At 44.8% G+C, this 288358-nt stretch overlaps 6 protein-coding genes across 13 annotated transcripts in view; 2 read left to right on the plus strand and 4 right to left on the minus strand.

The window, feature by feature from the left end:
• The window catches only part of RAB27B (RAB27B, member RAS oncogene family), a 104480-nt gene extending 38683 nt beyond the window's left edge, over positions 1-65797 (minus strand). Inside the window, exons 1-3 of the mRNA XM_081930043.1 lie at positions 65649-65797; positions 65412-65504; positions 27393-27477 (exon numbers count right to left, since the gene is read on the minus strand). The gene's annotated coding sequence lies outside the window, so the exon portion shown is untranslated. The remainder of the gene's footprint in view (positions 1-27392; positions 27478-65411; positions 65505-65648) is intronic.
• Positions 65798-85580: 19783 nt separating this feature from the next.
• On the minus strand, positions 85581-95290 carry LOC309380207 (uncharacterized protein). Its single transcript, XM_081930099.1, has 8 exons — positions 94994-95290; positions 93691-93897; positions 92379-92612; positions 90743-90896; positions 89712-89821; positions 89241-89351; positions 86496-86645; positions 85581-85787 (listed from the first exon to the last, which is right to left on the minus strand). Exons 1-8 carry the CDS (start codon positions 95273-95275, stop codon positions 85653-85655), a joined length of 1383 nt encoding a protein of 460 aa, XP_081786225.1. The 5' UTR covers positions 95276-95290; the 3' UTR covers positions 85581-85652.
• A 7270-nt stretch (positions 95291-102560) lies between these two features.
• LOC309380068 (lung adenoma susceptibility protein 2) lies at positions 102561-117484 on the minus strand. 2 transcript variants are annotated; one of them, XM_081929837.1, is made up of 8 exons: positions 117334-117471; positions 115111-115441; positions 113318-114076; positions 111595-111745; positions 110046-110151; positions 109610-109741; positions 107432-107502; positions 102561-104143 (listed from the first exon to the last, which is right to left on the minus strand). In XM_081929837.1, the coding sequence occupies exons 2-8, from the start codon at positions 115394-115396 to the stop codon at positions 104083-104085; spliced, it is 1566 nt and encodes a 521-aa protein (XP_081785963.1). In that variant the 5' UTR covers positions 115397-115441; positions 117334-117471; the 3' UTR covers positions 102561-104082. The 2 variants fall into 2 exon arrangements, with proteins under 2 accessions (XP_081785963.1, XP_081785964.1); XM_081929838.1 differs by lacking the exon at positions 115111-115441 and having other exon boundaries at positions 117334-117484.
• Positions 117485-117505: 21 nt separating this feature from the next.
• Positions 117506-126369, plus strand: STARD6 (StAR related lipid transfer domain containing 6). Of its 2 annotated transcripts, XM_081930047.1 has the most exons (7): positions 117506-117646; positions 118592-118685; positions 119012-119061; positions 120997-121123; positions 123336-123453; positions 124869-124962; positions 126199-126369. In XM_081930047.1, exons 2-7 carry the CDS (start codon positions 118596-118598, stop codon positions 126353-126355), a joined length of 636 nt encoding a protein of 211 aa, XP_081786173.1. In that variant the 5' UTR covers positions 117506-117646; positions 118592-118595; the 3' UTR covers positions 126356-126369. The 2 variants fall into 2 exon arrangements, with proteins under 2 accessions (XP_081786173.1, XP_081786174.1); XM_081930048.1 differs by lacking the exon at positions 117506-117646 and having other exon boundaries at positions 119002-119061.
• A 1208-nt stretch (positions 126370-127577) lies between these two features.
• Positions 127578-147933, minus strand: POLI (DNA polymerase iota). Of its 5 annotated transcripts, XM_081929677.1 has the most exons (11): positions 143796-143961; positions 141512-141637; positions 140395-140559; positions 138251-138403; positions 137933-138169; positions 136694-136872; positions 135172-135263; positions 133643-133776; positions 131353-131555; positions 128269-129105; positions 127578-128232 (listed from the first exon to the last, which is right to left on the minus strand). In XM_081929677.1, the coding sequence occupies exons 1-10, from the start codon at positions 143893-143895 to the stop codon at positions 128299-128301; spliced, it is 2196 nt and encodes a 731-aa protein (XP_081785803.1). In that variant the 5' UTR covers positions 143896-143961; the 3' UTR covers positions 127578-128232; positions 128269-128298. The 5 variants fall into 5 exon arrangements, with proteins under 5 accessions (XP_081785803.1, XP_081785805.1, XP_081785802.1 ...); XM_081929679.1 differs by lacking the exon at positions 143796-143961 and adding an exon at positions 147756-147933 and having other exon boundaries at positions 127578-129105; XM_081929676.1 differs by having other exon boundaries at positions 127578-129105.
• Positions 147934-148011: 78 nt separating this feature from the next.
• MBD2 (methyl-CpG binding domain protein 2) lies at positions 148012-209818 on the plus strand. 2 transcript variants are annotated; one of them, XM_081930016.1, is made up of 7 exons: positions 148034-148516; positions 179519-179678; positions 183217-183354; positions 193481-193571; positions 195444-195621; positions 207049-207194; positions 208811-209818. In XM_081930016.1, the coding sequence occupies exons 1-6, from the start codon at positions 148401-148403 to the stop codon at positions 207176-207178; spliced, it is 813 nt and encodes a 270-aa protein (XP_081786142.1). In that variant the 5' UTR covers positions 148034-148400; the 3' UTR covers positions 207179-207194; positions 208811-209818. The 2 variants fall into 2 exon arrangements, with proteins under 2 accessions (XP_081786141.1, XP_081786142.1); XM_081930015.1 differs by lacking the exon at positions 208811-209818 and having other exon boundaries at positions 148012-148516; positions 207049-207198.
• The last annotated feature ends 78540 nt before the right edge of the window (positions 209819-288358 follow it).

Consider the following 288358-nt stretch of genomic DNA (forward strand, 5'->3'; position numbering starts at 1 on the left):
TAATCAGTAGTTCGGACGTAAGTCAAAAGTTCAAAACTGTTGTCCAAAAGTAGCTAAATAATATGGAAGTAAAATGTAGATGTCCCTGGTAGGGAGAGAGAGAGAATGTTTCTGCTCCCTCTATAACAACAACAACAACAACAACAACTTATTGTTTATACCCTGCCCATCTGGCTAGGCTTCTCCAGCTACTCTGGGCGGCTTCCAACAAAATATTAAAATACAGTAATGCATCAAACATTAAAAACTTCCCTAAACAGGGCTGCCTTCAGATGTCTTCTAAGTCTTGTAGTTGTTGTTCTCTTTGACATCTGGTGGGAGGGCATTCCACAGGGCGGGTGCCACTACCGAGAAGGCCCTCTGTCTGGTTCCCTATAACTTGGCTTCTCGGAGTGAGGGAACTGCCAGAAGGCCCTCAGCGCTGGACCTCAGTGTCCGGGCAGAACGATGGGGGTGGAGATGCTTCTTCAGGTATACTGGACCAAGGCCGTTTAGGGTTTTAAAGGTCAGCACCAGCACTTTGAATTGTGCTCGGAAACGTACTCAAGAAGCACAATACGGTACTTATATGTAACTGTAATGTTAATTTCTTCCTGAGGAGGTCACATGCATTGCCATATATAGGTGATTTGGCAAGCTTACCAACACGGATGGCAAATAAAAACAACTCAGCCCCTGATGAACTGAAGAAGCAAATAAATTAGGCCACTTACTGAATGTTGGATCATAAATTTCCATGCCCTGAGCCCACCCCATTGGCTTAAAGTAAATCAAGCACAAGGAGTTCTATCACAGCATTTATTGCTATAAAAACCAAATTAACCTGGATGCACGGCTGATGGGAAAACAAGCACATTCACCCTCTTTCAAAATCTGCTTGGAGATTGCCTGCCGTATATCACAAGAACTATATTTGGTAACAATGAAATATTGTTTCTTTACCTTTCTGAATATTTAAGGGTTATAATCCTTTCCCACAACATAACATCCTTATAAAAGAAATGTTTTTAAAATGTTCTCATACTTCTAAATTGTTTGCACTGACAAAGCGATCTGCTTAGCACTACGCTGAATTCTTCCCTAGATAATTGAAATATTTGTCACTGGTAAGTGTAGCTATTTTTTAAAGCAACCGCAACCATTATTGAAGGGATCCTGTCTAATGCAGATTACGAACACAACTTTAATGAGAACTGCCTATACCTCCTTGTGCATTTCCTCATGCCTAACAATGAAACAATGAACTGGTAGGGATGGATGAATCGTTCTATTTCTGGTCCGTGACAATGATGCATGCTTCATTGATAAATCCACTCTGCCCTATGTTTTTGGCATTAAGCTGCTTTTTAAAATTCACATACAAATTACACATTTAAACACACACGGCATGCATTTCTAAACATATTTAATTCCATAGCACACATTTTTGGCACATTTTTCAAGCCAAACAACAACACTGCAAAATTCAGAGAAGTGCAAAATCGAAAGGCTGGTTATATCCCAGTCAACACATTCGTCTGAGAGGCAGGGGTCAGGGGTCAGTTCACAGAGGAATTCACAGAAATAGGAGCCCTTATGCACACTTAGTATTAAATAATCTGAATGTGAACTCCTATGACGGGTTTGCGACACCCTGTCCTGTTGTCATGCTATTAGTTCACTGGTTCCCCCACTCCTGTGAACTGTTGAAGCTTTAGATGTCCCAGAAAGATGGGGCAAAAATAACTTTTATAACTACTTGCATAATACGGTATCACATGACTATCAAGCAACAGCCAAACCAACATGCAAATAGGGTTATACAAGTAGGACTAGAAACAAGAGGCTCCAGTTCCATGTTTTAGTCAGTTGGCTATGTCCTCCATCTCGACTCCACTCCTCTTTCCTCCTGGCCTTTTTGTCACCCTTCTGCAAGAGTCAGCCTGCACCGCATGACCCCACTGAATAAGCTCGGTCCATGTTTGGATGTTTTGGGAAGTTCCCTCCAAATGGTTGTTTTCTCTAAAGATTTTCACGTGTGTACTTCTGCAAATTTCGGTGTTTTCCTCAGCCTACTGATACCTCCCTCTTGCTTGCAGATAGTTCCATCTTGGCTACATAAGAAATGGCACTCAGTTGTGAACATCAGAAATGGAGGGGATGATATGGAAACATATTCTTTTTTACTTGTAAAAAAATATGGAACGGCTTGAAACCATGCAATTATCAGGTGGATGAATGGGTCTTTGTCATGGGTCACCATTTTGTATGGTATCAGTTTGTTTGCTTTAATGTACTTGCTGGTTTTTGTTTCTTACTGTTTTGCTGGTTTTTTTGTACATCACCTTGAGACAGTTGTGTAGAAGGTGATTAACAAGTTAATAAGAAGAGCAATAAATATCACGTAACGCTGGTTGCTTTTTATTGCTCCTGGTATTTATATCCCATTTTCATCTAAAAACACTCCCAAATCACAATAGAATATTGAAACAAACACACAAATTTAAAAATATCAAACTCCTGACAATTGAGACAAGAGCTTTTTCGCTAGCTACAACTCTCAGGTGGGTGACATGACCATTCTAAGAGAACAAGGGAGATGTTCATAGGGAGCTCTGGCACCTCTTTTTCTAGAAAAATAGCACTGGCTGAGGCCATTCACTGGCTGAAGCTCCAGAGCCAGCTTGCTTCATTGAGTCTAGCTTTGGATTCTCCAAGAAATGCAATCTCTCTAGGAGATAAGGAGTCACCTTCACATGACAAGCTAACTATACAATGTACCACCCTGGGCTAACAGCCACATAAACCTTCTTTGCTGATAAATCAGAATTCCTCTTGCTGCATTCTTGAAAAGGACTCCAGCTAAACAGGTTGGCACTTGTACAGATGTTATCAGCCATTATTTGCTTATTTAGTACATTGTTTACTTATTTAGTATTTCCCTTTTTTTCTATCATGGAACTCCTGTCTGAAACCCTTCTAGTTTATGTAGACAAAGCGGTACCTAGTGTCCAATAGGAATGGCAGGGCAGAAACAAGGCCGACCCTCCCATGATGTGGGCTGAGGCAGCTGCCTCAGGTGGCAGAACTCCAAGAGCCAGCACCCAAAGGATGTCCCATTCACTCCCACTGGCAGCTGAGAAGCAGCACCAGCAGTGGCACTGGCCTCTGGTGAGATCTCAGAGAGAGCTTGCGAGATCTCGCCAAAACCCATCGCCGGTGCTTCATGGGCACTGCCACACTTCTCAGGTAAGGCTGTGGGGTGGCAAAGCATGTGTGGGGTGGCACCTTTCCATTTCACCTCAGCCAATGAAACAAGATGCACCGCCTCTGGGCAGAAGGCCAAAAGCAGCTGGAGCCAAAGCCAATGGAACCAGCTAATTTTAGCTTTGTCGCTGTCTCCATGCCTGCTGAGTTCTACAAGGTCAAAATTGATACCAAGGAAGATGAAGCTTCTGGGCTGGATGTTAAAAGGCAGGCAGATGGAGACTTGTTGAGGTTGGTGGAGCAGTGCCCTCTCTACCCCAATGCACCAGCTTCCACTGAATAGATAATACTGAGAGGGAGCAATGGTAATATTTGATATACAGATAGGGTGTGGGGGACTCCCTGGTCCTGAATGGGGTAACTATGCCCCTGAAGGACCAGGTGTGCAGACCAGGTGGGAGTCATTCTGGACTCACAGCTGTCCATGGAGGCACAGGTTAATTCTGTGTCCAGGGCAGCTATCTACCAGCTCCATCAGGTATGCAAGCTGAGACCCTCCCTGCCCACAGACATGCCAGAGTGGTGCATGATCTAGTTATCTCCTGCTTGGACTACTGCAATGCGCTCTACGTGGGGCTACCTTTGAAGGTGACCTGGAAACTGCAGTTAATCCAGAATACAGCAGTTAGACTGGTGACTGGGAGAGTCCACCAGGACCATATAACATCAGTCCTGAGAGATCTGCATTGGCTCCCAGTACGTTTCCAAGCACAATTCAAAGTGTTGGTGCTGACCTTTAAAGCCCTAAATGGCCTCGGACCTGTATACCTGAAGGAGCATCTCCACCCCTATTGTTCAGCCCGGACACTGAGATCCAGCGCCGAGGGCCTTCTGGCGGTTCCCTCATTGCGAGAAGTGAGGTTACAGGGAACCAGGCAGAGGGCCTTCTCGGTAGTGGTGCCCACCCTGTGGAACGCCCTCCCATCAGATGTCAAGGAAATAAGCAACTATCCTATTTTTAAAAGACATCTGGAGGCAGCCCTGTTTAGGGAAGTTTTTAATATTTAATATTGAATGCTGTATTGTTTGTAATACTCGATTGGGAGCCGCCCAGAGTGGCTGGGGAAACTCAGCTGGATAGGCAGGGTATAAATACTAAGATATTATTATTATTATTATTATTATTATTATTATTATTATTATTATTATTATTTATTTAAAGCAAGTTCCTTTGCTCCTAACATCTCTGAGTTTTAGTTGCTCCTTGGCCACAGCAATCCTGTACTCTGAGACTTCCAGTAAAGTTTTTGACAAAGTCCTCCATGATATTCTAGCAGAGAAGCTGGTAAAATGAGGGCTGGATGAGGTAACTGCTAGGTGGATTTGTAGCTGGTTGACTGACCGAAACTAAAGAGTGCTCACTAATGGTTCCTCCTCATCCTGGGAAAAAGGATGACAAGTGAGGTGGCACCGGGTTCTGTCCTGGGCCTCTTGTTGTTCAACATCTTTATAAACTGGGAGGGGTATCGAATGCTGCAGAAAACAGAATCGGCATTCAGTTATGACCTTAACAGTTGGAGAACTGGTCCATCTGCAAACTGAATGAGCAACCCTTCAATTCCTTCATTAGCTCAGAGGGCTTTAAAAAGGGATTCAGCCAGGAGTGGAGAATCTGTGGCCATCAACCCCTCCAGTTTCCATCAACCCCAGCCAGATTAGCCAACAGGAATTCTAGTTTAATGACATCTGGTTCTTTACCCCTTGATTAGAGAAATTCATGGGAAGATGGCTCCAGACCCCAATGAGCAGCAGCCACCAGGGGAGAGGAGGAGTCCTGTGTATGTTTGCTGCTTGCTCCCTCACTAACAAATAAGGTTTTATAAGTATGATCTAGAGAAGCATGTGCTTAGCTATAATAATATAGAAAGAAAGAGTCACCAAAAGGGCGAATCCCGTCTTAGCCATCAGTTTGGAAAAAGCATCTGTAAGAACCATGGGATTTTAAATAGAATAAATAGCAATAAGAACGAGCAATCTAAAAATGCATACGGAGAAGTACACCTGAAAAGAAATAAAAGATTCTTTTCTTTGGACGCTGCCAAAAATGCTCAGATGTCGCAAAACACTGATAAAATTATGGACTAACATGCCATGCCTTGATAAATACCTTGAGAGATAAAACTGATTAAACATATAGCTTGTCATGTAAAAATATGAGGAAGCCAGTATCAAACTTGGGACTGTGAAGGTATTCATTAATGTTGCCTGTTATTTAATCCCAAGACTCAAGTATTAGATAGTGTTGGAGTTAGAAAGAACAGTAGTGAAATAGGCACCAGTCAATCAAAGTCCTGAATGCACCATGTAATCATCCAACCCTTGAGCTGCTTCAAAGGCTGAGAGGAGCCCATCAAGCTGCAACTACAATTTGAGACTGATGGGTGAGCCAAGGTAGCTGTTGTAGTCAGATCTCAAAAATGAGCTATGCCTTTATAAGCTGATGATTACTATGGAGTTTTTTTTTCGAAACAGGGAATTGACCCAGCTTTGAAGTGTTGCTTTGAAGCAAGTCAAACAAGATTTCATTTGTTGCTGCTTTTTATATATTAAAGGAGGACTCTAAATTTAAGCATCTCTTTGGATAGACAAATTGCCCCAGAATAACCCAATGCACAGAATCAGGTATTTCTAATCAGAAAGAGTTCTCCAAAGACAAACAAGAAATATGAAGTCAAGCAAGGTCACAAAGTAAAAGCCTGCCATCTTGCTGAGTTTGTGCTAACCACTTAATGTCGACTTAATTAACTTTCCGATAGTGTTAATTTGCTGTAGTAAGCTTCTTTAACACCCTCACCTTCATCTTCATCTGCAGTGATGTCTATCTACAATTGCTCACAGTCATCCTTGCCTTCCATCATTCTTCCACTCTGCTCTCAGACCGACTGTAAGCTTCTTGGGGCAGGAACCACCTTTTCGTTCATGCCGTATGTAAATAACCTCAGTAGCATCTAGACGTGCACAAATATGCCCGGTATACCTGAAGGAGCATCTCCACCCCCATCGTTCTGCCTCGACACTGAGGTCCAGCTCCGAGGGCCTTCTGGCAGTTCCCTCACTGTGAGAAGTGAGGTTACAGACAGAGGGCCTTCTCTGTCTGGGAATAAACAACTATCTGACTTTTAAAAGACAGCTGAAGGCAGCCCTGTTTAGGGAAGTTTTTAATGTTTGATGTTTTATTGTGTTTTTAATATTCAGTTGGGAGCTGCCCAGAGCAGCTGAGGAAACCCAAACCCAGCCATATGGGTGGGGTATATATAAAAAATTATAATTATAATTATAATACCTGTTTTAAAGAATATTTTTAACACCTCTATTTGTCTTTTATTGATAATTTTAACATTTATCTTTTTGTAAACCACTTAGAGGTTTTATTACAATAAATGGTATATAAATGTCGTGAAATGAAACAAATAACACATGGTCTGTTTATCTTCCACTCCTGACCATATCACTGATGCAGGCAAGCAGTGGCATACCTTGGAACCTCAAATTTCAGGGGCACCCTGTGCGACACCCAAATCCATACCCTCCAACATTTCTCCAATGAAAATAGGGACATCCTAAGGAAAAGTGGGACATTCTGGGATCAAATCAGAAACCAGGATGGTTTCGCTAAATCAGGGATGTCCCTGAACAATATGGACACTTGGAGGTTGTGGAATAGCCTTCCCAAGGAAAATCACTTGACACCATTTTTGTATTCTTTGAGCTGCCAGATGAAGGCCTTGCTTTCCACCCAGTGCTTTTAAACAATGGGAGGTAGCCTCTGTTTTCAAAAATCTGTTCTTGATTTTGAGATGCAGCAAGTTCATTTTCTTTGTATTATGTAGTTTTGCACTAGAGTTGAAGCTAAACATTAAACTGAAAGAAGAAAAACTAAAATAAATGAAAATGGCGAACTAAAACTGCAGTAAACTGTGCTTGTGCTGCAGTTTGAACACAGTGCATGAATAAAAAATGGGAAATTGGCAGATTGCTTCTGAAGCATTGGTGGAATACTATTTAGAAATGGACTGGTTGTGAAACTCTTGAAATGCCACTACAGCAAAGACAAAAGGTGGACTTAATAGCATGCTTGAAGGGACGCGGGTGGTGCTGTGGTCTAAACCACAGAGCCTAGCGCTTGCCGATCAGAAGGTCGCGGTTTGAATCCCTGCGACGGGGTGGGTTCCCATTGCTCTGTCCCAGCTCCTGTCAACCTAGCAGTTCAAAAGCACGTCAAAGTGCAAGTAGATAAATAGGTACGTCTCTGTCGGGAAGGTAAACAGCGTTTCCATGCGCTGCTCTGCTCTGCCACATGACCTGGAAGCTGTATGCCAGCTCCCTCGGCCAGTAAAGCGAGATGGGCACCGCAACCCCAGAGTCGTCCACAACTGGACCTTATGGTCAGGGGTCCCTTTACCTTTAATAGCCTGCTTAGCAGTCTTCTTCAAGAATGCCTTTGCTTTATCCACCACACCTGAAAACTAGTACTTCCCTTAATAGCATATTGTCAACAGCTACTAAAACTCAGAATCAACTGGCAGTTTCCCCTCACTGAACATCCGGCACATGTTTTTCACCAGAACTGCTTCATGAAATATTCTTGCAGCCTTGTTAAAAGTAGCTACAATTACACTTTCATTTTTCCTGTCTTGCTCCCCTCCTCCGTTTGGTTTCGTTCGAGTGCAAACTCAAGTAGCGAACGAAGAGATTTGCTCTGGTCTATTAAATCCAAGGACTGCCAATTACTTATAGGCCTCATTTCTTGTCTCTCCAGATTGGTGCATTGAAGGTGAACATTAGAGGAAGACCAGGAAATGGTGCAGATCTTCAGCAGAAGATCTTTGGAATTTATCCTGTTTTGAATGAAACTGAATTGTGGAATTGCGACAGAAGGAGGGAATTAATGCCTCTTCCAAAGGCATGATTAAAAGAGACAGGGCAGACCTGCAAACAGGAGCTTCTGGTTCCCTCCTCCCTGAAAGCTAAGAGCAGCTTCATAGCTGAGAGGAAGACTCCACCACCTTACACACAACTGGGCTCAATGTCTGCAGTGAGGAGGCTGCTGTTTCGAAGCAATGATTCTTCAACATCAACTTTGTTGGACTGGTCATGTTGTGTGGATGCCTGATTATCGTCTTCCAAAGCATCTGCTCTATTCCAAACTTAAAAATGGAAAGTGTAATGTTGGTGGTCAACAAAAGATGTTTAAAGACTCTCTCAAGGCAAATCTAAAAATATGTAGTATAAACACTGACCATTGGGAAACACTGGCCTGCAAGTGCTCCAGTTGTAGAACAGCCTTTACCAAAGATGTCATGGCCTTTGAAGACACTCAGATTCAGAATGAAAGGGAGAAACGTGCTAAGAAGAAGGAACACTTGACAAACAATCACTGTGAGATCGGAGGTGATGACTGGGAGAGCATGGGAACTGGGAGAAATCCAGAGGGCCAGGTAACGAGACTTGAAGAGCCACCCACTCCTGCTTCGTATCATACATTAAAAAAATATATAATATATAATATTGCCTTTTTCTAACTTAAGAACAAACATTGTAGCCTGAATGGAAGGTGTTCCGGGCCTATCAGTGGCTATTGGTCACAGTGACTGCATACAGAGGCTCCATATTCAGAGCAAGCGTGGTACTGAAGAGCTATCACTTTTTTTGACTGCTTGCAGGCTTCCAAGAAGCATAATCCTCAGGTAGCACAATGGGTCGGTGCATCTGGCTGTTAACCAAAAGGTTGGTGGTTCAAGCCCAGCCAGGGCTGGATTTTGGCAGGATTCCTGCATTGCAGCAGGTTGGACTAGATGGTGCTCTGGGTCTCTTCGAACTCTACAGTTCTATAGTACTATTATTTGGTTGGCTATATTGGAAACAGGATGCTGGATTCAATGGGCCGTTGGCTTGATTCAGAAGGGCTCTACTCTACTGGTTATGGTTACCAGATTTTTTTCAATGAATCCAGGGACACTTTTTTTTTTTAAGCTGAGTAGCAACAGGGAATCAGCAGTGGGGATGGTGAGGCAAAAGACCCTGGGTCCAAACACACATGCATATTGTATAAAGGTGCAAAGCCCTTCTTTCGCACCCTGTGAAACATAATTGCGCAGTTTTTAAAAAACTGGGCAACGGCGCACCGCCTGTGACTCCTGAGCCTCCCCCAATCTCCTGCACCCTTCCCTATTTGTTTTGACTGATAGGGGGAGGCTTGGGAGTCGTAGGCAGGTGGGTGTTGCCAAGTTTTTTAAAAACTCTGCACATTTATGTTTCACAGGGTGTGAAAGAAGGGCTTTGCACCTTGCCTGGCAGAGAAACCATGTGCCTTGTGCCCTTCCTGGGCAACGGCCGCCTGCCTGCGACTCCTGAGCCTCCCCTGATCTGTCAAAACAAAGGGGGAAGGGGGCAGGAGATCTGTACCGCTGGACGTCCCCGGTTCCCCCTAGGCAGTGGTGGTGGCAGCAAGCAGCTCCTGAAGCCAGCCAGAGCCAACTGCGCTACCAGGCTGGCTCCGGGCTGCTGAGGCTACTACTGCCACATTTCCCGGGGACAGATTTGCAAATCTGGGGACCGTCCCCGGGAACCGGGGACATATAGTAACCCAATTCTTGATGCCCAAGACTGAACAGAATAATAAGGACCATGAAACACACACAGCCCCTCTGAGATTACAATGGAATAGTGATGATGGCATCACTGACTTTTCCAAGTTGCTATGATTCGACTTTGCTGGTCACAGAGATAAGAACAGGAAGATAAATTCCTCACAGTGCAAATTAATATGCAGAACATGATTGAAATAGAATTATGAGATGTTGTGGGGATGGGGGGGTGATAACTGGAAATAGAGCTATGACTAATTCTTTGAAAGGACTGTGAGATAGTACATCTTAACAAAGTCATGCTAATCAGCTGTTGTGTGCTAGTACTACATGGCAACATGTTGCAAAGTATAATGAGCAAACTTGACCTCCCTGTCAATGCGTCAGCAGGGATATGATTCAGTTGCCTGTCGAGATGCTAGGTGCTTGTGTACTGCAAGCGCTGAACAAGCCATCCTCAATGCACAGCCTAGCTATACAATTCTTGGAACTGTCGAAACTGACTGTTTTCATCTCATCCTGTTGACCCGTTCTGCCACTTGAACCAAGGAGCGCTGCGATCTGACAAGAGGAGAAGCCCTGATCCCTGTAAATGTCCATCTGCTGTCAGGTTCCCAAAAGCACGTTTCATGGTGGGAGAACTGGAAGTGGAGAAGGATACCATCTAGGAGTTGGTTCTGATGTTATTGTTTAAATACTTTGTTACAAGCTACCCCAGAGACCTGTTATGTGTGGGGTGTTTTAAATCAGGGCCTTTTTTCAGCCAGAACTCACCGGAACTCAGGCTGGATCTTGACACATAAAAAAACACACGTTTCAGTTAAATGCGTTGTAAACTTTATAAAGGGAAAATCATGTTGGCGAAAGATGGGACTCCACAGCGCCATCTGGTGTCACAGTGTTATAGCGCATACAAAGCACCTTTTCTTTACAATTGTAGCTGAGCCCTCAGTTCCAGCACCTCAGGTGGGCGCCATTGCCCTTAAAAGAGAACAAGGGAGGCATCCATGGTGAGTTCTGGCAGACCTCTTTTTTTAGAAAAGCAGCACTATTTTAAATCAATATATTGTTATAGGTTCTGGGTGCCACAGTTTGTGGGCACAAGTCATCCATAATTCTTGGATTTAGTAAAAGTTAGAATTGACCATGGTTTGAGGGGCCACTAGGGGCGCATCGGAAGATGGCTGACAATAACATCTCTCCGACCCACAGGGGGTAATTAGGAGGCTGTGATGGGAGTAAATAGCCTCCCTACCCCCCCCAGGTTTATGGGGGGGCTGCCCGTGCCTGCTGTTCCCTATACCACCCCCAGATTTGAGGGGATGGGGGCACTAGGCAGAATGCCCCCTGTGTGTCTCGGTGCTCCTGGACGCCGTCCCTGATCCGTGCCGCTAGCTGCAAGAACTTCAAAAGGAACAATTAGGAAGAAGTGAATGCACATATTTCAAGGAAGGAGGGGGAGTAAAGAATGCTAGCTGAAGAGTTCTGTGATATGCAAGATGAGACAGAAGAATAAGAATCAATCATGAGAAGACAGCTAAGACTCGGTATGGCAAAGGGACTGATGGGGGAGGGGCAGTGGCGTAGCGTGGGTTGTCAGCACCCGGCGCAAGGCAAGTAATTTGCGCTCCCTAACCCGTGGATTTGCGCCCCCTAACTCGTGGATTTGCGCCCCCTAACCCTAACCCCCAGATGTTGCGCACAGTGCGGCCGGCCCCCCCTGCACCCCCCACACTACGCCACTGGGGAGGGGAAAAAACCTTTATTTCTTTCCTCTATGTGATAAAACAAGAACCCCCCCCCCACAAGTCAGAAATGCCACTTTAATGACTTAAGCTGTGGATTTAAGTGTGTGTGGAGATAATCTTTCCAACCAAAGCACGTTTTAAGAAGAGCGTGAGAAGTTTAAGAGCTCTGGAATGACGCAGTTAAAAATACCGTCGCCATATTGGTAAGCTCTGTCGGAGGACTTGAGTCTGGGAGGAGGAAAAGAGTTGTTTTTATACTGTGGGTGAGACTCCTCAGTGGGACTCAAAAACGACAGATCCTGAGATTAATGATGGAAAGAGCGATGTTATTTATGAAAGTGATGATATATGGAAACCATCATGATATGAGGATTGGTCGAACGGAAAAATCCACACAGGATATAATTGGTGTTTATCTGCTTAAGGAGATTATCAGAAGAGATCATAAAGAAAAATAAAAATGTACGAATAAGATGAGATGTGGAAACAGCAAGATAAGACTGGATAGAATTATGAACTTTATTTGGACTGATTTGGATATGAACGCAGTAGCAAGAAGATGATCAGAATCCCCCTTCGAAACTTGAAATATGGGTCCCCTCAACAAAAATTTAAAATTCGGCTTTGTAATTTGGAATTTATGTGATGTGATTTGATTTGATTGGTCGGTTAATAAAAATTATTTTTTTTAAAAAAAAAGAATTGACCATGGTTTGATTAAACTGTACCAAATATGGAAATCCCTGGGCACAGCTTATGCTGCTTTTTGATGCAATATTACAAACTGGCTTCCATCTGATTTGTAGATGTAAACTGCGGTTAAGCTGAGACGTGTAACCTGAAGGCAACCCTGTATCGGAAATTTATAAATGTCTAATGTTTTTATAATTTTTTATATGCTGTAAACTGCCCAGAGTGGCTGGGGAAACCCAGCCAGATGGGTGGGGTATAAATAATAAATTGTTGTTGTTGTTCCAGGCATCCATTGCACATGTGATGGCCTCACTGAATGGGAGTTTGGGGCAGTTGCGGGTTTGGAGAAACTAATCAGGTGATGGTGCATACAGCAATGCAAAACTTGAAATTCAGTGAGGGAAAACGACCTTGCTGTGTTTTATTCGCTAATGTATACATGCCCTCAGAAAACTGAGAGAGTCTATTCAAGGAGCAGTTAAACGGGACTATCTATCACTAATCCCCAAAGAAACAGGTTGAACCTACGAGGAGGGAATTTTAATTAATGTTTCTGAGAACTTTGCTGAGCTGGATTTACTTGTGAGTAAACATTACTGGACAACCTTGGCCCGAGGGAGGTGCAATATGGCACTTATGAGTTCATGTGGCGTCTCCATTTTAATTCCACACGCATCTCATGGCAGAGAAGCCATGTCTCTGCAGCACTAAAGGGCTCTGGTGCGGCAGCAGCCTAGATGACCTTTGGATTCCGTCTGTTCCAGTGATTTTTATTTAATATTTTTTTCCATCTCCCCCTGTAGATGAAAGCGTTTGGAATCGCGCGCACCTGAGTGCTTTCCCTTTTTAAGGCAAATGGCCTGGATAAAGATAAAAGGCAGGATTGAAAAGGATTAATTAGCATCTACCAGAGAGGAATGCAAAGGAGGGAAAATAGTTCATTAATATTCATTCATGTTTAAATGCGTACTTCCATGCCACCCTATTTGTGCCTCTGGCAGAGCAGCATTTCCACAAACAGTCTGACTGACGAGGGATTTGCCACTCAAAGTCTCTGGGAGAGGGATGTGAATATTCATAAACAGTACTGAAGAAAAGTAACACTTTAATCTACCACAGATTAAGTTAGGAGTGAATCTGCCACATAAATGAAAACTGTGGGTGTGTATGCATACACACACACACACACACACACACACACACAGGAAAAAGAAATATCAGGATACAACGAACTCTTAAATACTGAACTCTGAACCCCATATCTTGAAAAAAGGACAAATCTGTATGTGAGGGTGTGGATATTCATGTATCCTTACATTTATTTCCCACCTTTCTTCAAAGAAGCTTAGGTAAGGAGTCAGTCTTTCTGCAGACACACAAATGCACTGTTTTATTCTTACTACCCTGTGAGGTAGGTTAGGTTGGAAGACAGTGACAGGCTCAAAATCATCCGTATTTTAAAAGAGATGTTTTAACACAGAAGTGGAGAATCACTTAGGCCTCTCCTTGGGTGCTCAGATTTGCTGGAGGGGAGTGGTTCTTGATAGGTTCACCAAATCTCAGAAGTGTGGGGAACGGCAACCTGGGAGAGGGCTTTCTCTGTGGAACTCCCTCGCCCCCAGAGGTGTGTGGGAGCACCATCATTATTCAGATTTCACCACATGCTGAAGATGTGCCACTTTACCATAGCCCTTGACAGTCACGGCATTTTGTTTCATGGGACCCATCTCTTTTATTTAATTCACACTGTTCTGTTTCGTTTGGAACCATCTTATACGTTTCATTTGTTTCTATAATGCACCCTGGGACCTTACAGTTAAATATGCTACCTGGAACTCTTAGGCTAAACACTACCGCTTGCACAAAGTAGAATAATCTTTCTCCCTTGTTATGACTGGGCATAGGATTTTCATCCATCTATGTGTCCCGGAGAGCATATGAAGTGATTTAGGATGCGACTGGTGAGGGTTGAAGAGGAATTGCTCATTAAAATCCAGATGGCAATGCTATCCGCCGAATGTGCTTGTGAAACAAATCTCAAAAAATGGGGTCCATTCTGTCTGGTTTTTATTTGCCTTTCTTTCTTATAATGAGTCTAATATTTTGTGCACTACGAGGCCACACTGCCACAATATTAAGTCATTGCATGAAAATACCGAAGCAATCTAGCTGATGACAGATTATGGGAAGAAAAGCGTTTTGTGGTTTAAAATGGAAACAAAGACCTGGCTTCCACGCCTGATATGCTGCTGTAAAACACAGTGATAGCTGTAAAACAGTAATAACTCTAACTTGCACCCACGTATATGAGACACTTTACATGCATGAGAATTTATGCACTGAGCTTTTTAAACGTGAAAGTTTCCATTTGGCTTCACAGATTACTTGTCAGAGGAGTGTCTCTAAGGCGTCGGACACCTCCAGCCTCCTCCTCCTCCTCTTCAAATTTCATCAGCTCAGACGCCTCCTCCATGTCCAGGGACATTGAAATATCAGGACCAGCAGGAACAAACCTCACAGAGCCAACCCATTCAACGGAGTTGCCTGTTTCACTTCAGCCATGTGTCCTGCTGATAGCTGTGCCTGGCCTATTCTTCAAAAGAAAAGTGCAGGGTTTGTCCCTTGTTGTATCAACATCTGAGCTTCTGCTTAGCAATGTGTCCTGCTTCTTGTGCACCTGCTGAACCTTGTAACCTGTGCTTTGCCTTATGTAGCCATCTGATTTGAGCATGAAAGCCTATGGCGGGCCTAGCGCTTGGAATTCAGGTTCTTCACCTGGCAGTGAAGACCAGGACATTTTATTATCTGCCTGCAACAAATGCAAAAATTGGAAGGCATTTCTTAAGTCAAGGGTGAGGGACCTCAAGTGAGGAACCATCATGGCTTCTCTATTTGGCCCTCAAATCTCTCCCCAGACCACCCCACCCCACCGCCCTATGCCCTCCTCATGTGCTTTTGCCTGGCTGGAAGGAGTTATTGAGTCACAATGTCCTCTAATTTGCATGGAAAGAGGATGGAGGGGTTGTTGAGAAAGACCTTATCCTTGAATGGTAGGAATCTAGTCTACTGTGCAAACCTAAGAGTAATATCTGTCATACCACTCACCCTTTGCTTCGAGCCTCACCCACCTCTGGCATGCAAGCCCCAGAAAGTTGTCTACGAAGGAATGTGGCCATAGGGCTCAGAGGTTTCCTCACCCCTGTCCTAAGGGTTTCATTGGCCTCATTTCATGTCCAAGCTTACCCCAGTGCAGTTCATGCTAGGTTTTCAATAGAAATACTAAATGAGATTGAGTGCTGCCATTGACCAGGATGATGTAGGCTGGAGATGATGTTCAATCAAGTATAATACAGATGAGTCATGGTTCTCTTTCCTTCCCTACCCTTCTCTACAATGATAATGTAGGTGGACAATGACTAATGTCAGCAAGAGAAAGCTCATCTAGTCACACTGATTTCAACTCAAATATATCACCTTTCCTTCTCGATAGCCAGTTTAGGATGATTCTTGCTTTCACTTATTCATCCACTGACATTAAGGGGATTTACTTCCAAGTAAATGTGTTTAGGTTGGGGCAGGATATGTCCTTTCCCTTTCTCCCAACTCTTCTTCAACAAGCTTTTGCTTTCTGCCTGCTCCTAGGCAAGGGGTGAAAACCATCGGAAATGTCCTGAAGGCTTAGATATTCTTCTCCCTTCCCATTTCCCACCAAGGGAAATAAAATAGTATTTCTTTCTTTCCAGAACATCTGTGTCATGTGAGCCAAGAAAAATAGACCCCAAAAGATGGCCTCTGGGTTTCAAATGGCTCATAGCTTTTTGCAACAGAAATGCAAATGAAGGAAACACAACCAGAAGGCTTTTATAAAAACAACTTCTTTCCCCCCTCCCGTTTTAAACATTGCCCAGAAAACCTTCGTGGCTGGTGGAATGCTCACGGTATTTATAGAGTCCATATGCAGAAGTACAGTCTCTCTGTAGGAACTGTTCCTTGTCCACAAAGTGACCAAACAACTGAAGAGAGTAACTTATAGACTGGTTCAAGAGTCAACATAACAAAATAACATCACTTGGGAAATATCACTTGGGTGCATTTTGACTGAATTCAGATTGCATTTTCATACGGCAGCGATGTTCAAAAGTATGTACTTAAATTCACAGAGGTATCCATTCTTTCTACTGACACCTGCCTACCATATTATCCACAGCTTTCATAGAGAAAAAAAAATCCAAGAGACCAACACTCTAGTCATAGCCGTCCACAGCGGGGAGAAGGGGAGCAGTCACCCCCTGGATGAACCATAATCTCCAGATCCCCAGTTTTCATGTGCCCCAGTTTTGTTTGTTTCTAGCATATATAGAACCCAATGAATGAGGCGGAACATACAGACACTATTCTTCTATGCTATTCTTCTAATTTTTGTGGGGAAAACTGGCCTGCTTTTGTCTTCAGTATTTTACTTCGACACACGCGCCCTAAAAAAATTCCTGCAGATGCCTGTGACTCTAGTGGCAATCACCTGCAAATCACATGTGGGTAGGCAGGTGGTTAGAGATACATAATAAGAGCCCTGTTGGATCAGCTCAAACCTTCAAATACTGTACTCCATCATCCTGCTTCCTACGGTAGCCAGTAATCAGATGCCCCAATTCACATAAGAGTAGGCCACAAGTGGGATATAGGTATTCATGATAAATTAACATGTGCCATTAAGGTAAGATGGGGAATATGCAGGAGAAATCATTTTGAGGAGATATGGAGGGTGTTTGTAGAATGTGTACTGTTAAAATGGAAAGAGGTCAAACCATTGCAAGAGGTGTTGAAATTTTGGGAGGTGGGATAGTTACAATGGAATGGTTTCGGTGGGGTGGGGTGCACATTTTTATTCTTATTTATTTATGATTTTTACTTTGTCAAATAAAAAGAAATAAAAAAGAAGAATGTATCAAATGTAAATAAATGTATAAAATACAGTGGACCCTCCGGATACGAATTTAATTGATTCCGGTGGTCTGTACGTAACCCAAAAAGTCCACAACAAGAGCTGCTGCTTCTGTGCACAGGCACGGCATGATAGAGCACTTCTCTGCAAGCACATGGTGCGCAGAGCACTTCCCAAAAGTACGGTATACACTTCCGGGTTTGCCACGTTCGCAACCCAAAAGTTACGTTACCCGAGGTACCATTGTGTAAATAAAAGAATGAAAGAATCATAAAAAAGAATAGGCCACAATGAAACAGATTGTGACATTCCAAAATTGACAATAGCTAAAACAACAACTCCCCCAAAAAACCTTGCAATAGGAAATACCTTTTTATTCCTTTCCTCTTCCTGTTTCCCAGTTACTGTTAATGTCCAGGGGAACCATAGGAAACTGGCTGAGGAAAGTAATGCCTTACTTATTTGCTTATTTGTTTTTTAAAACCCTTCATTGTTTGCATATGCAAAGATCTCACACAGCTTTGTTCCCGCTTCTAATTGGCCTAAGTAAAAAGGATTAGAGAGGTGAACCTTCAAAATTCAACAGGATTGACACGAATAATGGGTATTAGATAAAGCAGTTTGCGGAGGCTGGTTTGTTTGCCTCTCCCCACGGGAGTCCTTTGTATGCCTAACTGGGTTTCACTGAACCATGTTAATTTTTCAGTTGACACAGGCAGCCACAGATGAATCACTATTTTAATCTTTCAGGGAGATCCCTCAATGCAGCAGCCACAGCTACCTTAAGGAGAAAACCGGTCAGCGTCTCACCACTGATTTGAGAGAGAGGTGAACTGCACACATAAAATGTTGCAGACTGCTTAGGGCAAAGGATAAATATGACTCAAAAATTAAGCACAGATATTTATATAGTCTCATGCACTGTTCACCCTTCACCTGGGCCCTTCTTGCTAGGTCTGACGGAGGCATATCTGGGCTCCCTTACACAAGGAGATGTATCAGAGCCTCTGAAGCTGGAAGAGACCATAGACCAGAAAGTGAAAAAGTTTGCTTTTCGTCACCTTTTGCGCTCCGTCAGTGACTTCCTCCTCAGCATCAGGCTCTGCCCCTTCTCCCTCTCCTTTTTCACCTTCCATTGGTTCATCTGCCCTCCTGCCTCAACGCTGTACAAAGGAAGTTGCATTGCTCTGTAGCTCCTTCGTGCATAACTAGAACAATGGCATTGTCATCACAGCAGTGGAGGCGCTCTTCTCCTCTTCTCTCATATTACGCTACCCAAACAATTGGACAATCCATATTGTCAGGGGCAGCTCTGACACATATGAATAGTTCTTTCCAAGAATTTAAGCATCTTAGGATCATGTAAACTGGCTGAAAATGGGAAGGATCCAGGGCCATCTATGTGTCTGTCTTTGCACTGGGCTCTCATAGTTCACCCCACAGGGTAGGGCCGGATTTAGGTTTGCTGAGGCCCTAAGCTACTGAAGGTAAAGGGACCCCTGACTGTTAGGTCCAGTCATGGACGACTCTGGGGTTGCGACACTCATCTCGCTTTACTGGCCGAGGGTCATGTGGGCAGCATGACTAAGCCGGAGAACCAGAGCAGCGCACGGAAACACCGTTTACCTTCCCTCCAGAGTGGTACCTACTTATCTACTTGCACTTTGACGTGCTTTCGAACTGCTAGGTGGGCAGGAGCAGGGACCGAGCAACGGGAGCTCACCCTGTCGCGGGGATTCGAACCTCCCACCTTCTGATCGGCAAGCCCTAGGCTCTGTGGTTTAACCCACAGCACCACCTTTATATCTCCAGCTGTCCTTTGTCAACAACAAATTGTCGCCGTTTTTGGTGTTGAATATATGCTATATGGTAATTTATGGACCTAATAGGTATCTAAAGCCATATGCACATAACAAAATGTTTCTTATCTTATATTTTGGAAATGTACATCCAGGGGTTTTTTTCCTTTAATTTTTTTGGTGGCCCCCAAAAGTGTGTGGCCCTAAGCTATAGCTTGTTTAGCTTATATGTAAATCCGGCACTGATACAAGGTTCCAACCTCACTGAGAGGTGCTCCTCTGAAAGGTGATTAGGGGAAGAAGACTGAGAAGAAGCAGAGTTGTCTAATGGAAACGGAATCTTAAGAGTTCCCTACTGTTCTGATCATATGGATTTGTATTTCTCGGGTTTGCAATGTATTTGGGGGGCAGCTCACATATGCATGCTCCAAGTGATGATTTGCATGTGTGATGTACCATCACAGATTAATCAGCATAAACTTTCACCTCTCATTCCTTCAAGTGCCATACTTTTCAACAGAGCCAGGGTGTACACATTTGGCTGAGAGCATTTAGTAATCAAATGAAGAGTAATCAGTGTGGGGATGCTAAGGTCATCTGGAGCTATAAATAGGCTTTTACCTTTGCAGAGCAGCAGGGCCAGTTTGGAAATGTTCTCTCTGTGCTCAGTACAAACGGAACCTTTTCACTCTCAAGCACAAACAGACCTTTCCTTGAACCCTGCAAAACCTGGCTCTGCAAATTTGCAGCGAAAGCAGGCTATGAATGGAGTCAATTGGCCAGTTCCTGTGACAACATAAACACCCCTCCCCAGAGAAGCTTCTCCTCTGCTTGAATGAATGTATTAACAAATCAAATTACATGTAGAACTTTAAACTTTTTTAAAAAAAATATAGACAATCTGCCTGAATTATTGGGGGAGGGGCAAGATTCACCATTGACCGAAAGTTCAACTTGGTAGATTGTAAATCTGTCATATGGATGGCAAAGCCAAGAAAAGATGACACACATCATAGGTGAAGAACCTGTTGTGACTTCTTTTTAAATATTACATACACCTCCACACTTAGTAAGGGGTAAGTCCAATGAGGCCAGTGGGACATCTTTCAGTAAACGCTTAGGATCAGGCTACAACTGATGGCCATCCATGCAGGAAGTCTTGAACACTTTTTCTTAACCTACGTAAATCTCCATGTATACATCATCCAGAAATCCCCGCTCTAGCAGCATAAACTGTGCTTAGCAATGGCTTTGATTGTGCAAGTATTCCTCTGTCTAGACACTCTAAGGCAGGTCTGTATTTTTTAAAGAAACTAATGTAATATGCAGTTACAGCTTTATGTGAATAGAGAAGAAATAGCTTGCTGGGTCTACAAATTGATCTCAGCATTGGAAGAAGAAGAAGAAGAAGAAGAAGAAGAAGAAGAAGAAGAAGAAGAAGAAGAAGAAGAAGAAGAAGAAGAAGAAGAAGAATTATTATTTGCCATGGAGTTTACATTCTGAGGTAAAACTAATTCAACATTTTAAAAAAGTAACATTTTAAAGGTTGTTTTTTTTAAAAAAAATACAGTACTTATTTATTTTATTTTGATTTCAGCTTCTTTTTTAGGGCAACTGAGATGAAAATGTTGAGGAAGTTACCAAACAAAATGGCACAAGTCATCCTACTGTGCTTTGGCAAATAGTAATTTTCTTTTTGCTCTAGCTTTATTATCAGAATTCTCTGACATATTATTGGAGGAAACAGGACTGGAAGCATGCGTCTTCCCCCTGGTGTGGGACCTAAAAAAGACAAAATTACCCATATCAGGCGAAAGTTCCAGCTAGCCTTTTACCGCTGTTTCTGGCAGTGACCAATACCAGTTTTCATGTGGAAAAATAAGTGCTCAGGGCGGCAAGTCCTTTTCAACCTCCCAACCCCAATTCCGTTTTATGTTTCTGTTGTGTCATTTAGATGGGAACCCTGTGGGCAGGGTCTGTCTTCTTTTAACTGATTGCAGGCAAGCTGCTCTCGGTGCCCTTTGGACTTCAGAGAAGGTTAAAAAATGTTACCGAATCAACAAGTAATCAGTAGATTAATCAACTAAAGCTTTAGTTGATTGATTGGTGGGAGCAAATTTTAACTGGTAATTGTTGGGTGTTGCATTAGCCAGGGTCCCACACGGTTTCGGAAAGCTGTTCCTTGCTTCTGTCAGGAACACACTCCCTTCTCTGTCATCCTGTCTGACTAGAGAAGACCTGCTCATCATGAAGGAGAGTACATAACATTCTCATTTGTCAGAAGGCGTCACCTGCCTTCCTCAGACTTTCCATTACTTGCTCTGTGGCTTATAAAAAGAAGAGGAGGAGTTTGGATTTGATATCCCGCTTTATCATTACCCGAAGGAGTCTCAAAGCGGCTAACATTCTCCTTTCCCTTCCTCCCCCACGACAAACACTCTGTGAGGTGAGTGGGGCTGAGAGACTTCAGAGAAGTGTGACTGGCCCAAGGTCACCCAAAAGCTGCATGTGGAGGAGCGGGGAATCGAACCCGGTTCACCACTCTTAACCACTACACCACACTGGCTTATAAGCCATTGAGAGGACACTGGAATCTTGTAACCTGTCTTTAGCCCCACCATTACCTCTCTGATTAGGGTCAGAGGAAGCTGTGATACCACTGGCCTATCTAGCTCTGTATTGTCTACACAGACTGGAAGCAGCTGTCCAAGGTTTCAGACTTCTCCCAGCCATACTGGGAGATGCTGGGGACTGAACCTGGGACCTTCTGCAAGCAAAGCATGTGTCTTACTACCACTGAAGACCTTGGATTCCTCCAAGCTTGCCGCTCCAGTATTCTCTTTTTCAGGGCTCACACTAGGGAAGGTCCATTTGGCTATGTAAGGGCTGACCTGATGATGATGATGATGATGATGATGATGCCCACATTACTGGGTTTCCCCATCCAACATCTTATTAAAAACGTCCAATGAAGGAGAGTTCACAACCTCCCTTTCCTCTATAAATAATAACAATTTATACTCCACCCATCTGGCTGGGTTTCCCCAGCCACTCTGGGCGACTCCCAACAAAACATTAAAAACACCAGACATAAAAAACTTCCTTAAGCAGGGCTGCCTTCTGATGTCTTTTAAAAATAGGATAGTTGTTTCTTTCCTTGACATCTGATGTGAGAGCATTCCACAGGGCAGGTGCCACTACCAAAAAGGCCCTCTGCCTGGTTCCCTGTAACTTCACTTCTCACAATGAGGAAAGCACCAGAAGACCCTTGGAGCTCAGGGGACCTCAGTGCCTGGGCAGGACAATGGGGATGGAGATGCTCCTTCAGGTACACAGGGCCATCCCCTCACCAAGAGGCCCTTGATGGGCTACTCATGAGCAAGCTTCTCCCCCACAATAGGGCTGAGACAGAAAAATTATCATTTCAGTGCTATCACAGAACCTACTGAAGATGCCCTTTGCTTCTAGCAATGGGTGGAAACTTCAGTAGATTAAATTTAAAGTTTCCACGCAGTTCCACATTGTGCTCATTGTATTATTGCCTGTTATGTAGCACAGGATGGTTTTGTTTTGCAAGCCTGGAGACACAGGCTAGTCACTAACTTGTAACAATGGTATGAAGAGCTTTTAGTTACTGTTACGAGCATTAGAGTATTAGAAGTAATAACTCACTAAGGAAGCAAGAGAGGACAATTACATTTGGGTTTGCATAACAGTGGGTGTTATTACTTCTAGGCCTGTAAGAATTTCAGTGGCTGCCTGTTTCAACACAACACAGCCAGTATCAAAATTAAGCCTGGAGTTCCCACCTTTTAGGTGCCCTCATCCAAATGGGACATTTTCCACCTAAGGTAGGGTAGTCCAACAGGCAGTGCAAAGGCTGGGGGTGTCCAGTTTGGGCCTCATTCCCCTCCCCACGTGACAAGGCAGTGTGCAGCTCGCAGGTTCCATACCAAAGTACTCTTGGGACCCACTTGGTATGAAAAGTTGGGCTGCCCTGACATAAGGCCTCCTGTTAGGGCTGCCATAAGATACATCCGAGAATCACTCAGAAAAATGGTGTCCAGGCGGATTTTTGCTGAATCGGCAAAATGTCTGGGGAAGCCTGGATGTATGGCAAGTTGGGCTATTTTTATATATTAAAAAATCTTTATAAAGAAAAGAAAAGCAGCAAAACGAAGCTTAACAACTCTGTCCGGTTTTTCACTTTTCAGAATATGGCAACCCTACCTCCTGTGGAAATGTGGGGCAGAAGATATTTAATCGAGGCATTCCTGAGAATCTCCATTTTGAAACCTCTATGGGTTTAAAATTGGGGCAATTTAACAGGAGACGTGAAGAGACAGCTGTTAAACAGCTGTTGGTTTGTCATGTGGGCTGCCAGCAAACATTACTACTGCCCATGCACAAAAACACCATGTGCTCTCTGTACACGATTCTCATTGTTGGAAGAAGCATCTACTAACCACGTCTATGCACTCAGAAATACACATTTAAACCTGAATTTTCATGTAGATTGTTTTTTTTAAAGCATAGATAGATTTGGAAAGGGCATGAACAGACTTATGAATGAAAGCGTGTGAAAGTGACACAGACCTAAAATAGACTGACCCACCCCACTTCTCAAGAGGAAAGATTGATAAATCACTGTGATGTTTCTGTAATATCTACAAATATAGAAACAGGGAGTAGCAAGCTGGAATTTTTAACATTAGCTTTATTTCACAAGATGCATATACTGCTTAATCTCAAAGCACTTGCCAAATAATGCACAAACCAAAGAAGGAGCTATCCTTTGAAATTTGCACTTATCTGAAGTTTCCAATGCAATTAAAACTGCACAAATCTTGAATCAGCCACCAGGTACCCTACCACAAAAACATTGGACGACCAACCCCAATCAATTTGGGAAGGAAAGTCTTCACATTTGTGCCTCTCTAAATGTACAATCAACATTTTTCAGTAGAGGATGGCCTTATCTGTATATCTATCACATATGATAGAATATCTACATCCCATTAAAATCTTCTCTGTATTTGTCAACGTACAACAGATGGCACCTTTCTGGGATCATCTGTGTGAAATTAAATTTGAGGCATCCTAGTTTCACTGCTTTACACCCCTCCTGATTCAAATTTGAAAATCTGAGTCTAATTCAAAAGCCACCTGGAAAAGCACCATCAAATATTTCAAACAATACTCTAGCAAGCAAGTTTATTGTGACATGGCAAAACGATTGCACTGTTGCATTGTTACACCATTGTGAATGCATAGCAAATGAGCGCACGTTTTAATGGCACTCTCATGAATCATTCAGGAGCATAGCTGTCAACTTACAGATTTGAAAATAAGGGACCAGCAGCCTTGAAAATAAGGGACCAGCAGCCTTGAAAATAAGGGACCAGCAGCCAAAATAAGGGACCTGCAGCCTCACCTGTTCCAGGCACTCCAGTCTTCCTGTCCTCCTGCAGTCTGGTCAAACTCATGCTGGTAGCTCCGAGAACACTGTCCAACCAACTTTGTAACCAGAGGTTCAACTGAATAGAATCTGAATCACATGCACCACAAGGCCTATGCAGCCTCAACTTAAGATGGCTCTCCGGCCTGGCTTTGCACTGCAAAGTTTGCAGCAGCATGTGCACAAAATGGCGTCCAGCATTCAAAAAACCCCTCAGATTGCATTAACTAGCCACACACAAGGCATGCAAGCTCCACCCCCCAATCGTTCTTAGACTTCTTATTGGGCGAGCAACACAGCCAAACCTCCCTCCTCCCTGGCCAGCAGGGAGGGAGGGAGAGGAGCTACTTCCTTTTAAATTTAAGGGACATCATTTAAGGGACATTTAAGGGACATCCATCAATAAGGGACAGCAGCGGGACATGGCCCTGGAATAAGGGACTGTCCCTTCAAATAAGGGACACTTGACAGCTATGTTCAGGAGTGGAGATGCCTGTGATTTACTTTGAGGAGTTCCTGCTTTTAAATAGCTCCAGGGTGGGAAATATAGAGGCAAGTGTGTAGCAAGCAGGGGCTGCACATGGGCAGACAGGGAATTTATCCTCTTATGGTTCTGGAACAGTCTTCCTATCTGCTTTTGTTCCTTATGTAGAATTAGAGGAACCAAGCAGAAGATACGCAAAGCTCCACCAGGGCCGTGTGCATGTATTACTGTATGCAAGGTCAGAAAAAGCATGGAAACCTTGTACTCAAGGCAATATTCAGTTTCCGGAAAATTTCAGCTTTCATTACGTTTTTCTAACAGGGAATTCTGCCCCTTATGGCTGCAAAAAGATATTTTCAGACGTGTACGGATCCTGGCTTTGTATTTAAAGATCTGCACTAGCAGCTTTATCGGCACTAAATTATGCACAGCGAGGATCTAGAAATCTCCCCGTTATCCTTCCAGGCAACAACAGTTGCTGGAAGATAAACAAGACAGGATGCTCATAGAGAAAAGTAGCCCCAACCAGATCCAGCTGGCTTAAAATCTTGCTCAAAACAAAAATGCCATGACCTCAAAGTTTCCCTGCCGCTCATATTTGGGGCCTTACCAGCCAGGGGTGGATTCCACCCAGAAAAATATGTGCATGTTCCTCCATGTTGACTGAGATGTAGTGGTAGACACAAGAAGTGAGTCCTTTTCAGTCCTGACTCCATAGCTGTGGAATGGTCCTCCTCAATGAAACCACTCTAACCCCATCATTACATGCATTCTGCCCTGTGGTTAAAACCAGGCTTTGTGGTCTCTCTCTGGGGAAAGACGGTGTCTATTGTGACTTGTCATCTACTGCAATTATAGTAATTTCGCTGTTTTCTGTCTCATTGCGCTATTTTACTGTGTTTTCATGCTATTTGTTTTAAATGTGCTGCTCTTAGCTGCCTGGGGCTCTTGAACAGACAGTTTTAAACCAATAAATACATTTTAACCTAACATAATGTTCACAATCTTCCCAGCACCACCCAACTCAGCAATTCAAACGGACTCAGGTTCTTCATTACATAACAAAACTCCTCTCACCTTTCAGCATTATGCTAAACAGAGGTGTTTTCATGGTAAAATCAACTGTGATCTGTCAGATTATTTCACTTCCTTTCTAGGATATTTAAAGTGCGAGCCGGTACATGTCTACTTGGAAGTAAGCACCCTTAGTTCAATTAACTTACTCCCAGGTAAATGTGCACAGGTATGTTTTAAATTTTCAGTAAAATTCATGGTGGTCATCTGAATAGATTTCTGGGTATCGAGAACTGAAGTTTCAGATAGTGCTCTGAGCATTTCACTGCATCACTAGCAAAATCCCTAGGACCCAAACTCTGAAATATGAAATAAGTGAGTACCGTATTTTTCGCTCCATAGGGCGCACCGGACCATAGGGCACACCTAGTTTTTAGGGGGGGAATAAAGAATTCCCCCCCCCAGCCCCAAAGAGCAAAGAAGCCAAGACAGCTTCTGCCATAGCCGCGTGCAACCTCTCCAGCCAGGAGAGGCTGTGCACGGCTTCGTTTTTAGCCATGGGGCTGGGGTGGGGGAAGCCCAAGCTTCCCCCGACCCCAGCCCCCAAAACAGGTCCAGGAGTGGTGGCAAGATTGCGCGCAACCTCGCTGCTGCTCCCGGAGCTTGCAGGGCTGGGGACGGTGGAAGCCCGAGCTTCCCCCGACCCCAGCCCCCTGAACAGGAAGCTATCCACAAGCCTTGTGAGCACAGCTGGAACTCCTGCTGCACTCAGAAGGCTTGCGGATAGCTGCCTGAAGCCCGGGGAGCGCAGTGGCAGTTGGCGCTGCGCTCCCCGGGCTTCAGGCTTCAGGCTGCTATCCGCAAGCCTTCGGATAGCTGCCTGAAGCCTAGAGAGCGAGAGGGGTCGGTGCGCACCAAACCCTCTCGCTCTCCAGGCTTCAGCGAAAGCCTGCATTCACTCCATAAGATGCACACACATTTCCCCTTCATTTTTGGAGGGGAAAGTGCATCCTACAGAGCAAAAAATACGGTAAGTAAGTAAACAAAGCAGAAATGCACAAAATAAGCATGTTTACATACATTTGCTTAATTTGCACAGGTTGTTGAATCCAGCTCTTAGTGCAGAATTTCGAAACAGCCTTGCACCAGCTCAAAGTGTTTGTCCATCTAGCCTAGCACTGTCTACTCTGACTGGCAACAACTACCCAGGGTCTTAGGCAAAAAAAAAAATTTCCTGCCAAATGATCATTGTAACTGGAGAAGCCAGGGATTGGAGACTTCTGCATAATGCTCTAGCACTGACCTATGACTACTTCCTAATATCTTAAAGATTAAAGAACAATAATCGTATTGTAAATAAACACAGCCCTAAACGTCACCCTTAATTAAAGCAAAGCAAAACAAAACATAACTGTTCTTACCTGTGGTGTGACTGTGCGGAATCCTTCAAAGCACAGAAGTGAGGGGAAATGAAATCCTGTTTTCCATCACAGCCTTTTCATGAGACTCTGTGGGTGTTGGATAGGGGAAAGGACAATGTTAACAGTGAAGCAAGCTTTTGTCTCCCAAGGACAGCACATAATACAGGATATTGATGGAGGTAGGGTGTGTAGCCCCGTATACCTCGTATGAATAAAGACACTGTTTAACAACTCATCCATGTGAAAAATGCACCTGACAATGCTTCCAAGGAGCTGAGGCAGATAATCGTGACATAAAATCTGACAAATTGCCGGGTCTAGATGGCATCCGCTCAAGAGTTCTCAAAGAACTCAAACACGAACTTGCTGATCTACTAACCAGAAACATGTAACTTCTCCCTCAGATTAGCCTCCATAACCTGAGGACAGGAAAGTAGCCAATTTGACACCAGTTTTGAAAAACGGGATCCAGTGGGGGAATTCTGGAAAATACAGGCCGGTTAGCAAAGCATATATCCCAGAAAATTGCTGGAAAGCATTGTTAAAGATAAAATAACCAGACATATAGAAGAACAAGCCTTGCTGAAGTACAGCCAGCATGGCTTCTTCAAGGGGATTCTGCAAGGGAAGTCCTTTCTTATGAACCTATTAAGAGTTTTTTTGAGTGCATCAACAAGCAGGGTGCCTTCATTACATACCTTTTGGTGCAAGGTATAAACATTTCTCTGTAATCAACCCTTTGGCTGATTGACATGGCCTTTGAAATGTGTTTGCGGGAGGGGGGTCATTGGTTTGTTTTCATTTATTATATATTTTGTGTTCTCTTATTATGTTGTAGATTGCCCTGTGATCTTTGGATGAAGGGTGGTATACAACCACCCTTTATTTTAATAAATAAAGATACAAGCAGGGGGGGTTTCAGCCAGAACTCACCGGAACTGAGTTCCAGCACCTCTTTGGTGCATTCCGGCAACTCTTTAGCGCTGCATTCCTAAATGCTCATGGCTGTGTGTCAGAGGCGGCAGGCATTATGGCAATTGGGGCAGCGCAACAATTGGTGTGGCGGAGTCTGAGGGCAGCGGCATAGGGCAATGGGATTTATTCTGCCGTTTTGATGACGCTGAAAGTGGCTGTGGGCAGGTGCTCCCCCTAAAAACAAGTTCCGGCACCTCTTTTTCTATTTAAAAAGCCCTGGATATAAGTGTATTTGGACTTCTGAAAAGCTTTCAACAAGGTACCCCACCAAAGAATCCCGAGAAAGCTTAGCAATCGTGGAATAAGAGGAGAGGTCCTCTTGCAGATCAGGAATTGGTTAAATAGCAGCAAGCAGTGAATAGGAACAAATGGAGAGTTATAGAAAGTAGAGTCCCTCAAGGATCAGTATTCTGTGCTTTTTAACTTGTTGATAAACATTCAAGAGTTAGGGATGAGCGACAAGGTGGCCACATTTCCTGATGACCCTAGAGTGTTCAGGGTTGCTCAAACGAAAGGGATTGTGAAGAGCTCCAAAACTACCCCTCCAAACTGAGTGAACAGGAGGTGAAATGGCAAATGCAGTTCAATGCAAGTGTGTGTAAAGTGATGCAGGTCAGTGCAAAAAAATAAATACAGTGGTACCTCGGGTTAAGTACTTGATTCGTTCCGAAGGTCCGTACTTAACCTGAAACTGTTCTTAACCTGAAGCACCACTTTAGCTAATGGGGCCTCCTGCTGCTGCTGCACCGCCAGAGCACAATTTCTGTTCTCATTCTGAAGCAAAGTTCTTAACCCGAGGTAATATTTCTGGGTTAGCAGAGTCTGTAACCTGAAGTGTATGTAACCTGAGGTACCACTGTAAATGCTAAATTCACATATATGTTCATGGGGTCTGAACCGGCAGTGACTGATCAGGAACAAGACCTAATAAAATGTTTATCAGGTACCCAATTGATCTAAGAGATTTAGGAGTTGGAGACAAACGACATTTTCAGGTCACAGGTTTCTTCCCTTCCCTGATGCTGAAGGAGTACCAGGTTGGGCAAGGATACAGAAGACAAAACTGGGAGGACCAATAGACTGACTTAACATCCGGTGCCTCCTACCTATTGGCCATTACTGTTTCTAGTGTTGGGTGGGCTGAACACCATATTGAAGTTTTAGCTGCCATGCCATTATTGCCTGTCTCCGCCAGTACCACTTCCTAGACAGCTCCTGTGGGAGCAGGTTTATCTGGTGACAGCCTCCTGGAGATCTGGGGTTCTTCAAGGGGCCAGAGACTTATCTCCCCTTGCAATCTCACAAAAATAGCTAGTGACTGAAGATTCAGCTATACAGAAGAGGCAGCAAAATACAGTGTCATATTTGCGATATTAGCAATCAGTGTGAACTGTTTTAGAAGAGGATACAGACACGTCTCAGCTTGGATGTGGAGGAACAGGGCGGGGAGACCCTGGATGATCCTGTCCTTCTCTTTTAAGGACAAATGTTCCAGCTAGAGCTGAAGAGAACATCAGACACTGTCAGAGAGAAAAGGGCATGGCATTAAAGAATCCATGTTAGATATTGTAGTTGGGTCGGTGTGCCTTTTTATAAAGTTAATTCAGCGCCCCCCTCTCTGCCCACGGATAACAATATAGTTTTGCCACCTATTTTCATGTCCAGAGATGCAGGCTATAGAGCTGCATTTTTTTTAAAAAAAAGCCTCAAAGTCTACTTAGCTCTTCCCAATTTTCCAGAATCATGGTGAAAGCCTCCCTAGGAGACTTCATACTTCTGATTTTTTTTCTAAGCTTCCATTATTTCTAAATGAACCAATAAGACAGTTTACACAAACAGCAGATCATATGACAGACTATTCTTGAACTGCATTACTCCAGACGACGACTGGGGAAAATTACGTTTTTTAAAAAAATCAGAGGGAAATATTGCAACCTAGCCTTCTCCTTGATATTGTAGAGATGTTTTGTTTTTGTTTTTCAGAGGGGACATTCAAACACTCAGCTGCAGCCTAGGGGATATAGTCCAGGAATTATTTGATCAGGTTTTTTAAAGGTGTTGTTTTTTGTTGTTGTTATTTGGTATACGCTATGCCTCAATAAAATCCACTAGTGTAGATTATTAGCTTTACGAGTGTGTCTGGATACAAGCACTCTCTTTCTTTTTATTCAGGGTTGTAGTCCCGTTACTGTCAGATCCTGAGATTTATCTCTGATGCCATCATGTCCTAGAGACTAATCAAAAGCTAAAGTTTGGCCAGTCAGATGTCCTGCTGTACGTGTGTTAGGTTATCCAACAGAAATGTGTGAAAATGGCAGCCCTAAGAGAAACTAAGCTGTGCCAGTCAATGCAGTGCCCATTAGCCAGGTTCAAACTGTGTTAGGGCTGCCATACACCCAGATTGTCCTGGACATTACCGGGATTTCTAAGATGGACATCTGGGTGGAATATATGAAAGGTGGTGCTTTGTCCCGGATCTTAGGCAAGCCAATTGAAAATTGCATTTTTTTGGTGTTGGGGGAGGGGGAGCTCAAGGAGTCTATCTTTAAAAAGCTCAAGAATCCTAAACTGTGTTGATGTTGGCAACCAATGCCTTCAGTGAATAAATGGGTACATTGTTTGGGGCTATTTGATGGTAAAGGACAAAAGTAAAGGACCCCTGGACGGTTTAGTCCAGCCAAAGGCGACTATGGGGTTGCGGCGCTCATCTCGCTTTCAGGTCAAGGGAACCCGTGTTTGTCCACAGACAGCTTTCTGGGTCATGCAGCCAACATGACTAAACTAAACTGCTTCTGGCACAATGGAACACTGTGACGAAAACCAGAGCACATGGAAATGCCATTTACCTTCCCACCGCATCTATTTGATGGACATGTTTGCTGCACATTTTGCAATGAAAGCTGTAAAGAGCTCAGGGGAAACAAATGTCTGCAAAGACAAGGAGAGGTGTGATGGACTGAAAAGCTGTGACTGGCCAATGTGTGGTGTGTGTGCATCGGATTACAGACACGAGCCTTCTCTTCACAGTTTGTGCTGCACCACCATAGCAAACAGCTGTGCACTGGTAGGTAACTTTCTACTGCATAAAGTGTGACTTGTGCAGGGGCGAAGAACCAGTAACCCTCCCAGATGTTGTTGGACTACAACTCCCATCATCCATGCTGGCTGAGGGCTGATGGCAGTGGGAACTCAGCAATATCTGGGAGGGTCACAAGCTTATTAGGTCTATTTGAAGAACATATTCAAGATAGGGATTTCTGACATTTGGCATGAGACAGGTCTAGAAAAGAGGAAGAAATGAAAGCAATCTATATTTATTCACCCTTTAAATTTGGAGATCGCCAGAACGTCTTGCTGTCTCTTTCATATTTTCCTTTCTGGAAATGTTAATGGCGTTTCCAGCAAATATTTCTAACAGACTTTTTAAAAAAGTATATTGAAATATGCAGCTGTCTCATTAATGATACTCTGCTTCCATCCCAGCACCTCAAAATGATTGATACAATCAAGACATTCTCTCCTTTGGAGTTTTGCTGAGAGTTTGGGAATTCTTTCCTCTCACTTTGCATAGAATGTGCTCATGGAGTGAGAAATTGAATAGCTTGTCTATAGATACACAACAATGTCTATAACAGATCTGTGTTTCGGTTTCTCTGTGCTTTCTTTTGTAAAGGAGCAGCACTAAAAGCTTTTCACATAGGAGGGTTTTGAAGGGTGCACATACCTTGGCAGGTGTTTGTAAATAAAGGAGTCATATTTTATTACCGGAGTGCATATAGGCAGAGCAGCAGATAAAAACACAATAGATGGATGGATCATTGTTTGCACTGACCTTTGGTTAAACGAGGGTCTATGCAGGTAAACAAAATATCCAGATAACAGCAAGATATCACAAGTCAAAGACACAAAAGAGCAGCACCCAGCTTAAGAACGGAGGTGAGGACAAGTTCAAAAGCAATATAAACAAAAACATTTTCTGTGAGGCAAGGTCTACAATGTGGAGGGAGAAGTTAATCGCTTTTGAAAGGGGGTCACTGCATATAAGACCCTGCAGCTCTCAGTAGAAATAGAAGGGGTGCAGAGTTAGGCTGTGCATCAGCTGATCTTAGTACCCAGGGAGGTACATGTGTGAGAAGGCACAACCACAGATATTGCAGCTGCATGAGCATTCAGGATCAGCACCCTAAAGGTAAGCCCAAGCACCCTGAATCAGGCCCCAAAATAAAACAAAAACAGGTATCTCTTTATGGCCTAGATGACTGGGGACCTTAACAGCTGAGCATAGGAAAGTAATAGATTTTGATCTGCAAGACTCGAGGGAATGTCAGATTCAAACTAACAGATTTCTCATGCAAGAAGACCTGAGGTACTTTTTGATACCCAGCGAAACATTAACACCTATGCATAAATTAATGAGGTTTGCCTTGTTACATCAATCAGCAGTGACAGGCAAGTAGATGAGAAAGAAAAGCCCACGGGAAAATGTGGCAGAGGCGAAGCTGGGTGCTGGAGGGCCACTGACAATTTAGATGTCAGATTTGGGAAGTTAAAGAAGCAAACGGATGCCTATTTCACAAGAATGCTACAAATCTGACTGCCCCATTGATTCCTTAAATGCAAATTCCAAGCTAGTGCTGGGGGGCAGGGTGGGATCCATCATGGAGAGGAGGGAAAGGCCTAATCCATTCCCTTTTCCACACAATTGATCTCCTCCAGGATCTAATGGGTTACAAGAACCCATTCCCGAGTTGAATAAGTATGTCTGGTCCCCAGACAAATGTGTGGGGAGGGGGAAGCAGCAGAAACAAGGGATGCTATATAGCAGAGCCACAGGCGGCATGCAATTATGTGGTCTGTGAGTCCATGAACAAAAATACTATGCTTGGTCTCCTTATTTCATTTGTACATCCATGAAGCTAGCTCTAACAGCTTACAGACTAGGAAACCAGCAAACCACAGAATTTGCCGAACGAAGGTTGCTATCTGTTTTAAGGTATCTTCGTCCTAAACTTGCTCATCTCCGGGCACATCTACACTTTTGCTTGCCCCCTGTGTAGAAAGAACGGGTCCAAGTGGTCTTCTGCTTGTCCCACACTTTCCAGGCATGGGCCTGAGAGGTTTTTGCCTTTGCGCTGCGACTTTCTGCTGGAAAACCCTCTAAGCTTGAGCAAATGTCAATCCAGAGAAAACCATATTGACGTTGGCCCTGATTCAGGGGTAAACAGTTGGTATTCCTGAGGGGAAGCATCAGGGCAAGTGGAAGTGGCAGGTGAGCCATCTGCCAGGGCTTCCAGTTCCACCAAAGTCCTGACCTGTGCTTTGCTCCTCTGCTTCCAGATTTCATCATTCAAACCTAGCAAGGCCAGGCCAAGGATTCATCTGGCCAACATATATTAAGAAAAATCTGTGCTAAAATTCTGATGAATTTTCACGAGGACTTGAATCCCCCTGCCAAAAAACTGATGTAGTGAATTTCAGACAGGAAAACCAAAAATACAAGCTTGATCGACTCACTCATCCCTATTTGAGAAAGGGTAACTAACCTATCCACTCTGCACATCATTCACAATTTCCTAAACTTCAGGGGCTTCTGCTCTTATTGTAGAATCTCACCAGTGAAGATCAAATAGCTATTGGTGGCCAATGCTAGAAGCAGAGCAGATATAAATCTTCATGAGTGGTTTGTCTCCGAAAATAACAGCAGGCCAAATGAATAGCGGAACGGGCGGAATAAAACACTTCTCTCCTCTTGAAAATCAATGGTGTCAGACAGACATAAAGCCTTAAGATCAGTGTACACTCCGAGGCTTAATTAGAAGTCAAACATTTGTCTAGGAAATATCAATGACCGGTCTGTGTAAATGGCTGACTATTGTATCCTCTCTGCACTGCAAACCAACCAACCAACCAACAAATGCTGGTTTAAAACGGACAGCTTTTTACAAATGATAGTTGATGGTCGATAGGTGTTAAAAGGTCAAGGATTGGCTTGAAACGTAATAGGTTTTAATTTTCCGATGGACATCTAGGAAAGTCTCTATGCCGAACTAAAAGAGCAGGCAACATTGTGGCTTACACACTAATCCTTGCCTCCCAGTTCTCAGGTTCTTACGATAAGAAAGGACATACCAATCACTCAGTATGTGCCCAAGCAATGTACTCCTGACTGGTTGGTTTCCCCTAAAAATGCACACAATGTTATGCTGTGGCTGCACATTGCAAAGTAATAGAGAGCAAGCTGCCTTTCAGGGAAGATGTGTTATCATGACTTAAATTCCAAGAAATCCCAGGACTTAAGATCAGCCAAGACACACACATGGATCTAAAGAACACATGGTAGCCTTTATCACTATGTTCACATCCTCAATCAAACGAGCCTGAAATGATCCAAGCAATGGCAACAGATGTCATAGGTGACAAGTGAAAACCCCTTTACCAGCAAGATTTTGAGAAAAAGCACTACAGTGACTTAAAGAGGCTTCCCAAGCTGGTAGATCTTCCTTCTCACCCCTTGGAAAACATCAGGTGGATGGAGTGGAGAGGAATGATTTATTGGCCATTACCGCCACCACTTCATAGACCTGCGTATAGCATGGCTGGCCATATTTAGTATGTGTCTTACAGAACATGGGCAGATAAGGCTGCCTCCCTATCTGTTTCATTGCTCTCATCATGTAGAATCAAAGAATTGGAGGTGATGCTTTTAATCTACCAGGTCCAAACTCCTTCTTGATGCAGGAAGTTCAGAGCTAGAGTATCCCCAAGGGGTGGGGGAGGAGAATGGTGTCAGTTTTGCTGGTCAACCACCCATTCCACATCAGAATTATCTCAGAGTTATCTTTGGCATCTGCTCTACATCGCTTCAGTACAATTCCAGAACCAACTAGACTCCAAACTTTTTGGGACGGCCAACCACAAAATTAATATTGCGTGTTCTTTAGTGCACATGGCAGGAGGGTATTAGAAATAATAGGAGACCTTTGTGCATGTTTGCAAGAAGAAAGATGGAAAGGCTGTCTGTTACAGCAGCTCCTTGGCTCAAGTAAACCAACTGGCTTTGGAGGCTAACAGAAAGCTACAGTTGAGAAAGGCCCCTGAATGAAACCTTTATTGTTTAAAAACATTGCAGGTAAAGTTCCATTATGGTGCAAGAGAGAGTTGTGACATACAACATAACTCTGGTTATAACAGATGCTTCGATTCAACAGTTACCCATGACATCTGTGCAAGACAACTACATTCCAAGCAACAATCCAATCCTGAGTGATTGTGTTAGCTGGGGGAGATTTTCTCAATAACAATAAAATATAGTTTGAGTGTTGCATGCCTCTTTTTCACACAGATTAAGATAGCAATCGCATGTACACCAACTTGGGTGTAAGCATCATTGATCTCAGTGGGACGTACTCCAGAGTAAACATTTGTAAATTCAGAAGATGCTGGAAAAGTGTAAATGCCTCGTGGATTCAAGTCTCAGTTAAATCCAGTAGGCTAAAGGCCTGAGGTCACTTCCATATGTACCAAGAAGGCTCTCAACAAGTTAAACTTCTGGTAGGGTTTGGGGGGGTGATGGGTGTGTGCCCTCTTTGTCTAAGCTGGAAAACTGTCAGAGAGGACTTTCAACTATCACCAATAGAAAACGAAGCAGATGGAAATGTTGATGCCATTGGGAGGAATTTTCCTGAGGTCAGACTTTATCAGAAGCATCTAGACAACAAGCAAGGACATTTCACACAACTGGGCATCCTTCTTTCCATCTAAAGCTTTTTATTCCATTGTTGTATTATGAGGCAAGAAGCTTCACTTCTTGTGAATTAATCTCCAAATGGTGTCCTTCACTACTATCAAAACATGCTGTGAACGTATCATTAGATTTGACTAACTGTGAGCAAAACATCAGCCTTCAAGGTTATGCATCAGGCGGCTGCCTACTTTTAAAAACTGCCTGTTGAAATGTTTCCCTTATTCTCCTGTTAAAGCAGAATTTACTAGCCCTCTCCAAGCATTCCTAATGGGAAAATGAGATTAAAGGGGCTGTGAAGTCCTGTGTGTCCATTAACCAGACATCATCCCCAGACACAGAGAGGTGGACAACATCGGGTCTAAAAAGAGTCTCTTTGCCAAATAGGAATCCTGGCCTAAGAATGTGAAACAATCTTTTCTTCTTAGGGTTTATCCATACTTCCTCTTGTTCCATTGCTTTCCCTGAGGAAAACTGCTCTTCAGCTCTCAATTGGAACAAATGGCAATTCAGGTTTTCTCCAGAATGATGTTGACTCAAAAGAGCTAAAGAGTGGGTTTTCCCTGGGAAAAGAGCAGGGCAAGGGGGAAACTGCTCTGAAGCATGCTTGGAAAGTGCAAGTCGAGTAGAAGACTGCTAGAAAAGCATGGGATAATTGGAAGGCTGGACGAGCCCTTAATCAGACTACAAATATACATGCATTTTAAGGGTTGCAAGTTTTAACCAATTTAATTTGCAGAGCCACGAACAAACTACCGGGATTTTGGCACCATTTAAACTCACATTGTTTTGCTAAAGTCTTTTGGGGAGAACTAAAAATGCCCATGTGAGACCAGCTGAACATAAAGTTACAGTTTGGTTCAGTAATTTGGTTGGTTTATGGTGTTTCTTACTGCATGTTTTTAATGTGCCAACTGTAAAGCTGTCCTGGGATCCTGAAACAAGAAAGGGAGAATGAAAAAAATGAAAGAAAGATTTGCAGTGCAGACCTACCACGTCTTCCCAAGAAGTAAGTCCTATCCTATTAGATTCACTGGGGTTACTCCCAGGTATGTGAGGTTAGGATTGCAATCTCAGCTGATGAATTTTAATAAGTGGGGGAGGGATTTAAAAATAGGTACTGGCTATGGTTGAATGTTCAAGTGTGTTGATGCATTGGAAAATGAAAAGACATCCATGATGGTGTTCCTTCTAAACACGAGTGAAAATTTCCACCCTCCAGCACCTTAAAAGGGGCACTTTTGTTGAATATATAAATTATATTTGAATTTAATTAAATTCAGCAGCTTTAATACTACATCATTAATTAATGCTACATAGATCTTAGGTGCAGCGTATGCATGTGGTTGTATTGATGTACGCTGTAGCATAAATTATTAGATCAAGCCATCTTTGCTAACAAATCACAAGGGAAAGAGTCCCATGAGCATAATAGCTGCACATTTCACTTAGCAGCATAAACTCTTCACATACCACCGATTTCATCTGACCTGGTTCCTTGGGAAGATAAACAGCACAGTTTGTTCTGGACCCCCTGATTTCACTCAAGAGCCTGTGCCAACCTGGTTGTTTCTTAATCATGTGCACAAGGAGGAAGGGGCGTATCCGATTATGCATAATCTTGTGATAGTTTGGCACACAAGATTTTTGTGCCTGTTTCCTGGAGCACCAAGTACTGCTGTCTGCAACACACACACACTGTTTACTGCTCTAGGAAGTTTGCATAGGCTTCCTTTACTTCCTTGTTACTGAGGCAGAAAATACTATAGAATTCCCATTATCTCTATCCCTCGATATTCAGATTTCTCTGTGTTTCCCCAGTGTATTTAACCACTCAGCCATAACGATAATACTGGAGGCCTTATCAGAAACAACCGTGCTTTATTATTCATACAATGCAGCTGATTTTTCTTCTGCTCTTTCTACATTTCTGTCTCCTGTGTGTTATCTCGGTTAGCAGGCCTTCGGGCCACACAGGGTAGGAACTTTGGATTATGTTCTCAGTTCTTCTGTTGTTATACCCACTGGACATCATAATCTATGTAAATAGCACTCTTATTTATTATCCAAATGGCTAATGCAGCAAATCATTTACGCCCTCCCAGCTATTAGGATAAATGGCTCAGCTGAGTTAAAGAGATAACGACGGTTTCCCTGTCATTCTTGGTTTCCCTTTCTTTCTCTAAGGCTTTCTTGGACTTTATCAAGCATTTCTTAAGTAAAACCTAATCAAGCTCAGGTAAAACCAATCCTGCACATTGCAGAGACACCAACTGAGTTTTGCACCGATTGGCTGTGGGCTTGTAACATCATAAACCTGCCTCTCTTAGAGTGAGGGGTGTCAACTTGAATAAAATATTCCAGGTAAGCCCCGCCCCTCACAATCGATCACATGACGCAATGCACAAACACCATTTGAATGGGAATGCCCATCAAATTTGTGGGCGCCCAGCCCCCTCAAATATTTTATTGTGGGGGTCGAAGCCCCCATGGCCCCTAGGAGTTGGCTCCCATGCTTGGGGCATGTTTTGCAAATCCTTAAAAATGTAGCAGTTTGTGTTTAATGCATGCAGAACAAAACCCAAAAGCTGCAATCCTAAAGGGGGAGGGGGAGGAATCAAAGGCAGTTGAAGGGCCTCACCCAGACCCCTGCTGAGCTGTCCAATGTACCTTAGATATCCATCTCTGAAGTGCTATGATGAATTCTTACAAAAGTGTTGATTTTTTAAAGTCTGCTTCCTTGTTTCCCGTAAGAGATCAGTCGCTTGGGCGGGGAGCGCTTAGCAATGTGTGGTGCATATTTGGGTTTTTTTTATGTGAGAACTGTGCATGACTACCCAGACCGAAGAGAATTTAAACGTTGTGGCTTATGATGAATGCTACAAGGCAAGTTTGCGCAACTTTATTGCTCATGCCTCTGGAATGCAATTGTGGGTGTTGCTCAACACGTGGCTAGGTGTATGAAAAGGGGGAAATGTGGTCTTGTTCACAATATGGGCAAGGATGGGTCTGTTATATCAAAAAGTTGTAGAAGACTTGATTTGCATTGTTTCCCTTTAATGAGTTAATACAGTGTGCCCTAAGCACAGTACATGAGCTCCATCATGCTGCCTGCTCTTGCAGCAGATGGGCTTTGGTGGCTTTGCTGCCAGTCCAAGTAAAGAACAGCAGGCTAAACCGATCAATGGTCTGAATCAGAATAAGGCAGCTTCATGTGGGCGCTTCAGATCCTGCTTCCTGGAGGAAGCCAAGTCTTAAGAGAGGTCTTTCCCATTGTTATGGCAAAGCACAAGGATCCCTTTCTCCCATTCCAAATAGTAATAACAAAGGCAAGAGATTGCTTTAGAAATCTGAACTTTACTCAGCGTACTGAACAGTGCCTTCATCTGGCAGAACACCTGCAAAGTAAATATTGTAGTATACTTTCATACGAGCCAATATTTACATGCCAGCTATGAGCCACTCCAGCTGTATTGCACGTAGGGTAGGAAGAAGGAGGTATGTTTGCTTAGTATCGAAATGCTTGCTACTCTGGTGTAAAACCATGGCAGTAGAGTTCTTTCCAACCTTACCAAAGAGAAGAAAGGCCTCTTTGTTTTTGCGTATGACCAATGAATGATACCAAAGTCACACCGGTACAAAAGGTCATTCTACGTAGGAGATGGATAGTGCAAATGCCTATAAGGTCACATCAGACCTGCCCCAAAGTGGAAGCAGCAACTTCGACTGCCACACTGCCAGGGCTGACCTGAGGTCTCCAGGTTTGCCTGCCCGTGGGGCAAACAGTTGAATCCCCAGGTGGGTGAGAGTTCTTTGAGAGAAAGACAAAATATGAGGGACTGTGTGTGCAGCTTGCAAACTCCCCCGCTAATCACCCAAGTAAAAACTGTTGCTCCTAAGGGTGGAGGAGTATGAAATACAGTAAGCCTGCAGCTGGTGTGAGGGTTACGTTTAGATTGATTGTGCCTAAAGTCAAAACTGCACATATCGTCAATAGAAGTGACAGAATGCTGGGCTTGGACTAAGGCAAATTGAATGCAGATTCTGCTCAGCTATTAAACTCTCTGGGCAACCTGAGATCAATTGCTATTTCCCACCCTGGCTTACATGTCAGAAATATTGTGATAAGAACTCCTGAGATTCTTGGAGAAAGAATGGGATACAATATAATATATCTGGAAAGGCTCTTTCTCACAAAAGACTGGGGAAGTGTTTTGATACTATTTGACCATTTTGTTTTAACAAGTGCAGGCCTTTCAGATAGTAAGAATTCAAGGTTTGTTGGTGGGGAGGAGAATAGGCTCAAGGAGAGGGATTTGGATGTGGTACAACCACTGAACCCTCCTAGAAGATTGGTTCTGTTCTCACGCTATGCAATCCCACATCTGCAAGAGGCTTAGTCATTGCTGGGTCATTGCTTCAGTCTGGTCTCCAGCCCATGTTAGACACTGAAACCATGAATTCCAGAAAGCAGAATTCATTCCCCACCAGCATCACGAGGGCTTATTTGAAATAACTTCACTACCTGCAACCTACATTGCAACCACACACTTCCTCTCCATTTCTGCTGGGTAAATACAGTGGATGATACTTGCAGTGGAGGGGAAATCAGCTCCTGTAAATGAAGTATCATCCTTGAAAAACAGGTTTTGTAGTTTCAACACTGGTATTTTTTTTCCACCTATAAAGTCAGCTGAGCAAAGGAACTTGCCTTTGCCCGTTCGACTGGGAGACATGCCAGGAGGCAGAAAAAGCATTCATTAGTTTAAGGCATCTCCCTTGATTCTCCAAAGTCAGGCTAACTGGTTCAGATCAAGCTGTACGTGTTGCAAATGCAGAAGCAAACTGAGAAAAGGAAATATGAGAAAACCTGTCCCTTTTATAAAAAAAACAACAACAACTGGCCACGAAACATTAATGAAAACATTAACATTGACTGCCAGGCATTATATGGCATCAGGTGTGTGGCTGATAAAGACACAGACGGCCTGAAAGAGCCTTTTGCACAGCCCATTCCACAGCGCTTTGCAGCTTTCATGCAGGACTATGCAACTCCTGACAATCAATCTATAGGTTAGAGAGTCCCTTATTCTAGTGGTTACTTTGAAGTCAGGGGTTTTCTCTCAGGGGTTTCTTCCCTGGCACTTCTGGTGGGAATGTCCCAAAAGTTGCTTTATTCTGGAATGAAAATTATCAGGAGGTGTCAAAGATTATTAAAACACATATCCAGTTGCCCCTACTAAATAGGTGGGCAGATACTATGGAGACATTTTGCCAAAGGGAAGACTTGGCATGGATGCTGGCAGCTGCCAGGATCTCTCTAGCACGACAGTGGAGATCTTTTTAAAAGATCTGATTACCGTATATCCTTGTGGTATAAGCATCTCTAGAATTTAGGTATTGCAGGGGGGGGGGGAATAGCACATGAGTTATGAGTGTCTACGGGACAGGAAGAGCCCAGATCTCTCCTATTCCGTATGGTGGAATTTTATTTCATCGAGTTTCAGATTTTCCGATATCTCTCCCCATGCCACATAGATTGGCTGTATAGATTTTGCCATGTTTAGGTTTTGTATAAGCAGCCTTTAGCTACATTTATTATAGAATTTTTCTTATTGTTTACTTATCTCTGTGGTTCCATAATAAATTGAAAACCAATATATAGATATATATATAGGAACTAGATCATGGCTTGCTCTCTCCCAAATTAAGTGACACCTTAGCCATCTGTTCAGACTATAGTTCCTCCATTTTGGAATCTTCCAGATCTTCTTCAGCCATACATGTTCATTCAACCAAAACTTCCCTTACAGGGCAACTTTTAGCCTCTGGTGAACTATGTCAACAGATCTTTCTTCCCTATTTGTAGTGTGAAGTGTCATTCTAAAGCCTGAACAAAGTCTGTGCAACTCAAGTAAATCCCAAAATCTGGCTTTTAATGCATATGATTCTGGAAAGGTCATTTTTAAAATAATGATTGAGGAGAGATCCGATTCTAATTGTTTTGCAAAATACTTCATGCAACTGAATCTCAAAGCTGTAATATGCCAGCACAGAAGAACACAATGTACTCAGTGACAGGCTTCAGCGCATAACAAAAACACTGGTCACCTTTGTGGCCAGCTACACTCAGTGGGATTAATGGGAAGTCTGGGTTTCTGATAGCAAGCAGCAACGAAGCTTGGGAAGAAGCAGTAAAACATCTGAAAACTCTCCCAATTACTTTTGCAACAAAAAGAAAAAGGATATTTGGACAAGAGGAAACCTGTGGCAGTTCACAGCAAGTTCTAGCTCCCTAAGGAAATAATAGCAATAAACGAGATGGATAAAAAGGCGGTGTCAGGGGCTCAGGAGCAGAGGCACAGGAGAGGGAGGAAATGGAGAGCGAGGGGAGGAATCCGAGGGGAGCGTAGGCGATGACAGTGGTCCGAGGGATTCCCTGAGTCTCTCCAGCAAATCGGAAGATTCACAGAAGGGGGCGCCGATGGCCAGGGCAGGGGGGGTGCCAAGGGGGTTACCCCAGAAGGAAGGGGCCAGCGGGGGCTCCGAGAGCAGCAGTTGGAAATCAGGACCAGCTTCCCCACCAGAGCGCAGTGGGGGGGAGGAGTCCCAGGTATCGGGACCAGTGTGCTCACCACCAGCGAGAGGAGATGAGTCAGGATTGACCACGCCTCCATCGGAGAGCGCGGAAACGGTCAAGAGGAAGGTTGCCAGCTGGGCGCGCGTGCCAAGTTCAAAAGTACAGGCGAGCGGCACAGCAGGTAGCCCAGATAGGGAACCAGGTCCTAAAGCCCGCCGGAAGGAGGGACAAGAGTCAGGGGGGTCAGCGTCAGAAGAGTCCAGAAAGGAGGAGACCCCGGGGGGCAGAAGGACCCAGAGGAGGAAAGAACAACGGAAGAGGTGGAGTAAGGCTAGAGTCTTAAACTGGTGTATAGGGGGCGGGGACTCAGACGGAGCTTCGCCGGTCTAGGTTCTAAGACGTAGAGCTGCACGCTGCGGCTTGGAAATGGAAACTGAACTTCAATAAAGACCTTTGTACATTACCACAGACTAGCGTTGGTCCTCTGTGAGCTGGGACCTGGAGGCAGCTCTGACAGGCGGTAACACATTTTCACAACTCAGTAGTTTAGGAAATGCTACTGTTTTGCACCCAAAAGTACTCATTTGAACAAAAAAAGTAAAATGGGAAAACATTGGACAAAGCCCTAAGATGCTTCCAGAAAGCTGTCTATTGTGGTGTTGATGCTCCTCACATATACAAGGTTTCTGAAGTGTCAACACAAAAAGCTAGTCTACAACACAACTTTTTGAAGTGTCAACACAAAAGGCTAGTCTGGTGACTGGGAGCAGCCACCGAGACCATATAACACCGGTCTTGAAAGACCTACACTGGCTCCCAGTACGTTTCCGAGCACAATTCAAAGTGTTGGTGCTGACCTTTAAAGCCCTAAACAGCCTTGGTCCAATATACCGGTACCTGAAGGAGTGTCTCCACCTCCATCGTTCTGCCTGGACACTGAGGTCCAGCACCGAGGGCCTTCTGGTTATTCCCTCATTGCGAGAAGCCAAGTTACAGGGAACCAGGCAGAGGGCCTTCTCGGTAGTGGCACCCGCCCTGTGGAACGCCCTCAGACCAGATGTCAAAGAGAAAAATAACTACCAAACTTTTAGAAGACATCTAAAGGCAGCCCTGTTTAGGGAAGCTTTTAATGTTTAATAGATTATTGTATTTTAGTGTTTTGTTGGAAGCCACCCAGAGTGGCTGGGATATAAATAAATTATTATTATTATTATTATTATTATTATTATTATTATTATTACATTTCCCTCCATTTAACATATAATTACCTTTTCTGCCGAAAATAGCTTAGTTTTTTTAAAAAAACAAAACACAAACCTGTTGCCACTGACCTACTTGCAAGAGATGAACAACTCATTTGCAGTATTAAACCCCCATTTTGCAGCACCTCTGTACAGAGTCCCAGCCTTGGGATGCCTCTGCCAGAGCCGGCCCTGCTATGCAGGTAGCATGATGCAACTTGCTTCAGATGATACCAAGAGGAGAAGGAAAATAAGCATGGGAAATGGCGTCTGATCTAGGCGGCAAGATACATTTAGTTTTTTAAGTGTAGGCTGCAGTAGGTTGGAGGGCATTGTTTGGGCTCTGCCTCAGGTAGCAAAATGATGTATGTTTTGAGCAGGGATGAGGAACCTCAGACATAGTGCCAGATTAAACCCTGTGGTGGCTCCAAGGCAGTCAAAATCTTGGGGCAGGGGACCTCGTGCGCACACTGTAGTGGAACAACATTGAACTAAGAAAGCTGGATTGTAATTTTCTTTCAAGATCAAATCAATACTAATTTGATCCATTTTTGTGGGGCTCCTCAAAGGCACGGGGCCCATAGGCCTACTCTGCCAACTGGGTAATCCAGCACTGCTGAGACCCAGGGGCTGAATTCACCCTTCCTTCCAGCTCTATCTCGTCTTGGGAAATCTCCTCAGGCCACAATCCCCTCTCAAGTAGGCAGCCGTGTTGGTCTGAAGCAGTCGAAGTAAATTTTAAAAAATGTCCAGTAGCTCCTTAGAGACCAACTAAGTATGTTCTGGGTATAAGTATGGGTACAGTAGTACCTCAGGTTAAGTACTTAATTCGTTTTGGAGGTTCGTTCTTGACCTGAAACTGTTCTTAACCTGAAGACCACTTTAGCTAATGGGGCCTCCTGCTGCCGTGCTGCCGGAGCCCAATTTCTGTTCTTATCCTGAAGCAAAGTTCTTAACCTGAAGCACTATTTCTGGGTTAGTGGAGTGTGTAACCTGAAGCGTATGTAACCTGAAGCGTATGTAACCTGAAGCGTATGTAACCTGAGGTACCACTGTATAAGTATGTTCTGGGTATAAGCTTTCGTGTGGATTCACACTTCTTCAAATACCAAGACAGAGCTGGAAGGAAGGGCGAATTCAGCCCCTGGGTCTGAGCAGTGCCAGACTACCCAATAGGCAGAGTAGGTACCAGCTTGAAGAAGTGTGCATGCACAAGAAAGCTTATACCCAGAACATACTTAGTTGGTCTCTAAGGTGCTACTGGACAATTTTTTTATTTGTGTCTTATCGTAAGCCAGGGGTCCCCAAACTAAGGCCCATGGGCTGGATAAGGCCCAAGGGACTCGTTTATCCGGCCCGTGGCAACCCCCGACGCCTGCTGCCGCCCCCCGCTCTTACCGGCTCTGTGCTGCGCGGCTGCCCACTTCCAGGTCAGAGGAGCACCGGAAGTAGCTTGTCTGTATGCGCAAGTATTATTTCCAGTGCACATCCGGGTCGGGCGAGGCCCGTGCACATGCGCACAAGCTATTTCCGGCGCTCCTCCAACCCAGAAATGCACAGGAAATAGCGTGCGCACATGCGTGTGGGCACGCGCTTCCCCACACTCTGGTCCACCGCGCTATCAGTGCTGGAGACCCTGGCCCTGTCATAAGCTGAGCTGCAGAACAGGACATTAAGTGACCGAGAACAGACTGAGAGACTATTTTCATGTTTAATTTCTGCAACTGATTATCACATGCTTGTGGTCCGTGTTAGCTAATCTGGAGAACGTACCATCAGCTGGTTTCCAGGCACTGCTACTAAAATAGATTGTCAGTCTGATTAAAATCAGTGGGTGCGGGCAGGCCTAACTCTGCATGGAATGTGCTGCAGAAATACCTAACCAGTCACTTAGAGATGTCTGTCCCCTAAAATTCAGGCAACAGTTTAGGCTATATACACATCAGCAGCTTAAAAAGCAGTGTGAGTGTCGTTCCCCCCTCCCAGTCCCAGCCGTGTCTGTCACATTTTTCATTTTCCTTAGTTTAAAAATATGAGCTAAATATTTTCCTTTCTAGTTTTTTTATAGAAATGGGTATGTGCTATCGTTCTTTTCTGTATAACAAGAATTATTATTATATATAATTGTAATTATATTAGTTGTCTACCAGCAGCCCAACATATTTCTCCTATCCCACTGCCACTAAGGTCTCCACTGCATAATTTTCCCACTTCTGTCTGGGGTTGTGTGTACTCTGCTAAAGCAGAAACTCACAAAATCCAAATTCAGCCAAAAGAAAAGTCAGATCCTGCAACCCGCATAAATTATGCAAATTAAGCACAGCAGTGCATGCGATCACTTATTTTCCAAAATTTATTTTGATTTCCTAATTATATTGAGGAATAGAGGAAAACGCTGGACTCTCATGCTCTGCTACTGAGAATGTTATTGTCTGACCTGATATTTCATCAGGCATTATCCACATACAATGAAGCCCAACTTATTTAATATTTATTAAATTACAGTGCAAATCCTCACAGTGTCTACTCAAAAGTAAGTCCTACTGAATTCAATTAGTCTTAAAGGTAAAGGGACCCCTGACCATTAGGTCCAGTTGTGGCCGACTCTGGGGTTGCGGCACTCATCTCGCTTTATTGGCCAAGGGAGCCGGTGTACAGCTTCCGGGTCATGTGGCCAGCATGACTAAGCCGCTTTTGGCAAACCAGAGCAGCGCACGGAAACAACGTTTACCTTCCCACCAGAGCGGTACCTATTTATCTACTTGCACTTTGATGTGCTTTTGAACTGCTAGGTTGGCAGGAGCAGGGACCGAGCAACGGGAGCTCACCCTGTCATGGGGATTCGAACCGTTGACCTTCTGATCGGCAAGTCCTAGGCTCTGTGGTTTAACCCACAGTGCCACCCGCGTCCCTTCAATTAGTCTTACTCCCAGGTAAATAGGGTTATGATCACAACCCTAAGTTTCTTTTGTTAAAAATATATTCTGCATACCTGTTTACACACCAATAAACAACCACAACTGGAGATGAATATAAAATCTTCACATCTATGAGAACCCAGAACTTGCCTGGCTTAACTCCCTTCTTCCACGCCATGTTATTGCTAGGATATAAACTCAGATGTAAGAGAGATCTTGTATATGAAGAGCCTCTCAGTAGTTTTGGCACTTTCCCCTCCATTCTTCTCAGATATGGATCCTGGCTTTAATCAAAGATTGTGAGCCTTAATCAGGTTCCTGCAAAGCATCCTGTTTCTGAAAATGTCTGACCTACTCTTTTCTCCTCCAACTTTCCAACTTCTAAGCAATAATTCATCATTCCTGTATGAAATATTAAAGGCATCACATTTTGCAGTGCCCTATTTATCTGCAGTTTCTTTTTCTGCTCTTCTCCACGGTGCTATTAAGCTTGCTCCCAGCCAGCAACAGCTTCTGCAGACACATTTCCATCAGGGTGTATAATTAAGCAAGTCATCTTCCGTTCTGCTGTGCTTTGCTGTGCTGTGATGACAGCATATGAGCAAAGCTGGTTCCCAGTTATCCTGAGAAAGCATGACACAGAGCTATCAAGTCCTATTCTCAAATGCTGTGGTACGCTGGAATAAATTTGTGCCAAACTTATTTTTAAAGTATGAACACTTTAAGGCCTGTTCCACCATCACCACCACCCCACCTCACAAAAGTGGAGCAATTTGCTCAGTCTTGCAGTGCACTTCTAAACATATGCAGAGTGCATTTCCCCCCAGTGAAGACAGAAGGCACAGCTTTCCGGACTTAGCTCCTGTTTTTCAAAGGCTATAGGGGGACATGATTTGATTTAAACTACAGAGATCAGGGGTGTGGATTTCATTAAGTCACTCTGTAGCCTTTGCCCTATAATTTGAGCGCTGTACTTTTTCTTACTGCTGTACAAACCCAACTTGTTCCTACACCTTTGGGATTACAAACACACCTACCAAGTCATAGGGGTTCCCATGCAATCTGAAGAACACCGTGCATAAAACCAGGTCACTTTCAAGCCCAACCTTTATGAGTTAACTTTAACTTGAACCTATGATCTTTTCCACCCAATCCTTTGACAGTTATGTCTGCATTAACATAACATACCATGAAAAGGGAATAGCTGCATAGATTTTATATCAGCATGAAGCTGATTACACAAAAAGATTGAGTATAAATTTTTGCCCCTTACTCTCTCTGATTACTGTCTACCTCTTGTGTTGCACCCAGGCATGTCTTCATCAAGAAGAGAAAACCTGCCATTGCAGAGGAGTCACAAACATGGGCATACATCCCTGTTCTAGTCTTAGCTGTGCATGTTGGCATACCCATATACAGAGATGATATTTGCACTGTCACCAGCTGAAGAACACCCTTCTGCTGCTACTTCTACTACTGTCAACAGAAGATGTCAGTTTAGTTAAGCAAATCACTCTCTGCACTTTTCCCCCTCATAGATGAATGGAAATTTCCCCAGGTTATCCACCCCGTATGTCACACGGTATATAGCCAGTAGGCCAGGTCACTTGATCCTCAGTTCACACAGAGAGGAGCTCGCTCCCCCACCCACTGCAGTCCATATGGTCGGGGACAGGTTTTTTTTAAAAAAAAAAAGGTAAAGGAACCTTGGACGGTTAAGTCCAGAGAAAGGTGACTATGGGATTGTGGCGATCATCTCGATTTCAGGCATTTGTCCACAGACAGCTTTTCTGGGTCATGTGGCCAGCATGACTAAACCGCTTCTGGAGCAATGGAACACCGTGACAGAAACCATAGTGCACAGAAACACCGTTTGCCTTCCTGCCACAGCAGTACCTATCTATCTACTTGCACTGGTGTGCTTTCGAACTGCTAGGTTGGCAGGAGCTGGGACAGAGAAATGGGAGCTCACCCTGTTGTGGGGATTCAAACCACAAACCTTCTGACTGGCAAGCCCAAGAGGCTCAGTGGTTTAGACCACGGCAGCACTCACGTCCCTGGTTGGGGAGAGGAGCCAACTCCTCAAGAGGCAGAGACCTCTCTGCCTTTTCTTCCCTGCCATGCATCTTCCAAGTTAGTGGTACCCACTTCTAATGTGGGAGGTGTCAGGGTCTTGGAAGAGTACAGTTTCTGGTCTGTTGTTGAGCTCTAATATGGTGGCTGGTCAGGTTAGTCTCGAAAAAGCACTTTTGTTTCCCTGCAGCGCCTATCTCTTTTCTATGCATTATTTATCTGGTGGATTTGGGAGGGATGATATTACTGGAAGTTGTTTTTACTCCAAAAGAGCACATTTTTATTGCTGCTCTGTGCGATATTATTTGACTACAGCACCCTAAGGCACCCGATGACAGCACTTGTGAGTAGAAGGATGATTTAGTTTTAAGATTTAATTGTGTTTGTTGTGCTTCAGTTTAATTCATGTTTTAGTAGGATCTCAATGTGCTTTATGGTTTGTTTTGAGCTATACAGGAAAAGCCCGTGAGCACTTGCTGAGAATGTGGAAGGGTTGTGACCTGGCGATGGAGCACATGCTTAGCATGAAAGAGGTTCCAGGTTCAAACCCTGGTGTCTCTTGGTGGGGTTGGGAAGGGTCCTGGCCTAAAGCAACAGAGAGCTGCCACCAGCCAGTGCAGATAGTCGTCAGCTGGTTGGGCTAATGGTCTGGCTTGCTGTAAGACAGCTTGCCAAGTCACTATCGGAAATGCAAAACAAAAATCCAGGGACTAGGCAAGTATTGTCATTTATCACCCAGTACTGGGATAGCCAGAGACTATCCTGAGTAGGGACACGGGTGGTGCTGTGGGTTAAACCACAGAGCCTAGGACTTGCCGATCAGAAGGTCGGCGGTTCGAATCCCTGCGACGGGGTGAGCTCCCGTTGCTCAGTCCCTGCTCCTGCCAACCTAGCAGTTCAAAAGCACATCAAAGTGCAAGTAGATAAATAGATACCGCTCCAGCGGGAAGGTAAATGGCATTTCCGTGCGCTGCTCTGGTTCTCCAGAAGCGGCTTAGTCATGCTGGCCACATGACCCGAAAGCTGTACACCGGCTCCCTCGGCCAATAAAGCAAGATGAGCGCCGCAACCCCAGAGTCGGCCACGACTTGACCTAATGGTCAGGGGTCCCTTTACGTTTACCTTTACTGGGAGAGCCAGCATCTTCAGCCCTGAGGTCCTGATCCTTTTCAAAGCTGGACACCTTCGCCCAGACATCACCTCCTCCTCTAACCCATGCCTGCAACTTGCCCAGGAATAGCCTGTTCCTTCAAAATTAATGAGGGGATCCCTAACCTTTTGGGACCCATGGGAACATTTGGAAATCTGCTGTGGGCACCACAAAATTCACATTTCGCCAACGAAAAACTGGTGATATTCAGAATCCTGCTGCCAAGCAGAACATACACCCTGAAACAAAACAAATCCGAAACAAAACAAATCTGCCGAGTAACCAACGCTCCCCGATCATCCCCAAGGACTTTTGCTACAAACAAACATAGACATTTACATTAAAAAATGATCCCTTCAATTAATAGGCCATGGAGAAGAACGCATCATGTGATCTTGCTGGGGCATCTCCTGGCATTTCTGGATGATTAGCATGCTTTAATTATTCAAAGACTGCTGTTCCATTTGTGTCCTACCATCTTTGGAGTCAATTAAAAAAAAAAGTGCAGGAATGCTGAACAGAATATATAAAGTCATTATGGTTGGCTAAACCATCGAATCAGAGAAAAATCCTTCTAATCCTTATTTAACCCATCTCCCCTTATAATGGATAAAACTCTGCATTGAATAAAATATGCCTTAGCTATATAACAAAGTGCATCCAATTCAACTAGTACTACTTTGGGTGGCATCAAAAGCTATTCGTTTATAATCCCCAAAGATCAAGACAGCATTATATGGTTTTGCACATCGTGTGCACACACACAAGCATAGAATTATCTAACCGGTAGGGACATTATGAATCATCTACTCAGGAGGTGGTGGATTTATATCTGGAAGCTCCTCAGTTATTCACTAAAGCAAATTCTACAAATACCTGCCCTTAAAGATCCCGGTGAATGTTCCACCAAATGCTTATCCAACCTGTTCTGATGGACCACCTCCTTTACAGAACGTTCTTCCTAATTGCCACTGGTTACAGTTTCAGCTCATTATATCATGGCATCCTTGGCAGAAAAGAGCAGTGTACCTCTGCCCTTTTTAAAGCACCCGACCACATATCTGAAGGCTGTTTCCAAGTCTCCTCTAGTCTCCCAGCCAAACAAATGAGACTACTTCAGCCTTTCTTCCTATGCCATGTTCTCTACGCCCCTTCCATCATTTGTTTCTCTCCTCTAGATTCTTCCCAGGTTGTCTGTTCTGTGCTTGCTGTGGGTCAACCAGAACCTTTACACCATATTTTTACCAAAAGGTCTCACCAAAGTAGATCAAGTACCTCCTGTGTCATACTTTATGGTTACCAGACGTCCCTGTTTCCCGGGGACAGTCCCCGGATTTCATTTAATGTTCCCGGATTTATATTTTAAGTATTGTAGATTTATTAGTAGGGAACGAATGTTGTGTGATTGGTTCAGTGGCACTAAACATATCATATGGGGACTTCCGGCGAGGCAAAATGGCGGGTGCCATGGCAGCGGGCAGCTCCTGAAGCCAGCCAGAGCCAGCTGTGCTACCATGCTGGCTCCAGGCTGATGAGACTGCTGCTGCGACTGCCAAAGGGAACCAGGGATGCCCGGTGCATCAACTGGGGGAACTGGTGACCCCCCCCGCAACCCAAATCAAGCTGGGAGTGAGAGCGCCCAGCCAACCGGCTGACTGCCTAGTGGCGCTCCGGGGCCAGGAAAACCCCAGAGCCAATGCAGGGAGAAGGAGGAGAGGAGAAGGAGAAGGAAGAGAGAGGAAGAGGAAGAAGAAAAAAGAGGGGAGCCCCAACCTTGTGGTGCTGCTGTGGAGGAGAGGTAGGAGAGCACAGGAAGGGCAAGGACACGTGGCCGAGTCCAGGCCCAACCTGAGCCTACTCCACGGCGGCTAGCAGCTTGCGCTCCAAGACAGCAGGCCGGGGCCCAGAGGAAGGCTGCGCCACAGTGGAGACCACAGAAGAGAAGATATTACTTCTTTTTAAAAACTTTAAAAAAAATTTTTTTCTCTTTTCAAAAAAAGAAGTGTCCTCGGATTCTTTGAAAAAAATCTGATAACCTTATCTTCCTTGTGGTCCCTAGCCCTGTACATACCTCCCCATTCACAGACCAGATGCTGAAGGAAAAGTAAGGAAAACAAGAAAGCTTGAGGAACGCTGTCCATCCCCCATCCTCATATGAAGAGGTGAAGTGCAAGAAAAGGCACAGACAGATACTTGCAGTATATGGGCAACCTCAGGAAGTTGTGGACTCTCCTTCCTTGGAGGCTTTTAAGCAGAGGTTGGGTGGCCATTTCTTCATGGATGCTTTAGTTGAGATTCCTGCATTGCAAGGGGTTGGATTAGATGACCCTCGGGATACCTTCCAACTCCACAATTCTATGACTCTACACTGGTATGGATAAAGCACAGCCCTATCAACATTCAGATCAATGGATTTGATATTCAGTACAGGCTATTGCAAGGAGGAGGAGAGGCTGACAAGGAGACCTATTGCTTTGCATGTGGAATGTCCCAAACGTTTCCAGCTAAAAAGGTTATCTGGGAGCCGGTCTGGGAACAATACTGTTATGTACTGAAGTTCTCACCCTGGGCCAGCAGGGGGATACTGTAGATAGTTATGCAAATGAAGGATTGAAAGTGACGTTCAGTGATTGGATAGTTTTAGAAAGTTGTTACAGTAACGTGGTACTGGAGCTCTATATAAGCAGGCTGACTGAACCCTTCAGTTCAGTTCTGTCCTGGCCTGTGAATAAACAAGAGCTGTTTGAAGAATCGATGTCGTCTGATATGTTCACCCACAACTTAACAAATACCTTCTGGAGACCATGTTAAAATAGAAAATGGGTCATTGGACAGACTCAGTATAAGGCAAGTCCATGTGTTCAGTAGCTTGGAGTGGGCTCCACAGTTCTTGCAACAAATCCCTATTTGGAATCCTGCAAGTTCAAACCTGAATGTGTGGGCTTTGGCTTGCTTCTGCCGCATTTTATCTCTAGTGAGCAACAGATACAATTCCAAGAAGGCTGTGATGAGGACGAGACAGCTGGGTCAGAGACTGAAAAATTAATTCCAGGATTTCAATTAATTCTTCTTTTATGAGCTAGCAACTCCACATTCTAAATCTGAAAAATGCAAACATTGCACGACAAGATTGTGGAGATGAGTAAAAGTTTCTGGTGGTCTTATTAATCTATTGCAGCGATCACCCTGTGACAGCAGTCTGAGAAGAGCAAACAGAGCATTTTGGAGACTTCCGTGAGGGCGGGAGTAGATGGCTGATGGCATGGGAGGCAATATTATTACTTTACGGCTCCACAAACTGAAAATGACAACGAAGTCTGCTCCTGCAGAGTTTTGAACATTGTACATGGTATCGCTGTCTGGGTACAGGGATAATGAGAAAATTTACTTAGAAAGCAACGTAAAAACCATATAAAACAAGATTAGGCAGAGCACTGGGGGGGGGGGGGATACATCAAAGAACGTGTGTGTGTGTGTGTGTGTCTTATTGGAAGTACGACTTTTTTTTACACATCATCACCACCAGATTTGAAGACACAGGACAGCCAAACCGGAGAGCCGATTAAAAAAAGGTTTGAAGGCCTCATGCTTTGAAATTTTTATGCATCACTGAGGAAGAGAATGGAGGGATTTAGAGGCAATATGAAGGACAACCACCCTTTCTCCTAAAGCAGAGCTGTGGTGTAAATAAATGTGATAAGTTAGTACCAGCTGTTCAGGTCTCAGAAGTGCTTTGTTGGATACCACGCTCAGTATATTTGGGGAAATTGCTTTGCAAAAAAAGAGTGCATCTCTGGCAAAATTGCAAACAAGAATATGTTTGTTAAGAGAAGGTTGCACTGTCTAAATAAAGGATGAACGCATGACGTAGCCTTACAGTGGATTGGCTTTTTTGTCCATCCAGACCCGTGTGGTCTACCCTGAATGACTGTGGCTTCTACAGCAAACTGAATTCTGTCCAATTCTACTTCCTGAAACCCTGTTTAGATGGTGATGCATGGAGATGACCAGGACTTTCTAAAAGTGAAACAGATGCTCTACTTGTGAGTCATAGACCCACCCCTCTCTGAATCTCTGTATGGATGTCTGTGTAGGTAAATCCTTTCTGTTGCAGGGGAAGCACTGCCTCCTCCCTGCCCACCTCCTAGTTCACTGCCCCTCACACACTTCTTCTTCTTCTTCTTCTTCTTCTTCTTCTTCTTCTTCTTCTTCTTCTTCTTCTTCTTCTTCTTCTTCATCATTAGCAGCAGCATCATTATTATTTTATTTATACCCTGCCCATCTGGCTGGGTTTCCCTAGCCACTCTGGGCTCCCAACAGAACACTAAAAACAGACTGTAACATCAGTCATTAAAAGCTTCCCTAAACAGGGCTGCCTTCAGATGTCTTCTAAAAGTCAGATAGTTGTTTATTTCTTTGACATCTGATGGGAGGGCGTTCCACAGGGCAGGCACCACTACCAAGAAGGCCTTGTAACCTAACTTCTCGCAGTGAGGGACTTGCCAGAAGGCCCTCAGAGGTGGACCTCAGTGTCCAGGCTGAACGATGGGGGTGGAGATGCTCCTTCAGGTATACTTTGACTATAACATATTTAACAGTGCTGCTTAGTTTTTTTAACTCTTGGAAACAATGCAAGGGCCAGCCAACCAGCCCTGTGCAAATCCAGCATCTGCAGCAAACTGGGAGAACAAGTTTCTCCTGAACTTGGTCCAGGGCCAGGGAGGAGACTTAAAATAAGCACAAATGCTTAAAATAAGTGTGCTTTCATGGTGGGTCCACCACTAAAAAAGATCTCTCCCTGTACGCATGCTACGGTGTTTATTTCTGAGATTTCATTTAGTAAAACAAACCCTTGTGACACGAGGCAGTTTAGCAAATGTAATGAGATTATTACAATGGAGAATGTAAATGTAATAGCCAGCATTTGAAAGTGCCAGGGAAATGTGATGCAGTATTTGTTCACCACCCAAGCTGATTAAATTCTGCTTCCAATTTGAGAAACTTTTTTTAAAAAGCTATAGAAAAAAATAAAATGATTAATTTAAAAAAGAATACCCTCTGGTAAACAGATGACCAAAGTATGGAGGAAAAGTAATGCCAATTCAAAGGAAGTCCAAAAAATAACGGATATTGTTTAAAATACAGTAAGGACATAGATTGTATTCATGTGCTCAAAATTTTGTGCATGTATTCCTCTCTACTTCCAGGAATAGCCCCGAGGACAGAAGAAGACCAAGGTGGTCCCAGCCATCAGAAAGGAAATGAGCAATTGCAGGAAACTTGCCCCCCATTCCCAGATGCTAGAAAGGACATTTGACTCTAACTACCAGCTGCAGGGAAGCCTGCTCTGGCTGAATTTATCGGTCACAGGACAAAAAGTTTTGTAGCAAACACTCTCACAAAGCAGCTTCCATAAACGGTACAATACAATAAACAAAATCGGAGTTGCAAGTGCCACAAAAGCACAACCAAATCTTTGCGAGCGTTCGGGTGAACGCATTTGGTGAGCTGTTGAAAAACATCTGTTACTACATGCTGATATGAAGGGTGTTCACATAAATGCATGTGTTAGGTACTGAGTTGAATAGGATCCAAAATGCAGTAGTCTGATTGGTCGTAGAACAATAGGATCCAAAATGCAGCAGTCTGATTGGTCCTAGAACAATGCAGCAGTATGATTGGTCTGCAGGAGCCACCCAATCCAGGTCCAGGTGGAAGTGAATCCACAACCTGATTGGGTTTCAGGAGAATCCCGGAATTAGCCAATCACGTGCAGCCCATTGCGTGTTGAGTCCCACAATGCCACCCACCAAAAAATCACACTTCACACATCAATTTTTGTTTAGGTTTTTGGCATAATTTTGGTCACAACTTTATTCAATTACAAAAAATGTGAGTGGTTGCTTAGGCATTGGTTATGACTATCTGTCCTTGCCCTCAAGGACAGAGCTGGCCCTTCCGGACACCAACGGAAGCCAGCGTGGGAAACAAGTATTGGGTGAGAAATGAAGCTGGGAATCAGTCCCTCACCTCTCACCCTCATGTTCCGGTGGGGCTTGCACGGCCCAAGTCAGACTCCGGGGACAAGGACGAAAAGAATGGCAAGCCCCTGGATTCCTTTAACAGAATTCCCTTCGCATCATTTGGAGGGATAGGCACTTACCCTTCCAAGCACCAATTTAACCAATGCCTAACCGCCAACCTTACAAGTTGTGACGATTTGCTACGCAGTAGGCAAAAACCAAATGGCACCAGCCAATCAGCCATATGGCAAAATTCCTACCAGGCCCCCACACCAAGGCGGATGACCCCATGACAGGCATAGCAAGGTCAAGCGAGCAAAACAAAAAACCACCCTATAAAATGGAGGGAGGGCGGGTGATCCGATGCAAAATGGCCAAGAGAACTCACCAGCGTCTGGCCCCTATACTTAAAGCCTCTGACCCCTCCTTCAAAATTGGTAACAATCAAAATTCCCCAGCAACCCAATTTTAACCCTTAAAGGCTTGGGTTCCTCGCCAAAATCTGCTTAGTCACTTTAGGGTGGCTTGTTCCCCCAACCGCAACACGTGCTCTCTGTTAGGGAGAACACGCTTTGTGTAAATAATGTATATAAAGCAGATATTGTGGGGGAACTTCCATTCCTCCTCACCACTATAAGCTGAATAAAGAGCATGAAATCCACTCTCTTTCAGCATGCAAGGACTGGGTCCAAATATGAACAATTCGCCTGACCACCATTGCTCCACTTTGTCAGGAAGCAAGGTGAGATCAAATAAAGAGCAGAGAGTGCCCAGTTCCCAGCTGACCAACACGCAATCAAGGCAACGCCTCTGTTTCTCAAAAGGCATTTTTCTTTATGTGCGGCAAACACATCAGCAGCGAGTTTATTATAGATCTACATGCAGCCCCAGACAAAAACCTAGATCCAATCCAAAGTGGGAGCTTGGACTCTTTGCTATGCCAATGGCAATTCCAGGAAGCAGAAGCAGTATTTTGGAATACCTCGTCTCTCCACTACAAACTTCCCCTTATTTATTTATTTCTGTTCAGTTAACCTTTTCGCAGTTGAAAGCAGGCTTGACAGCTGTTCCAGCTTTTACCTGTTACCTCTCCATGTAAGAAAGATGCTTTGTCTAAAGCAACCTTCTGCAGCCATGAAGTGGATGAGCAGAACATGAAACAAGGATCTGCTATATGAGGATTTCTTTAAGCATCATATAAAACCAAATAAGCCTCACACTTTTAGTCAGTCTTAACAGAGGGACAGACTTGCAGAGAGATCAGTCTTTATTTCCTGCATAAACAACGCACTTAGTTTATACTCCTGAAGAGACAGTTCTAACATGGTCCCAAGACTGTCCAATCCTTTCTGCATTTTTCTTATCTAAATTCTCTTTCTTTCCTCCTTGGTAGTTGGGTTGCTTACCTTGTGATTCTTATTAATCACGCTCATAACAAGCAGCATAACTTGCAATTTAAGTCCCTCATGACCCAAATTCCTTTAATGAATGGCTGGATTATCTCTTCTATGTTAGTGGGATTCTGCCAAATTAAATTGCTCAGTCGAGCACGGGTCCAGCCCATCCATAAGACACAAGGCAATCAACAAGGAATGTTTTCTATGGAAGACGCACAGGAAAGAGACAAAGGCTATCCAACATGGCTCCTCCAATGGAGTTAAAAGGACCAGTAGCTAGGGATGGGTGGATCTGTCAATTTTAATTTCGCTCAGTTACTCGGTTTTCCCACCTTAAATTCAGGACTCTTCATTTCAGCATCAGTTTGAAAATTTATTTATAGTGACAGTAGGTAGCCAATGAGAGAAATTCTGCTACATTGCTAGATGTGCTTCCCAACTATTGTTGGGCTGGGAGCAACCAGCTCTCACTCATACACTTGCTATTAAAGGAGAGTGCGATGAAATAGAATTTTTTTTATATTGCTGGGGGGCGGAGGCGGAGAAATGATAAGATAATGTCATCTACACAGTGGCATATTTGGAATATTTAATTAGAAATGACTGTAGTCAAATGCTATGTCGTTGCATAGAGACAATATTTGGCCAGCTACTTGATTAGAGTGTCAACTAGTTATTATCTAACTACATAGCTTCTTGGGGGGAAAGCTCACATATCTCAATTAAAGGCATTTATTTTCCAAACTCAAGTGTCTTCTGCCATCATAAGCAGCATGCCTCCTACCCAGAGTCGCTCAGGAATTCTAAGAAACTAAAATGTTCAGTACAGTTTTAAGATCAGTGGTTAAAATCAATGCAGTTTTGAAAGGCTCAGCCCACTATCTTCATTCAAAATAATGTCCAATTGTATCTAAACATAGATGAAAGCATGCTCCTTGCTACCAGGAACCATCTTGCAAAATTTGCTTATGATATCTCAACGGGTGTCCAAAAGGATAGGGGAAAAAATCATATATAGATATAGATACAGTGGTACCTCGGGTTACAGATGCTTCAGGTTACAAACTCTGCTAACTCAGAAATATTACCTCGGGTTAAGAACTTTGCTTCAGGATGAGAACAGAAATCGCACGCCGGCAGCGCAGCAGCAGCAGCGAGAGGCCCCATTAGCTAAAGTGGTACCTCAGGTTAAGAACAGTTTCAGGTTAAGAATGGACCTCCAGAACGAATTAAGTTCTTAACCCGAGGTACCACTGTATACAAATACACACACACATATATGCATATATTTTTCATGGCCATATCCTAATACCAAGAGATTTAATATACTTTGGCAACTTCAAACCATTTGGTCAACAGCAAACCTGGCTCAAAGGCTCTATTAATGCTGTCCAACTGATGTTTTGCCTCCCCATGCTGCAGAGCATGGCCTGTGGCACACTGTCGGCCAAGTCACATTAAATTGTAGTGTATTCGGATTCAGATAAGCTCTCCTGAGCATCCTGAATTGCCAGAGCACACACAGGAAACAGAGACAGGAATGATACCCTGGCTTTTTTAATTCTCAGCAGACGGCATGCCATTAAACCGTGTCCATTTGTTTAACAGGAAACCCCTTTCTTTCCATTCGCTCATTTTGGGCCAGTTACAGCACACCAGAGGAGCCGATCCGGCGCTCCTGCTCCCACCTTGCCGATGTTCTGCCCCTCTCTCTCACCATCCCGACACATGGCAATGACACCTCTGCCAGGAGGGCCAGGTCACCTTCCCTTCCACTGCCAGCCCAATACATTTTGCCGCCTGAGAGACAGAGCAGGAAATGGTCCCCCAACCTTCCAGCTCAAGGTCCATAGTATCCAAAGCTGGCCAAGTTATTTTGGAAATGGAGACAGGCAAACAGTGTTTTCCACTGTACTTGAACAGCAAAAACGCAACAATAATAAATAAAACAACTAACAGTTTGCTGCTCTTGCATGACACCCAAAACAGCACCCAAATCTGCAGACTGGAGTAGGTTTGATTTGTTAATGGCAGGGAACAAAAGGTGCAGGGAAAATAATATTCCCCAAGAAGTGATCTTTGAACACAGCCAACCCTAGTACACTTCAAATTTGGGTTTTTTTAAGTGTCCTTGCAAGTTACTCTACCCCTTTTCAAAAGTTAAGGGGGGTTGTTTGCTGGGGAAGACTGACAGGGAGACTAGCAAACCCCATTTTGAACTGGACTCTATTTGAACAAGGTTGGGCCTAACTGAAAAAGAGAAGGGCTTTTTTGAGTTGGGATGTCGCATTTTGAGCTCACATGACTCAACCTTCCCTTGAAATCTCCCATAAAAGTGAACGGTTCTCCTCCCAATCAGTCTTATGAGTAAAGCACTGAATTTAGGCACAACACCTCACTACCAAGAGCCTAACTAGATTTTATGAAGGATGTGTTTCTGGCTTCGACAGGTGTCTGCCCAGTAACACATGACACAACATCAACATTTCTCTGGGCATGAAGTCATGATGCTTATTACTTTTACTAGCTGTTACTGTGAAGACTCTGGGGAGCAAGGGAGATGTGGTACTTCTTCATAATGTTTACTAAGGCCCTGTAGCGCCCAGCTGTCACTAGTAAGGATCCTGCAGGAGACACCATGTGTGCCTGCCTGGAAAGGACCCAGGGATTCCACATACTCATCAATGAAAATAACAGTCATTTTGCTAGTAAGGGAGATGATGATGAAATTATTCCTTTAAAAAAATAATTCTCCTATGCTCCTGCGAAATGTCTCTGTGAACTGGGAAATGAATTTCATTTTGAAAGTAATTTTCCAGCCATTGATGGGTGGCCTGTTTATTATTTGTTTCTTCCCCAACATTTGATTCATAGCATAAGTGAGAAAAGCAGGATCTCACCCCAAGGAGCTTGCAAACTAAGATCTGACAACGGCAAAACAATAGCAGCTACCTAAGGGTTTCTGTCAGGGAGGTGAGGGCAGTGCTTTCTCATATCTGCTGTATAAGGTCAGTCTAGGCAGCAGCACCTCTAATTCTGATTGGCAAGTCAGTTAATGCAACAAATCTCCATCTTCACAGAGCACCTGTGGGAGCCATGAACATATCATTCAACTGACAGCAACCTTATTAAATTTAATAGGAAGGAATCTGCCTTGCTGAATTAGTGATTCCAAATAAACAGAGGCTGTCAGGGAGATTTCAGGTCTATTTATGTATTATACCCTCAGGGGTCGCTTCCAACTCTACATGTCTATGGTTTTATCCTACCTCTACCTAGTGTGATAGCACTTTTTAAAAATCCAAGGACTAATCAGGTTGTGTATGTCCTTTTAGAGATATCCCAGCAGTTCAGAATCTTTCATCCATTCATCCAGGAATTTAAGGAAAGGCTATTATTCTTATTCATGGGGTGCCTTCACTGTAGCATGTAGCAATCTAGCATTTGTTGTTAGTACCACTACTGGAAGCAAACTCTGCCACTGCTGTTATTTTTGTGCTTACAACGTTGCCCTTTTCTTCAAAGTATTTTGTGATGAGTTGTTGAGGTTAAGTAAACTAAATCAGTTTAACTGAACCGGGCATCTACCACTGCAGGGCTCACACTTTCCTTTTTTTAGTTTCAATCAGTTCTGCACTTCAGTTTAGCACAATTATGTGCAGAAAGATGTTACACTGGATGGAACAAACATCTGTCTGATATTATGGCTATCAGGTGCGTATCTTTTCAGCATCTGGATTCCAAACATGAGCCTCCATCCACACTTCCATTTCAGATTTCATTAAGTAGCATGGTTAAGTGATTTCGATGGAGAAGCAGATATTTCCAGTAAGATGAAAGCGATCACTCATCTTTCCTTACAGAGTGAGAGCCAGGGTACATGAAGCAAAACTAACAAACTTCAGAGTTCCTCCGCACAAGCGTTGATTACACAAATAGATCATCTCCCCCAACAAATGATCCTCTCCCCCCCCCCCCAATACAGTTGTATCCAATGCTGGCCCAGCAATGGGACTTCCATTTCCTCTCTCTCCCCCACCCCTGCATCTGATCAAAAAGGCCCCCAACATCCCGGAGCTGATGTTGAGGGCATCTATGTATGTGTGGAGGGGACAGGAACTCTGCTTGCATACAGAAGTGCATTGCATCAGCAAAGCTGGATGTCGCCCGTAGACATGAGAGGGAGTGCCAGTCAGTCAGTGCAGAACTATCCAAGTGAAAACAGATGGACAACCTGTGGCCCCCTGTCTTAATTTTGTGCATCTCCTGGCATCTTCCTCCTCATATTTCCTGGCTTTTTAAAGAGCCTCCCTTCTGCATACTTTCAGAAGAACTGGAAGGGGCAGTGTAGAGTTTTGTGTGCAAGTATGTATACAGAGCACACTGAGGTCAGAAAGGAATTACTTTCAGTCGCATACCAGAACAGTAGCTGCATTGGTTTGTTGTCGGCACACACAAAAATCCTCTGCCTACTTCCCTTAGAGTAGCCCCATTTAATCCAGCTTACTGAAGAAGAAGAAGAAGAAGAAGAAGAAGAAGAAGAAGAAGAAGAAGAAGAAGAAGAAGAAGAAGAAGAAGAAGAAGAAGAAGAAGAAGAAGAAGAAGTCCATCATTAGCTCTGGCTCTGCCTCTCACCAGCAGACATCCCTGACACCTGTTGGGTGCTGTTTGATATAAAGTTCCTATCATATCAGTACACATGCATGGAGTTGCTGTTTTCCACTGGGTTTACTTGCAACCTCATTTGAATTCAGGAATACTCCATCCTACAGTTGTTTGAGGAACATTTTTTGTTTTCTGTTTTCTTCATCTGCAATTTTAACACCGTTTTTGAATAATGCATGCTGTTCTATCTGGTTTATACAGTGTTTGGATAGTTAATTTGGATTTGCAAATTGGTCAAAGCAACAAAAAGAGATGGGTTTGACTTGGAGAAAGATTTCAGCCACCTTGGACACTCCAGCACAGAGTTTTTGGGTTATTCTGCGGGAAGAGCTGTTCTATGATCCTGCCAAGCCAGTAGCCACAAGGCCATGGCTACTACCCCATTATATGGCTGCAGCTTTAGGCTCAACAAGAAAGATAGCCAACAGCACAAAAACTGCTGCAAGAAGGAAAACTTTTATGATAGGAACTTTAAATAAAACACAACCCAACATATGTTTGTTTCATGTTTATTAGCAATTAATGGGCTATCTTAGATGCAATTTTTATCCTATTTAAATCAATGACAGTTCTCTTTGTGGTTTTTTAAAAATGGATCAGAATGGCACCCCTTTTCATTAACTATGTTTATTTAGGAAAAATAAACAAAGAGACATAGTGCCCCGTCATAAATGGTTGACACAAAATTTAAGCAGCTGAATGGAATACAATATAGGCAACAGACCATTTATTTTTATTGTCAGGAGAAAATCAAGATTTTCTTTTGCTGCCCAACAACAGATGGGAAAATAGGAGTCTTATATCTAAAGTTTCTCTTATATGTGAATAAAATTATATGGGCACATTAAAAGATGGAGAAACATATGGGCACATTAAAGGATGGAGACGTTTAAGTATATAATATACAACTTACAGCAAGGGAGAAGCTATGGAACTGGGATTTGAAGTTTACAGCATGTTATACGTTGAAAGAAAACTATATGAAAATGATGTATCATTGGTAGTTAACTCCCAGTAAACTAGCTAAAATGTACAAAGCAAGGTCAAATACATGCTGGAAATGTGAGGACAAAGAAGGCACCTTTTATCAAATGTGGTGGACATGTAAAATACTAAAAGAATGATGTGAGATGATATACAGTGAATTTTCAAAAATGTTTAAAATAACTTTTTCTTAAAAAACCCAAAACTTTTCTTTTACGAATTCTAGGTGCCAAAATTCCAATGGATCAGAAAAAACTATTTATGTACGCAACCGCTGCTGCTCAGATGTTACTAGCCCAGAGATGAAAAGAAGATAAAGCCCCTACCAGAAAAGAATGGCAGAAAAAGTTGATGGATTATGCCAAAATGGCAAAAATGACCGGAAGAATCAGAAATCAGGAAGAGCAAAATTTTAATAAGGAGTGGGGTAAATATATAATTTACCTTAAAAACTATTGTAAACAATTAAATTTATTAGTAGGATTGGAATAACTCTTGAAGTTTAATGTTGAACTTCCATAGTCACTTATGGACTCACTGTTAAAACCATGTTTATGGAAGACAATCTTACTCAGCTATGAGTGATTGCTAAAGAAGGAGGAGGAGGAGGAGGGGGGGGACATTTAATAGATTCAGATTAATACAAGATGCAGGAGCAAAACATTATACAAGGACCCGCAAAGGGGATGAGGGAAGTCCAGGAGACTCTTCAGAATTCTCTTTTTATGTTGGTTGTTTAATAACTGTTCGTAAATTTCAAAATCTGAAAAAAACTAAAAAAAAATTTAAGAGACTTGTTTAAGGTTTGTCAAACTATCCCTCTGCCATCAGCTCCTGTTAAAACCACAGTGGTACCTTCTAGTCTGGGTTGAACTAAACCAGGGTTGGGGAACCCACGGTCCTCCAAATGATGTGGGACTACAGTTCCCATCAGCTCCAGCAAGCATGGTCAAGGGTCAGGGATGATGGGAGCTGGAGTCTAACAGTTTCCCCACCCCAGAATTAGACAATGGCAGCAGCTGGTCCGGGGCTGGTAAACCACAAAATGGCTGCAAAACAGCTGGGAGGAGCTGTGATTGACAGGCCAATAGCTGGGGTGATGGGCTGGGTTCTTTTCCCACCCTTCAGTTTCCTCTACCCCACCTGCTTCCTCTCAAGCCAGGGATCTTGCTGCCTCGCAGGGGAAAGGTGGGCCGCAAGGAACCACAGTGGGGAAGCACACCTCTTTCCTCTTGCCACTTCTCTGCTGAAAATGACAACATACCCCAATAGTTCAGATCCACTGATCTAACTCTGCTGCTGCACATCCAGATTGACTCCCTTTCTTGCAGAGAAAGCCCCTTGTATCTGAACCACGCCTGATGCACAGAACCAAAAAGGAGCAAACTTAAACATATGAATAAGATTTGCTTCTGATTTAACATACACCTCTTGTTGCAAGAGAGTGGTATTTTGAGGGAGAGTTGGGTTTAAGCAATGTTCCTTGTCTCTCAACATGCAGGCCTGTGCATATGATTCTGTATGAGGATGTTTGTTGCTCCTGTGTTTTCATGTAAACTAACCTGACATATGATTTCATAGAATGGCAGAGTTGGAAAGGACCCCAAGGGTCATCTAGTCCCAGCCCCCTGCAATGCAGGATTGGACCCTTTCACCTCTACAGCACCACTGATAGTCTAATTTTTAAAGAACTGTCGTGGCATGGCACAAAATCGCCAGATGTTTTTCTTGGGGGTGAGGCTTGTCTCAAAATAAAAATTGGGCCCTTTGGAATCTGGCCCACAACCTGGGCATGTCAAAGTAGTTTGAATAAAAACTATTTCATTTCACTGAGGACAATGGAACCAAACTGGAATAAATTCAAGTATTTTGGTTTCCCACGCTCACTAGTTCCTTCCTGGTTTTAACACAAGTCATTCCACTTCCAATTGCTTTATCCCCTGCCCTCCTTTCAATGGCCATGGAGAACACAACAGAAAAAATAATAATGATAATTGCAAACAGAAAATCATCTCTGACCATACATGAACAAGCAAAAAAAGCACATGACCCATACTGGACTTTGCAAGGACTTTTTTTTGGCATGTCTTATAACAAATATAAACATTTTATTTCATAAACTGCCCCCACCAGAGGACTGGAAGGTTTCTAGAAAAGGGGGATGTGCTTTGTTTTGGTTTGAGGCTTGGTGTGTGGTTCTTTTTGCAAAAGATGAAGGTGCAAAAGCGGTAGTGACAAGCTATGCAGGGGAGATGATATAAAAGCTACTTACACTTTCTGGGTGTGAAATAATCCCTCTGGATTCTGCCAGCTGGAAAATAATTAGCCCATTTCTTAACGGCACTGTTGCTTCTGTCTGCTCTCTCTACGGACGCAAGAAAACACAGGTATGAGAGGAGGGAGGGGAAAATGCTGCCACTGGTGTTCTGCCGCTGCAGCTAAACTCTGCTAGCCTCTGATAAAGCAATTGGTTAAGGATGCTGAGGACGGCAAGCAGATAAACAGGTACCTTGGCTTTCAAGAGGCAAAGGATGCTCCTGCGGCGGCTACCCTTCGTCTTGTGTAACAGCGAGAGCCGCTCAGTCTCTGTACCGCTGACATGCTACCAGCCAGCATTTCAGAAAAGGCGTCTGGGAGGTCCTAGTGCCAGGGTCTGCAATGTCGCCTTGTTGCAACCCGACTCCTGGCATGTTTTCAGACAGCTCCAAGTTGCCACGGAGGGCAGAGAAAAAGGGATCAAAGGCTTAAGTCGGAAGAAGGCTGACAATTCAAAACCAGCCTTGCAACTCTACAATCCTACGGTTCTACTAAGCAAAAGAAGCACCTTTCTTTCTTTAAAAGAACAAAACTCAATGTTTGCTCTAGTGCTGAAGAAGACAAGGGTACGCTGTCCACAGAAAAATGGTTTTCAAGGCTCACAAAAGCTGCAGCCTTAGTAGACTAGCTGCAGAGTACTTTTGGGTAAGCATGCAAGGATTGTGGTCAAATTTTCTTGGAATAATGGGGTGTTGCAGTGGGCGGGCACAGAATAGAGCCTCACATTGTTTTATCCCCCCCCCCAAAGGCACATCAGACATAGGGAAACTCTGTCTCTCCAGATGTTGGAGTCCAACGTATTGCTGCAAGGCAGGGATGGGGCTCCTGCTGGAGACCTATGGTTCTTGTTTGTGTACAAATCCCATCAGCTCCAGCCAGCCTGGCCAGTGGTCAGGGATGATGGTAGCCATAGTACACCAATATCTGAAGGCCCAGAGGTTCCCATCCTTGGGCTACACAGAGAAAAACTTTCTCTTTCTATTTCAAGAAAATTGAGTGTTGGAGATGGGGAACGCATACACACTCTGATCTAACAGAAGGAAACACATAATAATAAACAACACATGTGCTATAAATTTGCTTGGGCAAAGGACCAGTCGAGGTTGAGAGAACCAGAGCAAAAGCTGGATTCAGGCCTCCCTCTTGTTAGTGGCACCTGATCGAGATGAAGTTTTGAGAAACAACAGTGTTTCATTGTTGTTGCTGTCTGCAGAAAGACACATTGAAATAGTTGGTCATAAGAAGAAAAGAAAATTACAATAGTTTGGAGATGGTATTTAACATCAGTCAGATTAAATAAATGCTTTTGAATTATGGTGTTGGAGGAGACTCTTGAGAGTCCCATGGACTGCAAGAAGATCAAACCTATCCATTCTGAAGGAAATCAGCCCTGAGTGCTCACTGGAAGGACAGATCCTGAAGCTGAGACTCCAATACTTTGGCCACCTCATGAGAAGAGAAGACTCCCTGGAAAAGACCCTGATGTTTGGAAAGATGGAGAGCACAAGGAGAAGGGGATGACAGAGGACAAGATGGTTGGATAGTGTTCTCGAAGCTACCAGCATGAGTTTGACCAAACTGCGGGAGGCAGTGGAAGACAGAAGTGCCTGGCGTGCTCTGGTCCATGGGGTCACGAAGAGTTGGACACGACTAAACAACAACAACAACAGATTAAATAAAATAAACAAGGAATATTCGGTGTTATGTTGGAGGGCATGCCAGGAAACCGGGAACTATGTTCACATGTGGTGGGGGTGTAAATACGTACAATTTTTTTTTGGTAAAGGATGTTTTAGGAGATAACAGAAATCACTGGGTTAAAGCTGACGAAAGCCCAGAAGTAGCGTTATTATCAATTTACGATGGGGGAGAAGGTTTGCAGGCTATGAAGGGCTTGCTCACAAATTTATTGACAGCTGCACGAGTTATTATAGCTAGGAAGTGAAAGGGGCAAGAGGAATATAAAATGGAAGAATGGTATATAAATAGGTGTGGGATATAGCCATTAATGATAAATTAACATGTGCCATTAAGGTAAGACAGGGAATTTGCAGAAGAAATGATTTTGAGGAGATATGGAAGGTGTTTGTAGAATTTGTACTGTTAAAATGGAAAGGGGGTCAAACCATCTTAAGAGGTGTTGAAATTTTGGGAGGTTGAATAGTTACAATGGAATGGTCTCGGTGGTGGGGTGCACATTTTTATTCTTATTTATTTATGACTATTACTTGTTTTCCTAAAAAAATAAAGTAATAATAATAATAATAATAATAATAATAATATCAATAATAAAGAAACAGTTGTCATTGCTCTGGGGAAACAGGTAGTTTTGCCTTCTCCCCTCTCTATTTTTGAAGGGCTGCATGAGCACTCGTATGGATAGGCAACATTCTTAGAAATGCACAACTCTGTTAAAAACAGCTCCAAAACTGCTCAAATACATGTGTTTATTTTCTCTCCAATAAGCACTTCAGATAGTCACACCAAAACGTACACATGTCTATTTAGGGAGCAACAAGTTTGTTCAGCTGGCTACAAAAATTGGCTAAATCTGAGAAAGAAAAGAGTTTGACAATAATAACCACAAACGTTTCAGAGACTATCTCCAAGCCTGAAAGGCTATAATCCATACATGCTCCAGCATAATAAAAGGCCTCTTCTCATTTATTAAAACCACTGTTGTTTTTTTAAATCACAGAATTGCATCCATCTTCCCTACTTCCCATTATGTTTCCAATGTCTGCTACATATTTGTTGTTTCTCTGTGGTGTATCAGTCCCTTAAGGCTGATGTTTTAGAATAATTTCTCTTTATTGCTGCAGGCAGACAAGACCCAACCCTGCCACACACAATATTTCTCCTGACTAGACCTACTGCATCCTGGCTTTTCTACGCGCTTTTAGAAATGACAGCTTGCATGATTAGTTTTACTCTTTTATTAGTGTTCAACTATTTTAAAACGAGCCTGTTGTTAGTGTGCTGTTTATGAAAGTTTGTGTCAATTAACATCTATTCACACATTTTTAATAAGTAGCCTACTTCTTTTTGATACAATGGCACCTACTCCCCCTTCTTTTTGACTTATTTATATTATTTACAAAAACAGATGTCTTTCCAGTCCAGTTTCTGAATCTTGTACTCTTAACATGCAGCAAAAACTGCTCCATCTTTCAGCAAATGCAACATTCTGTGATATTCTAAGTGTAGGTGGGTTCCCACAAGGCAAGACACAGCAATAACATCAAGAAACTTTATTCAACTACAAAACTGGGAAACAGAGACAAGGAACTGCTTATATACGTTCCTGAAAGCCTGTGCCACTCCCACTCCCAACGTGATTGGCTGTCTAAACTTCCAAGCTGCGAATCACGACTCAGAGTTCAAGGGCCAATGGCATAGGCCCAAATCCTGAAATGTTCTGTGATTGGACATCATGTATCGAATCAGAACACAGGAGCTCAGAAGCCTTAGTCCAGACTCAATCTCAGGCAAACACAAACCACTAAATACGTAACAACCTCCCTTCTCTCTTTTGAACTAATTCAGGTAATTTACCCATATCAGCCAAATCCATACAATTTATTAACCACTCCCACCTCTCTTGGAGCTTGTTGACACTTCCATTTTCTAGCCCACCAGCTTAGCAGCTACCAGCAGCACATATCCTAATGGCTTCAGATTCTTAACCAATTCATTCTCAATGACATTAAACAGAATCAACACTGGGGTAAGTCTCAGAGTAACCCTTATTAGATCAGAGACAGCCTGTACTATTTGCCTGCAATAATTAGTTACGATTGGACATTTCCACCATATGTGGAGCAAACGTGCATTTCCTGCTGGGCATTTCCAGCATGTAAAATCTGTTCTGTTCAGAACTGCAGGCTTTAAGTACTGCCTCAACATTCATTACATCACGCTCCCCTAATTGACAAACTTAGCAACTCAGCCAGACTTCACATCTTTTTCTATCATTGATCTGAGATAGCCCATCTCAGATAACATTTAGTTTTGATTTATCAAATTCCAGACCCTGAAAGGGGTGTCATGGTTGCATGCAAGAAGCACTGGATTGTGCGTAAGCTGCACAATTCATAACAGTTGTCTCCTGCAGCCTCACTGTTGACTCTTTATTTGGATATACAGAAGCACCTGCAGGAACTACTGAACTCTGGGAGTTGTAGTTTTTAAAATGAAACATCACACATGCCTCCATTTCTCTCCCAAATCATGTTGTAAGGCTGTCTCTCTCTCTCTCTCTCTCTCTCTCTCTCTCTCTCTCTCTGTTTTTTTTTTATATATAATTTTTTATTGGTTTTTTCAACACAGATTTAAAGACAAAACAAGACACCATACATAAACAAACAAAACATATAAACATGTATAATTTCAAACCTCATTTTCATAAACCTTGCTTCCCAGACTTCCCCTTACCTCCCCTTTTCTGCATCCCTATTTTAAGATTTTTTCAACAACTCCTTACACCAATTGTCTAATTACTTATTTTCTTTTTAGCTTCTTCTCATACTTAATCAATTGTAGCTATAATTCAATATTTTCTTTTCCCTTGACATTTTAGCACTCTTCAATTTTACAACAGTTCTTAAGATATACTTTAAATTTCTTCCAATCTTCTTCCACCGTCTCTTTTTCTTGGTCACGGATTCTGCCGGTCATCTCCGCAAGTCCCATATAGTCAATCACCTTCGTCTGCCATTCTTCCAATGTGGGTAGTTCTTGTGTCTTCCAATACTTTGCTAAGAGAATCCTTGCTGCTCTAGTGGCATACATAAAAAACGTCCTGTCCTGCCCAGCTTCTGGGCAACTTAATTTAGAAAGTGCATTTTATTCTTGTGCTTGCATGCAGCTTCCTGGATTCAATGGATATAGCTGGAGTGGGTCTGTGAGGGCAGCTGAACTAAAATGACCACTGCTGCAACTTGGGCTTTGCACAAACTTCTCCCCCTCCGCATACAATCCCCCTATCTTCTTGGAAATTCAAGCCAGCAAGTTGCTGACAGAAAATGACTAGCTGTGGGATGGGGTTGTAATAACTTCCACTGCAGTGTTTTAAAGCACTTTTTAATAGACCCGAGGCTCAAGTTACACATAGATGTGTTTTTTCTTTTTCTTTAGGGGAATGCAGTCACAGGGAGTGGAGAAGTTGATTAAGGCAGCGGCATTAGGGGAGCAGGCGCTTAGCAATTTCCTCCCCCCTCCCCAAACATTCCTCAAAATTGCCATTGGGGGTCAATTTGACTATGAAAAATCACAGGTACAAACTGATTTCTCAGTAGTGGGGAGTGAGGGAGGCGACAGGGATTGCAAAATGACTCTCAAGGTTAATCGCCCCCCTCCATTAACATTACAGTGGTACCTCAGGTTACATACGCTTCAGGTTACAGACTCCACTAACCCAGAAATAGTGCTTCAGGTTAAGAACTTTGCTTCAGGATGAGAACAGAAATCGGGCTCCAGCGGCGAGGCAGCAGCAGGAGGCCCCATTAGCTAAAGTGGTGCTTCAGGTTAAGAACAGTTTCAGGTTAAGTACGGACCTCCGGAACGAATTAAGTACTTAACCTGAGGTACCACTGTACTGCTAAAATCAAAGTCACACAATCCTCTTTTTTTCTTTTTTAAGGAAGATTAGATATGAATACTTAGTTGTGCTGCATTAGTCTTAGACTAATGTCTCCCCCACCCTGCATCCCCACCCCAAAATATGAGTATTATACACAATAAATTGCTGCTGTAGACCACTCTTTTTCTCAGTCACACAGGCAAACACAACTCTCTCTAATACGGCCATCAGAATAAGATCCACTATTTGACTATTGATTCAAAACCCTAAAGTGTATTTTATACAATTGACTTTTTATTTCTGTTCTTTGTATTTCATATTGTTGTTTTATTACTCTGGCCGATGGCTGACGCAAATAAAGATTCATTCCTTCATTCATTCATTCTCTAATACGGTGTAATAATGATAGATGTATTTTCATTTACACCGGCAGGGCTTTTTTTTTTTTAAAAAAAAAGGATAACACATTTTTCAAAGGAAACAAAGACTGTTTAATACTAATTTGTATGGAGATATTACTTTTCTCTAGATTATGGCTAAATGGCAACGTTAACAATATTGATTTGTCTTAATATTTAAACGAACATGCTCCCTCGCCTTTTAAATGTATTTTTGCATATTTATTATATGTTTTTGTAGCTATATATTAACGATGGGACCATGATTTTGACGATGGTGAAGACGACAGTGAGGATGATTTCGTTATTTCATTTCTGAGTCACTTCCCATGAGACAGTTTAAAGCAACAGAACATACAGTACATAAAATCAATTAAATCCAGCATAAATGGATTTGTCTTCACCCAGGCCTTTGGTTGAGTAGATGCCTTTCCTCCTCCTACACGACAGCAATGAAAATTACTTCTGAGTAGACATGCATAGGATTGCACTGCCATGCTAATATTAATGGCTTTGCTACTAACTTTACTAATAACATTGTTCTGTCACTCGTCAAAAATAACAATAACAACAACCACACTTTCCACAGCAAATAAAAAGCAAACCAATGCAAAAGTCCAGGATTTTTAAGAAATCCAGAAATAAATAGACCTGTGTTAGAAAGAACATGAATTCCTGCCACTGTTTGTGCATTGTGTTTGGGCAGTAAGTGAAACACTCACACCGGTGCCCAAACACAGCTACCTTAAAATTAGGAATTTTTGCACTGTTTTCCTGTCAAAAGTTTGGAATCAAAATAAGTCTCATCTCCAGATTTTGGATAATATTCAACTATGTTTTTATTCATAGTACTAGATCCACTGAAATGAGTGAACGTGAGTAAGTTAGGCCAGTTAATTTAAATGGGTCTTCTCTGAGTTAAACAGCTGAAAACCACCTTCTGTCTTAACTTTTTAAGTTAACCAGCAAAGCCGCCTTTTCCTACAGTAGCACATCGGCTGCTGTGAGTCCACTCAAAAGCAGTAAAGTAAAAGCCCTGCACTTATGGTGAGGTCAGGGGAGTAAAACCAAAACTACTTGCCTTTTACGTAGGTCAGAGCTGTCCAGACTTTTCATGTCGGTGGCACACTTTTTAGACATGCATCATTTTGTGACACAGTGATTCAGTTTTGCACCATTTCGCCACGCTGTAATTCAGTCTTGCTAGCAAACTGAAGGTTAAACTAACCCCTTTGGGGAGTGTTTGTGCAACACACCTACACACTGCAGCCGACGCACTAATGTGTCGCGACACACAGTTTGGTAAGCTCTGATGTAGGTGGATCATCATAGTAAAAAAGGTAAAAGGACCCCTGGATGGTTAAGTCCAGTCAAAGGTGACCATGGGTTTGCAGAGCTCATCTCGCTTTCAGGCCAAGGGAGCTGGTGTTTCTCAACAGACAACTTTCTGAGTCATGTGGCCAGCATGACTGAACCGCTTCTAGTGCAACAGGACACCGTGACGGAAATGCCATTTACTTTCCTGCCGCAGTGGTACCTATTTATCTACTTGTGCTGGCGTGCTTTCGAACTGCTAGGTTGGCAGGAGCTGGGACAGAGCAACGAGAGCTCACCCCATCGTGGGGATTTGAACCGCCAACCTTCTGATCGGTGAGCCCAAGAGGCCCAGTGGTTTAGACCACAGTGCCAACCGCATCCCTTAGTAGCGCAGGAGTGAGGAACTTGTCACCCTCCACCTGCCACTGAACCACAACTCCCACCATCCCTGACCATCATCCATGCTGGCTGGTGCTGAGGGAAGCTGTAGTTCACCCATGTCTGTGGAGCCACAGATTCCCCATCCCTGTGTGAGAGCATTTTGTTCATGCAAAACTGAGGGAACTCTAGCCTGAAGTAAATAAAACCCAATAAGCAGCAGCACAAAGCAAGTGGTCTTCATCAAGTCCCTTCCATCACAGAAGGATTACCTCAGAATGGGTATCTCATCAACCAGGTCTCTAGGCAAATCACAGGCTGCTCAACGGCCATCTTGTTCGTCCAAAGTGGTTCAAAAAGCCAACTGCCCTAACCTTCTTGGAATGGAATTTATTCAAATGAGCCTGGCAGGGACTGCGCTGGCATTTATCCTTATATCTATTGAAGTGCAGAAGGAAACATCGTGTTCCGCAAAGCACCCAACCTTTCCCTCATTGCTCTGGGTTTATAGACAAGGGTCATGATCTTAATATGTCAACTCAACCTGCTGAAGAATGCCTCCACATTAGCGAAGCATTACGGTGGTCTGCAGCATTTAAATCACTAAAGGTATTTTCCCAGTAAACACAGAGAAATGACACAACGTGCTAAATTCCGGGTTGTGCCCGTCCAAATTCTGGCAACTGTTTTCTGTACTGGTTGAAGTTCATCCCCAATATTGGGAATGATCTATAATGAAATGAAGAAGATGTTTAAAATAACCTTTGTTAAAAAACCAGAAGCTTTCCTACTAGGTATTACAGGAGTGCACTTACCAAAATCACAAAAGAACTTAGAGTGGTATCTCGGGTTACCGTATTTTTTGTCCTATAAGGCGCACCGGCACATAGGACGCACCTAGTTTTCAGGGGGGGAAATCAAGGGGGGGAAATGATTTCCTGTGTGCTACTCCAAGACCTTCTCCCTGCTTTTGCGAGAGGTGGAGGAATTCCCCCACCTCCCGCGAAAGCCCACAGGAGCCGCGACTCCTGCAGGCTTTTCGACCAGGAGGGAGAAGGGACTGAAACGGCCAGTCAGTCCCTTCTCCCTCCTTGGGGAAAAGCCCCCAAGATCTGCGCACTCTTTAAAGGCTGTGAGGCTCTTGCGGGCTTTTCTGCGAGGTGGGGGAATTCCCTGACCTCATAGAAAAGCCTGCAGAAACCGCGCAGCCTTTTAAGAGCTAATGGCTTCTGGGTGCTTTTGCAGGAGGTGGGGGAATTCCCCCATCTCCCGCAAAAGCCCACAGGAGGGAGAAGGGACTGACTCAGCCGGTCAGTCCCTTCTCTCTCCTTGGGGAAAAGCCTCCACTGCCAGCCTCAAAGCCCGGTTGGAGAGTATTATATTATAATTTATCCCACCCATCTGACCGGGTTGTCCCAGCCACTCTGGGCAGTTTCCAAATATATAGAAACATAACAATAAATTAAACATTTCCTATTCCGATGGCTTGAGGGTCGGATAGCTCCATACCCCTCCAACATTTCTCAGATGAAAATAGTGACATCCTAAGGGGGGGGGGGAATTCCAGGATCAAACCAGAAACCAAGATGGTTTATGTAAATCCGGTACTGTCCCTGGAAAATAGGGACACCTGGAGGGTCTGGAAGCTTCTGAGTCGTCTGCCAGAACAACTTTGTATATAGCACATTGCAGTAACACAAACAGGTGGTTTCTGGAGTATGGATCACTTTGGGGCCAAACTATCCATGTCCAGAAATGGCCACAGGTACTGAACCGGCACACCCTGTACCAGAACCCAGGATTCAAGAAGCATCTACATCCAGTTTATTGGCCCTCACCTAGCCCAGTACCAACTCTAGGCACCAGTTTAGCGCCTCCACAACCTCATCTAATCCAGGTGATAAGAAGCAGTGGTAGAACAAATGCTTTGAATGCAGAAGGTCCTAGGTTCAATCCCTGCCAACTCCAGGTGGGGCTGAGACCCCTGGTTGAAACTCTGGAGAGCCGCTGAAAGTCAGTGTAGACAGTGCTAAGCTAGATGGAGGTATGGCTCTGACCTGGTGTACTTTATTTAATCTACCATGTGCTTGTTATACTTTTATGTATGCTGCCCAGGGGCTTCAGTTATTAAGAGATCTGATAGTAATATGCTTGTTTGCATATTTATTATTACAGTCATACCTCGGGTTGAATGTGCTTCGGGATAAGCGCGTTTGAGTTGCGCGCCACGGCAACCTGGAAGTAACGGAGCGCGCTTGCGCATGCGCGAGATGCTCAAAATGACGTCACGTGCATGCGCAGAAGCGCCGAAACGTGACCTGCGCATACGCAGACACGAGTTATGTTTGCTTCTAGATGCGAACGGGGCTCCAGAACGGATCCTGTTCGCATCAAGAGGTACCACTGTACATTGATATCCTGCCTGCCCTCCAAGGAGACCCCTCCCCATCTTAATTGGTATGTTTTAATTGATTCAACTCGCCCTGGGACCTTAGAGCAAAGGGCAAGTAATAAATTTAATAATAACTTTAACCACTCTGTGTAGTAGTTTGGCTGAATAGCCCAAGGTCACCCAGTGAGCTTCGTGGCTGAGTGGGGATTTGAACCCTGGTCTCTCAGGTCGGAGTCCAACACTCTAACCACAACACCACACATGATACAAGGCAGCACCCTCTGTGGTTCCCAAGCTTTCACTGCTGAAATTATTGTGGTGTGAGGAAATTTTTCTTTGTTAGGCGGGGAGGGTTATCCAATGAAGTAGTCTTCCTCTAAAGTTGACCTACTTCACAGTTAGAGCTATGATCAAGTTGAAATTCCTGAATTTTAGGGGGTTGGACTAGATAACTAGATGAGTTGGGTCCCTTCCAACTCAACAATTCTATGATTGGTCCTTTCAAGTGTGGCCTCCTGGACCATGCCCGTCTGCAGCTTACTGTAAAGGTAAAGGGATCCCTGACTGTTAAGTCCAATCTCTGAGGTTGCAGCGCTCATCTCGCTTTACTGGCCAAGGGAGCCGGCGTACAGCTTCCAGGTCATGTGGCCAGCATGACTAAGCCGCTTCTGGCAAAACCAGAGCAGTGCACGGAAACACCGTTTACCTTCCTGCCGGAGCGGTACCTATTTATCTACTTGCACTTTGATGTGCTTTTGAACTGCTAGGTCGGCAGGAGCTGGGACTGAGCAACAGGAGCTCACCCCATTGGGGGATTTGAACCGCCAACCTTCTGATCGGCAAGCCCTAGGCTCTGTGGTTTAGACCACAGTGCCACTCACATCCTGCAGCTTACTGTACCATCCCACAATACAGATAAAGGACGACTTGTATCCCCACTTTGAAATCTCCCTACCCATAGAAAGCCAAGCCAGATGTAAGGGAGAAGTCTAAACCCAAGCCATGAGAGGACTATACCATGTGTTCCTACAAACATTTAAGCTGCCTCTCAGTTACCACTACACCAGTTGCTTCTCTTTGTCGTCATGGCAATTTTCCACCCCTCCGTTGCCATGCAACCATTTCTGAGCAACACTGGTATGTACATTTGATCTGTCTGGCTTAATTTTATTTCACCCCCACCCCAATGCATTTATTTGCTTATATGTCACAAGTAGGTTCTTTCTACAGCTCAGCTTCAAAACCGGGAGACCTTATTTTCTTGTCGAAACACTTAATAGGGAGATTTCTGTTGTTGTTATTATTATTTTTAAAACATCTCAGTGTTCTTCCATTTAATGTTACCTTCCTGTTAATGTATTTGCACTACACTGACTTCATGGTCATAGCACTCTATCAACCAACCTGAGTGGGCTCTTCTTCTCGGAAGAGCAAAGCCACTTCTGTTTATCATGAGAAAGGGGAACCTGCGTCAAAGGTAGCTTATCAGATCGGGACGGAAGCAATGGCCTTTCATCACTTCCTGTATGTTCCATAAAACCAATTATCAGGGAGGCCGCCTTCTCCACAAAAGAGAGCAGCCTGATCACAAACTGGTAAGGCCCAGTTAAAGGGGAACCTTACGCTCCGTGTTAGAGTGGAAAACAGCTTTGTATAATGTTCAAGGAGGATTCTGGTGGGTTGAACAATTTGCATTTCAGTGACCATGGTAAGATGAAGGAGTTGTGAAGCAACAAGGTGACAGAAGCTAGCTGGCCAGAGGAGAAACAGCTAGATGACATCTATTTTTGTCCTAATTGAAAGTTCCTGCAGATTGGGAATTTGGTGTAAGACGCCATACTTGAACCCCTAAAGGAAACTTCTCCCAAAGTAGCCTGGGAACACCTTAACTTCTAAACTTATTGGGGGGGTTTAAAGAGAAGAAGAAAAATGTCACAGCCTGGCCATGGCAAAGCGTATAGGGGCTGTTGTAGAGAACAGAGAACAGCAAGCCAAATTTTTTTTTTTTTTTGTGGAACCCAAACTGCAGCAGAATGGAAACATCACTGCATGGGGTGGATACAAGGCCTTTATACACTTGTAGCTGCTACACAGTTGTTCCCTCAGGCAGAGGACTTTTAGGTTGGCCATCTCTAAGCCGCTCTGCCTTATCTCTCTCTTAGGGCAAGCTGGTCCTTAAGTAATTTTGCAGTGGCAGTTGAGGGAAAGGCCATCTCAACTAGAAACACTGATGAACAGCGTGAATTGCCCAATGACTCACAGCTGAATATATAAACTGCTTCCATTACTCAACATTGTATCTGAGATGATATGAAGGTTTTATCTTCAGTGACTCATTCATTCCTAAAAGTCTTCGTGACAATGGAACATGTGTGAACGTAGTCTATAGACTATCTCCAATCCGCAGCTTAGCTGCCATTTCCTATTACTCATGAAGTAAGTCGCACTGAGTTCAATAAGACTTATTCCCAATAAGTGTGCATCGAATTGGAACTTTAGTAAAGCGACGCCAGCTGGTCAGAAATCATGTACAATCTTAATCAAAGATAGTGTAAACCCCCAATGCAGCCAGCTAGGTTTAGCAGTACGCCACCATCCTGAATATGAAACAATAAGGGCACAAAGCCTAGCCTTCTCTCTGAACAGACTTCCTGACAATGCCATGCAGCCAGTCAGATTTGGTCGCATGATGATGTCACAAAGCCAGATGAGAGTGAAGACAATGCTGCCTGCCTAAACTCTGATTAATGGGAGGAAGTGCCACAAAACTTATCTACTAAAAACCTCTCTGCTAAAAAGGAGAAGTACATTTCACAATGGGAAAGTTTCTGTTGAAAAAACACCTTCTGTTCCCTGGTTTTAGCACAGCCCTAAAGCAGTTGCTGAGATAGATAGATTAGATAGATAGATAGATAGATAGATAGATAGATAGATAGATAGATAGATAGATGATAGATAACAGAGAAAGAGCAGAAAAAAGCAAATTAAATTATTAAAATACTACTACCTAGTTTTTCCACCTGGTTTATTTCTTACAAAAATATAAAACTAAGTTTACAACTTGTTGAACTATAGACTTTTTTTCTTGGGACTTTGCTGGCAATCCATACCAGCAGCTTAATGTAATATTATTCCTGTGCATAAGTCAGCTATAAATATATACCAGAAGAAAATATCCTAGAAATATATTCACTGTTTACTTTCTCAGTGAAAAAGTAATATTAGTCCCAAACTTACCCTCAGGGCTGTGGCAATATTAGACTTATAACTCTTGCCACTGACTGGAGCAGATTTTCAGACAATCTTTTAAAATCTTCATTCCTCAACAGCCCTCCGCCAATATTCCCTAATGTCAAAGGATGATCAGGATCCTAAACCCAGACCATCAGGAACCTAAGCCCTGCACTACAACCCTACCTAAAGCATTCAAGTGCAGCTTGTCAATCTATTCCACAGCAATGACCTTTAGTTAGCCATAGCAGGGGTTAACGCACCCAGTTAGTGATGCAATGGTCATGTATTTTATACCAAACCTCTCACTTACTCTCTGCCTGTGAGAAAGAATCTGAGATTTATATTCCACGTCCTCCAGCCTCTGAGTGAATAAAATATGGAATAGTTGTTTCATGTTAGACGATCACAGGGTGTGATGTCAAGAAAACAACAACTATACTGTAAAATGATATCCAACTATAGAATGAGTTCCTATCATTGGTTTTTGGGTGGAGAAGTACACTGATATTAATGCATTCACCTGTGTTTCAGTATTAAATATTTGTTTCTTATTTTTGTCTAAAAATAAAGTACCTTTGTGCTTTAAAAATGAAAATCCAACTGCCAATGCCATTGAATACATTAAACTTGAACAATGCATGAACATCATACAATGAACATCAGCTTAAACTGGTGGTAAGTCAAACCATGAGCTATTTCTAGGCTGCATCAACAGAACCTGTGACCTGATCAAGGGAAGTAATATTCCCGCTTTATTCTGCCTTGCTCAGACCACACATGGAACTACTATGTCCAATTTTGGGTGCCACCATTTATTTGTTTATTTGTTTATTGACAAGCTGGAAAGTGCAGGGGAGGGCAACCAAGATGATCAAGGGCCTGGAAAACAAGCCTTATGAGGAACGGTTGAAGCAGTCTGGTGTGTTTAGCCTGGAAAAGAGGAGACTGAGAGGAGATGCGATAGTCATTTTCAAATATCTGAAGGGCAGTCACATGAAAATGGCACAAGCTTGTTTTCTCCTGCTCTGGAGCCTAGAAACCAAACCAATAGCTTCTAGTTACAAGAAAGGAGATTCAGACTCAACATGAGAAAGTATTTTGTGACAGTAGGAGCTGTTTGACAGTGGAACGGACTCCCTCGGGAGGTGGTGGACTCCCCTTCACTGGAGGTTTTTAAGCCATCTGCCCTGTATGATCTAGCTGTGATTCCTGCATTGCAAAATGGTTGGACTTGATGCCCTGTCAAACAATTTCATAAAAATTAAGTGCTGCTTAAATAGCCACTAGCCTCAAGTCCCAAGAAAAGAAGACTCCCTGGAAAAGACCCTGATGTTAGGAAAGATGGAGGGCACAAGGAGAAGGGGACGACAGAGGACGAGATGGTTGGACAGTGTTCTCAAAGCTACTAACATGAGTTTGACCAAACTGCGGGAGTGCCTGGCGTGCTCTGGTCCATGGGGGTCACGAAGAGTCGGACACGACTAAACGACTAAACAACAACAACAAGCCCTCCTTCGGGCACTACAAAAATCACAGTTTGATGACTGCATGGTGCAAAAAATACAAATAACAATGAGTTTCATCGCAAGTATAAACAGTGCCTTCATGTTCATCTCCTGACTTTTCAAAGTGTCGGCTGCTCTGAGCAACTTGGGCACAGTGCACAAAATCTCCTCCTTCTCCCCAGCCACTGCGCAGTGTAACCAGACTATGCACTATATGCTGTTCTCTGGGGGCAATGCACTTTAACTCAAGATCTGGACAAGGATTTCCTCTGGAAAAATTATAGTTTTGCAAGGTTACTCTTAGCCAGTCATAAAAATAAGCTCAAGAGAGACACCTGCTGGAAAGAACTGCTCTGAGCAATGGCACAGTAGATATCACTCTAATTGACAGGGATTTGATTACGAGCCCAGGAAAGTGGAACTTGGGGAGAGGGGAGTTATCCTGCCACCTCATAAGGAGAGCCCTGCTAGATCAGGCAAAAGGTCTAGCCCAACCCTCTTGTTTTCACAGTGGCCACCTAGATACCTTTGAGAAGCCCACACGCAGGACTTGAGTGCAACAGCCTCTTCTTATGTATTCTACAGAGACTTGCTGCCTCTTCCTCAGCTGGGGATATAAAACAGCATCGTTTTCCATGTCACCCAGAATGCACTGCATGCAAGCAGGTCTTTCGTTTTATATTTATTTCAAACTGCCTCGCCAACCCTGATAGATGGAAAGGTGCTGTACAAACTTAATTTGTTCCAGAGGTCCGTTCTTAACCTGAAACCATTCTTAACCTGACATACCACTTTAGCCAATGGGGCCTCCCTCTGCCGCCGCAGTGCCAGCGCATGATTTCTGTTCTCATCCTGAGGTAAATTCTTAACCCAAGGTGGTACTACCAGGTTAGCAGAGTCTGTAACCCGAAGTGTTTGTAACCCAAGGTGTTTATAACCCGAGGTACTACTGTATAGATATTTTAAATAAATATATCCTGGTCTCCCTGCACTGGCTACCAATTAGTTTCAGGGCCCAATTCAAAGTGCTGGTTTTGACCTATAAAGCCTTAAGTGGCTCAAGACCGCAACACCTCATGGACCACATCCCTCCATATGAACCTACCCTAGGGTTGCCATATTTGAAAAAGTAAAAACCAGGACACCCCAAAAGTTGTTGAGCTTTTTTAAGGAAAACCCCAAATTTGTTCATTGACTTGCCTAAGATCCAGGACAAAGCACCACTTTTCGGAAATCCCCCACCACCACCACACCAGACATCAATTCTGATTTCAATTTGAAATCCCAGTAATGTCCAGCCCTAACCTACCCAGACCTTGAGATCATCTTCTGAGGCCCTTCTTCAGGTGTCTCCTCCGCAAAAGGTCCTGAGGGTGAGAACATGAGAACAGGTCTGTTCCATCCTGAGACTTCTCGCAATATGATTAGTATAAACAAAACTCCACAAAGCTCTCAAACATGTATTCTATTGAAACTCACAAGGCACAAATAGAGGTATTTACTCACATTTCAGTAGCCTGTTCTTTTGGCTCTGAATGAATGTGGTTAGGAAGCTCTTTATGAAGTAGGAACAAGGGAGTCTACCCCTCTTCCTGGGCTTGCAAGAACTAAACAGAACTAGGTTGCAAAGGAGAGACGGAGGTTTCCCCCACTATGGGAGTAGCCAATAGAAACTGGTATATTACTATGCCCTCCTTTCCCAGCCTGCTTTGAGATTTGGAAAGGGGAAAGGCACTACCTTTTCTTAAAGTTGGAGCATTATTATTCCTGCTACTTAATACTAATACACAGAATTGCTATCACTAAATAATTGAACCCTGTGGGGCAGAACAGGGTCTTTTCTACAGTGGCTCCCCGTTTGTGGAATGCTCTCCCCAGGGAGGTTCGCCTGGCACCTTCGTTATGCTTCTTTAGATGCCAGGCAATAATGTTGCTCTTCAAGCAGGCCTTTGGCTGATTATCATCCAATACCCTTTTAAGTGTTTATTAAGTTGTCTTTGTTTTATTACGTATTTTTTAATATTGTGATTTTACGTTGTGAACCACCCTGAGATCTACAAGTATAGGGCGGTATACAAATTTAAGAAATAATAACAATAGCAATAATACACTGAAGTAACAGTAGCTTAGTCCACCGGTTCTTCACTTCCACACTACCCAGAATGCCAACTCACTCCTCTCTCAGTTTCAAAATGGCAGCTGTAAAAAGGGACCTATTTCCACGGCTTCATTTGATGCCTTGCACTCAGCTAAATAAATACAGAAGTGAAGAAATGTACTCTTAAACTATTGCTGCTTGAGGGCATGGATTGCAACACACCTTGGTATAAACCGTAACTTGGTTTCTTGGGGAATAGCTTTCAGGCAGAAGCTATTTCTGAGCCCTGGAAAGTGTTGTGTCCATTTCATGATGCCATTGTGAGGAAAAACGTATCTAAGGTCTCCTTGCCTTTTCTGCAGCCTCAATATTTTCTTCCAGGACTTTTATGCCTTAAATCTTCAACAGAGTTGTGGCATGCATTGAGGCTATTCAACCTCCCATAGCTTACATTTTAACCATAGCTATCCTGGGCTTGCCATGTTTCCTTTGCCTACTTAGACAAATTATTCCATTAAATAGTTTACAGATACAGATCTTTACTGATGTACGATGCCACCTGCTGGCTAAACCCCTATAAAATTACCCTGAATTATGGGGGTTTGCTGCCTTCTAAGAAACTTGGGCTAATAGTTCTTGCCTGTTAAGTGAAACCCTTGAATTGCATTGTTTTTGGGAACAGCTGGCTTCTGCAAACACTTAAAAACAATATTCTGCGCATATTACATAAAGTGAAAGAGTTTACTTTGAAGGTCTTAGCCTTCAACATGTTTGATGCTTTTGAATTATGGTGCTGGAGGAGACTCTTGAGAGTCCCATGAAGATCAAACCTATCCATTCTGAAGGAAATCAGCCCTGAGTGCTCACTGGAAGGACAGATCCTGAAGCTGAGGCTCCAATACTTTGGCCACCTCATGAGAAGAGAAGACTCCCTGGAAAAGACCCTGATGTTGGGAAAGATGGAGAGCACAAGGAGAAGGGGACGACAGAGGACGAGATGGTTGGACAGTATTCTAGAAGCTACCAGCATGAGTTTGACCAAACTGTGAGAGGCAGTGGAAGACAGGAGTGCCTGGCGTGCTCTGGTCCATGGGGTCACGAAGAGTTGGACACGACTAAACAACAACAACTAGTGGAGAAAATTCTTCTGCTCCCATGATAAGTCATAGAGGCTTATTCCCAAGTAAGGGTGAATTGGGCTGCAGGCTTACAGCCAATTTTTGTAGTGTCATGCCCCCAGGGCATGAGGAAAAACTCGAATGAGTGACTACTATGTGATCACATCCCACAAATACATTTCGCCATCTGTTAATTCCACATCCCTAAATGAAAACTAATCACCACCTAATTGCAATGTAGTAGAAAGCTAGTGTGTTGTTCAAATTACAATAATTGCAGCGCTGTTTCCAAAGTTTGCTTACAGCATTCGCTTGAGGATCTGAAAGTGGGGAAAGGAATGTATATATTTGAGAGGAAATTATCGCCTCAGCGCAGGAATGAGCAAATATATGTCAGTTTCGATTTGTCTCAGTTCTCCTTTTTCCAATCATCAGTTCAACTTACCACATTTCCACACCAGTTCAGTTCATGTACTTTGGGAGGGAAGGGTGCGGATGAGGTAAATTCTCCATTAAATGCAAACAGTTGGATTTCTCCCCCATCCCAACCCCATTATTGAGGAACTTCAGTCGGGAATGATGAAAAAATACGCTGGCTTAGATGCAGAGTTTCTAAGATTAGGACTTAACTCATGGAAAGCTCAAGGGACGCAGGTGGCGCTGTGGGTTAAATCACAGAGCCTAGGACTTGCCGATCAGAAGGTCGGCGGTTCGAATCCCCGCGACGGGGTGAGCTCCCGTTGTTCGGTCCCTGCTCCTGCCAACCTAGCAGTTCAAAAGCACGTCAAAGTGCAAGTAGATAAATAGGTACCGATTTGGCGGGAAGGTAAATGCATTTCCGTGTGCTACTTTGGTTCGCCAGAAGTGGCTTAGTCATGCTGGCCACATGACCCGGAAGCTGTCTGCGGACAAACGCCGGCTCCCCCTGCCTATAGAGCAAGATGAGCGCGCAACCCCAGAGTCAGTCACAACTGGACCTAATAGTCAGGGATCCCTTTACCTTTACCTTTTACATGGAAGGCTCCCAAGGTCAGAAGGGGTTGGGGCTGAGGCAGATTCTTAAAATTATCCCTACTTCCTCCTATAGTTCCCTGAAAATTTGCTCTGGAGGATAGAGAAGACCCTCCAGGACACTGTGGAAGGTGGCCCAGCAGGAAAAAAAGCAAAAATTCTCGTTCCTCTTCTTTCTACCTACAGAAGTCTCTGCTGGGTTGCAGCCCTTTCTGCAGATGAAATAAGCCTTTTCATGAAAGGAAAGACAATGTAGGACCCAACCTGCTCTCCCACCACAAAAACTTCTCATTTTGTTTTATTTCTGTGATTATTATTGCATTTGGAATGGATCATAAGTCAAAACACTTCCATTTAGTGCTCTCATTCATGCTATCTAAGTTCTAGAAATGTGGTTTTCCTTCACATCTGGATGAATACACTATAATCCTGGTAATGCCAAGACAGTGCCAATGGGTACAATTGCACTGGCGATGCCTCCCCACAAGGTTTGGGTGCTTCCGCCACTCTTCTGCCTCAAGATGTGGCCCTTGAATCCAAAAATGTTGGCAACCCTTGTATATGAGATAGGGTCAAGCTAACCACGACAACAGGGTAACGTGTGCACATCTTCTTATAAGTTCCTTTGCCTTATATTGTAGCCCGTCATGTAGAGAATAAGCTGACATTATGAAGGAGCGTCTCCATCCCCATCGGTCAGCCCAGATACTGAGGTCCAGTTCCGAGGGCCTTCTGGCGGTTCCCTCGCTGCGAGAAGTCAGGTTACAGGGAACTACACAGAGGGCCTTCTTGGTAGTGGTGCCTGCCCTGTGGAATGCCCTCCCATCAGATGTCAAAGAAATAAACAACCACCTGATGTTTAGAAGACATCTGAAGGCAGACCTGTTTAGGGAAGTTTTTAATGACTGATGTTTTCATGTATTTTTAATCTTTTCTTGAAAGCCGCCCAGAGTGGCTGGGGAAACCCAGCCAGATGGGCAGGGTATAAATAAATTATTATTATCATTATTACTATTATTATTATTAGGAAAACGCGATGCAAGCCCTGACTCCGTTTACTTTATAAAGAAGTAGATAACAACTCGAAAAACTCTTCCAAGGCAGCATTAACATTATTAATAACAAGTGGTTTCATGCGGACTTCTTCGTTGATGTAGTGAAGCTGCTACGGTAGATTAATTGCCTGATCCTCGTTAAAATGTGGAATCTTCTTAAATTCACCCTGCTTTTTGAAGAAAAGCTGGGCTAGTATATGGTCTGGCGTGCGGTGGAAATAGTCATCCATATCAAGGGTTTGCAGCTACAAAAAAACAACAACCATAAGAGCATTTGAATTGGGAAGGGGGAGTTTACTCTCGTTTCACAGTAACGCACACACATTTTTCACGGCAAACTATTAAAATTACCATCTTATGTAATATGTACAATCATGTATAATACAGATGGTCAAATTTCAGCTGGTTTCTCTCCATTTCTAATTTTTCTAGTCTTACATTCAGTTCTCTACATTTCCACATTGGTTTGCAAATAAATAAATAAATTGTAAGTTCTCGTGAAAATTCATCAGTATTTTGGTAAGAATTTCACCGAATAGTCACATCTTTGTAAGCACCTTAGCTATGCGCTTTTGCAAAGCAGTGTACCTAATATCATGTACTTTCCCATGTTATTTATTACTAATATGCATTTTTACACCTACTTTAGTATATGCACATTACTTGGCTGGAGAACTGCATTGCAAAATTCAGAAAAATTCAAATTTTGAAGGATGGATGTTTGGGTTTTTGGTGTATTGCTTCAGAAAGCACAAATTAGGCAGATTTGCCTTTAAATGTGAACTGAGTTAAATTTCTTCCCCATCGGTAATGTATGGTATTTTTTCTCTCCCCAGTCCCGCAAAACCTTTATAACATTGATTGTGGTTCACAATAACTCACCCCACTGACTTAACAGTGGCTTAACTGTATCTAACCCGGCAGTTTACCTAGGTCAAGCACAGATTTCCTACCTGGTTCGCAGTGCTGAATGCCAAAATGAAAAGCAACTCTTCATCGCATGTGCTCTTGATGTAGTGTTGGGTTCCAACGGGGAAAAACACGACATCTCCAACGCCAATGGTGAAGTCAGTGGTGAGTGATGGTGAAACGATAATGCCCACCTGGAGAGAGAATGCACCAACAAGGAAATATACCCCAACACCCATCCAACTGAATCTGTGGTTCTCAAAGGACTTCATGAAAAATGTCACAATCCAGGCGTCTGTAATGTCTCCCAGAGCCGAAGGTTCAGAAAAGGGAAAAATAGAATGATCCAGAAGATAGAGCAATTCTCCTATGAAAAAATGCGACCACATCTGGGGCTTTTTAGTTTTGAGAAAAGGTGAACAAGGGAGGGACATGATAGAGGACATTATTCATGGTGTAGAGCAGACATGTCCAACTGGTCGGCCGCAATCGACAGGTAGATCCCCCATTGATAATGGTCGATCACAGGAATAAAAGAACTGTGGAATGAATGTCTCCGCCACCTGCCCCCCTTGCTCTGTCCCTCTGGGCGGAGTTTGGTGCTATCGCTTTGCAATGTTGAATACATTGTACGGCTTTAGCGCTCCGTGCAGTTTTCCAGGTTATCAATTGATGTCATACCCCTGTATAGAAGTTGTTTCCCCAAAAAAAGCTCAACAACTCTTGTCTCCCCCCAAAAAGTTCAACAGCTGTGGTCACTCCTCAATGACAATGGGTAGATCACTGCCAGTTTTTTTATATTGGGAGTAGATTTCATTCTCTTGGTAGTTGGATGGGCCTGGTGTAGAGAAAGCAGATAATTACTGTATTTTTCGCTCCATAAGACTTTATAAGAATATAAAAAATATTCTTTAAAGGGAGCACTGAGCAGAGCCTGTATGCATCCCAGGCTCTGCTCAGTGCTCCCTTTCATGAGCTGTGTGGAACGTGTGTGTGGCACTTGCAGTCTTTTCCCTGAGGAGGGCGAAGGGCAGCCCATCACTGATGAGTTGCCCTTCTCCCTCCTTGTGGAAAAGCCCCCAAGAGCCACACACACGCTCCGTGCGGCTTGTGAAAGGTAGCACAGCTCTTGGGGGCTTTTCCGGGAGGTGGGGGGAAGGGACAGAGCGCAGCTAAGCCAGAAGCTAGAACAGCGTGAGGGAGCGCAGCGATCCCTCTCGCTGTTCTGGCTTCTGGGATAGCTGCGCAGCCTCTTCAGGGCAGTGGGATGAAGGCTCCCCCTGCCCTGAAGAGGCTTCTTGCGGCTAAGCCAGAAGCTAGAACAGCGAGAGGAAGCGCAGCAATCCCTCTTGCTTTTCTGGCTTCTGGGATAGCTGCGCAGCCTGCATTCGCTCCATAAGACGCACACACATTTCCCCTTACTTTTTAGGAGGGAAAAAGTGTGTCTTATAAAACGAAAAATACGGTATGTTTTTCTCCCTCATATACTGTTATAAAGCTGTGTAAGGGGACAGGAGGAACCAGGAGGAGCAGCACAATGGATACAGGAGAGTGGCCTTCCTCGTAGGACAGGACTTGTAGACAACCTGATGTGCAAGGCTACGGAGCTCCAAGATTTCTTTCCCAACTCTGCCTTGCAGAAAACTGGAGGGAAGCAGAGCTAGGAACAGTTTGATTCTCCTAACCCAGCAACAGTCACTGGGTGACTACCCGATATTGGATTACAACTCCCATCATCCTAGTTATGTTTTCTGTGGCTGATGGGAATTGTAGTTCACTATCTTGAAGGCACCAGGTTGGCTAACCCTGCAACCTCCTTGCCGCTAGCCCAAAATGCTGGCATTTCTTCTTTGAAAATATTCATAACCTTTTTCTTTTATAGAAAAGCTTATAAACTGCTTAAGGAGAAAAAAAACGTAATTGACGTACATAATAACATCACCAATAAAACATGATTAAATCAGCAAAACTTTAAAAAGCAAATATACATAAAATAATCACTCAGATAAAAAGCAGCAAAACTGGGGGGTGATGCATAACTAAACTGTATGCCCGGGTAGGATTACTGAAATAAAAACAACTATGGTATAAGAGATAGAAGACAAGGTGCAGCAAAGAGGGAGAGTGTCAGGGAACTGCCATTGGAGCTAGAGGCGGAGGCAAGGCTCCAAAGCGATGCTGGAGAAGGGCCCAGCAGGGAGAGAGGCAGCTCAGCGGCTGGGGAAGGAAATCAGCGTAACACCAGGGATAAAGGGGGGCAGATGGGGGAATCGGCAAGGGGGCTCCAGGACTCCTTGCCAGAGACCAGCGGGGAGAGCATGGGTCCTCTGCTGCCCACACCCACCCTGCGCAGAAGACTTCCGCGCAGGGAGAGTAGGCGGAGACTTGGCGTCAAAGAACTTCTTTGCTGGAAGAGGTTCAAGAAACGCCCACTGACGGATTCTGCTAGTGACTGAAACAGCCACAAAGTGAAGGGCTGTCCAGACAGAAAAGGTTTAACCAGGTAACCTAGCCAGGAGTGGTCGCAACTTACGCACGAGCAACCCCTATAACCATTACAGAGAGATAAAAAACCACAGTGGAAAATGGGATGGGAGGCTGACAGAAACAGAAGAAAAAATGATTATGTATTGGAGTGTAACTGTGAAACTTGTAAAAATTTAATAAAATATAACTGGGGGTGAAATGAAAGTCTTCAGCAGGAGTCAAAACAATATTGTGAGAGTTTCTGCTCCCTGGGAATAGCTAAGCTCCTATTCCTTACCCAAGGAAAACTCAGAACGGTTTACATCACACCCACTGATGACGTATCCCATCTCGTTGGCATTGAAATGAAAGTGAGGCTGCCGTAGACCATTGCTATAGATCCTGAGTGTCCCCAAAGTAAGAGCATCTTCCTTCTGAGAGAAAGGAGAGCAAACAAAAGCATGTGAGGTTGTGCAAAATAACAAGAGGATGTCTCAAAGCATTAAAACAGGGGTTGGGAACCGGAGGCACTGCAGATTTGTTGGACTCCAACTCCCATCATCCCTGACCACTGGCCATGCTGGCTGGGGCTGATGGGAATTGGAGTCCAACAATGTTAGAAATCTCAGGTGGCTCCAGTGCAACTGGCTGTTAACCAGAAGGTTGGTGGTTTGAGCCCATGCAGATACGGCTGTGGGCAGGGTTTCTACACTGCTCCCCAAATGGAACATTTGACTCAGATCCCCATGGTCTCATCCACTATAACAGGCAGCGCTTTTTCTCTCAATACTTACTGAATGGAGAAACTCGCTGTAAATTCTTTCATTCGTACTCAAGCCTTTTCCATCTTTCACATACCGAGCAAACTGGATTATTCCCCCGGGGAAACGGAACTCAGTTGACCCTGAATGGAAGACAAACGCAGCATCCTCAACAATCAAACAAGCTTAGGAGACCTAGTTCGTGATCATCACAGAATATTTATTAGCTTACATTGCTCGCTAAGCCATCCTTGCTGTTCTGAGACATTTGCCATCACTTAGCAGCACACCACATGTTCTGGATATAGAAGTGCCAGACATACTTCTGTGAGGCCAAAACTCCATAGCTTAGGAAGAAAGAGAATAGACTTTCCCAGCCTTCCTCCACCCCTTCCCAAGTTCCAAGGGTGGTGGAACTACTAAGAGAGTCCTGAGTTAGGGCTGCCATTTTTCAAAAAGCGAAAACCTGGACACCTAAAAATTGACATTTTGAGCTATTTTTAAGGGAAGTCAGCAAAAGCAACACTGGGTTACCATACGTCCAGATTTTCCTGGACGTTTTGCCAATTTCCACCCAGACACTGCTTCTGACTGCAATATTCCGGGTATGTTCGGATGTATGATAACCCTATCTGAGTGCCAATCTTACCACCCAAGAGGGTTTCTTTAAAAAACCAAGGCTTTAAAAAGAGAATATTTGATTCCTCCATGGGCATTTAATTAGGAATAAGCTCAGCTGCTTGGTTTTGCAGACAGCAGAGTTTCTGTATCCAGCTTTGCCTATGCTCTGGAATGAACTGTGGAACCAGAAATAGATTCCACCATTGATTCTGGGCAATCCTTCCCTGGCTGGGTCTCTGAGATTGTCTGGAAATATCTTGGGTAGCAAGTGGATGCCACCAGCTCCTTCCTGCATCAGAAGCCCAGGAGAACGTTCCTAAGGTGATGGTGGAGATGGTCCTCTATTGCCTCTGCTCCCTTTGCTGAAGCAACCCCGACCCACATTGCTAACTGTCTGGAAACAAAGGTCCCTGTTAATGCCATCTCAGCTTTCTCTGAAGTACCTTTGAGATCAAAGAAGTACCGCCACACAAGCGGGTCTTCAGACTGCTGGTAGTTGGGATTCTGAACGAACTCTGCTAGGTTTGGAGGAAGGTTGACGGCTTGGTCTTCTGCTTGCTTCTGGAAAGACCTGATGAAGGCCACTCCACCTTGAGGCTAGAAAACATGCAGCAAACGTTGCATTTAGCTTCTCAGGAGCAGTGACTTAAAGGAGCTCCAGCTAGAGGAGTTTGTTTTTGTCACTGAAATTCTACTCAATATTGATCCAGAGCAGATTCCAATGTGTAGTTAGCAGAGTAACAACTTAAACACGTTGCAGGATTCCCAAAACTAAATCAGAGGCAATTAATACTTCATCCAGCAGAGTTTTACTACTACTGAAGGCAAATGAGCATAATGGTCACAAATCCAATACATTCAGGATTGGCACTGTCTATAAAAAATCCAGTTTCATCAGACTTAGCTTAAACTTACAATAACTTATAGTAAGTCTAAAACACTAAGCATACAGAACACCACACCAGAAAGAAAGAAAGAGAGACAGAAACAGAGAGTGAGACCCAGGCTCCTTCTGACCTCACTCTTACAGTCAGCATGACCTTGACAGAAAGAGATAACAGAACCAGTTTAAACCAGCTGTACTCAGCTTCTCTGAAGGAATAACCCAAACATCAGGAACCTTCTGCTTGTTTCTTTCACACAGAGAAGCTTACAGAAGCTTCTTGAATTAAGTAGAATAGGAAAGACCTCTACACATCAGATCAGTATTTTCTGCACTAAGAAATGCAAACTGACAGTTTTAGCCCTAAAAGAGATGGGAAGGGGGGTGGGAACCAAATTTTCAAGAACAAGTGAAATACTTTAAAGGCTTCTTAAAAAAATAAAAATTAAAACATCCTGTGCATTAGTGGTGGGCATATTCTGCTTTATTAGTTGTTCTGAGAAGCTTCCCCAATGAGGCCACATAACCAGTGGCATAGTGTGGGTTGTCAGCACCCGGGGCAAGGCAAGTAATTTGCGCCCCCTAACCCATGGATTTGCGCCCCCTAACCCGTGGATTTGCGCCCCCTAACCCTAACCCTCAGATGTTGCGCCCAGTGCGGCCGGCACCCCCTGCACCCCCACGCTACGCCACTGCACATAACTGCTTTCTAGAGGGGCTGAAGCACAATAAAAAGGGGACCAAAAAAGAACACCCACACCCCGGAACAATTTGTGGTAAGAAAAGTTGTAGAATTTCAGTAGGAAATGGACTTTGCTGCTTGGAAATGAAGTGGGGGGGGGCTGCCCAAAAACCTCTGCAGGTGCAATTTGTATGGAAAGTGGACTACCCCAGTAGCTATTGTATGCATGAACAATCATAAATGCATAATTAAAAGGCTATCTGGAGGGGCCCATACCCCATGCCATAGCCCCAATTGCCTCTTAAAGCAGCTTACAAAGATTTTCACAATACAGCTGCATTCAAGTGTAGCATCAGGAAAAGAAACATCTCAGGGCTTATCCACACATTTGGTTGCCTGATCTTTTTCCCCTGGGAAAACCTGTAGTTTAGTGCTGAATAGGAATGAATAGCAATCAGTTTTCCCCCCACAGATTTGTTTTGATCTAGCACTAAGGAGTTTATATTGTACAGACCTTTAGTGATCTTGCTGCTATGTCTTCAGGTGTTAAGAAAAACGTATCATCCAGATCCAGAGTTTGAAGCTCTTCATGGGTTGTGAAGAACAGCAAGAACAGACAGTCTTCTGTACCGACGTTCTTGAGCCAATGCACCGTGTTTCGGGGGAAGAAAATGACCTGGCCCGCTGTGACGTTGTACGTGGTTACGGTATTTCCACCAGCATCAACAACCCCAATCCATGCAGTGCCCTGAAAAACACAGGTGGAGAGAGGACTAGTCTTTGCAAATCAAGTTAAGAAGGCAGAAATCCAGTGCCATCACTACAACACTACCATGGGCCATCAGAGCAGTGCAGAGAATGAAGCACCAATGTTTTATTATGTTTTATGAGTGTTGGAAGCCGCCCAGAATGGCTGGGGCAACTATAGACTATTAAAATGTATCAATCAGTCTTCTGCACCAGAATTCTTGATCAGGGACACCGGCGATCTATTCGCCACCCTGGACTCCTCCTCCTGTCTCCTTCCCAAAGCCGAGTTAGTGCTTTCCCCAACCTTGGGAAGGATGTGGGAAGGCTCTAGGACTCTGCCAGAGTCCTCGTGCCTCCTTCTCCAAATAGGGTGCCTCCATACCCTGCCACTGCCACTGGCTACATTTTATACAGCTACACACACCCCAATCCCTGACCAGTGAGAGATTGCAGGGTTGCTGACACATAATAACAACAATTTTATTATTTCTATGCCACACCCATCTGATTGGGTTGCCCCAGCCATACCTCAGGATTGGTTTCCTTCAAATGAAGGACACCAGAGATGGCAATGTCTTTGTGATGTGTGATTTTATTTACATGCCTATACATTACAAGCTCACAGCACCGATAACCCAACTGATTTTGCTTTTCCCATTAGTTTTCTTATGGGTTTCCCAAGGCCATAGCTCTGGATTCAGCACACAGAGAGCAAGTTAAGCCTTTGTGTTTACTCCACATACGACTCACCCTGGTCTATTCTCTCTTAAACCCACCAGTGACATAACCTCCAACCAGAGGAAGGAGGGAGGCCTGTCCGGCTTCTGGAAACATCCAGTAACTTCCATGGCAACTAGTCTCCTTTACTCCTTAGTCATGCAAAGAGATACTTAACAGACATGGCTTGGGCCATTAACTTAGCAAAAAGACTCCTCTGCAGAATGCAATTTTAGATATAAAACCATAAATTTGGAGGGCACCCAAAGATGACATAAAAACAAAACCACCATCCTAATTCTATAGCCAGTCTCAGGTTCTATCCACTAGAAAGGTTGGGTAAAGACAATTTTAAGTACCTTTAAGAGGTAGCCATGCTCATTGGCATTGAAATGCCAGTGTGGTGCACGCAGTCCTTTGCTCTTAATCCGCAAAGTTCCAAACGTCATCTTGGAGCGCTGAGCATTGATGCTTCTTCCAAACTCCATCTCTTCCTTGTTCTGGTACTCATTGGCGTTTTTCCGGAATCTCGACCACTGAATGGTACCGCCTGGGAACTCATGCTTCTGGAAAGGGTAATACTTGGGACATCAAGCACTGCATAAAAAGTCTATTATCCAGTGAAGTTATTTGCGGCTCATCCTGCCTCCAGCTATGTACAAGAATTTGCGTGAAAGAGTGTACACTTGTTACAGGCTCAGGTACTTATGCTATGTCCCTCCACAGTCCAGGAACACATAATGTGGCTCCTTCTTTCTTTATACAGTAAAATAATAATAATAATAATAATAATAATAATAATAATAATAATAATAATAATTTATTATTTCTACGCTGCCCATATGGCTGGGTTTCCCCAGTCACTCTGGGCAGCTCCCAACAGAATATTAAAAACACGATAAGACATCAAACACTAAAAACGTCTCTAAACAAGGCTGCCTTCAGATGTCTTCTAAAAGTCAGATAGTTGTTTATTTCCTAGACATCTGGTGGGAGGGTGTTCCTCAGGGTGGGCGCCACTACTGAGAAGGTCCTCTCCCTGGTTCCCTGTAACCTCCCTTCTCTCAGTGAGGGAACCGCCAGAAGGCCCTCAGAGCTGGATCTCATTAGAGCAACACTAGCCAACTTTGTGTCCTCCAGCTGCTGTTGAACTTCAAGACCCCAAAGCCTCAGCCAGCAAGGATTTTGGTGAGTGATGATGGAAGCTGGAGGCTACTACTTCTTAGCAACCCCATGGACAAAATAATGATTAAGGTCCTTATTCATAGAATCACAGAGTTGGAAGAGTCATGCAGGAATCTCAACTAAAGCATCCATGACAGATGACCATCCAACCTCTCCAATGAAGGACAGTCCACAGCCTCTTATGTGAAATATATACCGGCTGGGCTTTTAGTGTTGTGGGCCCAAGCCTGTGGAGCACACGCCCGATTGAGATCATAACAGCAGCCTCCTGGCTGAACTTCAGGCACATGACAAAAAAGACTTTCCCACTCCAGCAGTTATTTGAAGGCAGTTCAAGTTTTGCACAGCTTTTTCGTTTTTTGTTCTCTGCGTGGCGCCCGGTTCCTTGTACGCCACTTAGAAATACTAACGATTAAGCAGCATATAAACGCCTTAAATATATAAATAAAAACAAAACAGGATACGGTCAAATTCTACCTTGGCTTTTGCAAGCTGGTGGAGAAACTGGAACTTGGGGTCCACCTGGGCAGATGTTACTCTTGATGTTCCCGGAAAAGCAGCTCTACGCTTTTCTGTGCTGTCATCGTATTTTGGTTTGAAGCCGGTGTTGGCGGTATAGACCAGAGACAAAACCAGCACCCCTAAGACAGTGGTGATGGCGCAGGCCAAGAGGCAGACCAGAAAGATGTTGAGCAGGGACCAGCGGCAATTTTTCTCCCCCGATAAACAAAGAAACAAAGAGGAATAATTAGTAGCCATTTTATAGAACTGGCAAAACAGGACATTGCCTCTCCAGGCCTGTGTAAGCTGCTGTACCAGCAACCTTTGGGAGCACATGACAAGCTTATGGATAAAACACTATAACTTCACAATGCGGAAGGTCTGTAGCTCAATAGTAGAGCAACTGGCTTGCATGCAGAAGACCGCAGATTCAATTCCTAGCTTCTCCAGGTGGGGCCGAGATTGGCTCATGAAGGTGGCATGTAGGCTTCTCCAGGGCAGCAAAAACTTTGACTATCAATTCTGAAAATTCTCAGTGTTAGGGACATGTTAACAAGCATGTGGTTTCATAAACAGCATCAGTCAATTACATTCATGGGGTGCCTGTCCAGACCTATAACTTCTGCTACCTGCTCTCACTCACTAAACCACCTGTCAGATATTTACTTGTCTTCCTAGCTACTAACTGTTCCTGACTCAGCTTATTTCGCTACACTAACTCAACCTACCCCCAAACTTTATCCCAATTCACTCCCACTCCAACCAACTACCCAACTCCCAACAAACTCCTCAACGAACTCCCCCCTTCGCCCCTCCCAGAGCTGGTTTTATAGTCCCTCTGACTCCATCCCCCTGGCTCCTGATTGGGTAACCTGTTTAACTATTTCACCTCCAGCACTCTCATATGTTAAACGTCACAGTTGTCAGTGGGGAAGGGGTGGGGGAGCATGCCTCCAAGGTATGTTTGTGTATATGTGTAAAGAGTAGGGGTTATATGTGTGTGCATGAAGGGATTATCTGTCTAGTGCTGTGTTTCCCAACCTTGGGTCTCCAGCTGCTTTTGGACTACAACTCCCATCATCCCTAGCTAGCAGTACCAGTGGTCAGGGATGGTGGGAAATGTAGTCCGAAAACAGCTAGAGACCAAAGGTTGGGAAACACTGGTCTAGTGCAATACACAGAACATCCAACTCCCCGTCAGTTCTAAAAGCACTATTACAGAGACTACGTATGTCGTGGTCTCTAAAGGCCCTCCTCCTCCATTATTTTTTTTAAGTCTTATGTAACTCTGGGAAATGGTAGGGTTTGTGCTATGACAACGAGTAAGGGAGCTCCTGAGCTGGGGAGGAACCTCCCATAATACCCCATCATTTGCCATTTTCATCTGAGCTTAGTATCTTATCACATGCATACACGATCAGTTTATACCTATCTTAGAACAGGTTGCTCTAGGGTTGCCACCTTTTTTGTAGCTAGGAACCTGTACCTTTACTATCTACCTGATTGGTAGAAATTCAGCTTTCCCCTCTCACTGCATTTCCATGCAAGTAAAAGCCTCATCAGTTGAATTTTAGGTTGTTATTTCAGCTCTGGCTATTTTCAAAGCAGAATAGCTCCAACTAAGAGAAAAAGCAATTGATAACTTCAGAAGTGACCCAGCTTGTTAATATTGTCATTGTAGCAACTGGCAGTTTTTGCCTTTGATTACTGCAATGCTGAAAGGTTCTGGTATTTTTTTTTAGAAGTTTGTGGAGAATAATTTGCTGGTTTTTATCTGCTCAGCCAGGAAAACTTCCTCTTTCAACTCTTCTTCCCTTGCTTCTGCTTACAAAAAGTTGTCCTAACCAAAGTTGCTTAAGCTAACCGGGAAAATGCCCGAGGAAGTTAACAAATCAATATTAGTTAATTCATAATTGTGCAGTAGTTTTGCACAGAGCACCCTGGTTACCTTGGGGAAGTCACTATTATGCAGAACAACATAACGCAGACACAATTATCACTGCCATATTTAAAAACCAGGTTCAGAAGTGCTTGTCATTTTTGTCACATTCCAGCATGAGAAAGACAGATTCAAGGATGGGGCTATGCAGAAACGGATGAGTTCAGTTCTTGATGCCTCTCTGGGGCAAAGTAAATGCAATGTGGCCTAACCTGACCCCACACACAGACCTACAGTAACTGGAGGCATGGCAAATATTGATCCTAGCCATCTCCTTAACAGAGCCTGGAAAGTTATCTCTTTTTAAAAAAAAGTTCTAGTTTTTAAGGTGTTCTTGCTGTTTTATCACTTGTTGTTTTCTGCCCCGGGCTCCTTTGGGAGGAGAGTTGAGATATAAATTAATAAATAAGTAGTTCAAGTGGGAAAAGGGGAAAAGAGGGATATAAACATGGAATAATAGTCATTAAATGGTGAATTGCTTAATTATTTTTTCTAACTATCATTATATTTAAGCTTAAAGGTCTGAAGACTCTAGGGCAGAGGTTTTCAAGGTTTTTGAGTCCACGGCTCCCTTAACCAACTACAATATTTCTGTGGCACCTCTGTGGGCCTGTTTTGTCACCCCTTGCCTACAGAGCTAGCAGCCTCTCACCCTTTTTGAAACACCCTCCCTTGTGGAGTGTTCCTTCAGCCTCCTCTACTCTCCCCTCTTCCTTGGGAGTCCTCCGGGCAGCTGCTGCTGCCATCCCTGGTCTGAGCTGCCCCCCTCCTGACCCCAAACAGAGGTGCCTCCCAGGGGCACCATTCGACTGCAGAGCTCATAGCCAGGGCTGCTACAATAAGCGGATGTGCAATCCTTTGGGAGGCAGAGACGTGAGAGGGCATCAGAGGAGGGAAGGAAGGAAAGAGGGACAGAAGACAGTGTTGCCTGCTGCACCGCTGGCTGAAACCCACTACTCTAAGGGTTAAAAAAATGTAAGAGAATGAACTTGAAGAACTTGAAATAATTCAAAGTTCTATCCCAAAACAAACTTCTCATTCCATTCACCCAACAATTATGGGAACTACTTGCAGGTGTAGCTCAGAGATTTTTGAACTAATTCAGTGAAGTTTGTTGAACCAAACTAGTTCATTCCAAGCACTGGTCTTTAATTTCTATCCTTTCCCCACTTTGAAATAACTAGCAGCCATTTACAAAATGGACATGTCACTTCTTGTGGACAGATAAGACAAGTGTACACTTTGTACACTGAAGAGCTATAAATCTCCTTGCAATTCTTTATTTTTCTTTACTGTTGGAATGGTCAGTAGTGGAGAAAGAGATTGTTACTTAAAGGATAAAAACACCACTTCTTTTGCTCTCAGCATAGTCAACCTGACATATCCCCTTCAACATTCCTCCTTCTGCATGTACCAAATTTGTACCAGATCATATGACCAGGCTTTTCTTGTTTCTGCACCCAAAGATAGCAACCCTCCACAATGGTCTGACTTGAGATAAGACTGCTTCCTTTGTTCGTATAAGACTGTCCATTCTGGCAATGCTGAAAAGGCAGAGACACAACATGGATTCTGTTTCTTCTGCCTGCCTCAGAGGCTACAACACAGTGAGAACCCTAAACTATCCAGAAGTTGTTGGACGCCAACTACCATCAGGAGAGCCAGCATGAAACAAAGAACAAGATGGTGCTCCCCCATTCTATGAACAGAAGCCAACTGGATTTGCACATCATCCCCAGACAGCAAGGTCAAAAACCAGAGATGATGAGTTGGCATCCCATATTATCCTGAGAGCCACAGGTTCTCCACCCATGGCTGCCAACATCAACCCTTTGATGGGTGGTACAAACTTCCAATACTTTGGCCACCTCATGAGAAGAGAAGACTCCCTGGAAAAGACCCTGATGTTGGGAAAGATGGAGGGCACAAGGAGAAGGGGACGACAGAGGACGAGATGGTTGGATAGTGTTCTCGAAGCTAGCAGCATGAGTTTGACCAAACTGCGGGAGGCAGTGGAAGACAGAAGTGCCTGGCGTGCTCTGGTCCATGGGGTCACAAAGAGTCGGACAAGACTAAACGACTAAACAACAACAAACTTCCAAGTGCTGCCTACAGGTCACATAGTCAGAGAGATGGAATCATGCACTTTCAAGTATTTGAGAACAGAATTAGAAGATTAGACTGCACATAGGAAAATTTCGACCATTAGATTACTCTTGTTGGGACCGACGAGCTCATTTTAAAAAACAAAAATCTCCCACTCTGCGTTTTTAACTCAGCTGTTTTTTATTATAAAAAACACACATTTATTAGATTTTTAAATACGCAGTTCAAGTCCTAGGCAGCCTGCTAATACTTGTTTATAGCTAGAGGTGCTGCTTGAAGTATGGAAGCACATTTTCAAGATTTTCTATACATTTTCTATACATTTTGTAACAAGTTTCCAGATCTAAGCATACAGCTTCAGATCAGCTCTCTCATTATTTCACAACAGCAACTTACTGGGTGTTCTTGTTTTTTCCTCTCCATTTTGACTGAGGGACTTGGAAGTGTTTCTTCATGCAGTTCAAATCCTGAGTTATCCATTTCAAGTGAGCGAAGTAGAATTTTGCATGCACCAAAAGTGAAATCCGAAGTTACCTTGGATTTGTGGCCTGAACTTCAGCAGCAGGAGAAAGCATCTGTTTTCCTTAGAATATACACACGGTAATGGACAACTTGAGGAACAGGTTGCAATTCAGGATATCCCCTTTCTTAAACCAAACTTTCTTTACCAGGAAGGCTGTCACCATGACTAATGTACTTCTAATTTCAGTCATAACAATATTCAGTTCCTCAGCATCATATGAACCAAGCAATGTAATATGCCAATGAAAAACAGGCGGCTTCTTGGAAATAAAGGCATTAAGTTTTTTGTCCAGACAACTGATAATAGAATCAGAGTTGGAAGGAATGCTGGGGATCATTGAGTCCAACCCCCTGCAAAGTAGGAATATGCACCTGCCCATTACGGGGATCAAACCTGCAACCTTGGCTGATGTTCAGTCACCTGAATCAGTTCTTAGGACCTACTTATAAAGTCTATGGTTGGTCCTGATAAATCAAGAGCCTGATTTGTGCTGTCAACTAACAGTGTGTGTAAATATATACACAAGAGTTGAGAGCAGGCCTGATTAATTTGTGTGATTTCAGGTACTATTTTATTTATTCGTCTAATAAAATATATACAATACTTGATTGTAAACAACAACAACCCTCAAAGCAGTTTACAAAAAGATGAGAACAAGAAAATATTGGGGGGAGAAAATAGGATACTTTAAAACTTACAAAAATTTAAGATACTAAAGCAGGTTAAAATTCACATCACCATTTCTAAGCTTCTGGTTTATTTAATTTGAATGTGTGTGTCTATAGACCAAAAAACCCCCCCACACAATGCATGTCCCAAGTTAGGAACTGGTTTGTTCCAGTTTCTCATTTTCAAATCCATTTCTTCCTTCTAGTTTACACCATAGCTAATGCAACTTGACTGACGCTCATGAATCCTCATTTCATGTTAATGGGGCAAAGGGTGTTTCCTATGATTACCACAGGAGGGGGTCCATGCTACTGGTGTGGTCCATTTTGGTCACATTGAAGGAAACACCCCTGGGGATGTCCACACATTGATGTTGAAACCTACACTAACAAAACCAGCATGTGACCAGCTGCAGGAGTGTGGGCTGAGCACAAGATCCTGATTCCTGAGCACATGGGCATGCTTGCTGAAATCAAGCTTATCTTGATTCTGGTGTCAGCCTAACTGGACATGTAGCTTTTGTAAAATTGCATGCTCTATCAAAACAATGACGATAATGGTAGTATGCTAACTGAAATGAGTAACTATCTTTTAGCCAAGCAATCAACTGAAAATTATTTCACTTGATTGACAGCCCTAATTTAAAGTGAGATGGATGGGAAAGTACATGTACAGGATGGGGGGAACCCTGCAGAAAAATGTCCCAAGACACTAAAAAAGGTAAAGGTAAAGGATCCCTGACAGTTACGTCCAGTCGCAGACGACTCTGGGGTTGCAGCGCTCATCTTGCTTTACAGGCCGAGGTAGCAGCGTTTGTCCGCAGACAGTTTTTCCAGGTCATGACTAAGCTGCTTCTGGCGCAGTGGAACACCAAAACCAGAGCAGCGCACAAAAATGCCATTTACCTTCCTGCTGAAATTTACCTATTTATCTAATGGCACTTTTTGGCATGCTTTCAAACTGCTAGGTTGACAGGAGCTGGGACCGAGCAACGGGAGCTCACCCCGTCGCGGGGATTCGAACCGCCGGATGGGGGGAACCCTGCAGAAAAATGTCCCTAGACACTAATGGCCTTTAAATGCAGTAGGGAATGCTTTGGACAGGAACCTAGACAGAAGATTTCTGTTGACACATTGGCGGAGATGACTGGCAGAATCCGAGACCTGGGAGAAGAAAGGATTGAAGAAGATTGGAAGAAATTCAAGATTTACCTATTGTGATTTAGTGGAATATTAAGAAGGATGCTTGGTTATAAATAATTGGCCATCATTAAATTGGATCAGAATTTGATGATAAGAGAGATTAAGAGAAACAAAATTTGTAGGAGAACTATTATATTGTATTTAAATATGTGGTTATAAAATTGAAAACAAGATGATAATTTGCTTGATAAAAATTCATTAATGATGTAAGTGGGAGCGGGAGATGTGAGGAAGCCCAAAGATGTTATGAAATCTTGTAAAAACAAAGTAACGCTGTATAATGTTTCTGTATTTCTTTTATTAAAAACTCCAATAAATATTTATAAAAAAAAAAAGATTTCTGTTGACACATGGAAACCTCACACTATGCTGCCTGTGGACTGGATCATTGCTTTATGAGTTAGTTTGGTTAATTTGGCACAATGATTGTTTCCACAAATAAAACCAAGATGTTTGCTGCCATGAATTCCTAATGATTCAGAATTTGAATAGCACTAACAATATTTCTGCTTAGACACAGCCTGCATTCCTAATTCATTGGATAGGGACACTCCATTGACTACCCTGAGAAACTAGCTCCAGCTGGGTCCCGGCTCCCTCTGCTGCCGACAGCCATTCCTTCAGGCTGCTGAAGAGGAAGAGATAGGAAGTGAAGCCCACATTATCAGTTCTGCTGAGAGATCAACTCCATTCAGCTACTCCTCACCCTGAACAGTTTCCATTCCCGTTAGTCACTGTAAGAACTTTTATGTAATTTAAAGAACTGGTACCAGTTTTTCTCTGCCTTCCTCATCCCGTTTTCCTTTCGTATCATGGATTTTAGATTGTAAACCTGGAAGCAGCAACTGTCTGGGTTTTGCTGAATTTATGTAAATCACTATAAGAACCTTTCTGGCTGAAGGCCGAAGTAAAAATACTTTGGATAAATAAATTATATAATCAATATGCTGGCTATGGAAATTAAGTCAAAAGGAACTCACTGCATGTAATTATATTCCCTGCGGATTTTGTGGAAAAACCTTCTCCCCTTGCCTAGTGCTCTATTGGATCAAAGAAAGGATCCATTAATGCAACATACCAGGAAGGCTTCTAAACCAAGCCTGGTGGTGGATAAGCAAAACTTTTATTTAGCATGTTGAACATCTTATACATGTGTCCTGTTTTCTCAAAAAGATTTGAAAAAGCACACAAAATATTGTTCAGCTGATGCTCAGGTGTCTGATCCAACTTAAGGACAATTCATATACTCCTTCAGCATATCAAAGAGCAGGGGTTTTTTTGTTTTGCTTTATAAACAGGCAACTCAAACTGGTTTCCAAAAACAGCACACGTTTTTTGTTTGGGAAGCACCTCTTGGCTGCAGCCCCAAACACAACCTGGAACCCACAGTATCCATCACCCAAGTATCTCAAAAGTTAGATGAAGAATGTCCTTTATTCATGAGACCAAGAGCTAGAAATTTGGGCATCAAAATTTCAGCACAGGCTAAACTCCACAAGCCCAACAGACCAAGTTCATGATGGTAGACCCTCAGTTAAGACAGCAGAACAAGCATGCTTAGGGTTGCACTGAAAGAGACACTGGACATTTTTTATTCAAGTTTAAGGATTAGGGATGGTAACATTAGCTGAAAATATAGCCAATGTCTGGCACCAGCGGCATCAATCTTTATATATTTTTTTAAAAAAATATTCTAACAGTCTTGGAGCAACAAATGATATTCCAACCTATGTGGGAAAAGGCACTTTTAAAGGTATTTGAGTCGCTTCATATGGCTATACTTTGTGAGAACTTACATTTTTAACTGCCCTCATTCTCAAGAACAAGAGCTATAATACACATTTCTATGAAAACTCCTGGATTTCACCATAGTTCCCCAAGCCTATAGCATAGCACTTCCAGACAGAAAGCGGGAGACATCACAGCTTGACTATTATGGTTTCCCAGAATGTGCCATCCTAGAAACCTCTGGTATATTTTTTACTATGCAGAAATTTAATCCTATGATGCCAAGCATGATTAGAAGTGAAAGGAAAGCAGCTTGTATACTGAAGATCACCCTCCCACCTGTGTAAACACAGTGAATTGACAAACAAAAAGCAATTCCTGCAATAAGGCTGTTGCGACGTTCTCGTTTGATGATCTTGATTTCCTGTGTTCCCAAGGTTAGCTTTGATAGCCTGTGGGTGACACTTAATCCTTTGGACCTTGTTTCTGTTGTGCTGGAGAACAGTGAAACCTGAGAATTCAAGCAAGGTTTTAGAGCTGGCTTTCCCCAAACAACTCATGCTGCACGGAACGCAGGGGGCTTGCAAAGGCTTCTTATGGTGTATAGCATGGATGAAGCCAGTTGCCTGTGGGAGTGGAGAAGAAGAGGGAGCCCCAAATTCAACTCAGTGCCACCAGCCCATTCAATGTGCTTCTGCAAGTTTTTGAAAAGTCAAAAGATTTTCAATAGAGAACATCCACCAAACCACAGTTCAGCTGAAGTAGAGCATACGCTCTAGTCTGAGAAGTATTTATCCCATGAATGTCCAGGTCTTGATTAAGAGACTGCCCTAGGAATTCCCCCCAGTTCACAGATTTATGACAATGTATGCTTCATGTCTTGATAACTGTTTTTTGGTTATTCTTCGCCACTTGTATCATCAACCAGACCTTTAAGTCGAGATAAATGATGTAAAGCCCTATAAACAAAGCAAAACAGATGCATGAGCATAAATCTCTGTGCATAGTAGTGTTTTATAATAATAATAATTTTTTATTTATACCCCGCCCATCTGGCTGAGTTTCCCCAGCCACTCTGGGCGGCTCCCAATCGAGTGTTAAAACAATACAGCATTAAATATTAAAAACTTCCCTAAACAGGGCTTCCTTCAGATGTCTTTTAAAGGTAAGATAGCTGCTTCTTTCCTTCACATCTGAAGGGAGGGCGTTCCGCAGGGTGGGAGCCACTACTGAGAAGGCCCTCTGTCTGGTTCCCTGTAACCTCACTTCTCGCAATGAGGGAACCGCCAGAAGGCCCTCGGTGCTGGACCTCAGTGTCCAGGAAGAACGATGGGGGTGGAGACGCTCTTTCAGGCATACAGGATCGAGGCTGTTCTTCCTTTGGTTTCTCAGAGCACATCAGATCAGCCCATTAACGATGTGTTGAACCAAGGTTTTAGTGATCTGCTAGTGCTCTTTTAATGCATAGGATCCCTGCTATATCAGCCCAAAAGATCCGTCTACCCCAGCATCCTGCTTCTGGCGGTGGCCAGATGCCTCCAGAAAACCTATAAGCAGGCTGTGATAGACTTAAGTTGAGGCCCCCAAACTTCAATGCATTTCTTTTACTCCGCAATGGAGTAAGTTAAGTCTATATGAGTGGGCTACACTTTCAGATAAGCTTGCTTTCAACCTGTTATGTTATACCATACCCAACCCAGATTTAACAGTATGGCTCAGAAATAAATAATTAGTGCAGAAAATAAGGAAGCCGATGGATGGATGTAAGGAAAAGAAGTCCCCTAAGCAGGCAGCCCTGTTGCAGCTCGTAAGAGCTGTGACAAACGCTCAAGCCTGAAGAAACCCAGTTTTCCTTCATTTTCCTTCCTCATGAAGATGGTGCAGGTGGGGAAGAGAAAACCATGCAAACAGGCTTCCAGTTCCTGTCCCGCCCCATGGCGATGGCTCTCTCAACATCGGAGACAGGCACAGGCTGAAAAATGGGGGTGGAAGGGTTAAACAATCCCCTATAAGCTTCTCGGGGTACAGGAGGTATTGGCAACCAGTCATCACCTCAATTGCCCCCGCACAGATCAGCATTGAGACAGGTGAAGGTGATGGGTACTATGCACTTACAGCCTGATGTGAACCCCACCCCCAAATCACCATTGGATGCAGAGGTTCTCCGTATAACTGGGTTTTAATTGGCATTAAGAATAGGTGCGCATCAGAAAAAATGGACATAATAACTGTGAACAATCAGCTGCATGGAACTGAGGTGTGAAATCAGGAGAAGATTCTATCTTGTGCTGGAGGTAGATGGAGGAGAGGGGGGCTCTCTGCAATATTTTATGGAAGTTTTTACACTTATGATTCGGCAACCCTCTCCTAATATCGAATTTTAAGCTATACACACGAGGATGGTTTGATGTACGATGTCACACTGAGATTTAAAATAAAATGTAAAGCTGAGTGTGGCTTGAAAGGAGTAAAGGTGGCGGGGAGAGCCTGGTTGCTTTGTTTGGAAGGGTGTCGCTGGGAGTTGTGGCCTACCCCCTCCCCCCCAAAAAAGACTGAAAGAAATCATAGAGATGTTGAGATATAACCTTTAAAAAAGAAAGAAAAAAGAAAAATGGTATAGTAGCAGTGAAAGGAAAGCAGCGTGAGGGCTTTTGGGATGTTGGAAGAGGAATGGCACCGCCTTACCGCTCCCTTCCCAGTAGGAGGAAGATATGGGGAATGTCTAGAACTTGTTGATTAGTTGCCAGTGGAAGGGAGGGATCGGCTGTGGTCGATTTGGAACTTCTTGAGTACTATGGGAAGGAGCTGAGCCGGAGAAAGAAAAGGGTTTAACCTTGAAGTTGCAGCTCCGCCCCAACCAGGCTGGAATACAACAACAGTGGGAGTAAGGAGATAGCCCCAAATGCCACAGGAAAATGGAAAACATCAGAGAGGCATATGTGATAGGAATTTTATGGTCTTACTTATATGGCAATGTTCATAACCGCATGTACATAGATCGGCACAGGAAGGCCAACCTGGAACCATTTTGATTCCTAAACTGAGCAAATGTTTCTCTGCATGGTCAAAGTGGAAAAGCCTCCCCATTGTCTTTTCCTTCACAAATCCTGTCTTAAGGGTGTTTGAATAAGTATTTATCACTACAAAAGAATGGCTAGGCTCCTCAGGCAATCCAATCAAGTAACCTGCCATACAGGAAATAAACAAGGATAAGAGAAAAACAATATTGAAATTTCTGTTTTAAGACCGCCTTTTCTGTGATGTATCTGAGGGGTGGTCTTAGGTTACACCCCTTCTGTGATGTATGTATAATGTTTCTGGGGGTGGTCTTGATCTACAGGATGGGAATTTCAAAAGTCTTTATAAGCCCTTGCACAGCATTTTTGTGGGTCTTCCTCCTTTCCTGCGAGTGAGGGGAGCACCCTGTTGCAACAGATCAATAAAGATCAAGCTTACTAGCTGCTTTGCTTCTCAATATTCTCTGGTTGGCCTCTGTTCTTTTCTCCTACCAATAGGGAACCTATGTAAGGACTCTATATGGGCTCTTGGATACCCAATAATGGAAAAGGACATATTTTTATTTACAACACATATAAAGCCAAGAGACTAACAACTGACTTTTGAATGTGGCACATGCAGGATGAAAAGGAAAAAGCTATAGTTCCTCACTTGAAGTTCTTTTTTTGGAAGTTGAATAATATAGTAACATAAATAGAAATCATTAAGCTGTTAATTATGTGATAATTTTGAAAAATGGGTCGTAATACAGTGGTGCCTCGCAAGACGAAAATAATCCGTTCCGTGAGTCTCTTCGTCTAGCGGTTTTTTTGTCTTGCGAAGCAACCCTATTAGAGGCTTAGCGGATTAGCGCTATTAGCGGTTTAGCGGCTATTAAAGGCTTAGCGGCTATTAGCAGCTTAGAAAAAGGGGGGGAGCGAAAAAAATCGCAAGACTCGCAAGACGTTTTCGTCTTGCGAAGCAAGCCCATAGGGAAATTCATCTTGCGAAGCGCATCAGAAAAAGGAAAACCCTTTCGTCTAGCACGTTTTTCGTCTTGCGAGGCATTCGTCTTGCGGGGCACCACTGTAGAAATAAATAAGAATATGACATGGAGTAATATTAGAACATAAGGATTCATCAAGAATGGTGCATGGGAGCCCTCTTAACAAAATTGTGTTAATTTGGAACTAATTTGTGTAATTGGGTTTGGGGCCAAGACTTAGGTCTGGGGACCTCAGCCTGCTTACCTCTGAAGTGATTTTACAGGGATGATATCATGATCATGCAGTTTAAATTCCACATCTTCATCTAAAAAAGTCTGAAAAAGAAGCAAGGTTTGCTTAGCAGCATTGCTCAAGGGCACATTTCTTTCTGAACATCCTTTCTTTCTCTCTTGGGAGGTACAGAGAAAAAGTTTAAAATTTCCTTATGAATAAGCAAATAAGCACAACTGTTTTATCAGAATATAAGCAGAATCCCAAGCAATATACTGAACAGAGGTCCCTCCATCAGAATGCTCGTTATCCAAATGCAAATAATTATACCCAAACGTCGCTAAACAAATGGCTGATTCAGATAACTTCAAACAGCCAGAGTTTGTCCACTTCCTTTCTTGTGTTTTGCTGGTCGGTGGCAGCCATTTTAGGCAGAAACCATGGACGGAGGAAGAGAAATCAAACAAATCAGGAAACAGGTGAGATAAGACATATCAGTTTTCCCTTTGTTTGGCTTTTGCTGATTGGCTGCAGAAGTTTCAGGCAGAAATCAGGGAGGGAGAGAAATCAGAGAGACCATGGATTAGAAATGCTCCCATAGGAATTAATGGAAAGCATTAGCTTGTTATGCAAACACTTGCCTAGCGAACTATTTTCTGGGAATGTAATGTATTCAGAATGAGGGGCGTGCTAGTATATGCCATCACTGGCACAGTACAGAAAAATTAGGTATACGTTTTAAAAGAAAAATACAGTATCAGCCTTGCCGTTGTTTTGGGCTTCCCATAGGCTTCTGGTTGGCCACTGTGAGACCAGGATGTCTAATTGGATGGACCACGGGCCTGAACCAACAGGGCTTTTCCTATCTTTTTACTTAAAACATGCTGCAGTGTTGGTGAAATTTTGTTGCTAACACTGTGAGCCAGGAAGTCCCTGGCTCAAATCACACCTTGACATCAGCAGCAGCACAAACAATGAAAACAGAAAGGAGGGGAACAGTTTCAAGCTAGTTACATGTACTTGGGCTTATGTATTCATTCAAGGTTCTTTAATCCTGCCTTTCCTACAATTTGTGGCTCGAGGTGGCAAACAACCTGTATATAAGCCATTGTGCAAAATAGCACATCCTTTTTAATTGTAAGGCCGTAACAGAAACAATTCAGCAGTAAATATTAACAGTTACAGAAGGAACGGGAGTTGTGCCAAAAGCTGGATTTTGAGAAGTAAGCTGGTGCTTGGAAGCAGCAATTAATTTTGCATGAGTTATTTTAACAGGTGCTCCAATTAAAAGACGCAGGAAGACCTTCTCTCATCAAAATGTACCGGACAATCTTCGGATAAGAAATTGCTGCTTTCAAACTCCAGCTTGAGGCCTGCCCCTCTTGTCGTCCCCCGCCCCCCCCAAACATATTTTGGCCATGAACTTACTTGGCACCTTAGCGCTCACCCATAATAACAAACCCCCTCTCTTACTTCAAATTTCTCATTAAATCCAAACTTTTCTGCTTTTATACAATCTCCGTGCTCCGTAAAGTCTAGGATTAAGCAACTGAAGCAACATGGTTTTTTGTCCCATTTTATCCCTGCTACACTTTCCGCACCTTTCTCTGAATCATATTTTAGACTGTATACGCTTCAGGGCAGATACTTGGATTCTTATATTTCGTAAAGTGCCACTGAAGATAATGATAATACCGGCCTACTTAAACAGTTGTTGCCAAGAATAAATGAAATAGTGTATGTGAAGGATGATGAGCACTTATACAAATACTTATAGCAATATTTCTATTATCTAACTGCTTGGCTCAGGCAAGTAGCATCAAGGACCACTGTTTAAACTCCCCAGGTTCATGTTTACAGGCACAATGGTAGGTTTTTGTGTACGCTTTTAAAAAATAAAAATAAAATAAAGCTCACATGCAATGGCATTGTATATAGCATTTTTAGCATGCCAAGTGCTTTACAATCCTTCTCAGTCATTTAGCAGATCAAGTTTTACCCTACCGTTCTCCATCTCCATTAAAACAGAATCACCAGTCGCCTAAGAGGCTTTGTACGCTAAACATTTCTGCATGTGGTTTTATTTCCAGGTCATTTTGAATTTAGATAGTTATGCCTCAATTTTTCAGTCAGTCTTTTCAAGAGAGGGGGTAAAAATATAGAAAATAATTAAACATCAAGGGGAGTCTCATTCAAAATGGAAGAATTTACTTTCTTCAATTCCTCTTTTTGTCCAGCAGTTTTGTTCTGGTTAAAGCTGTGCTGAACTGCTTGAAGATTAAACAGCATTAGCTTCAAAGCTTCCACGGGGCCATGATGATTCCCTCCAGAGAATGTGTCCTCCTGGAAATAAAGAAATATATTGTAATCAAAGGACATTGAACTCAATATAGCAGCTGAAAAAGTTATCCTCCCCTGTGAAGTTCAGGATTGTGATTTAAGTGGCAATTTTCCACCTTAGCTCCAGATCTATATTAAAAGGATTTCATAAATTTCTTTAGGAATGTGCTTGGGAGGGCTGTTTTTCCATTTTAGTACTATATGTTATAGGTTAAAGATAAAGAACCCCTGGGTAGCACACTCCATTGTCTCTCGAGACAGATGGATGCCAACAATGATATTCACTCAAGCTTCACTTTTAACCTACCTGCCCGACATTCTTTAAGCAATCTTCCAAAAATTCATTAACAATGCCTGCTTTGGGGTTTTGCAGAAAGGTCTCCTCCTCACAACACACAGGTACTGGAGTTTTCCTGTAGACAGATATCTGGAGCTTAATGTCTCGTCTGAAATAGTTTTTCATTCTCAAAAATATTTTAGCATAGCTGTATACAAACCAGTGGGAGACTTTTCCAGTCAAAAACAGTCCTGAAAGTCAGATAGTATAACAACATTGGTATCAATGAGCATTAATATTCTGTGGGTGTTATGATTTGGTGATGTTTTTGTTTCTGTAAGCAGAGTTAAATGGCTGATTTTTTTTTAATGCACTTAACAAAACAGCTTTTCCATAGCATAGAATGTTTATTGATTATAGCTCGGCTTTTAAAACCATCCTCCCGGACATTCTTATTAAAAAGCTGACGGATCTGGACCTTTCTTCTACTATCTGTGACTGGATTAAAGACTTTTTGAGGGATCGGACACAAACAGTGAGGATTGGGACTTATATACACCTCCCTGAGGCTTAGCACGGGCACCCCACAGGGATGTGTGTTAAGTCCCTACCTGTACTCTTTGTACACATATGACTGCATATCATTTGATCCATCCACAGTAATTATCAAGTTTGCAGATGATACTACTATAATGGGCCTAATTGCAGGTGGAGATGATACAACATACAGGGGGGAGGTTCAATAAGTATCTACATGGTGCTTAGAGAATAACTTGCACCTAAATATTAGTAAGACAAAGGAGATGGTGTTGGACTTCCAGAGGAAGAGAGGGGAACCTGCCCCATTGTATATTGGGGGGGGGCTGTGTGGAGAGAGTCTCCTACTTTAAATTCTTGGGAGTTTACCTTAGTGAGGACCTCACTTGGAAAATCAATATAACTTATGTGGTCAGAAAGGCCCAACAGAGACTACATTTCCTCAGGGTGTTGCGAAAGAATAATGTTAAACAACAACTGATGAACTCCTTCTACTGGTCCATAATAGAGAGTGTCCTCTCATATCGTATCACAGTGTGGTATGCTGCCTCGACAGCCACGGACAGAAAGTCTCTACAGAGGGTGGTGAACACAGCACATGGTATCATGGGCTGTCCCCTGAGCCCGCTAGATGACATCGCAAGGGATTGTTGCTTTAGGAGAGCGAGAAAAATTCTCAGGGACGACTCACACCCCGGCCATCACCTCTACAACGACCCTGTGAGGTAGGTTAAGAGCCTTTGACTGGTTCACGGTCATCCAGTGAGCTTCATGGGGATTTGCACTCTGCTATCCCAGGTCCTAGTGTAACACTGGATGCCAGGCTAGATGGGCCACTAGCCTGATCCAGCACTTATTATGTCCTCTGAAAAATACCAGGAGTTCATTGCAGAAGACTGTCCCTAGGTACTGCTCATGCTCAGGCCGGTTGGAGGTCTGCTGTACAAACTAAGATGGCGAAGAACCATACTCTTGAACGTTAAACTGATATATCCTTGCTATGCTTTCATAACAAAGCTATGTGTATGTCTTGTTTACTCACAAACCAATAGGAACATTATCCCATGATCGTTCTGCTTCTAACACATCCACTGTACAAGGGCTGCCATCATTTTTCAGCGCATTGGTTAATTCGTCAGCAGAAGTCTCCTGAGTCCCTCTTGTCTTCTGAAGTATTAGATCAGTGCCCTCATCTGAAATCATTTATCGAAAATAACAATTAAATGCAAGTCACCTTGAATTCACATCTGGTGTATACAGTTGTACCTTGGTTGATGAATGCCTTGGTTGACGAACGTTTTGGCTCCCAAACGCCACAAACCAAGAAGTGAGTGTTCCGGTTTGTGAGCTTTCTTTGTAACCCGTATATCCATTTTGGCTCTTGCCATTGTTTCTGGGGCCAATCAGCCAATCGGAAGCCGCGCCTTGATTTGCGAACGTTTTGGAAGTCCAACTGACTTCCGGAACGGATTCCGTTCGTCAACCAAGGTATGACTGTACTGCATGTTAATCAAAAGAAACACAGGTATCTAAAGTTATAACAGTTTTGTGTTGAGAAGATCTGCTACAATAAAAAGAAGTATACTGTGTTAAAGTAAGGGCACAGTCCATTCATAACTACGTCTCTTCAGGAGTAAGTCTTGTTGATTTAAATGGGGCTTACAAGGAAGCAGGGTTAGGCGTGTGTGAAATGTTATCCTCATTTGGCAGACAGAGACAAACACTGGGTAAGAGAGAGAAAATGTAAACAGCAGGACCAAATGCCATTAAATAAGTGGAATCCAGTATGCCTTTGACAGTTATGCAAAGGACAAATGTATAGAAGATCAGGACTGTGGCCATTCATAACATCAGTAATTAGTGAGACTGCTGTTAAGAATGGTCACTGTTCTTATCTTAGGTCAAATGTATAGAAGATAAGAACAGTGATTCGCAATAGCAGCCATACTAATTACTGCTGTCATGAATGGCCGCTGTTCTTGTATGCATTTGACAGTGGCACAAAAATGTCACAGACCTCAAGACCCCGAATGGCGTTATGAATATACTTAAGAGGCCTTTTTCAATTAGACTGACCCATCTAATTGACAAAGTGAGTGAGTCTAGCCACAGCCAATTAGAAAATACTGGCTGCTCCTCCCATTTCAGAATGGCATGTCAGAATTTGCAACGTTTCTCTCACTGACTTATACTGTATCATGCTTTCTGTAATAAAAATCAAACTCTGGGCAGCTTACAGATAAAAGTTATAGATCAAATAAGATTTAAAGTACTCCCAACAATAAAATAATTTATTACAGAATATTTCATTATGAAAAACAAGCTAAAACCATGCAGTTTCCCAAGTTTTTAAATAATGCATAGGTTTTATTAGTGTCTATCATAATCTCTGCTGCTGTTTTAAGTTCTGATTATTTCTAACCACAGTACGTCCAAACCACCATTTAAAGATCCACCTAAAATCATGGTTTTAAACTGTGGTTTGGTGTTAACTATGGTTAGTGAAAACACAGCTTCACCATATGCTAACTATGGTTAACTCAGATATTATAATGGAAGTCAGGAGGAGTAGGTGAGCTTACACTACTGACACCCAACCACAGCTAGGGATTGGGCAGTATTGTTTCTGAATCAGGCCAATGGGTATAAGGTAGCAGAAAGTTGTTTTACTATCTATTAAAACATGTAAGAAACAGTCTGGCTTCATGATCACCACATGCTTCAAAAACTTGTTGACCACCAAATGAAGTGCACCTGTGAGTTACCTGTAATTGAACGCCTGTGTTTTAAGCCCTGAGGTGTGAAATAGGCACTTGGAATATCATAGTGGCAGTTTCTCTGAACTTCATGCTCATGTTGTTGGTCCAACAAATTGTTATGTCCAGAACGTCCAGGATGGTTTGACCTTTCCACATCATTTTGACTCCTCATCAGTGTCTTGCTATTTTCCAAAAATGTGGTACCGTCCTCTCCACCTGGTACCCAGGTAGAACTTTCATTGCTTGACTCTGGCAAAAGATTATGACTCTTCAGCCAGACTGGATACTTGAAACTGGGAATGCTGCTTATCCCTGAAACACTTAGGTCAGATTTCTGGCTTGTAAGCCACCTTGGATAGTTCTTATGAAATACAGACTCTGAGTTGTCTTCTTCCATGAGCTGGTCCTTCACAGAATGCCCAGAGTCATATCTCTGAAATCTGTGTTGTGTGTACACATTTCTGCTAGAGTGTTGATATGGAGGGGAACTTGGATTTTCAGGGAAATTCGATACTTTTTCATTGCCAAAGGATGAAGCCTGATGAGCACAGAAAGCAGATGCTGTCAATGACTTCCTGTTCTGGTTGATACTTTGAGGCACAGGTCTTAAGGCAGCAGCATGGATAAAAGGTAAAGAACCATCTGCAGGGAATGCTAAAAGATCATCGGTAGTGAGACTAAGCATATCTGCATCATAGGCATTTTTTCTCCTCAGATGGGGCACAACTGACCCTAATATGGCTTGCTCTTCAAATTTCTCCAAAGCTGAGAGAGAGAGAGAGAGAGAGAGAGAGAGAGCGCGCAACATAAACTCATTTAAAAGATCTTTACATTTAAAAGTTCTTCACTAACGTTAACTAAAAGCCACATGCCCGAAACTTTCAGGCTACAATTCTAAGTTCTGTGTTGTCACTTCCCCCTCTCCCACCTGAAAGATCATGCAAATCCAGCTGATAGCTGTCCTGGGACTGTAGAGCAGAAGGGAAGAAAACACTGGCTTCTGCCTCCAGCGATGTGGCTGAGGGGCCCTGGGAGGCTGTCTCCCTGGTATAATATCAAGGCAAGCAAGAGACCAATCTGGTCCCATCCATCACCACAGAAGGAGCAGCTGCAGAGAGCTTCCTTCCTTCTCCTTGCCTGAAAGCATGTTACTCTTGAATTGCAGAAACAAGGGGAAAGTACAATCTGACCAACAAGTAACTGGTATTCAAGCAGGAGCACCAGCAAGGGAAAATCAACCTTGGCCTGGATATAAATGCCCACTTTGTTCTACCCTTGAAGAACTGAGCACCGTCTTCTACCTTTTCAATCCACTCCCCCTTTTTTATGTGTCTCTCTTTTTAGCTTGTAAGTCTAATGATGACAGCCCCTCTCTTTTATTACTGATGACAGCCACTTTAAAAGGCAATAATTGTATGAAAAGCAGTATAAAAATACATCCATTGCTTAAACCAAAACACTTAAGTTAGTCTTAACTGCTACATTATTCAAATCATCTAACATGAACGTACAAAAGAAATGACTAGTAACTGCTGTAACAGAAATATGACCCCTTTCTTAAGCAATGTTATAAAGTTATTAATGTTATTACAATGTTTCTCATTTGTGGAGTGTTATATTTCACTTTAATCCTATATACAAACTTGCCACTTATCTCTCACTGGAAGCCGCCTAAGCATCACAAGATAGGAAATGCAAATAAGATCAAAATAAGATTATCCGCCACTCTCCAGTGACCCTTAACAGGGGCCAAGGTTTTGCCAGACACATACTACACAACTGGAAAAACACTCACATACCATATTTGCGCTTGAAACTGTCCTCCGAGGACCTTAGGTCTTTACGAGTACTCTGCGTAATGCAGATTTTTCCAGGTCTTACTTCTGGCGACGCAAGGCTGAGATCAAAATCTTCAATATAGGCGTCCAATGCTTGAGATGCAGACCTATAGAACCTGTCCTTGTACTGAATTGAACTGTGGGATTTCAAGGAGCAACTACTATTGCTAAGGCTACAATCTGCCAGAAGACAAGAAACAGTTGATTCCGGAGAGTAGATGCTGCCTTTTTTAATCAAGCAAGCCATTACACATTTCACCAAATTGGATTCCTGGAACCGCTAGACATGTTTCTGAAAAATGACAGCAAGTGAGAAAACCAGTGAGTCAGCCATGCTGAGAATTAATAAATGTCGTGGATTCATAAGCCAGGCCTGTTGGCAGACTGACTCTATGTTACAAAGCATGTCTGCAAGCGTGACATGAAGAGAAACATTAACCCCGCCATGTGGGAATCCCTTGCAGGATCGTAGTGCCTGGAGACAGACAGCCAGGTTGTGTATCCACAGCAGTGACCAGAGGACCAATGAGCGCAGAGAGAAGAAAACCATGGTGCATCTGCAGCAGCAGAACAGGATACTTTCATCTGCCCCAGCTGCAGCAAAACATGACTTTCCTGTATTGGTCGCTACAGACACAGCAGGTGCTGCAAGCTTGACCTCACCTGCAAAGGCACACTCCTCAATTGTCTCCTGAGACAAACAGATGCCGAAAACATGTTTTGGATTCTTACGAGCCGGGCACTCTGAACTCAATGTTTGTTCTTGGAGAAGCAGGACACAAATATCAAATCCAATCAAATCCTCCCAGGTGAGTGACATGCTATTTAAGTAGGTCTTCCTGCTAAGGCAGCAGCAGCAAAACCCCAGGCACACCTATGCCAAAGCTTTACTTGCTCCCAGGTAAGTACAAGAAGCCGGAATCCAACCAAAGTTCACCACTTTATGGCTGTGGTCCTATCCATCCTCCCACCTGGAAGCAACTCGGAATATAGTGGTACCTTGGTTTAAGAACAACTTAGTTTATGAACAACTTGGATTAATAACGCTGCAAACCCGGAAGTAGATGTTTTGGTTTGTGAACGTTGCCTTGGAAGCAGAACATGTTCTGCTTCCTGTTGAGTGTGTTCCATTTGTAAATTGAGACCCCACTGCTATGGGAAAGCACGCCTTGGTTTAAGAACGCTTTGGTTTAAGAACGGACTTCCGTAATGGATTAGGTTCGTAAACCAAGGTACCACTGTATGCAGAAGGGAGGGAAAAGAGAAGACGCCAGAGAAGGAGAGGAAGGGAAGCCCTTAGGTATTTTCTGTTGTGTCCCCTTGGATTACCGTGGTTTTAATTTTTCTCCTTTTATTCTTATTCTTTTTGAACTTTATGTAAAAACACAAATAAAAGCAGGCATGGGCTGGACTGAATCAGGTCTTCCTTAACGTGTCACAAGAAGCTTGACTGCTTCTTATAAGAATTTTCCAATAACTATTTTATTTATTACATTTTTTCTTTTTCCCCAATAACTGTTTATTTTACTTATTTTCATTATACAACTTTAAGCGCCAAGCAAAAACGTTCCTTTTGATCAGATTTACATCCCTATGCCCTTTTAAAATGTGCTTTTTGTGTGTATGTGTGTCGGGGGGGGTTGTTTTTATTTTTATTATGTACTTTGTGGTTTTATATTAATTTTACTCTGCGAACCGCCCTGAGACCCCCAGGGTGGTATATAAATTCAATAAATAATAATAATTTATTTTACTTACTGCATGCAACTATTTTATTTGTTACATTTTTACTTTTCCCCAATAACTGCTTATTTTACTTATTTTATTTCATTTATATACGTGATGCCTTTATCTCCCAAGGAGCTCGGGATGGCGCACGTGGTTCTCCTCCTCCCAATGTCACCCTCACAACAGCCCTGTGAGGTAGGCTAGAGGCTAAATTTTGGCCTAGCCCTAGCACAGATTCGGAACCCACATCCATCTCCCCGAAATCTCCCTCAATCCTCCTCAGAGGGTCGAAAGCGGACGCTTCTCGTGCGAGGGGCGCAAGATGCGGGCGCGCACGTCTGAACCCGCGACACGCGTGTTTCCGCGGACCGTCGCGCGTCGCCTCACCGCGTGTGAACCCGCCGCCGGGCAATAACTCGTGTCTAGCGACTCCCCACGAGGAAGAGAGCCGCTTACCCGCTTCGGTCGGCGCCTCCTCCTCTCGCCCGCAAAACGTTTGAAACGGGAAAAAAAATGCCGCCTCTTCCCAAAATGGCGCCGTTAGCGCTCCACTGCGCATGCTCCATCGCTGAGGCCGGGCGCCACCGCGCATGCCAGTGAGGCTTCCCGGCGTTCTGAGAGCAAGCGCCCCTGCGAACCACAACTCCCGGCATTCCCCGCGGGCGAACGCATCACAATGCTGCTGAGCCACACCGCCCCCCACCGAGGAGAAACGCGAGTTGCAGCCGGGAAGGAGGAGACTGGAAGGGATGCGAGCGACAAGACCCAGGTGAGCGCTTGGTGCGGCTCTGTTGCAGCAGCATCTATACACGCCTCCACGAGGCGAGCCCCGCTCTTGAAGCCGGGAAAGCGATGGGAATTTAGCGCGCATGAGGAACTGGAAGTGACTCATAGATTCAATAGAAGGGACCCTGAGAATCAATGCAGGAAAATGCAGCTGTCCCATACGGGCAGTGCTGGATTTACATACTGTATAAAGCTAAACAAGCTATAACTTAGCGCCCCACTCTCTTGGGGCCCCCCAAAAAAATTAAAGGGGAAAAAAGCACATGGATGTACATTTCCAAAATATAAGATAAAAAACAAATAAAATAAAACCTACATACCTATTAGGTCCATTAATTACCATATAGCATATATTCAACACACACAAAAACAGCGACAATTTGTTGTTGACAAAGGACAGCTGAACATATAAAGGGCCCCATTACCCTCAGTAGCTTAAAGGAACCCCTGACCATTAGGTCCAGTCATGGCCGACTCTGGGGCTGCGGCGCTTATCGCGCTTTATTGGCCGAGGGAGCCAGTGTACAGCTTCTGGGTCATGTGGCCAGCATGACTAAGCCACTTCTGGCGAACCAGAGCAGCGCACGGAAATGCCGTTTACCCTCCCACCAGAGCGGTACCTATTTATCTACTTGCACTTTGATGTGCTTTTGAACTGCTAGGTTGGCAGGAGCAGGGACCGAGGAACGGGAGCTCACTCCATCACGGGGATTCGAACCACCGACCTTCTGACCAACAAGTCCTAGGCTCTGTGGTTTAACCTACAGCACCACCCACGTCCCTTTATTTCTATATAGAACAGCCTAATGTTTCTAGTGCAGTCACACCCTACACTGTTAAGGTGCTCTGTGGAATGAATAAAACGTGCTGTATCCCTATCCCCTGTCCTTGCGACACTTACTTGTCCTTTCCTTTGCCATTTTCACAGATAGATGGACTATAAGAAACTTTCAGAGGGCCTCTCCATAAAAATTTTCTCGTACCTCCATGATCCAGTGGGATGGAAAGTGGTGAAAAGTGCAGTAAGAACAATGCAGTTCCTCTTGTTTCAGCTATTTCTCTTTTGCTGTTAAGCCCCAAACTGTTATTAGCCCATGGCAGGTTTTTCTTTTTTTATCAGCCTGCTGATAAATAATTGCAACTTTAAAAAGAAGAAGGAAACATCCCAAGATGCCTGGTCAATTTACAGGCAGCTCTTATTTCTCACAGGCAACCAGAGTATTTAGAACCTGATCTAGAAGTAAAACAATAGATTTTTTAAAAATTGGGTTGTTGTTTTTTAAAGTTACAGATATTTCAGAGGCGTTTGATAACTTTTTTTCCCCCTTTCCTTTATTGTCAACCTGAGAAACAAATGTCAGTGTCGGCAAGACCTTCAACAGATTTCCCAGGAACTCTGTAAGTAAACAGGACTTTGGTTCCTGTGTATTTTCTTCCATGCACTCACTCTGAAAAGCAGCACCAATGGGCAAAATCACAATACAAGGGATTTCCCCATTCCCATAACTATTGATGATGGACATGTCCATACTGCAGACCTCAAAACTGATTTAGTAGTCACTCCACCATCCCAGGGACTCCTGAATTCTTCATGCCAGTCAGTTGCCATGTTAAATGCCACGTGGATCCCAAAATGCCATGCTATAATGCCATGCTATAAGGTGGAAGCAACTAATTTTGTTTCATTATTTATTTAAACATTTACAGGCCACACTTTTCATAAAAGACACAGCAAGGCAATATACAACATGCAAGATTATAGCAATGTTGGTAGAAGCATCAGTAGAAGCTGGTTGTTGGTGGGTAGGAAAACATCACGTTCCAAAGGACTGTCTGAATGACACAGTTTTCAACAGACCCTCTGAAAGTAGGCAGGAATCATTCCTGCCAAGCATCTAGTGGCGGGGAGTTCCACAGGGCAGGGCCTTCCGTACTAATGGCATGGTCTCTAGTAAAGGCTGACTGGACCTTCAGGGAATCTCAGCGATCAAGATGAACCATAAGGAATCCGGAGGTACTGGAGGTCCCCTAATTATTTAAGGCTTTGTGAATTTACACCCAGAGTCTTGAACCTGGAGTGGTAGCTTATTGCAACCAGTGTAGCTCTCTCAACAGAGGCGGATGGCATGTTGCCTGTAGCCTGCTCCTGTGAACAGTCTGGCTGGTGCATTCTTCACTAGCTGTAGCTTCCAAATCATGTAAGATTTAGTTGACCTTCCTGCAATGCAGAGGGTTGGACTAGATGGCATTTGTGGTCACTTCCAACTCTCCAGTTCTACGATTCTATGAATGAATTATCAGGAACATAGGAAGTTGCCTTGTATCAAGTCAGACCACGAGTCTACCTAGCCCAATATTGTCCACACTGACTGGTATCAGCTCTCCAGGGTGTCAGGCAGGAGACAAGTCCCAGCTAAGGCTGCCTTAGATGTTCTCTCTTTTCATTCATATATCAGTGTGTGTTGTAAACAAAAAATTGCCCTTTTCCCTTATGGGGTATCCAAGAGCCCATATAGAGTCCTTACATAGGTTCCTTATTGGTAGGAGACAATAACAGAGGCCAACCAGAGAATACTGAGAAGCAAAGCAGCTAGTAAGCTTGATCTTTATTGATCTGTTGCAACAGGGTGCTCACCTCATCCGCAGGAGAGAGGAGGGACCCAGAAAAATGGCGTGCAAGGCCTTATAAAGACTTTTGAAATTGCCACCCTGTAGATCAAGACCACCCCCAGAAACATCATACATACATCACAGAAGGGGTGTAACCTAAAACCACCCCTCAGATACATCACACCTACATCACAGAAAAGGCGGTCTAAAACAGAAATTTGAATATTGTTTTTCTCCTGTTGTTGTTTATCTCCTGTCTGGCAGGTTACTTGATTGGATTGCCTGGGGAGCCCAGCTAGTCTTTTGTAATGATAAATACTTAGTTCCTGGGCCATGTCACCCGTTCACACCCTATTCAAACACAGACATACCCTTACGACAGGCTTTATGAAGAAAAAGACAATGGGGAAGCTTTTTCATTTTCCTTGCAGAGAAAACATTTGGTCAGCTTGGGACAGTTTGGGAATCAAAATGGTTCCAGATCGGTCTTCCTGTGCTGATCTATGTATGTGCTTGGTTGGTACACTTATGAACATTTAACATGTGTGTCTAAGACCATAAAATTCCTATCACAAGTGCCTTCCTTTCTTCCCCACCCATGCCAGTCTAAAATTATACTGCTTTGTTCTACTGCCACATTCTTCTGTGTGCTTAGAACTGCTCCTCAATTCCCGATACAAACCAAACACCTCTCAAATACCTCTGTTTCCGTATCTAACCTAGATATCGTGCTGAAGCCCTAGTGGAAGTACCGGCTCCTAAACTCTTTCCCTTCATTTTCCGGGCTGAGTACCGCAACAAGTGGGACAGAGCAGTACAGTCGTACAAACTTGTAGATACAATTGACCAGGTGATTCCATAAGTTAATGGGGTTTTGAAGTTCTGGTGTGTGTTTGTTTCCCCCCCCCCCCCCCTTAGCCTATCCATTACTTTGGCTTTTCTGGCAGAGCTGAAATGGGGGACAAACAAGTCTTGTGCCTTTGGCTGCTGTATAAAACTCTGGATTTTCATAGATGCATCTTTGTACATTATTTAGGGTTGCATCTAAAGAAGTTGTCTCCTTAGTGAAAGGACTTCTACCTGTGTGGCAGGAGTTCCTCTCTCTTCCTCAATACGTTCTTGGTTTCCCGTCAATCTCCTGGAGCAGATTGGTGGGTACCCAGCGAGAGAAGAGGGGATCCCATTGCACAAGCAGAAGTCATTGCGCTTAATAATAATAATAATAATAATAATAATTTTTTATTTATACCCTGCCCTTCCCGGTTCAGAAAACTGGGCTGAGGGCAGCTAACAACAAATTTAAAACACTTAATTGAAACAACAACAAAAAGCATAAAATACAGTATAAAATGTGAATAACAATAAATTCAGAATTCAAAAATCAATTTAGGGGGGAAATCCACCCAGTAAACATTAGATAATTACCGGGGCTAGCTGGCTAAAGGATGACTTCATAGGATGCAACCCATAATGCTTTGTGGCATGTAAGGCCATACCTGCCAACTTCTTAAAGACATAGCAAGTAAGCTATACACTTCAAAGATAACGTACCAATATAGCTACTGTTCAGGAAAGTTAGTGAAAGCAATTCCTTTCTGACTTTAGTATGCTACACACACGGCAATAGCCTACTACTTTGTCCTCAAACATGTGGGAAGGAGGGAACTTATTTTCCCTGGCAGAGCTTTCCTAACTATGGAAAGCCAGCATTTGTTACCTGTATTCTAGATTTCGTTGAAGAGGGATTTGTAGGAATTTGACTTGAACCATCTTTTTTTTCCTGGTTAAGTTCCGCCAGGTTGCTAGGTCATGTGACTGAGCTGAAAAGGGTTTGGAAGAGGTGTAAGTCTCTATCTGCTGTGCTCCCCCAATTCCTCAGAATGCTCCCCTTTGGGGGGGATTTATGCTAGCTTAGCCCTGGGTAAGCCAGGGTGAGAGATTTACACTGCCGTATCGCCAGCTCAGCTGGGAAAGCCCAAGATCTGCTGAATCCAAACTCCCTGATCCTGGTGGATTTTCGGGCTGGTTTGTACTGCAAGCCATCCCACCCGCACAAAATATATATATTTCTTTTTTAAATCCATTTTTCTCAAATGTATTAGTGTCCTTCTGTCCAATTGTTCTGAAGCTACTTAGAAAGATTAGGGCAGGGACAACACTTTTAAAAGCCAGGAAAAAACAAGGAAGAAATGAATAGGAAGGTAAGAACTCCCATGTTTGCAGAAACGGGGTGTCTTTAGGAAGTGTTGGGGACACATAGTATGAGGTTGGTTACCTGTTTTCTACCCATATCCATTCCATACAGTAATCCATTCCATACAGCCCCATCCATTCCATACCTTGGTTCCCAAACTTAATCTGTTCCAAAACCAAAGCGTTCTAAAACCAAGGCGCGTTTTCCCATGGAAATTAATGCAAAGTGGATTTATCCGTTCCAGACTTTTAAAAACAACCCTTAAAACAGCAATTTAAGGTGAATTTTATTATCTAACAAGACCGTTGATCCATAAAATGAAAGCAATAATCAATGTACTGCAGTCACACAGTCAGTCAATCAGTAGCTGAACTGGGCTCCACACAGTCACAAAAACAAAAGAGCCGCAAAAACAGACAGACCTCAGCGTAACACTCAAATTGTCAGTGTAACACTCCAAACGGAAGTGTGGTACTCAAAACGGAGTACGTTCAGCTTCCAGAAAAAAGTTCGTAAACCGGAACACTTGCTGTAGTGTTTGGGTTCTGAGTTGTTTGAGTACCAAGGCGTTTGAGAACCAAGGTACCACTATAATTTATTCAGTTGCTCAGTCATTTTACTGAAAGGATTTCTATTCACTCTTCAGTGAAAAGCAGTGTTTCTATGTTGAACTCTGAGCTGAGCATCAGCAGTGCCTGCATGCTTGAAAATGCCAGCGTTGCTTTTTGCTGGCGAAGCCTAGCATTTTGCTGACGAAGCTCAATATCAAGACTCTTCAACTTGTTTTTCTGGTAGGCAGGTTACCAAGGAAGTTTGGGGCCAATGCTTTTAACAATTTGTTTATTTATTTGTTTTGTATTTGCTACAGGACACTTTTGTTTACCAAAGTATTACACACAGTTACGGCTTGGGACTGGTTACGCCAAGGGACTTTGTCTACTTGCTGCATGTTAAGACATATGATGGAGATTTATTGACAACAAACTGTAAGTAAAGTAATTTTGCTTGCTGGGAAGGGGTTAAGAAATGGATTTCACACATAACCAGGTGATTCCCCTCAATAGAATACACTAGTGGGCAGAGGTACCAACTTGAATAAAATATTGGGGGGGGGCAGGTAAACTCCACCCCACATTATCACAATTTTTTTAAAAGTTTTTTTAATTCAAAATTAAAACAAGACATATTATCCAAAAACATATCATCCTTGTCCCCCCCCCATTTTTCCTTTCCCCCCCAGAACCCCCCAGCCCCCCGACTTCCCTCAGTTCCAGTCTTTGGTTTCTCTAAGAATGCTGTTTTCTGCATGTTACAAAGTTGTATAGATCCTCAAACTATTTAGCTGATTATTAGCAATAAAAAGTTTGTGAATGTTTATTCAAAACCTGCCAAGGAGTCCGGTTCACTTTGCGTCTTCAGATATTTTGTAAAGGGTTCCCATTCATCTTTAAAGTCACAGTTATCCTTGTCCCATAGCTTATATGTCAGTCAACACAATATTTTATTTTATTCATTCGACCAAAGAGACCTCAGTCCCTAGGAGGTGGCTCTTAAGCCAGTGGGCTAACCTCCATATGAAGTGTCTTAAGCTCTCTGGAAGAATGGAACTGTAATAAACACTAACTTAGAAAACAAATAGCTCTGTTATCCTCTTACCCTTAAAAACCCCATATTATGTTCCTAGAGAACTATACCCATATCCCTTGAAGTAGGGATGGACAAATCCCGTTTCTCATATTTCCAATCTTATGTCCAGTTCCTGCTTCTTAGGGAAAAAAAGGCCTAATGAAAATATATCAACATTTTAATGTGAATTTCTCCTAATATATTCTTTTTAAAGTATTTTTGCCTTACACACTTTAGCAGAGCTTATTTGCATGTTATTTTCATGCAATTTAATTTCCTTCCGCAGGGCCTGTAAGACAGAACTATTCCGCCTGGTTTTCAATTTGAATTTAGCCTGATGCTTTATTCCCCTTCCTTCCCTCTCCCTCCCCTTTTTATGAAGATTACCCGCTCTGGGATCCCACAGCAAATTCTCCCCTGACCTCCTCTCATTTAGCCAGCTAGCCCTGGTGATCATCTAATGTTTATTGGATGGATTTCCCCCCTAAATTTATTTTTGAATTTTGAATTTATTGTTATTCACGTTTTATACTGTATTTTATGCTGTTTTTCGTTGCATCAATTAAGTGTTTTAAATTTGTTGTTAGTCACCCTGAGCCCGGTTTTCTGAACTGGGAAGGGCGGGGTATAAATAAAAAAATATTATTAATACACACACAGTATGTTGCTCTTTTATTCTTACTGCCAATTGGTGATTTGTTGCTTGGACGTATGTTTGGGTCACCATACTTGCTGGTGGAGCAGGTTTTAAATTTCGTTTTGATCTCCCCCATAGCTGTAAGTGTGGACCACCCAGCCTTCCCTCCAACTCCAAAGTATGTGCGTGGAACAAACTACCCTTCTGGCTATGCGTGCTGTCCCATGCCAGGGTAAGTGGTCCTCACAGCCTGTTTATTTGCAGGAAAGGGTGAATCATCATGATGGCTTCCAAGCTGGGAGGCAGAAGAGCTCTTTATAACTTGATTGCGTCAGTTGTAGTGGGGTTTGGTTACATGAATAGGAGCGTAGGAAGATGCCCTACCAAATCATAGAAGCATAGATTCATAGAAGAGTTGGAAGGGACCTCGAATTTCATCTAGTCCAAACCTCTGCAATGCAGGAATCTCAGCTAAAACATCCATGGCAGGTGGCCATCCAACCTCTGCTTAAAAACCTTCAAGGAAGGAAAGTCCACAACCTCCTGAGGGAGACTGTTTCCACTGTTGAACAGCTCTTACCACCAGAAAGTTCTTCCTGGTGTTTAGTTGGAATCTCCTTTCTTGTGACTTGAAGCCATTGGTTCGAGTCCTTCCCTTCCGGGCAGGAGAAAACAAGCTTGCTCCATCTTTCGTGAGACAGACCTTGAGATATCTGATGATGGCTATCATATCTCCTCTCAGTCTCCTCCTTTCCAGGCTAAACATACCCAGCTCCTTCAAGTGTTCCTCGTAAGGCTTAGTTGACCCTTGATCATCTTAGTTGCCCTTCTCTGCACACATTCCAGCTTGTCAACACCCTTCTTAAATTATAGTGCCCGGGATTGGACACAGTATTCCAGGTGTGGTCTGGCCAAGGCAAAATAGAGTGGTACTATTACTTCCCTTGATCTGGACACTATACTTCTGTTGATGCAGCCTAGAATAGCATTGGTCCATCCAGTTCAGTGCCATCTACACTGATTGGCAGAGGATTTCCAGAGTTCAAGGCAGAGGAAAATGATTTAAGTGTATAGCGAAGGGAAGCTTTTTCTGAATTTCCCCTCTTTGGTTCTGTTCTGTGGGTCCCATCTCTTGCTGAGTTTGTACTGTTCAATTCTCACTGTTAACACTGTTTAATTTCCCCCCTTCCAATAATCAGAACTGTTTGTTTTTAGAAGGGTATATTTTAATTGTTGTAACTCTCCCTGGGACCTTATGATACAGGGTGCATACAAAATCGAATGCTTTGAGGTTATTGTCTCAGAGAGAGAAACTGACTCGTTTGCTTGGATTAGTAGAAATAAGTGCCAAACATAATGACAAAGTAGTAATGCTGACTACTGCCAGGTTATACTGTCATATTTGATTCCTAGAACTGTGTGTAATTTCCGATTTCTTAATGGATAAAAAACAATTCCTCTCTTTCAGCAACCCAGAGCACTCCAAGTTTGTGGCGATTGTCCAGGTGGACTTAGGAGGGAAGTTAATGCCTTCTGTCATAGATTCGGTTATGCCAATGAGCATCATGAACATGATCACGGATTTCAAAGCTGGAATTAAGTCACTGAAGGGAAACACCTTATAAAAGTCTACCAGAGAGTGGAAAGGAAGGTTCTTTGCAGTGCACAACTGTCACTGAAGTTTGGTTTAATGTAAAGCCTCAGAGAGAGTGCGCTCGGTGGGGGTCAGCGTGGACCATTTAGAAGTTGCCATGTTGGGTCAGGCAAAGATCAATCTCATTCAGAGTTGGGTCTCCAGAAGTGGGCAGACACAAGGAAGATCGCAGGTAGTATGTGATGGGAACAACCATCCTCTGCATTAAGAACTGGGAAGAAAACATATAGCTACCTTTAAATCACCTTGAGTGAATCTTCATGTTATGGCAAGGGTGAGGAGCGTGAGGTCTTCCAAATGTTATTGGACTGGTGAATGGGCTTTTGTTACCTGGCCAAGAGAGCTTTGCTGTGACTCCCTCAGAGGTCTGCTGTAACAACCTTGCAAGGCACTTTAGGGACAAAATCACTCAGATCTAGGCAGAGTAGGATGCCATATTTGGAGCAAGTCCATACGGGGGGAATCCACTGGACCACTTTATCTTATTGTGGCCTGAGGATGAGGACAATTTTCTTGGATAAGCACAGCTGACCACCTGCCCCCTTAACTAATGCCTACCTTGGCTTCTTATAGCTAGCTGTAGGGTGCTGACTGGGTGGGTCCAGAGAGTGGCCAAGGCTTCATTGGAGAAGGGGGAGGTACCATCTGCCTTCAAGGAGGTGGTGGTTGCGGTGCATCTCTTCCTTAGAGGACCTCTCTGGACCCAGAAGTGTTAGACAACTGTTGCCCAATGGCAAACTTCCCTTTTGGGAGGAGGAGTTTGGACTTGATATCCCGCCTTTCACTCCCTTTAAGGAGTCTCAAAGCGGCTGACATTCTCCTTTCCCTTCCTCCCCCACAACAAACACTCTGTGAGGTGAGTGGGGCTGAGAGACTTCAAAGAAGTGTGACTGGCCCAAGGTCACCCAGCAGCTGCATGTGGAGGAGCAGGGAATCGAACCCAGTTCACCAGATTACGAGTCAACTGCTCTTAACCACTATACTATGCTGGCTACACATGCACGGAGTGCCTTTACAGCATAAATGTTAAAATAGGAACATGTGCACCTGTAAAATTTCTCCCAGCTTCCAAGTTCTTTAAGGAACACAAGCTTAGTTCCAGGAAGCTGACAGTATTTAGACCTGCTCTACACATAAGTGGGAAGACGTTGTTTATTTGTCATAAGAATTCAGACTCTTACTCCATGGTCAATACACACTTTATTGTGTTTATGAACGAAGAATTCTGGTTGTGTTTGTGTCAACTACCCCCACTTTGAGGATGGAAATGGAAAACCCCATTTTCTGAATCACCCTGCCTTACCAGAGGATCTAGGTCCACCAAGTTCCATCTACTCATGTCTGTCTCTCCTGTTATGTGCTTTTCCTCGCCCATCCCATATTCTCACCTGCCTTTTCAGAGGTCAGAAACCTCATCACCACAATGTGCTTGACGGTGAGAGTAGGGGGAGCAATATTTCCTGGGGGTGTTCCTTTAATATTACCCCCCACATACACACACTTCCCTTTCTTGTACCTCTTCTCCAGAGTTTTAAGAAATTTACATTTCAGAGAAAAGGGATTTTGGATTAGAGCTCACCGGCACAAATCATCAAAATCACATGGTCAGGTTCTTTCCCAATTATAGCAGATAGCATGTGGGTAGCTGCATTTTCTAAGCACTCCCAACATATTAAAGAAGCAAACCCTTATCATGTAGCAAAGTAGCACATTGGGGAGAAAGCTAGACAAGAGCTAGTTGTCCATGTGCAGGGAGGTTTTATATATATATTTAACTTGAGGGTGCACTAAAACAAAACAAAACAAAACAAGCCCTCTTCTCCAGTTGCTGATAGAAATGGCACCATCCTAGAATTCAGCCATGTGATTTTCTTTAGTTTCAACACTGCACTGATAACCCAGTGTATCTGGTGATCATTTGGGTTTAAAATATCTTAACAAACTGTTTGAGTGGGGGGCTGAAGGAAGCCCTTTCTTTTCCCTTTTGAGCCTGTTTTGAGTTTTGCCAGCCGGCAGCTTGGAGGCAGGCTCCTGGCTCTTCCACTCCACCAACAGTTCCTTCTGCATCTCTGTAGGCAACTCGGAAAAGGTTTGGGGATCAATATTGGGAGGGAGGACAAGTTTTGAACCGTCTTTCCAACCTTGGTTGCTGTCTTCTTTGTCTGGGTGTTTCTGCCCCTCTGGAATACAAAGCTGCAGAAATGAAGGCTGAGCTGGAACTAGGGGCGAGCTTTTAACACCCACAGTAGCGTCAGCAATTGAGGCATTTTCACCAGTCTCTAGAGGGCAGCTGGGAGCACAAGTGTTTACAGCTAGGGGTGGCTTGTCATTGGTGGATGCCATGTCCCCACATGCCAAAGAGCTTATGTCCTGTTGGATGCCTCCAGAAATCAAAGACGCGTGGCTCGTTTGGTCTTGTGCCTTAGCTGGCTTTCCTTCCCTCGGGACCAATAATGTTCGTTCCGGTAGAGATGCTGTAGAATCTCCTCTCATTTGGCTAGAAATAATCTCCTCCTTAATGTCTGCTGGAAGCTGGTTAAACACGTTGCAGTCAATGCCATCAGGAAGTAAATGAAGCGGGAACTCAAGAAGGCCAGTATCTTTCAGGAGGTCTGGGGACTCCAGTCGACCTTTTATAGCACCCCTCACCTCTGAGGAAGCTTCACAGCAGTCCAGCTTATCTCCTGAATTTATTCGTCCTGCACCCATACCTTCTGTTTCCTGCAACACAAATGACACAATTTTTTTGTGCAAGAACATTATTTGCCAACCTGGTGCTCTGAGCAGATGTTTCAGACTACAGCTTCCACCAGCCCCAGCCTGGCTGTCGCAGAGTTAGTAAATAACACAGCTTAAAGCTGGGGCTAACTCTTTATTAGCAAAGCACAATACTCAAGAGACTTGGCTGGGTTTCGAGCCTAATGAGCACAGCAGCTCATGCCCTGTAGTAGGGCCCAATCCATGAAATAAGTTGCCATGACTAAAGCTCCCCACCTCCACCTCTCCAGGGGTTCTTGCATGCAATCAGAGACTGCGCCTGCGGGCGGTCTGTATTTGCAGTGGCGTAGCATGGATTGTCAGCACCCGGAGCAAGGCAAGTAATTTGCACCCCTTAACCCGTGGATTTGCGCCCCCTAACCCTAACCCCCAGATGTTGCGCCCAGTGTGGCCGGCCCCCCCTGCACCCCCCACGCTACGCCACTGTGTATTTGCTCCCCCCGTTTCATACATCTCCTGGTTCTGCAAGTCAGTGTCAGAGTACTGAGGAGTATTGCTCTGATGAGAAATGGTGGGAGCTCCCGCCTCCCCCTGCTCCTGACCAGGATCCCGAAGCTGCCCAGGAGCAGTGGAGCAGTATAGATTTGGAACAGTGGTTTGCAGAGGGACATACCGTATTTTTCACTCCATAAGATGCACTTTTTCCCTCCTAAAAAGTAAGGGGAAATGTGTGTGTGTGTGTGTGTGTTATGAATGCAGGTGGGAGGCAGGCAAGAAAAGCCCCCAAGAGCTGCACACACACTCCGCGTGCTCTTTAAAGGGAGTGTGGCTCTTGGGGGAACCTTAGCCGTACACAGCCTTTCCCGGGCAGGGGATGAAGGCTCCCCTTGCCTAGGAGAGGCTGCACGCAGCTATCCCATAAGCCGGGACAGCAAGCGGGATCACTGCGAAGCGATCCCGCTGGCTCTTCCTGGCTTCTGGGATTCAGAATATATTTTTTCTTGTTTTCCTCTTCCAAAAACTAGGTGCATCTTATGGTCTGGTGCATTTTATAGAGCGAAAAATACAGTAGTTTGGAAGACAACAGCTGGGCAGAACTGAGTGGGGAACAGCTAGGAGAAGAAGAACTGGAAGAGAGAGAGAGAGCTAATAGACTCTCCCTGGGAAGTGTCCAGCCTATCAGCCCAAGGCCACGTTGAGCAGATAAGGTGGCTACACAAAAAGCATGGTGGCTGTGAGATCAGATTGCAGGGCACAGAAGTGACTAGGGGGGAAGTGGGTGGAAACCTTAATTGGGAGCACTTCTATTCTGAGAAACAATGCTTTGTTCTTTTGCTGTGATCATTAAAAACTCTTTAAATGGTAAGAGACTCTTTTCACTTTGTCCTGCTTATCTACAGCCTGGGGGGTGGGGAGCCAAGTTCCCAAAGCCTGACAGACAGGGGGGGAGGGGAGCTTGTCATAGCAGGGGGGGGGGAGACACCTATAACGTCACCAGCCTGACTCATCTCTGCCTCTTGACCTCCCTCCTTCCACTCTCCTGCTTCAGCTTCTGCTCTCATTCTTGACTTCTCTCTGCCGCAGACTGTCCCAACTCACTGAGCCCTGTTGCTGGCTCCCCAGCCAGTTCCTCCCACCATTCCTCTGCATCCAACCAGTCCATAACACTGGCTAGAGCTGATGGGAGTCGTAGTCCAAAACATCTGCAGACAGCATTAGCTTGGCAAAGGTAGACTGAGATACCCAACAAGCATCATTCAGTTGACTGTCAATCTCTTCTAATTGCTCCTTGAACGGTACTCTTGCGAGTAGGTCCAGAAATATTTTCACTGGTCTGCCTGCTCTACACATACGTTACTCATTTATAAAAACAAACTGCTGTTGAGATCTGTGCCAGAATTCTGATAGGGACCATCTATACCAGGGTTAGCCAACTAGGTACCCTCCATATGCTGTTGGATTCAACTACCAGCAGTCCCAGCCAGCATGGCCAATGGTCAGGAGATTGTGAAGTTGTAATCCAGTGGGCACCAGGTTGGCCACTGCTGACCTATACTGTATTTGTGTTGGCGACACATCCAATACCAACAGGCTGAGCTGTGTACTAGATGAGATTCTTGTCCACAAAGTATAGGTGAGGAGCTCAGCTCTTTTTGGTGAATTTAAGTAAACATTTCTTTGGGACAGGGCAGGCAACATCTCTCTCTATATATATTTACTTACAAAAAAGAAATACAGTTCTGAACTTACATGAATGACTTTGCTGCAGCTGGAAGAGGGTGGTGAACGAGTTAAATAAAACCCAATAGTCTGCTTGGCGGAAGCAGGAGGGGCCTTGAGGCTGGAGAAGCAGACGTTCAGAAGTGTCAGATGAAACGGAACTTGCACATTTATCATCTTATGAAACAGTTTCATCAGGAGATCAACCAGGTGTGTCTTGACTTTGGAGCCACCTGGATGTGAACATTGAAGCAGGAGAAACCCACCCTGAAGTTACACACGGTTTACAGTGTCAAACAAGATCTGCACCAGAATTCCACTAAAGATCATATATACTGGGGGAGATGGCATGGTACCCTCTGGATGTTGGGACTCCCAACTCCCACCACCCCGGCCAGCATAACAAATGGTCAGGGACCGTGAGAGTGGTCATCCAACATCATCTGGAGGTCACCAGATTGGCTAATGCCAATTTATACAGTATGGTACTTGTAACAATGATGCCTCCAATACCGTTGCCAGAGCTGGCACGCTGGCACCCAATGCTCAGTTCCACGTTTCTATGAAGGAAGGGAAAGTTGTTTGCTTGGGTGCAGTACAAGGGTGGTCTGAAGCCCAGGATGCAGAGAAACAAAAAACTGAAAACAATATATAGGGAGCCTGGATGCAAGGCAACTGATAGGTGGGTGGGTGTTCAGTAGGGAAAGGGATAGGCAGAAGTTTTTGTGGACACTGCTAGTCACCAGAAGAGAGTATACTCAGTGGCAACTGGGAGAACCTAAAGCTATCTCTGCCTTACCCCTGCCCCCAAAGTAAATTGAGGAGGGCACCTTGGAGCAGGGAGCATCAAGCATTCCCCAAAATAATTGTACAGCATATTTGCAAAGACCTTGGGCTTTTGCAAGGAGTGACGTCAGACACTTGAAGGCCTGATCTCTTTTGGGGACGGGAAGAGTGGTGCTTTGTCATCTCTAGTGCAAAGAGCTGAGAGGGAGGAGCAAGGAAGGGAGGATTAAGGAGAAGAGACAGGGCACTGAGGCAAGGAAAGACTCAGAAGAAGAAGAAGAGTTTGGATGTGATATCCCGCTTTATCACTACCCGAAGGAGTCTCAAAGCGGCTAACAATCTCCTTTCCCTTCCTCCCCCACAACAAACACTCTGTGAGGTGAGTGAGGCTGAGAGACTTCAAGAAGTGTGACTGGCCCAAGGTCACCCAGCAGCTGCATGTGGAGGAGCGGGGAATCAAACCCGGTTCACCAGATTACGAGTCAACTGCTCTTAACCACTATACTACGCTGGCTCAGAGGGGACTCTGAAGATACTTCCCAGTCCTTATAGCCAGGAGAGTCTGTATGTTATGACAGGGGGAGTGAGGGAACAAAGAGACAAGGTGGATAAGAAATGGTCGCTACCTGTAGGCCTGGGATGAAGAAGCTGTGCCCCCCAAGAATATACTGAACTTACTCCCAAAGAAACATCATGACTGCAATCCTAACACATTGTCTGTCATGCCTAGGTAATTGCTGCTCTTTGCTGTAGGGAGACTGGATGCTTTTCTCCTTAGGTGGGGTCCCTCAAGTGGTTTATATGACCACACTACATTGCATAATAGTGCTTGATTGGAATGAAATGCAAAATGAATGCTGACCTGGGTCATGTACACTGCTCTCCCCAGCGCAAGTCCAACATGTGAACCATTACACCATCATTTTCCAGTTCACTGTCAGCTAATACAGGTAAACAGGGTATTGTGCTATGTGCTAGTGCCCCCCCTCTGTGTGTGTGTGTGTGTGTGTGTGTGTGTGTAGGGAGGCATTATGTAACGGATCAAGATGCAGGCAGTTTTCTGCTCTCCTTGGAGGAATTGCTATGGCTAGTGTGATCAGCCTCTGCACCTCAGTTGTTTAGAAATGTACCCAGCGTTAGTGCTAGTCACAGAAGACCCATATAAATTAATGGGCCCAACTAACGTGGTTCCATTAATTTTAATGAGTCTACTCGAACTACAATTTCGTTGGACACAATTCTTCAGATTGGTTATTTGCACTTAAAAGCCTTAACGGAACAGTCCCAGGTCAGGATACAAAAATCTTGCAACTGCAGCAAGCACAAAATCATAATAAACATCAGAAAACAAAGCCACAAAACCAACTGGTAACAAAACAAAACCAGGCAGAACAGAAAAGCAACCGAGCAAGAAGGGAAGGCACTCAACTCAACTGAAGCTCCAAGGAGTGTATCTTGACCAATCGTTGAAAAGCATGCGATGGTGGCACAAGACGCATCTTGAAGGAAAATTCCCCCCACAAAGGCAAGTTACCTGTTCCGATCCTCTGGACCACATGCGATGGAATGGGGCACTGGCGGCTCTCCCGATTAAACCATTTATTGGTCGGGGAAAACTGCCGGATTGTTAATCTTATGGTATGTGGCTTTCTTCCATCCTTGTATAACCTAACCAAAAGGAACAAACAAACAAACATGGAGAAGGAGACAGAGGTTGACATGCCCATCATTTTCCAAACATCTCAGTTTCGCCTGGCTCAAGAAAACTAAACCCTATCAAGCATTTTTACAGCACTGCAGAAATACTCCAAGAGCTTCAGCTACGAGGATAGCTGGGTGACATCCCCACCCCATCAAGGGCCACATTGTCTTGGGAGGTAATTTGCTGGGGGCCACAAACTGTGTGTGTGTGAGAGAGAGAGAGAGAGAGGGGGGGAGGGGGGGTTGGGGAAGCTTCAGCCAAAGGAGAGAAAGCAACACTTTTATCAACACTACTAAACCAAGTGCTTTGGATTATGGCTGAGATTCAAATTTAGGTTCTACTGGCAGGAGCATCTTGTGCAGGCTTCCTCAACCTCGGCCCTCCACATGTTTTTGGCCAACAACTCCCATGATCCCTAGCTAGCAGGACCAGTGGTCAGGGATGATGGGAACTGTCGTCTCAAAACATCTGGAGAGCCGAGTTTATGAGGAAGCCTGATCTTGTGAGTGGCTCCTGTTGGCAGAAAGAGGGGGGTGGGATGACTTTTGCCAATCTCCCTTTCCTCCTGTAGCTACTTTGCCCCTGGAAAACCTGTTCTGGAGGACTGGGGGACAGCATGAGAGGTCATGCAGAAGGCTGCTCAAGGGACATTGGTGAAAATGCCACATCACATCTGACTCCAGTGGAAGCCTCCACGGACCTCCAGTTCCATCTGTGAATGGAAGTAGCCCACTCCCTCCTGGGTGACATGGGAGGGGGGAGAGCAAGTGGTGGGCGGAGCAACAGAACCAACTCTTGCTTTGACAAGCCAAAAGCTTCTGCACAGACACACGCCAGGCAACAGCATTCGAGGAGGCTGTTGAGAGGCAAGACCTGGGGAGAAGAAACATGGCGTGGGCAAGAGGCCCAGACAGAGAGAGGCTTGGAGGGGTGGCATTTAGGCCCTGTGCTTGCAGTCCCCCAGTCCTGCTTGATTTGAATGCAACAGCCATTGGCAGGACAAATGACACACACATGCATGATGATAGCCAAGTCAAAAATACATACAGTGGTACCTCGGGTTACATACGCTTCAGGTTACATACACTTCAGGTTGCAGACTCTGCTAACCCAGAAATAGTACCTTGGGTTAAGAACTTTGCTTCAGGATGAGAACAGAAATCGTGCTCCGGTGGCCCAGTAGCAGCAGGAGGTCCCATTAGCTAAAGTGGTGCTTCAGGTTAAGAACAGTTTCAGGTTAAGAATGGACCACCAGAAAGAATTAAGTACTTAAGCCGAGGTACCACTGTATTTTATAAGAGATAATTTCAGCTTATGCCCAGGCGCATCTCTTCTGATAAGTTACTCCACAGTAAGGTCACCTGTCCAGAAGACTATCAAGCAGCTCTTCAATTTTCTTTTTCACTTCGGCTTCGGAAGAGCACTTTCTAAAGGAGTCTTCATCACTGAGAGACTGCAGAACATTAAAAAAACCATTATTGTAATTGTTAATACCACAGCGACAACAAATGGGTCGGAAAAAATATGAGGAAACCATGGATCTGTACATTCTGCACAGGCTGATTTTTCACCCAACTATCTTTGTTCTTTAAGATTTACATGCTGTGAAATCACCTCTGAAATATTGCATTTGGGGAAACCAAGTACAGTAAGTCAAACTTCTGATGAATCACAGCCAAGCTAGTACCAAATGCTCTGCTTTCCTTTGGACCACATCAGTGAGGCCGAGAGGTGGGTATTGTCATCTGGCCAGCCCAGGACCTCCAGACACACTGCCCAGACTTGTGCCCTGAGGAGGTCATTTTGTTGCTGCTAACGCAATGGTTTGACTTCACCCCCGATGACACACTCTATTGTCTCTTGAGACAGACAGATCCCAAAAACAAGAAAACTCAGGCAGGGAGGTGGGGAGATTCACTCTCTCCAGATATCTCTGTCTGGGCCTCAGGACTCTTCTTGGGCCACAACCCTCAACATCAATGTCCATTTCAAAGCTTTTGCCGGGATGGAAATTATTTGATCTGTGATAATGCCTCTTGGGGATGTGGGTGGCGCTATGGGTTAAACCACAGAGACTAGGACTTGACAATCAGAAGGTCGGCGGTTCGAATCCCCACGATGGGGTGAGCTCCCGTTGCTCGGTCCCTGCTCCTGCCCACCTAGCAGTTCGAAAGCACGTCAAAGTGCAAGTAGATCAATAGGTACCACTCTGGCGGGAAGGTAAATGGCGTTTCTGTGCGCTGCTCTGGTTCGCCAGAAGCGGCTTAGCCATGCTGGCCACATGCTGGCTCCCTGAGCCAATAAAGCAAGATGAGCGCCGCAACCCCAGAGTTGTCTGCGACTGTACCTAATGGTCAGGGGTCCCTTTACCTTTTAATGCCTCTTGGGGAGAGGTAGGTCTGCATTGAAACAGCTGGTGTGTGTGTGGCTGGAATAGAACCTATGACACAGAATCTAGATTTGCATCCATTGCTCTGCCCATCTTTGCCTCTGGCCTTTGTCCGCCATGAGGGAATGTGGGACCTGGGCTGAGAAAGTGTTCTCCGCCCCCAGTGACTAGGGCATGGCAGAATGTTGAGAACAGAGGCAGAGAAGAAGAGGAGGAGGAGGAGTTTGGATTTGATATCCTGCTTTATCACTACCTGAAGGAGTCTCAAAGGGCTAACATTCTCCTTTCCCTTCCTCCCCCACAACAAACACTCTGTGAGGTGAGTGCGGCTGAGAGACTTCAGAGAAGTGTGACTAGCCCACGGTCACCCAGCAGCTGCATGTGGAGGAGCGGAGACGCGAACCCGGTTCCCTAGATTACAAGTCTACTGCTCTTAACCACTACACCACACTGGCTCTTGGGAAGACCTTGAGCACCTGTGTTTTCCTCTATACCTGAGGGAGCCCCAATGGGTTGACTGGGGAATCATCTTCTCCCCAGCTGAGCTTCTGGATATGTTGGGCAACTGAAGATCCCAGCTCTCTCTCTAAGATTGCAGTCGGGCACGTCTGAAGGTCACGCACTGTGGTGATTCCCAGCGTTGCAAGGCGCTTTGCTGTTTTATAGCCGATACCTGCACAAGAGAAATAGCTCACTCTACAAGCACTGGAGGAAACATGGGAGTGCAAATCTCTCAGTGGACTAGTATGAAATGGAATGGAATGCTGACCTTGAACTAGGAAGTCCTCAATTCAAAGACAGCAGGAGGCTTCAGGCATGCCCACAAGCATATTTATTTATTTGAAAGCAAACCCAGGAAGTCCCCTTAGTATGTAAAAACTGGCCCCTTATTTCTGAACGGCCTTTTTCGCTTCCAGATTGAAAACCTATCAACCACTAAGAAAGGTAACAATGTGTGTACAGAATAGGACCTGTAAAAGGGTAAAAGAGTATTGGGAAATAATTCATAATGAATTTTTTAAAAAGTTTAAAAGTGCTTTTCCAAAAAAAAAAAAGAGAGAGAGAGAGAGACAGAGAGAGATCCTTTTTGTTGGGGACAATTCAGATTGAAATTCCCAGGTGACAAAAAAGGTTATTTATGTATGCTACGACTGCGGCCCGTGTTTTGTTAGCCCCAGAATGGAAAGCAAGCGAGGTCCCAATTAAAGAAGAATGGCAACTTAAACTGATGGAATACACGCAGCTTGCGGACCTAACATATAGAACAAGAGAACAAGAAGAACATACGTTTAAAGAAGATAGGAAAATGTTTATTGAATATATGGGGGGAAATTGTATATACTTGAAAACGTTGACAGCATTATGATAAACTCAACAGTGTAAATATGTTTTGATGGATGTAATAATGGAATAGTGAACGGTTTAGTTTATGTAAAATATGCAGGGATTTATGATATGAAAAATGAACCGTGGAAAGAGAAGAAGGGAAATCATTGACATTTTGAGGTTGTTTAAATGAATATTTTAAATTGTAAAACAGAAAATTTAATAAAAAAATTATACACAAAAAACACACAATGTGTGTACAGAATAAAGCAAGGTAGAATTTCTCTTTTCTCGCCACCCACTCAAAAGAAGAAACCTTTTCCCCAATCCCCCTCCTCTTAAACCTAACCTATACAGGTGAGTGCATATCTAACTGGAGCAAAGGAATCTCCCCTTCCCCATCTTACCAGGCACTTTCATGACGTTGTCAAGGCTGTTCATGAGGTCCTGCCGACCCTCCGGCAAAAGAACAGTTTGCTGGTTTGGTTTAAAGGTCCCGGACACCAACTTGGAGAGTAATTTGTTAGTTGCCACTCCTGCACAGCCTGTGAGGCCCAGCCTGGTGTACATGGATGCTCTCAACTCCGCTGCCACCTGAGACCCCACAGCCAATCGTATGTGCACTGGATCATGTAAATCGACAGCTGAGAAGGAAACAGAAAGCATTATGAAGAGGTGCATCTAACAGGCCAAGCAACCTCGCTTAGGAAGGGCGAGGTACTTACTCTGATTGTTATATACATGGCCTGAGAGAGAGATTTGAGAAAAGGCATCTTTTCTCCATTGTCCCAGCCTTTTTTCGACCATCTCAGTGATGTCCACAAAATTTTCATCCAATCCAAGTCTTTCCACCAGTGGAGTAAATTCTTCCAACAAGGCTGTAGACAAAACAACAAAGTGTTTAACTGAGCTAGTGGAGGGGAGACACGGGTGGCTAAACCACTGAGCCTCTTTAGCCTGCTGATCGGAAGGTCGGCGGTTCGAATCTCCGTGACGGGGTGAGCTCCTGTTGCTCTGTCACAGCTCCTGCCAACCTAGCAGTTCGAAAGCACGCCAGTGCAAGTAGTTAAATAGGTACCGCTGCGGCGGGAAGGTAAATGGCGTTTCCGTGCACTCTGGCATTCGTCACGGTGTCCTGTTGCACCAGAAAAGGTTTAGTCCTGCTGGCCACATGACCCGGAAAACTGTCTGTGGACAAATGCTGGCTCCTTTGGCCTGAAAGCGAGATGAGCGCCGCAACCCCTTTGACTGGACTTAACTGTCCAGGGGTCCTTTACCTTTACCTTACAGGGAGAAGAAGAAAATTAATACCTCCTTAATAGAAAAATCCAAGGCTCATCACAGACTGCTGCCCATAGCCTAGGCCTGACACTTTTGGACAAGGTTGCCTAATATTTCTGAATTGCTCTTTTGAGGAACCCGTAATCACCTTCTCTTTGACTGAACAAGAATAGAGGCAGATGGGTCCAAGTCCAGACCTGAAGGATGCACTTTTCAGCTCGGGATCCCCACACTCAGCAGCCTGGGTTGGAAGCTAAACATAAACACAGGAATGCATTGCTCTGTTGATGTAAGGAAAGTTGGAAGGCCAGCCCACCATAATGTCTACCATACCTGATCAATCCAGATCAAAATTATTTTTCTAATAAAATAATGATTATATTTATTTTTCATTCTGCCCATTCTCGCAGAAACCATGCTACTGTATTGACCCGAATATAAGCCACACTCCCGCCCCCCCAAAAATTCCGACCATTGAAAAGTTAAAGTACAGCTTAAATTCACAAACTTACAAAAACTGGCTTTTACGATATCGCTGCTGAAACAGACATAGGGCAAAACGGAACGGGTGTGAGTGCCTGCGGAATTTTAAGGGAGCGGCTTATATTCAGGTATTGTCTTTTTTTTATTTTTTCCCCTTGAATTTTAAAGGTACGGCTTATTTCGAGTGTGGCTTATATTCGGGCCAATATGGTATATGGAGCACTTTAGACTGGAAGCAACAGTGAGACAATGCATCTTGCTTAAGGAGACCTGGGGGAGTTGATAGAGTTGGCACTTCCACCCACAGCTTTCAAGTCCAAAGCCAACGCAATAAACATCTCCTTTGCAAGGCTGATTGAAATGAACAAGATTTTGGTGGCAGCTGAATGCTCAGGCCCTAATCCCAACCCCACTTGCCGGGGAGCAAGCCCCACCGCATTACTTCTGAGTAGACAAGGGCAGGCTTGAGCTGTGACTTATTTCCCCAGGCTTTGAGGAGAGGATCACTGCCATGATTCTGCAGGTTGTATGTTATTCCACAAATGACAACATTTTGGAGGTCCCAAGTCGGTTAGATTGGTCTCAACTAGGGCCATGGCCTTTTCAGTACTGGCCCCGACTTGGTGGAACGCTTTGTCACAAGAGACTAGGGCCCTGAGGGACTTGACAACTTTCCGCAGGGCTTGCAAGACAGAGCTGTTCCACCTGGCCTTTGGTTTGGATTCAAAACATATAAATCAAAACAGGAACTTGTTTTAAAATGGGAGGTTTTCAAATAATATTTGAAAAATAAATATAGTAGTTTAAATTCTGTTGCAGCATTCGAGGAACTTCAGTAATAGTTGCAAGGTAGATATAAGAAATTAGATATATTAAGAAAAAGTTTAATTATGATAAAAGTCTGTGTTGGCAATGATATGAAATCGAAATATGGAATAGACGGAGGTTGGGTCTTTAGTGTTAAGACCAATATATGTTTCATTATTTGCTAAGAAAATTATGTGTCTATGGTTATTCCTGTGTGTAATTTGGTATTTGCGTTTTTTCTTTTTTCTTGCTGTATCAATAATTTTTTTTAAAAAAAAACCTGTCAAGGTGATGATACCTGTAAACTTATAAGACATTTCCCGGTATTTTGTCAGATCCTCTCCATTAACCAGCACCAATTCTGGACACTTTTCCTTGGCTTCTTTCACAGACATGCACTTCTTGACTCCAGCATTCCTGGCTTCATAATTGCAGGTGACCATCAGGTATTTCTGTTGCACACCTGGAAGAGGCAGAAATGAAGCAGCTGAAATGAACAATCCATTTGGAGTTTGCAACATGCCAAAGTATATTTCAGTAACTCGCACAGTATTGCTTTTCTCCTTTTTTTTTTTTTAAATTTCCAAGATTAATATCCAACACAAATCAACGCATAGTTAAGCAGAAGCAAGTTGCACTGTGTTCAGTGGGTCGTATTCCCTAGCAAGTGCGTTTAGGATTGCAGCCTTAGGCACTCCCTCTTGAGAGCACTCACTCGCAAGCTCCAGGAGTGGAGGCAAGGCTGTGCGCAGCCTTGCCACTACTCCCTGACCTGTTCTGGGGGCTGGGGTCGGGGGAAACTTGGGTCCCCCCCGCAGCCCCACACATTCGCTCCATAAGACGCACAGACATTTCCCCTTAGTTTTAAGAGGAAAAAAGTGTGTCATATGGAGCGAAAAATACGGTATTACCTGTAACTCTGCTCTGATGGAAGCCCACTCCCTGACTAGTTCTGGGGGCTGGGGTCGGGGGAAGCTCGGGCTTCCCCCGCCCCGAGGCTAAAAAGGAAGCCAGGACAGCGAGCGGGATCCATCCTGCTCACAGCCAAAGCTGTGCGTAGCCTCTCCTGGCTGCAGAGGTTGCGCGGGGCTAAAGAGGAAGCCAAGACAGCCAGTGGGATGGATCCCGCTGGCTGTCTTGGCTTCTTTGCTCTTTGGGGCTGGGGGGAAAATCCGGGCTTCCCCCGCAGCCCGGAGAAGCTCTGGGAGAAGCGGACAGGCTGTGCGCAACCAGTCTGCTGCTCTTTGGGGCTGGGGGGGGGAAAGAGAAATAATATATTTTTTCTTGATTTCCCCCTCTAAAAACTAGGTGCCTCTTGTGGTCCGGTGCATCCTATAGAGCGAAAAATACGGTAATTACTTGGGGAAAATGAAAAATGCAGGCATACACAGAAGAGCAGTCAACTAGGAGATTACCTAAAGGTTTGCTTCTTAATTCAGGATTGCAGATCATTTCCACCTGCGCATAAAAACAATCCAGGTCAAGGTGCACAATGATTCGGTGCTGAGAGCTTCCCGCTGATACTACTTTGCCATGGCAAGCTGCAGTGAAAGGTCAAAACAGAGATTAATTCATTTTTCATGTTTTCGCCACCAAGTGCTAAAGCATGTTAACATATTACCAGCTGTAACTACAGTTACCAGTGTTCTATCGGCCCTGCTACTGCAATTCTAACAACAGCCTTCTAAAAAAACAAAAAGAATTCCTTCCAGTAGCACCTTAAAGACCAACTAAGTTAGTTCTTGGTATGAGCTTTCGTGTGCATGCACACGAAAGCTCATACCAAGAACTAACTTAGTTGGTCTTTAAGGTGCTACTGGAAGGAATTCTTTTTGTTTTGACTATGGCAAACCAACACGGCTACCTATCTGTAACAGCCTTCTAAGCAACAGATATTTGGAAAAAAAGCTTCTCTTACTATAGGGACAAGAACATCTTCCGGCTAAATTTTGGGGCCTCAAGCTGCTGTTTTAAGGGAGCAGCAAGGAGGAAAAGTGTTAATCTATGGTGCAAAGAATTCACAGACATTCAGATTCAAGCAAACCTGTTAACAACAACTTATACCCCACCCATCTGGCTGGGCCTCCCTAGTCACTCTGGGCAGCTTCCAAAAGGAACACAATAAAACATCAGACATTAAAAACTTCCCCAAGCAGGGCTGCCTTCAGATGTCTTCTAAACGTCAGGTAGTTGTTTATTTCCTTGACATCTGGTGCGAAGGCGTTCCACAGGGCAGGCACCACTATTGAGAAGGCCCTCTGCCTGGTTCCCTGTAACCTCACTTCTCACAGGGAGGGAACCACCAGAAGGCCCTCAGAGCTGGACCTCAGTGTTCAGGCTGAACAATGGGGGTGGAGACGCACCTTCAGGAATACTGGGCTGAGGTCAAGGGGTCTCTCCTCCTTGCATCTCACAGAGGGTACAGCACCATTAATCCTTACTTGCCATCTTTGTAAGGGGGCACATCCTGCAACCTGCACACACTGATTCTCATAAGAGCACAGCACCACCTTTGCATGGGGGACGGGCACGCAAAGTGGGGTCCAAAGCTCAAGAGAGAGAGAGGGGGGGGATGCTAAGGAGGTAACATCCTGCTCCATCCCTAGCCGAGATACATTGATGGGGCAAATGCCTTCCAGCAAAGGATCCTCAATGGTAATATTGTGAGAAGCAGGTTGCTCCCTCCTTCGCCGCAACCAGATTTTGGGGAAAGTTTGCTGCTCCCCCCCCCCTTATAGCAGTGGTTCTCGAAGGGTGTGACAGGAGAGGATGACAGGTGTGCTGGGGAAGATTCAAGGACAAGGAAACATTTAAACTTTTCATTGTAGTGTTGCATAGTATCTATATATAGATATTATTTGCAGACTATGGATGGGTATCTTTTGAAAAATGAAAGCAAGAGCATCAAGTCATACCGAGGGCAATCCTAGTTGTGGTCCTTTTATTTTCCAATGTATTTCTTATAAATAAATTAATAAAATCAGTGTGGCATGAGCAATTTCTTTATTGTTAAAAGTGTGGCCCAGAAGAAGAAGAAGAAGAAGAGCTGCTGCTCTTTTCTAATGCTACTCTTCGAGGGAGAGTAATAAAATCCAATTAATAATAAACTAAGAATTAGCACGCCAGTCTGCAGATCTCTTGCACACAGCAGCAGCTTGCACCCATGCATACACCCCGATGACTGTCCACAGCAGTGTGCAAGTGTGCAAAATTATACTGGTGTTAGTAAACCATTAAGTATTCCTTATTCCATTCTCTCATGCTGTTCTCAGCCTGCTTTCTCGAAGGTTAGCAGCGACGCCCCTACTCTCACACTGTATTCCCCTCTAGCTATGCCTTTCTCTTTCTGCAATGAACTCTCTGTATTTTTGAGAGGGCATCAGAAGAGCCTTGCAGGATCAGACCAGGAGCCCATCTAGTCCCAGGGAGGCAGCAGGAGCTCTCCATCCCCTCGGATCATTTTTCTTTTGCCTTTTTCTGAAACGCTCTCCGTTCTACAACGTCCCGTTTGGGGAGCGAGGCGACCACAACTGTTCCCAATATCCTTGGGAGAGGCGCCAGCTTTCCAGACAGTGACTAAAGAGGAGCGGGTCCGAATTCTGAATTCGCTTCCCACGCCGCTTTGTACCGAGCTCGGTAGATGGCGCAGTGGAAGCAAAGCAGCAAACCCCCGCCCCCAAACTGTTCGCCCCTGTTTACATGGGACTCTTCCTCCAGCAGCAAGAGGATCTCTCCCAGGGCTGCCGGCGGGCTCCGGCAGAAGCCAATCCGGTTCCTCGTCGTCTCCGGACCCCTCCATTAGATGCGAGCGGCGTCTGCGCGGCCGCGGCAAACGGGCGCCACCTTCGCCCGCGCGCTGCGCATGGCCGGCCAGCTGGGGAGGCGGAGTTACGCGAAGAGACTCCCTTCCTTCCTTCCTCGTTCCGGCGTCTGGTCTCTCTGAGATCAGCATGGCTTAATCCGGATCGGGTTAAAGTTCAAGGTCCTCCCTTTGCCCAGCATCTCTTCATTCCTGTAGGGGAGGCGGAGGGCCAGAACATTGCACACCAGAGAGAGAAATCCCGTTGGATGGAATGGCGCTGCTTTACTTCCGAGTAAGGCGTGCGTGCAACAATGGATAATCGCCCATGGATGAACCGCTTGCTTCCCAGGAAAAAAAATATATATCCCGAAGCGATTTCACAGCAAACAAAGCAAGTCCACACGTGAATAATATATTTCAAGACAACCTCATATGCTCAGCAGTTTCAAATCCAATACCGATCAAGTAGGCGTCGCGTGGGAATTCTAATTTAGGGCAAGTGTCAATTCGAAAGTGCCTTGAGTCAGGATCAAGCTTCGGTGCTTTATAGGGCAGGCCCACACAAAACATTTAAAGCATATTCAATGCACAATTGAAGCAGGTGACTTCAAAAGAATCCTGGGAACTATAGTTTGCCCCTCAAGAGAAGGAGAGTTACCAGCACCCTTAACAGGATTCTTGGGGGGGGGGGGGGAACATAGTCTAAATATAAGTGATGGGTCTCATAGAATCAAAGAGTTGGAAGGGATCACGAGGGTCACCTATTGTTGCCCAACCCCGCAATGCAGGAATCTCATGGCAAGTGTATTTAGGATAGCAAGACGTGAGAGCAATTAAGCTTGTGTAACAGGTTGTGAGCTTGTTTATGGGGCCTCAAGGTGGATCCGGCACCTCAGCCTTTGCACATTTATATAATCACTTAAAAAAAATTACAGTAAGGCTGGATCAGACCGGATCCACCTAGTATTCTGTCCCCAGCTGCAGACAAGCAAACGCTTCTGGAAACTCACATCACATAAAGCAGAGCATGGTTTAGGGTGAAGATGGTGCCCTCCTCTTCTGTTTTATTCCCAACACAGTGGTACCTCGGGTTAAGTACTTAATTCGTTCCGGAGGTCCGTTCTTAACCTGAAACTGTTCTTAACCTGAAGCACCACTTTAGCTAATGGGGCCTCCTGCTGCTGCCGCGCTGCCGGAGCACGATTTCTGTTCTCATCCTGAAGCAAAGTTCTTAACCTGAGGTAATATTTCTGGGTTAACAGAGTCTGTAACCTGAAGCATATGTAATCTGAAGTGTATGTAATATGTAACCCAAGGTACCACTGTACCAGAGACACCTTCCCTTCCTCTCCACCCTAGAGCTGGAAGCCTCCAATTCCCTTAGTAGGCCAAATTGTGTGGGTTTTGCTTAGAAACAGGATGGCAAATCCTAGAGGAGTCTAGAGGTCACCACAAACAGCTTCTAAGAACCTGCATTTTGTTCCCCCAAATTATAAACCAGGGCCAAGCAGAAAGGTGTGTTTGGAAGGGAATTCAGAGTTCACTGGCAGGCGAAGATAATTCATTTTTTAAATTGCCTTGCACTTCTCCCTCACCCTGTGCATAGGGAAGTCACACACTGGTTGACCCAGATGGGTGGGGCTTTCTCAAACCACTCTGTGTGCTTTTTGCATCAAGCCTTGCAAAAAAAATATCGTCCTGTGTGCCGTGCGCCCATTGGGTAAGGGCTGTAGCTCAGTGGCAGGGCACATCTGCCTTGGTAGCTCAGTGGGTAGGGCATGAGACTCTTAATCTCAGGGTCGTGGGTTCAAGTCCCATGTTGGGCAAAATATTCCTGCATTGCAGGGGGGTCGGACTAGATGACCCTTGGTATCCCTTCCACCTCCACAATTTTATGCTATGCATGCAAAGGGTCCCATGTCCAATTCCTAGCATATCACCGTAGGGCTGGCATTGACCCCAGCCTGGTACCCTGGAAAACCACTGCAAGACAGTGAGTTACGTCGACTGATTCGGTATAAGGCAGTTTCCTATGCTGGAACCTTTTTGCTCACCAGAAAGCCTTACGTTCAAATAATAAACGACCTGAGGTCTTGCATGTTTATGCTCAAGTAGCTTTCACGACAACCTTAAAGCATTTGCAATGAGGGCAAGCCTTGCAGCCGAAGTAACTTTGCTCTTGTTTCTGTTTTGCATTCGCGGTATGGCAAATAAACCCCACTGATGCTGTTTTAAGACTCAGAAGGGCGAAGATGCCCAGTTCTCTCTTGTAGGCATCTACACGTGGCTGGCACAGAAGGAAGCCTCTCCCCTCTCCCCGCCTTGGCTTTTCCACGTAGGCAACGCCTAAGATTTGAACCCGCTCCGCGTCCCCGTCTCCTCCGCGCCCAACTGCAGGCTCAGAGAAGCCGGCGAGCTCCGCCCAGGCAGACAATTCCCCGTTTCTAAAATTAAAGATGTCCGGAATCCGGACGGCTCGTTTTCCCGAAAGTTCCCGCTCTCGGAGATGCACGACCTCGCCCACAATTTCCGGTGTGTGATGGATCTGTTCAGGAGCCAGGGGGGACGGCGCTTTGCACATGCTCAGAAGTATTGCCTGAAAGTTAGAACTCTTTCTGTCCTCGAACCTCGCTAGTAAACCTAGAGTTTTGGAAACTGGAGCGCCTCAATAGCTGTGCATTTGTGTGTGTGTGGAAATCCACTTTACAAAAGTATGCAGACGTCCCATATGGGGATCGAACCTGCAACTTTGGCGTTATCAGCACCACGCTCTTACTAACGGGGTTGGACTAGATGATCCTCAGGGTCCTTTCCAATTCTGTGATTCTATACACTTGCTCAGAACCGCTACCTAAAAGTTTAAACTTTTACCGAGGAAGCTCTCGACCAGATGTTTGGGATCTGTGCGTCTCCGTTTGACACGGGGAAAGCGACCTACGTGCTCTCAAAAATGTTAAATGCCTTTATCCGAGAAAACCCCCACTTTTTAAGTCCAGATGTGTGGGATTTGGAGCTCCTCACTTTGCACATGCTCAGAGGCGCTTCCTACAAATTGAAACTCTTTTTCGGAGTAAGCCCTTACCCTATACTGAGGGATCTAGCCCTTCGCGGTAGCCACTGGGAAGGTCATTCTGCACATGCTCAAGGGCGCTCTCTAAAATAGTAAAGTCAGCAAAAACCCTCGGCTCCAGATTCCAAATGTGCGGGAACTGGAGCACCGGGCTACAATCCTAAACCAGCTCCTTTGGAAAGTAGAGACACTTACCTAGGAGTAAAGCTCCATTGGAAACAGCGAAGTCTTACAGCACATATATCAATATTCTTTTATTGAATATAGTTACATTTTGTATCACGCGCGCTTTCAGAACTGCAAGTGGCTTTGAGACATTTTTGCAGCGCGACACGAATAAATGCAACTAATGATAACGATAATGCGAAACCATCGCAGTTCGATCCCGCGTTTCCCTCCGGCTCAACGGTCCTCCCCCTGCTCACTTCATCCTCACGACAACCCTGCGGGGTAGGTCGGGATGACGAGCAGCGACTGTCCCCGGGCCAGCCCCGTGAGCGGGGAATCGAACCCTGCTTTCCCAGGTCAGAGTCATAGAGAACCCTAGAGACCACGAGGGTCATCTAGTCCAACCCGGTGTCGTGCAGGGCTACTCTAACCACTGCACCGCACCGCCCCTCTAACACACACTAGTCCCGCCCTCTAACAACCGGGGGACCCTGTGCCCCACCAGACGTCGACGTTAACCATTGGTCGCGCTGGCCGGCGCTGATGGGAGTTGGAGGAGCCTACCAATATGCGGGGGAGGGGGGTGTTAGAGACGCAGGCCGGCAGCCTCTAGCACTACCTCGGAGGGCGGCGCTGCGCAGCCCATTCGCCTCCTCTGTGCCGTCCGCGGCGAGGGGCGCGCGTAAAGTTGGAGCGCGGAGGGCAGGGGAGGCGGTCTTCCGGGCCGAGCCGGGTGCGTGTGCCCGGCTGGCTCGTCTGGGGGGCGGGCGCTTGGCTGGCGTGCCGCCCCCCTCCCCTCCCCGCCTCCTTTGGCTGCGCCGCGCGGGCTCTATGACCCCGAGGTTCCGAGCGCCGATGACACGGATTCCGAGGCTCAGTTACGGAAGCAGCAGCAAGAGGAGGCGGAGAGGCAGGCGCTCCCGCGGCCGCCGCCGTCGCCGCCGCCACCGGGCAAGAGGAGAGCGCTGCGCGCGCAGCAGCCCCAACTCTGCCTCCCAGCTCTGGCCGACGGAGTTCAGCGGCGCAGGAGGAGCAGGCGCGGAGCGTCGCCGCCGCTGCCGCTGGACAGGAGCCTCGACGGGCGGCCGCTGAGCGGGTCTCTCCGGCGCCCCTCGCCTGCCCAGCCTCCGGCCGGCCGGCCTCCTCTGCCGGCCAAGGGGCCGCCGCACGAGCCGGCCAGGCAGCCGGACAGCAGGCCTCGCTTGCTCCGGAGCAACTCTCTTCTTGGGCTCCGTCGGAGGGGCGCCGCCGCCGAGCCCCGCGCATGGAGAAGCGGGGGAAGCGGGTGGACTGCCCGGCGCTGCCTCCCGGGTGGAAGAAGGAGGAGGTCATCCGGAAATCGGGGCTCAGCGCCGGCAAGAGCGATGTCTACTATTTCAGGTAAAGCCTCTCCATCGGAAGCGCCAGCCGCCCAGCTCGAGTCAGGGCGTGACCCCAGAGGCGGTTTCGTCATGGCCGGGTTCAAAACTCGCAGCCGGAGAAGCGCCGCCGCCCTCTGAGCATGTGCAGAGTGAGGGGCTCCCGGGGAGTTCGAGGGTTCGGCACGCCGCGCTTGGGAGTGGCGCTGAAGAGGGCAGGAGGAGTCGTGGCTTTCTGGCGGCGCCTCCTGAGCATGTGCAGAGTGAGGGGCTTCCCTCCTCAGGTGTTCTAGATTCCACACGCAGGATATTAGGATAGAAAAGGGCGCAACTTTCAGGCGGTTCCTCTGAACGTAGTAGACTAAGTTACTCTCCTGCCTCCCAAGTTTCTAGGGAGCTCCAGGTTCCACGTGTCTTAAGTTTTAGGAGTGATTCTCACCCTTTGTGGTGGGAAGTTGTAACTTTCTCAGGAATTGGCAACCTGACGCATTTAGTTTTTGAAACAAAGTCTGGTCTGCGTAACTTTGAGTGGCTTTGGGAGATGAACCAATTTGTGCGTTGGTGGCATTCTCTTTTCCTCTTAACTCCCATTTGCTTCCCTGCGGATGAGTTTGACCAAACTGCGGGAGGCAGTGGAAGACAGGCGTGCTCTGGTCCATGGGGTCACAAAGAGTCAGACACAACTAAACAACAACAACCATTCCAATAAGGCTTCTTTCCTTCTCTTATTTTCTATCAGTGTCACCGAACTCACAAAAGGGACTGCTGACTGGTGGAGCCAGGCTAGGCTCTAAACCGGCCTTATGTGGCCTCTGGTGGCCCTACTTTTTATACTTTGCTACTCTGGTCTCTTGGCCTCCCTTTCTGGGGTTCAGAGCAGCAGTTCAGCTCTGGTGGAGGTATGATAAAACTTCTGCCAGCAGTTTCGCTTGCAAGGGAATGAGAACTTTTTCTCAAAGTTTCTAGGTAGGAAAAACATGCCTCGCTTCAACAGTAATATCTTTTCTTCCCCCTTTCTCCCCCTTCTGGCTTTGTGCAACACGTGCATATCCATAAATGCCAGGCGGAAAGCCCGGATCCTGCAGCCTGGCCAGTTGGAAGGGTTTGGTTTGTTTGGCAAGATCCGTTTACGTCCTCTAGACTGCTGCCTGGAAAAGTGACCCCCCCCCCCAAAGCAAAGAAGTCTGCTTTCTCTGCCCTGCCCTGGGTGTGTCTGGACAGCAGGGGCGTAGCCAACTTACTGCTTTTCAGATGTTACAGACTACAACGCCCACCATTCCTGACCACTGGCCGCACTGGCTGGGCAAGATGGGAGCTGTAGTCCAAAACATCTGGAGGGCATCACATTACCAACATCTGTTGTATGGAGTGGCATTGTCAGGGCTGGAGTCAGGCGTAGGTCAGCAACAAAAACAACAAATTGCCCGAGGCCAGTGCCTAGTGCTCTCAGCAACTCTTTCTAGGAGATCTTGTCCCAATGAAGCATTTGCGAGGACTGAAGGTCCCGGCCTTCCCAGGGCCCACTAGGACTCCTCCTCTGCAGGGTATTTCCCACACTATCTCAGGCTCCGCCTGTGCACAACCTCCCTCTACTCTGTTTGTTTCATTTCTCCGAGAGACCTGGGGGAAGGGAGCTGGTCGCAGCAGCAGCAGCAGGAGACTCCCTGGTTTCTTCAGCAGCCTGTCATCTCTGCTGCTTGCTCCCGCTCCTCTCCAGCCTCTGCTTCTACCTTGGATTCCAGACTGCTCTCTGCCACAGCCTCTTCCTGCTCACTAAACCCTGTTTCCTCTTCAGCTTCCGACACCACCTCCTCCCAGTCTGCTCCCTCTTCTCCCTCTTGACCAGTGGCAGAGGAGAGGGGATGCGGAGGGTGCAGACCGCCCTGGGTGTCATCACAGGGGTGTGTGTGTGTGACAAAACGACAAAAATATGAGTTGTTTTTTTTTTAAAAAAAAATGGGCTCACAAAACTTTTTAGTTCGGTCAACAAACCTAACAAAACGTGGCTGGCACTGGGTGCCACACCACGAGGGCCGGCACTTACCACGGGGCCTGAGCCACGCGTCTCTCCTGGGAGTGGCTTGGGCGCCTGCAGGCTCTGCACTGCCTGAAACGGCAGTGTGGGGCTTGTGTCTACAGCCGGGGGGAGGTGGTAGAGAGGCTCCACGCAGTGCCCCTCACCCCCATGCGCGGCTCGCCCAGCCCCCGGCTGCAGGACATGTGCACCGCACCCGGCACCCGAGCGGCTAGTTACACTGCTGCTCTTGACTACTCATTGTCGTCCCACCACCAGTCCCCTGAGTCTTCTTCCCCTGGGAGTTCCCTGGCTGGTGCCTCCTATCACCCCTCTGTGTCCATCAAAATGTCCTTGACAGACATTTACAGTGGTACCTCTGGATGTGAACGGGATCCGTTCCGGAGCCCCGTTCGCATCCTGAAGCGAACGCAACCCGGGTCCACGCATCATTTTGAGTGTCTGTGCATGCGCGAACGGCGAAACCTGGAAGTACAGTGGTGCCTCGCAAGACGAAAATAATTCGTTCCGCGAGTCTTTTCGTCTTGCGATGTTTTTCGTCTTGCGAAGCACGGTCTGTCGCAACTGCGCCTCTTCAAGCGGCTTTAGGAAAAAAGCGAACAAACTCGCAAGACGTTTTCGTCTTGCGAAGCAAGCCCATAGGGAAATTCGTCTTGCGAAGCGACGCAAAAACCGAAAAACCCTTTCGTCTTGCGGGTTTTTCATTTTGCAAGGCATTCGTCTTGCGAGGCACCACTGTAACGTGCTCCATTACTTCTGGGTCACCGTGGAGTGCAACCCAAAACGCTTAACCTGAAGCGACTTCAACCCGAGGTATGACTTATTTTCCTTCCTGCAGCATGCATGTATCGCCCACCCAGCATGCATGTATCGCCCATCCTTTGGAACTGTTTGCCTAAACAGTGTCTGCTCAATATATATTTTTTGGGGGGGGGAGGGCGGAAGGAGACCCTGAGCGGGGTCCCCTCCTTGTGACCCCTGCTTGCCGCGATATGCACCACTGCCTTGAAGTAGCAAGTACAGCCAGCTGCTTTCGCTTGCTCTTGCTTTGAGAAGTCAGGCGAACACACAGCAAGAGTACGGTTTCTGGGGCTCAGCAGGGACCCTGACCACCCACTGCACTTTAATTTCTCTCAATATGTTCTGTTTGCATGAGGTGTTGGTCTATGGAATTGCACTTTGTGAGATATTATCGTATTTTTCACCCTATAGGACGCACTTTTCCCCCTCCAAAAATGAAGGGGAAATGTGTGTGCGTCCTATGGGGCGGATGCAGGCTTTCGCTGAAGCCTGGAGAGTGAGATGGGTCGGTGCGCACCGACCCCTCTCGCTCTCCAGGCTTCAGGAGAGCCGCAGCGCCAGCCCCACAAGGTCGGGGGACAGCAGGGAGGCGGAACGCCACCATCCCGCTGTCTTCCGATGTGGTTTGGAGTCTGACGGTGGGGAGACGCGTGCTTCTCCCTGCCGCCAGCCCCGCAAGCTCCAGGGACAGCGGGGAGGCGCAGCGCGTCTTCCCGCTGTCCCCACACCTGGTCTGCAGGCAGGCGGTGGGTAGAAGAGCGCTTCTCCCCGCTGCCGGCCCCACAAGTTTTCTTTATTTCCCCCCCCCAAAAAAACTTGGTGCGTCCTATGGGCCGGTGCGTCCTATGGGGCGAAAAATACGGTATATGTTGAATTGTGTTTGAAATAGAAGTTACATGGTCAAAAACAGCCTGTTGTTGTGCGTCTTGTTACCAGGGTTGAGGGCTTTGGCATGTGTCTCACAATACTGACCCCTGGCACCGGCCCAGGCGTCAGGCGCATTTTGCAACCAAGTGAAGATGATTTTTTCTTCAGGTCTGGCGCCTGGCATCTGCACCATCTGGCTGGCGTGCAGAGAAATCTCTGGAGATTTCTCGTCGCTTTTTTTTTTTAATGTTTCAATGTGTTGTAAACCGCTTTGAGATGTTTTCCCCCTTTAAAAAGAAAGTGGTATAGAAAAGAAAGGAAGAATAAGAATGATCAATTTCACTGCAAACAAATAAAAGGTGACTAGACAATCTGTTGTACTGACTGTAAAAAAAAGAAAAGGTAAAGGACCCCTGGACAGTTAAAAGGTAAAGGTCTTTTCGTGGTCCAGTCATGACCGACTCTGGGGTTGCAGCGCTCATCTTGCTTTATTGGCCAAGGGAGCCGGCATACAGCTTCCAGGTCATGTGGCCAGCATGACTAAGCCGCTTCTGACGAACCAGAGCAGCACACGGAAACTCTTTTACCTTCCCTCCGGAGTAGTACCTATTTATCTACTTGCACTTTGATGTGCTTTCGAACTGCTAGGTGGGCAGGAGCTGGGACCGAGCAACGGGAGCTTACGGGGATTCAAACTGCTGACCTTCTGATCAGCAAGTCCTAGGTTCTGTGGTTTAACCCACAGCACCACCCGCGTCCCTTCCTGGACAGTTAAATTCAGTCAAAGGTGACTCTTGGGTTGTGGCATGACTAAACCACTAGCATGACTAAACCGCTTCTGGCGCCACGGAACACTGTGACGAAAACCAGAGCACACAAAAACGCCATTTACCTTCCTGCCGCAGTGGAACCTATTTATCTACTTGCACTGGTGTGCTTTCTAACTGCTAGGTTAGCGTGGACAGAGCAATGGGAGCTCGCCCAGTTGCGGGGATTTGAACTGCCGGCATTTCATTTGACAAGCCCAAGAGGCTCAGTGGTTTAGACCACAGTGCCACCCGCGTCCCAATATGTGGTGACCGTAACCTAGGTTTAAGGTGCTGTTTGGTGATCAGCTTATATATCTGAGCTTCTTACACTGCTACAGAAACACACCTGCCTGCCCAGTGCAAAAGGACAACTTAGGATGTGGCGTTCCAAGAGTAGTGATACCCACTTACGTATTCCCCAGTTGTGGAGGGCAAAGGGCTTCTTGCTCATGTCCAATTCTGCACCTCAAAACAGCGAGTACCTTGCATCCTGGTACCTTGCAGCTTTACCCACTCAGTCTGCTGTCCCAGGCAGGGACACAAGGGGCATTGGTGGCCACCAGCTCGCATGGTTTTAAAAGCAGGTTAGATCAAAGCTATCAGGGGTTACTAGCCACAATGTCCATCTGACTGGCCCCAGTGAGAACAGGATGCGGGCCAGATGTTCCTTTGGCCTGATCCACCGGGGCTTTTCTTAAGTCCTTAGGTTAAGCTGGCACAATCCAGTTTGGGGCAGCGGCGTCGCATTTGGAGCTGTCCTCTTCAGGCCTGGCGAAAGCAGGCAGCCTAAGTTCTCTCGTTTCCTTCAGGGTCAGAGAGAATGACTCCTGTGCTTCTGTGACCCCCCCACCCCCGGTGGCTTCTACGGGCCAGACAGAGACTGGGCAGGCTGTTCCCCCATTTATACTGCCAGCCGGGAAAATGCCCCTAGAGACCATCTCCCTTGGAGCAGCAGGATTTCGACTTTCCTTGAATCTTCTTCCCCTTCCTGTAAGTCACCAGGTGACTTTCATAACCATTCCTGCCACACCCTTTTCTTACTTCTGCTGCTGCAGCAACTTTTCCCTTCTTTTCTGCTACTGTTATGCCTGTTGTTTCTACTACTGCTACTACTTGTTACAGCTGCTGCATCGTTGGCCTGCAGTATGTTTTAAAAACTTTTAAAATAAACAATAATAATAATAATAATAATAATAATAATAATAATAATAATAATGTCATACCTCGGGTTGAATGCGCTTCGGGTTGAGCGTGTTCCAGTTGCACCCCGCGGCAACCCGGAAGTAACGGAGCGCGTTACTTCCGGGTTTCGCCGCTTGCGCAGACGCTCAAAATGATGTCACGCCCATGCACAGAAGCAGCAGAAAGTGACGCGCGTGTGCACAGACGTGCCGTCACTAGTTACGTTTGCTTCTAGATGTGAACGGGGCTCCGGAACGGATCTCCATTCGTATCTAGAGGTACCACTGTAATAATAATAATATTATTGAGGCTGTGAGTTTTTAAGCACCATGCTACAAGTTGCACAGAGCTTCATGTAACTCTTTTTTGAAGGAAGGTCTTGGGGATTTGGTGGGGAGGAGATGCTTTAACCCAGGCATAGGCAAACTCGGCCCTCCAGATGTTTGGGGACTACAATTCCCATCATCCCTGACCACTGGTCTGGTTAGCTAGGGATGATGGGAATTGTAGTCCCAAAACATCTGGAGGGCTGAGTTTGCCTATGCCTGCTTTAACCCTTGTCAGTTGTCCTTTCATCTCTCCATTCCCCAGTTACTTTTTCTTCAAATAGGGAAAAATAAAGTGGTAGCGCTCCTCCCCCCATGGGAAAAAAAGCTTATGATGGGGGCATGGGGGCGCCTAATGTTTAGAGCAGGGGTTGGGAATTGTTCATCCGTAAGCCAGAGGCAGCCCATGGTTGTTTGGGGTCCAGCCTGTGATGTCTCCTTCAGCCCCTATATAAAAAAGGTCCCATGCAAATCGAGCCTTTCCCACACTAACTGCTACACAGTGGGGATTTTCTGCAGGAAGGGAAAAGGGGAGACACAGCATTGGGGAGGGGAGAGAAAATGGGTGACCCACCACCAGGTCCATCCTGACCCGCTGCTGGCTTCTGCCCTACCTCTTGGAAAGTCTTGTCTCTCTACATTTCCCCCCCTGAAATATTATTTTTTTTAAATGACTAACTCCGTGTAACATCCAGTTTGACCTGAATGCAGGGAATGTGCCAGAGTATTGTAAGCAGATGGCCAACGATGGTCTACTCCAGAGGTGGAGAACAGTTTTCTAGTCACAGGCTGCTCCCTCTGGTAGAAACATCAATTATATTATTCCCATATTGCACCAATTACCTTACAGTGGTACCTCGGGTTACATACGCTTCAGGTTACAGACTCCACTAACCCAGAAATAGTTCTTCAGGTCAAGAACTTTGCTACAGGATGAGAACAGAAATCGTGTAGTGACGGTGCGGCAGCAGCAGGAGGCCCCATTAGCTAAAGTGGTGCTTCAGGTTAAGAACAGTTTCAGGTTAAGTATGGACCTCCAGAATGAATTAAGTACTTAACCTGAGGTACCACTGTATTCCCATTTTACACCAAGAGAAAATGACTTACCAGAGGTCACACGAGGAATCAGTGGTGAAGGCGAAACCTGAACTCAGGCCACCAAATTGAAGTCCATTTCTTGCTGTCTCTCTTGTTCCCCATTGTCCAGCAGGGGTAGGGAACCTCAGGCCCGGTGGGTAGCCCAGAAAGCATCCCTCCAGGTGTCCCTATTTGGGAGTTTCCGCAAGCCACGCCCCTCACCTTCCTTGCTCCACACCTTCCTTGAGTGTTTTGGGCAGACTGAGATGCATCTCTGATACTGACTTTTGATTGCTTGCTTGGATGGAGAAGTGTGTGTGTGTGTGTGTGTGTGTGAGAGAGAGAGAGAGAGAGAGAGAGAGAGAGAGCGCATGCGTAGAAACTAGCCAAAAACATGCAAAGGGAGCATTTACTCCCAGTGCTCTGCCAAGAACTGTCCTTTGCTCCTCAGGAGGGACTGTGGTCTACCACTGCTGTACAGTTAGGAAAAGGGGAATGCTTTAATAGGATTCCCCCCAGCCAAAGTTGCTCTGAAATTCTTTCTTTTCCTTGGTGTAAGCACTAAGCTTATTAGCTGGTTCTGTGTGTTAAGGCCCCCCCCCCCCGCTTTGGGCTTTTGCAAATTTTTGTGGAGTTTATGGCATGCACCTTGGACTTCATCTTAGCACACCAGGGTTTTCTGCTGCTGCTGCTTTGTTTTTTATTTGCTGATTAAAATGCTTAGTTGCTTTACCCTTGACAAAGGCGGCGACTTAAAAAATCGGCCGTATTCTCTTGCCTTGCAACCAACCCAGCTCCAACCCCTTCCTTGCATTCCAGGGGGTTGGATATAGATGACCCTAGGTCGTTGCCAACTCTACAATTTGCGATTCTATGATTCTGCCCTTTCCCTGGGGTCTTGTACTCGCTGGTCCCATTCTCTTCTCTGTGTGTGTGGGGGGTGGGAAGTAAATGTATCAGGCCACTTTATTTTATTTTTAAGAGATGCTTTCAGGTCTGTCTCTTGTCACTAAGAGGAAGCCGTGAAGGCAGGTGATAGCCGCAAGCCCATGCGCCCCCAGGCTGCTTTGCATGTACAGCAGGCCTATATAGCTGATGTAACGGCAGCTGTCTTTCCTGTGCATTGGCAGGATATGACCACTCCAGGTAGTTAAGAGTTTCAGCGTAAATAGGTTGCAGCAAATCAGAAAGGACTGTGTGGCAGGAGCTAATCTGTCCTCCTCGCCTAGACATGGCAGCCAGCTCTGCTAGTGGATCTGATCTTCGTGAAAAGCACCCCAGGGGAGGGCATGCTCTTTATCAAAGACAAGGCCTTTGGAACCGTCACTGACATCGCCTGTAACTTTTTGAAGTGCAACTTTCCAAACTTGTGCTTGAACTGTGCATTTTCCTCCTCCCTCCCATTACTTTTCCTTGTGTGCTGCGTCTTCTTAGATTGTAAATCTGAGGGCAGGAACCATCTAAATACCAGGGTTTTTTTGCAAGCCATTCCAAGAGTCTTCCAATTTGAAACTGGTATTGCTGTTAGTATAAAGGTAAAGGGACCCCTGACCATTAGGTCCAGTCGTGACCGACTCTGGGGTTCCATGCTCATCTCGCTCTATAGGCCGAGGGAGCCAGCGTTTGTCTGCAGACAGCTTCCAGGTCATGTGGCCAGCATGACTAAGCCGCTTCTGGCGAGCCAGAGCAGCACACGGAAACGCCGTTTACCTTCCCGCCGGAGTGGTACCTATTTATCTACTTCTACTTTGACATGCTTTCGAACTGCTAGGTTGGCTGGAGCAGGGACCGAGTAACGGGAGCTCACCCTGTCGCAGGGATTCAACCACCAACCTTCTGATCAGCAAGTCCTAGGCTCTGTGGTTTAACCCACAGCGCCACCCATGTCCCATTGCTATTAGTATATAAAGCCCTTAACAACTTGGGACCATTTACCTACGAGATCACCTTTCCCCACAAGGGCCCTCTTGACTGCCTCAATCGGTGTAATTGGCACTACTGCAGGTGACACATAATACCCATTCGGCTTTAGTGTGACAGCGCCTGAACTTTGGAACTCCCTGCCTGTTGAGATCAAGTAGGCACCATCACTGTACTCTTTTCGGTGCTTGCTAAAAACTGTTCTTGTTCAGACAAGCCTACCCACGTGCTTAGAAAGTTGAGGTCATTTTAATCTGTTTCAGCATTTTTATTTGGTATGTCTTAAAGTAGGATTGTGAGTCCTTCTTGATTTTACTGTTTTGTCTTTTTGTAAACTGCTTTGAAGTGTGTGGGTTTTTTAATACAGTCAGGCGGTGTGTAAAGTGTATGATATAAATAAATCCTATAAATAAACCTAATTTCAGTCTCTGGACTTAAATGGTCTGATGTGTCTGCTCCCCATCCTTAAGACAGCAATGTGTCATTAAATTATTTCAAAGTGTGGCAAGCCAGTCCTGGTTCCCTCTGGCTCAGTCTGGTGAGCGAAATCCTAGATTTCTGCCCTAAAGTACTGCCCAGATGGCACCACTGTCTGGGAATGCAAACTTGTTAGGGCAAAATGCTCTTCACCCCTCTTCTGAGTCAATTTCACTTCTGTCGGTGAGCTGTCCTTACTCATTCATTTTGTTGGTGTTTGAGAATCAGTCTGCACCTATTTATTTATTTGTTTGTTTGCTGGAGGCCATGCTCTTTTGAGGATAGGCGTAAAGGATACACATGACTTAGGCAGCGTTAGAACCTCAGATATACAAGCTAGGTGCAAAATGGCTCCTTAAATCAAGGTTGTTGTTGTTTAGTCATTTAGTAGTGTCCGACTCTTCGTGACCCCATGGACCAGAGCACGCCAGGCACTCCTGTCTTCCACTGCCTCCCACAGTTTGGTCAAACTCATGCTGGTAACTTCAAGAACACTATCCTACCATCTCATCCTCTGTCGTCCCCTTCTCCTTGTGCCCTCCATCTTTCCCAACATTAGGGTCTTTTCCAGGGAGTCTTCTCTTCTCATGAGGTGGCCAAGGTATTGGAGCCTCAGCTTCAGGATCTGTCCTTCCAGTGAGCACTCAGGGCTGATTTCCTTAAGAATGGATTGGTTTGTTCTTCTTGCAGTCCATGGGACTCTCAAGAGTCTCCTCCAGCACCATAATTCAAAAGCATCAATTCTTCAGCGATCAGCCTTCTTTATAGTCCAGCTCTCACTTCCATACATCACTACTGGGAAAACCATGGCTTTAACTATATGGACCTTTGTTGGCAAGGTGATGTCTCTACTGTCTAGTTGACGTTTGGGGGCAAGGCGGCTCTAAAGTCTAATTTTTCAAAAGATGGACTGACTGTGTTTGTTTCTCGGTTAAACATCTGGTTAGTTCAGATGACAACCTTGAACTAGGCTAGGAACTTTGAGAACTTAAAGAAGAAAAGTCCCTTGATCCAGGGACATTTCCCATATATAATGGCCTATTCCTACCTCTTTTAAAGGGTGACATGGATCATTCATAATGTAGGAATGTTCTTCGCAACTGTGAGCAGAGCAGAGGGGTGGGCTAAGTGAAGAAAAGCAACAACAATTAACTGTAACGCCGTTCACTGCTCCTGCTCAGGCTGCAGAAAAAAAATCGCATTTTGGTTGCTGAAATTCATTCTGATGGTGCAGATAAAATATAATGGAAGGATTCTGCAGGATGTGGTATAAGTGTGGGAAAACAGTCAAGATCCAAGGATCCCCAGATGGATCTTGGGGCCCTGGCATCTTCTACCTGGTTGCAAGTGGCTAGTAGCCAGGTGCAAAATGCGCCTGGCACCTGGCTAATTTCTAACACTGCACTCAGGAGTGAACATAGATGTTATGCAGACCTCTCTCTGTGCCCTTGCCCTTATGTGACCCACAGACTGACAAACAGCACTTGCAGGAGAGTGGTGGAAAAAAGCATCTGGCAAGAGCTGCACCTGAATTGCTTTCTGCTGCATGTGTGCAAACGCAATTGGGGTTCTCATCAAGTTCAAAGCGGGCTATGTTAAGATCCAGATTAGCAGCACTAGAAGCAATCTCCGTATCAGGGGCTTCTGTACCCCAAATTGGTTAATCCTGAGCAATTATTTCTGGTTGCTACCCACTAGGATAGGGATACGGGTGGCGCTGTGGTCTAAACCACTGAGCCTTGGGCTTGCTGATCGGAAGGTCGGTGGTTTGAATCCCCGCGACGGGGTGAGCTCCCGTTGCTTGGTCCCTGCTCCTGCCAACCTAGCAGTTTGAAAGCACATCAAAGTGCAAGTAGATAAATAGGTACTACTCTGGCAGGAAGGTAAACGGCGTTTCCGTGCGCTGCTCTGGTTTCGCCACCAGCGGCTTAGTCATGCTGGCCACATGACCCGGAAAAACTGTCTGCAGACAAACATTGGCTCCCTTGGTCAGTAAAGCGAGATGAGCGCTGCAACCCCAAAGTCGTTTGTGACTGGACTTAATTGTCAGGGATCCTTTACCCACTAGGATATATGCAGATGGCTTCAGAGGAGGATCCAGTGGCAGGGAAAGCAGGTCCTGTGAGGAAATATGTAAAGAACTTGGGATATTTACCTTGGAGGGGAAAAATGCTGAGAGGGGATGATCATGATAACACACTTGAAATACCTGATGGACTGCCTCATCCCTCAGAGGAAGGAGCAAAGACTTGTCTCCTCCGCTGCTCCAGAGGCCAGGATTAACCCTCAGGGGCTGAGTCACATGAGGGTAGGTTATGACTGTACCTTCTGCAAAACGTGTTAATAGTATGAGCAGTTTGGCGATGGAATTGGTTGCCTATAGGAGTACAGTGGTACCTCGGGTTAAGAACTTAATTCGTTCTGGAGGTCCGTTCTTAACCTGAAACTGTTCTTAACCTGAAGTACCACTTTAGCTAATGGGGCCTCCCGCTGCTGCCACGCCGCTGGAGCACGATTTCTGTTCTCATCCTGAAGCAAAGTTCTTAACCCGAGGTACTATTTCTGGGTTAGTGGAGTCTGTAACCTGAAGTGTCTGTAACCTGAAGCGTATGTAACCTGAGGTACCACTGTAGTGGGCTCTTCCCTCACTGGAGGTCTTCAAGGAGAGCAGGGGGCAGCCATCTGTTTCTGATTTTCTATCTCAGGGGTAGGTGACCTGAGTTTCAGGGGCCAAATCCCTCTCCACCTGGCCCTTGGGACACTAGACCACACCCGTTTCCCAGCTAATCTCTTCACCAGCCTGCTTTTGCATGTATTCACACAGTGATAAAGCTTCTTGCTTTGTCTGATGATGGATGGTGTGTGTGGCTTTATACCGTGGCGTACAAAGGTAGAAGTTGCATCTATTGCTGCAGTGGCGTAGCGCAGGGGTGGGGGCTTCAAAGCAGCTGTGCACTTCTGTCACTGAGCTTCTCCATGCTAACCAGGAAGTGAACTCTCCAGACAGCAGACTCTCCTGGGTGACTCAGACACCATAAATCAGTTGAATGCGAATGTGTACTCCATCCCTTTCGCTCCCTCCCTCTCTCCCACTTCGATACAGCCCCAGGCACTGGCAACCCACGCTGTGCCACTGCATTGCTCCACCCACTTTATGCCTCCCCCCATCATTACATGCCCCCTCCTGAAATTTCCTTGTGAGAGAATGCAGCCCTCTGTACTGAAAAAGATTCTCCATTCCTGCTTCAGCTTTTTTGGAAGTGCAGCCCCAGTCTCCTCCGTTGCACGATTGTAACCACATGATTGTACTCACATGAGGGAGAAATTTGTCCTGGGAAGATGGTAGCTTGTTCCTTCCCCTCTTAGAAATCAGTGGTAACTGCTCTGATCCTCCCCCCAATATCCCAGGGCCTTTGTACTTCTTGGTTAGAACAACTTGGACGGCAGGGTGAGGTTGACTTTTCTTGCGTACAACGTTTGTTGCAATCGGTCAGTAAGTTTTTCCTTCTCCATAAGTAAAAAGACTAGACAAAAATTCAGGCTTGGGCTTGAAATTTCCTTGTGGGCGCCAGATAACTCCTCTTCAATTTTACTTCTTCCCTGGATCACATTGCCTGTTGTGGCTGTCACGAGGCCTCATGAAGCAACACTTTCTTCTTGTGTACATTGAAAAACACACAGTTGCCAAAAGTGTGCATTGCCCATGCAGTCGGAAGGTGACTGGGACTGACCACGTGTTGAGTGAGCTGATTCTGTGCAAAGTGTGAAATGGTCCTTTATTCCTTAGGTACCGTCTGTCCGAAATGACAGGCAATCGACAGAGTCAAGCACATGCTCTTTTTACCCCGCGGAAGCTGAACTTGGGTGGGGAAGGGAGGAGATAATGCTGTTTGTATTGCAGAAATGGGTCATGACGTCAGACGTTCTTACAAATTCCGTGTTTGGGGGGGGGGAGAGGAGAGAATGGAAAGTGGTTTCACAACCTTAATGGAAGTTCAGCATTAAATAACTGTGCTGCGAACCCCCCCTCCCATCTCCCTGTGATGAAAACACGCCCAGGGGTGCTGTCCAGATCTCTTTTATATGGGTGATGTAGCCAAATTTCAGGACTCTGGCCTCATTTCCCCCTCCACCTTCTGTTAAGGTGGGGGAAAAGGAGGAGACAGAAACCGCTTTGTAATTTTAGAGGATGCTATCAGTTCAGTTTCGCTTTATTGCCCAAATTCCTAGGGCTCGTAATGAGCTGTAGCCAAAAGGCCATGCTATCACTTTTGTTTACTGTGTGCTGTTCGAGTGCATTTAACAAGCAAGGGCATTTAGCTTCCTCTCTCTCCCTGCTTCGCCCCCCCTCTCTTGGGAGAAGGAATGTTTCATCTTGCTTGCTCTTTCACAACTGTCAGATTGTTTGAAAAGGCGCCTGTGCTGTGGCTGCCGAACAAGAGGGAGCTGACAAATGTCTCTCCAAATGAAGGAGTAAAAAAAAAAAGAGAAGAAAAGGAGCAGGTCTTTTGTCTCTGAACTATGTCTCACCATCAAAGCTCGCTCTTTCTCTGCACGCCTCCCCGCCGTTTCCGGGTTACTGCCTTTGTTTGACCCGGGGTGCCACCAGCCGTATGCAAATGTGCTGGCCAGTGATTGGCCAGCGTTGGGCACCCGCTCTCATCTTTGCCCGTGGTGTGTGGCAGGCTGGCGAGAAAGGCTGCTTCGAAATGGGAGACAGGAATGATGTCCTAAGCGTGCAGGGATGCTAACATGCAGCGGTTGGCATGTTTTTATATTCCTGGCGGTCTGTTTAATGGGGAAGTTGGAGGGGCTACAGCCCTCTTTGAGTGCAGTGAAATACTGTATTTTTTGCTCTATAAGACGCGCCAGACCACAAGACGCACCTAGTTTTTGGAGGAGGAAAACAAGAAAAAAAATATTCTGAATCTCAGAAGCCAGAACAGCAAGAGGGGTCGCTGCACAGTGAAAGCAGCAATCCCTCTTGCTGTTCTGGCTTCTGGGATAGCTGCGCAGCCTGCATTCACACCATAAGACGCACACAAATTTCCCCTTACTTTTTAGGAGGGAAAAAGTGAGTCTTATAGAGCAAAAAATACGGTACTTATTCCCAAATTGCAGCAAAGGACATTGCACTCCGAAGCCTTGCTTCATTTCCCACCACCTTTTGCTTTATTTTCCTCTTCTTTTTCTGTGTTGAAAAACCTCCAGCCATATAAGAGTTCCAGAAAGCTCATTTTTTGGTCTTCAACAAATGCCTCGCTTTAGGGTTGACCTGGGCATTAGGAAGGACGCAGGACCTCTGCCACAACCAGTGGTTCCAGTGCTGAGTGTCTGGTTTCTGTAAAAGTCCAGTTCAACTTGCATCATGTCCTAATGTCACTGAGGCTTTTTAGACCTCAAACCCCACCTCCAACATTTCCAGTGCATGTATGACATGCAAGTATTATTAGCATTAATTAAATTCAGTGCTTTTTTCCTCAAAGGGACGCAGGGCAGTGGCGTAGCATGGGTTGTCAGCACCCGGGGCAAGGCAAGTAATTTGCGCCCCCTAACCCGTGGATTTGCGCCCACTAACCCATGGATTTGCACCCCCTAACCCTAACCCTCAGATGTTGCGCCCGGTGTGGCCGCCCCCCCTGCACCCCCCACGCTACGCCACTGACACAGGGGTATGCATACCCCTAAACATTTTGTGATTTTTTTGTACTTTTGTCCATTTACTGTATTTTTTTCCCATTTGAACTATAAAATGGTGATTTTCTTGAGTCAAAATGAGAGTACCCCTAAACATTTTATTAGGGGGTGGGGGAAGCACTGATTAAATTTGCATCCCTCACTACACCCGCAGGTCTCAGGGGGTTTGCAACATAAAATCACAAAATACATAATAAAAACAAAAACAACACAATAATCCCTCTGTTTTTAAACACATTTTAAAAGGGCATCAGTGAGGTTACTCTGTGGAATGTCCTGGCGCACATTTTGTTTCACCTGAAGAAGCTGCACTGGGTGCTAAAGCAGGGGTGTCCAACAGGTTGATTGCGATCTACCAGTTGATCGCTGGGTGTCCCTGGTTGATCATGGTCAATTGCGGGGCCCTGACCCCCCCAAAAGCTCAACACCTTTGGCTCACCCTTCCCCCCAAAAAGCTTGACAACTCTGGCCAATCCAATGGTAAGATCGCTGCCAGTTTTTTTTATAGTGGGAGTAGATCACAGTCTCTTGGAAGTTGGATGTGCCTGAGCTAAAGGACCAAGTTAACCTGGCGCTGTGGGTTAAACTACAGAGCCTAGGACTTGCCGATCAGAAGGTCGGCGGTTTGAATCCCCGTGACGGAGTGAGCTCCTGTCGCTCAGTCCCAGCTCCTGCCAACCTAGCAGTTCGAAAGCGTGTCAAAGTGCAAGTAGATAAATAGGTACTGCTCCGGCGGGAAGGTAAACGGCATTTCCGTGCACTGCTCTGGTTCACCAGAAGTGGCTTAGTCATGCTGGCCACATGACCCGGAAGCTGTCTGTGGACAAATGCCAGCTCCCTCAGCCAGTAAAGCGAGATGAGCGCCACAACCCCAGAGTCGGCCACAACTGGACTTAATGTCAGGGGTCCCTTTACCTTTAACCTGGAAAATCCTTTAACAACTTGGGACCAGAATATCAGCACCCATGGGGTGGGCCTCAGGCCCACTATCGCCACCGAAGCAGCCCAGGTAAGGGAGCGGCACAGTGTCCCACCATCCTTCAGAGCAGAGGAAAACCAGTGGCAAATCTCTCTGGAATGCCTGCGAGTTGGCAAAGTTGTGTCACCAGGCAGATAGCACTGCCACCCCACCTGGTGAAGTGTTGAGGCTTTTCTCTGAGAGGAGGCCCTTTCTGAGCCTCAGGGCCCCAGCTCCATCGTGGAGGAAACAGCGGGGAGTTTTGCCTCAGGTGGCAAAATGTCTTGCACCCCCGCTGGTTGCCCTGAGCAAGTCAAGGTCTACCAGCTTCATTTACGGGATTGTTGGGTGAAAACACTGCCTTGAGCACTATGGAAGAAAGGAACAAAAGTGTGTGTGTGTGTGTGTGTGTGCGCGTGCGTGCGTAAATTTATTTATTTATTTTCCATTTAATAATATACATTCACATCATTATTATCCATTTTACCTCCCTGGCTCTTTACAGCCTATCGACTTCCTTGCCTCCTGCCTCATGGCTTTCAAAATTAACTTTGTATCATTGCATTTTGTGCATTTTCCAGTCCTAATTACACTCCTTACAAAATAGCTCAAAATTTAAATATATAAAGGTAGGAAATTTCTCATTACAAGTCTTCAGACAACCCTGATAATGATGTTAATTGTTTACAGCAATCCTCCAGATATCGTATAAATTTACTCCAATCCTTTTGGAATACTTGATCATGCAGGTTTCGGATTTTTCCTGTCAGCTTTGCCAGTTCTGCAAAGTCCACCATCTTCATCTGCCACTCTTCTTTCGATGGTACTTCTTGTTGTTTCCATTTTTGGGCTAAGAGAATTCTTGCCGCAGTTGTTGCACACATAAACAGTCTTTTATCTTCCCTTGGTATCTCTTCACCCGCTATACCCAGTAAAAAGGCTTCTGTTTTCTTAACAAAAGTATTTTTAAACATTTCCCTTAACTCATTATATACCATTTCCCAGAAAGCCTTTACCTCTTCACAAGTCCACCACATGTGATAGAAGATACCTTCCCAGAAAGGAACAAGATTTAATTGGGCAAATAAATATATATCCTGCTCTTCCCCTCTGCCTTTGAAGAGCACAGTTGCATTGTAGTTCAACCCCCTCTGTGCCCCCCCATGGTCTCCCATCCCCATGCTGCTCAGGCCCAGTCTGTTTAGCTTTCTATTCAACAAAATGTGTGCGCCATTTGATTGTAATAAAACCTCCAAGCAGTTTACAAAAAAAGCTAAAACTGAAAAAGGAGAATAAAAGAGCCTTCCAGATCAGGCCAAGAGCCCATCTGGACCATCGTCCCGTTCACATAGTCGTGAATCTGCTACCTTGGTGGAAACCTTCAAGCACAAGAGCTTTGTCTTCTATTTCCTTGCTTATGTGCAAATTATTTGGAACAGAGCTTCCAGCCTGCTGACCTTTATTTTTTTTTCTCAGCCTTGCACAATAGACCAGAGTTATGCCCATTTCAGAGATAGGAAGCTGAGGCTGAGAGGCTGTGACTTGCCCGAGACTGCAGAAAAGATTGCAAGGCAGATGTAAGTGTGTAGCATTCAGGGCCACACAAACTCAAAAGAAAACAATGCAAGTTTTGGTCCTGGTGCTGATCCAGCTCTCCCTAGTCTCCTGACTATGCTTAGGATATTGTCTTCCCTGAGTCGCGGAGATGAGGAGAAGGCAAGTGAAATGGAGGAAGAGGTTTTCAAAACTCTTCAGTTATGAAGGAAATCTTACGCAAGTCCAATAGATACAAGGCAAGTTCACAGTATTATTAGTGTGTTGCAATCTGAACTCAAACACATTTTGTAATTATTTCTTTTAGGCTTGCAGTACATACGTTCCCCATTAATATCACATATGAGTTCGCTGTGTGGATGTGTGTATTAGGCTGTGTACCTGATATATCCCTAAGGCCATGTAGCACAGGAGAAATGGATTTTCCCAGCCTTCAGATATGAAACACTGATTAAGTTTACAATACCCAAAAGTTGGCTTATCAAAGCCAATGATCTTGATGGTTATTAAAATGTGCAGTACTGCTATACGAAAACAATCTGGGTAGATCTTAGTGCTATAAATATGCGGTGTTCATAGTGCTGAGAGCTTTACTCATTTGACTAATCAGTGAAAGCACTAGCCAATTTTTAGTGTGTAAAAGGTTTCCCTTCATATCTATTTTTGTTTGATGTGTGTTGCAAGAATATAAAGTGTGTTGCAAGACACATATATATGGTATATGGCCTGTCACTGCCTTCCAGTTCATCATCATTAATTAATTCCACGAAAAGGAGGATGACTGAGCCAGTAAAACGTCTTTAGAGAGCAAGATATACATGGCAACTCGCTGGTAGTTAGAAAAGACAAAGGCAGAGTGGTGAGTGGTGTGTGTCTACCTCAAAGTGGGAAGCTGCAGGCTTCAGGCTGGGAGAGACAGAGCCATGCCTGATTCCTACTTGAAGCCAAGGCTGCAGCTATGAGAGAAGCACAACTCTCTTGGGGTATTAATGCTGTGAGCCCCTCCATTGTAGGTTTGGGCTGCATCTATGTGTAAGTTAAACTCATATCCTAAAGACACTGCAGTCTCCGCTGCCCCTCATTCCGAGGAAAACGAACCCTGGGTGAGAGCCTGGAAGAGGCAACAATACTCTTTCGTGATTTTATCTTCTGAAGCGCGGGTATAGGGCGGTATATAATTGTAATAAATAATAATAACATAATAACAACTCATGTCCAACCTACACAAGCTGCAATATGTAGTTAATATCAATAGCCTACCTGAGAGGGCTACTGTGAGAATAACTGGAGATATAAGAAAATCACTTTGAGCGCTCAAGAATTGCACTACAAATCTCAGGACCAGAGGGCCAGATGTGGCCCTTGGGTTTCTTCCTAGGCCACGCCTTCTCTGTAAGCCACACCCCTCTCCCCAGACCACACCCCTTTCCACTCCCGCTCCTTGAGTGCTTCTGCCTGACTGAAGAATGAAGGGTTGCACCTGAACTACGTGACTTCAAGGCTCAGCCCATTCATGTGACTGCAATCTGTTTTCACTATTTTTTATACTGAATTTTAAATTACTGTAAATTGCCCTGGGACTTGCTGCTAAAGGGTGGGTCATCATAATAAAAATTATAGACTGAATTTGAAACATCAACAATACTCTTTTGCTTGGGGTTAAGAAGGTTGGCGATTTGAATCCCCGTGACAGGGTGAGCTCCCGTTGCTTGATCCCAGCTCCTGTCAACCTAGCAGTTTGAAAGCACGTCAAAGTGCAATTAGATAAATAGGTACCGCTCCAGTGGGAAGGTAAACGGCGTTTCCGTGCACTGCTCTGGTTTGCCAGAAGCGGCCTAGTCATGCTGGCCACATGACCCGGAAGCTGTATGCCGGCTCCCTTGGCCAATAAAGCGAGATAGCGCCGCAACCCCAGAGTCGTCCACAACTGGACTTAACAGTCAGGGGTCCCTTTACCTTTACCTTTGAGTAAACATGACAGGATTGCACTGTAATACTGCCACCTTGTATGCACTTACTGAGGAGTAAATCTGATGACGCTGGGTGGATCTTACTTCAAACTGAACCTGCAAAGGTTTGCACTTTGAGATCATCACTTCAAACGAGCTTTCTAGGGATTAAAGGTTTTACTTCTGAGTAAATGTGTTTAGGAGTCCCACAGCAAGCTGATTTGAGAAACGTCTGCTGAGCAGATTCTTAGTGTTCTCCTAATATGTAGAGAGAACTTTTGATGTTGGAATTCCACATGGGGGAAAACAGGCTGTGAGTGGGTTCAGTCCCAGGCCCTGAGCAATGATGTCAGTCTTCTCCCAAACACACACACACACACACACACACAACACATCCCCCAAAACAAAAAAACCCTTAAATGAAATGCAAACTAGGCAGCTTGGGGCTTGTTGTTTGATGCGTTCTTCTGTAGACTCCAGCATCCCAAAGCTAAGGTCTTGATCTTGCAAATAATCTCTGTATATATTTAAATGCCAGTTGTGGGATGGCGCCTAGAGAAATATTGTGTGTATGTAGAACACAGCTGTTTAACTAGATACAAACTGTCATAGAATGTATAGGAATTCACTTTATTACTCTTCTCCTTTTTCATATCTGGGAACCTTAGTTAGAAGTCACCTTTAAATATTTTTCTTCTATGAATTATATATAGATTTTCTTTTTTAAAAAACCAAAGTCTTAAGCAGACTTTGGCAAAATACATAAAGCAGAGGAAAGGTTAAAAAGAACAAAGTTGCCATTTATTCAAAAAAAGGGGGTTGAGAGAAGTGGGTATAGAATGAATATGGTAGTTTGCATTTCAGGCTGATCTCAAAAGCCTAAAATTAGTGTTGTGCAGAAATCTCCCCTCTAGTTTCTCAAACTGTCTTCTCCCCCAGCTAGCCCTGTGAAAGAGGCTTCTATTTTCTAACCTCATTCTCAAGGCTTGTGAGGTTTTCTTTAGAACTTTGTTGGATATGGAGTCCTTATCGTTGAGAGGTGGACAAGGGCGTGGGGCATGAGATTTTATTTCCATTAAGCATTTCTACAGCAGCCTGCTTGGCTTTCCTGCACTTCCTGAACTGAAAACTCCTCATGGCACAAGACCTCAGAGTGGCTGTGCACACACACTCCTGTTTACTCAGCGAACAGTGTTCTCCCACTGCTTGTTTGGGAAGCAGTATGCACGCAGCTTTGGCTACGATCTACATATCCTGTTGTTTCTTATGAAATGCTATGTTTCAATGCATTGTATCCCAAACAGGGGTGCGGGTGGCGCTGTGGTCTGTGATCAGAAGGTCAGCGGTTCGAATCCACACAATGAGCTCCTGTTGCTCTGTCCCAGCTCCTGCCAACCTAGCATTTCGAAAGCACACCAGTGCAAGTAGATAAATAGGTACCACTGTGGCAGGAAGGTAAATGGTGTTTCCACTCTATTTTCCGTCACAGTGTCCCATTGCGCCAGAAGCGATTTAGTCCTGCTGGCCACGTGACCCGGAAAGCTGTCTGTGGACAAATGCTGGCTCCCTCGGCCTGAAAGCGAGATGAGTGCTGCAACCCCATAGTTGCCTTTGACTGGATTTAACCATCCAGGGGTCTTTTACCTTTAATCCCAAACCAGCTTTGCTCCGAATTGAGCAAAAGAACAGGTTTGCAGCGTATTAAGCTGGTAACGTGTACGCAGCCAATGTCTTTGGGCTTTAATTGAAATTGAGGAAACGTGCTTAACATGTGCCTGAAATCTGTGTTTTGCTCCAAGTGGGACAATAACCAGCAGTTCCAAATTCCACAGAAGTGGATTTTGCTGAAACATTGCAAGGGGGTGGACTGAATGACCATTGGGGTCCCTTCTGTGTTTCTATATATGCTTGCTTATTTTGTTCTTAGGGGAAGCTCTTCCCTTTAATCTTTCTGCTACCTTAAACCCGCACCTTTACTATAACTGTAAATTTTGCTAATGTGTGTTACAGTTCTAAGGTGCCGTTTGTCTGTAGCGATTAACGCTCCCAGTTGCTTGTTACTGAATGTGATTGCTCTGGGCTTTTAATTATATGTGATTTAAAAAATAATAAACTTTGCATAGTGCTATTAAGAGTTCAAAGCTCTTCTCATGCATTATCCAGTTGTAACCTTTACAGGAGTGCTGTATTAAGGTCACCTAGTTCATGGCAGAAGGTGAAATACGGCGTTTGACAGTTGGTCAGCGTAGATGGATTATTTGCACCCTCGCTTCTGCCAAAAGACTGCTATTGATTCACTGTAACGATAATACTATGCCCCCCTTTGATCAATGGATGGAAGATGTGATGACTCTTGCAACATATGAACAGATTGCTTTTAGACAAAGACTGTATATGGAAAAATATAATGATACTTGCAATGCATTTACAAATATTATAATGCCTTGTTAATAATTGTATACTCATTGAAATAATAACATTAGATACATACATACATGTATACATATACATGCATATATGCTTTCGTAGATTTTCACGGGTACAGGAATGCAGGTTTTGGTGTCCTCGGGTGTCTTCCCGTGTAAAAGTTGGGGTGTCTAGGCGACGTTTCGACGAGGTCTCACTCGTCATCTTCAGGCTGGTGCTTTCGGCTTCTTGTTACTGGAACAGAGCAGGATCTCAGTGTTTGAGTTCCTATAAATACTGTTGAGGGGGTGTGGTGTATAGCCTCCAATGTTCTGGGCAATGTTCATGTATACATATACATGCATATATATATATATATATATATATATATATGCTTTCGTAGATTTTCACGGGTACAGGAATGCAGGTTTTGGTGTCCTCGGGTGTCTTCCCGTGTAAAAGTTGGGGTGTCTAGGCGACGTTTCGACGAGGTCTCACTCGTCATCTTCAGGCTGGTGCTTTCGGCTTCTTGTTACTGGAACAGAGCAGGATCTCAGTGTTTGAGTTCCTATAAATACTGTTGAGGGGGTGTGGTGTATAGCCTCCAATGTTCTGGGCAGAGAGGAAGTTCCCAGGCTAGTGTGCCTTTTCTTCTTTTGTTCCTTAATTACTTGAGGGATATCTTGAGTGATTTCTTGAGTGATATCCTGAGTACCACTTAGGTGGGTCATTAGGTGTGGATTAGTTGCTAAAGTCTTTGTGTCTTGACCTCTTGAACTTTGTGAAGAGTTTTTCTGAGAAGATGGCTGTACTGCACTTAGTTGTGCTCTGGCTTGGCTTCGTGTATAGGGGCGAGCTGTGGTTTTGTGGCCTGTGTCAGCCAGATCTGTGTAGGGATTGCAGACCCTCTCCACAGATAAATTACAGACACCATCCAGTAGCCAAACCATGGTGGCACCTCCGGATGCTGCACCCCCCTGCAATCCCTACACAGATCTGGCTGACACAGGCCACAAAACCACAGCTCGCCCCTATACACGAAGCCAAGCCAGAGCACAACTAAGTGCAGTACAGCCATCTTCTCAGAAAAACTCTTCACAAAGTTCAAGAGGTCAAGACACAAAGACTTTAGCAACTAATCCACACCTAATGACCCACCTAAGTGGTACTCAGGATATCACTCAAGAAATCACTCAAGATATCCCTCAAGTAATTAAGGAACAAAAGAAGAAAAGGCACACTAGCCTGGGAACTTCCTCTCTGCCCAGAACATTGGAGGCTATACACCACACCCCCTCAACAGTATTTATAGGAACTCAAACACTGAGATCCTGCTCTGTTCCAGTAACAAGAAGCCGAAAGCACCAGCCTGAAGATGACGAGTGAGACCTCGTCGAAACGTCGCCTAGACACCCCAACTTTTACACGGGAAGACACCCGAGGACACCAAAACCTGCATATATATATATATATATATATATATATGAATGAGTCAATCAATTATTGATTGGAATATATATATATTCCAATCAAAAATTGATTGACTCATCACCTATCCCCCATCAATCACCCCTCTCTTACTATCCTCCTGAGAAAAACCCCACCCCACTCTCCCACTATATAGAAGGGTCTGGTGACTTCTTTTTCAGTGTATCTGAAGAGGTGTGCATGCACACGAAAGCTTATACCCAGAACAAACTTAGTTGGTCTCTAAGGTGCTACTGAACAATTTTTTTTATATATTTTGACTGTGTCAGACCAACATGGCTCCCTACCAGAATCTATTACTTATATATATATATATTGTACTTATATATAAAACTGGGTTACAGTTTCAAGCACCTTTTTGGTTTTCCCCCTTCATTTTTTCACTTTGTGCCCCCTGAAAAGTTTCAATTTTATTTTATTTTATTTTTTTAAAAAAGGAATTGTAACTCTGTGAGGGGCACACATCAGTGCCCAGAATCCCCCCTTTTTTGGGGTGGTGCACTTTGCAGAAACTCAGATATATAAGCTCCTCAAAGCAAGGTTGCAGTCGCCAAAACTGAATGTCTAGTTGCCATTTTGGGGAAGTTAGCTCTAAAGTCTTATTTTTCAAATGATGGACTGATGGTGATTGATTCTCAGTTCAACATCTGGCTGGTTCAGATGACAACCTTCAGCTAGGTTAAGACCTTTGAGAAGAAGAAAAGTCCCTTGATCCAGGGACATTCCACATACATCCTGGCCTATTCCGACCTCTTTTTCTTAATGGTGAAACGGACCATTCTTTGCGACTGTGAGCAGAGCAGTATGGGGTAAGTAGAGACAAGCTTCAACAATTAGCTATACCGTTGTTCACTGCTGCTGCTCAGGCTGCACATAAAAGGCATTTTGATTCCTGGAATTCAATCTGATTGTGCAGATATAATATAACTGATAGAATTCTACAGGATGGGGTATTAGTGTATGAAAACATAAAGATGCAGCGATTCCCAGGCATGCACCTCCAGATGGTGTAGACATAATGCGCCCAGGCATCTTCATCTGTCCGCAAGTGGCTGATAAAGGTAAAGGGACCCCTGACCATTAGGTCCAGTCATGACCGACTCTGGAGTTGCGACGCTCATCTCGCTTTATTGGCTGAGGGAGGTGGCGTACAGCTTCCAGGTCATGTGGCCAGCATGACTAAGCCACTTCTGGCGAACCAGAGCAGCGCACGGAAACGCCGTTTACCTTCCTGCCGGAGTGGTACCTAGTTATCTACTTGCACTTTGACATACTTTTGAACTGCTAGGTTGGCAGGAGCAGGACCGAGCAATGGGAGCTCACCCCATTGCGGGGATTCGAACCACCGACCTTCTGATCCGCAAGTCCTAGGCTCTGTGGTTTAACCCACAGCGCCACCCGTGTGCCTAGCCCAGTGCAAAATGCTCCTGGCACCTGGCTAGTTTTGAACACTGTTTGAAGGTATTCTAAAGGTAAAGTGTGCATTCAAACCCGGTCTCTGAGCTGCTACATTTTGCCAAATGACACCGCAGCAGCCCACTTGTTCTCTCTCTAGGCTGCCCAGATGTAAGAAAGAATTGGAATTTTTGACAGAGGTAAAAGCAGCTGCTTGCTTGAGCTTCCTTCTTTCTGCAGGACTGTTAAAAGCAGGAATGTGGAACCATTTTCAGACCGAGGGTCGCATTTCCTTCTGGGCCAGCTTCTGAGGGCCAGAAGTGGGCAGAGCAGTGAATGTACCAGCAAAAGACCAGAGACTTTTAACAGTTGCACCATTGCTAGCCTCAAAACAGTCGGCCGGCACGAGCGCTGTTGTTGCTAGTTGAATGTGATGAGTGCTTTTCATGATCTTTGCAGTGAAAGGTAATCTGAGCCTGTTGCATGGCAGCGGGTGTGTGTTTTGACTCTTAGGTAATGGGGTTTGGCAGTGGGGAAGCAAGCCTTCAAGTGCTGTTGTGCTCGATGAAGTTTCCCTTTCAAGCTTGGTTCCCTCTGACTGAGCAAATCCTTCACTTTTAAGTGTTGGGTTGTGCGTTCCAAGCTGCAAAGGCGGCGTCTGGAAAACCTGCTGTCAGTGGCGTTGCGGCCAGGGAAATGGAGCTGGGAGCTGGTGCCCACCTGTCCCTTGTCAACAGGCTTGTTTGCCTTCTGACGCAGTTGCGCTGTGCAAACCCGCTGAAAGAGATGAGATTGCAGAGGCGTTGTTTAAGGCGACAGGGTGTGCTGTGGTGGCTCCCTGGTTGTTTTGAAAAGCAGCAGCTCTTCCATAAAGGCCTGGAGGTTCCTTAGAGCAGTGTTTCCCAACCCTGGGTCTCCAGCTGTTTTCAGACTACAATTCCCATCATCCCTGACCACTGGTCTTGCTAGCTAGGGATGATGGGAGTTGTAGTCCAAAAACAGCTGGAGAACTAAGGTTGGGAAACACTGCCTTAGAGGGTCTTTTTGCGAACCTGGCACCTTCCAGATGTTTTGGACTACAACTCCTGTTATGTACTGAGTTGAATAGGAGCCCAAATGCAGCAGTCTGATTGGTCCTAGAACAATAGGATCCAGAATGCAGCAGTCTGATTGGTCCTAGAACAACAGGATTCAGAATGCAGCAGTCTGATTGGTCCTAGAACAATAGGATCCAGAATGCAGCAGTCTGATTGGTCCTAGAACAATAGGATCCAGGATGCAGCAGTCTGATTGGTCCTAGAACAATAGGATCCAGAATGCAGCAGTCTGATTGGTCCTAGAACAGTAGGATCCAGAATGCAACAGTCTGATTGGTCCACAGGAGCCACCCAATCCAGCTCCAGGTGGAAGTGAATCCACAACCTGATTGGCCTATAGGAGAATCCCAGAATTAGCCAATCACGTGGGGCCCATTGTGTAAATAATGTATATAAAGCAGACATTCTGGGGGAACTTCCATTCCTCCTCACCACTATGAGCTGAATAAAGAGCATGAAATCCACTCTTGACTCCGAGTATATTTCAACTCCCATGATCCCCAGTGAAAAATGATTGGTGCTGCTGATACAAGGATAGGCAGTGCTTTATAAAGCCAGACCGTGCCGGAGCGCAGTTCTGGTGCCTCTTCTATGGGTACTATTTTGGACCGGCGCTCCTCCTGCCTGCTTCCTGCCTTTACGAACTTCTGAGAAGCCCAAAATGAACATTTCAAGTCGAAACAGAAGCTGGCCGGCATGTGCGAGTCTACACTTTTCAAAGATCTGTGACTCCACCAGGCTTCTAGCTGCTCCCAGCCTACAGAGCGGGGCCAATTCATATTTCTTTTTCTTCAATCCTTTTTTGTAGCAGCTGTGGCCTTGAAGCTTTCTAGCCAGGCCTCTAGCATTGCACGAAGGCTGTTCTCAGCTGCCCTAGCCACCCACTTGAATCTAAGAGAATGAGGGATGTGGTGTGTGTGTGTGATTTTAGCTTAGTTGAATGACGCCCTATTTGTGGCAGATGGAAGGTTATCTATCTTGTGTGGGGAGGAGGAGAGATAATATGACTGGTCTTTCACATTAGGAAATGAATGAGTGGCCTTATTAATTGAGGTTGGTTCCTTGACTAATTACAGTAGTAAGAGCCACTGTGTATTTTTTTTTTTTTAAGTCCATCTGAACAGAGTATCTCTTTTCAAGTGGTTTTATTGGGTGGACTTCCTCTTCAAGCCTTCTTCTGAAACATTGGTTTTATAAAGGCAAATAATAGGAACCTGGTTCTTAAAACAGGCATTTAATCCTTTTTTTAAAGCAGTATTTCTGTCCATGTTTCATCCAGATGTTCTGAAATTTGCTTGATAGTTCTACTTCCTCCACACACACCCCATTCACATCTGCTGTACTTCTGAACCTGTTGCAAATTATTACCGGGTTCCAGCGAGCTGTGCCGTCTGATCTATGTGCCCATTGCAGGGGCCTTTGCCCTTCCAAAATGCGTGGAGGCGGAAGGAACTTGTAAAAGCATCCAGAGAGCCAGCATGCTGCAAATGGTTAGAAGCAGGTGCTGGGGAAACCTTTGGCCCTCCAGATGTTGCTAAACTACAGTTCGCATCAGCTCTGGCCAGTGGCTGTGCATGTGTTTTTTTTTAATGGCACCAGCAGGCCTGTGAAACAACAGTGGCTTTAGTCAGAAAAGGAAAATAGGAGGAGAAAACTGCTTTATGGTTTCACATGAGGGTAGGTTATGACTGTACCTTCTGCAAAACGTGTTAATAGTATGAGCAGTTTGGCGATGGAATTGGTTGCCTATAAGAGTACAGTGGTACCTCGGGTTAAGTACTTAATTCGTTCCGGAGGTCCGTACTTAACCTGAAACTGTTCTTAACCCGAAGCACCACTTTAGCTAATGGGGCCTCCTGCTGCCGCCGCACTGCCGGAGCACGATTTCTGTTCTCATCCTGAAGCAAAGTTCTTAACCTGAAGCACTATTTCTGGGTTAGCGGAGTCTGTAACCTGAAGCGCCTGTAACCTGAAGCGTATGTAAGCCGAGGTTATTTAAGGAGACGTGTACCAGGAACCTGTAAGTGCAGTTTTAATTTCGAAACGTCTATTTTAAAACGGCGCCACTTTCATTCTGACTCTTGTGTGAGCCTAGGAATCCTAACGCTCTGCAAAAAAAGAGTCACACCACTTCAGCTGGGCTCCTGGAGCCACGTGGCTTTGGGGAAGCTTCAAAGCCGCATTGCAAAGAGAATACCTGATCTCTGGGCATTTGCCCTAAAGAACAAGCTTCTGAACTGCGTTTGAAAAGGCAGAATCCTTTTGTATGCCGTCAGACGCCTGCAATCTTTTTGAGGACCATTTTATCCAAGCTGCCAAGGTGCAAGAGGTCTTTGATGAGAATGAGCACGTCCAGTAGTGTCTGTAGGCAGGTTCGCACAAGTATTGATCCCTTGTCACTCAGCTGCTTAGCACTTGGGGCTTGATGTACATGCTCATTGTTTGGCAGTGGCACTATGTGTGAATGAGCTGTCGTGGATCTTATGCATCAGCTCAATGGCAGCATTTTCACCCCCATCGGTGCTTGCACTCAATTGGCAGTTGTCAAGTGGATGAAAACTGGGTGATGGATAAGAATGTGTGAATGAGGTCTTGATGAATTTTGAACATGGCAGCTATCTCCATTAGGAAGTATCTCAAATAAACTGTGGGATACCCCCGAGGGGTCAAACTGTTCCTCCCAAAAAAGTGAATTGGATTTTTCTTTTTTTGCTATATTTAACTACTGTATCTGGCAAAGAAGCTTAGGCTGAGAGATTTTGGCTTGCCAGAATCCACCCACCGAGCTGCTTGGTTCAGTAGAAACCAGAACCTGAATTTCTCACGTCCTACTCATGTCCTGTTCACCGCAGAGCAGGGTCGATTGCACATTTCATGGCAGCCAGCTGGCCGCGTTTTTGCCCTGGTGTTTCCTGTGGAGAGCACGCAGAGTGCAAAGGAGTGGTGCATGTTCCCCTACATGCACATTAGGCGTGTTCCAAGGACACACTGGTAAGTGTGTGTCTGCCTTGCCCTTACTGCAAAGTACTTGGAGATACACAGCTCCTCTTTGTAAACCATGTGCATGGTCCAAACAGAAGTGTAAAAGCAAGTGTGCCTGGTGGTGTAAAGTGTGGATTGGCTGCAAAGATGTTGTTTAAACACCTGGTAGAAGCCCAGATGGGACACGGGTGGAGCTGTGGGTTAAACCACAGAGCCCAGGACTTGCCGATCAGAAGGTTGGTGGTTCGAATCCCCGTGATGGGGTGAGTTCCCGTTGCTCGGTCCCTGCTCCTGCCAACCTAGCAGTTCGAAAGCATGTCAAAGTGCAAGTAGATAAGTAGGTACCACTCCGGCGGGAAGGTAAACGGCATTTCCATGCGCTGCTCTGGTTCACCAGAAGCAGCTTAGTCATGCTGGCCACATGACCCGGAAGCTGTCTGCGGACAAACGCCAGCTCCCTCGGCCAGTAAAGCGAGATGAGCACCGCAATCCCAGAGTCGGTCACGACTGGACCTAATGGTCAGGGGTCCCTTTACCTTTAGAAGCCCAGATGTCCCTTCATTTTTCTTTTAAAGCAGGCTTGGCCAACACAAATCTCCGCTGAAAGACCAGCAACTTTAGCGGCCTTGTTTTCTTGACAGCTTTCAATTCCAGCTGGTCATTGTAAGACTTCTGTTAATGAAAAAAACGCTCCCCAAGCTTGCTTTCTTCCTCTTCCCTCCCACTCCCCTTTCCTTTGGTGTTGTGACTTCTGGCCCTGGTCCTTAGGTTTACAATCACTCTTATAGGTGGTGTTTGTAACCTACTCTGCCCCTCTCCTTTTTTGTGCTGAAGCGAAGGATGAAAAAGTTGTTTTGTATTCGGTTTATATACTGCCCTTTATTGAAAGATCTCAGGGTGGTGTACAACATTAGAAACACTTCACAAAGCACCACTGACAAAAAAATAAAAAGCGCACTGGCAGGCGGCCTAACAGTAAAGCAATCACAATCTATTAGTGATATAAATCAATTAGTACGTATCAATTATATACTGTAAATCAGTTAGTGATCTAGGGACCGGTGTAGGCTCAGTGGTCAGGAATTAATCTGTTGCAAGCTCAGGGAATCTCTTGCCTGCAGGCAGAATGTGGCCATTCCGTTCTATTCCTCCAGCATTCAGGATTCTTCCCTTCCTTGGCTTAACTTGGTGCCTTCGGTGACTGCTTTTGTCTGGCTGAAATGTGTCCTTGAACAAAGGATGGAAATATGTTTAAACCTCTGACCTTTGCACAGCTGGATTGTAACTGCTGTATGTAGGAAGGTCATAACCATTCCTTTGCTGTCCTTTAGACTCTGGCCTGGCTTGTCATGTCTCCCCACCCCACTCTACCCCCGGCGAGAAAAAGGTTGCTTATAAGGAAATGTGGCCTTTGGGCAGAAAAAGACATGTGTTAAAAGCTCCATAATACCAGTTACTGGAAACCATGGCAGTGAAAGTGCCCCTGTGTTGGGTCTGGCTTGCAGTTTTTCCTGCAGGCAACTGATTGGCCACAGGATGCTGGATTTAGGTGGGCCTTTGGCCTGATCCGTTGGGACATGGGTGGCGCTGTGGGTTAAACCACAGAGCCTAGGACTTGCCAATCAGAAGGTTGGTGGTTCGAATCCCTGCGACGGGGTGAGCTCCCGTTGCTCGGTCCCTGCTCCTGCCAACCTAGCAGTTCGAAAGCACGTCAAAGTGCAAGTAGATAAATAGGTACCGCTCCAGCGGGAAGGTAAACGGTGTTTCCGTGCGCTGCTCTGGTTTGCCAGAAGCGGCTTCGTCATGCTGGCCACATGGCCCGGAAGCTGTACGCCAGCTCCTTCAGCCAATAAAGCGAGATGAGCGCCACAACCCCAGAGTCGGTCACGACTAGACCTAATGGTCAAGGGTCACTTTACCTTTACCTTACCTTGGCCTGATCCAGCCAGGAGTATTAAGTTCTGAATGAAGCATTTCTCATTCTCCTCTTCTTTATATTTGCAGTCCGAGTGGGAAGAAATTCCGAAGCAAGCCCCAGTTGTCGAGATACTTGGGGAACACTGTTGACCTCAGCAGTTTTGACTTCAGGACAGGGAAGATGATGCCTAGTAAATTACAGAAGAACAAGCAGAGGTTAAGGAACGATTCACTCAGTCAAAACAAGGTTTGTTTGCAAGCACACTTTATAGATGTGTCAGTTCCATAAACTCTGACATCTCTCTCTCTCTCTCTCTATATATATATATATAAAAGGAACAAAGGAACAATAGTCTTTGTTTGTTCACACCTCCTATCAGCTTCCCCTTCATATCTTTGCATTTATCTTGATCAGTGATGGAGGCGTTTGCTTGGGTTTTCGGTTTCATTTTATTTCATTTTTTTTTGCAATGCTCCAGCAGTGACAAAATAAATAGAAGTAAGCCTGGAACATAACCCTTGAAAATAATTCAACAAAACTTCTGCGTGTATAATCAAAGGTACCAAATGTTGGTGCTTTCCATCTGTATGATGAACAACGATAAGGCTGACAAAACACTTCCAGGGAACATTTTGATGCGACAGGTGATGCCAAGAGATTACCTGGTGCATTTTCACGATGTTGTCAACGCCGTTCATCATCGGGGGAGCGAAAGTAGGTTTTTTGGCAGGAAGGCTCCCTCTTGCCCGTGTGTGCATTAAAGGGCATTGCAGGGGCCGATCTTCAGACCAGGATTCCACTAGTTAAGGGATCAATGATCTGTATTGCTCTCATCCTCCCTGCAAATGGCAAAAAGGCAATGGGCTGAATTCAAAGCAGTTTGGCATTCCATTAACCAACTGGCACCTCCATTCTCTCTCCTCCCCTCTCCTCCCCAAATAATAATAATAATAATAATAATAATAATAATAATAATAATTTTTATTTATACCCCACCCTCTCCAGCCTAGACCGGGCTAAAGGGCGGCTAACATCCGATAGAAAAACAAATTGATTGAAATACAACTTAAAAACAAGATTAAAAGACAACATAAAAACATTAAAATACAGCCTAATTTCAATGGAAACTCAAATCAAAAACTTTTTGGGGATGAAAACGTCAAGTCTTCACCAAGGCTAACTATCCAGACTGGTCCTATGTGGGCCAGAAAAAAGCCAGGGAAATCCTCAAATAGGAGTTCCATCACAGAAGGAGAAAGGAAAAAGGAAAGAGGGGGAGGGGATCAAGTTGATTCCAAGCCAAAGGCCAGGCACAACAACTCTGTCTTACTCTGCGGAAAGAAATCAGACCCTTCGGCCCTGGTCTCATGAGACAGAGCGTTCCACCAGGCTGGAGCCAGTGTTGAAAAGGCCCTGGCACTGGTTGAGGCTAATCTGACTTCCTTAGGGCCCGGGACCTCTAGGGTTTTGCTATTTATGGACCTTAAGGTCCTCTGTGGGGCATGCCGGGAGATCTTCTCCAGAGGCTCCCATCTCCCCCTGGGCCTGATTTAGAGGGTGCACAGGAAAGGGTCTGTAGGGGAAAGGAGTGGGGTAGTTCTCCTCTTGTGCTAGCAGAATAGAAGTAGTAAATCGTTACATTTGCATGGTGGATCAGTGTTACTTGGCTCAGGAATCTTTTTTCGGCTGCTGATACAGGTCTGTCTCAGAGCAGGGCTTTCATTGTGGCTGCCCCTGTTCTGAGGAACAGCATTCCTGTCGAGAAATCACTAGAGTGCCCTAGCTGCACCTACAAGGAAGCAAACAGAGAGCAATCTTGTTCTGACAAGCTTTTCCAGCTGTGCAAAGAGGCCTCTGCCAACAGGTGTCCGCTTTGTATTGTTTCAGGACACTTCTGCCTTGCTAGCGCAGTTGGTAAGAGCATAAGACTCGTAATCTCAGGGTTGTGTGTTCAAGTCCCTTGTTGGGCAAAACATTCCCGCATTGCAGGGGTCCCTCTGACTGGGATTCTATGATCTGTTTAGTTGTTGCTTTGTGCCTGTTTTTCTTAGATTTTGAATATCAACAAATATCAAGATTATTGATGGATAATAAATTAGGAATGGAGCCATTACTTCTCTCGTAAAAACATAAGAAGGGCTTGCTGGATCAGGCCAATGGCCCATCAAATCCGGCATCCTGTTCTCACAGTGGTCAACCATATGCCTGTGGGAAATCTGCAATCAGGATTCAAACACAAGACCACTCTCCCCTCCTGGGTTTTCCAGCAACTGGTATTCAGATGCATTTCTGCCCCCCACTGTGGCGACAGAGCATAGGCATCAAGGCTGGCTAATTCTCTTTTAAAGCCATCTAGCTTGGTGGCTGTTTAAGTGCTGTTTTGTCCTCTTTCCCCTTCCTTCATGAACCTAGACCAGCGGTTCTCAACCTGTAGGTCCCCAGATGTTGTTGGACTACAACTCCCATCATCCCTGAGCTCTGGCCTTGCTAGATAGGGGGTGATGGGAGTTGTAGTTCAACAACATCTGTCGACCCACAGGTTGAGAACCGCTGCCCTAGACCATGGGTAGGCAAACTAAGGCCCAGGGGCTGGATCCGGCCCAATCGCCTTCTAAATCTGGCCCGCGGACGGTCCGGGAATCAGGGTGTTTTTACATGAGTAGAATGTGTGCTTTTATTTACAGTGCATCTCTGAGTTATTTGTGGGGCATAGGAATTCATTCAATTTTTTTCCAAAATATAGCCTGCCCCCCCACAAGGTCTGAAGGACAGGGGACTGGCCCCCTGCTGAAAAAGTTTGCTGACCCCTGCCCTAGACAGTCAGGTGAATGCTATATATCCTGTCAGGTTCGGTGATGTGAAGACATCACTGAGGTCAAAACAAAGCAAAGTGAGGCAATACTTTCCCAGATCAGTCACATGGGTGTTCCCTGCCAATTGGATCACTGATTGACCTCACAGGAAATCAGCATTCCAGGCAGTTACAGCCCCCTTCCAATGTGATCCTGGAAAACCACTGCAGGAAGGGGGTGCTTTTGGCTGCTATGGAAAATGTTCTACGTATGTTCTTTCAGCTTGGCTCCAGGTGAAAAACATCCTTGCATCAAAATGTCCCCACATAAAAACCTCCCTCTTCAGTAACCTTGCATGCAGACAAGCAAAAGGCATTAGCACACGGGTAGGCAAACTAAGGTCGGGGGCCGGATCCGGCCCAATTGCCATCTAAATCTGGTCCCTGGACAGTCCGGGAATCAGCATGTTTTTACATGAGTAGAATGTGTCCTTTTATTTAAAATGCATCTCTGGGTTATTTGTGGGGCATAGAAATTTGTTCATCCCCCCCCCCAAAAAAATAGTCTGGCCCTCCACAAGGTCTGAGGGACAGTGGACCGGCCCCCTGCTGAAAAAGTTTGCTGACCCCTGCATTATCAGAATTCCAGCCAGGAAGAAAACTCATGGAGGATGTGAAGCCGGACCACAGAAGGTGTGTGGCTGTGGCTGTGATGTAGTGAGAGTCCCGAGGGCCAGGTAAAAAGGCTTGGAGGGCCACATTTGCCCCCACCTTGCTGTACATGCATAGGTAAGCTGGTCCATGAAATTTCCCCAAAGCGTGTTTTATCATGGTGACTCTTTCTTTAAAAAACATTTGGTGTTCAGGAGAAAAATACAAGCAAGTTCTTGCATGTCCCGCCGTGATTACCAGCCATGTAATAACTTCTCTTGTTTCCCCGTTCTGCTTATCAGCTGTGCGATAACATGTGGTTTTTCTCCTGTCTTCGAATAGGGCAAACCAGATTTAAACACAACACTGCCAATCAGACAAACGGCGTCTATTTTTAAACAGCCGGTCACCAAAGTTACCAACCATCCTAGCAACAAAGTGAAGTCCGATCCACAGCGAGTGATTGAACAGCCCAGACAGGTAACTGGGGGGCGATGGGTGGTTTGGGGCTGATACGGCCCAGAAGGACAGCAATTGGAAACTATTTTGTCACAGAGGAAATGACGTGAAATACTGGGACACCTGCCAATTGGCAGTTGTGGTCAAATATCCACCACTGTATTCCATTTTTATTACAGAAATACAAAATTGACGCTGTCTAAATATCAACATGATGCTTAATGTGCAAGATGCTTCACGTTAATACTTTTTTATATAAAAATGTATTTTGTATGAAGGAAAAACAGTGCCAAATTATTTAAATGACTGGCTCATCTTAAATGTGTAACAAACAAAGCTAACAAAGTGTTCCAACAACTCAGAAAGAAATAAGAAAGTTATGAAAGCTAATTTATTTTTATTTATTGCATTTATCACTCACCTTTCCTCCAGGAAGAGCTCAAGGCTACGTGATCCCACCCTCACAATAGCCTTGTGAGGCTGACAGATGGTGACTAACCCAAGGTCACCCAGTGAGCTTCATGACTGAGTAAGGATTCGAAGCCGCCTCTCCCTTTTTCTAGTCTGATACTCTAACCACTACACCTCTGCATCTTGTATTCTGGGGCACCGTAAAGAGCTTCCCCTCCGAACTCTTTTTATTCAGAAGTTCCACTGGTATTGTGGGGCTTGAACTTTCCATTCGGATTGCAGCTTTAGGACTAGGTCACAGTTTCTTTGTACGTGTGTGAGGATCTTGACATTTCACATATCCTGAGAGCCCATACTCTTGGTTCACCGGGAGATTTTTTGGGGTGAGTCACAGGCTTTTCCTGGATGTCTTGTTTCTTCTCTGCCTCCCAGATGCATCATGTTGGAAGTCCTTTTGATCTTTCTGGATGATTAAAGGTAAAGGGACCCCTGACCATTAGGACCAGTCACAGACAACTCTGGGGTTGCGGCGCTCATCTTGCTCTATAGGCCGAGGGAGCCGGCTTTTGTCTGCAGACAGCTTCCGTCTGTTGTGGCCAGCATGACTAAGCTGCTTCTGGCGAACCAGAGCAGCACACGGAAATGCCGTTTACCTTCCTGCCGGAGTGGTACCTATTTACAGTGGTACCTCGGGTTAAGTACTTAATTCATTCCGGAGGTCTCTTCTTAACCTGAAACTGTTCTTAACCTGAAGCACCACTTTAAGCTAATGGGGCCTCCTGCTGCTGCCGTGCCGCCGGAGCCCGATTTTTGTTCTTATCCTGAAGCAAAGTTCTTAACCTGAAGCACTATTTCTGGGTTAGCGGAGTCTGTAACCTGAAGCGTATGTAACCTGAAGCGTATGTAACCTGAGGTACCACTGTATCTACTTGCACTTTGATGTGCTTTCGAACTGCTAGTTTGGCAGGAGCAGGGACTGAGCAACAGGAACCCACCCTGTTGCGGGGATTCGAACCGCTGACCTTCTGATCGGCAAGTCCTAGGCTCTGTGGTTTAACCCACAGTGCCACCCGCATCCTGGATGATTAGGTCCTCCTAAAATAGATTAACCTTTCGAGATGACTTTGGAGGCCTGCGGGAGAAACTCTTTCAGTTCTCCAGCAGAAGGCATGATCTGGTCTGTTAGAAAGGCCATGTGTGTAATCTTGGTTCTGTTGTGGGCCTGGCTGTTACCTTTTGTATTTCCACAGTGAGAGCTGTTGTTCAACAGTGGAACAGACTCCCTTGGGAGCTGGTGGACTCTCCTTCCATGGAGGTTTTTAAGCAGAGGTGACTATCTACCATGGATGCTTTAGTTGAGATGCTTGCATTTCAGGGAGTTGAACTAGGTGACCCTTGGGGTAACTTCCAACTCAGGCATAGGCAAACTCAGCCCTCCAGATGTTTTGGGACTACAGTTCCCATCATCCCTGACCACTGGTCTTGTTAGCTAGGGATCCTGGGAGTTGTAGTTCCAGGTCTTCCACTTCTAATACAGTGGTACCTCAGGATGCGAACAGGATCTGTTCCGGAGCCCCGTTCGCATCCCGAACGGAACACAAGAGGCGATGGCACATCTGCGCATTCCCGGGTCGCGTTTCGCCGCTTCCGCGCATGCGTGTGATGTCATTTTGAGCATCTGCGCATGCGTGAGCAGCGAAACTGGAAGTAACGTGCTCTGTTAATTCTGGGATGCTGCAGAGCGCAACTCGAACCCGCTCAACCCAAAGCGCATTCAACTCGAGGTATGACTGTATTTCTTTCCAAGAAAACATTAGGGGCGTACACGGTGAGTATACAACTTGTGTACACAAGTGGATGAGCTGTACGGTAAAATTTCAAGACAGTGGTCTTCCCTGTCACCCTGATAACTGACCCTTTTTACTGAAGATGCTATGAACTGAATCTGGGACTTTTGGTATGCAAAGCAGATGATGATGAAAACCGCCCATCTGACTAGGTTACCCCAGCCATTCTGGGTGGCTTCCAAAATTAACCGTAGTTTTCTGTGTATAAGATGATTTTTTATTAGTATAAAATAATTTTAAAAATTGGGGGTCGCCTTCTACACGGATAGTGCAGAGTGGGGGATGGGTGATTGGTTGCAGTCGCGAGCAGGAGATTGTCAGCTGCGATTGGGCGGGTGATTGGTGGGTGCGGCAAAGGCTGCTGCCGATTGGCTGCTTCTGTGTCAGCTGGGCATGTGATTGGTAGCTGCTGCTGCGGCAATTGGGCTGGCGATTGGTGGCTCCTGAGGGCGAGTGGGCAGACGATTGGTGTTTTTTGGCAGCGTTGGCCAGGCTGGTGAGCAATTTTTGGCAACCCCCCTAAAAAAAAGCTCAACAACTATTGGCAACATCCCCCCCCCACAAAACTCAACAACTCTGGGCATTCTTCCCCCACTTTCTTAATTTGGAGTCCCCCAAAATAGGGGTCATCTTATACACAGGGGCGTGTTATACACAGAAAAATACGGTAAACACAGCAAGACATCAGGACTACCTTTAGATAGATGCTCTGTCATTGAGCTCTAGCCATTTCCCCTTTTCTGGCAAGCCTCCTCTATTTATTTATGCTTTTATATGCCGTATCGGGTCACTGCATGTATATTTATTTTAAGTAATAGTTTTAATAATAATAATAATAATAACAACAAATACGGTGATATAAATATTATTGTATGGTATTTTATCTGACAATTATGATATCATTTTTTTGCAAGCTGCATTGTAGATGGAAGGGTGAGGTGCAAATATTTTTCATAAATACCTACGTTAATGAGGATTTCTGATAAGTTTCCCACAGTGGTAATGTACAGCCTGGGCAGCTGCCACGTCTCAGATTAAGACCCTGCCACCTTCATTTGTGTGGGGAAATTCTTCTTTGATGAATAAATTTAATTAGAATAAATTTAATTACAAAGAGAGATACAAAACTTAATACCAAGTATCTTTTTTCATCCAACCGTAATCTAAATAAAATAAAAACGTGGAGGAAACGAAAAAGGATAGGAGAAAAGAAAAGAGGAGAAGAAGAGAAAGTAATGAGAGAAAATGACAAGAAGGAGACAGAAAAGAACTTAAAAGAGAGAATAGTAAAGATAAAGAACTTCGGATTCTTTACCTGTCTGCTGTCTATAAACAACAGTCACTTCATTGGTGTGGAACATCTGACCCATAGGCTGTTTTGGGTGAGGCACGCCTTGGTGACAGAAAAAGGCATCATATTCAAAAAGCACCTCTATAAGATTCCCTTTTTCCCTCCTAAAAAATAAGGGGAAATGTGTGTGCATCTTGCGGAGTGAATGCAGGCTGCGCAGCTATCCCAGAAGCCAGAACAGCAAGAGGGATTGCTGCTTTCACTGCACAGTGACCCCTCTTGCTGTTCTGGCTTCTGAGATTCAGAATATTTTTTCCCTTGTTTTCCTCCTCCAAAAACGAGGTGCGTCTTGTGTTCTGGTGCGTCTTATAGAGCGAGAAATACGGTAATTCAAGTTGCTGCGGAGGAAGGCCTGCATTTCTAAGCACACGGTCGATTGTTCCTTTGCATTTGCACCTTGAATTGGGAAAGCACTGCCTTCAAGCAAAGGAGAAAATGAGAGCACACTTAAGAGCATGCTCCGGATTCTTCTTTCACAGCCACAGTTTGAAGCGTCAGTCACCTGGCATCCTAATGACATCAGGCGAGGGACAGGTGGCTCACCCACCCCACCTGTCAAAAGTGGCCCACACAGGGTTAACTGCTCCTGGATCTGGCCCTAGTAGCAGAGATACTCTTTGCCTGATGAGACCTTGAAGAGTTGCTTCCAGCCAAAGTCGGGGTGATTCATTTATAAGGCAACTTCTCCCTCTGTATATATATACAGTGGTACCTCGTAAGACGAAATTAATTCGTTCTGCGAGTTTTTTCATCTTGTGAATTTTTCATCTTGTGAAGCACAGATTCCCATAGTATTAACGGTTTTAAGAAAAAGGAAACAAACTCGCAAGATGTTTTCGTCCCCATAGGGAAATTCGTCTTGCGAAGCAACTCAGAAAACGAAAAACTCTTTCGTCTTGCGAGTTTTTCGTCTTACGAGGCATTCGTCTTGCGAGGTACCACTGTATTCATAATGTTGGAGACCATTCCATGCACAAAAGAATGAAGAGCATTTGGTGTGACTTTTCTCGAGTCCAGCAGTGTCCTCCAGACCCTTCCATTTCCCAGAAGCTACAGATCAGTGCTCCCAGTGCAAGATCTCCAACATGGATTTCTTAAGTGTTCTAGAACTGCAAAGGCATTGTTACTGTGCCAGCTCTGCAGAAAAGCTTGCAGAGAAGGCACTGAGCTTTGAAACCTAAGGAGCAGTCTAAAAATGCTGAAATGGGAGCAGCTTTAGGCTTCAGGTTAATCAAGTGTCTTTTTCTTTGTTGTACGAATGTGCTGAATAGGGAAGGGGCCCAGTTCAGACATTCAGACCTGCGTTAAAAGCTGCCCACCTTAGCAGAGAGCCAGCCTTGAGTGTTTGCATGTTTGGAACCACTCAGACAATATCCTTGTGAGTACAGACGGTTTGTCTGATATAAATAAGGCTTCCTATTTGTCTACGCAGCACCTCGTTTCATAAGCGCTGAGCTTATCACGAGGAGACTGTAGCTCAACCGCAGGCCGCATGCTTTGCATTCCGAGGTCCTGGTTTCTCAAGCCCCAGAACCTTCAGTAAAAACAGAACCGAAAATATCACATATTGTAGAAGCTGGCTAAGTACAAGCTCCTTCAACTGTTCCTCATAAGGCCTGGTTTCCAAAACCTTGATCATCAACCCTTCCTCAAGCTTGTTAGTAGCCTTAAATTGTGACACCCAGAACAGTATTCCAGGTGTGGTCTGACCAAGGCAAAATAGGGTGGTATTATTACATCGTTTGATCTGGACACTATACTTCTGTTGATCCAGCCTAGAATAGCATTAGCTTTGTTTGCCACTGCATCACATTGTTGACTCAGGGAAAGAACTCTGGGGAGCCACTGCTGTGAGCTGAAGGGGCAAGTAGTCTGTAAGGCACCTGGCAGGAACCAAGCCACCAGTAATTCACCTTGAGCGAGCTGGAGTTACCTCTTTCTTAGCAAAACAGGATCAGCACAGGAATTTCAGGCCCAATGAGCACAGCAATTCAGGTCTTGCCCCCATGAAGCAGCTGCCTAGACCAGGCACCCCCAAACTCGGCCCTCCAGATGTTTTGGGACTACAACTCCCATCATCCCTAGCTAACAGGACCAGTGGTCAGGGATGATGGGAACTGTAGTCCCAAAACATCTGGAGGGCCAGGTTTGGGGGTGCCTGGCCTAGACTAAAGGTCCCTGCCTCCCCACAGCCAGGTATGTCTCCTCCTCTCCAGGATGTATCCCAAGCAATCTGAGATTGTGCCTCCGTGGCTGCCTTTGCTCCTCCCTCTTCATGCCTCTCCTGTCTCTTCACAAGCCTGACCCATCTCTGCCTCTTGGCCTCCTCCTTTCCTACTTCAGCTTCTGCCTCCGATTCTGAACCTCTCTTTTACTAAGCCCTGTTATGTCTTCAGCTTCCACCATCCCATCCTTCCAGTCTTCTCCCTCTGATCACTCATTGCCGTCCCACCACCAAACCCAGGGCTCTGAGCCTTCTTCCCTTTGGGGTTCCCCAGCTGGTTCCTTCCACTATTCCTCTTTGTCCAACCAGTCTATGGCATCATCTTTATCTGTTCACATGATAGAGGTTTCTGCAGGCCTAGATTTCTGAATCAGACAACTGATTTCTCCTCTTCCTCAACACCTCTGGTGTTGCTTTTTAAAGGGCAGCATCTTGTTCACTGCTGCACCCAAACTGTGGCATATCTTGCCCTGCAAGGCTTGGATGACCCCCTCTCTTTAACCATCTTCCACCTGCTTGTTGTTGTTTAGTCGTTTAGTCGTGTCCGACTCTTCGTGACCCCATGGACCAGAGCACACCAGGCACTCCTGTCTTCTACTGCCTCCAGCAGTTTGGTCAGACTCATGTTTGTAGCTTCGAGAACACTGTCCAACCATCTCGTCCTCTGTCGTCCCCTTCTCCTTGTGCCCTCCATCTTTCTCAACATCAGGGTCTTTTCCAGGGAGTCTTCTCTTCTCATGAGGTGGCCAAAGTATTGGAGCCTCAGCTTCACGATCTGTCCTTCCAGTGAGCACTCAGGGCTGATTTCCTTAAGAATGTATAGGTTTGATCTTCTTGCAGTCCATGGGACTCTCAAGAGTCTCCTCCAGCACCATAATTCAAAAGGATCAATTCTTCGGCGATCAGCCTTCTTTATGGTCCATCTCTCACTTCCATACATCACTACCGAGGAAACCATGGCTTTAACTATACGGACCTTTGTTGGCAAGGTGATGTCTCTGTTTTTTAACTTCCACCTGCTAGGGAAGTCATTTTTTGTTTGGGAAGACATTTTGCTCTGTCAAGCAGAGAGTATTTTCCTCCCGAATTTGCTGTGCCTGTTCTGCATCTTACAGTGGTGCCCCGCAAGACGAACGCCTTTCAAGACGAAAAACCCGCTAGACGAAAGGGTTTTCCGTTTTGGAGGCGCTTCGCAAAACGAATTTCCCTATGGGCTTCCTTCGCAAGACGAAAGCCCATAGGGAAATCTCCAGGGACAGCGGGGAAGTGCAGCGCGTCTTCCCCACTGTCCTCGGACCTCCTCCGAAGCCTGGCGATGGGGCGGAGAGCTCTCCGCCCCATCGCCAGCCTCCTCCGAAGGCTTGCGGTGGGAGGAGGGCTTTCCTCCCTACCGCCAACATTCAGAATGCTGTTCTGAATGTTGGCGGTGGGGAGGAAAAACCCTCCTCCCACCGCAAGTCCCGGGAACAGAGGAGAAGCGCTGCGCGCCTTCCCCTCTGTTCCCGGACCTGTCCTGAAGGCTTGCGGTGGGAGGAGGGCTTTCCTCCCTACCGCCAACATTCAGAATGCTGTTCTGAATGTTGGCGGTGGGGAGGAAAAACCCTCCTCCCACCGCAAGTCCCGGGAACAGAGGAGAAGAGCTGCGCGCCTTCCCCTCTGTTCCCGGACCTGTCCTGAAGGCTTGCGGTGGAAGGAGGGCTTTCCTCCCCACCGCCAACATTCAGAATGCTGTTCTGAATGTTGGCGGTGGGGAGGAAAAACCCTCCTCCCACCGCAAGTCCCGGGAACAGAGGAGAAGCGCTGCGCGCCTTCCCCTCTGTTCTCGGACCTGTGCTGAAGGCTTGCGGTGGGGAGAAAAGCCCTTCTCCGCACCGCCAGCCTGGCAAGCGGTCTCCATAGGAACGCATTAATTGATTTTTAATGCATTCCTATGGGAAACCGTGCTTCGCAAGACGAAAAACTCGCAAGACGAAAAAACTTGCAGAACGAATTAATTTCGTCTTGCGAGGCACCACTGTACTATGTTCCATGCATGTTCAGTCTGTGTACACCATTGCTTGAACTGGTACACCCGGTTATTCAAGTGTGATATATGACAAGTGTACCATCTGTGTACCTGTGTTCACAACAGTTGAGCTGTAGAAATCAACAAGTGTGTGCTCTTTTGTACAAACACTTGTACATGTGTAGAGACAGCTTGTACCTGGGTTCAGTGTAATGTGCGAACACGCTTTGTATTTTCTTGATGATGTTGTCTTTATGATGATGTGGTTTTAATTGATCTAAGCTGATCTGAATACCCATATGCAGTAGAAGGGTATAATTATATACATGTATACATATAAACACACAACGTAAAGTAGCAAAGGCTGTTGATGATGGTCTGGTGAAGGAAAACAGGAATGAAATAATTGAGTTGTCTTGCAAAATGTGTAAATATGGACTGAAGTTGGTCACTGCCATGATTGTCTTAAAAGTGATCTTAATTGGACAACCAAATATTAATGGCTTGTGTAGAGAGCACTGAAACAAAGCAATTATGCTGCGTACAGAACTCATCCATCACATTATCACTCTGACCAGGGTCTACAGGGATCACCAAACTTATCTGACATAATTGTAACCTAAATTGATTTTTTAAATCGGCTAAATGGGAACATTTTATATAGTCCTTACAGTAATCATGTCAATTGTATCATTTTACTTCCTATTTAAGATAAATTAAGTAGATGTTTAAAAAATTGTACTGTCATTTTCACAATGAAAAATTACTTGGGGGTAACAAAAAATGCTCCAATTACTAAGTAAGGAGTTGCAATTGAATACCTTGGTTTTCAGGAAAGAAGATCATTTCAAAATAATCTAATTAGGTGCCATATGTAAGATCACCATTTGCATGATACATCCACTTGCTTAGGGTGGTATTCAGCTAAGTTTTACTCACAGTAGGCCCACTGAAATTAATGGCAATGTCTTAGACATGTTCATTAATTTCAGTGGATCTCATGGTAAGCAGCAAGGTTGGTAATTCAACTAAGTTTTACTCAAACGTAGTTCAACTACTACCCTTGCTGATTACTCTTATTTTTTTCATTTTGTTTTTCCTTCAATGTGTACTCTCTCTCTCTCTCTCTCTCTCTCTCTCTCTCTCTCTCTCTCTCTCCATTAGCTCTGTGAAGCTTATTAGACTGAGATATAGTTAACTGGTCCAAGCTTACCCATGGCTGAGCATGGATTTGAATTTGAGTCTCCTTGGTCTACAGTCCTTGCAGATTTACCTGCATGCGCAAGTTCACAAGCACCTTACTGATGCACGCATTTTCAGGTGCCACAGGTCACCCTGTGCCACAGGGCAAATTACACTTACAGTAGGGCAGAATTAGCAATCGAGATGCCAAATCAAAGTTTAGCTGGTCCCAATGAGTGATTTCCAGTGCAGATAGCACCTTCCGAGCAGGACTCTTATTTAGGACAGCAGCAGGAGAGGAAAGGGTTAAATTCTTCCACCACACCTGCTATGCTCCTTGTAATTATCCATTGCTCTCCCTGCAGCTGATGCTATCTGCATTTTTAAAAAACAGCAACAGCCCCCAACAAAGCTGCCTTCTGCATCACACGTAGTTTGGTCCTTGGGTGAGCATCCTTGAAAGCTACCCCCTTTTAAGTTGATTATGCAGCCCTAGCATATTGGAAGCAATCAAGGGCTCAAGACAATTGTCCTTAACTGGAAAAAGTGTGCGTATGCTTAATTGTTGCTTAATTGTTTTTGCATCAGTTTAAAATAAGCAAGTATAGCCGGCGCTCATCTGCATTGAGCAATCAGGTGTTGGTTTGTCCTATGCACAAGTCCCATTCAGGCGTGTGGGGAAGCAACTGTGTTATTGGGCAATGACTGTTCATTTCTCAAGTCTCTGTGCAAGAGAACTTCCCAGAGGATAGTTTCTCTTCAGTAGCAAAGCTCCGTAGGGAACTGGCACCCAGAATCTGCCCTGGAAGTAACCTTGAAAAAGAATAAAAACAAGGGATGTTTGCTTTAGTATCACCGCAAGCTGCTTTTGAGAGGTTGATTGCGTCTAAATAAATGGGGCATAAATATTTGAACTAAACCCGCAAATAAACAAAACGATTCCTTCTGCTTTTTCGTCAAATTGGCAGCATGCAGAGGCTTTCTGTAAATCTTCCAGCGCTGTTGCAGAAGGGATTAAGTTTATGCCTATAAAATGAATATTCTGTCTTGGTTTCCCTCCCCCCCCTTGCAGTGTTTTTGTTACTTTTCCATTTTAAATTAACCCGGCAATCTTTCAATCTTTTCAGCTTTTCTGGGAGAAGAGGCTGCAAGGCTTGAGTGCATCAGATGTGAGCGAGCAGATCATAAAATCCATGGAGCTGCCAAAAGGCCTTCAAGGTACTCTTCACATCAGCAGTGTTCTGTGCGCTACTAATAAATGGGTGGCTCTCAAGCTGGGGTGCAGAGGGACATTTTGTGCATGTGTGGATGCATCTGAAGGGGTGGGGAGTGTCAGGAGTTCAGCCTACACTTGAGTAGGACCCTGGCAGAGACACATGCCCGTCTGGCATGTTCTCTCCCTCCTGGTCGATCGTTTGGGAGCTTCAAAATCTTTCTTCACTCCAAACATCACAGCGACCGATGCCAACCGACACTGGAAACACTTAGGGATCCACAGAGTTTGCGTACCTTGCGTGACAGACCTCAGCAACTCAGCATTTTGGCTAATCTACTTTATTTACATATAAACACACACGGAGCACTGCAACATGGCTTCCTCTCTCTCTAGCATCAGACAACAAAGAGAAAAAAAGACCAAAGCACAACAGTCCCACTTCACGGAACACAGTAACACAAACATCCTGTCTCCATCACCTCCCACTTTGTGGAGTCAAAACATATACCGTCATGTGAAAGACAAAAATCCCATGACTGCAATCATGGAGCAGGAATTCTAACAAGGAGGGCCCACATGCTTGACTTTGCCCCCAGTGTCCACATTGTAGCTTCACATCTTGGTACGCTGGTGGAAGTCTAAAGGGTGCTAAGAACATAACAGCAGTAGCCCTGCTGGTTCAGACCAAAGCTTCATTTAGTCCAGATTCTCAGGTGCGCAGCAACTGCCAGGAGGAGGAGAGGAAGTCCTATTCTGTGAGCAAAAGCCTGTTTGGTGTGGGGAGAAATTCCCTTTGAGGTTTCATTACAGAGGCTGTCACCAAATTCCCAGCTTGTCTATTTAGTACTGCATTACAGGACAGAGGCCAGAGAGTCTGCAAGAACTTCCCATTAGGAAACATGGTATATAGTAAAAAGATAGTCACCTTAGGTATTTCTTCCTCTCCCCTGCCATCTTCTGCCACCCCACTGCCTGTCAGGATGCTGTCAGTGGCTCCCGGCTGGTTGCCCAGGAATGTATAAAGACAAGGGAGAGTTTCTTACCATCCTTTTTTATTTTAATCTTTACAGAGAGAGGCTATAGAACCCAGCCTCTTGGACAATGGCGTTGTCCCAAGTGAATCTCCACCGTCTCTCCCACTTCCTCATTCGTCATTCTCGCCGTCACTTCTACGGGTGCTGCTACATGCCCTATGTCTTTGAGCTCTTTGCTCTCCTACTTTTAAGGCTTGCTGGGCTCTGGGAGACAGGGGGTCTCGAATGCTTTCCAATGACAACATGTCAGCTGGGTGTTGTTCTGGCTGTTCCATGATTTCCCAGCTTTTCCTCTCATCTACCTCTGAACTGCAACCTCCCACAAACCATTGTTGTAAATCTATACTGCCTTCCTCTTCCTCCTCTCTGGAAGGGTCAGGATGGGGAGGCGGTCTCCACCATTCCTCCTCTGCCCAGTCCCTGAAATTGGCCCACCATCTTTTAGTCAACCACCGTCCTTGGAAATGGCATGTGTTAGACCCCTCATTGTACCATATCTGGAGTTGCTTTGGCCATTAGGTTCCTCCGAAGCTGGTTCTTGCCAGTTTTGTGGTTAGGCTGCCCTCTTGCCCCACAGATAATTGGTTGTCCAGAATTCCTACAGTGTCAAGCTGAACCTACACTAAGCAGGAAGGTGAACTGAATGGGGCCAGCACGGTGTGGGGTGAGACCCATGTGTGTGTGTGTGTGCCCCTGCATGCTTCATCTCCCTCTCATGTGCTCTTTGACTACCTGACTAGGCTCTGGGATGGGGGGTTTGGGATCCTTGCCACCGGATCCTGCCCAGTGAACTCTGCTCTGATGAACCTTATTGACAAGTGCGGCTTTTTTTCGTTCCAGGGGTTGGCCCAGGGAACAACGACGACACCCTCCTGTCTGCCGTCGCCAGCGCACTGCACACGAGTTCTGCCCCCATCACAGGGCAGCTCTCTGCCGCCGTTGAGAAGAACCCAGCCGTGTGGCTGAACACCTCCCAACCTCTCTGCAAAGCCTTCATTGTCACGGACGAGGACATTAGGTAAGTCCTTGCCACTGTCCTTGCTCCCACTGCCGTTGAAGGGCTTTTCTTCTCACAGCAACAAGATGTGGCAATCACACAGGGTCCCCGGATGTTTCACCGTCTATTGATCCCTGTGCCACCACTTTATTTCTCGCTGCCACCACCCAGGTCCTACCTGGTACAATACTGAGTCCAGTCAGGGTTAAATTGGAACATAAACTTCTGTTTATTTATTGCAGTTTAACAAGCGTGTGTTTTCATAAATGGTATCGGTCATTTACAATCATGAGGTGCCTATCCAGACCTACAACTTCCGCTACCTGCTCTCACTAAACCACCTCTCAGATATTTACTTGTCTTCCTAGCCCCTAACTGTTCCTGACTCAGCTTATTTCGTTACACTAACTCAACCAACCCACAGACTCTATCCCAATTCACTCCCACTCCAACCAACCACCCAACTCCCAACAAACTTTCCCTTCGCCCCTCCCAGAGCTGGTTTTATAGTCCCTCTGACACCACCCCCTAGGTTCTGATTGGGTAACTTGTTTAACTATTTCACCTCCAGCACTCTCATATGTTAACATCACACCAGCCCCATTCTCTGTGAGGTGAATGGAATTCTCTCCTTTTATCACTATGTGTGTTCACACTGCACACACTTCCTCTCCTTCTCCCAAGTTGATTTCTGGATCTTACCAACTTTTCAGACTTCTGACCTTACAGTTTTACTACACTCTGCTGTTTCGAAGGTCTTCTATGAGCTCAATCTTGTCCATTGCACCTCCTCACAGTTTGTTGAAGAACCGTTGAACTTTCAGACGTTGGGCTGCACTGGGAGCACCTGTAGCTGGAAGTGCAAGTTGGGCAAGCAGTGGTGCCACGCTTGCTGGGTTGATCGACTTGTAAAAGATCTTAAAGTGGATGGAATCAAACCTGCAACCTTGGCGTTATCAGCACCACACACAAACCAACTGAGCTATCCAGGCAGGGAAGCCTCAGAAAGGACAGGAAAAGAAAAGGGTATTGAGCAACTGCAAATAGAATAAAATAAAATCATGCATGCTCCCTTAATGTAATGGACTTGATGATATATAGAGGCAATTTCCATAGTGTGAGAGACTTTTGGTAACTAGAGGTGTAATGACTAGAAAACAATGTCTAAAAAAAGTTAGTAAGAACGATGGTTTGAGCTGATCTATTTTCTTTGAAGGGCCAGGTTTGCCTTCCCTTTGAGAGCAGTTGGAGGAAGCCTTAAATCGGGTGTTTAGTGTCACCAGCCTCAATGCTGCAGACCACCCTTCTAGCAGAGATTTGGCAGGCACCCCCAAATGTCTCTTGACCTCTCTGTGCCGACAAGCCTATGCAGTGGTTTAAAATTTTCTCGGGTATCCAGTCGTTTTAATCATCACTCTGTATTGCTTTTGTTTTGTTTTTTATGTTGTTGTACAGTAGCCTGGTGCTTTTTCAGATGACCCCTATAAAATAAATAATAAACCTCCCTTCCCAATGGGAGATTTCTGTCCCCCCTGCAAAGCAAGGTCAGGATCATGACACCTGCTGTGTCGGGGCTGAACCCTGCATCCTCGCCTGCCCTCACTTCCCCCAGATTCCTGCATCCTTTCTGCCCATTGAGACTCATTCCTCTTGATGCTTAGAATGTTGCACCTGAAAGCAGGTTGCAGAGATAACTTTGTTTCATGAGGCTGCTCTTTGTGACTTAAGAAAAGGTGTGCCCTTTCTCTTTCCCGTCCTGTTAGAGCCCAGGTTTTGAAGGACGTGTTTGAAGCTTCTGCCACCTCAGCAGCAATGCAGCGTTCACAGAGCTTTGTGTATTTCTGCTGACACAACAGCCCACGGCCGTGCCAGTTCATAAACAAGGAAGTAAATCAAATGGGGTCATGTTTGACCTGTGCTGGGTGAAATATGAGAGTGGGCACTTTCCCAATACAGTGGTACCTCAGGTTAAAGATGCTTCAGGTTACAGACTCCGCTAACCCAGAAATAGTACCTTGGGTTAAGAACTTTGCTTCAGGATGAGAACAGAAATCGCGCGGCGGCAGCGGGAGGCCCCATTAGCTAAAGTGGTGCTTCAGGTTAAGAACAGTTTCAGGTTAAGAACAGACCTCCGGAACGAATTAAGTACTTAACCCGAGGTACCACTATAAACGTTTGCACTGTGGAGTCAGACTCGATTACGGCTGCCACATGCCTTTCTTTTTAATGCTCTATTTACCGTATTTTTCGCACCATAGGACGCACTTTTCCCCTCCTAAAAAGCAAGGGAAACTGTGTGTGCGTCCTGTGGAGCGAATGCAGGGGGGAGGCAGGCGGGAAAAGCCCCCAAGAGCTGCACACAAGCTCCGTGCGCTCTTGCGGGCTTTTCCACAGGAGGGAGAAGGGACTGACTGGCCGCATCAGTCCCTTCTCCCACCTCCTAGAAAAGCCAGGAGAAGCCGCGCAGCCCCTTTAAAGGAGTTGCGCGGCTTCTGCCAGTTTTGCGGGAGGTGGGGGAATTCCCCCACCTCCCATTAAAGCCCTGCGCAGCGTCTCCCGGCAAGGAGAGGCTGCATGGGGCTATGGAGTCTTTAGCCCCACGCAACCTCTCCCGGGAGGGAGAGGCTGCACGGGGCTAAAGGGGAAGGCAAAACAGTGAGCGGGATCCATCCCGCTCGCTGCTTTGGCTTGCTCCATAGCTGTGCGCAACCCCTCCGGCAAGGAGAGGCTGCACGGGGCTATGGAGTCTTTAGCCCCACGCAGCCTCTCCCGGGAGGGAAAAGCTGCATGGGGCTAAAGGGGGAGCCAAAACAGCGAGCGGGATCCATCCTGTTCGCTACCTTGGCTTGTGCCATAGCCGCGCGCAACCCCTCCGGCAGGGAGAGGTTGTGCACAGCCTGTACGCTGCTCTTTGGGGCTGGGGGGGTTTCTTGATTCCCCCCCCTAAAAACTGGGTGCGCCCTATGGTCCGGTGCGCCCTATGGTGCGAAAAATATGGTACATGTTGCTTTTGAGCCTCACAGTGTCCCATTTCCAAATCTTTCTGTATCACCGGGGTGGGTTATCCAAATTGCATGGCTCCTTTCCACCCCCTTAAAAATACTGAGATAAAAGCTTTCAATAACTATCAAATGAGGCCACCTGCCCCATCTAGCTGCAAACAGATAAATGGGCAAGGTAAAAGCACTGTGGGGCACACTGTCTCTTGGCTAAGGATGCTTAAGGAACTTAACTTGACTTGCTCCTCACCTCCCGTATGTGGATTGAAATGCAGCTATTATGTGGAAGATAGTTCAATAATGTCAAATGGTCCAAAATGCGGCCATCAGAGGCAGTCAATGTTGATGATATCATTGCTGTAGCAGCTTCACCGGCTGACAGTGAGTTTCTGGGCCCAATTTAAAGTTCTTTTTTTTAACCTTTAAAGCCTTAAATGGTTTGGACTGAAGTTGTTCCTTGGGCTGGCTGCACCTGTATATTCCTGCCAGCAAAGAGCAGAGCGCGGTTTTGCTCAGGTCTTGCTTGAAGGCATCTGGTTGGCCATTGAGAGAGCATTGCTGTCTCCTGCTCCAGAAGGTAGGATTCGAACCCATGGCTTCAAGAAAGGAAATTCCAGCTAAGCGTTAGGAAGAACTTTCTGACAGCAAGAGCTGTTTGGCAGTGGAACAAATTCCCTTGGGAGGTGGTGGACTCGCCTTCCTAGGAGGTTTTTAAGCAGAGGTAAGGTGGCCATCTGTCATGGAAGCTTTAGCTGAGATTCCTGCATTGAAGGGAGTTGGACTAGATGACCCTCAGGGTACCTCCCAACTCTACAATTCTATGATTCTACGATGCTGGACTGGTTGGGCCTTTGGCATGATCCAGCAGTAGCTGAGCACCAGAGAATCTTCCTGCAGGTCTGCTTCGTAGGTTGCTAAGATGGGTGGCCATGAGAGAGTGGTTGTTCTCCATGGCAAACTGCCAGCGTTGGAAATTCTCCCTTCAGCTCTTGGAAAATGAGGAGGACTTACACCAGGCTTTCTCCTGAAGTGCTTCCTTTTTTTGTGCAGGAATTATTTTTTAAAATACAGGGGATTTTTGAGAAATCCAGTCCCCTCCTTCCCTGCAATATGAAGTGATACAGCCTGGGTTCACTTTTACTGCAGTGGTCCCTTGGTTCTCAAATTTAATCCGTTCTGGAAGTCCGCTCCAAAACCAAAGCGTTCCAAAACCAAGGGCCGCGCTTTCCCATAGAAAGTAATGAAAAACGGATTAATCCGTTCCAGACTTTTAAAAACAACCCCTAAAACAGCAATTTAATGTGAATTTCACTATCTAACGAGACCATTGATCCATAAAATGAAAGCAATAATCAATGTACTGTACTATAAAATAAGACAGTATTGTAGAGGATAAAAATGAAAATTAATTTTTTTCCTTACCTGCACTGATGATAGTCATTGTTTGGAGGGGGGGGGCTTTTATCCATTTTCGCAGTCACACAGTCAATCAATCAGTAGCTAACTGGGTTCCACACAGTCACAAAAGCCTCAAAAACAAAAATGCAAAACAAATAGCAAAAACAAAAGGGCCAAGCTTAATCTATTCCGGAGGTCTATTTAACTTCCGAAATGTTTGAAAACCAAGACACGGCTCTTGCAACCTTTTGCTTTCAAAGATTTTACCCAAATAGGCTAGAAGAGTTTGGTGAATTTTGAGCAGTCCTGGAAGCTCAGAGATGAATGCAGATCCTTGATGTCACAAATCCCTCCCCCACTCCTTTATTTCTCCCTTTGAAAATTAGTTTTGTTCAATAATCTCTACCATCTTCTTAAAGTTTGGGACTAAGCGTTTTTTCGGCTTCACTGTGTCCCGAACGATGTAATGGAGGCATAAAAAGTTAACACAGCATGGGTTCCCCCCTCTATTATTTCTGCCGCCAGCAGGAGACGGCTAACACATAAAAAGAAATGTTCCAAAGGATTTCGGGGTGTTTTTTGTTTTGTTTTAGCAGTTGAAATCCCAGACTGCCTCCGGCAGAGGGCAATGTTGAACCACAGTTCTCTAATAGCAATGGAATCCTGATCTGTCAGAAAAAATAGTGTTTCCAAGGTTCGTTTGCTTTGAAAAGTCATATCTCTTGTTCCTTCTTTTCTTTTCCTCCACGTCACAATTGCATTAAAAAAAATATTAATATTATGTTTGCACGGGCTACCTTTGATTCAGTTGCATAGTCAGGGACTTTTGTTTCCAGAGTGCCTTCTCTGCAAATTAGCATAGGAAATCAAGCTGAACGTATTAATGGGAAAGTCATTTGCTTCAGGCCTGCAGTTCTTACTTAACTTGTGATGATGCGTTTTCACTTAAAGGTAGCTTCCTAAGTGCAAGTTGGCTGTCGTTTTAGGTTTTTGTGACTGCTGAGTCCCTCTCTGGTGATATATATGCAGGACAGGGCTGAGCGCAAGATATAATAACAGGGAAATATTTTGTGATATTTCCCCCAAAGGATCTGTGCTCCCATTCTCCTTTGACAGATTCATGTGCTTCATCAATACAGTGGTACCTGGGGATGCGAACAGGATCCGTTCCGGAGCCCCGTTCACATCCTGAATGGAACGTAAGACGCATCTGCGCATGCGTGGGTCATGTTTTGTCGCTTCTGCGCATGCACGCGACATCATTTTGAGCGTCTGCGCATGCGCAAGCGGCGAAACCCGGAAGTAACACACTCAGTTACTTCTGGGTTGCCGTGGAACACAATCCGAAAGTGCTCAACCTGAAGCGCATTCAACCCGAGGTATGACTGTATTATGATGCTGATATCCAAACACTCCTCATCCAAACATGGGAAAGTCTGTAGATCAGTGTTAAAGCATCTGCTTTGCATGGAGAAAGTCCCAGGTAGGGTGGCGGAGAATTTCAATTCAGTTTGCATTCAAAAGACAAAACTACCTAGTTCAAACTTTCTGAAGCAATACGAGAACCAAAACACAGGCATCCACCAGAATTCACACTTGTGATTCAAGGACCCGCCACCTGCTTGGGGATAAGAAAGAGACATGGACACAGTATATTAGGTTAATGGGTTAAAAAAGGCCACAGCTTTATTGATTACAGCATGTGAGAGGTATTGGCTTAGGCATTGGATAAAACAACAGAGCGTGACTCCACCCCCTCAGGGAGGGGTGAGTCTAACAAGGGTTAACCACCAGTGGGAGGAGCCTGTTGATGCAAATACAACTGAAAGCTCTCCCTTATGTCACCAGGGGTCGTGCCATGGCCCTAGCCACCAGCAAGGGCGTCAGGATCCACGACCGCTGGATCCGATGAAAACCAGCAGCGGAATGAAAGGGAAGTGCTGCTGCGGGCACGTTTGAGTGGCAAAACCCCACCCCCAAGCCTCCACCTGGTTGGTTGGCTACCAGGGGGCGTGGCGTGGCAGCCAGGCCAGCTGGGCAGGGGGCTGGAACACTCCCTGCCAATGCGGGAAACGGCTCCTGCTCACAACTTTCCCCTCTGTAAGGAGGAGAGGCTTTCTCTGAATTTTGCAGTGCAGTTCATTGACCAAGAAATACATTCAAAATAGCATACACCAGGGTAAAGTGTTCATAAGCTACATATATTGGTGAAAAGAATGTACAAAAATGTGCTGCAATGGGGTGGGAGGGATTGCTTTGGGTATATTCAGGCAAAACCGCCAAACAAAAATGTATAGATTGAGAGAAATTTGTACTAAAATGTTGACAAATTTTCACGTTTTTGTTTCTTTTAAATTGCAAAGCAAAGTGGAAATGTGGAGAACTGAACTTAAGACTGGAAAAATAAGAAACTGCAAGAAACCAAAAGCAGGAGAAATGGAGGAGGCTACAGGAAAGCGGGTGAAAGGGGAAATAAATTGGGCGATGGAATGAGCAGAGGGCAGCCTGGCTGAGATGCGCTTGGCTGGCATTGACATATTGATATGGAAACCCTGCCAAGCCTTTGGCTGCAGAGGTCCTCTCGTATGTGCAAAAGGCAAGGGACCCCAGCTCAGTGGTAGTGCATGAGCTTTGCATGCAAAGGGTCTCAGGTTTGATCCCTGGAGCACCCAGTTTTTGGAAAGGGCACAGGTAGCAGAAAAGCCATTTCTGCCATAGATCTGGGGAGGGTCAGAGGGATACCCATATTTTTCTGTGTATAAGACACACCCCAAATTAAGAAAATTGGGGAAGATTGCCCAGAGGGGATTTCTTAAAATTGCTCACACACCAGAACTACACTACTATCGCCTGCTCGATTGACGCAGCGACAGCCAATCAACACAAACCCTTGCTGCAGCAACAAATAACACACCCAATAGCCACTGAGAATCTCCGGCTCACAATAGCAACCAATCACACATCCCTCCCAATGCACTACCCGTGTATAAGATGCCCCCCAGTTTTAAACATAATTTTTAAACTAACCTAGTCTTATACAGGGACGCAGGTGGCGCTGTTGGTTATTCCACAGAGCCTAGGACTTGACGATCAGAAGGTTGCCAGTTCGAATCCCTGTGACAGGGTGAGCTCCCGTTGCTCAGTCCCTGCTCCTGCCAACCTAGCAGTTCAAAAGCACATCAAAGTGCAAATAGATAAATAGGTACTGCTCCAGAGGGAAGGTAAACGGCATTTCCGTGTGCTGCTCTGGTTCGCCAGAAGCAGCTTAGTCATGCTGGCCACATGACCCAGAAGCTGTACGCTGGCTCCCTCAGTCAATAAAGTGAGATGAGCGCCGCAACCCCAGAGTCGGTCATGACTGGACCTAATGGTCAGGGGTCCCTTTAGCTTTAGTCTTATACAGTCGTACCACTGCTTACATATTCCTCCACTTCCGTAAACTTTGGGATACGTAAGTGGCAAGTATATTTCTGGGTTTTTGCCACACATGCATGCACAGAAGCGCTCTACCACCACATGCGCAGAAGCGGTCCCTCCAGTTGTGGAAACCTCGGGATCCGCCCAGAGCTCCAGAACGAATCCCATCCGCAACTGGAGCTACCACAGTACACGGAAAAGTACGGTAATTCTGGGCTCCCATATACATTGCATAAGCTTTTCATATACATTGCTTTTCACTGCCAGCTTCCCACTCTCCCCAAAGTGATCCTCAATTGTGATTTGTGCAAATACACATACGTTAGTTACTTTAATCTCGCTCTCTAAATGCCGGCAGATGATTTGGTGACACGTTCTCTGTCTTGCACCTTTTAAATAAGCCTCGGCTCTGGAATCTGGGACACCCCCCCTCCACCAGCTCTTCTGCATGCGCAGGGCGCCTCTTTTGAGCTCCCCGACCTGTGCTTTTGCAGAGTTATCCTTACATCGCCTGTGTGTTGCTCAAAAATAAATCTCATTCATCAGCCTTGACATTACTGCCCCCCAACACTACTAAAGCCTGACCCAGCGCGATGTACTGAATGGAAAGATAAAGTAAAAGATCTGTAAACAGCAGCATAAAGCATCTTTATTATTTAGTGAGATGCTTTTTATGAGGCACATTTGCAGTCTCCGCGTCAGCTTGATCCAAGAGTTTCAAAATAAACAAAGAAAGTGTGATCGCTTCTTATCCATGACATAAGGGCAGCGGCTTTAAAGGTATTAGAAACATGGAATTTTAGAGCTCAGAAGGACAGGGCAGGAACTAAAATTTGAGACTCAGTCACATCATCCCACGGCTTTATTCGCACTAAAGCCAAATCACTGTCTTTTTTAAAAAACAAAAAACACTTGATGTTTTAAAACACTTGATGTTTTTGGCCAGCAGGGGCTCTGCCAATAGTTTTTAGTGGTAAAGGTAAAGGGACCCCTGACCATTAGGTCCAGTTGTGGGCGACTCTGGGGTTGTGGCGCTCATCTCGCTTTATTCGCCAAGGGAGCTGGCATACAGCTTCCAGGTCATGTGGCCAGTATGACTAAGCCGCTTCTGGCGAACCAGAGCAGTGCACGGAAACGCCGCTTACCTTCCCACTGGAGCGGTACCTATTTATCTACTTGCATTTTGACGTGCTTTCGAACTGCTAGGTGGGCATGAGCAGGGACCGAGCAATGGGAGCTCACCCCGTCACGGAGATTCAAACCGCCAACCTTCTGATCGGCAAGTCCCAGGCTGTGTGGTTTAACCCACAGCGCCACCCGCAGTTGGGTTTAAAAACCTGGTTTGCTTGTTTTAATTACTTGAGTTGGGAGTGGGGAATCTGGGGCCCTCTAAATGTTGTTGGACTCCATTTACTGCCAGCTCCAACCAGCATGACTAGAACTATAATCTAGCAACACCTAGAGGGCCACAGGTTCCTCATCCTTGTCTGAAGGCAGCTAGAATAATCAGTTTTGAGTTTGCTTTGAACATCCTACTTTTCAAACATGGGATTGTGAAATGTTACAGAAGAATGCTTGAAGATGGGAGCTCTCTGCTCCTTTCAGTTATCCAGTGTTCATTGCTCTCATTCCTTTAAAATAAGAAAAACTCTGGTGCATAGTAAGGAAAAGTACATTTGGAAAAGTTTTGGGGATTTGTGTTCAGCTTCTCCATCTAGGTTTATTAAAGCCACACAGGTCTTTGTCGCTGCTGGCTTTTCATCGCTCTCAACAATGGAAGTGTGGCAGAGAATCCCAAGAGATTTTTCCACCCTGACATCACATTCAGTGCTGGCTTTCAGCATTCCCCCAGTGACTTATTCTTCCTGAATTCAATAGTTCCGTGTTTATGTTAATTCTTCTTCCAGGAAAAAAAAAAGGTGGTGGATAGGCTTTCTTTTTAGTCTTAAAGCCAATGACCTCCAAACTGGTATATGTATTTGACTCAGTTTAGCTGAAACGCTTCCTTCTCAACTGCTACATCAGAGTTCATAAGTGAATGTTGATGAGATTAGTGGTGGGTCCCTATTAAGCTACCTATGAAGAGTTTCATTAAAAGAATCACATAATTTGCCTCAGTGGGGAGCATGGATTTTAATTTGTAGCGAAAAATACTGTATGGAGATAGTTTTCGCATTGGCCACAGCAGGTGTTTTTCTTGATGTGGAAACTCTTCTCATTGACTTGAATATTTGTACTTTAAATGGATGTGAATCTGGGCTTCTCTTATGAAGCCTACCTGATCCCCAGTAAAAGGTATCCATCCACCTGATCTACAAGTAGATCCTGAGATCTATGGGTATAGGGCAGTATACAAATGTTGTTGTTGTTGTTGTTACCTACACAAGCAGTGTTTAGAGCATCTCATTTGTCAATTATGTTTTTTCTCCAGTTTGTCAATTATGGCTCTCCAGGTAGCTCAGTTGATAGAGCTTGAGATTCAATCTCAGAGTCATGAGTTCAAGCCGCAGGTCTGCCAATTATCTTGCATTTCGGGGGGTTGGACTAGATGACCCTCACAGTCCCTTCCAAGTCTACAATTCTGTGGTTCTATGGGAATGCCTTCTTTTAGATCAGGGCTGGGGATCCTGTGGCCCTCCAGATGTTGTTGGATTCCAACTCCCATCATCCTCGGCCAGTATGGGCCATGGTCAGGGATGATGGGATTTGGAGTTTCAGAGGGCCACAGGTTCCATCGGGGAGTCACTTTCACGTATAAAGATAGACGGGAGACCTTTAGGACGGTAGAAGAAGCAGGAAGTTTCTGAAGGAAGTACTGGAAAGATCTAGGTGGAGAGAGACTTCAAGAGCTAGAAGAGACAAGACAGGAATAAAGTGGAAAAGTTTGTTTTATAGTTATTTCTTGAATCTGGTAAGGGAACCTTAATACAATAAATTTGTATGTCACTAAAGTGTATCTCATGCAATGTAAGTGGGTTGAATAGTAAACTCAAAAAATGAAGATAGTAAATTGAAGGACTTAACTGTATTAGAAAGATGATCTTGGAGAACTGTTACAAAGGTGTCACAATGAAATTCAGTTGGGGGGATTAGAAGAAGTCAGATAACAATGAAAGTTAATTTGGATTTTAGAAGTATTAAGTGTTTTTTATTTTTCTTTCTTTTTTCTTCTAGTATTGTAATGTGTTTCGTTTTGAGTCTCTTATATGTTATATTTGTTATCAATGTGGAAAATTAATTTTTTTTTAAAAAACCCCTCAAAAGAAACAAAATAGAACATGTGTTAAGGGGGGAAAATGGGATATTATATGTCTACAAGAGACTCATGTCTCCAGTAATCACACAAGAGTTTTACAAAATGGGAAATTAGGAGTAGAATTTATTGCATCAGGGATGGAAAAGAAAAGGGGGCTGGTAATCTACACAAAATCTAGTTTGGACCTGAAGTTGTTCAAAGATGAGGAAGAACTATAGGGGTGGAGATTAAATTTGATAACAGAGGGCCACAGGTTCCTCACCTGCCCACCTTCAATCCCTGATTTATAGAGATAGCACTGGCCTGCTGATTGACTTCTCTTTCCATTTGCGGAGATAATATTTCAGTGATGTTTTTCCCTTCCGGGTTATTCCACAGGAAACAAGAAGAGCGAGTACAGCAGGTACGGAAAAAGCTGGAGGAGGCGCTAATGGCAGACATCTTGTCGCGAGCTGCAGATACAGCTGACTTGGACGAGGTTGAGATGGATGATAGCGAAGAAGCATAAGAGGCAAAAGCATCAGGTACAGCCAAGGGTTCCTTGTGGAGCCACAACGCTGCGTGTTGGAGTGTCTCCCTTAGTTACTGTGATTGCTGCTTTGCTGTTCAGCATGAAAAGCCTGCAATTTGTGAAGTGCTTCACAGAGCACAGAAGTGGCCCGGCTCTCCTCTCCAGGCCTGCCAAACTGATTGGCTAAAGGTGAAGAGACAGAATAGATCTTGATGAAAGGCGCCAGGCAAGGGCCATTCTCAGCAGCACAGCCCCTTCTTTTGCATGCAGAAGGTTCAGTTCCTGGCGCCTCCAGCTAGGGCAGCAAATGTTGAGTTGGTGAAAGGCAGCTTCCTAGGCCCCTGTGTCCTTCCCAAGGCCTTCAAGGTAGTCCCTTCTTCTTAAATGTTTGATTGAAACTACATTCTGAATGGGATGCGGGTGGTTCTGTGGTCTAAACCACAGAGCCTAGGGCTTGCCGATCAGAAGGTCGGCGGTTCGAATCCCCGCGATGGGGTGAGCTCCCGTTGCTCGGTCCCTGCTCCTACAAACCTAGCAGTTCGAAAGCATGTCAAAGTAGATAAATAGGTACCGCTCCAGCAGGAAGGTAAATGGCATTTCCGTGTGCTGCTCTGGTTCGCCAGAAGCAGCTTAGTCATGCTGGCCACATGACCCGGAAGCTGTACGCCGGCTCCCTCAGCCAATAAAGCGAGATGAGCGCCGCAGCCCCAGAGTTGGTCATGACTGGACCTGATGGTCAGGGGTCCCTTTACCTTTACCTTTTTTACATTCTGAATAGATACAGTGGCCGCCGTCTTGCCCTCCCCTGTTCTTTTTTAAAACTAGTAAGATTTCTCCATAACTGAATACCTCAACATGGTGGTGTGTATATAGCATAAGTGGGAAACATACAGTACAATCTTGACCCACTAGGGAGCCCAGTGGCCCAAAAGCATATTTTCCACAAACCATGCCATCAGCTGGTATCACTGGCCATTACGTTTTATAGCTGGTTTAAGCAAGAGCTGCTGAAAAAGCCTCCATGTGGTCAGAAGTCTCCAGGTGACAGTAGCTGTTGTGGCTTCTAACAGTTCCTGTAGCCCACTGTGGAGGCCCTCTTCCAACACATCCTTAGTGCATCCCATCTGCTCAACCTCAGGCAATGCCTCATTTCTTGCAGCAGAGGTGAACAAGGAAGCTGCAATGTCTCCTGGTACTTTTTGTTTGCTGTAAGTAACTGTTGGAGGGTGAGTGTCCGGCAGCTCAATTCTATATATTATCCAGAAGTTAGCTCCATTGACTGTACTGGGGCTTACCAGCTGGTAGTTGGATACTGAGTGTGGCAGTGTAGTTGGATATTGAGTGTACTTGTGAGTAAGCAGCCCTGAGTGAAGAGTAGAATATGTCTCTTCCCGGGAACCTGTAGCATTTGTCAGGACCAATAAAACTGCTACAGGCAATTTGAGGCTTCTGATTATGTGGAAGCTTTGTTCTAGAGCTCCTGTGGTATAGATCTTCACTGTTAGAATAAAAGATGTCTAACCATTGTCATTCTTCTCTCTCCCTCTCCCTCCCTCCCTCCCTCCCTCCCTCTCTGTCTCTGTCTCTCAAAAACCTGTTTCATACCCATTCCCTACATTCTACATACAGGTACTTAAAACAGAATTACCCCCAGAAGAAATTCCTGGAAGCTGAAGGAGCTTTTTTTTGTTTTGTTTTCCATTGGTCTTTTATGAAAAGAAGAAAAGGACCTGTGCACATTTATATAGCTTTCTAATAGCATTAAAAACCAATGCCCTTTTTTGGCTCTTTTTTATGTATATATCTGGGGGGGGGGAGGAAACAGAGAGACCAAGAAAGAAAAAGGAAAACCCACTTTTAAAAAGTTTGTGTCCTAATGACTTCAAAAGTCTTGTTTTTTTTATTTTTATTTTTTTGTTACATCAGACAATTCCCTAAGCTCAAAGCTGAGCTTTCAACGCTAGGCTGCAATCTGGAACTGTATGACTAGCACTAAATATTTTGGGTTTCCCCCCCTTCTTCTCTCTCTCGCTCTTCCTTTTGTGTGGATGTATGTGTGCTGGTAACAATGGATCAGGCAAACGGAATGTTCGCTCCCGATTTAAAAAGAAAGAAAGAAGTCTATTGTGACATGTGTTGTACATATATTGTATAAAAGATTTTTTTTATATACCGGAGTTGAGTGGAAACATCTGTAAATTGACCCATTGCCACCCCTTCTCTAAAAGAGAAATAAATAACTATATTCGGAGCAACTAAATTTGTAGACTGTGATGCGCTATAATTAAGTGGAAATTATAGGCACCCGTGCCCAGATCGCCAGATGGATCGGTGGGCAGAGAAATAAGGGCGTTAAGTGAGTGGACTGTATCCAAGACACCCGGGTTCAAGTCACTGACTTTGATTTGCACTTCTTAAGGGCCCAAATGGGGATTTGGCATCCCCAGCCGAGGCAACTATCCTAAGTTCAGCGGGAACTGGATGAGCACTGTGATGCGAGTATGAATGCACACACCTGCCGAGTGTGTGCGGATCAGCCTCAGTTCTCCATTTGTGAAATGGGAATGAGTGACCTACCTCACAGGGTTGTTGTGAGGGTGAACCTAATAAAGATTGTAAAGCACTTTTCAAATGAAATGGTTTGTGCAAATGTTGTAGCAGTTGGTCAGGGCAAGGAAAGAAAAAGTCACTAGTGGTATGGGGGGGCCATGACTTGGTGGGAGTGGGGTGCTTGCTGCTTTTGTGGACCAGATGTGGGGAACCTGTGGCCCTCCATGAAGTGATGGACATGAGGCAGGAGTTGATAATGCAGGTGAGCTGCACACAGGTGGGCTGCATGCGAGCTGCTGGCTAGCCCTGTGGAGCCTCCTTTTATTGAGACAAATATGCAAACCAGGCAGATACATTTTGGGCTGTGACCTTTACACATCTTCTGGTCCCAAGATCGTGGGGTGGTACAAAGCTATTTTGGCACCTGTTTCCACCTCGTCATTTTCCCCTTGCACGGTGTATGACGAAGGAGACAAAAGATCTCAGAGACAAAGGTTACAGACAGGACACCGCAGACTACTGAGACCGCAAAAGGTTAGACAGAGGGCAAGATGTTCAGACAGCCATGGCTTTGTCTGTGTGTGTGGTGGGGGAGTGTGCCCCACACCCCAGGGTCACACGTGCAGGCATACTGTGGCTGCCTGCGGGTGGGGAGTGTGCTCCTTCTGGACCCCACTCCTCACTCCGCGATCATCCCCACACTCCAGATGTTGCTGGACTGCAGATCCCATCACCCCTAGCCATTGGCCATGCCGGCTGAGGCTGATGGGAGTGGCAGTCCAACAGCGTCTGGAGGTCTCCATTTTCTCCCTCCCTGGTGTCGTGGTTGGAGCAGTGTGCTTGACAAATTTGACCCTCATGAACTCTGAACTGAAGTGCTCTAATCTGCACCTTCAGGGCTGATGTATGGCTCACAACTGAGCTATCTATCGGTTGCTGCATTTTTCAGAAAGCCGCAACACATTGCTCAAAATATGCATTTTCCAACGTTGAAAGAAAATATAGTTAGAATGCTATTTTGAGAGATGACACATTTGGGAACATGTACTTAAATGTATATTCTTTTGCAGGTTTTTTTCTTTTTTTAATTGTGGATCAGTGTGGAATTGGATCAGAGTAGACTTTGGAGCGAACACGTCTGAAAGCAGCACAAACCCCAAATAGGCTGATGAACAGGTTCAGAGCAGGCTGTTCATTGCCCTATCCTGATGTCTGCCCTCTATTCACGACATTGTATTGTGTTCCCCTACAAAATGCTGCCCTGAGGTCTCCACCAATTACAATCAAGCTTGTTGATAGCTAAAATGAGAGGAATACTGATTGCGGAAAGCCAGTCCACAGAAAGACATCTATCTAGCAGAGTCCGAATCTGACGAGCCTTTCAAGGCTTCTTGGTAGCAGGGAAGATAATGCTTGTTGCATGGTGATTTTTCATAAAAGTCACCCCATAGACACCGTAGTGAATAGAATCTAGTGGCTTTATAATAATGTGCATTGAACTTCTGCAGCCGGAGCCATTTATCTTGGACATTGCCGTTTCCAGTAGTCTCTCCTGGCCTAAGTTGTTTCCAAATAAACCATTGATCACGGGACTCCTCAAAGCCTTGCAAAGCAACCTGCTCTGCGGGTTTGCCTCCCTTGATACTGATGGGTAATTTATTCTTGTTACAAGACGGAATTGGAAGCCTGTTAAACATGCATTGAACAGTGACATTAAACTCGGGATCTGTCTACTTTTGCAGAGGAATGGATGGCTGTGATGCAGAGAAATGCTCTGCTATGACAGGCTGCAGTTTTCAATTAAATCTGAATTAATTAATTGGACAGCATGCTTTTTTTAAAAAAATGCATTAAAATCTAGATGGCAAGCGCCATTTGAAAAGAGGCACCCCCCTCTTTCAATCGCTTGGGGAGAATGCCTCTTCTTTGCAGGTGTGATGGTACCAGGTTGTCTAAAAACAAAGGAAACATTTCTTCAGAACTACTATCATCAATTCATCCATAGATGAAAACGTCTTCAATCAAGTTTCAGCCCTAATGTATAATTAGGGTGCAGAATGCCACGTCGCAGGATCACATTCATGTGGTGCTATACCAGCTGCACTGGCTCCCAGTGGAGTACAGGATTGGGTTTAAGGTGCTGGTTTTAACATTTAAAAACCCTATATGGCCTAGGACCCTTGTACCTACGGGACCGCCTCTCCTGGTATGTCCCACGGAGGACCTTACGGTCTTCAAACAAAAACATCTTGGAAGTCCCGGGCCACAGAGAGGTTAGGCTGGCCTCAACCAGAGCTAGGGCTTTTTCGGCTGTGGCCCCGATCTGATGGAACACTCTGTCAAAGGAGACTAGGGCCCTGCGGGACTTTACATCTTTCCGCAGGGCCTGCAAGATAGAGCTGTTCCACCAGGCCTTTGGCCAAGGTACAGTCTGACTCCCTCCTTCTGTAATCCTCACAGAACTCTAGCCAAATGGTTGCCATTAATTTGATTCTGAATTGATTTTAAAATGAATTGATTTTAGAATGCTGTGTTACTTTTATTGTTAGTTGCTCTGAGCCCGGCTTTGGCTGGGGAGGGCGGGATATAAATAAATTACTATTATTATTATTATTATTATTTATTAATTATATTTATATTCCACCTTTACCTCCAAGGAGCTCAAGGTGGCGTTGATGGCTCTTTCCCCCCTCATTTAATTCCCACCACAACCCTGGAAAAGAGGAGACTGAGAAGAGCTATGAAGGAACCCAAGGGTTATCCAGTAACCCTTGCAATACAGGAATCTCAGCTAAAGCATCCAAGATAGATGGCTAATCAACCTAATCAACCTCTGCTTAAAAAAACCTCCAAGGAAGGAGAGTCCACAACCTCCCGAGAGAGTTTGTTCCACTGTCAAAAGTTCATCCTGATGTTTAGTCGGAATCTCCTTCCTTGTTACTTGAAGCCATGGGTTCGAGTCCTACCCTCAGAAAGGTAACTCTTGGAAGTACTATAGGAGTTGCCTTCCTGAGAGTACTTACCTGAAAGTAGGTACTGCCCTTGCCCACAAAGGAGCCCAGGGCTCCAAACAGAAAGTAGCAAAGCAGTTCAATTAAAAGAAAAATATTTTAAACTGCCACGTATGCTCACGGTGGAGAATAATTTCAAGGTTGCTAGGAACAGCATCTTTCAGCCACCAGATGCCCACAGAGAATTTTGTACCAGCCAGCTTTGGGATCAAGCGCAAGGAAAGCCCCACATGGGCTGCACTACAGTAATCCAACCTTGAAATTATTAAGTAAGGAACTCCTGCGAATCAGGGCAGAGTCCGACAGCACAATAACCATCTACTCCACTCCCCTGCCATGTATGTTGAAAGGAACCTTAATGATTGCATCAAACTGCAGTGCTTTGACAGCCCTGCATTTCAGCCCTTTGCCACAGTTGCTACTTTAGCAGATAAGGCTGCTTCCTGTCTTGTATATATCTATTTAGTAACTGGATTTCCAGCCCTACAGCTTTTTTTCATATGAAGCTGACAGTTGATTCAGGATGGGCAAAATGTTGTATTCGCACGTCGTGCACTGGATTTATGAAACTTGCTGCCGTGAACTGTGGCAAAAGGACATAGGCTTAGGTGGCTTTGAAAGGGGATTAGATAAATCCATAGAGACCTGTCAATGGCTGTTAACCATGCTGCATATATGGATCCTTTGGGGTCAGAGGTGGAATATATGCCACTGGATATCGGCTGCTAGGGAACAATGGGAAAAGGTGGTGGTTGCCTTTTGCAACATGCTTGCTAGTTTGCTGGAGACCTCCTTGACTGCTATGGGAAACAAGGTCCTGCACCAGATATGACATTTGTTTGCATCCCCAAGCTGCTCTTCTCTTAAGGGAGAGCTTGAGTCTCACCCTTTGGTGACCCATCCAATAGCAAAGGTATAAGGCTCTCCAAAAGGGATACGGGTGGCGCTGTGGGTTAAACCACAGAGCCTAGGACTTGCCAATCAGAAGGTCGGCGGTTTGAATCCCTGCAACGGGGTGAGCTCCCGTTGCTCGGTCCCTGCTCCTGCCAACCTAGCAGTTCGAAAGCACGTCAAAGTGCAAGTAGATAAATAGGTACCGCTCCAGTGGCAAGGTAAGCGGCGTTGCCGTGCACTGCTCTGGTTCACCAGAAGCGGCTTGGTCATGTTGGCCACATGACCCGGAAGCTGTACGCCGGCTCCCTCGGCCAATAAAGCGAGATGAGTGCCACAGCCCCAGAGTCGGCCACAACTGGACCTAATGGTCAGGGGTCCCTTTACCTTAAGGCTCTCCAAAGGTGGGGAGATGTTGTATCCTGCACAATTATGGACGGCTCTCTGCAGTCATAAACAGAGGTTACATCTTTTGCCAGTGCTTCCATCGCTTTATATTGGTGCTGTAAACAATGAATTTTGAATAAAGATTTCTCCCACCCCCCCAAAAAAAAGAGAAAGGGAGAGATCATAATGTTGTGCTGAAACTCTTGGCTTACCTCTCACGATCCCTGGGCCCTCAGTCAGACCAGTGAAGATTGACTAGGAAGGAGTACCATCCATCTGGGGAAAATAATATTTGAGTCTTTTTTTTGCTACCAGATTTAATATTGTAATGCATGCATGGATACCAAAGTGGTAAGTGCATAATGTTTGTATGCCTGCATTTGTGTGATGTGGTCTTCGCGTACGTGCTGTTTATCTGGCCGCAAGATGAAAAGCAAAGTCAAGAGGGTCAAATCACTCCAAAATGCTTGGGAGTTGTTTTGAAACACAATCTTAGAAGCTCAACTGAAGTGTGTACAGCAGATCAGGAGAAGTCCCACCGGAGTCCAGAGAATGTCAGCATCATCCTCTAACAGCAGAATCAAAGAAGCTATTAGAGGCAAGAAGGCTTCCTTCACAAATAAAATAAAATAAGACTGGTTCAAATAAGGACAAAAAGGAACTCGAGCTTCTGCAAAATGAATGTAAACAGACAGTAAGAGATTCTTAAAAAAGAATTTGTGGAGTACGTCAAAGTAACAATAACGATAACCAACAACAATGTTCAAATTCATTAGTAGCAGAAGAACAGTTAGGGCGGCTATTGGGCCCTTGGATGACAAGGGAGGCAAAGGAGTGCTAACGAAGCATATAGAACGAGCCTTGCTGAAGCAAAACCATCATGGTTAAGTCTTGTCTCAGTTGGTTTGGGATAGCTCAGTTTTGGTAGAGCATGAGATCTCGGGGTTGTGGGTTCAAGCTCCACATCAGGCAAAAGATTCCTGCATTCCAGGGTGTTGGACTAGAATGATGATCCTTAGAGTCCCAACTGCAATTCTATGATTCTACTGATCTATTAGAGTTCTTTAAGAGTGACATCACCTTGCCAACAAAGGTCCGTATAGTTAAAGCCATTGTTTTCCCAGTAGTGATGTATGGAAGTGAGAGCTGGTCCATAAAGAAGGCTGATCGCCGAAGAATTGATGCTTTTGAATTATGGTGCTGGAGGAGACTCTTGAGAGTCCCATGGACTGCAAGAAGATCAAACCTCTCCATACTGAAGGAAATCAACCCTGAGTGCTCACTGGAAGGACAGATTGTGAAGCTGAGGCTCCAGTACTTTTGCCACCTCATGAGAAGAGAAGACTCCCTGGAAAAGACCCTGATGTTGGGAAAGATTGAGGGCACAAGGAGAAGGGGACAACAGAGGACGAGATGGTTGGACAGTGTTCTCGAAGCTACCAGCATGAGTTTGACCAAACTGCAGGAGGCAGTGGAAGACAGAAGTGCCTGGCGTGCTCTGGTCCATGGGGTCACGAAGAGTCGGATACGACTAAATGACTAAACAACAACAAAGAGTGTCAACAAACATATACCAAGAAACATTGGTATCTGAAGAAGTGTGCATGCACACGAAAGCTTATACCAAGAACTAACATAGTTGGTCTTTAAGGTGCTACTGGAAGGAATTTTTTTGTATTAACAAACATATAGATGGCTGCGGTCCAGCTGGCATAGTTTACTTGGATTTGGATGGATTATACCAATGCATGCAGGATCAGGCTATCAAAGGATACTAGTTGTGGTGGCTGGGTCCTAACCCACTGTGAGCATTATGTCTCTGAATAACAGTTGCTTGGAATCACAGGCAGGCCGAGTGCTGGTCCTGCTGACAGGCCTCTCATGGGCACCTGGTTGGCACTGTAAGAACAGGCTGCTGAACAGGCCTGATACCATAGTGCTATTTTTATGTTCACGCTGTTATCATATGGAAATGCATCCATCTACAAGCAGCTGGTGCTGTGGGTTAAACCACAGAGCCTAGGACTTGCCGATCAGAAGGTCGGCGGTTTGAATCCCCGCGACAGGGTGAGCTCCCGTTGCTTGGTCCCTGCTCCTGCCAACCTAGCAGTTCGAAAGCACCTCAAAGTGCAAGTAGATAAATAGGTTCCGCTCCGGCGGGAAGGGAAACAGCGTTTCCATGCGCTGCTCTGATTCACCAGAAGCGGCTTAGTCATGCTGGCCACATAACCCGGAAGCTGTGCGCCGGCTCTCTCGGCCAGTAAAGTGAGATAAGCGCCGCAATCCCAGAGTCGGTCACGACTGGACCTAACAGTAAGGGGTCTCTTTACCTTTACCTTACAAGAAGCTGTGGATATTTATCCAGTGCATTCAGTGAGATTGCACAGCCGTGTGCGTGGTCCCTATAAAGTCTTTCCATACCAGCAGAAGCAGTTAGCAGACCGTCACATAGCCCATCTGAAGAAAGTTGATATTAGAGTTGATTTAGTAAAAGCTATGACAAAGAAAGGAGACTCTCCGTGGGATTAGGCTGAGCCATGTAGCAAGCCAATGGCAAATATTACATCTCCCTTGCAGAGCTGTAGTGACCACATGGAAATGGATTTCAGTGGCTCCCCTGAGCATATTTTACATGGCAATTCTGTTTGCTGTACATGTGCCAGTGTTTACATTAAATGTGGATGACAGACTCTGATTCTCAACAAAGGACTTTTCTTCTATCTCATTCCTGTTTTCAAATTATCCTAGTGTCGGATAATTCATATTGGTTAATGGGCTGAGTTGAAAAATGGAGGTGATCAATATAAGATCAGACTGAGATGACATCTGGGCTGAGACTAAAGGAGTTAATTTTAGGACTTGCTCACCCTCCTAAAAGACAAGAGGACATACAGGAATTGGTGGAGATGGCTCAACTGACTAGTAAACTCAGAGGAAACTCAAAGCAAAAATTTGCAGAAAAATGGGATGGTTATAGAAGATATGTTCAAAAATACAATAACAGTTTTGACTCCATGCTAGCATTTGAGTGATAAAGGAACTAAAAGGAGGTGGACAACAATTAAGGATTTATTATGTTTTCAGAATGTATTAGAAAAATTATATAGAAAGGTTTATTGTTTTGTGTACATTCAAATGTAAGATAAAACAGGAAGTCAAAGTTGAAGAAAAGATTTTGGAAGATAAAAGGGGAAAATATTTACTTTCATTATCATTTTCTGTGCAGGTGTGGGTGTTTGGGTGTCTGCACATATGTGTGTTGTTGTATGCAATGTTTGGGAGGAATTAAGACCGCAAATAACAAATAACTAACTAAATATCGATGTATGTAATTTTTATTTCTTAATTATATTTAGTGGTAGTATGGCTGTATATATATTTCTTGTAACATAAAAACATTCAATAAAAATTATTAAAAAATAAAATAAATTAAAAAAGACAAGAGGACATCAGGGAAAGGCTTATATATACTGTTGAGCCTCATGATGAGGAGACCTGAACATGGCTGTACTTGCTATAGTATCAGCACCTTGAGATGCCAGGGAACGACCTTTTCCATACATATTGGTGCATCCAAACACTGCTGGATGTGCTTGTGCCAGCAGACCTCAACCTGAAGCCTATTGCTTCCTGCAAATTCTCCCCCATCACTTCCCCTGGTCTTTGATCAGTTTAAGAAAGAAGGGAAGCAAGGCGAACTCTGGGCCAGGAGAAGGATAGCAAGGGAACCTCTTTGGTCCTGCTGCACTATGCAGTGATATCAGACTGCAATGAGGTATCCAGCCTCACCAAGTGGGTTAGCAGGCAGTGGAGGGCAGAATGAGAGGTGAGCAGAACTGAATTGTGTTACTTGCTTGGGATGGGCCTTGCAGATCTCATTTCTGCTCACTGCAATTCCATCAGGAGTGGCTACTTTGCCAGGGGCCTGTTTTGGATTTTTTGCCTCCATTCCCAATCACTGCTTGCTCGCTCACCCATTCTGAGTCAGAAGAAATACATGAGAAAGCAGGCAGCAACAGAGGGCAAGAGGAACAGGTGAGCCAGGAGGTTCTTGGCAGAGCACTAGGGGTGTGCACTGACCACATGGTTTTCCTCTGCCCAATCACTAGTGGAAACCGCTATTAACTTTCCCCCTTTTGACAGAAGTGGAGAAAATTTGCAGGTATGCTAGCATCTGCAGAGTACATAACTCCTGCCAAATTTGAGATGCCCTCTGCTGGATCATGAGCCTCAGCAGGCACCACACCAGCCACTGTCCCTGTGTATGGGATCTTGAGCCATCCATCCCTAATTCAAATATTCCAGTCTTCCAAGAAGAGTAGCTCGGCTCTTTGCTAGTCAATTTTGTTTGTCCCAAACAGGTTCTCAGGAATCTCAGGTTCCAGTGCCTCTCTTGTGCATGTTCATGGGTACTTATAGACACACACCTGTTGCATGTGTTTACTCCAAGAACAAATCTATTGTTTAATAATAATAATCCCACCCTTCGGAGAGCCTTCACCATGGCCCGTTTTCAAACCATTCCTATGGCCTATCTGTCAGGCAGATATGCAAAAATCCCAGTAGAGCAGCGTATATGTCCCTGTCATATGAGAACCAAAGAGGATCTCACACATTACATGTTGTATTGTCCCATCTATTCGGCCTTCAGGGATGCGATGTTACAAACTATTCCCAAATCAATAGTCAACTATTAGGACCAAGTAAAGTTTTTACTGGTGGACGCTGATCCACGGATTTCTCACGTGGTAGCAGTCTTTGTGGTGAAGGCTATGAAAACTAGGGTATGGTTCCTGGATGAAATGGTGAGGTCCCTCCCATTGCTCTCCTAACCTGTTGCTGTATCTTCTTTCCTGAATGGTGGGTTTTTTTGGGTAGTTTCCTTGCTGGGACAGCATGGCATGAATTTTAGCTTATTTTTATAATTTTATTGTTTATCTTTTAACAATGTTTTATGGTATTTTGTGTAAAGGCATGGACCTCACAAATTTAATAAACTTGACTTGATAATAATAATAATAATAATAACAACAACAACAATAATAATAATCTGAATGAAAGAGGGATAGAGCTCTTGCTTTTTATTTTTGTTCTATTTTTTCTTTCTTTATGGATTTTAAATTATTGTTGTTGTTGTTATGCTGTTTTTTATTGACCAACAGGATGTTGCACTGATAAGTACTTGTTGGATCTCCTGCCTGCGACAGCAACAGATTATTGTGAAATAATTCTTGATAGGGAAAAACACACCCCGCCTATTGTAAGTTGTGGTAAATGATTTTTATGTTGTTTTTTGTGACTCGGGAAATATGACTTGTTCATCCTCTCCAAATGATGAGATAAGATAATTAAGTGATAATGGTCCCTTTTCCCCCCTTAGGGAAAGATAAATGGCTCAACAATAAATAACAGGGGCACAGGCTGAGTGTTGATTCACAAACAGTTTACCTCCTAGCTCGAAAACCTAATGATCTGTTATACTTCAGCAGCAATACTAATTATTATTACAGCTGTTTATGTAATTGCTGACATTCCTGGCTGTAGGAACTAAAAAGATCTAATAGGTCATCTCATCGCTTCCTAATGCCAATGCTGGATAATTTCCTGCTGTGTTATAATTTTCAATGAAAGTCGTGTCTTTAATATGCAGATTCTACATAATCACACTTAAATGGCTTCCTCTAAAGCTGGTGGGATGCCTTTGTCCAGTCCCAGCCTCTGTGATGTCACATTTTGTGATTCTGTGCCCCACAGCTCTTGTTTTCTGACATCTTAGTTTGGTATAAGGCTGGGAGGTGAGTGCTGTATTTGCCTTGAAGAACCTAGCGAAGGAAGCTAACTGGACTTTGCGGGAAACATAAAGCAGGGGTGGGTAACATTAGGATCAGGCTTAATGTGGCCCTCCAATACTTTCTATCAGGCCCTCAGTCCAAGCTAAACCCCTTCCCAAGAACACAGCTTCCAGTGGACTTGTTTTGTGTCCTCCTCGAGGGCTTTTGCTTGACTGGAATGTGTTCTTGAGCAATGGTGATAGCTCTGGGCGGAAGGATGGAAAGGCTTGTGCATGGCTGGAATGTAGCCAAGTGCAAAGGTAGGTGTCACAACTGGCCCTGCCCACAATTGGCATGGAAGGTTGGGACTGTGGCCTTCTGGCTGAAAAAGATTCCCTCAGAATATCTGCTTCCTTGTGCACGCTCAAATTTCTATACTGGAACAAGGGGTTAAACAGGACAGCCTTGATCGATAGGCCGTAGGCTATTCCCACACACGAAACCTTAACAAAAACACATGTTTTTCTTTTGAGGATGGTTGCACATTCACAGCATTGATATGTGTCACAAAACATGAACAAGAGACCCTGAGATATTCCCTTGGAATGCTTTGCAGAATATCACAGAATTTCGGTGTACTAGAGTTCACCGGAAGTTTGGAGATAATCTACCTCAGGTGTGAGAAACCTCAGTCCTATGGGCCCACCAAGGAGTTCAATTTAGCCCATGAGGCCATTCCACCCAAACCACACCCACTTGCCAATCACCTGTCACAGGTTGCTATCAGCTGATGGGCGGGGTTCTATTCTGTATTGGTTACATTTGCTAGTTCCCCACAGGCAACTGGGTGTCACAACATTCCTCATCTCTGGGTTAGATGGATGAATAGTCTACCCTGGTGGAAAACATCTTCCTATGTTCACATCTTCCATATTCATTTATTATACTGATGGCCCACATTTTTTAACATAATGAAATCCACACGCAGAGTTTTGAACCAGTCTCCCATCCAGGCCCTTAGCAGACATGTGAAGCTTCAACCAGGTTGCTACATTGTGGGGTTTCAGACTATGCCCTTAAGAGATCATTAGGACAGAGCTAAAACCTGAAGTATTCTAGTGTGCCTTTCTATATCCCAACAATCATTTCGCAAGGGCAAAACAGAGGAAATTTGGGGAGAGAATTACTGAAGACAGTTGCCGGAAAACCAATGCTGCTCCAAGCTCCATCATCTCTAGACATCTGAATGTGCCAGGGAGATCACCTTATCCTGTCACCAATTTAACTCAGAATTAACTTGGCTTGGGGTGTGTGTGGATTGTGTGTCTTAAGAAAAAGTTCTAAGAAAGCTACATGGAGGACAGTTATTTTTGACCCTCTCTTGCTGAGCAGTCGGATAGAAAAATGCCAGCATTATGTCCTGTTCCTCAATTTCTTTTTAACAAGAGGATCTTTGAAAAGGTCCTCTGTTAGTTGAGTGATTCCTCATCGAGGATGCGAGGAGGACAGCAGAAAATACTGGCCTGATGGATTATGATGGAACTTCCAATTTCACCTTTAAGAAGAACAGGAGATGAGTAAACGGTCTGCTGCTTTTACAAAAATATCTTTCCTAGCACCAATAAAGTTCATCACAAAGTATAAATGTGGGAAGCAGCCGTATGCTGAGTCCAACTAGGATAGGGATGTGTGGCCTCCAGATATTGCTAGGCTACAGCTTCCATTATCTCTGGCCATATTTACACCATACATTTGAAGTGATATGATTGAAGTAGCCATGGCTTTCCCCAAAGAATTCTGGGAGCTGTAGTTTGTTAAGGGTGCTGAGACTTGTTAGGAGACTCCTTTTCCCCTCAGGGTGGTTTAACAATCAACCCCTCATCAACTCTGGGAATTGTAACTCTGTGAGAAGAATAGGGGTCTCCTAACCACTCTCAGATCCATTCTTAAGGAAATCAGCTCTGAGTGCTCACTGGAAGGACAGATTGTGAAGCTGAGGCTCCAATACTTTGGCCACTTCATGAGAAGAGAAGACTCCCTGGAAAAGACCCTGATGTTGGGAAAGATGGAGAAGGGGACGGCAGAGGAGGAGATGGTTGGACAGTGTTCTTGAAGCTACCAACATGAGTTTGACCAAACTGCGGGAGGCAATAGAAGACAGGAGTGCCTGGTGTGCTCTAGTCCATGGGGACATAAAGAGTCGGTCATGACTAAACAACAAATCACTCTCAGCACCCTGAGCAAACTATAGCTTCCAGAATTCTTTGGGGGAAGCCATGACTGTCGAAAGCAGTATCATGCTTTAAAGTGCTCTAAATGCATTGAATGAATGTGGCCTCTGTGCTGGATGGAACACAATGTTGGCTCCTCTAGGTTAAGAAAAGCCCATGGTACTTCTGAAAAATGGAGTTCTGTGCACCAGTTCTTGGTGTTGCGCTTTAAGGAGAAAGACAAACTGAAACGTGTTCAGAGAAAGGCAGTGAAGATGGTCAATGGTTTGCAGAACCAAGTCCCATGAAGAAAGGTTTAAGGTATTGCTTCTGGGCCAGCTCTATGATGAGGCAGAGGGAGGCAGCTGCCTCAGGTGGCAGATGCTGAGAGGCAGGGAGGTGAAAGAGCCATGGGTGCCATGGGCTCTGTAGTTGCACACTTTGGGCTTTAAAATCTGGTGCCCTCACCTATTGCCTTCCATTGTACATCATTGCTGCAATGCCCCCTGTGGCATCCTTTTGGCTCGGTGCCCAGTGCAGACAAACTGGTTAAAGTAAAGGTAAAGGGACCCCTGACCATTAGGTCCAGTCATGGCCGACTCTGGGGTTGTGGTGCTCATCTCGCTTTATTGGCCGAGGGAGCTGGCGTTCAGCTTCCAGGTCATGTGGCTAGCATGACCAAGCCACTTCTGGCGAACCAGAGCAGCGCACGGAAACGCCGTTTACCTTCCTGCTGGAGCAGTACCTATTTATCTACTTGCCCTTTGAGGTGCTTTCGAACTGCTAGGTTGGCAGGAGCAGGGACTGAGCAACGGGAGCTCACCCCATCACGGGGATTCGAACCACCAACCTTCTGATCGGCAAGTCCTAGGCTCTGTGGTTTAACCCACAGTGCCACCCGCGTCCCTCGGACAAACTGGTTGTGCTCCCCTAAATGCACCTCTGTTGCCCTGTACCCGCTGTGCTAGCTGGCTGCCCTCAAACAGTGGAATATTCATTTCCTTTCACCAGTATTGGAGGAAGATTCCACTGCCAGTCTGACTAGCTTCTGCATGTGCCTTGGAGAAGGGCACCAACTTGTCCTTTGCCTCAGGCAGCAAAATGTCTTGAGCTGGCCTGCCTCCTTACTTACAACCAGTCCAGGGTGTGTCACCGGCTACTCTCTTTAGTCTCAGTGTTGCCTTTGTAGAATCTGGCAGGGAGGAGAATGCAGTGGCGTAGCGTGGGTTGTCAGCACCCGGGGCAAGGCAAGTAATTGGTGCCCCCTAACCAAGGGCAAGGCAAGTAATTTGCGCCCCCTAACCCCTAACCTGCCGCCGCTGCCAGCTTCTTCTTGCTGCTGCCTGGTCTGGTCTGGTGTGGTTCTCTCCTGCGCCCAGCGCTGCACTGGGTGGCCGCTGCACTGTCCCTCCCCCAGATAGTCCCTCGCTCTCTCTCCGCACCGCACGCCTGGCACCCACCCCCTCCACAGTGGGCGGCGACCCGGCAGCTCGGATCGGATTCACACAGCCAGCACTGCAGTGAAAGAGAGTGAGTGAGCCAGGTTGGGGCAGAGAGCTGCGAGTGCGAGCACCCCCCCCCCAGATGTTGCGCCCGGTGCGGCCGGCCCCCCCTGCACCCCCCACGCTATGCCACTGAGAGGATGGGGAGAAAACCAGAATTAGTTTTCTCTTTATTACTGGTTTTGCCTCCACCTGCCATTGGCTCAGGGGTACTACCTATACTGTCTTCCTCCTGGTCTTCTGCTTTACTATTCCCAGCTCATACCAGTCTTCACTGAGGTTAGAAACAGGAGGCTCTCATATTGTTGCACTGATTTAAGATGTCTATGTGCTAGAATGTGCTTCTTATATCGAGTTAAGGTATATCCATTACTTTAAATACATTTTATTGATTTTCAGATATAAGGGGGGGGACAGCATTACTTTCTAATAAATAATCCTTAGCAACAACATCATCATTTAGGTCAGAATTCTTGGGTCAAAAACAGCAGCACTTAAGAAAATATTATTTGAATTAGCCTCTAGAGGTCACTGCAACTTAAACAATAGGTAGCACTTGAGTCTCAACAGCTATTCGGAATTTCAATCATGCATTTATTCTTCTCCTTTTGTCCTAATGAGAACGTAGACACTTTCCCTCACAACTCCTCGCGATAAGGCCTCTCCCTTCCTCACTTTATGGCAGCATTTTGCATAAATTTGAAACGTTTGGAATCAAAGGATGATCTAATTTCAGATTAAGTACTTCTTATAGGCATATATCAAAAGTGCTCCTTGTCACTTCCCCCCCTGCTTGGATGTATAGATCACGCTTTTCTGTGTGTGATCTTGTGTCCTCTTAGGTTCTCCACATAGCAATTGACATTCTGAAATTTGCTGTTACTTCTTCTCTGTCCTATTTTCAATTAGTTCTGGGGGTGCTCTGGTTCCTAGGAGCCTGTTTTCTCTGCAAATGTGGGGAGAACAGTCCCTGGAAAAAAGCTTTTAATATTACCCTTGGTATGGATGTTCACAACTATTGATAGCTATCAATCATCCCCTTTGCTGCTCCTTAGTTTGTTTTCCCCTCAATTCAATATCCACCCAACATGATCCCAGCCAATAAGGGATGCCGCACTACATCTCATTACTGCGTAGCCAATTAGCTTTAGTTATGTGCTCATATGATTATAGGTAAATGAAGTTTTTCAGAGTGAAGTCACAGTTCCAGTAATGGATGCATATTATTATTAAATATTGCTGCAGGCAACCCCTATCTCCGAGCGCTGGGAGACTCCAGGGGTTCACGTTTCCTTTGGAAATGAGGCACAGTGGAGACTGTGGTGTCTTTATGATATATGGTTTAATTACACATGGAGGGACTCACAGCACTGACACTCCAAGAGGTTCTTGCTTCTCCCATTCAAACATAATGTTTCTCCCTTCCAACTCTCTACGATTCTCTGATTCCATAAGTCTATTGAGTACTGTGGCCAAGTTGTCTCAAGTCATCATCACATAGGTGATCCTAGCCAATCAGGGACCTCTTCATGAACTAAACAAGGTTTCCAACATTTCTTAATGAATGCTGAATTGGCAAAACAGAAGGTATCTGAAATATACTCGGAGTCGAGAGTGGATTTCATGCTCTTTATTCAGCTCATAGTGATGAGGAGGAATGATAGTGCCCCAAAGTATCTGCTTTATATACATTATTTACACAATGGGCTGCACGTGATTGGCTAATTCCGGGATTCTCCTGTAGGCCAATCAGGTTGTGGATTCACTTGCATCTGGAGCTGGATTGGGTGGCTCCTGCGGACCAGTCATACTGCTGCATTGTTCTAGGACCAATCAGACTGCTGAATTCTGAATCCTATTGTTCTAGGACCAATCAGACTGTTGCATTTTGGATCCTATTCAACTCAGTACATAACATCATATTTCCATCCTGATGAAGCTTTTCGTGAAACTGCCTCATCTGTCCCTCGCATTTTGATTCAGCGCTACCACATGTTAGCCATCACCGTGGGACTGCCATCCTTGTGTTGAGTTTCCTATCCTTCAGCTAAAATATTTACAACCACCAGTCATGTAGAGAGATGGTGTCAGCTAACCATGGTGTCAAGCTAACCATGGGGTCAAGTTAATCAAGCACGTTACGTGCTTGAGCTTACAAATGCTGTGGTTAGGGTTGTGCAAAGCCTGTACTCTCCCCCATTTATTTTCACAGAATGTACCCCTCACTGCCATGCCCCCATCTCAGATTATGCAAGAAAAATGAACTTTTGGTCTCTTACTTCGTTTGGCGTTCTGCTGAGCAACGGATGCAATATGAGGGTTTGTCTTATTGAGGGTCAGCAAGAAGACGACTACGACAGAGCAAAAGGTGGTGTGCTTTTCCACAGAGAGTAAATTACAGCTCACAGAGAGCAAATCACAACACTCAGTGAAAGGGTTTTTGTTTGTTTGTTTTGCAGAGCAAAGTAAAGTAAAGCAGCTTTCAGAAGTTTCAATAATTCAGCCCACAAGTGATTTTTTTTTTAAAAAAAGTTAAAGATATTAATACAAAGAAATGAAATGAAGAGCCCCTAGTTTCAAAGCACCAGGGTGCTTAATTCAAACTGGGACATTCATATTGATGCTGTTTGTTGCAGGAGAAAGAAAATAGCCAACAACATAGGGCAGGATCCTTTCATGATAACCACACCATGTCCCCTCACTGCCATGCCCCCCATCTCAGATTATGCATTGTGTAAGATTAGATAGGGATGCAGGTGGCGCTGCGGGTAAAACCTCAGTGCCTAGGACTTGCTGATCGTAAGGTCGGCGGTTCGAATCCCCGCAGTGAGATGAGCTCCCGTCGTTCGGTCCCAGCTCCTGTCCACCTAGCAGTTCAAAAGCACCCCTAAGTGCAAGTAGATAAATAGGGACCGCTTACCTAGCGGGAATATAAATGGCGTTCCATGTACGGCGCTGGTGCTGGTTTGCCAGTGCAGCTTAGTCACGCTGGCCACGTGACCCGGAAGTGTCGCCGGCTCCCGGCCTCTAGAGCGAGATGAGCACGCCAACCCTAGAGTCGGTCACGACTGGTCCGTACGGACAGGGGTACCTTTACCTTTTAAGATTAGATAATTCAAATGTGTAGGGACTGATACATTCTGGGTGCAGGTAGTTCCTATACAGCACTTTGAAGCACTGTTTGAAGCACTTCTCTGGAAAATGAACAAAGAAAAGAGTTTTCAGGAAGCCTAGAATGTCCTTAGCAATGCCCTTAAGAATGGACATTTTGGCATGAAGTCAAAAAGCTGCCCGAGGGGAAAGAAACTTTGGGTGCTGTTGGTTAATTCTTAAGTGACTTAGAAGGCAATTAGCACCAGAACCTTGCAGTGACAAGGCATACGTCAATGCAATTCACCATTTTTTTTAAAGGGGGGTTGGTTGGTTGACAGGATGCTGAGATAGGGACCCTACGGGAGCCCTGCTCCCACAAACTTAACAGGTCCATACCCCCCACATCACCCTGGATGACTACACTCCTAGTAGAGCTTCTCCTTTGCAGAAGATCCCAGGTTCAATCCGAAACATTTCCAGGGTTGGGAGAAAGCCCAATTTGATATCCTGTTTAGCTGCTCTAAGTCAATGAGTAGACATTACTGAGCCCAATGATGGTCTGATGGTCCTCCTATGTTCTTCCTATGGCATTGCATCTGGTCACATGTTCAGATGCACATTCAAATGTTGGTTCTGCCCTTTCCTCTCAATGGCAAGCACATATAGATGCCCAACTAAATGATGTCCCATGGCATTACAGTGCCAATTCCTGGGGTGACAATAATGTATGTGTTACATTTTTTAAAAGGTTTGAGCTCTTGTTTGCTTGTAGATATGCTTGTTGATCACACAACAGAGATCAGATTCAACCCCTGCCATCTCCAGTTAAAAGAATCAGGCAGCTGGTGATGAGAATTGTCCGAGACCTTAGAGTGCCTCTGTCAGTCAGTGTAGACCAGCCTTCAAAAGCTTTGTCCCATCCAAATGTTTTGGACTACAACTCTCATAATCCCTGACCACTGGTTGAGCTGATGAGACCTAAGGTCTGAAACATCTCAAAGACACCAGGTAGGGGAAGTACAAGGCTAGATGGACAAATGATCTGAACACACAGAAGGCAGCTTTCTATATTACAAAGAGAAGAATTCTCTTGCTGAATTGGACAAAGGGTTATTCTTGCCTGGTACACTGTGTCAGCAATGCTCTAGTTATCTCCCGCTTGGACTACTGCAATGCACTTTATGTGGGGCTACCTTTGAAGGTGACCTGGAAACTACAACTAATCCAGAATGCGGCAGCTAGACTGATGACTGGGGACAGCCGCCGAGACCACATAACACTGGTCTTGAAAGACCTACATTGGCTCCCAGTACATTTCCGAGCACAATTCAAAGTGTTGGTGTTGACCTTTAAAGCCCTAAATGGCCTCAGCCCAGTATACCTGAAGGAGCGTCTCCAGCCCCATCATTCTGTCTGATGTCCAGCACCGAGGGCCTTCTGGTGGTTCCCTCATTGTGAGATGCAAAGCTACAGGGAACCAGGCAGAGGGCCTTCTTGGTAGTGGTGGCCGCCCTGTGGAATGTCCTCCCATCAGATTTCAAAGAGATAAACAACTACCTGACATTCAGAAGACATCTGAAGGCAGCCTTGTTCAGGGAAGTTTTTAATGTGTGACATTTTAATGTATTTTTAATCTTTTGTTGGAAGCCGCCCAGAGTGGCTGGGGAAACCCAGACAGATGGGCGGAGTACAAATAAATTATTATTATTATTATTATTATTATTATTATTATTATTATTATTATTATTATTGCAATGGCCAGGCATTCGCTCTTAGGGAAGCTCACAAGCTTGGCATGAAATTCATTTGGGAACATTGACCAAATCATGGATATTTACTTGATTGTATTCTCTAATATCTTCCAGAAGTGAGGAAGGTCCTTTTTGAAATTGGTAGGTTCTAGAGGAAAAAGTGGAACCAGGCCAAAAGTGGGCCAGGCCAAAAGCTCATCTAGTCCAGCATCAAGGTCTTACAGTTGCCAACCAGGTGCCCATGGGACGCTTGAAAGCAGGACTTGAGCACATTAACATTCTCCTTACCTGTGATCACCAGCAACCAGTGGCGTAGCGTGGGGGGTGCAGGGGGGGCCGGACACACCGGGCGCAACATCTGGGGGTTAGGGTTAGGGGGCGCAAATCCATGGGTTAGGGGGTGCAAATTACTTGCCTTGCCCTGGGTGCTGACAACCCATGCTACGCCACTGCCAGCAACTGCCTTTCAGAGGCCTCTGACAATGAAGGTTGGGCATAGCCAGCATGGCTAGTAGCTACTGATTGCATAGGGGAGCTTGCATAGGGACTAGAAACATGACTGGTTTTAGTAATCCATCTTTTCTCACAAAGCATATGAAGTCAACAAGTTCCCTGGCCTACTTAACACATCAAGTGAAGGTGCATTGTGTAGGTTCATTTCCCCCACATGAATCCCCATCACCGACATTTTTTAAAAAATATAATTCCCCCTCGAATCAGTGCTAGTGATATTTCATCTCCTGCTGAGGACACAAACCGCCAGAGGCGAATGACAGCAGCGATAAACACATCTTAGTAATTATCTTAATTTTTCTCATTATTATGGTCAAACTCGAATAATAAAAGTGCAGTAATTACTATTCCAGTCCATGGACTGATAGTATAAAATTGTGATGACTGGTACTTTGAATTACTAATGAAAATGATACACGATTGGGGGAGATCGTGCTGGGTCCATTGGCACAATCTGCTTTGCTCTTCAATACATGTTGATCCCACTTCAAAAATGTTCATCCTGGCTTAGCTGAGACATGCTTGGCAAGTGTCTGTAGGACCAAATTTAAGAGTGCATTACCTTCTTTTACAAACTATATCCTAGACATAGTTGGTGATATTCAAACTGAATCCCAAATTCAAGTGTGTGTGTCACTGGGTTGCCTGTATACCATTGTTGTTGTTGTTTAGTCGTTTAGTCGTGTCCAACTCTTTGTGACCCCATGGACCAGAGCACGCCAGGCACTCCTGTCTTCCACTGCCTCCTGCAATTTGGTCAAACCCATGCTGGTAGCTCTGAGAACACGTCTAACCATATCGTCCTCTGTCATCCCCTTCTCCTTGTGCCTTCCATCTTTCCCAACATCAGGGTCTTTTTCCAAGGAGTCTTCTCTTCTCATGAGGTGGCCAAAGTTTTGGAGCCTCAGCTTCAGGATCTGTCCTTCCAGTAAGCACTCAGGGCTGATTTCCTTAAGAATGGATAGGTTTGATCATCTTGCAGTCCATGGGACTCTCAAGAGTCTCCTCCAGCACCATAATTGAAAAGCACCAATTCTTCAGCTCTCACTTCCATACATCACTACTGGGAAAACCATAGCTTTAACTATGGGGAGGGCAAGACGGCGGCCACTGTATCTATTCAGAATGTAAAAAAGGTAAAGGTAAAGGGACCCCTGACCATTAGGTCCAGTCGTGGCCAACTCTGGGGTTGTGGCGCTCATCTCGCTTTATTGGCCAAGGGAGCCGGCGTACAGCTTCCGGGTCATGTGGCCAGTCATGACTAAGCTGCTTCTGGCGAACCAGAGCAGTGCACGGAAACTCTGTTTACCTTCCCGCGGGAGCGGTACTTATTTATCTACTTGCACTTTGACATGCTTTCGAACTGCTAGGTTGGCGGGAGCAGGGACCGAGCAACGGGAGTTAACCCCGTTGCGGGGATTCGAACCGCAGACCTTCTGATCAGCAAGTCCTAGGCTCTGTGGTTTAACCCACAGCGCCACCTGCATCCCAGTGCTGTAGCCCAACACATGTGGAGGGTACCAGGTTGGGGAAGGCTAAGCTAGGGAATTGACCTTGGAACTTGGAGATCAGCATTAAAATCGAGGATTGCCATAAAGCTCACTGGACAATCTAAGGCGTGCCTCCATCTCTCTGCCTGGCCTACCCTACAAGTTGTTGTGAGGCCAAAATGAGTGAGGGATAGTTGTTGCCCTCTGTTCCTTGGAGGAAGCAAAGGATAAAAATGAAGTAAAATAAATAACAATTGGAATAGAATAAATAAAATTGATACCAGAATGGGATAAAATACACTGGGATGGGCACTGGGACGGGCACACACCATGGAAATGCAGTGTGGGAATCTGCTTCTATGTAACCCTGCTTCGGGATGCAGGTGGCGCTCAGGGTTAAACCACAGAGCCTAGGACTTGCTGATCAGAAGGTCGGTGGTTCGAATCCCCATGACGGGGTGAGCTCCTGTTGCTCGGTTCCTGCTCCTGCCAACCTAGCAGTTCGAAAGCACTGTAAGTAGATAAATAGGTACCGCTCCAGAGCGAAGGTAAATGGTGTTTCTGTGCGCTGCTCTGGTTTGCCAGAAGCGGTTTAGTCATGCTGGCCACATGACCCAGAAGTTGTACGCCGGCTCCCTTGGCCAATAAAGCGAGATGAGCACTACAACCCCAGAGTCGGTCATGACTGGAACTAATGGTGAGGGGTCCCTTTACCTACCCCTGCTTCAGTTTCCTGTTCATGATTCCCAGCTGATTTTGCCCTAAATATTAGTGCTTTGCAGTCAAGGGAAGAAAAAAAAAAATTCACATTGACTTATGTCTTATTTCCCCCCTTCTGAACACATCACGGGACTCATTTCTTCGTTCTCGTGCTTTACCAAGAGAAAATGAGAAATGGCTTCTCCTTAATATCAGGATAATGAAGCAACTGTCTCCCACAGATCTTTGTGCGAGGTGTCGGAAAAATATTTATGAAATATTTTGCCACTCAGGCAGCTGACAAATGATAAACTGTTAATATCCAATCTTTCCCCCCCAGCTCCTTCCAACATTGCAGCCGCTCCTCCGGAATGAGGCTTAAAAGAGAAGTATCGATTCCTGCTTCAGACGGGACAGATTTGTTCTTGAACTGTATTGTATTGACAGATATGAATCTCAGGAGAACTTTTGGCTGTTAAGAGCAACCACTTAACTTCTCCTTTCAAGTGTGACCCTCTCCTAATTCAGATATCTTCTGTGCTCAGGATTTCCTAAGGAAAAGAGTTTACGTCCGCTACTGAAGGGTGAAGATATATGTAAGATCATCTCATGCCCAGCTGGTCATAAGGCTCTGCAGGAGAAGATCTTGTTGATATTGTCTCATTAGGAGGCCTGTTCCACTAGATGTCTTAACACTAGAACTTGTGGAAAGGCAATGAAGGAGAATGTCGGAATATTCAGGACACATAAAAGAAATTATTTTGCTCAGCATGTCATTAATATGGAACTTGCTCCCAAAGGAGGCAGAGAGAAGGCCATCAACTTGGATGGCTTTAAAGGCGAATTGGACAAATTTGTGGAGAGAAGACGAAGGAAGTATTCACAGAGTGACAGAGAATGGTGAGGGGATGGGGGTCAGGGCACAGGAACCAGAGCAGCAGGACCCATCACCAAAGCCAGAGGGTTCCTCGTCTCCATGAATATGATGGGCTCTAAGGCATAGGGAACAACAGGAGATGGTGGTCTCATAGGGAAATGATATACACTGGGAAATGATATACAATGAATTGAAAAGGATGTTCAAAATAACTTTTGTAAAAAAACCCAGAAGCTTTTCTTTTGGGAATTTTAGGGACAGAACTACCTAAATTGTATAGGAATTTATTTATGTATGCTACTACAGCAGCAAGAATGTGACTTGCCCCAAAGTGGAAAAAAAACAGAAATCCCAGCAAAGGAAGAATGGATACAAAAACTTATGGAATATGCAGAAATGGCAAAACTTACCGGAAGAGTAAGAAATCAAGATAACCAACTTTTTATAAAAAGAGTGGTTTATTGAATATTTTACAGATAAATTGCAAACAGATAAAAACGTTAGCAGGATTCTTGTGATAACCTGCAGTTTCATAAGAGCATATATTTAAAGTAGATAATTAAATGAGCAAAATAAATGGATTTGGGTAGGCAGAAGATGTTTAAAAATAAATTTAAGGAAATGCAGAAAGAGGGGGAAGGAAGTCAAACTTTGAAATGTTAAATTGGTTGCAGAACTAATGAAATGTATAAACTTGGAAAGTATAAATAAATTTTTTTTAAAAGGAGGGGCCCTTTAAGAGACTGAGGCCAGCGAGGGCCCACAGCCCTCCTCCATAGCTGGCCAGGTGGGGCTTGCTAGATCTGGGAGAAGGTGTGTGATTCCTCAGCTGGAGTAGGCTTCGAATAGATGAGAGTCACAAGCCTCATCAAGCCCAGATGCTGTAACCAGCATGCAAAGCAAAAAAGTGAAGCAGAGCTGGGGTGCTGTGTCTGCTCAACTGCCCATGTTGATGGACCTTGACTTGGATGCTGATGGACCTCTATGGGATGAGGAGATTTCACCCCTCCCATATCCAAGAATCTCCTGATGAGTCTTCTGATTCTCCAGAGAGGAGGAACAGTGTTCTGCTCTCTACTTATTCCACTCCAGCACCACATCAAAGAGTCAGTCAGTCTGTGTGTGTGTGTGTGTGTGTGTCGGAGAGAGAGAAACTGAGTGTTAGAGAGAAATCGTGTGTAGAGATAAGGTTGCTGCTAAGAGCAGCTGCAGACACTCAGTGTAGTGCAGCATTCATTTATGCTTAGACCTCGTTAAGCTCTGTATATAGTTGTATTATAGTTGTAGATAGAATAAAGAAGATATTCTACGGAGCTGCTCTCCGAGTCGTTTATACTCTGCTATACTCTGCTGTACTCTGCTGTGCGACGACTGTCTTCTTGTTGGAGTGAATCTGGTGCTCACAACTCTAAGCTGTGAGTCCACAGCACTTTGACCTGTTCCTGTCCAGAAGGTGGTCTCTGGAAGTGCTACCCAGCTCGCCTAGCCCAGTCGGGGCTGAAGTGCATGAGTCCAGTTGGTGGTACTGGCTCAAGGGCGATGCTGACATGGGACTGTGCTCTGGGTTTGACTCTGGACTGTATTCTGACTGCTGGACTTCAGACTTGGCTACTTGGATTGACACTGCGCCATGTTTCCTGACCTTTGGACTTCACTTGCATGGTTTGACCCCTGGTCTTTAAACTTTGGACTTGGCCAACTGACTTGTTGCCAGGCAGGCCAGGGGTTCAGGACACCTGGAATTACAGAAGCTGCCCTGGTTCCTGACAAGATTCTGGGATGTCCCATTTTGGTTCCTCCAATAGTGCAGCCCCAAAAGATGCCCATTTTTGGGGGGGGGCATGCTCTCATGCAGTCACTGGCTCCCGCAGAGTGTGGCCCCCAAAGACCCACAACCAGGGGCGAATGAAGGCATCATGACACCCAGGTGGGGGGGTTGCTATGTAGGATGCATGTGTGGCGTCGCTACATATGAAGCATGCACCGTACGTAGCAACGCCACACATGCGCTGTACATAGCAGTTTGCCGCCGGCGTGGGGATCCTCACAACCTGATTTTCCTTTGCAGGATATTGGAAGGTCTACCTTTAGTGTGGCAGCACCTACACTTTCAAACTTTCTTCAGTGACATATCGGACAGTCAGCAGCCCTATTACATTTTCAGTGCCTTTTGAAAACATTCCTTTTGCAAGAAGTCTGTCAAGCAGAGATTCCAATCCCAGCTGCTATCACACTGAGATGTTCATAAATAAATACAATTTTGCCAAACACCAAAAGAGCCCTGTCTCATTTTGTACCTTTTTCGGGGGTCAGTGGGCACATTTAGAATTTTGAGACAGTTCTGTGGCCATCAACCACAACATGTTGCATGATGGTTCCTGAGATCAAGGAACAGGTTTTTGTCTCTGTTTGGATGCAGTCAGACACCATTTTGAATCAATATGGTGGACTGAGGTGTTCAAAACTGCCATGATTTCAACCACAGATTTCAAAATTGCAACTGATTTTTTTAAATTATTATTTACTTCTTAGAATTTTTGAGCAATTCCAGGTACGAGACCAACTCACAAGTAAGTTCCAGTGCAAATCAGCTGTAGTCGTGTAACTCTTACTATTTTTAGAATGTCAAGCAAAAGTATGAGATTGCTTACTATGTGCAAAAATGCTTTGGAAACCACCCAAAGGGCATATGACCTAGCCTCAGAATAACTGCATTCAATTCATTTTATTAATCAGACCTTGGAGGATTTCCTGTTCTCTTTTGTTTTATACTTGCAGTTCATGACCAGAAAACTTATTGGCCAATAACTTTAGAATTATTCAAATGAAGTCAGTTTCTGCAAAGGAAGTATTTTATTGTGTGGCTGAGGGACGAGGCAACCTTATAACTTTATAAGATTATGAGTTTTAAGGATTCTAGAAGTTTTCAGAAAGGTATAATAAGGTGTCAAAAGATGGAACATCGATGGGAAAAGGTCTTTCTCTCTTTGGGCACTTTCTGTGTTGACAAGGAAACTGTTTTGCTGGTCAAGGCCATAATCATGAGCACATTTATTTGAGCAAGCAGACCGCATTTTTAAGTAAGTGAAGTTATTTCTTTCTTATTGCCTTTAAGTGGTCCAAAATTTCATAAAATAGCTTAATGAAAATAAAAGCAAAGAATTTTGTGACATCTTGAAGAGTAACAAATTCATTTCAGAATTAGCTTTCATGGGCGAATGTACTTCATCATTTTAAAGGAAACTGTAGCGCACAAAACATTGTGCCATAATAAATTTGTAAGTCTTTAAGGTGCCACAAAACACTTTGTTGTTTCAGTTGCAAGAGCCTTACATGGCTAAAAGTGGATAAAGAACTCTCTCTCCCCCCTCTCCCTCCCTCCCTCTCCCTCTTTCATGACGAAGAAGAAGAAGAAGAAGAAGAAGAAGAAGAAGAAGAAGAAGAAGAAGAAGAAGAAGAAGAAGAGGAGGAGGAGGAGGAGGAGTTTGGATTTGATATCCCACTTTATCACTACCCGAAGGAGTCTCAAAGCGGCTAACTATCTCCTTTTCCCTTCCTCCCCCACAACAAACACTCTGTGAGGTGAGTGGGGCTGAGAGACTTCAAAGAAGTGTGACTGGCCCAAGGTCACCCAGAAGCTGCATGTGGAGGAGCGGAGACGCGAACCCGGTTCCCCAGATTACGAATCTACCGCTCTTAACCACTACACCACACTGGCTTGCTTTTTCAGCAGGGGGCTGGCCCAGTGTCCCTCAGACCATGTGGTGGGCTGGGCTATATTTTGAAAAGAAATAATGAACGAATTTCTAGCCCCACAAATAACCCAGAGATGCATTTTAAATAGAAGGACACATTCTACTCATGTAAAGACACGCTGATTCCCCGACTGTCCATGGGCCGTATTTAGAAGGCAATTGGGCCAGATCCGGCCCAAGGGCCTTAGTTTGCCTACCCATGCACTAAACATGTGGACGTCCAATGAACCTGAATGTTGGAAGATTCAGGACAGATAAAAATAAAGTACTGCTTCGTTCAGCCCAAATATAAACTATGGAACTTGCTCCTGCTAGAGGCAGTGATGACCACCAATTTTGAAAGGGGATTAGACAAATTAATGGAGGAGAGGGCTGTCGATGGCTACCCGTCACGAAGGCTAGGCTCTGTCTCCACATTCAAAGGCAGCTTGGCATCCATCTGTCTCAGGAGATAATGGAGGAGCGAGCCTTTGGGGATGAAGTTAAACTGTTGGAGTTTTCTGGAAACCATAGTTGGGGGGAGCGTATTTGTGTTCAAATCCTGCTTGTGGGTTTTCTCAAGGCATCTGGTTGGATGCTGCAAGAACAGGTTTCTGGACTAAATAGGTCATTAGATGTTTTTAACTGTGACTGTTCTGGAATATTTTAGGTGATTTAGAACACTTTCTTTTTTAAAAAAAAACCCTGTGGATGTGTTTGCTGCACTTAGCTCCTTCAGGATAACAACAGCAGCAACAACAACAACAATCTATTTATACCCTGCCCATTTGGCTGGGTTTCCCCATCCACTCTGGGCGGCTTCCAACAAAAGATTAAAAATACATTAAAACATCAGTCATTAAAAACTTCCCTAAACAGGGCTGCCTTCAGATGTCTTCTAAACGTCAAATAGTTGTTAATTTCTTTGACATCTGATGGGAGGGCATTCCAGAGGGTGGGCGCCACTACTGAGAAGGCCGTCTGCCTGGATTGAAGGGTGGGATATAAATCCAATACCTTTAGATATAATATTGTTTTACATTTTACATTGAACGTAACCAAAAGACTGATCAAAAAGAAAGAAACAAAGAAAGAAACATGGTACATTCTTTGTCGTTTCATGAAAATCTTTAATAAAAGTTATTGTTATTTTAAAAAGGATATAGTTAAGGCACATTTTTTGTGCCAATGCACAAGTAACTAACACAATATTCTACCCCTAACAAAATGGTGGGCTAGGGACAACACAACAGCCCTCTGCCTGTGCTCCCTACCAGAGAGAGACTGAACCTGTGCCTCTGCATCTCCTCTTTGCAAATAATTGGCAGCAGATTGAGGCAAGCAAAACCACTTCCACGTGTAACATGGAATTATGGAATTTGCTGTTTCTGGATGTGGTTGTAGCCACTGGCCTACAGAGCAATTCTAACCATGTCCACCCAAAACTAGGGACAGAAGGATCTGCCAATTTTGGTTCTCTCAATTTCTCATTATTAGACCTGTTGGATGTTTTGTGATGACCAATGGGAAGGTTTCAAGGTGAAGAGAAGCCCAAAGTTGCTGTTCTTTTCAGAAGAGCTGACAGAGGCCCTGTAGTCTCTACTCTCTTCTTCTCTCCTGTTCTAAGTTGCCTCAAGGAAGGAAGGAAGGAAGACATACTAGGGAGATCCCTAGTCAAAATTTCTTGCCTTGCCTTGACACTCACTGAGTGACTGCCCTTAGGCCACCCACAATCTCTCAGCCTAACCTATCCATCTTAGCCTTTTGCACAGGCATGTGGGGAGGATGTTTGCTACTCTGAAGTCCTTAGAGGAGAGGTGAGCTAAAAATATACAGCGGTACCTCAGGTTAAGTACTTAATTCGTTCTGGAGGTCCGTTCTCAACCTGAAATTGTTCTTAACCTGAAGCACCACTTCAGCTAATGCAGCTTCCCGCTGCCGCTGCGCCGCTGGAACATGATTTCTATTCTTATCCTGAAGCAAAGTTCTTAACCCGAGGTGCTATTTCTGGGTTAGCGGAGTCTGTAACCTGAAGCGTATGTAACCCGAGGTACCAGTGTAATAGTGTTGCACACACCCAAATCTGAGCAGTGAGAGACTCGAGAAGTTTGTGTGCTTACCCAAGTTATGGTTTCCTTGGAATGAAGGTCAATGGAGACTGTGGTGTTGTTAGGATATACGAGTTTTTTTAAAACACATATATACAATGTGGGCATAGGGTGGAAGGGCCCACAGCATTAACACCCCTAACAGATCTTGCCTCCCCTTTAGGTTTTCAGGGAGATCCGCAAGCCATAGCTTTTGGTTCAGCACAGAGCAAGACAAGTCTCTTGAGTCTCCAGCTTCTAGTATCAGTGAAAACTCTCTCACATACAGCCCCTCTTGGCCTGCTGTTCTCCACCCTGAGGTGGGAAAAGGCCAAGCAGTTTGTCTCCATAGCGACAGGGCAACCTCTTTGGACATGTAAACAGCGGTACTCAAGATGCCAGCCAAGGCCATTACCTTGTAAAGAGAGTAATCAGTGGCATCTTCTACTGAACGGAGTAAAACAAGCCAAAATGGGGGAAAGTCTCTGAAGGTATATTCGAGATGTGAATTCCCAGTCTGGGCTAGTTTTGAAGGGCTTTAGATGTTTTGTCAGCCTGCTTCACACATTGGTTACTTTGTATTCCTGTCCTGTTTCCACAGGAAAGCATTCCTTGGTCCGAGCCGAAAAACAATACCCAGATCACCAGCAAGAAAAACAAAAACAAATTATGCATCCAGGATTTGCTAATAAAGTCACATTGTGCACATTAGCATGGGATTATGCTAATTTTATGCCTATTTGTCCAACACTGTCTGCTTTGAACAATCTTTAGCTCTTCATAAACTGGGAATGTGGAGTGAATATGTATATCATGGGGTTTGAGTGGTGAAGTAAAACACTGCATTTAGATGGGAAGGAGGGCTGTTGCAGGGAATACGATGTGTGCAGTAGAGATTTCCTTCAGAATAAATTAGGCAAATCAGAACAGGCAAATCTGCGTGTTCTTGCTTTGCATCCTTTCTCTTCACAAAACGGCTCTGGTTATTTGCAAGCTCCTCTTTCTCCAAGGGGGTATGAGAAGTTTCCAACTGGTGGAGGCTTATCCATTAGTGCGGGAAATGAAGCATTGCTCCCCCAAACTCAGCCTGTCATCAGCCAACCCTGCTAGCTTGTCTTCCAGCTTACAAACAGTCCAGAAGATGGTGTTGCCTTCTTCTCCTCCTTCTCCGTGCAGAATTCAGTGGTGAAGAGGTTGGGGACAGGGTGAGAATCAGTTTGCTCTGTCTGTCATTCGCTCTGGCTCCATCGGCTGTTTTGGGCTGTCTGCCTGTCACAGTGGGCACCAGTCAGCAATGACCTTGTGTTCTTTATAGTCCAGGCATTGGCCTAGCCTATATTTAGCTTTTAGGATCAAACAACACAAGGTGCTTTCAGATTATTGTTGTCCTGCCCCCCTCCACCAATGTACATATTCAGCGTTTGAGGGTTTGCAGATACTAATAAAAAAGATTGGGAAGTTACAGGAGGAGCTCATATGAAGCTGGCTGATTAATAAATAATAATAATAATAATAATAATAATAATATATTTATTTATATGTGGCCCTTCTGTGTTGCCCCAGCCATTCTGGGTATCTTCCAGCAAAATATAAAACCGCAATAAAACACCAAACATTCAAAACTTTCCTATACAAGGCTGCCTTCAGATGTCTTCTAAAAGGCCTATAGCAGTTTATCTGTTTGACATATGATGGGAGGGCATTCCACAGGGTGGGTGCCATGCTGAGAAGGCCCTCTGCCTGGTTGCATGTAATATCACTTCTTGTGGTAAGGGAACTGCCAGAAGACCCTCAGAGCTGGACTTCAGTGTCCTGGCTGAATGGTGGGGCTGGAGATGCTCCTTCGGGCTGGAGCCCTTTAGGGCTTTAAAGGTCAGCACCAACACTTTGAATGTTGGTCTATCTAGTAATGCCTACTCTGACCTGCAGCAGTTGCCCAAGGCACAGGTGGGGAGCCTGTGGCCCTCCAGAAGGTGGGCAAAAACCTCCCATTATCCCTGAATGCTGACTGAGGCTGATGGGAGTTGGAGTAAATGCATGGAAGGTCACAGCCTCCTCATCCCTGCCCAGAACATAGCCTAGAACATAGATTTCAAAAAATATTCTGAGGTACTCCTGGGCTTCCCCATATGCTTATCATGAGATTTATTTAAAGTATTGCTAGCTTGATTAGGAGCTGTGGGGACTGTCTAGGCTACCAGCCACAATGATTATGTTTTCCATCCACTGCTGGGAATCACGGGTGGGCAAAGTCCTGTTGCACGCAGGTCCTTATTTCATCCTTCTCCCATAGGCATCAGGTTGGCTACTGTGACCCACAGGATGCCAGACGAGATGGGCTTTTGGCCTGATCCTGCAGGGCTCCTCTCACATTCCAATGGTCACTCTAGAATCCTTCCCAGAATCCTCAGCAACCCACTGAAGCTCCCCCACAGAGGGACAAGGGTTCCTGGCTGGTCCAACTGACATGGAAAGAATGCCTTGATGATGAGTCATTGTCAAACCTCAGCTCTCAAGTACGGTATTTGGGAAGAAAACACTGCAATTCTCAGTTCTGGTTCATGAGTCTATTATAACACAGCTGCCTAGCACAGTATGTCCTCACTGAGGGATTTAAAGCTCTCAGGCAGCCTGCCCTGTGTGTAGCACTGCATGCTAATTTCCCTGTTATTTATGTAATGTTTTCAATATTTTATAATTAGGATGCTACCTATCCAAGCAGATCTATTTATCTAAGCTTGGGTATTTACAGTGCACCTAGTAGCACAAGTAGCACGATCCCAAACAGTAAATCACAAGCTTTGTCTTTTTTAAAAAAAGAAATGCACCTGACTTGGTAAGCTATGACACTTTTCTGATTTCGTGGATGTGATGATATTGTGGATGCTCTTGTGCCTCCTCTTTACCTTAAGCTGTAATCTTGCAGAAGCTGCTTTCCCCTCTCAATACGTCGCTTGTCCCACCCAGGTTTTTGGCAACTGAAAGTGCTTTAGCAAAGGAGTCCACGATCTCAGCCATTTTATTTGAGCATCACCTTCTTGCCCCCCTCCGCTTTGTTTATTAAGAGGCTGCCTTCATGCATCTGGAGCTGAAGTGTTGTTGCAGCAAATAGATTTTAAATGCAGCAGCTGAGAAGGAACAATTGACTTTAAATATAGGTCAAGCCTCTCCGCTAATTGGTTGTTGTGCTTTTTCGAGTAGAGGCTTAAGGATGTTTAGCTAGCTGGCACAGGCTGAGAGCGTGTGTGGATTGGGTGGCAGTCTTGTCATGTCTTTAGCTGTTTTTATTCTTTCATTTTTGTACTCTTCTCTGTGATTTGTATGGGAGCGATGGTGGAGTCTAGGCTCTGCTCCTATTGTAGTTTGATAACAGTTGGAATCTGTAGATGACTCCAGGCAAACAGAAGACCAATACATACTCTTTCAGATCCAGTATTATTGGGTTGCTTCCATCTAAATCATTGCATGCATGGAATGACTTCCATAAGTGCAATGCACATAGCTTCCCCTCAATCTTTGAGCCTGTCCACCCCCAAATCTGCTCTAGCAGTTTCTTCAAACCCCTGGATCAGATTTGGGGAGAGGGTGTGGAGGGAAGAGATGGAGAAAAACTTTGATTGCACTTCTGGAAATGGTTCTGTGCATGCAATGGCCATTGGATTCAACCCTTAATTTGCATTTGTATCCAACTCCTCCTCTTTTGAGCAAAGGATAGTGTCCACAGAGGTGGGTTGATGGGAATTGTAGCATGGTGACAACTGGAGGGCCAAAGTTTCCTGACACTTGCTCTATAGAGTGATCACAGTTAGTATTTGGCTTCGTAGTATTGGGGTCGATTTGCCCTGTCAGTTGAATGGGTTGTGGGCAGCTGCCTAGTGGCTGTTCTATGCCAAGACTTCATCTGCTGGATTTTATCACTGTATTGTCGATGGGTTGGTTTTATTGTTGCACAGTTAGTTTTTCATTTTTGTTCTGTATTGTATGGCACCAGCAGAATTTCTCTTATTAGGCAGCTCATAAATGCAAATAATAAAGTTGAGGCAGCAATCCAAGATTTCTGGTAGATAAAAAATTTAACCCCCTACCCCAAGCATGGAACATAGATGGTTCAAGGCCTCACCAACAGATCTTAAAGTCCAGACACACTTGTATGAGAGAAGGTAACTCCTGGAGATGCTTGCACCAAGACCATATCAGGTTTTGAAGGTCCAACCAGTGAACTGAGTCAATTAATGAACTGGCCACCAATGCAGAGGTTTTAGAAAGGGTGAAATATGTTCCTGCCAACAGGTGGACAAATAGATGGGCACAGGAACACAGGAAGCTGCCTTCTACCAAGTCAAGGCAAACCAGCTGATCTACCACTGAGCTATGGCCATTCTTTACCAGTTTCTGAACCAATGCTCTAATCAGGAAACCCCCAGGGCATGAATTATGTTAGCCAGGTCTGTCTTCTGCAACTGCTACTCATATGGTTGGGTAAGCAGGTGCTTGGTTCTTGGTGCCCTATTTTGGTTTCTGAGATTCCACTACACATTGCTCATAGATATTGTGACACAACACCCCAGTCTCCAGATTCCAGGGGTTCCAGGTGCTTACCCGGAAGTCACTTTCCTTGGAATGAGGGACAGCAGAGACTGTGGTTTTTGTGTGTGTTTATTTACATATACAGACAACCTGAGCCTACAATGGAGGGGTTCACAGCATTAACACCCCAAGAGGGTCTTTCTTCTCCTATAGCTGCAGCCTTGGATTCTAGCAGACATTCTGTCTCCCAGTTACCCAGCTTGCAGCTTAGCTTCTAGCTTCTACCTCCCACACACCTCAACTTCCAACTCTGGACTTGGGTTTTCTAATTACTGGCAACTTGAGGGACGGCCCCAGAGTCACTTACTTTATCATCTTAGTGGCCCATATTTAAAAGGCCATTACATCACTAGGAAGCTAGCCTGGCTATTCCAGGCATTGAATCTGTGCTGGATCCAAGAATTAGATGGGTGCTCAGCCTACCCACCTCCAACTCATAACACTATTGAAACTTATCTGCACACAGGCTAGAAACTTACTGGGAAAGAAAGAAAGAAAGAAAGAAAGAAAGAAAGAAAGAAAGAAAGAAAGAAAGAAGGTTGAAATTCTCTGGATTCCCAATGCCCTGAGTCTAATCAGAAGTTTTGTCCTTGCAGAATGCAATTGTGAAGTCATAGGACTAAAATAGCACCTTTGTTAAATCTAAGCCCGAAAAAGCCATCCAAAATAAAGCAATAAATAAAGCAAAAGTGCCATGGCTTGGTTGAGTCTACAATAGAATAGAGTTCCCCATGTTACAGCAGCCAACACACGGCAATTTTTCTATCCAGCTCAGCTCTTGATTTGCTCCTTCCCATTGGCTCCTCTCTTTTGTTTTGGATAGATGGAGAAGTGGTTGCTTTAAGCATCCATGGAAAAGGAAGAGCTGCCTTTTACATCGCCTGCAAGACAGAAATCCCAGCTCTGCCAATGACTGCTATAGGTACCAGCAAGCTGTATTCCTTCCTGCTTCTCGTTGGTGCACAACACATAAGTTTCCAATTGCATATTTGCCTCATGTGCACACTACATTTTCCAGTAGATCTCCCACTCTTAATATAGAAATTGGGGTCACTCTCCTTCATAGGGCTGGCAGGCTGAAAGCCAGAGAACTTGCCAATACCTTTTTTCTCTGAACTGCTGGACTGGGACTGGGGGAAAGCTCTGTTGTGCTAGAGGGGGCTATTACACTGTCTTCTGCTAATGCACTGGGTTAGTTGAATCTGGGCCACTACGTTTAATTCTTTTTGAGAAACTAAATGAATCAGGGAACTGGTCTCTTGTATGTTCCATTCTTACATTTGTGCCCTTTCAGAGCAGGCCCTGACTCTTTCTCTAAGTGTCCTGATTATTTCTGGGCAGGCAATGGATTCTAGGGAAGTTGGATTGTGTGTGTGTGTGTGTGTGTGTGTGTGTGTGAGTGAGCTAGGTTAGTAGCATATTAATTTGGGGGAATAAATTAATTTAATATGACTGATATTAGATATATCTAGGCAGAGTTGGCTTGGAGGTAATGAATGGGAACTATGGAAGGGAAATCACATTTATTTTGAGGGAGATAAGCTGGGAAATTAATTGACGGTAAATAAATTTAAGAGGAATGGATTTGGGTTATCTGAGATGGGGTAGCAGATTAACGGCAGAATTTATCCAGGATGATTTGGAGGACAAAAGAATTGGCTGGCCTTCCGCGATGTTTTAAATTCTAAGTGGGTACTCTACCTGTCTATGCAAATCTTATGAAAATGTTCATCTATGGGTCCATGCCCTCAATCTTTTAAGTAGCTAGCAATGCCCCTGTTTGTGCTTGTTTCAAGTTACAGAAATCATAAAGCTAATCGGCCTGAGAAAAGAAAGGCCTGCCATGGGAATGGTTGCTCAGTGACTGAATTCCAGAGCATTGGTTCAGAAATGTCAAAAGCAAGTAATGAAAAGGAGGGCATATATCCCAAAGAGAGCTAGACAGAAAGACAGTTAGATCATTTGTTTCCTTGTGATGCGGTTATTCTTAATTGTGATAAGCAGCACAGCTTGATGGAAGAATGAGGAGAGTCACACCAAGGTGAGGAATATAAAAGAGGACATCGTTTGTTTTAATCTTGCCATCCTGTGGGATACCCGAACATTACTTATAGGTAGCCACGAAGCAGTCAATTGAATGGAATTAATTTACTATATGAAAAGGATTGTTATATAGTGAAGTGCTGAAGGAAGTTTCGGCAAAGGCATAGGGGAGAGCTTACCTAACATGGTGGTTTGGGAGGCAGAAGACACACAATATTCTGTTTAATTACATTGCTTAGTCTCATTAGGTCATGGCTGTGCATTAGCTGAATGCGAATGAAGACGACCCACAACTGGTTCTTCAGTCTTCTTAAGTTCTGGTGAATAACAGCTATGGGGATGACACTCCAGAATGGGATCTTGAGGGTGCTGGGTTTTCCCCAACACTTTCTTGTCATGCTGATTTCCTAGTTATAATCACGCCTTCCATCACCAAGCTACTCTTTGCCCTGTCACAGGTAACATACATGTATAAAGTCGGTACATAAAACATTGAAACATAAGAAGAGCCCTGTTGGATTAGGCCAAATGCACACCAAGCACAGCATCCTGTTCTGACAGTGGCCAATTAGATGCCTCTGGGAAGCCCTACCCACCTGGAATGCCCAGCCACTGTCATCCAGAGGCATACTTCTTCCAACAGTGGAGCTACAACAAAGCCATTCTGGCAAGCAGCTTTATCCGCCATAAATTTGTCTAATCCAGGCTTCCTCAACCTCAGCCCTCCAGATGTTTTGAGACTACATCATCCCTGACCACTGGTCCTTCTAGCTAGGGGTCATGGGAGTTGTAGGCCAAAAACATCTGGAGGGCCAAGTTTGAGGAAGCCGGGTCTAATCCCTACCTTGCCTCCTGCACTTGCGCACCATTGGATAGAACATGGTGCTTATCATACCAAGGTCACAGGCTTGATCCCCATATGGGACAACTGCATATTCCTGCATTGCAGAGTGTTGGGCTAGATGATCCTCAGGATTCCTTTCCAACTCTAAAATTCGACAGAGTTATGGATCAGCACTGCGGCTGCATGTTAACACACTATTCCTAGCTTCTTGTGTGGACAAATACTTCGGGGGCTGGAAATTCCTAGGAGATGATTAAGCCAATGGACTTTTGAAATAGCCCAGCAGGGCACTTCGCCCATATATGACGAACTGGATCAGGCCAGGGGCCCATCTAGTCCAGCATCCTGTTCAGAGGAGCCAACTAGATGCCTATGGGAAACCCAAAAGCAGCACCTGAGTGCAACAGGGGACCATCCATTGAAACTCAATGCTGGAGGAATCAGACTTTTGTAAAAAGCAGCAACAGAAGCCTTTCTGTTAGGTATTTTAGGCCAAGATATACCAAAAGAAAAGAGGACTTTTTATGTAAGCCACCACAGCAGCGAGAATGTTGATTGCACAAAATTGGAAGACTGGAGAAATACCAACTAAAGAACAATGGCAAGAGAAGTTGATGAACTATGCAGAACTGGCAAGAATGACAGATTACGAGAAAAAGACAACAGTGACTATGAAAAGGAATGGGAACCATTTATATTATATTTGCAGAAACAAAGAAAGTCTATAGACTTGATGTCAGGATTTAAATAAACATTCACATTGTTAGTATTAGAAAATGTGTAGAAGACAGAGAAATAATATGGTGTATTCATTGTTATTTTTAGGTTTGAAGTTATTGTATAAATATGTTATTAGTAGCTTTTTCTTTTAGGAGGCAGCAAAGTGGGCGAAAGGAGAAACAAACCAGAAGCGGAAGTTGGGGGAAGCCTAGGAGGGGAGGGAGGAAGGAATACATAGTCAATGTTATGAATATGAGGTGTGTGTAATGAATGAAAATGGAAAAATGAATAAACATTTCAAAAAAATAATAATGCTGGAGGAATCAGGGCAAAGGAAAGCACTTTTTTCCACACAGCACCATAGTCTAACTGTGGAACTCACTCCCACAAGAGGCGGTGATGTCCAGGAAACCTGGATGGCTTCAAAAGAGAATTAGATGAAATCATGGAGGAGAAGGCTATCGATAGCTCTATGCCTCACCCAGCATCATAAGAACACAAGGAAAGCCTGCTGGGTCAGGCTAATGGCTCGTCTTGTCTTGTCCAGCATCTTTTTCTCACAGTCACCAATCAGATGCTTGTGGGTAGCCTGCAAGCAGGACCTGAGTCTGCCCACCTGTGATTCCCAGCAAATGTTGTCCAGAGGCACACTGCCTTTGACAGTAGAGGTCAAACATAGCCATTGTGGCTAGTAGCAGTTGATGACATGAGCAGGAACCATGGTGTGTGTGCTGGGCCCGGGGGAAAACCCAAGCAACGGGGTCGAGGTCCGGTCCCGAATCCAAGGATTCTGCGAGGAGTCAGTTTGACAGGGCCCAGGCAGGACACAAGGCAGGAAACCAGGCTAGGTCAGGCACAGGGTCTCAGGCAGGTTCTAGCAAACAGCAATGTTGCTCCCGCAACCTGGGGCGGGGTCCAACAGCCTTTTATCTTTGTCGGGGTAACGGCTGGTCCTGATCCCCCAGTGACTCACCTCCCTGTCTCGCCTGAAGGCGAGCACTCCTCCTGCGAGTACTCAGGTCTCTCCTCTCAGACCTTAGTCTCTGCAGCTCGGGAGATGTCGTTGGGTTACTAGACCCAGAGGGCGCCTCAGCCTCTCCAGACCCAACTGGTAGTGAAGCAGCTGTAAGTGATGGCCCAGCTGGAGGCAAAGAGGTAATCCCAGCATCTGGAGCCAGGGCAGGCTCAGGCCCCTGACTCGGCCCAGCTGGTGCTTGTTGCAGGGGAACCTGTGCAGACTGGGGCTCTTCAGAATCATGCCCCAGACTTGGTCCAGATGCCGCCTGAGGCAAAGGATCCAGTGCAGACTGAGACTCCTCTGGTCCTGAGTCCCAGGCCATCACACCATATGGACTCCTCCACCTTCTGGAGATGCAGCGCCAACGTCAGATGGGCCCTCCCTTGGTGTGAAGCACTAAGCCAGTGTGAAGCCACTGAGTCCCTCACTCCATAATGAGTTCCTCTAATTTCTGGCTGTTTTGCATGACAAGCTCCTAATCAGCTGGATCATTATTGAACAGGAAATTAGTATAAATGAATAATGTAATCATCCCACTTAGAGCCGTGGCTTGGGAAATGCATTTACAACACCTTCTAATGAGGAGGTGAGAGAAGCCATGGAGTCGATCCCTCCTTGCCACGTTGCTCACTCTCCCCCTGCCAGCCAGACCTCCCGAGGGTCCACAGTTCCATCTCATTAGCAGTGAATTCAGCTCGGAGGCTTTAACGCTGACTGGGTTTGATTCCACGCTACGTTTTAATCTCTCACCTGCCTGGATTTATGTTGCGGTCCCTTACCTGTAAATTCTTACCTGTCTCGACACGACTGATTTATATCCTTTCCTTTTCAAAAGGGCTTCTCCTTTTGCTCTGGGCACTCTTCTGGCATGGGAGCAGAAATAATAAAGACCTGTAACTTCAAATTGAGCTTAAAGCCGATTCCCCTCGCAGGGAGTCGATGTTGTGGGCAGATCATGAGCCCGACCCATGTACGCAGGGCTTAGGTAGCTCCACAGGGAGTTCCTGGCTGCGTCATTTCATATCGGCCAGTCCAATCGGCCAAAGGGGGCGTGGCTTAGCCCATTTAAACAAGCCGTGGCCAGGCTCCCGCCCTCTTTTACCTCGCTCCCGCTTGCGCAGTTCTCCCGCCCTCCCTGTCACGGTCTGGTTCATGGGTGATTGAAGTCCCAGCAGGGGACATCAGGACCGGGGGCAAGATGGCGGGGTGGGAGCAGGAATGGGGGTCCAGAAGCCAGGAGTCAGGAAGCCAAGAGTCCAAGGGTCAGAGAGCTGGGAGTCAAGAAGCCAAGGGTCCGAGGGTCAGGAAGCAGGGAGTCAAGAAGTCAAGGGTCCGAGGATCTAGAAACAAGGAGTCAAGATGCTGAGGTTCAAGGATCAGGAAGCAAGGAGCCAAACACAGCAAGGCAGGAAGCATGTTGCTGTGGCAAAAAGCCAAAGGGAAATGCTGACCTTATATACCTTCCCAGCTCTTGCCACCAGGGACTGTGAGTTACCAATCGGCCTCACCTGTGAGGCCACGCCTTGCTTCTTCAGAACAAACTTAGGAAGGCCCCAGTCCTGCAAAGTCCTATTGGTCACAGGGCCTGGCTCCTGCACGCACACCTGACACTCCATCCCTAAGGTTAGGTCCTTATCCTTTGACCTTGCTATGGACTTCAGTTGGTCTCCTTGGTTGTCCAGGGGGCCTGGTAGGAATTTTTTCCACTTGGCAAATTGGCACCAGCCACTTGTTTTTTTGCCTGCCTCGTAGCAAATCGTCACAACTTTGTAAGGTTTGGCGCTTAGGCATTGGAGTATTCGATTGGAGGCGAGGGGAGGTGGCAGCTATCACCTACCTCTCCTATTTCAAGGATATTCTGTTAAAGGAATCTGGAGGGTGTGTCCTTTGTCCGAAGCCCAGATGGGGGCCAGGGCCATAGCACGACCCCTATCGGTGACCCTGGGGGAATTCCTAGTTGATGTGCATCAACAGGACTCCCCCTATCGGTGGTTAACCCTTACTAGATTCCCGGCAGGTGGGCAGGAGTCAGATATAGTCATTGGTTCCAATGCCTGAGCCAATACCACTCATATTCTGTAATCAATAAAGTTGTGGCCCTTTTCAGCCCATTAACCTAAATTCTGGTGCCAAGTGTCTTTATTCTACAATGGGGGAGGGTTCAGGACCTTGCCACACAAAGGACTGTTGTGTGATAATCTCTCTCGCTCTCCTTTCCTCTCCTCAGTAAGTTTTCCATAGCTGGAAACACTGAAGTAACGCTATTTTAAATTCCAACAATGGAAGAGATAATTCTTGGGCATTAAATGATGTTCTTTTGTGCTGTAGGTGAGTGATGGGGATTGGGTCAAAGAGAACATTCATTTCCATTCAGAATAGACTCCCTGCGTACGTGTTAATTTTTTAATATGACGGCGGTCGAGGGGAAGGCTAGGTTTTTGTTAGGAAGAGTAATAGTCCTCAGCCACTCTTCAGCTGGCTTACCTTGATATTCAAGGGAAGGTGTAGAATAATACCAGAATAATCAGGGCCACGCACCGTCTTCAAATCTTAATCTTTCAGGCAGCAGTTCTAGCCTGAAACAAAAGCTGCTTTCAGGCGTCCCTTCCTTCCTCGTAGCAAACCATTTTTTTTAAAAAAAAAGTAATTTGGTTTTTGAAAAGGCACACAAAACAAAGATTTCACAGGCACATCTGCATAATTAAAATGCATATGATGGATCATTAACACAATGAAAAGAGAACTGGTGGGAGCATTAAAGTTGTGTTATTATTATTATTTTTAAAAAGCCCCTCCGTGGCTTCTTTGTCGACACATACCTCTGGATAACCAGAGACCACAACATATGGCAAAGTTCTAATTAAATCTGCAGGAACAGCCTCTATTGCCAGATACACGCTGCAGTACTAAACTTACTCACTGGAAATAAGTGAAAACAATGGGGCTTACTTCTGCGTGGATGTGTATAGGATTGCCCTACTATCAACAGTTTTGCTATCGATCCTGCAGCTATAACTACCTACCTACCTAATCTTCCATGTTGGTGCCAAATAATCAACCTTAGCAACAAGCACAGTGTAAACTAGTGTTTGGAGTGAACTAATTCAGTTTAACGAAAGTTTACCAAATTGCTTCAAAAAATCTCTGAACTGCATTTTAAAGTAGCTCCATGGCTGCTGAGTGAACTGAATGTAAATTAAGTTTATGTTGAGAAAGAACTGTGAATGGTTTCAAAATATATTCAAGTTCGTTTTTGTACATTTTTAAAACCATTCCACAGTGTGTATATTTCCAAATCTTAGTCTTCTGGCATATATTTTATACTTCAACACAGCGGTCCTTAGCGTTTTGAATGCTGAAATTCTTTTGCCAATGATAATTTAAGCGAACTTGAATTGAACTGTGAGCTGAACTGAACTTGTTTGCTGCATAAAGGGACAAAGATGAACTTGAATTAGTTCCTTTTTTTGACATCTTGAACTGGAATTGGTTCCTTTTAGAAGTCAACTTTCCAAGAGCTACTGTAAATACTCATTAGAGAAGGAATGTAACTTTATGTACTTACTCCTGTGTTGTTTGGAAGATTAGGTTAGGGATTCTGAATGTGTGTATTTAAATATTTTGTGTGTGTGCAGAGTTTTAGACATACTCAGAGACAGACATTTGCTTTAATACTAGGGGAAAACAAGACCACTCCTTCCTCCCTATCCCACACATGTAAGAAAATTGATGCAATAAACCACCACAGCTTCTCAAAAGCCATTATAGTGCCATTGGAGAAGCAAAAAATACATTAAAAATGTATTCAGACACATTTTAAACATGCATATTGTTTAGCTGATGAGGGTAATGGCTGTTCTGGAGCTATCATGGCTTGTTATGCAAAACCTGTTTTTATTTATACAATTTTAAAGGGGCATTATTTACCCAAAATGACAGTAACAGCCCCTCTTTGGAAATTGACATATAAATTGTAATTTGGGTGCTTGGATTATCAATCCAAGGCATTGCAGGGGCTCTAAATGAGCCGTAACGCAGGCAATCAGCATGAATTTTAATAATGCAAAGGACGCAGCGGTTATTGCAATGCTGTGATTATTTATCAATGATTGTGCGGCACCCCAAATTGTCCCAGGAACTCCCCACAAAATGCCATAGATAAATTACATTGGGGCCATGAGTTAAATTTACAGAACTTTACAGAAATATGCCAACTAGGTGAGTCAAAAATGATTGTTGACCTTCAGAGACAACAATGAACTCTTGAAAACTCAAGTGAAAGATAAAAACGGCATCAATGTTCAATTAAAAAATAGGAAGGACTGGATGAGTTGCTAGGTTAAATAAACTGCAGTTTTGGGCACTGTTAATTGAGAGCTTCAGTTATTTGTTTGTGGAGAGGTTAGAAGTAAAGGTAAAGGTAAAGGCACCCCTGCCCGTACGGGCCAGTCTTGACAGACTCTGGGGTTGTGTGCCCATCTCACTTAAGAGGCCAGGGGCCAGCGCTGTCCGGAGACACTTCCGGGTCACGTGGCCAGCGTGACATCGCTGCTCTGGCGAGCCAGAGCCGCACACGGAAACGCCGTTTACCTTCCCGCTGGTAAGCGGTCCCTATTTATCTACTTGCACCCGGAGGTGCTTTCGAACTGCTAGGTTGGCAGGCGCTGGGACCGAGCAGCGGGAGCGCACCCCGCCGCAGGGATTCGAACAGCCGACCTTTTGATCGGCAAGTCCTAGGCGCTGAGGCTTTAACCCACAGCGCCACCTGCGTCCCGAGGTTAGAAGACATTGCATCAAACCAAGTGTTATCTCACACTAGGGATGGAAGGATCAGACAATTTCAGTTCTCTACATTTCTCATTCTCGCAAACTTCCATTCTCCCTCTTTCTGCAGCAATTTCTTCAGCATTTTAGTGCAAATTTCTCTTACTAAGCGCATTTTTTGTATGCGGTTTTGACCAACATATGCATTTTCACAAACCATTTCTCCAAACGTTATGTACTGGTCTGTTGTTTTCACGAATATATTCATTTTACGTGCAGTTTCCTCTAATGTACGCATCTTTTAAAAGAGTGGTTGGCTGGAGAACTACATTGCAAAATTTGGATAAATGCGAATTTATTGGAGTCAATTTTACAAGAGTCAATAAAATCAAATGGTTGGCGCGTACTCAGATTTTTTTTGCACTTAATGGCTGTGTAAAAAAACATTGCAGAAATGGTGTATATGGGCAGGATTCTTTATGAGTCAAAGAAGCTGGCAGTGACATACAGAATTAATGTAGAGAAGTCTTGAATAAGTCTTTTGGTGAAAAGGACTGAAAACACATACAATCTTCTGTATCAGAATACACTGCAGCCTTGCCCCAAATTGACTCCAGGTCAGGACTGACTGGAAATGAGGGAAATGAGAGCTCTCCCCTCACAGAAACCTCTCTCATAAAACAGCTGAGGGCCTAACACAAAAGGGAAGCCACCATTTCACAAATCATGAGTTTGACGTTCTTCCATTTTCTCTTTTTTTTTGACAGCCTCCCCATGTGGAAGATTCCACTTTTAACAATTTGTCATTCTGAGGCACTCGATTAAATAATAAAGCACCACACCAGGCCTTCGAGTGTTGCTTTCTGAGGCATTTTTTTTTTTTTTTGCATCCTTCTCCTTCTCCTTTTGAAGGCAATTTGCCCTCATGGGGTCAGACACAATGGGCTGTCATCAGAAGCTGTTGTTTGTGGAGGTTATTTATTTGCCATTTCAGTCAGTCAGCTTTTCCGTCGGAGGAGAAATAAGGAGTGTGTTTATCACGTTCCTGTCACTCTCACAGATACATTATTGGGGGACTCCCTCACCACTATTCTTTGTTATTATGCTCCAGATGTGCATTATAGAAGAAGTGTATCTTGGAGTTGGTTCAGACAATACGAACATAAGAAAGACCTGCCTGATCAAGCGAATGGCCCATCTAGTCCAGCAACCTGTTCTCACAGTAGCCGAACAGCTACCTGTGGGGAAATTGTAATCAGGACCTGAGCACAAGAGCCCTTTCCCCTCTTGCAGTTACCAGCAACAGGCATTCAGAAGCATTTGTGCCTCGGATGGTACGGACAGACAATAGCCATCATGGCTACATTTCCTTTCTTCACAAGAGCAATTTCAACTGTCCAGAGGCATGTATTATTGTGATCATTTGTAACCTACGAATCAAGGTGTTTATAGCTATAAAGGTAAAGGTAAAGGGAGCCCTGACCATTAGGTCCAGTCGTGGCCGACTGGGGTTGCGGCGCTCATCTCGCTTTACTGGCCGAGGGAGCCGTACAGCTTCCGGGTCATGTGGCCAGCATGACTAAGCCGCTTCTGGCGAACCAGAGCAGCACACGGAAACACCGTTTACCTTCCCACCGGAGCAGTACCTATTTATCTACTTGCACTTTGACGTGCTTTCGAACTGCTAGGTTGGCACGAGCTGGGACTGAGCAACAGGAGCTCACCCTGTCGTGGGGATTCGAACCGCCGACCTTCTGATCGGCAAGTCCTAGGCTCTGTGGTTTAACCCACAGCGCCAACCGCGCACACACCTAATATATCCAAGATACGAATCTGTTGTATATGGAGTCTGACCATTGTTCCATCAGTATGACCTATATGGAGCTAGCCAGTTGTTGCTGTTGGACTGCAGCTCCCATCAGCCCCTGTCTGACCAATAGTCAGGGATGATGGGAGCTGTAGTCTAGCTGTGCCTCTCCAGGGTTTTAGAAAGGAGTCTTCACCAGCGCTACCTAGAGATGTCTGGGATTGAAATTGGGACCTTTTGTATGCAAATATTATTATTATTATTATTATTATTATTATTATTAATAATAATAATAATAATAATAATTTATTTATACCCCACCCATCTGGCTGGGCTTCCCTAGCCACGCTGGGTGGCTTCCAACAAAATATTAAAATACAGTGATACATCAAACATTAAAAGCTTCCCTAAAAAGGGCTGCCTTCAGATGTCTTCTAAAAGTCTGGTAGTTATTGTTCTCTTTGACATCTGGTGGGAGGGTGTTCCACAGTATGCAAAGTACTTGCTCTACCAATAAACTACAGTGCTTCCCCTATGCAAATCCTATGCACCGTATGTAAATATTCTAGCCTAAAGGCAGGTGAACGGGGCACAAACTAATTCTGCCCTTGTACTTCATTGAGAGAAACTGAGGTTCAAATAGTGCCTGCAGTATTGTGTTTGGTAACAGGCCTTTGACAAATTTAATCAAACTTCAAACATTCTGGACGCATTATTGCTTTCATGGATTCCAGACAAAGACTAAATGAAGGGCATAAGTGATGCCAAAATGCAGTAATGAGATGTTTTAAGTCATAAGCTTGTCCTTGGGCAAGTAAACCAACAGCATTTATACACCAAGTAAGTAAAGTGGCTGAAATAGCTTGGAGAGAAAAAGAATTAAAAGAGCAATTCTGTGCCATTTTTAATGGATCTGAACAAAAACCAATTTGATCTGTATCAGGTTTTTTTTTAAGCATCGAAAACAGTTTCTGTATTTATACCTTTGATGCCAACATATTAATGTTGCTTCAATGATCTCTTTGGCTGCAATCCTATCCATGCATACTAAGACACGTACTAAGAAGTAGACATTGAATTCAATGGGACTTGCAAAACAGGATTAGGATTGCTGCATCTCATTTCCTTATTTGCCCTCAATGCCATTTAATTCCACCGGATGGGACAACATAGGTCGCTTTTATCAGTGATGTCATGACATTCTATGTCTGATGTGATGGCATCATGGGTGCCCAGAATTAAAATCTGATCGGTTCCCACAGACAATTGTTGTAAGTAGAAATGTAGGCAAATTAAGCTAAGACCAGTTGGAGCAACGAAGGGAAAAATGGTGCAAAGAAAACCGCTCCAAATGAAGGAACAAAAGGGGACCAAACAGCAGTGAAATGGAGCCATAGCTCAGTGGTAGAGCATTTGATTTTTATGCAGAAGATCACAAGTTCAACCTCAGCATCTCCCAGTAGGGCTGAGAATGTAGACAGTGTTGACCTAAATGGACCAATATTCTGGCATGGTACAAGGAACTTTTCTATGATCAACAAAATGAATATTAAATCATATGTAAAAAGCAGAGACATCACCTTGCCAACAACGGTCCATATAGTTAAAGCTATGGTTTTCCCAGTAGTGATGTATGGAAGTAAGAGCTGGACCAAAAAGAAGGCTGATCACCGAAGAATTCATGTTTTTGAATTATGGTGCTGGAGGAGACTCTTGAGAGTCCCATGGACTGCAAGAAGATCACACCTATCCATTTTGAAGGAAATCAGCCCTGAGTGCTCACTGGAAGGACAGATCATGAAGCTGAGACTCTAATACTTTGGCCACCTCATGAGAAGAGATGACTCCCTGGAAAAGACCCTGATGTTGGGAAAGATGAAGGGCACATGGAGAAGGGGAAGACAGAGGACGAGAAGGTTGGATAGTGTTCTCGAAGCTAACACCATGAGTTTGACCAAACTGTGGGAGGCAGTGGAAGACAGGAGTGCCTGGCGTGCTCTGGTCCATGGGGTCACGAAGAGTCGGACACGACTAAATGACTAAACAACAACAAATGCTACCTTGGGCTCCTGTGATGGAAGGAAGGTGAGATATGGAACATAGTATTTATTTGTCTGTGTTCACCTGCATTGATTATTTATTCTAAAATATTTATTTACTGCTCTTTATTTAAAAACATCCAAAGTGACATACAACATAGAATTAAAGTAAACATAACAAAGACAATATACAAGTTTAAACCCTTAAAACAGCACTATGCACATACAATCCAAGCTGATAGTTGTGAGACCATTACTGATAATGCAATTTGACCTCAGGTATCGCCATACTGACTATAAATAGGAGAAAATTAGCTGCAAATTGCTTAAAAGGCCAAGCTGGATGAAATTAGTTTCTTTTCCTTCCTACCCCATTAGAGGGTTGCCAGTTGTTGAAATACAACATTTTCACCCTCCTTCTCCTCCTCTTCCTGGGGTTTAAAAGCTTAGCAACGCCAAGAATAGGCCCTGTTACTCCGACTACTAACAACAGTGCAATCATAAAGCCTCATTTCCCTTACAAACTACCATAAAGTCTCCAACACCGAATCACAGAGAGTCTTCTCTCTCTCTTTTTTTTAAATAATATTTATTAAAGTTTTATAGGTTACAAAAAGAAAAAATAGAAAACACCATATTATACAAAAACAAACCAACACATCACAATAGGGAAAAAGAAGAAGAAGAAAAAACAGAAAAAGAAAACAATTAAAAAACACAACGAACCTTCCCATAACTTATCTTTCATTTGCTTGTTTCCTTAACCTCCTCACACCTCCCTTTTTTGTATTCTAGTTCGGTTAGCTATTTCAGCAAATCCTTTCCATCTTTTCCAATTTTTGTCCTGTAATTTATCTTAATATGATGTAACTTTACTTTCCCTCCTTTCACCAATTAACAGTCTGTTTTTTCTTAATCCTTTATAACATTTCTGCTAAAACCACATAACTTCATTCCAGCATCCTTCTAACATTCCTTAATTTTACAATGTTTCTGTAAATAAACTTTAAATTTCTTCCAATCTTCTTCCACCGACTCTTCTCCCTGGTCTCGGATTCTGCCAGTCATTTCTGCCAGTTTCATGTAGTCCATCACACAGAGAGTCTTGTCTCAAAGGACAGCCCCCCCCCCCACGGACAAATCTGTATTTCCCAAATTACAAAACCTATGAAGGGGAGGCCCTCTGTCTTCCAACAATCTCGTAAAACAAGACCAATTATTTACTCCACTACACAAAACCTCACAAGATCCAGAGTTCATCTGCCTAGCCCTGTATAAACAACTCTGAAAAGCACAAAGCCCTTAAACGTTATGAAATCTGGGGGATGGCTGAAAAGAGAGACCTTCTGGGACATAGGGTAGAGCCAAAGGACAAATAAGTGGTTTTAATTGCATGCATGGGCAGAGCCTTGTAGTTTTTGGACAATCCTGGGGATGTGTGAGGTTGGAACTAGTGCTGATGCTTTCCAGGGGTGCCAGCATGGCCCCACGACTGCATGGCACTGGAATTTGTGGGTGCCCGATCCTTTCATGGGGAATTTTGTGGGTGCTTGGGCACCCAGGGAGTTGGCACCTATGATGTTGTCTGTCCCTACAAGGCAGCCTTCCCTGACCTGAGTGTTATGTATTGAAGTTCTCACCCTGGCCACCAGGGGTATTGTGAATATAGTTTTCACACAGGTCCACGTAAGTTAATTTAGAAGGGGAAACCCTGGGTGGTGGTTGTTACAATGTTGACAGCTGGCTGCGTATAAAAGCAGGCCGGCTGAGCTGTTCAGTTCAGTTCAGTTCCAGCTTACTTATAAAGAACTACTTGAAGAAATCTCTGTCATCTGCTATGTCCACTCACTAATACTGAGGTCCTTCAGAGGTTGGGATTACAGTTCCCAGCATTCCTAACCAGTGGCCATTGAGGCCCAGGAAGGTGGGAGATGGAGACCAACTCCATAGCCACATTTGGAGTCAAGCAGAGATCTAGCAAGGCTCTGTCTCCCTCTGCTTGCTGCTTTGCTTCTGGGCTACATCACTGCAACTCAACTCCAAATTTGGGCTTTGTCCTTCTAATTAACCACAAACTAGGGGAGCGGCCTCACCTGTATGCCATCTCAAACAAAGCTCCTTTCCTTTGTTTCCCTTAATGGCCCATCACCCAGGCATATTACCTGGAATATTACACTGGAATATTACCTGGTTGATATTTTAACACTTGCACAGGACAAAATGAGACCAATTAATTTCAACAAGTTTTTTCTGAGAAGAATTAGTTGGATTATAGCCAGCTGTTGACACTAAGCATTTCATGAATTACGTTTTATTACAAATGTTTTATTCATTTTTTTAAAAAAGAAGTGTCATGGCAAGGATAACCTCTCGGCTTAAAGCAGGAGTTTGTAATATTTAGTATGCAGGGAAGCCAGTTTCTAGAATTTTAAAATGTTCCAGTTTAACAATAGATTTCTAACAAAAGGGGAAAATAAGCTCTAAGGGGTTATTTTTGTATGCACAGATGTTGGCTCATCTGCCCTTTTGTTCCTTGACAAAACGAGGAAGTAAAAACATGTGCTATAAATCCATGAAGTTCACAACAGTTTCAAGAACATTTCCCCACTTTTTGAAATGATTACATTTGCATTTATTTTTTTGTACAGAAACCAATGTAAAAAACAACCAAAAGTACAATGCTCTGCCAATCCAGCCTCAATGGCATAACCAGCTACATCAAAGAGGTCCGCAGTTTCCATATGGTCTTGAACTGAACCCTTGTAGATAATCATGTTTTCAAATTACCCAGCTCCGTTGAGGTTGCAACGAGATGCACAACTTCAAAGCGAAATTGAATGTCTAGCAAAGAAATGTCAATAATGGAATATACATATATGGAAGCGAGGGAGGATGTCATGGAGGGCAGACAGAACACGTACCAGAAGCTCCTGGCATCTCCCAGATACAACTAAGTCCAGTGCCATCTATTGACTTATAACAGGGGTCAGCAAACTTTTTCAGCTGTGGCCAATCCACTGTCCTTCAGACCTTGTGGGGGACTATATTTTGAAAATAAAAATTCGTATGCCCCACAAATAACTCAGAGATGCATTTTAAATAAAAACACACATTCTACTCATGTAAAAACATGCTGATTCCCGGGCTGGATTTAGAAGGCGATTGGTCCTGATCTGGCCCCTGGGCCTTAGTTTGCCTACCCATGCCTTACACTATCCATATATAGAGAAAGAAAGAACATGCAGATTGAAGGCTGCTTCAGGTATTACTTGGAATCCCCAAAGAGGATTGGGGACATCTCCTACTACTACCAAAGCAGCTACATTGAAGAGGTCCAGGGAATAAGGCTATCAGTGACTACTAGCCAGAATGGCTATGCTTTGCCTCCATGGCCAGAAACAGTAATCCTTCTGAATACCAGTTACTGGAAACCAGAGGAGGGGAGAGCTGCTCTTGTGCTCAAATCCTGCTTGTTGGTTTTCCACAGGCTTCTGTGTAGCTACTGTGAGTACAGGATGCTGGGCTAGATGGGCCATTGGTCTGATCCAGTAGGCTATCCTTATGTGTTCTGCTTTTTGCTGCTTGGAGGAAAGACAGCTATAGATGTAAAACAAATTTTATATTATGATTTCCAACTCACAGTTTAAGCTCCATTTCTCTCTCTTTCCTTCTTCGTTTTGGAGCTGCTCTTGCCATGTCCTGTTTGGCAACTTTGTCCCTTCTGTGCAATTTTTAATTAAATTTCTGAACATTAAAAAAAAAACCCAAACCCCAAAAGTGAAGCCTGCACACAATTAGTATGCAGAGAGATGTTAGCCCGGTTCTCTTCCTTATTTTCTAAACATTGCAAACATTGTATTTTGTTTTGCAAATGGTACAGCATCTGTCAATGCCTTGCAGGGCACTGGGAGGCTGGCCAGGTCAGCCACTGGAGATGATGGTGAAAGGGGAGCAGGTTAGCTGCAGATCACAGCACTCCACTTTCTTGATGGCTGCCCACTACCGGGCTCTGTACTGATCTCTGTACTGCCCCATGCAAATGTTTCCTTCCTGGGATCTTGTTGGCACCCGTCTGTCTTGGCAAACAATGGAGTGTGCCTCTGGGAGTGAAGGTAAACCGTTGCATTAGCAGCACCAACATGACCTCCCTGGAGTGAAAGCCTGAGTAGTGTGTATGGAGATTCCGGACTGCCCAGATGATACACCCACCTTGGCCTCCTTGATCTGGTCCAAAGGGAAGTTGAGTAATACGTTTGGCACCAGCTTGGCTGTAGGAGTTGCTGGAAGGAGGCATACACCATCGAACTGTCCTTCCAGTAGCGATGGTAAACCTGCTGACGACTGTTAATGACTGCAATTGGTCTTACAGGAAAAAGCAAGGGGTGAGATGGCTAAAAATACCATATTTTTTGCTCTATAGGACACACCGGACCACAAGATGCACCTAGTTTTAGAGGGGGAGAACAAGAGAGAGAAAAATCTCCCCCTCTCTGCACAGCGCCCCTTCAGTGAAGTGGCAAGAGAATCGGAGCCCCTTCTCCTCCCGCTTTGCTGAAGGGGTGCTGCACAGAGAGGGAAAGCTGCGCAGCATCTCACCAGCGAAGTGAAGCCAGGAGAGCAAGAGGGATCGGTGCGCACCGATCCCTCTTGCTCTCCTGGCTTCAGCGAAAGCAACGCGAAGCCTCTGGAGCACAGCGGTAGGTCCCGCTGCACTCCGGAGGCTTCGGGTGGCTATCCCTGAAGCCTGGAGAGTGAGAGAGGTCGGTGCACACCGCTCTCCAGGCTTCAGTGAAAGCCATGGAGCCTGCATTCACTCCATAAGATGCACACACATTTCCCCTTAATTTTTGGAGGGGAAAAAGTGGGTCTTATAGAGCAAAAAATACAGTAGCTTTGTCATGTATAATGAGATAAGAATCCAATGTCTCTATTCAGACCAAGTCTCTCCATGGTTTTAAGTTTGGTAATAAGTTGCAATTTGTCAACAGGTTTACCACACCTATCAGCCAATCACCCATTCCCACCATCCTTCTGAGTAATATCCCTCCCCACCCTCTCACTATATATAAGGGTCTGGTGGCTTCTGTTTCAGTGTATCTGAAGAAGTGCGCATGCACACGAAAGCTCATACCAAGAACAAACTTAGTTGGTCTCTAAGGTGCTACTGGAAAGATTTTTTTTTTGTTTGTTTCGACTACAGCAGACCAGCACGGCTACCTACCTGTAATTAGAACCATCCAACTGTGTTAGGGACTCGACTCTGGATTTGTGCAGGGTTTAACCCTTCCGCCTTATCTTCTGAAGATATCCCACAAGGCAGCAGAGGTTTAGGATTAAGAGTTTTCTTCTTCCCAGTCGGGCTCCCTTCCCAGGTTGATGAAGCCCCATCTGCTACTCACTTCTCTCTACAGAACGTGCAGAAGCTGCCTTCTTGGGTGTTTACCCACTGTTGGTCTCACCCGCTCAATCTGCCAGAGCCTGTCTTTGCATGCAGGGCAAGTCCCTGGTTTAGCTGGCTTGGTTTAGCCAGCCAGTCAAAGCTGTTTCCTGTGTTGTGGCTGCTGTCGCATGCTGGCAGCTTCTAGGAGTCACAGGTGAGAACTGAGTTAGGATGAGGACCAAATGTGGGCAAACTACCCTGGAAGAAGTTCCCCAACAGAGGTACTACTCTCTCCACCCCAGCACCCCAAACGCCTCTTCCTGGAATCACTCTCTCCCTTTAAGAGAGAATGTGTCAGCTGTTAGGACCAACTAGCATGGAAATGAGTGCTAAATTTCCACTATATTCTGCTACATTTCCAGAAGTGGCTTTTTATTATGTGTGAAAGCTCAGCTATGACATGGAAATGAACAGTTAGGTAAGCACTGGAGGAAATGGGTCAAACTGCCTTGTTAATGCAGCCTGCACCTGAATGGACTGCCCTTCCTTCGAATAGAGGACCGTCCTCTGAAAAGTAGGACACACGGCCACCCTAATAGAGTGCCTTGCATCTCAAGATTGACTTCAGCTTGCTTTTCAGACCAACAATTTTTGCTTGCCCCTGACTCAGGCGCCAGACTGGAAAAGTCTGGGCTCTCAGAAAAGGCATATTGTCTCCTTCTGAGAACAATCTGGAAGGCGAGTTGCTTCCCCTTCTAATGCTTGATAGAAGTACTGCAGGCATATTTGTTTCTGTGTGTCTGTGTATAGATCACATCTGATAGATATTCTACCAGGAAATGGGGTTTTGAGAAGTGTAAATCATTTAAGCCCACTCCAAATATCTAAAGCTCTTTCAACATATTTTGTTGAGTGAGACAGAACCTGGAAAACTTTCTCGTCTGAAATATGAGTACATCACTGAACATCTCTAAACTCTTTTTTCAGCCCCATCCTACTTTATAGTGTCTGGAATCCTATTAGCCTGACACAGGAACGCAGCCATTTTTGAATAATACCTAATTTTTGCTTTGAAACAAGGCAACTTCCCAAGCTCATTTGTCTTGCAAAATTTATCAAGAGCATACATCTATCTGACCTAACTAATTATTGCAGGCAAAAGGCTCATCAGAGGAGGATGAATGCACCTACTCTGATTTTTTTTTTTAGCTAAAGAGTTTTTATGTTGAAGTCATAGATTTCTTTTCTTTTCTGTTAATTACTTTTAGATATGTGGATTAACCTAATTGGGAGGTAAGGCAAATATTAAAAATCCCTTTTCTTCTTTAGAACAATCCTCACCTCCTGACGTTTGTGCCTGAACTTTGCTTCTACAGAAAGTTTAAATGGGCACTTGGAAGCTTCTCACAAAAAAGCGTTAAAAACCATTTCTTTCCAAGGCTTCAGTTGTCACTGAGTCATAATATCAATCTCAGTCGTTTATTTTACAGTTTCATTGTCCTTCCTATTTTTGCTGGAGGTGGGGAGAAGAAAAGAAAAGGGAGAAACCTCTCCTTTGGCTAGGTATAGATGAATCCATAAATTTCAGCCTTAAGATGACTGATTTCAGTGGGGCTCAAGAGGGGGAAAAATCTGCAAAGGAAATATTTTCAGAGATTATTTTTTTCATGTTTTGCATTGGTAGGGCTTTATTTCCAAGCAAAGGTATTTTTCCAAGATTTTGCCAAACCATATAATAATAATAATAATAATAATAATAATAATAATAATAATAATAAATTTTCATTTATACCCTGCCCTCCCCAGCCAAGACCGGGCTCAGGGTGGCTAACAAACAATAATAAAAACAAGTTGATTAAAATACAATTTAAAAAACAACATTAAAATACAACATTAAAACATTAGGATGTAGTCTATGTGGTTAGATCTCGAGGTGGTTGGTTTTTGTTTTAATATAAAAAAGACTTAAAGCAGTTGCAGCCACAGAAAGAAGAATTAGATTAAGGCGGCAGCAATGAGAAAGTTTCTCATTGTCCCATTCCCATCTAATATATGGCAGGTGAGTATACAGGACAGGACCTTCTTGGACGTGGCCCTCTCCCTTGGGAGGACTGTTGAAGTGAAGCCTTCCCTTTTAATTTTCGGGAAGATGGGTGAGATTAGCTTGCTTCAACAGGTTTGTAGGACTAAATGTTCTTTGGTGAGTTTCACTGTTTGTCGCTATTGCCAGCTGTGATCTTTTAGTGCACGATGCTGATAATTTCTGCTGACTTTTCTCTGCCAGTTGCTGAGAAATAAGTTGCACTTAGAAATTATCGAAGGTGAACAACAGTTTTCGTGAAATTCTCATGGGTTTTCATGTTGCACTTAACCTTACTTATAAGGTGGCCGAAGAGTGCCTGTGAGTGTTCTTTCTTTTATTTTATTCTGCAAATTATCTCCCCAATGGTCTGTATTTTGCAGTTTTCTTATGTACTTCCAGAAAAAAACCTCATGGTGTTCTCACCTGGGCTTTCGTCAAAGGTCAGGAAGGTTGTGAGGCTGTCTGCTATGGACCTAACAGCTGTTCATTGTTATATAAATTTATTTTAAAAAACACACTGTTTTTACTTTTAACGAAATCCATCATGGAAGGTTTTTTTTTTTAAAAAAAAAGGCAAGAGGAAGTATTTTTCTTAAAAACAAAATGAGCAAGTGCAGCCATCTCAGATGCTTGGCAATGTATAGTTACTCTGGCTTTTCACACTTCCATTTAAATTCCAGGGGAAAGACATCATAGAATTGTCAAGCTGGAAGAGAACTGAGAGTCATTTAGTGCAGTCCATCGCAATGTAGGAGCTAACTCCTTCCAGAAGACTATTCCAGATCAGGAAGCGTGGGAAGCTGGTGAGGCTGCAGGGAGCTGGATTGCAGAAATGTTTAATGGAAAGACAAGCTAAATCTAGGGGAGTTTTTAGACTACATCAGCCTTTCTCAACCTGTGGGTCCCCAGATGTTGTTGAACTACAACTCCCCTCACCCCTAGCTAGCAAGGCCAGAGCTCAGGGATGTTGGGAGTTGTAGTCCAACAACATCTGGGGACCCACAGGTTGAGAACCGCTGGACTACATTGTAATGAGGCCTGTTGAACTGTGGCTACTACTCACTCATCCTTGCCTGAAAAAATAGCAGTGGCTATTCAACATAGCACTAAGGAGAACTCAAACTTCCCACCAACATCTCCTTGGCTACTGTGAGACTAGGATGCTGGACTGGATAGGCCATTGGCCTGAATCAGCAAGCTCTTCTTATGTTCTTGTGTAACTTTCCATGAGTTCAAGGACTTTCTCCTGTGCAAGGGGATGTTCTCCTTCCCCTATGTGTCTCCTTAAACTGTTCTTGAGGTTCCCTCAACCCTTTAGACCAAATCTGGAGACAGTGCAGGGCACATGCAAAGAGAACAGGGGTTCATGAGCATCATCATTTTTTATTTGTATGCCGCCTTTCCACAGTTAAAAAAACAATGCTCAAGGCGGCTGTGGCGATCACACAGGGTCCCCGGACGTTTGACGGTCTATTGATCCCTGTGCCACCACTGTGATCACTTCCCCGCTGCCACCAACCTATTTCTCTCGGGTACACACTGAGTCCAGACAGTTGTCAACATTAAACCAAATAAACAAGTTTATTTTATAAGCATTAACAAGTTTATGGTTTCAGATAATTTTTCTTGTCAGTTTCTTATCCTTAGTTTCTTTACCGGCCTATACCTTCCTAATACCTTCTGACTGATTATCTCAACTTAACAGTTTCTCTCACTCTCTCACATCAGACTAGCCCAACCCACAGATTTATCCTCCCTCTCTCTTCTCTCACTCCAGACTGACTTCTTAACAACTCTAACTCCTCCCCTTGGGTTCCTATGGGTTAATCATTTTACACTTAGTTAACCCTTTCCTTATGACCCAGTATGATGTCACACACCTAGGAGGTGTCAGTATATGGAAACATCACCGCTGCAGACAGCCAGATTGTTGACACCACATGATGCGCTTATCTGTGGGAAAGAAGATTTTCCCAGGACCTTCACAGGCTGGATAAGTCTCTGTGAAGAGTGTAATTTGAAACCTTCCATTTGCACATGTTCAGGAAGTTTGTCTGACTTGCTGGAAGAACTGAACTGAAAGGACGTGTTTTTCTCTAGTGCTGTAATGTCAGAAATAAACATCATGTAAATAGATTTCTGACTTTTTTTTTCCCCTGCGGAAGCTGGAGGGAGGGGATGTGCATTTTGCCCATGCTTGGGAAAATGTAGCCTATCAAAATCTCCCTGGTCTGTCTGGACATCAGCCAGAGGAGGTTACCGGTAAGCAAGCTCCGAGGACAGTGAGAGGGGGCTTGCAAATCAACAGGAGGGCATGACAAGATTTACATAATTACAAAGGTCAGAAACAATAAATAAACCACATCAAAAAAATACTCAACCAAATGGGAAACAATTTCCACAAAAATCTAAAACTAAGAATACAGCATTAATATCCCAGTTTAAAATGGCATAGGTAAAAAATAACAGCACTTTAAACAAAAAACAAAAACAAAAGAAGACGGAGCCCTCTCTGCCCAGCAGCGGCAGCAGTCCTTTATAGAGCCCATCAGGCCCCGCCCTAGGCCAGGTGGTGAGTGGCAGGACTGGGGCCCTCAGGCACTGAGCAGGGGAGTCCTCCTCCAGTTGTTGCACTACTGCTAATCCTTGTGCTGGTGCGAATATTTAGTTCAGGCTTCCTCAACCTTGCCCCTCCAGATGTTTTTGGCTTACAACTCCCATGATCCCTAGCTAGCAAGACCAGTGGTCAGGGATGATGGGAATTGTAGTCTCAAAACATCTGGAGGGCCGAGGTTGAGGAAACCTGATTTAGTTGAATACCCTCACATGGAAACAATAGGAGAGTTCTGCAAGGTAGGTAGAACCTTGTTTCCTGCTGTCAACAATGGCAATTTCTGGGCTGTTGTCAGAATTGGGTCTCGTGGTTCTTGCAGTGCTATCAGTTGTGTGGCACTGGACTTCAGGGATTGGTGCCCCATTCTATGCATTCCCTTTGTGCACAGGATCAGGCCAGAAGTATTATCAGAAGAACAATAAACAGTCATTTGGGGATCATTTCCTCAGTACCTTCTCCTGATTAGGAGCTTCACTGTAGCCAGAAGGAGAAGTATGTTTGTGTACAGATGGGAAATTTGTTTGATTATAGGTATATAAAGCACCTAATTATCTCTCTGGTAGCTGTGCTGTGATTTTGGTGTGTGTTTTCAATCCTGGAGAGGTAAACACGTTGCGAGAGAAAACGGGCAATGCTTTTAGTTTGATGCTACACCCTCCCAATATGAAGTGCTGGCTGGCTAGGACGCTCTCCAGTGCTGAAATTGAATCCTCAATTTGCACTTACTGTGACCTGGGTAGCTCTGAAAGAATGGATTTTAGAAACATCAAAGAGTAACCGACTTCGTGGGGAAATAGATTTGTTGACCACATGGCTGTGGGGCGAGGCAAGCTGGTACATATCCGTCCTTGCAACATAAAAATTACCCTGTACCAGGTCACAAGTCTAGCCCAGAATTATCTAGCAGCGGCTCTCTCGGGTTAGTTGTGACAAAAGGAGAGGAGAGTGGTACCACATACGTCATCATACAGTGATGATAATTCTTGATCTCTCCTATTCTTTGAGGCTGCACTCATACGCACACTTATCTAGGAGTAAGTTTCACTGAACACAATATGCTTAGTCCTGAGTAGGCAAGCATGTCCTATAGTTGCACAGATCTTCTTGAGCTACCATTTGATATACTGTATTTTTCACTCTATAAGATGCACTTTTTCCCCTCCAAAAATTAAGGGGAAATATGTGTGCATCTTATGGAGCGAATGCAGGCTCCTTGGCTTCAGCGATAGCAACGTGAAGCCTCCGAAGCGCAGAGGGAGTGCTTCCTCCTCACTCCAGAGGCTTTGCGTTGCTTTCGCTGAAGCCTGGAGAGTGAGAGGGGTCGGTGCACAGCGATTCCTCTCCCTCTCCTGGCTTCGCTTCGCTGGAGAGGTGCTGCACAGCTTTCCCTCTCTGCGCAGCGCCCCTTCAGCAAAGCGGGAGAAGAAATGGAAGGGGCTCCATGTCTCCTGCCGCTTTGCTGAAGGGGCGCTGAGCAGAGAGGGGGAGATTTTTTTTTCTTGTTCTCCCCCTCTAAAACAAGGTGCGTTCAATAGAGCAAAAAATACGGTATCTAGTTGAGAGAGTTTTGGCCTGCCTTTGCCAGTTGAGAAGGGCATTCTTGATAACAACACTACAGCTGGAGGCCTTTCACCAGCATTTTAGTGCAATTTTCTCCAAATACATACATTTTCCCAATACAGCTTTTCCCTAAAGTAACCCAGTTCTGTATGCTATTCTCTCTAACACATACATTTTTATGAACACTTTACCCTAGCATATGCATTTTTGTTAACACATTACCTGGCTGGAGAACTGCTTTGCAAAATTTGCAAAAGTGCAAATGTCAAAGGAGAGTTGTGTTTTGGTCTACATATCATCTTTGGAACTGCAAACTAGATAGGTTCACCTTTAAATGCGAACTGAATGAGAATTCTCCCCTGTTCCTACTTGTGGGTTGGGGTTGTCTTTCCAAAGGGGGGGGGGCTATTCTGGGAAGCAGATGCAAAGTTGAGAGGGCATTAAAATTCTAGCCCCACTGCCCTATACACAAATACCACACAAACAAGATTGTATTTTATATCCTGTGTAATGGCTTGAACTATAAGATTGCTCATAGAGTGTGTGAGAGAGTGTGAATGTAAAGACAATGATTTGTTGTGCAGGGGTTTTTTTGCACTGTTTTTTAAACTTCCATACTGGAGTGGATTCAAACCTCCTCCCCCCACAATTTCCCCCCCATTTGAGGATTCTATTTGCATAATGCATCAGTTAGCATGAGAAGTTCTACAAAATGCTGTTTCTGCTTCCTGGAATGGTAAACAATATGTTCCAATACAGATGGCATTATTAAGAGTCGAGTTGTTATTACTATTCCCCCCCCCCCCCGTGCAGCCGTTTTGGATGCCACACAACTTGGCGTTTGGGCAGCGGTTTTGCTTGCAAAAGCTGGCCATGAGTACCAACAAACAGAGACTGCTGTGGCCGGCGAGGTCTAATAAATTCCCGAAGTGTGACTTGGGTGCCTCTTTAGTATGCAGGAGACATCGATGGATACTTTGAGAGCAAGCTGTCTAACTCTACTTTAATATGGGCAAAGAATGTATTATGGTTCATCATGAAAAATAATAAGCCCTTGCTGTGACCATAAACGCAAGTAGCATCAGCTGAGATTTATTACTGGCCGGCCAGAAATAAGAAGCTTGGCTGAGAGCTTTGGTCAAATTGATAGCAAAAGACTGCTGGTTCTACAGGGCAACAGCAGTGGGCCTGAGCATCTGGTTAGGCTGCACATTATCCCTGTAACACAGAAAAACAAAGGAGCCTGTAGTGCAATGGTTAGAGTAGCAGACCAGGAAGTGGGTGATCAAGGTTTGAATCCTCATTCAGCCAAGAGGGTGACCTTGAGCCGAGTCACTGCCTCTCAACCTGACCAACCTTAAGCTCCTTAAAGAAAAAGGAGGGTTATACATGCAACAAACAAACAAACCAAGTCAGCAATGAGAAAAGAAATAGCATTTAAAAGTTATCAAAGAAAATGTCGGTAAAATATTTCTTCTTTTAACAGGGATTGCATACTGCTTGGTTATACAAACCTGTCAGCAGTTTATGTAAAATATAAAATATACATTAAGATTATATATAAAAAGCCACAAGGTGAAAACAGGTAGACCTCAAACATTTCAGAGCATTACATAAAGTCATTAATTTTACATGTGCACACACAGACACACGCACACAATTTAAGCTTTACCTGTTAAAATGCACGTCATCTTTACATATCTAGGAAGTCAGCTTATACTGAATTAGATCATTGGCCCATTTAGCTCAATAGTGTCTACACTGGCAGGCAGCACCTCTCCATGGTTTCAGGCAGGGAACTATCCCGGCCCCACATGTCGATGGTTGAGGATTGGACCTGGGGCATTCTGCATACCAAGCAGAAGGACTACTGCTGAACTATACCCCTTCCCCTAAATATATGGGCGGGGGGCAAGTTTTCTGATGTGGTTGGTGGATTTTTGTGAGTGTCCTTTCTTTCATTCTACAAATCATCTTGCCAGTGGTCTGCACTGTGCAGTCTTCCCAGATGGCTAAGCTTCATTTAAAGCCCAGGTGAATATTCCGCGAAGTAACCCCTCCTGTGAGGATTTTCACATAAGAAGGAATGAGCACCCAGGGAGGCTGCAGAGTGCTGGAGAAACATTTACTAGAAAGAACACACACACACACAACCCTAGGCCTCCTCACAATAATGATACATTTGAAACTGTTATGTACTGAAGTTCTCACCCTGGGCCAGCAGGGGGATACTGTAGATAGTTCAGGTCCACATATGCAAATAAGGGGTTGAAAGTGACGTTCAGTGATTGGATAGTTACAGAAAATGGTTACTGTTGCGTTATAGTGGAGCTCTATATAAGCAGGCTGGCTGAACCCTTCAGTTCAGTTCTGCTCTGGCCTGTGAATAAACAAGAGCTGTTTGAAGAACCGCTGTGTCGTCTGATATGTTCACCCACAACTTAACAGAAACCCACCCATCAAAATTCTGAAGCAATTCTCAAGGGTCTTGAGGATGGAGCAGAAATATGGAAGCCTCTTTCACAGAGGAAGGATTTGATTGGATTTGTTGTTTTCATAGATCGCCAGACTGGGCTGCGATTGTATACATTTGATGAAACGTGAACTGCAATGGAAATAATTTGAGAAACAATAATGTCATCCAAAGACAAACAGGTACAGAACAGTGAGTTACATCGCCCCAAAAAACATTTCCAGAAGCTGTAGTTTGTAAAAGGTGCCGGGAATCATAGCTCTGTGAGGGTTAAACTACAGCTTCCAGGGAAACACCTCTGCTTTAAAGTTGCTTCAAATATATGGTTTGTATGAGCATAGGGTGATTCTAAGCTGATTGCACAGTGTGTTAGAAAATGCTTCTAAAAAAAAATAAATTCTGCAGAACATTTTGCTTTTCCAGGATTGAGAAATAACTGTGTCAGTAAGCTACACGTGAACATAAGAATTCGACCACATTAAACAGGTGGTTAATATATGCCATATGCCAAGATTTTGCAGCTTTGTTTGAGCGATTCTTAATTAAGTTTAAATATAACCCAACGACAAATCATGTTCTTCTGATGCTAGTAGCAAATTAGATGTAAACGTGTGTTCTCCTCTCTCTGCTACCATGTGCTGCTCTTACAGGAATAAGAGAGATAAGTGTTTTTGGCAACCAGAGGAAAGCAATGCACTTCTAATTACCTGCCTCTATTATTAGCAAGGTGTTCTAATCCAGCAATGAGCAAGGTATTGATTTTTATCGCCCCAACGTAATCCTCTTTCCTGTCAAATAAATGAGTAGAGGATATGGCGAAATGCAGCAGCAGCAGTAGAGACACCCCTGGCCTTGGCAGAAACGAATGCGTGTCCCAAATGAAGGAGCCAAGGCAAATGAATGTAGCTGATGCAAATTGAATTATCCCTTCAGGATATATCAGCTGTTTCTGACTGTGTGGCAGGTATCACTTGTTGATGGTCATTAGTATTTAGAGCGGGAGGACTGTAGCTCAGGAGCACAGAATATGCTTTCCTGGTGGAAGGCCCCAGATTCATGGATGGGGCTTTTGAGGTTAGATAGAAGGTTAGCAAGAGGTGACAGAATAGAGGTTTAGGAAATGACTCACGCGTAGTGCCCTGATGTGGATGCAAATTGCGCTGTCTGTTGTCATCAGATCAGCTGTGAGGTGAGTGGCTGATAACCCCCTTCCTCAGCTGATGAGTACAGATCAGCTAAAAGAGTGCTGTGGGCAGTGCAGGGCCAGATTTACATATATAAACTAAACAAGCTGTAGCTTAGGACCCCCAAAAAATTTAAAGGAAAAAAAACCTGGATGTGTATTCCAGAGGTCCGTTCTTAAGCTGAAACTATTCTTAACCTGAAGCACCACTTTAGCTAATGGGGCCTTCTGCTGCTGCCATGCTGCCGGAGCACGATTTCTGTTCTCATCCTGAAGCAAAGTTCTTAATCTGAGGTACTATTTCTGGGTTAGCGGAGTCTGTTACCTGAAGCGTATGTAACCCGAGGTACCACTGTATAGGGTGCCTACATTCTTCATGTGCAAATGGCTTTAGATACCTATTAGGGTGCCTGCATTCTTCATGTGCAAATGGCTTTAGATACCTATTAGGTCCATAAATCACCATCTAGCATATATTCAACACAAAAAAACAGTGACAATTTCTTGTTGACAAAGGACAGCTGGACATATAAAGGGCCCCATTTCTTTCAGAAGCTGAGGGCCTCATCAAACCTAAATCCGGCCCTGGCTGTGGGTCTGGGTTTGATTGTCATGGATGCATGAATGAGAATATGCAAGGCAGACACACTCTCTTTTGGCATGTGCTCCCCCAACAACCCCCCCAATTTTTAAGTATAGTAATTTAATTTGCTGAAATTGTAAATGCTTGTATTCGTTACTATGGATTTAAATTTGATTGGTTGGTAAATGAATTCTCGAGAGTTCTCCAGTAGTTCTCATGTGATTGGCTAACGTTGGTTCACATGGGAGGTACCTAGTGAAGGAGAGACTCCATTTTGTGTCAAGCAAGACTGCTGCCTTTTAGAATCCACTGTGAACACTGCTAAGTTGAATAGAGTGCTGGAGTGCTTCTTCTCTGCTTGATGGAAAGAAGGCAGTGCTGCAGATGGGTGCTATCTGGGGGGCAGGGGGCAAGCCCCCCTGTATTTTCAAATAAGGGGCTGCCCCCCAAATTCCATGAAGATCCTCCTCAAAAGCACGCATAGGTAAACTCCGGCCCTCCAGATGTTTGGGACTACCATTCCCATCATCCCTAGCTAACAGGACCAGTGGTCATGGATGATGGGAATGGTAGTCCCAAACATCTGGAGGACTGGAGTTTGCCTGTGCCTGTTCGAAAGGACACAGCAAGAATAGGACATAACCAGGCATTTCTCCACTGACACAGGGTGTGATGGCCTGGGATTTGGACTCGGAGGCTGAACCTGAGGAATCCCAGCCTGCACAGGAGTCCCTGCCTCCAGAACCAGTTGAGCCGGGGCTGGGGCTTGAGCCTGAAGGGTCCTCACCTGTGCTGGATCCTCAGGTGCAGACATCAGCTAAGTCTGCTCTGGCTCCTGAGGTGATGGAGGTGCCTGCAGGTGCTCCACTCTCAGCCCCATCAGGGGAAGCTGAGGTTGCCTCTGGGTCCAGTAACCCTCCAGCGTCTCCTGAGCTGCAGAGGCTCAGGGCAGAGAGGCGGAGGGAACTAAGTTCCCGCAGGAGGAGTGCTCGCCTCCAGGCCAGGAGAGGCGAGTCACCTGTGGACCGGGGCCACCCTATGCCTCGGGGCAGATAAAAGCCAGCCAGCCCCAGTCCCAGGTTGTGGGAGCAACATTGTTGGTAGCCTGTTCCTGCCTGCACCCTGTCCTGCTCTTCTGCCAGAGTTCCTGACCTCACCTGACTCCCTGCCTTGGACCCAGTTTCAGCTTTGACGGACAGCCTCCGTACCGCACCCTCGACCTCAGACTGGACTTGGACTTCGCTGCACGGTTAACCCTCGGGACCAGCTTAGAGGGGTTATGTATATACCTGAAATCACATATAGTGGGGGACACCAACTAAAAAGCCTGTAAGCATCCTCTAAACCTCTGGAAACCCCTGAAAAGCCCTTTAAAAAACCAGCAGCACTTACCAGACAGGCATGAATGGGGGCTCTCAGTCTCCCTCATTGCTGCAGGACGATGTAGAGGGCTGTGATTCAAAGGTAAACCGGTACCCCAAAGTTTAAATCAATTTATTTAATTATTTCCTGTCAAAGACATGCAAGTAGGGAGATGCCTGTATGGAAGACTTGAGGAACAACGTTTCTATTTTTGCAGACACCCTGGAATCAGCTACATTCGTAAAGATAAAGCGTTATAACATATATATATATTTGCATTTTATGTACACTTTACCCTGGTGTATGCATTGTTTGATTGGAGAACTACACTGAACAATTAGGAGAACTGCAAATTTCAAGGAATGGTGTTTCAATTCTTCTGTTGATTTGGGAAGTGAAAATGTGGACTGAATGAATATATAACATATATGAATATATAACATATAAATATGTGTTATAACACTGCGACACCAGATGGCGCTGTGGAGTCCCGCCTTTTGCCAACAGGATTTCTCTGTTTGAGGTTTGCAACATGTTTAACTGAATCGCTTCTTTGACGTGTCTAGATCCAGCCACTGTCTGCAGCGTTTTTGGTTTTTTCCCCTTCAATTTTTGGAGCTGTCGGCTCATCCCACTTTGCTCGGAGAAGCCCCAAATCCAGTCAAAGCAGTTCATTTCATTTCGGAAATTGTCTGAATCTGGTGCGCACCACAAATTGCCAGTGAAGGATGCAGCGAGTTAGCCTTTGGTCTGATCCAGAAAAACAATTCTTATAAAGAACAATTTGCCATCTGTACTCCATCTAAGCAGCAAAGCTTTTCTGTACAAATGAAAGCTGAAAATGTGTGCTTGTGCAGTGATTTCCCCTTCACATATTAATGTTCCAGAACATATGCTCAGGCAATTGGGGCTTGAAAGCCATACTGATATGAATATTGCTTGACATTTTCATGAAAATGGCAATAACAGCAGGATCTGCTTTTTACTTCCTTACACAAACTAGCTTTTCTTCTTCTTTTTCTTTTAAATAGCAGCTGTTGTTGGGGGGTCACTTGGCTTTCTTTGTTTTTTCTCTTGGCGGAATATTTTTGGTTTGTTTTAATCAATGTCGTTAACCATTTAATAGCAAATTAGAAAGAGCATTCAGTCACAAATAGTGGACTGCTCAGTTTCTCATTTTTTCTAAGCTTAAGTTTAGTTCTCCACTTTTTACACCTAAGTTCATGATTTTTATATAAAAAAATGAAGTCCTCATGGTAAATTCATCAGCATATTAATGCAATTTTATCCTAATATTGCACATTTCTATGCAGTTCTGCCCAATATACACCCCCCAAATATGGTAACACATTTTGTATATGTTGTTTTCACAAATATTTGCATTTTATGTACACTTTACCCTGGTGTATGCATTGTTTGATTGGAGAACTACACTGAACAATTAGGAGAACTGCAAATTTCAAGGAATAGTGTTTCGATTCTTCTGTTGATTTGGGAAGTGAAAATGTGGACTGAATGAATCTTCCCCTTATGTTCAGGGAAGACTGGGAAAGGGTATCACCTGAAGCTCTGAAGGTAGACAAATGTAATAATAATAATAATAATAATAATAATAATAATAATAATAATAATAATATAATTTATATCCTGCCCATCTGGCTGGGTTTTCCCAGCCACTCTAGGCAGCTTACATCAGTGCTAGATTTACGTAAAGCTAAACAAGCTATAGCTTAGGGCCCCACTCTCTTGGGGACCTTCAAAAAAATTAAAGGAAAAAACACACCTGGATGTGTATTTCCAAAATATAAGATAAGTTCAACAATTACTTTGATAAAATACATATTTTGTTATGTGCAAATGGCTTTAGATACCTGTTAGGTCCATAATTTACTATATATATATATATATATATATATATGCTTTCGTAGATTTTCACGGGTACAGGAATGCAGGTTTTGGTGTCCTCGGGTGTCTTCCCGTGTAAAAGTTGGGGTGTCTAGGCGACGTTTCGACGAGGTCTCACTCGTCATCTTCAGGCTGGTGCTTTCGGCTTCTTGTTACTGGAACAGAGCAGGATCTCAGTGTTTGAGTTCCTATAAATACTGTTGAGGGGGTGTGGTGTATAGCCTCCAATGTTCTGGGTAGAGAGGAAGTTCCCAGGCTGGTGTGCCTTTTCTTCTTTTGTTCCTTAATTACTTGAGGGATATCTTGAGTGATTTCTTGAGTGATATCCTGAGTACCACTTAGGTGGGTCATTAGGTGTGGATTAGTTGCTAAAGTCTTTGTGTCTTGACCTCTTGAACTTTGTGAAGAGTTTTTCTGAGAAGATGGCTGTACTGCACTTAGTTGTGCTCTGGCTTGGCTTCGTGTATAGGGGCGAGCTGTGGTTTTGTGGCCTGTGTCAGCCAGATCTGTGTAGGGATTGCAGGGGGGTGCAGCATCCGGAGGTGCCACCATGGTTTGGCTACTGGATGGTGTCTGTAATTTATCTGTGGAGAGGGTCTGGGTTTGGGTCTGGTGTGGTTGATTGGTGATGGCGTTCTGTGTGCCTCTGGATCTGGTGTCAGTTTTTGTGGGGAGGGCTAATTTCCAGATGTCTGGCAAGCGGGATGTGTCGTCACGCTTGTTCATGTTGTGAGGGTGTTTCTCTATCTCGATGGCTTCCATGATTATTCTCTTGTGGTGATGTTCTATGTTAAAGAGCAATTTGGAATCTGCAAAATTAATTTCGTGTCCTGTTTCTTTCATGTGTTGGAAAGATAAACTCCGTAGCCAAGACTCTCATCTCCAGAACCAAACGCCTGGCTGACAAAGACCACTTGACAACTGAGTTACAGAATCTCTCAAATGTGTTAATTGCCAATGGATACCAGCAAAACAGAGTTACGAAGCTAATCCAAAAAGAAACACCCCCCAAAAACCAAGACACAGAAGAAAACAATGGCATGGCCCTCCTTCCTTATATCAAGGGCACTACAGATAAAATTAGCAAAATCCTCCATAAACACAATATCAAAACAGCCTTTTGCACCAACCAAAAAATAGCCAATATCCTCAGAAACCCCAAGGATAAAATCCAGTTGGAAAACCAAGGGGTCTATGAAATACCCTGCAAAGTCTGCCCAGCCACGTACATTGGACAAACAAACAGACGAATAAATGCACGTATCGCAGAACACAAGAATGCCGTCAAAAAAGAAGAAAAAACTTCCTCTCTTTTCCAACACATGAAAGAAACAGGACACGAAATTAATTTTGCAGATTCCAAATTGCTCTTTAACATAGAACATCACCACAAGAGAATAATCATGGAAGCCATCGAGATAGAGAAACACCCTCACAACATGAACAAGCGTGACGACACATCCCGCTTGCCAGACATCTGGAAATTAGCCCTCCCCACAAAAACTGACACCAGATCCAGAGGCACACAGAACGCCATCACCAATCAACCACACCAGACCCAAACCCAGACCCTCTCCACAGATAAATTACAGACACCATCCAGTAGCCAAACCATGGTGGCACCTCCGGATGCTGCACCCCCCTGCAATCCCTACACAGATCTGGCTGACACAGGCCACAAAACCACAGCTCGCCCCTATACACGAAGCCAAGCCAGAGCACAACTAAGTGCAGTACAGCCATCTTCTCAGAAAAACTCTTCACAAAGTTCAAGAGGTCAAGACACAAAGACTTTAGCAACTAATCCACACCTAATGACCCACCTAAGTGGTACTCATGATATCACTCAAGAAATCACTCAAGATATCCCTCAAGTAATTAAGGAACAAAAGAAGAAAAGGCACACCAGCCTGGGAACTTCCTCTCTACCCAGAACATTGGAGGCTATACACCACACCCCCTCAACAGTATTTATAGGAACTCAAACACTGAGATCCTGCTCTGTTCCAGTAACAAGAAGCCGAAAGCACCAGCCTGAAGATGACGAGTGAGACCTCGTCGAAACGTCGCCTAGACACCCCAACTTTTACACGGGAAGACACCCGAGGACACCAAAACCTGCATATATATATATATATATATATATATATATATATATATATATATATATATATATTTGCTTTCGTAGATTTTCACGGGTACAGGAATGCAGGTTTTGGTGTCCTCGGGTGTCTTCCCGTGTAAAATTGGGGTGTCTAGGCGACGTTTCGACGAGGTCTCACTCGTCATCTTCAGGCTGGTGCTTTCGGCTTCTTGTTACTGGAACAGAGCAGGATCTCAGTGTTTGAGTTCCTATAAATACTGTTGAGGGGGTGTGGTGTATAGCCTCCAATGTTCTGGGCAGAGAGGAAGTTCCCAGGCTAGTGTGCCTTTTCTTCTTTTGGAACAAAAGAAGGAACAAAAGAAGAAAAGGCACACTAGCCTGGGAACTTCCTCTCTGCCCAGAACATTGGAGGCTATACACCACACCCCCTCAACAGTATTTATAGGAACTCAAACACTGAGATCCTGCTCTGTTCCAGTAACAAGAAGCCGAAAGCACCAGCCTGAAGATGACGAGTGAGACCTCGTCGAAACGTCGCCTAGACACCCCAACTTTTACACGGGAAGACACCCGAGGACACCAAAACCTGCATATATATATATATATATATATATATATATATATATATATATATATATATATATATATTTCAAATATCACATAACATCTTATCTTATACATCTTAGGACTTCCATCAGCTACGCCTAATGATTTTCATTCTTCATCATTTAGTCTTGCATTTCATTATTTTCACTATTAGTTATAAAAATCCATAACTAATAGTCCTTTTCATAAATTTTACCTGCAATTTTTTATACAGTCCTCCTTACAAAACTTCTTGCAGTCCTACTAGCGTATTCAATTGATTACAGTCAATTTTCAAATAGTTCGTATATTTACTCCTATCTTCTAAGAACCTCTGATACCGCCGGTTTTGAATTCTTCCTGTCATTTTATCTAATTCTGCATAGTCCATTAATTTCATCTGCCACTCTTCTTTCATCGGCATTTCTTCCTGCTTCCATTTCTGTGCCAATAATACTCTTGTTGCTGTCATTGCATATAAAAACAATTTATTATCTTGTCTGCTAATATCTTCTCCTACCATACCAAGTAAAAATGCTTCTGTTTTTTTTTAACAAATGTATATTTCTACATCTTTTTCATCTCATTATATATCATTTCCCAGAAGTGTTTTACTTTTTTACATTCCCACCACAGATGATAAAAAGTTCTTTCTTTTTCTGAGTATGTGAAAACGTTCACCATGAGGTTCCCGTTTACCTTTGCTGCTGGGGAGCATTCAGATTTTGTGATTTTCCCCTAACCATTGCTCTGAAGCAGCATAGTCCATTCTACTACCCACTGGTGTATGGGGGGGGGCAGGGGAGCGCACCGCACCGGGTGACATCGTTCTGCCCGGACACTGAGGTCCAGCGCCGAGGGCCTTCTGGCGGTTCCCTCACTGTGAGAAGCCAAGTTATAGGGAACCAGGCAGAGGGCCTTCTTGGTAGTGGCACCCGCCCTGTGGAACGCCCTTCCACCAGATGTCAAAGAGAAAAATAACTACCAAATTTTTAGAAGACATCTAAAGTCAGCCCTGTTTAGGGAAGCTTTTAATGTTTAATAGGTTATTGTACAGTGGTGCCCCGCTAGACGAATGCCTCGCAAGACGAAAAACCCGCAAGACGAAAGGGTTTTTCGGTTTTTGCGACGCTTCGCTAGACGATTTTCCCTATGGGCTTGCATCGCAAGACGAAAGCCCATAGGGAAATCTCGGGGACCTTTTTTTAAATGCTGGCGGTGGGGAGCAAAGCCTTTCCCCCCCCTCCGGACTTCAGAAGAGGTCCAGGAAGGCCGGCGGGGGCGAAAGGCTTTGCTCCCCACCGCCAGCATTTTAAAAGCGTCCGGGATAGCAGGGAAGCGCTTCCCGCTATCCCGGACGGCTTTTGAAGGCAGGCAGGCTTTTGAAGGCAGGCCCTGCCTGCCTAACCGGGGGCTTTTAAATCGCCCCGGGACTGTCCGGGGCAATTTAAAAGCCCCCGGACGGCTTTTGAAGCCTCCCCCAGCCGCCCGGCATCGGAACGATGTCCCGAAGCCGGGCGGCCGGGTGGGAAAGCCTCCCCCCCCGCCCGGCTTCGGGGCATCATCCCGATGCCGGGCGGGGGGGCAGGAACGCCTCCCCCAGCCGCCCGGCTTCGGGGCATCGTCCCGATGCCGGGCGGTGGGGCAGGAACGCCTCCCCCAGCCGCCCGGCATCGGAACGATGTCCCGAAGCCGGGCGGCCGGGCGGGAAAGCCTCCCCCAGCCGCCCGGCTTCGGGGCATCGTCCCGATGCCGGGCGGTGGGGCAGGAACGCCTCCCCCAGCCGCCCGGCATCAGAACGATGTCCCGAAGCCGGGCGGCCGGGCGGGAAAGCCTTTGTCCCCCCTGCCTGCCTTCCCAGGGGCTTTTAAATCGCCCCGGACAGCGGAGAAGTCCTCCGCTGTCCCGGGCGATTTTAAAATGCCGCCCGCCAGAAGAGGTCGGGGGAAGGCTTTTTCCATAGGAACGCATTAATTGATTTTCAATGCATTCCTATGGAAAACCGTGCATCGCAAGACGAAAAACTCGCAAGACGAAGAGACTTGCGGAACGAATTAATTTCGTCTTGCGAGGCACCACTGTATTTTAGTGTTTTTTGGAAGCCACCCAGAGTGGCTGGGGAAACCCAGACAGATGGGCGGGGTATAAATAATAAACTATTATTATTATTATTATTATTATTATTATTATTATTATTTTGGGTAAGGGTGCCATCGTGGCTACCCCTTGGGACACATGCCGTGCAACCCCGCCCGACTGCCATGCCCCCATGGGCAACACGCCACGCCCCTGCACCGTGTGCCATGCCCCCACACCGACACACCACGCCCCAGCGGGCAATGCGCCACGCCTCCTAGGACGTGCGCCTGCTGCGCCCCCGCCTGATCTCCGCTCTGGGGGCTGCAGCATGTTGTTCTGCCACTGCTACTACCTGGGTCTACTGCAGGCTCAGACTGGAACATTCCTCACATCAGGACCCATTGCCTGCATGTTTTAAGTGTAGACCTTATTACTGCACTGGGCTTGATTCCAAACCTCCAGCTCCTCTTGGCTGTTAACATATCATCAGCAGTGCCTCCAGTGTCAGAAAGTGCTGGGGAGATGGAAAGAGCTTTTATTTGAAGCAATAGGGCCATTCATCTGTGAAAAAGTCTAGCAACAAAACAATAAATTTGAAGGCCTGAGTCAGAGGGAAGCCGACGGCAAGGAACTGGGAACTTCCCCCCCTTTCATTCCTGCTAAAGCTTTCCTGAGTGTTGCTTTCTGACGAGTTAGACTCATTATAGTTGATTCATGGGATGCAGGGCTTGCAGTTGAAGACTACACTTTCTTTTTATAAGAGGCTGGGGTGGGGAGATGCTTCAAAAACAGCTCAAGTAGTTCTGGCAATGCTCTAGACCAGCCTTTCTCAACCCGCGGTCCCCAGATGTTGTTGGACTACAACTCCCATCACCCATAGCTAGCAAGGCCAGAGCTCAGGGATGATGGGAGTTGTAGTCCAACAACATGTGGGGACCCAGGTTGAGAACCACTGCTCTAGACATTCCAAGTGTCCTCATTTTCCAGGGACAGGCCCAGGTTTACAGAAACCATCCCAGTTTCTGATTTGAATCTGGAATGTCCCACATTTCCTTGGGACGTCTCTATTTTCATCGGAAAAATGTTGAAGGCTATGGAGTTCCCCGACCCCTTAGCCATCTGAAGGCAGCTCTGTACAGGGAAGTTTTTTAAAAAAGATTTAATGTTCTATTATAGTTTTACAGTGGTACCTTGGTTTCTGAACGCCTCCGTTGACAAACAGTTCAGTTTACGAACCGGGTAAACCTGGAAGTAAATGCTTTGTTTTTTGAACATGCCTCAAAATTTGAACATGCCACGCGGCTTCCATTGAGTGTAAGATCCTGAGGCCTAGCTGTTGGCTGTTGATTTTTTGGTTTTCGAACGTTTCAGAACTCAAATAGTCTTCCAGAACAGATTACATTGGAAAACCAAGATATCACTGTATATATGTTGGAAGCTGCCCAGAGTGGCTGGTATAACTCAATCAGACGGGCAGGGAAGAAGAAGAAGAAGAAGAAGAAGAAGAAGAAGAAGAAGAAGAAGAAGAAGAAGAAGAAGAAGAAGAAGTGGTCCCTATTTTCATCAGAGAAATGTTGGAGGACAGGCAGGCAGAAGGATTTAATCCCAATTCATGAACTGATGAGCAGAGATGGAACCAGCCCACACATTCAGTTGGAAGTCACCACTGGGCAAGCCATATGAAATATATCAACATGTCCAACTGTTAAGATTTCTGCTTGAGCCCTTGCTCCAGGCTCCCCTACTTGCAGATATGAGGCAGATGGCTCCTTGGGAGGGGGCCTTTTGTGTGGCAGACCCCCCCTCTGCACAATACTTTCCTCATGTACATTCGCCGGGCATCAGTTATTTAGATGCCCCCTAAAGATTTGTGTTTTTTAGTCAAGTTTTCAGCAGCCGTTAACGTATTTTAAAGGCTTTTAAGCAACCACCTGCTATTTTCTTAGCTGCGATTTGGACTTACCTGTAATGCGATGGTTTTTTTTGATTATTTTTAATTTACACTGTTTTAAACTGCTGCAAAAACAGTCTTGATGACAAACGGTTGAAAGGTGAGACCAAAATGAAATAAAAGTTGTTAAGTGTTGAATATATAAAATTGCTAGCAAGGAAGGTTGATTTTGGAGCCTTCTAATCCTTCTACCCATTCAGTAAAAGGATGTCATAAAAAATAAATAAATCCCATGGCCATACTAACAGAAAGAGACAGAAAAATGGAACACCTAGATGGACAGATGTTAGAAACAGATAAGAGGAGATTTCTCAATCCATGTTACGATTCATTCCCTCGAGTGGTGCTGCATAAGCCAGCAGCCGTAAGAAGCAGTTTAGCTCAAGAGGTTTGAAAATGTCAACAAAATCTTAATTATTATGATTTCTGGGACTGTTGGTTGCACATTCTCAAATCTTAAATGCTTCATCTGAAGAGAGAAATAAGGATTGAAGGAGGGAGGACAAATGCTGAAATAAGTACCCAAATGCATTTCACCAATGTAAAGAATAAAATAAAATACAAATAGATGTGCAAAAGTCAGGCACTGTTCTTGACAAATATATGCAGAGGAACAGCTGCCTCTTAAATCTAAGCCTCATGTTTCCTTCAGTTCAAAAAGTCCCAGCACAAATGCTGCCACAATTAGAAAAGCTGGACCCCACTCCAAAAAGATGATTTCGGTTGTGTTTGGTTTGAAATGTTGTCATTCCCTTTTCAGTATTTTTATTTGTATTTGAACATGCACACACAAATCAGAACAGGAAAGCATCCTCCCATTTATTATTCTATAGGCAGTGTTTATATCTGCTTCCGCATTAGGGCTGCCGAACTGCATTTCAAAATTCAGAGAATTGTGAATACTGAAGGATAGCTGCTTTGTATTGTTTCAGGGTGGGCAGCATAAGTTACAGAGTTGGCCCACCCATTAGCCTTGGGGAGGCAGTCACCTCAAGTGGCAGCTGAGAGGGGTTGCCACTGCCATCCCAGTTGCCCCCTGATGGGGAAGGTCCCATTTGGCCACCACTGCTTCAGAACTGGAGATGCTTCCTGTGTAGGCCCACTGCTGAGAAGTCTCTCTCTCTCTCTCTCTCTCTCTCTCTCTCTCTCTCTCTCTCTCTCTCTCTCTCTCACACACACACACATATATTTTTATTGAAAAAATTTAACAAGCAGATTAGCAATCAATATATCCAATTACATTTCCCCCCTTTCCCTCCTCTCCTCCCTCCTTCTCCCTCCCGCAAGGACTTCCCTCAGCTCCTCTTTCTGGTTTCTTTGCACATATTATCCTCTGCATATTGTAAAATTGTACATATCATTGCCTTATCTATCATATATTCAACAAATAAATTTGTGGCTGTTTATTCAGAACCTGCCAAGGAGTCCAAATCATTTTGTTGCCTTTTTAAGTAATTTGTAAATAGTTCCCATTCGTCCTTGAAGTCATGTTTATGATTTGTCACACAGTTTATATGTCAGCTTGGCCAGTTCCGCATAGCTCATCAGTTTTTCTTGCCACTGTTCTTTGTTGGGTTTTCCTCATTCTTCCATCCTTGTGCTAACAAGACTCTTGCCACTGTTGTAGCATACACAATTTTCTTTTCTTCTTAGCAGGTCTTGTCCTATAATCCCTAACAGAAATGCTTCTGTTTTTTTTTTTTACAAATGTCATTTTAAACATCCCCCCCAGTTCATTATATATCATTTCCCAATTTTTAAAAACTTCTCTACATTCCCACCACATATGATAGAAAGTACCTTCTTTTTCTTTACATTTCCAACATGTGTTTGACCTGGTTTTATACATTTTTGCTATTTGTACTGGTGTAATATACCATCTAAAGGGACGTGGGTGGCGCTGTGGGTTAAACCACAGAGCCTAGGGCTTGCCAATCAGAAGGTCGGCGGTTCGAATCCCCGGGACGGGGTGAGCTCCCATTGCTCGGTCCCTGCTCCTGCCAACCTAGCAGTTCAAAAGCACGAAGTGCAAGTAGATAAATAGGTACTGCTCTGGCAGGAAGGTAAACAGTGTTTTTGTGCGCTGCTCTGGTTCGCCAGAAGCGGCTTAGTCAGGCTGGCCACATGACCTGGAAGCTGTACGCTGGCTCCCTTGGCCAATAAAGTGAGATGAGTGCCTCAACCCCAGAGTCAGCCACGACTGGACCTAAGGGTCAGGGGTCCCTTTACCTTTACCTATTATACCATCTATACATCATTTTCGTATAGTTTTCTTTCAACAGAGAACAGTCAGTAAATTTCAGATCTGTCTTCCACAGCTTTTCCCAGTCCTCAAACTGTACATTATGTCCTATATCTTGTGCCCATTTGAGGAGTCTCAACAGCTGTCTGCCCACGAAGACTTGCCTCTTTCTCCATGACTCTGAAGGCCCACCTATCCTTTGTTGCCTGTGGCCATTGCCTATTCATCTCCAGCCTGTTTCCCCTACCAGGCTTCCTCAACTTGCCTCATTGTAAGGCCAGCCCTAGTGACAACAGTGAAACCTCGGCTCCCGAATGCCTCCATTTTGGAACATTTTGGCTCCTGAACGTTGAAAACCCGGAAGTAAATGCTCTGGGTTTCGAACATTTTTCGGAAGCTGAACATCCAACACAACTTCTGTTTGAGTGCAGGAGGCTCCTGCAGCCAATTGGAAGCCGCTCCTCGGTTGTTGAATATTTTGGAAGCATGAACAGGTTTCCGGAATGGATTATGTTCAACAACCGAGGTTTGACTGTACTCAAAACTTGTGATACTCTCAATCTACTTGCCATTTTTTTTCTAAAAAAAAGAGACTTGGGTATATGGCTGCCCCTTTGTATGCCAGGTTTTAAGTACTAAGGCTGGATTGAATATTCAATGCTACTAGTCATGGGCAGAGAAGTGCACTTAGCTTTCAGAGATTTAATTCGGTGCACTCTAGTACTTGAGAGAAGAAAATGAAATAATAGAAGATTCTACGTATGTAGTATTAGAGGAGGTGAACATTACACTGCGTGTGGTTTATTGCCCTTTCATTGCGAAGGTTCATCTTGCGTTCCCAGCTGAACAAAGTTATTGGTCTTTATTTTAAAAAAACACACACCAGATTATTTACTCTCTAATAATAAGAGCATTATGCAAATAATGGTTTAAATGTGACACATGATTATTAAAATGAGTGTGCTTGACTGTCATTTTGATTAACCCTGAATACATCTAGCAGTGTTTGTTGTATTGGGGATGTCCTCTGAGCTGGGCATTAGCTGATGCTGTTTTAATTTTACATTACCTTTGTTATGACCTATGGCAAAGCGGGCGCATGTTTTTCAGCCAAGTGGGCCACATTCTCAATAAGAAGTCTGTAGCAACGGGGGAGAAATTGGATTCAGTGTGCATATAAAGGCAAATGGACCTAATCCACACTTTCCAAAAGAATATGTAAACGAAAAGTCAGCCATCCTTCAAAGTTCACACATCTCTGAATTTTGCAGTGCCATTCTCCAGGCAAGTACTGCATGCAAAAGCATGTATACTAGGTTAAAGTGTGCATTAAAGGGGCACCTATTAATGGAAATAAATGCATCATATTATAGAAAATTAGACAAAAATGGGTATATTAGGAGAAATTCACCCCAATGGATTTCCACGAAGACTTTTTTTAATTAAAATAATTGCAGTCTGATGTGAAAATGTCAAGAACTGAGAAACAGAGAGAAACCACATTGGTCAGATTCACCTGTCCATAGCTACCTGCCAAAATCCATGTGCCAATGAAGGGCAGAGCCAGAGGGGAAAGTGGGTAGAGGATAAGTGGGCAGGGGCATACGAAGTGGGGGTGGAGGGGGCGGGCCATCCCGGGTGCCACTCTGGGGGTGTGTGTGTGTGTGACAAGATGACCCCTGTCTTCCCCAGCTGTCAAGCGGCTGAGGGTGACCGTACGGGCTGCCGCTCTAGCATGCTGTCCATACAGGCGTTTGTATGGGCTGCCTCTCACGAAGCGACTGTATGGGCTGCCACACATGTGCACTCTGTACGGGATGCCGCTCGCCCAACAGCCCATATGGCCGCCGCGTGCGAGCAGCATCCTGTACGGAGTGCACATGTGTGGCAGCCCATATGGTAGCCACACATGCAAACTCCATACAGGATGTCACACATGCGCAGTCCGTACGGATGTTGTGCATGCATCACCGGGCGTTCGCCCCACCCCTTGGCATCCTGAGGAAAGGGTTCCTCCCCCACTGTAAGTGGGCAGGACCACAGGCAAATGTGTGCTCGAATCCTGCTGGGCAGTTTCCCACAGGCACCTGGTCTGTGTTATACATGTATAAGTTCTGACTACATAAGCATCAGCACTCCCATGTCTATGGCTTTAAGTGGATGAGCAGACACATTCATGGAGGATCGCTTTATCAAGGGCTGTTGTTGCTGTTAAATTTATACCTCATCCATATGGCTGGGCTGCCCCAGCCACTCTGGGTGGCGTCCAACACATATAAAAACGTAATAAAACATTAAAGCTTCCCGATATAGGGCTGTCTCCAGGTGTCTTCTAAAAGTCAAATAGTTGCTTGTCTGTTTGACATCTGATGGGAGGCCATTCCACAGGGCGGTCACAACTTCACTTCTCGCAGTGAGGGAACCTCCAGAAGGCCCTTGGTGTTGTGATTGCTCCATGCTCAGAGGCAATAGGTCAATGAAAAGCAGCTGCTGCAGGGAAGGGCAACCTGTTAATTACCAGACTACAATTCCTATCATCCCTGATCACTGTTCATGCTGGCTGGGACTAATAGGAGCTAGGTCTAAGAACATAAGGAGGGCCACAGGTTGCCCATATCTGCTGGAGAGGGACAATAGGAGAGGGCTATGGGCCTTCATGCCATGCTTCCCAGAGGCATCTGGTAAGGTCAGCCAGTTTTGGAAATAGGACTAGATGGACCACTGGTCTACTCTGGCCGGTGTGTGTGTGTGTCATATAATAAGCTACTGATTTTGAGCCTTGTGACTGCAAGGGATGCAACTCTCAAGGGGTAATTTTGGGCCTATTTCAGCAGCATTGACACATACAGGCTTCTCAGCTGGCACACTCTGATGCAGAGTCCATAATTAGCAGACAGCATATTTCACCCCCCTCACAGCACATTAAACCTCTCCAACGATCACATTAATCAGCAGAGGAAGCACTGCTCATTCATTTGCTATTGCTGTAAACAGGTCTGGCCCATGTCCGGACACCAGCCTGCTGTATAATTGCCTGTCTGTATGGTTCTTAAGGACCACAGTAAAATATTAATTTTTTGTTGACTGAAACTGTCAGATGGGTTGGCAGTTCCTTGTTAACTTGCGCCTTCCGTATCCTCCAGAATTGGAATCTGTATGCAACAGGCAAAGCCTCCACCACACACCAGTGGAAATCCTTAATGCACTGGCTCCTGTAGCAAAATCTCATTGACTAAGATCCTGCTACCGTGGCAGATATCATGCACAAAATTCTCATGACCCCTGAGGTTAGTGCCACTTTTTTTTTTTCTAAAAAGGAAGAGGTCTGAGAGCAGAAGCCTGGCTATTTCCTCTAAGTCCAGGAGCTGTGAGGTATGGGTTCTAAAGGGGATATGGAGAGGCACTTTGCACATGCTTAAAGACTCTGATCCCAGTGAGGGTGAGGGACAATCAACACATGGATATGCCCAACCACACTTGTTAGAATGTGGCTTTGACCAAGGTGCAGGGATCCTAGTTGCTCTGGTGGTAGGAGCACTGGTCCAGATATCTATAAGCGCATACACTTGTTACAAGCTTGGGAGACATCACCCATCTCTTGTCCCCTGTGGGGAATGGGCTGGTGGTGGTAAGTGTAAGAAGATAAGAAGAGCCTGATGGATCAGGTCAGTGACCCACCTGGTGTAGCATCTAGTCCAGCATCCAGGTGGGGGCTGGCTGAGGACAGGCTGAGGTTGGTGGTCCCATTTGCCCTCATGGATCTGCCTCTACTGAATCTATTTTAAGAGCAGGACTTCAGTAACTTTGCTGTGACCCTGTGTTTTCCCCTCCCAATACAGAAACTTGAAATCAGCACCCCTGGTTGAACCTAACCAGATGTGTCTGGCCAATGTGAGTTGCAATAATAAAAAAAAAGACAAGCCTGCATAAAAGGACAGTTTTTAATCTTCTGCCACACCTTAGTGTGACTGAGAATCCTCCAAAAGGGGCTGTGCCATTTGGGGCTGGCCTGCGTATTGGGAGTTCCCACTGAGCTGTAAAAGACAATTGATGCCTTGCTCCTCTGACCACTGGCAAGGAATGGGGCATGTCAAGTCCATATTTTAGACTTAGCTTTAGTAATGACATAGAGTTCCTTGATTGGAAAGTCAACTTCTTTTTCATCAACAAAAATCATATTCTGGCCAGTTTGCAATCATGGCTGGGGATGTGGAGTGGGAAGTAGCTAATCCTTTACCCAAGCATTATTTCCCCACTGAAAATTGCCCTTCTGCATCCTACCTGCTGTCAGTGGTAACATCCAGTGCTATTTTTCTAGAAAAAGAGGTGCTGGAACTCACCACAAACTCCTCCCTTTTTCTCTTATAATGGCAATGGTGCCCACCTGAGTGGTGCTGGAACTGAGTAACATCTATAGGTACACCAGGTCATCATTGGCTACACTTGCCACTGTGTTTTGCCCAGGGGTGGCCCATCCTATTTTGCCACCCAAGGTGAGATGGGAATTGCTGCCTCCTGCCCCCCTGTGGCAACCCCCAACTCCCGCCACTGCTATGCCCCGACTCTTGCAGAACTTGGTGGAAGCCAGGGCACACCTCCAAGAGTTGCTGGCTGGCTCTTCCCCTAGGGGGCAGGGAAGATGAGTGGCAATGCCACACACTGAAACGCCTTTGTCTTGCTGGTGA

Source organism: Podarcis melisellensis, assembly GCF_964234715.1.
Source record: "Podarcis melisellensis genome assembly, chromosome: 11".
Lineage (NCBI taxonomy): Eukaryota > Metazoa > Chordata > Lepidosauria > Squamata > Lacertidae > Podarcis > Podarcis melisellensis.

Bases quoted from the DNA above. Each gene is read 5' to 3' on its own strand.
- LOC309380207 (XM_081930099.1), bottom strand. From the start codon at position 95,275: ATGGCTACTAATTATTCCTCTTTGTTTCTTTGTTTATCGGGGGAGAAA. The intron at 92,613-93,690 runs GTACTTAAAATT...TGTGTTTTTCAG, and splicing joins AGCATGGCTACCTCTTAAAG to GGCACTGCATGGATTGGGGT. The intron at 90,897-92,378 runs GTCTGTACAATA...CATGTTTTCTAG, and splicing joins TAGCAGCAAGATCACTAAAG to CCTCAAGGTGGAGTGGCCTT.
- POLI (XM_081929677.1), bottom strand. From the start codon at position 143,895: ATGGAGGGGTCCGGAGACGACGAGGAACCGGATTGGCTTCTGCCGGAG. The intron at 138,170-138,250 runs GTAAGTACCTCG...TTTCCTTCTCAG, and splicing joins CCATGTATATAACAATCAGA to CTGTCGATTTACATGATCCA. The intron at 131,556-133,642 runs GTAACTTGCCTT...GTTCACATCCAG, and splicing joins GGTCCAGAGGATCGGAACAG to GTGGCTCCAAAGTCAAGACA.
- STARD6 (XM_081930047.1), top strand. From the start codon at position 118,596: ATGGACTATAAGAAACTTTCAGAGGGCCTCTCCATAAAAATTTTCTCG. The intron at 119,062-120,996 runs GTAAGTAAACAG...TATCTAACCTAG, and splicing joins ACAGATTTCCCAGGAACTCT to ATATCGTGCTGAAGCCCTAG. The intron at 124,963-126,198 runs GTAAGTGGTCCT...CCTCTCTTTCAG, and splicing joins GCGTGCTGTCCCATGCCAGG to CAACCCAGAGCACTCCAAGT.
- MBD2 (XM_081930015.1), top strand. From the start codon at position 148,401: ATGGAGAAGCGGGGGAAGCGGGTGGACTGCCCGGCGCTGCCTCCCGGG. The intron at 148,517-179,518 runs GTAAAGCCTCTC...TTATATTTGCAG, and splicing joins AGCGATGTCTACTATTTCAG to TCCGAGTGGGAAGAAATTCC. The intron at 193,572-195,443 runs GTACTCTTCACA...TTTTCGTTCCAG, and splicing joins GCTGCCAAAAGGCCTTCAAG to GGGTTGGCCCAGGGAACAAC.
- LOC309380068 (XM_081929837.1), bottom strand. From the start codon at position 115,396: ATGGCTTGCTTGATTAAAAAAGGCAGCATCTACTCTCCGGAATCAACT. The intron at 111,746-113,317 runs GTAACTCACAGG...AAATGATTTCAG, and splicing joins ACACAGGCGTTCAATTACAG to ATGAGGGCACTGATCTAATA. The intron at 110,152-111,594 runs GTGAGTAAACAA...ATCTGTCTACAG, and splicing joins GATAATGTTCCTATTGGTTT to GAAAACTCCAGTACCTGTGT.